Source organism: Mesoplodon bidens, assembly GCF_964165515.1.
Source record: "Mesoplodon bidens genome assembly, chromosome: 6".
In the NCBI taxonomy this organism is placed as follows: domain Eukaryota; kingdom Metazoa; phylum Chordata; class Mammalia; order Artiodactyla; family Ziphiidae; genus Mesoplodon; species Mesoplodon bidens.
In genome coordinates this window covers 1,350,212-1,596,424 of record NC_138162.1, presented here as the reverse complement: position 1 = coordinate 1,596,424, position 246,213 = coordinate 1,350,212, and the positions used below count along the sequence as shown (strand labels likewise).

General features: G+C 62.1%; 9 protein-coding genes across 26 annotated transcripts; 2 read left to right on the top strand and 7 right to left on the bottom strand.

Moving 5' to 3' along the window:
- Positions 1-43,360: 43,360 nt before the first annotated feature.
- GPSM1 (G protein signaling modulator 1) lies at positions 43,361-73,622 on the top strand. 3 transcript variants are annotated; one of them, XM_081236267.1, is made up of 14 exons: positions 43,361-43,648; positions 51,998-52,270; positions 52,934-53,069; positions 53,803-53,945; positions 54,238-54,361; positions 54,600-54,715; positions 55,070-55,225; positions 56,162-56,270; positions 57,030-57,153; positions 63,311-63,381; positions 64,230-64,397; positions 70,262-70,418; positions 70,796-71,004; positions 72,017-73,622. In XM_081236267.1, exons 1-14 carry the CDS (start codon positions 43,584-43,586, stop codon positions 72,221-72,223), a joined length of 2,058 nt encoding a protein of 685 aa, XP_081092393.1. In that variant the 5' UTR covers positions 43,361-43,583; the 3' UTR covers positions 72,224-73,622. The 3 variants fall into 3 exon arrangements, with proteins under 3 accessions (XP_081092393.1, XP_081092392.1, XP_081092394.1); XM_081236266.1 differs by having other exon boundaries at positions 43,362-43,648; positions 64,230-64,409; XM_081236268.1 differs by having other exon boundaries at positions 43,363-43,648; positions 52,049-52,270; positions 64,230-64,409.
- Positions 73,623-76,072: 2,450 nt separating this feature from the next.
- On the bottom strand, positions 76,073-77,823 carry DNLZ (DNL-type zinc finger). Its single transcript, XM_081236265.1, has 3 exons — positions 77,482-77,823; positions 77,091-77,230; positions 76,073-76,327 (listed from the first exon to the last, which is right to left on the bottom strand). Exons 1-3 carry the CDS (start codon positions 77,680-77,682, stop codon positions 76,159-76,161), a joined length of 510 nt encoding a protein of 169 aa, XP_081092391.1. The 5' UTR covers positions 77,683-77,823; the 3' UTR covers positions 76,073-76,158.
- A 79-nt stretch (positions 77,824-77,902) lies between these two features.
- CARD9 (caspase recruitment domain family member 9) lies at positions 77,903-86,661 on the bottom strand. Of its 5 annotated transcripts, XM_081236264.1 has the most exons (13): positions 85,436-86,400; positions 84,840-85,043; positions 84,554-84,691; positions 83,580-83,884; positions 83,319-83,498; positions 83,076-83,219; positions 82,744-82,869; positions 81,037-81,228; positions 80,535-80,576; positions 80,224-80,272; positions 78,845-78,921; positions 78,270-78,352; positions 77,903-78,178 (listed from the first exon to the last, which is right to left on the bottom strand). In XM_081236264.1, the coding sequence occupies exons 1-13, from the start codon at positions 85,455-85,457 to the stop codon at positions 78,079-78,081; spliced, it is 1,662 nt and encodes a 553-aa protein (XP_081092390.1). In that variant the 5' UTR covers positions 85,458-86,400; the 3' UTR covers positions 77,903-78,078. The 5 variants fall into 5 exon arrangements, 3 of the variants coding, with proteins under 3 accessions (XP_081092390.1, XP_081092389.1, XP_081092388.1); XM_081236263.1 differs by lacking the exon at positions 85,436-86,400 and adding an exon at positions 86,436-86,661 and having other exon boundaries at positions 83,076-83,498; XM_081236262.1 differs by having other exon boundaries at positions 83,076-83,498; positions 85,436-86,402.
- A 673-nt stretch (positions 86,662-87,334) lies between these two features.
- Positions 87,335-115,276, bottom strand: SNAPC4 (small nuclear RNA activating complex polypeptide 4). The gene is made up of 23 exons (XM_081236116.1): positions 115,156-115,276; positions 113,920-114,062; positions 112,949-112,995; positions 111,477-111,644; positions 111,224-111,349; positions 110,624-110,702; positions 110,093-110,174; positions 109,037-109,141; positions 108,878-108,950; positions 108,467-108,631; positions 105,265-105,412; positions 105,021-105,127; positions 104,811-104,905; positions 102,443-102,537; positions 97,550-97,629; positions 96,743-97,216; positions 95,262-95,505; positions 94,721-94,791; positions 94,077-94,181; positions 93,334-93,361; positions 90,770-92,403; positions 89,508-89,632; positions 87,335-88,690 (listed from the first exon to the last, which is right to left on the bottom strand). Exons 2-22 carry the CDS (start codon positions 114,047-114,049, stop codon positions 89,516-89,518), a joined length of 4,173 nt encoding a protein of 1,390 aa, XP_081092242.1. The 5' UTR covers positions 114,050-114,062; positions 115,156-115,276; the 3' UTR covers positions 87,335-88,690; positions 89,508-89,515.
- A 1,345-nt stretch (positions 115,277-116,621) lies between these two features.
- On the bottom strand, positions 116,622-123,436 carry ENTR1 (endosome associated trafficking regulator 1). Of its 5 annotated transcripts, XM_081236126.1 has the most exons (10): positions 123,240-123,436; positions 122,990-123,139; positions 122,187-122,255; positions 121,303-121,415; positions 120,591-121,004; positions 119,987-120,060; positions 119,262-119,373; positions 118,895-118,957; positions 118,334-118,473; positions 116,622-117,601 (listed from the first exon to the last, which is right to left on the bottom strand). In XM_081236126.1, the coding sequence occupies exons 1-10, from the start codon at positions 123,307-123,309 to the stop codon at positions 117,502-117,504; spliced, it is 1,305 nt and encodes a 434-aa protein (XP_081092252.1). In that variant the 5' UTR covers positions 123,310-123,436; the 3' UTR covers positions 116,622-117,501. The 5 variants fall into 5 exon arrangements, with proteins under 5 accessions (XP_081092252.1, XP_081092248.1, XP_081092250.1 ...); XM_081236122.1 differs by lacking the exon at positions 122,187-122,255; XM_081236124.1 differs by lacking the exon at positions 122,990-123,139.
- An 84-nt stretch (positions 123,437-123,520) lies between these two features.
- Positions 123,521-133,716, top strand: PMPCA (peptidase, mitochondrial processing subunit alpha). The gene is made up of 13 exons (XM_081236121.1): positions 123,521-123,627; positions 124,798-125,000; positions 125,434-125,513; positions 125,757-125,839; positions 127,510-127,604; positions 128,375-128,475; positions 128,859-129,122; positions 129,397-129,489; positions 129,585-129,703; positions 129,808-129,898; positions 129,988-130,050; positions 131,566-131,710; positions 132,754-133,716. Exons 1-13 carry the CDS (start codon positions 123,557-123,559, stop codon positions 132,921-132,923), a joined length of 1,578 nt encoding a protein of 525 aa, XP_081092247.1. The 5' UTR covers positions 123,521-123,556; the 3' UTR covers positions 132,924-133,716.
- A 147-nt stretch (positions 133,717-133,863) lies between these two features.
- INPP5E (inositol polyphosphate-5-phosphatase E) lies at positions 133,864-144,824 on the bottom strand. 4 transcript variants are annotated; one of them, XM_081236117.1, is made up of 11 exons: positions 144,745-144,824; positions 142,847-143,922; positions 138,956-139,079; positions 137,511-137,608; positions 136,760-136,884; positions 136,535-136,654; positions 136,253-136,360; positions 135,758-135,919; positions 135,537-135,652; positions 135,276-135,412; positions 133,864-134,845 (listed from the first exon to the last, which is right to left on the bottom strand). In XM_081236117.1, exons 2-11 carry the CDS (start codon positions 143,605-143,607, stop codon positions 134,713-134,715), a joined length of 1,884 nt encoding a protein of 627 aa, XP_081092243.1. In that variant the 5' UTR covers positions 143,608-143,922; positions 144,745-144,824; the 3' UTR covers positions 133,864-134,712. The 4 variants fall into 4 exon arrangements, with proteins under 4 accessions (XP_081092243.1, XP_081092244.1, XP_081092246.1 ...); XM_081236118.1 differs by having other exon boundaries at positions 135,318-135,412; XM_081236119.1 differs by having other exon boundaries at positions 134,741-134,798; positions 135,318-135,412.
- A 439-nt stretch (positions 144,825-145,263) lies between these two features.
- SEC16A (SEC16 homolog A, endoplasmic reticulum export factor) lies at positions 145,264-178,881 on the bottom strand. Of its 5 annotated transcripts, none has more exons than XM_081238063.1 (31): positions 178,293-178,881; positions 169,764-173,409; positions 167,932-168,068; positions 165,795-165,892; positions 164,049-164,175; positions 163,399-163,570; positions 163,117-163,291; positions 162,008-162,150; positions 161,304-161,365; positions 161,059-161,197; positions 160,404-160,640; positions 159,215-159,312; positions 158,595-158,676; positions 158,291-158,408; positions 158,019-158,130; positions 157,777-157,882; positions 156,978-157,118; positions 155,979-156,092; positions 155,608-155,800; positions 154,876-155,121; positions 154,301-154,383; positions 153,213-153,353; positions 151,641-151,721; positions 151,393-151,449; positions 151,151-151,262; positions 150,605-150,742; positions 150,253-150,347; positions 149,384-149,458; positions 148,801-148,860; positions 147,784-147,861; positions 145,264-146,831 (listed from the first exon to the last, which is right to left on the bottom strand). In XM_081238063.1, the coding sequence occupies exons 2-31, from the start codon at positions 173,337-173,339 to the stop codon at positions 146,766-146,768; spliced, it is 7,062 nt and encodes a 2,353-aa protein (XP_081094189.1). In that variant the 5' UTR covers positions 173,340-173,409; positions 178,293-178,881; the 3' UTR covers positions 145,264-146,765. The 5 variants fall into 5 exon arrangements, with proteins under 5 accessions (XP_081094189.1, XP_081094188.1, XP_081094187.1 ...); XM_081238062.1 differs by lacking the exon at positions 178,293-178,881 and adding an exon at positions 177,229-177,724; XM_081238061.1 differs by lacking the exon at positions 178,293-178,881 and adding an exon at positions 176,906-177,080.
- Positions 178,882-189,461: 10,580 nt separating this feature from the next.
- NOTCH1 (notch receptor 1) lies at positions 189,462-236,538 on the bottom strand. Its single transcript, XM_081236898.1, has 34 exons — positions 236,249-236,538; positions 234,417-234,498; positions 216,321-216,583; positions 215,446-215,784; positions 213,241-213,363; positions 212,478-212,711; positions 211,949-212,104; positions 211,620-211,805; positions 211,159-211,272; positions 210,299-210,412; positions 209,764-209,997; positions 209,578-209,688; positions 208,805-208,997; positions 207,032-207,177; positions 206,676-206,789; positions 204,881-205,000; positions 204,417-204,569; positions 203,505-203,733; positions 202,592-202,793; positions 201,661-201,814; positions 201,348-201,532; positions 200,761-200,893; positions 200,338-200,595; positions 200,151-200,263; positions 198,870-199,441; positions 198,257-198,652; positions 197,522-197,670; positions 196,575-196,791; positions 196,330-196,417; positions 196,065-196,230; positions 195,171-195,466; positions 194,008-194,155; positions 193,829-193,926; positions 189,462-192,558 (listed from the first exon to the last, which is right to left on the bottom strand). Exons 1-34 carry the CDS (start codon positions 236,307-236,309, stop codon positions 191,116-191,118), a joined length of 7,590 nt encoding a protein of 2,529 aa, XP_081093024.1. The 5' UTR covers positions 236,310-236,538; the 3' UTR covers positions 189,462-191,115.
- Positions 236,539-246,213: the final 9,675 nt, after the last annotated feature.

Below are 246,213 nucleotides of genomic sequence, written 5' to 3'. Positions count from 1 at the left end.
AAGTTGGAGACACCCCCGGAGGTCCAGCTATAGGGGCTGGCTAGGGCGATTGTGTTGTCTCTACGAAAACTCAAGTTACAAACAATATGTGCGTCTATTCCCAATGCTGTTTAAATAGCCATGTGTGCATTTGCATCAACAAGAGCTGTCAAGACAGACTGGAAAATGAGCAGAGATTATCTCAGAGAGGTGGGACTATGGGTGGTCTTACTGTCTCGGTATTCACTTTCCGGTACTTCCCCTCTTACCTAACTTTCTGTAAACGCCCATCACCGTACGCAGCAGCCCTTTGCCCGGAGGACCGCGGCGAGGACCGCGGGCGGGGGCCGGCGCGGCGCGCATGCGCTCACCCTCGCCGATGCTCCAGCCAGGCCAGCTCCGCGCGCGTCTTCTCTTCGAGCGCCTTCTCGCGCAGGCGCAGCAGCGCGGCCTGGTGCTGCGCGCGCAGCTTCTCTTCCCGCAGGCTCTGCTCTGGCATCGGGAACGTGAAGTGGCGGAGCTGTGAGGGCGTCACGCTCTGAGGCCTCGTCTGGCTCCACTACGGTGGGGCAGACGACCGGGCTGCGTCACCACCTCTGAGCTTCCAGGCCGCTTGGAGACCAGTCTCACCGAGTGGGAGCAGCACGCATCCCAGGGAAGAGGCTGCCGCCTCCAGGGAGCCTTCCCGGACTGGCTGCCTCATTCTTCGCCATGTCACGCCCCCCTTCCCGTGGCAGGGTACCACCCCGCCTCCCGACTGTTGGCTTCCGAAGGCAGGGCAGGGTTCTCATCGTCTTGGCCCTGCGTCCAAGCCAGGCCCTTGTTGGTGCTCTAGAAGGGTCAGGAAAGGCTGGGCCACCCTCCCTGAAATGTGCCACCAGCACTGTCCCGGCCAGCCCAGCCCGAAACACCTGTTGAAATGCCTGCCCGTCACCTGCCACCGCAGGCGTGAGGAAGGGGCTTGAGCAGATGTCAGTTGGAAGGGTGGGTGGTACCCACGGCAGGGAGAGCCTCCCTCAGCCCAGGACCTGCAGTGGAGGCCCCTGGGTGCAGGCTCTAGGAGAGGGGGCCTCAACACCTGCTGGCCCCAGGCAGCTGAGGGAGGATTGGGTCTGATACCCAGTGCCGGTGCCACCGCTGGGTCCCACTAGCGTGCCCCTCCCCCCGGGGCCTCTCCTGTACCTGGAGGATGGGGTTGTCCCAAAGGTAGAGCCTGGCCAGGGGCAGCTGGGAGGGGGTCTGGTCTGGTTTCCGTTCCTGCACAGGCTCTGAGGACAGAAAGCAGGCGTGGTCGGGTCACGTAGGGGCTCCAGGGGCCTTCTTTTTACAAGAGGACCTCACAGAGCTAGGATGTCTGGGCTGCATAATGCCCACACTCCACACACACACATAACCTTCATGCCAAATCTTCAAGAGGCCATGAAACAGAGCAGGACCCTATGGTCCTTCCTCGCCATGTCCTTGGCCTGCCTTTTGTGTGTAGAAAAACTTTTGTCAAAGAATAAATTTAATCAGAAAAGTGAGAAAATGTGGAAGCAAAGGAAAGTAGTCAAACAGGACAAAATAATAATAGTTTAGTCATTAAACAAATTTGAGGACCTTTAGTTTTTCCTCAAGGGCTATAGATCATATTCTGAGCCATATCCTGTGAGCTGTCTTATAGATACTGAAACCCCCACCGGGTGGAAGAAGTTAACTACGCGATGACCAGGCTGTAGCCATGACATAAGCTGCCGCAATTCTGAGAACTGGCCACCACTGAAGACTAACTGTACATAAAACAATCAAGGGCTTCCCTGCTGGCGCAGTGGCACTCCTACTGCAGTGGGAACGGGGTTCAATCCTGGTCTGGGTAAGATCCACATGCCATGCAGTGTGGCCAAAAAAAAAAAAAAACTTTTGCCCCTTGATAGGCAATGGGGAGTTGGCCTTTGGACATGAGTCTGCCTTCTCCCCCCAGTTGCTGGCCTTTGGGATAAAACAACCTTTCCTTTCTACCAACACTTGTTTCTCGAGTATTGTCTTTTGAGGGGTGAGCAGTATGAGCTTGGACTCGGTAACAAAAGAATTTGTCTCCAGCAGACCAGCACTCCCTGAAATGTTAAAGGAGGTCCTTCAGGCAGAAGGAAAATGATGCCAGAGATGAAAATCTGGGTGACCGCAAGGAATGAAGAGCACCAGAAATGGAAAAAATACATATATATATATATATGCACACACATGTACACATATACACATACATACACATATGCATATACATACGTGTGTGTATATATACATATAGATAAATATACTGATATATAAATTTTAAAAGATTGTTGAGTGTTTAAAACAATAACAATGTATTGTGCAATTATAAAATAAAGTAAAATGCATGACCACAATAGCCTAAAGTCCAGAAAAAAAGAAATGGAGGGCTGTAAGGGCCTCCTACACTAGGTGAGCTGGTGGAATGTCACGTGAAGGTGGACCACAGGTACCACTGTTAATCCTAATGCAACCACTAAGGTAAGTTATAGCTCATAAGCCATCAGCAGAGAGAAAATGGAATCATAAAAACAAACCAAAAAAAAAACTAGTTTAATCCAAAAGAAGGCAGAAGAGGGGAAAAAAAAAGAAGGACAGTTGAGACAAAAGAAAATAGCAAGATGATAGACTCAGAGCCTGACAATACTGATAATTCTGTTAAACGGAAATAGCCAAGCATTCTGGTTTAAAGGCGGAGATTGCCAGATTGGATAAGACAAAGAGCAAGATCCAGTTAGGTGCTGCCTGCAAGAAACACACCTGAGATACAAAACCATACCTCGGTGAAAAGTGGAAGGCTGGAAAGGATAGACCAGCCAGCGCTAGTTATGGGGAAGATGGAGTGGCGGATAAGTAGCAGACACAGCAGGCCGCAGAGCAGAGCGGGTCACTGGGGACAGAGGGTTCTTCCATAAGGAGAGGTTTGTTGTTTTTTTTTTTTTTTTTTTGCGGTACGCGGACCTCTCACTGTTGTGGCCTCTCCCATTGCGGAGCACAGGCTCCGGACGCGCAGGCTCAGCGGCCATGGCTCACGGGCCCAGCCACTCCGCGGCATGTGGGATCTTCCCGGACCGGGGCACGAACCCGCGTCCCCTGCATCGGCACTGCGCCTCCAGGGAAGCCCCCATAAGGAGAGAAGTTTAAAGGAATCACTTCACCAAGAGCTCAGGACAATCCTAAATGTTGACGTGCCTAATACCAGAGTTTCTTTTCGAGAGCACATGGAACATCCGCCAAGATAGACCCGCATCTCAACATATTTAGGCTCATATGACCACAAGGAAATTAAACTGGAAGCCAATCGCAGGAGCAAAGCCTCACGGGGAAGTGACGTGCCCGACTGGGGCTGCGCTCACACCGTCCGCCCCCACCGGCTCAGCCAGGGCTCACACTCCCAGAGGTCTTGCTGCGCTGTCCCTACAACCTGCATATAAGGGATCCCTATTTGCCAACACACGATGCAGTAAGGGGAGCTGAGCCGGATATTCACGGGGCCAGCACTTGGGAGGCCTCAGGGAGAACCTCTCAGAGGGACAGAGGAATGGAGGTGGGCGTATTGGCAAACCTGGGGGGAGTGTGGGGTTGCCTGTTCCCCAAGGGGCAGGGACAGGCTGTAACCAGGACCTGGGGGAGATGGTGACGGCCACCCTGCAGGTCTGCCCAGAGCAGGGCCGGAGGAGCTGAGGCCCTCTCTGTCCCAGAGCAGGGCAGACGACCCACCTGCACTCTTCCTTACTCGGCCACAGCCCCACTGTTGGGCTGTTTCACTGCGTGTCTAACCGAAAGCTTTCTTGCTGTCATCCAGGCTCACTGCCCCCAGGTTTGGGTGGGTGGGGATGGTGGCCCGTGCGTGCCCTTACGAGCAGGAAGCAGTGCTCCCCGATGGTCAACCACACGGTTCTGGCATCAGACACACTTAGTTTCAAACCCCAGGTCCACGCTCCCCATGTGGCCGTGGGCAGGTCGCCCCATCACTGGGCCTCTCTGCTGGGTGCCTGACCCAGCCGCCCCCTCGGGGCCCACGCGGGGAGTGTGCTGTGCCGGCTGCTGCGTGGCTGGCTCTGAGGACTGTCACCTGCCTGAGCTGACTCGTCCGCTCCACTCTTTCCTTCCTCGGGACTCAGAGAGGGCGCGGCCACGTCTCCACCCGGGCGTGGGTGTGAGCTGCCGGGTGAGGAAGCGCCGCGGCTCACACTGCCTGTCTGAGACCCCACCCGGCCCCCCCTCTACGCTGGGAGGGGGCCACACCTGGGTCTGGCTGTCACGGTGCTCCCAGAGCTCTGCAGCTCCAGGTCCGCACACACCTGTGGCTGCTCCAGCTCCAAGGCCATTCCTGGCCTGGCCTGGGTCGAGTGTTTCTCCATCAGCCGCTGGGAGGGCAGGAAGATGGTGTGTGTTGTGGAGCGGGGACCAGGCAGCCTCACAAGCAGTGGGTCAGGCGGGGTCCCAGGGAAGTGTCCAAGGCCGGGCAAGTCTCCAACCTCAGGGGCCTCGTTTGTCCATCCTCCATGGGGGGCCGACAGACCCTCCCTGCCCCCCAGAGAGGGCTGGACGTGGCAGGGGTGGGGGTTGGGTGGCAGGTGCCTAGCAGAGGGAGCACAGGGAGCACCACCTGGGGGATGGGATGCAGCGGGGTGCAGTGCGGCTTCATGGACACCTGGGAAGGAAACCACAGCTCTGCATTCCGCTGCTGTGGCCACAATTACTCAGCAGGTGGGATGCTGGAAACAGGCAGAAGGGGAAGGAAGAAAGGGAAACGAAACGGGGCCAGGTGTGCACACACACACGTGCACAAGCATGCACATGCTGCCTGGGGTTTGGTTGCTCTCCTGGGAAGGCCTCCCTAAATGTACTGTGAATACATCCCATGAACAGTCCCTGGACCAATGACCCAGAGAAGAAAGAGTCACTTCCCAGAAGGGTCGTCACATGCCGCTAGATCACACATACCCTGTCCTCGCCGGGGCTGGGTACCATCTTCCCCTTTGCGGGGTGCTGCTGGGCCGGGGGGCTGGGCAGAGGGGGGCTCGGAGGCTCGGCCCCTTCCCTTCTGGGGCAGACCCCCCGGGACCCTCACACCCCAGCTCCTGAGCTCAATGGAGAGCCCGAAGCTCAGGTGCCCACAAGCCCGCGACACGGGCAGGTGGGAGGCCCAGGCTGTCATCTGTCACCCAGCCAGGGGTCCCCAGGACACTCGTGGAAAAAAAGTCCTGTTTCTGCTGTAAAATGGGCGTCCCCTTCAGCCTGTCCTCCAGCCTCTGCGGGCAGCTGTGCTCTGCCCTCCTCGGCACACCCTCCCCAGCCTGGCCCGTGCTTTCCGCCAGCCTTCCACAGGCTTGGCCGGGCAGCAGGGCCAGTGCTGCCCCTTGGCAGGGAGTGGGGCCAGCCTGTGGCAGCCCCGGAAGGGTCGGCCGGCGGACTTCCAGCCCATGTCTCAAGAGCAGCTCCCCCAGGGCCTCCGCGTCTCCCAGACCTCCAGCTCCGCCTCCTGCCGCAGAAGGGCCAGCGCCTGTTCCTGCTTCCGCCCGTCCAGCTGCGCGGAGGGCCCAGCCTCAGGGCTCCCCGGGCCCCCTGCCTGCTGCCCCCCGGCTCCCTGGCAAGTCCTCAGCTCAGAGGGCAGGCGGTGCCACCTCCAAGAACAGGAGCCTTTTCGGAGGGTCCCCCGGAAGGACCCCTCCGTCCAGCCCACCACCTTGCTCCCCTGCCTGCGGCCTCCCGCCTCGGCTGGGCCGGTCCCAGGGCTTTCTCCCTCTCCAGGCTCTCCTCCCTCCCTCTAATTTCTACAGTTCCCTGCCTGGGGCCTCTGTCGCTCAGCCAACCCCCAAACAGAAAGGGCCTAAAGGTGACACACCTTCAGGGACTCCAGAAAGCTCAGGGACTTCTGCCGGGTGTCGGACAGCAGACCTGCAGAAACCACGAAAAGGGGCGGCTGAGCGGCCTGCCCTCGCTCAGCCTCAGCACTGGGCCTGCAGGGAAACACGCTGGGGAGGGTCCCTTTCCTGAACCTCCAGGGAGGGTGGGCAGGCCTGCAGCCTGCGAGAGAGGGAGACAGAGGCTGCTGCATCGCCCCACCCTCCCAGGTGGGGAGGGGATCGCCCTGCCTGACCCTCGGCCACACTCCTCTGGGAGCAGGGACCCCAGTCTGCAGACACGTGACCAGGGCCAGGAACACAGGCTTTGCTGCCAGACAGGCCTCAGCTCACCACGCATCCGCTGGGTGACCTGGAACAAAGCGCTAGCCCGTCAGAGCCTCCACGGGGACATCCTTGTAGTGAGGTGATCTAACACCTGCTCAGCACGGGTAGCCGTTACGGTTTCCCTAATTACGATCACAGCCCAGTGGGTACGTGGTGACACAGGCGGAGGGTCACAGCCCAAGGCCTCCCTGGGATCTCTGGGACTGTCCAGAGTGCGGACACAGAAACCTCAGGCTCCCCAAGGGCGGCCGAGGCCTTCTGTTCCCCTTTGGTGGCTCCGAGGACCCATCCTGGCCCTGCGGAGGCTGCCTAGGTCAAGGCGGGGGTGGGGGTGACTCCATAGTCAGAGGGTGGGGCGCCCGGCGGGCTCCCTCCTTGCCCCGCCCTCCATCTTCTCTGCCAACCCCAGTGACAGCCGTCAGAGGAGGGCACGCAGGACGGCCACTCCCTCCTGGTGGCTCTTGGACAAGCTCCTGGGTCGTCACTGGCCCGTGTGCCGAGAAGGTAACTTCCTCCCGACTGTGCCCTCCTTCCCAGAGCAGAGTGGCTCAGCTTTCCACACTAGAGCGGCCAAAGAGCTGTGAACATGGCTAAACCTGCTCCTGGGCGTTTCCACAGCCACTGAGGAAACTCTGAAGCACCGAGCCCAGGGGAGGGGCAGGGGCTCTGGCCACCTAGCGTGCTGAGCGCTCGGGGTGACGCTTGGCGTGCTCTTTCCTGCTCCCAGCTGACTGGCCACGTCGGGAAATGAAGACACTTTGCAGAAATCCTTTAAGGTGTCTGTTCTGAGCTGCAGTTCCCTCGAGAAGGGAAAACTCCTCCCTTGCTTTTGTCTGTGGCCCTCGAGAGAGGGTGAAGCCGGAGAAGGTGCCCGGTCCCGCACCGAGTTCCCACTGACCCTGCTCCAGGGGCCCAGGAGCTTCAGAGACCCGAGGCCCCCAGCGCTTCAGCCCACAGAGGGGAGTTTGTGGTCATCTGTGGCCAGGCTGGCACCCCCGACAGGTCACCAGGGAGACACGGGCTGCATGTCCCTGAGCTCTGAGCTGTGACCCAGGAGAAAGCAAGCCGTCCCCAAGGGGGGCGTGGCCCTGGCTGGCTGAGCAGCTGGCAGTCACCCTGCTGAGTAGAGGATGGCAGCGGCCTTGCTCCCCAACTCTTGACGGCAATCGGGGAGGAGCCCCAAGAATCCAGCACGACCTGCCCCCCAAGAGCGTCTGGTGGCCGTGAGGGTTAACACACACCTAACACGTGGCGGTGAGGCTGAGGATGAGGACAGGTGTGTTCCCGGTGATCAGGCTGTGGTGGGGGAACTCCGGCCTCAAACCAGAACGAAGCCGACGGGGCCCCGCCTGGGTGTGAGGCCGCTGTGTCTGAGGGCCAGAGCCTCCCTGTCTGACCACAGCCGGCAGCTGCCCGTGCCGCTTACATTTAAACTCAAGGGAAACAAAAATGTAAAATTCCACTCTTCGGTGGCACTGGCCACGTCCCAGTGGCTTCACAGCCACATGTAGCTGGTGGGCACCATATCGCAGAGCCCAGAATTGAGACCATTTCTCTCATCGGAGAAAGTTCTCTGGGACACACTGCCGCCAGCGGTGAAAGCTGGAGCCTGGCCGACTCATCTGGGCTCGAATCCCTGCTCTGCCAGTTACTGGAGGGAGGTGACGGGTGCTTCTCCGAGCACTGGGTTCCTCCTCCGTGAAGGTGGGCGTGAGGATGGGACCTGCCCCGAGGTAGGGTGAGACCAACGAGACGTCGTGTGTGACACGCAGTGCCGGGCCCAGGGGCCCTCGGGGCCCTCAGGAGGTCATTCATGCTTTCAGCGAATATTCCCCAAGTACTCCCGGCCTGGCAGGCACTGTTCCAGGAGCCGGAGCTGCCACGAAAGCCAGACTCTCAAGTTCCTGTGGGCCACAGAGACAGAGGCACAAACACGAGTCTCACTCCCACCAGGCACGCCGAGCAGCAGCACCTGACCCAGCCCAAGTGCTCCCTGGGAGGCTTCCTGGAGGAGGCGTCTGGCGGGAGCGCTGCGCAGGCACCCTGGTCTGTGCTCACTGCTTGACCTCGGGCTCCTGAGATCCTGCTCTCAGCCACTCCAGGCAGGAGCAGCTCAGATTTCAGATGATTCTTTGGGGCTGCCTGTAGCCTCAGGATAGAGAGACCCTGTCAGAGAATTTCAGTCCACAAATGCACTGAGAGGGGCGCTGCCCAGCCCTGTCCAGAGGACGGCGTGAGTGAGGGCAGCTGGGGCTCTGGCCCTTCACGCAGGAGGGCCTGAGGGCTGAGAGCCCGTTGTCCAGCCACCTCCCCGCCTCCCTGCAGCCAGAACTGGGAGAGCAGCTGTTTTTTCTGGAAGATCAGGCCCTGGGCCTTCTGGGGCTCATGGGGGGGACGAAGGGGCCTGGCCGACAGCTCCGCCCACACAGACCTCAGAGGCTCCTGGAGGATGTCCTCGTGGGAGCGGCAGGGTGGGGGAGGGAGCAGCGCTCTGCCCCCGTCTCTTTTCCCTGGAGGGCACAGCAGGGGTGGGTGGGCCCCCTGGTGGCCAGCCAGGCACCCTCCCACCAGGCCGCTCCTTTCTCAGGAGGGCTAGGGCCCAGCCCCTTGCCCGGCCAAGAGGTACCCCTGGGGAAAGGGCAGCTCTGCACAAAGGGGTTGCCGACCTCAGTTTTCGTTTGCCCTTGCCCTGGTACCCAGGCTACCACTCAAAGGGGTGAATCGTGGGAAAGCTCGCACCGTCCCCACCCCTGATGTGTGGTCCACCATCCAGGGACTTTGTCCTTTCAACCGGCAACTGACGGTTCTCCCCTTAGGGATGTTGAGAGGATGCGTTTCTCTGCCCTCACCATGGGGTCCAGGCGGGGCTGCCTGTCCCCCGAGGCGCTGTACCCCCTCCCTGCCGCCACCCTGGGCATCGCCTGCCCGCCCTGCGTGGGTGGACACAAGTGCACGGGGCGCACGTGGGCTGTGCGTCCCGGGAGGAAGCAGTGAGCTGGCGCTGGGGACCAGCAGGAGTGAAAGCCGAGGGCACTGCAGTGCTCGGCCCACCTGCTTCTGTCTTAGCTCCCTGAGTCCCCGCGTTATGCCATTTTACAGACAGGGCGAAGCTGATGGTCCAGAGGGGCCAGGGCTGCCCGAGCTCTCCCAGCTTTCTGGAACAGACGGCAGTGCCCAGGTTCCCGGCTCCAGCTCAGCCAGAAGGACGGAGAGGGGTGGATAGAGAACCGGCATCTGAGCCCAGGCCCTGGTCCCAGCCCGTCCCTGGGCGCCCCAGGCAGCTCACTGCCCCTCACTGGGCCGCACTTCCTGGACGAGGAGGGGCTGGAAATGTCTACCCTCTTCTGGGTAGATTCTTCCCCTGGGTACTTATTGGCCAGGACCTGACGTGCTATGTGTGTGCTACGTGTGTGTCTTCTGACCACCTGCCCCACCGTCCCCAAAAGGCAGGCACCTCGAGGGCCAGGCCTGGTGCCCAGTCAGTGCCAGGCTCAGCAGGTGCTCAGCGAGCTTGTTCTGAATACAGGGAAGATGAACCAAGAAACGAGGGGGCTCCCCAGCAGCCCCTCCCCATGCTGGGAGAGTCTCCCAGAGCGAGGGGCAGGGGGATGCGGTGGCACAGAGCCTCCTGCCTCAGAGGGCCCGGGGCCCCTTCTACACGCACATGCGTGCGCGTGTGTGCACACACACGCACGTGCATGTGTCCAACAGCACACATACACCCCACCCCGGTGGGCTTGAGGAAGCCTGGTCTGCAGGACCCCTTGAGGGCTTTGGCCCAAGCCCCTCGCCCTGCCTGGCCTGAGGGCCCTCTGTCTTCCAGGGAGGGGCAGGTGTCTGCCAGGGAGGCCGCTGCCGGGCAGCCCCTTGGGAAGCTGCTTGTCCACGAGGGGTCTGCCACACCTCATGCTGCAACCCCAGGTCTGTGGGACGCCAGAGCCCAGGGCTGAAATTCCTCCCTCCCCTCCCCTCACCCAGACACCCGGGGGAAACCCGGGGCTTCTAACTGCCCCCGGGCCTTTCGCAGGCCACTGACCCCACACGCCTCACTGTCCCCCTTGTGAGATGGGCGACTCCAGCTGGCCCCGTAAGGAGGTGCAGGTTTTATCTGGGGCTGCTCCTGAGGGGGGCAGGGGTTGGGGTTTGTTCCGAATGCACCTGCAGTGCCGAATTCTCCTACAGACAGACGTGAGCACGTTTTATTCCTGCTCTTAAAACTTTTGAAGAAAACCAACTGAAAAATGAGGCTTAAACGGCAAATCACATCCCAGGCCTTTCAGAGTAGTGCTCGGTCCCCAGCACCGTGCCAGGGACCTCCAGCTGCCCCCTCCCTGAGCCCCCACTGGACAGAGCATCCCACAGGCCAGCCCATGCCCCACTCCGCACACGCTGGGGCTTAGGCCCAGCCTGCTGCCACGAAGAAGGCCTGAACCCAGGAGGGCACCAGGCGGGAGCACCCCCCGCCCCTGGCCCTGGCTACGCGCCAGCCCTGGGGCCCTGGGCAAGGCTCCTCAGCTATAACGGGGGAAAACCCTTCCGCTCAAAAGAGAAGGCAGAGGCTGGGCCCCGGGGGCAGAGCTGTTGGTGAGACAAGCCATTGACACTCGGGGGAGCAAACAGGCACAACAGAAGCACGGCAAGAGCGCAGAGCAAGCGGCTGGGGCCTGAAAGCCTCCAAAAAACTTTAATGCTGATGCGTGGATGCTATCCACATAGAAAAGCATCTTTCTATACCCGCAGAACCTTGCCGAGCGTCAGGCAGTGGAGGGGGTCCCCAGCGGAACTCCCTGGTCACCCGACCAGCCAGCTCAGGGCCTGTCCAGAGGCTCGCCCTTACCACAGCTCCGGAGGGTCCAGGGCGCGACCAAGCCCGCCCCTCTGGCTGACCGCATCTTTTCCAGCCACAGGGAGCCGCAGCGGGGGTCTGGTGCAGCTGGCGCCCCGAGTGAGCTGGGGACACACAAACACCTGTGTGAGCAGCGAACATGCTCGAGGCAGGAGACAGCTGAGGGCTGGTGGGGGGAGGGGTGGTAATCTGGGCTCCTGCAGATGCAATGTCCAGGGAGACCCAAGGGCCAAAGGGAGGATGGGCCTGGGACCAGAGGGCCAGGAGGGCAGTGGCGAGCAGGCGGGGCCTGTAGATGCCCACACCCTCAGGATCTTCCAGCTCGGCAGGGCCTGGTCTGTGAGCAGCGACTCAGGGCTCTGCACTCAGACCCAGGGGGACCAGCGCCCAGCAGGAGCGCTCGGCATCCACGGTCACCATCGGTGCTGGGCCAGCATCAGAGCGCCCTTTGCCCGAAAGCCCTCGGCTGCCCTGGGTCTGCTCCTGCAAAGCGGCTGCTCTGGCAGTGACGGGAATGGGGCATGTCCTCTGTCTCTGTCCCCTCGGCCATCTGCTAAGGAGGACTGCCCACCAGGCCCAGAGTGGAGCAGGGCCCACATCTTAGCTCTAAGCCTCAGCACCATCTTCTTGTGCCAGCACTGCCGCCCTGTCCACAGAGGGGCCTGAGCCGGCCAGGTGACCAAGGAGGCCGGGGTCAAACTGGTCCAGTCAGACTCAGAGGCCTGCCCTCCATCGGGGCGAGCTCAGCCTCACCCAGGGCTGCCCAGCACGTCCGCCACAGGAGAAGGAGGAAGGCGTGGCCTTGGGCCCCCCGAGAGGGCAGCAGCCCAGGTGGGGTGGGAGAGCCGCCGGGCACAGGTGGGCTGCAGCTGCCCGGACTAGGGGCTTGGGGCACAGATGACTGTGCAGCCCAGGTGTGTGTGCCAGGCTCGGACGAGCTGTGCCGACAGCCCGCCTCACTTCACGTCTCATGAGCACACATGGCTGTCCCTCCTGCACCCAGTGACCCAGGATGCCCTTGAGTGACTAAAGACACTGGCCACACCTGCAGACCATGGAGATGGGCCCTCCTCCAGCCCCACAGGTGTTCGCTGAGCACCTGCCGTGCTTCCCAGGTGACCCACCACCCTGCCCCTACCCTACAGCTCACAGTCCTGCCAGGGAGATGGCGTGAAAAGACTGTTCCAGGAAGAGGGAGCGGCCCTGGGGCCCAGAAGAAAGATGCTGAGGAGGTGAGGGATAGGCCCAGGGACTGATCCTGGAATGACCCCAGGGATGCTGGGGCAGGAGCACTGACCGCGGGCTCCGATGGTCAGGGGTGGGTTCCTAGAGGCAGTGGGAGCAGGGGCTGCCCCAGGGATGCGTAGTCATGGAGACAGGGGGACTCTCTAGCTCCCTCCTTCCCAACCCAGAACTTAGGATGCCATAACCCCCACCTGGGATCAGCAAAGGGCAGGAAGGAGCTGCGTCCTCCAAGGCTACTTAAAGGGAATGTCATCAGTCCACGAGCCATTCTCCCTCAATTGTCTAGAGCAGGGATGGCAAGCATTTCCCACAGAGGGACAGACGGTCAGTGTTCAGGCTTTGCAGGCCACACGGTCTCTGTCTCCGTGGAAACCACTCAGCTCTGCCTTTGTAGCAGGAAAGCAGCCACACTCATTATGTAAATGATGAGCATGGCTGTGTGCCAATAAAACTTTACTTACAAAGACCGGCGGTGGGTCTAGGGGGCTGTGGCTTGCTGACCACCGGTCTAGATTCTCTAGGGCAGTGGTTCTCAAACTTCAGTGAGCATCAGAATTGCCTGATCACTGGGCCCACCCCCAGCATATCAGATTCAGGCGGGCTGGGATGGGCCGGGCACTCTGCATTTCTAACGAGTTCCCAGGGAACAGTTTTGAGAACCACTGGCCAGGGAACAGGTGTAGCAGAAAAACTGGGGGCTCTGGAGTCCATGCCCTGGGTCTGAAACTTGGCTTGTCCTCCCCCAGGCTACGTGATCCTGGGCAAGGTCAATTCTCCTCTGCCAGCCTCAGCTTGCCCATCTGCAAAATGGGGATGAGCACACATCCCTCAGGGTTGCTGCAAGCACTGCATGAGGTGCAGGGAGGCCTGCGGGGTGTCGCCAGGCACACAGCTGGGGCACACACTCCTCTGTCCTTCCTTCCAGAGATGCTGGGGTGGACTGGGCGTCAGGGGCCCAAGCCCCATGGGGGGTGGGAAACCCTGGGGTCCTCACCACGTGATGCTGGTAACAAGCTTGGCCCCAATCCGGCCACTGAGCACTGTGGCCCCAGCAGGGAAAGGATTCGGTGGAGGAGACCCACCCCGACTCAGGAACTGGCCTGAGAGGCGGCAGGATGGGCCAGGCCCTGGAGAGGAGAGCTGTGACCTGCATCCTTGGACTCACTCGGGCAGCGAGGGAGGTGACCAGAGGCACGGCCGCAAAGCAGCCCCGTGAAGCAGTGAGTGGAGACTGCTAGTTTAGAAGATTGGGCCGGGCCAGGTGACTTCCGGAGGCCTGAGAGGCCCAGCCAGCCCCTGAGCCCTGACCCCTGGGCTCCAAGTGTGCTGGGCCATCCAGGGCACGGCTCTGCACGATTTCCACCTCCTCCTGTCTCTCCCCGCCTGGTCAGGCTGAGGTGGGGAGGAAGATGCAGTGCCCCTGGTGGGAAGGTCCCGGACACCCCTCGGCTTTGACACCTTCTGGGCCTGAGCCCCCGGGACCTTACTGGCCGTCCAGCAGCGGGACACACAACTGTAGGCTGTCCACCTTAGAGCCTAGGGCAACGAAATTAACCTCTAGAGAATTCTCCCACCCATCTCCCCTTCTCAAGCTCTAGACGGGGAGCAGGATGGGGGGGGTGGGTAGGTGCAGAGGACGTGAAGTCCAGCCCGATGCTGACCCCTACTGGTGTCAACAATTCAGTTCCAGTAACTGCACTGAGGCTGGACAGGGGAGGGGCTGGGGGAGGGGAGGGAGGGTGAGGCAGGTCTGGGGGAATCAAGGTGGATTCAGGGCCACCCCCCATCTCCAAGGGGGGGACTCTGAGGCTGGTGGGGGGGCCGTGAATGTGCTCAAGGTCACCAGCTTTAAGCACAGACCCGGGATCTGCACTGACCCCCGGAGGCCCTAGAGCAGCCCCACGTAGCAGGGCAGCAAGCCCAGGACACACCGGGTGAAGTAGGCGGTGAGGAGCCCCTGGCATCCCTCCCAGTGGGCTCCGGCCGATACTGACAACGAGCAAGGCCAGCCCCCTGGAGACCGCCTACTGGCCTGTCCCCCTCTGAACCCCCTCCCCCACCCCGGTTCCGAGCTGTCGAGCCTGGAGTCCCAGAGGACGAGGACATGTGGCCGCACAAGGTGAGAGAGCAAGCAGGGAGGGCTTGCTTGGGGGCCAGGCAGGGACGGCTGCCCCACGGCGCTTCAGCCCCAGGACGGAGAGGGGAGGGGGCCAGGGGTGTCTGACAACCTCCTGGTGCGGGTGCCAAGGAAGGAGGTGGGCGGGGCTGGGGGCCAGTAGGGCACCACCAGCAGGCGAGGAGGACTGGACGGGGACCCGCGCCTGCAGGAGCCCCTGGGCAGACGGGAGGGCGATGTGGCAGAAGGAACGGTTCTTGGGGTGGGAGAGGGGTGCGTCCTTGCAGAAGGAGACAAGCATGTCCCCGAATCCTGGGAAGACTGGGGGCCACAGCTGCTCAGGGAAGGCCAGATGACAAGAAAGCAACTCCCCTGCGCAGCCCAAGCTTTGGAGCCCTCGTGGACAAGACCTGCCCCGGGCTGGAGAAGGCCCCCCTCCTCGAGGGGCTGGGGGTACAGAGCAGGGTCACTGGCTGTTGGGGGGAAATGAGCTGGAGGACAGAGAGGACAGCAGCTGGACCTCAGGGGGAGGCCGGCCGAGACTGGGGGCCTGGGGTGGGGCCGGAACAGCAGAAGGTCCCCAGGAGAGCGGCTGGCCCTGGGTGGTGGCTACTGAGGCCACATTGCGGGCCCAGGCTGGGCTGGCCCCCAGTGCCCGTGCCCCGGGCCGGTCATCTGTCTGTAACTGGGCCCGTGCAAAGGGACCTGTGTGAAGTGACCCCAGAGGAGGCCAGTGCTGGAGACGGAAGTCACGAGAGGGTGCAAGGGGCTGTGGACGGGTGGTCCTGAGAACTCGACATGGGCCACCGACCCGGATGGAGGGCTGCCTGTCTCCGTGTCCCCCAGACACAACCAGCCTGCCAGCCACACGGGACACCTGGCCGACAGTGTTCCCACATGGCCCACTGTGCACAGCCCCGCCAGAGGCGTCCGAGGCCAGCACCTCTCCCCGGACCGGTCAGGAGCCATGTCACTGGACCTGTTACGGGCTCTGTCACGGGCCGGCGGCACCCACCCTGGGGGCACAAGGCTGCTCAGGAGTGGCGCCCGGGCTTGCCTACCTGCAAAGGGGCTGAGGGACTGGAAGGAAGCCACGTTTCCCGCCTGCCTCTGGTCCAGCTCCGAGCGCCCATCCTCCACAAAACCTTTGGAGAGACGGGCACCAGTCCGCTCGTCAGTGGGGAGTGAGGACGGGGCCCCCACCCCCCTGGCAGGAGGGACCCTGGTCCTGCTTTCTTGCCCCTCTGCAGGAGGCAGGGCAGAGAGGCGGTGGGCACGTCAGGCTCAGGACCAGGCCCCACCCCTCCCCCAGCCAGAGGCAAGATGGTGACAACAGCTGCAGAAGGACAACTTCTGTGGTCTTGTCAAGGTGCCCCCGCCCCTTTCAGGAGAAGAAACACAGAGGCAGGGAGAAAGTGGGGTCGCCCTGGCTACCGACAGGGCAAGTGGTCACCCGCGGCCCCGGGACCGGCCCTACCTTGGGACCTACTGGCCTGGTGGCCCCTAGGGCTCACGCTCTGCAGCCGTTCCCAGCCAGGGCTCCAGGGCAGCGTCTCAGTGTCCGGGAAGCAGGTGGTAGAGAGAAGCGGCCTGGCCCGCATGCCCACCCAGTCCCAGGGTGCCCCTCCGCCCACGTTGGGCACCAGGGCTCCCGGGCAGGCTGGTGTGCTAGAGCTCGAGGGCGGCGGGCCTGGGACGGGCCCCCCGGTGCGTCCGTCGCCTTGGACCTGCGCAGCCTTTCGGTCAGGACGTCGATTCGCTGCTTCAGGATGTTGGCCGTTGTCTCCAGGGCCTGCAGTCGGGCCTGCTTGTACCGGAAGTACAGGCGGCCCGGCGTGCCCAGGCGTTCGGACTCCTCGGGGTCCAGGTAGATGCACAGCCCCGGGCTTGGGTAGTGGGTGGTCAGGTCCTGGAGTTGCAGAGGGCCCAGGGAAGACCTGGCCGACGTCAGCAGGGGGGTGCCCTCCCAGCCATCTCGGGGGCTTCCCACCTCCAGAGTCTTGGCCGGGTTCAAGGCTCTGTTTAAACACAGGCAGAAGCTGCAGGGAGAGAGGGGAAGAGGGTCAGCCCTAGGGCACCCTCTCCAGGCACGTGGGAAACACGCATGTGCAGGGATGCACATAGCGGCAGCTTCCGTGCCAGGCCGAGAGTCCATTCACTGCGTCTGTTTATGACCAGGGGGTGATTATGGTACATCCATAGGGCAGACCACACGTGGCTGTTAGAAAGAAGGAGGACGGTTGGCAATGATTTCTTGGACATGGCACCAAAAGCACTGGTAAAAAAAGAAAAAAATAGATAAACCGGGCTACTTCAAAATTAAAAACTTATATGCATCAAAAGACCCAATCAACAGAATAAAAAGACAACCTACAGAATGAGAGAAAACATTTACAAACCCAGATCTGATCAGAGATTACTCCCCTGAGTATATCTCCTACAACTCAACAACAGCAAAAACCCAAATAACCTGATGAAAAAACAGGCAAAGGACTTGAATAGACATTTCTCCAAAGAAGACATACAAATGGCCAAGAAGCACGTGAAAAGATGCTAAACATCACTAATCATTAGGGAAATGCAAATGAAAGCCACAGTGAGGGACTTCCCTGGTGGTCCAGTGGTTAAGACTCCGCGCTCCCAATGCAGGGGGCCCGGGTCCGATCCCTGGTCGGGGAACTAGATCCCGCATGCCGCAACTAAAGATCCCGCGTGCCACAACTAAGACCCAGTGCAGCCAAATAAATAAATAAAAATAAATAAATAAATATATATATATTTAAAAAGCCACAATGAGATACCACCTTACACCCTTTAGGATGGGCACTATTAAAGAAAAAGAAAAGAACAAGTGTTGACAGGGATGTGGAGAAGTTGGAACCCTCGTGCACAGTTGGTGGAATAGAAAATGGTGTAGCTGCTATGGAAAACAGTATGGAGGTTCCTCAAAAAGTAAACATAGAATTCTCATATGGCCCAGCAGTTCTAATTCTGGGTATATATTGCAAAGAATTGGAAGTAGGGGCTTGAAGAGATGTTTGCATACCTATGTTCACAGCAACACCATCCACAACCAAAAGGTAGAAGCAACCCAAGGGTCCATCAACAGATGAATGGGTAAACAAGGTGTGGTCCATCCATACAATGGAATATCATTCAGCCTTTAAAAGGAAAGAAATTCTGAAATAGGCTACGACATGGATGAACCTTGAGGATATCATGCTGAGTGAAATAGGCCAGTCACAAAAGGGTCCCAGAAGGAATCAGATTCATAGAGACAGAAAGTAGGGCGGTGGGGCCCGGGGCTGGGTCGGGGGGATGGGGAGCGAGTGTTTCATGGGGACAGAGTTTCAGTTTGGGAAGATGAGAAAGTCCTGGAGACGATGGTAGTGATGTTTGCACAGCAGTGTGAATGTACGTAATGCCCCTGAACTGTGTGCTTAAAACTGCTGAAGATTTTACGATCTTAACAAAATTTTACAATTTTGTCATGTGTATTTTACCACAATTTTTTTAAGTGGAAAAAAATTAAAAAGGACAGAGTGAAGCACGATGAAGGACCTGCAGCCTCTGCCACCACAGAGATAGCCCCCCGTCCAGCACTGTGCCCAGAAGAAGGAGCCCGACAGGCAGGAGCCCCTGCCAGAGTTTCCCACGGCGGGGGGCTGCCCTCAGGTGTGAGGGTTTCTCAGCACCAGTGCAGGTTACACATGTGCTCGGCGTGCGAGCATTCACTGAGCTGCACACCTAGGACCGGTGCCCTTGTCTGGATGTGATCAGATGTCAACTTTAAAAAGCGAAAATAAAACCGCACACCCCTGGGCTGCCCTGTGGACCTGGAATCTTGGGAAGGAGTGCGCACTTTAAAGACAAATGAAACAAAAGGGATCCAGAGAGGTGAATTTCCAGGAGCCAGGGGCCAGGGGAGGATGTCCATCCCACCGAGGTGGACAGGTGAGGGGTTGAGGGGCTGCAAAGAGGGGTGGGTGCTGAGCTCCAAAGGGTTTAGCCCAAAGCCCCCTCCCAGAACTCTGGCTGCCAAAGACCCATCCAGGAGCCAGGTTCAGAGCAAGCCCAGGGCAGGAAGCTCCCCGCGGGCGGCATCTTGTGGGGACCCCCGTCCTTAGCCTCTGGGCCAGCTCCTCCCCCTAGCCATGGGCGGATGATACCCTAGGAGCCTGGCTGTGAGCTCCCCCTCCTTCATTGGGCAGGTGGCCAGGAAGTGGCTGGCACCGGCCTGAAGCCCACGGGGCACTCCCCGGAGCCCTTCCCCACGAGGGCAAGCGCTGGGAAGGCCAGCCTCTAGGGAGCCTGGACATTCAATTCCCCCAGCAAAGTTGGGGAAGGTCTCCCACTCTGCACTTCAAGGTGCTGCTCGGGGAGTGGTCTCCTGGACAGTTGCCCCAGAGAAATGAAAACACGCGGCAGTGAAAACAAAGCAAGGGAAAAGAAAACAAACCCAGAAAATAAGTTGGCAAAGTTGGCAAAGACAGGAAGAAACTGGATTTCTCGTGCACTGCTCTGGTAATGCAAAACGGTGCGGCCACTGCCAAAAACAGCCTGCCAGTTCCTCCACCAGTTAAATATGGAGCTACCACATGACCCGGCATGCCACTCCTGGGTGTGTGCACCAGAGAGCCGAAAACAGGTGCTCAGACATTTCACTCACAGCAGCCAAAAGGGGGAAACAGCACACAAGTCCATCAGCTGCCCCATGGGTAAGCAAAATGTGGGAGATCGTACAGTGGAATATTACTCAGCCATAACAAGAAAGGAAGTCCTGACACAGGCTGCAACGTGGATGAACCTAGAAAACTCACTCAGGGAAAGAAGCCTGGCACAATGGCCCCATGCTATAGGATTCCACTGACACGAGACATCAGAACAGGTGAATCCATACACACAGATGGACAGCAGACCGGGAGGTGACTGCTAATGGGGACGGGTTCCCTTTCAGGGTGGTGAAATGTTTTGGGGGACTAGATGGAAGTGGTGGTTACACAATATTGTGAACGTGCCAAATGCCACTGAATAGTTTTCTTTATAAAGGTTAACTTAACGTGATGGGAATCTCACCTCAGCGAAAACTAACGCAGCCTTGATCACAGGCTCCGTGCAGCTCTGGACGGAGGGAGCCGACCCCCCACCCGGGAGAGCCCCCCCCAGGAAGTGCAGTCCTGGCCCCTGCACACCCACCTGCCTGGGGCCTCCTGGTCCCCCAGCACCATGCCGGAAGTCGCCCTGCTCCACTGCAGCACAGGCGCTCGTGGGCCCCCGGCGGCTTCCAGGCCCTAAAGCGGAGGAAAAGGACGTCGTCAGAGCCCCAGGCTGGACCAGAAGACCCCAGGCCCTGTCTCAGCCTCAGAGCTGGCCCCGGCCTCCACAAGGGTCTCAGGCTGGGTCCCTCAGGGGTCCCCTCTTTGGGGACAGAGACAGAGGCAGTGGGGTCCCTGCAGAGCCCTGCCACAGCCAGGGGACCCCGGGGGGACCTCGGTGGCTGAGCTGGCGCATACCCTGGACTGTGCAGAATGCGGGACGAAGGTCATGATTCCGGGCGGCGTCTGGGAGACCACGGGGACGCCCTCCTCCTGCCTCCTGTAGACGCCCCGCAGCCTCTGGTTTCTGAGCTCCAGCACGTGCGTGGCGGAGGCCTTGTTTTGGGGGGCCTGCTGCCGCCAGGCCTCTGTCTTCTGGCGCATGAACTCCCGCAGGGACTCGGAGCCGAGGAGGGGGCCCAGGGGCCCCCGGGGCTTCAGGCAGGGCGGCGGGGGTCGCACCTCATTCTCCTTCCCAGGCATGTTCCCAAGGGCACCCTGGCTGGGCCTTGGCCAGGCGAGCTTCGCCCCCGAGGGTGTCAGCAGTGGACCCCTGCCCTGGAACAGGGGGCCGGCCCCCTGCGTGAAGGCGGCGCTCCAGGGCTGCCAGGTGGGAGAGCTCGGCCTTTCCAGAGGGCTCCATGGCCTTCGGGCAGGGCCCTCCCAGTCTTCACAAGCGGTCCAGGCCCTCTGCAGACCCCAGGCCTGCCCGGACGAGGTGCTCCGGGGCCGCTGCAGGAAGGGGCCCCATCTTTCAGGGGGGCTCCAGGGCCTCTGGAAGGAGCGGTCCCATCCTTGGGCCGCCCAGGTCCTCTGCGGACAGGACTCCCACCTGGCCAAGGTGCTCCAGCTCGGCACCATGGGCAGGCTCCCAGCCCCCTCGGAGGCAGGCACCCCCTCCGTCATGGCCCGAGGGCTCTTCCAGGAGCCCCGCAAGTCTGGGGGCTTCCAGGGCCTCTGCCACCTCTTCCCGGCCAGGTCCTGCAGCTCCAGCCCTCGCCTTGGGTGGCAGTCCTGGGCCAGCTCCAGCCTGGCCTGGATTTGCTGGTGGAGGTCTCGAAGGACAGCCATAGCAGCCTGGATGTTCACCGGCTGATGGCAGGAAGCCAGGTGGGGAGCATTGGCTGACACCTGCGGGTCGCTGCGGGCAGAGGTTGATCTAGGCAGCCGGGGGCGGACAGGGGAACTCTCACCAGCTCCAAACTTCTTGCCGTGTCCTGCAAAGACAGGCAGTCGCAGGGATGGGCAGAGCTGCAGGGCTTCAGGAGGAGCATAGCCGGCCCCTCCCCCCTCCCTGAGGCCCCCCTGTTGGTTCTGCGCCCATCATCCACTCACAGAGCCCTCTGGGGGCAGGTGCCACGTCTGGGTGACTCGAGGCTGAGCCTGGGCACCTGGCACAGAGCCACCCCCTCTGAATGTGGTGAAAACTAAGGGGGGGGGTGCGCGGGGGGGAGGTGACACGTCTCCCGGGAGCTGCTGGGGCTCCCATCCTGCAGTCCCTGAGTCAGGAAAGCCTGGTGGCCGCGCCCTGCCTTCTGGGAGCCGAAAGGGTGCCTCTCGGGGACCGAAATCCTTTTCCTGGGCTTTTAAACATAGCAACTCCCCGAAGTCCCCGTCTGGTGGGGGGTTTGGAGGGCGTCTGACGGGTCGCTGGGAGAGAGGTGCCAGGCCCGCACCCCGATGCCACTGCTTCCTGGGCGTCTCTGCCTCCGGCCCACACTCCAGGTGCCACACCGAGCAGAGCAGAGGCAAGGCGGAGGCACGAGGTACCTCATTACGCGGTGGGGGCCCGGCCTCTTGAGGGTGCCTTGCTCTGAAGCCTCGGGAGGGAAGGAGGGGCCCAAGCAGTACCCTCGCCCGAGCTTGTCCTTTTCCCCAAGTGTAAACACCAACCAACTCAGAATCTTAAAGAGAAAACGCACACACAGCCAGGTGCCCAGGGCCCTCCGACGCCGGCCCGGACGGGGAGGCTGGCGACTCCACGCAGACCCAGGAGACCAATTCACACGCTCCCAGAGGGGATGCGGTGGGGACTGGGCCACACCCCCAGCCATTAGGCAGCATCCCGGCAGGGCTGAGTCCCAGGATGACCTTGAAACGTGACCTGATTTCTCTGACCCTTGGGGGTAATAAAACGTGCTCCCTTCAGATTTGTCTGTAAAACATTCAACACAGGCCCAGGCACATGCTCAGTAAAGGCTGGCCAGTAGTAACGATAGACACCAGCGCAAGCGGGGCTCACACAGGGCGAGGGGGAAGGCAATGTTACAGCTGATCCTTTGCCCTGAGCCGAGGAAATTAATTTGTTTTTAAACTGGTGAGACTCAGCAGGGATGGGGAGGGGACTCAAGGAAGACAGGTTGGCAGGACAAGGGGTCCCGGAGAGCGTGGAAACAAACAGCCACCCCATCCCAAACACAAGCCAGCTTCCTTTAATAAATTCTGTCACATAATAAACATCATTCATCATGTTTCACTTCATGATCCCAAGTTACGCTCACCAAATGCCAACAGCAGCCCCACATCATAACAAACCCATCCACAAGGGCCCTGGCAGAGGCAGCGCCGGCCTTGAGCTCACAGACACACACGTGTAAGCTCACACCCTTACACAGCCTGCACCTCCGGGGGAGGGGGAGCTAGCCCAGGGAGGGGTGTGTCCCGCAGGGCGGTTCCGGGGGCGTGGTCGTGGCCTCGGGGGTACTTCCTGGGGCGTGGCCTCGGGGCGTGGCTCTGTACCGCCCTTCCCCTTGCAGGAGCTCCATCTTCAGGCCTATGGCTGAAGTCCCTCCTGGTCTGGGCTGGGGAGGGTGCTGTGTCTAGGGGACAGGGTGCGATAGGTGGGTGGTCTCTGCTGTAAGGCACCCTGGTTTGCCCCTCCCTGAGACCACGCCCTCCGCCCCAGGCCCCTGGTGACACCGGAAGGTAAGAGTGAGGTCTCAGGAGTCCCAGACCTGGGTTTAAATCCCAGCCCCTCCGGCCTAGCCACTGGCCTTGGGCAAGTGACGACTTCCCCGTGCCTCAGTTTCGCCATCTGTAAGCATCTCCCCACAAGGCCACCAGGGTGCAAAAGCGAAGCAGTCACCCTCACTACAGAAGTTGCCCAGAAAGGTTCGGATTCTGCTGATCAGGACTGAGTCTGGACTGCCCACCTGCCACATGTGACCTATGAGTGGGACCTGGGGGGTTGGGCTCCCCAGAGAGGGTCCTGCGTCCTGGTCCCTAAAGCTGCTGCACTGCACAAAAATGGCCTCACTCCCTTGGTCGGGGCCCTGGGCAGGGACCACACCAGGTAGGGAGGGGGCCACCTGCTGGCCAGGCCCCTCTCAGCACCCCCATCCCCAGGCCCCTCCATCACTGGCTTCCCCATTAGCCCACCAGAGAGGTCCAGGTCAATAAATGGGTCCTGATGGGCACATTTTTTTCTTCCACAGAGCAGTTTAATGGCAATTAATTTTTTTACGAGAGGATTTTTAATCTGTGGAAATGGATGAAGTCCCCAAGTGCCCTGTCAAAGTTCCAGGGCCGACCTAATCTATGATAAAAAATGCAAAGTGAGGTGCTATAATCTGAAATTAAATATCGGGCTTCATTTTCCTGCGGCCCGGATGGATGAATATTTTATAACTATTGTGATTTAATTTTTTGTTAACTACAGCAAATTTCTAATTCATCCAATTCCCAAGTCCTGTGGCTCTGACCTCTGAACCCTAACTCATCTCTCCTTAGCCCAGCTGTGACTTCGTCACTGACAGAAACTAATGGTCATCTCCATCAGGGTGACACGGCGGTTACGGTGATGAATGCGGCCCATGGCACGCCCTTTTGACCCAGTGTCAGGCAGAAGGCAGGTCATCTTTCAAGGGAGCCGTTAAAATAAAACAAACCAAAATGCCGAGGAACGGCGGGGGAGGAGGGCGTTGGGGAACGCGATGCAGAAAATTGTTGTATTTTGTGCTTTTTCAGTGGCCTTCCGGAACCTTCTCCATGTCTCCCAGCATCCCTCACTCTGGTTCCAGTGGAGGTTTTCCTGACACGTCCCCACCTCACTCAGGGCCCACCTCCAGCCAGAGAGGGAGGACAGGTACTCCTCCTGCTGGGACCGTTGGCCTGCCCGAGGGCAGAGGAGGCGGATGGCGTGGGCAGACCACACATGGCCCACTCCCGTCAAGGACTGTGATCTCATACCCTGGGGAAACTGAGGCATAGAGATGCTCAGAAACAGCTCGACCCCCAGTGCTGCTGACTCCGAGACCAGGGGCCCCACAGAGCCGACCTCAGCCTCCCAGGGCTTTCTCCAACCAGGGGGCTCTGACTGGTGTCTCCGAAGCCCGTGGTACAGTGGTCCCAGAGCCCAGGCCCCGAGGGTGGGCCTGGAGCTGTCAGGGCCCAACCCCGGCTCGCCTGTGTGGTCCTGGGCAGGGCTGTTGAACCTCTCTGAGCCTCAGTTTCCTCATCTACAAAATGGGAGTGAGCCCACCTGCCTTCGAGGAGAGCTGTGAGGGTCACGCAAGCTACTGTCGCTTGAGTGCACGGCACACTCGGACAGAGTCCGGCGCTGAGCGAGGCCACTCCTCCCCGGCCCAGAACATGCTGAAGGAAGGCCCCAGAGGAAGGCCGCCCCCTCTGTTCCCCACACGCCCACATCCAGCGCATTCACCCCGCGAGCTCCACGAACCTACCAGGCTGGGCAGCTGGGTCTTTGCTGGACGCCAACACCCCACCCAGCCCTCAGGAAAAGACACCTGAATTAGGAATTCCTCTGTGAGCGTGGCCCAGCATCACCAAGACCCCTGAACAGACCTCTCCTGGGTCACAGACGGCCGACATGTCTCCAAGGCAAGCAGACGTCGCCCAGCCTTTCCCACCACTGGGCACCCCAGGGGAAACAGGCAACCCGGCCTCACTGCCTGGAGTCTAAATCTCAAACCAGGCGACAGACAGACCACAGCCATGCTTCCCGCCACCGATGGCAGCAAAACGGCCACAGCTCAGCCAGTGACACCAAGTCATGAGAAAGCAAGAACATCTGTGCACCACCAGCTCACATGCCCCCCACTTCATGCCCGCCTTTCCGAGGCGGAGCCAGCGCTGCCCCAGATGTCCTGGCTCCAGAAACAAGCCATGTGCCCACCTCCTGGGCCTGGATGGTAAACCTCCTGTCCCCACGCCCTGCCTGGCCCCGAATGGACCAACCCTACCTGTGTCTTTGGCAGCTCTCCTAGGGGCGGGCAGCTTGGGGGTCTTCTCTCTTTTGCAAGAACTACTTTTCATCCTTTTGGTTTTTTCCCGTGGAACTTCAGAGAGAGGAGACAGACGGAAGGAAAGGAGAGAAGGTTGAGTCGCAAAGCAACACACGGGATCAGCCAGCTCACGGGGCCCCTGACTGTCCCCCTCACGGCCCTCTGCATGGGACCCCCCCGGGCAGTCCCCCGAGGGCTGGGCTCACCTCACCCACCCTCGCAGCCTCGACTGGACACACGTCCCGAGAGCCCCTGAGCACAGCCGTAGCCTCCCATCTCCGTCCCCTGCACCCAGCTCGGGGCCAGCCCACAGCACTCGTTTGTTGAATGAATAAATGACTGAACAGGCCCACAGACGAAGCCATGACGGGGCAGCCGGCCAGATGGGACATCGGCTCCTCAGGGAGAGGAGGAGTGAGCGCTAGACCCAGAGGGGCCTTCACACAGTGGGATCCGCCCCGGCTGGACGGGCGGGGACAGGAGATCCAAGTCCCACAGAAGGCACAGAGGCCGATTGGAGTGGACCGGCTGCCCGAGGGCCAGTGTGGGCGCCCGGCCCTGCTCTGTTTAGCCTTGTTCGTCTTTGTCCACTGCTGGGTGGATGCTGCGTCTCGGAAGCACCAAAAAGCCAGCCAGGGGCTTCCCTGGTGGCACAGTGATTGAGAGTCTGCCTGCCGATGCAGGGGACACGGGTTCGTGCCCCGGTCCGGGAAGATCCCACATGCCGCGGAGCGGCTGGGCCCATGAGCCATGGCCTCTGAGCCTGCGCGTCCGGAGCCTGTGCTCCGCAACACGCGAGGCCACAACAGTGACAGGCCCGCGTACCGCAAAAAAAAAAAAAAAAAAAAAGCCAACCAGTCAGTGACCGTGTGAGAGCTGGGCCCAGCCCATCGCGTCCCCAGGGGCCTGGGGAGCGCGGGGAAAGTCTCTCCCGAGGGGCTCTCCAGGCCTCCGCGGTGCAGCTGGGTCCTGGCCTCAGCGCCCAACCCCACTGGCAGGAGGGGCCTCAAGACGAGGCCCACAGGAAAGGACAAACCCTATAGGATTTCGCTCATATCAAGTCCCTAGAGAGTCACACCTGCAGAAACAAAGAAACTTTGTACTTAAACACGGTTAAAATGGTAAACTTTATGTTATGTGTATTTTAGCACAATAATTAAAAAAAAGAGCCAGGCCCTGCCCCATACCCTGCTTCCAGAGGGTTCCAGGGGGGAGCTGGTGACTGATGACACTGGGCACTGAGGCCCCTGAGTGACCAACGGCCAGGTCCTGAGTTTGGCTGATGGGCCCCTGCATGTGGGGACAGGGAGAATGACCGGCCGGATGAGCTGAGGTCATCGGGGCCCTCTGTCCCCGAGGAGAGCGACAGGGGCGTTCCGCGTGAGGCACAGCTCCGCTCCTGGGGGAGCTGCCGGTGCCCAGTTAGGCCAGAGCTGGGCTCAGGGAGAAGGTTCTGCCCCTTGGCTGCACTCGGGCCGGCCCCTCGCACCCCACCTAGGGCTGTGCTGGGCTTGCACATCTGGCTGGGACAGACCGGAAACGAGTCTGTAGCTGCCACCCAGAGGGCCCCGACTCGAGTGTCGACCAGCCTTTGTTCCACCCTGGTCACCACGGCGCCGCTGGAATAGGCAACGGTCTCCCTCATTCTCCCCCAACAGCCCCATGGAAAACCCTGGCTGGAGACCCTGAAAGCCTCAGGCCTCCAGGACAGCCTGACCCCTGCTCTAGAGCCCTCTCCCCCGCTTCCTGGGGTCTCCAGAATCCTGCTGGACTGTAGAGACAGCTCCTCCACCCAGGGCCCACCCTGCACACACAGCGAGCCCGCCAACGCCCAAATCCTCCACGACCCCCCTCCCTAAAAACCCTCCAAGCGCCCCGCTGCCGGGGATGCCGAGGTTCCTTAACGCTGCTGCCCCCGACCCCCGGGAGCAGCTCCGGGCCGCCTCTCCATCCTCACCCCTCCTGTCTGTCGAGTGAGCGAGTCAGCCAACGTCTAGTGGTTCCCTGGGCCCTGGGACCCTTCCGACCCCATCTGGAAGTCTGCCAACCCACTGCCGACCCTTCAGCATCTCCCGGGCAGGGCAAGGGCCCCTGTGGGACAGGCAGGCAGTGCCTCCTGCCTGCAAGATGGAACAGCGAGCCCAGGAGTTGGTGGGGCCTGAAGGACCTCAGGCCTGTCATGTGACCATGCAGCGAAGACCTCATCTATTCTGTGCAGGAGAGCTCAGCAAGGAGACGCCCCTGCCCAGCCCCCCTGCCCTTTGAGCCCCAGCCTGCCCTTCAGGGTCTGCTTGGATTCCTTCCCTGATGGTTAGAAATCGGGCTCCAGAGAATGGCGGGCTGGTTTCAAATCCCTGCTTGGCCCCTTCACGGCTGGGGTCCTCTCTGACCCTCAGTGTCCTCCTCTGTGAGTGGGAAGCTAATAGAGACGATCGCACAGAGAGAGAAGCTGCCTGGAGAGTGCTGGCTCCAGAGCCGTGCCACCCACACCTGGGCCTGAGTGTCCAGTGGGGGCAGTGGGGGGGGGATGCCAGGATGGCTGGCCGCAGAGCCACTCACCTGAGGCCTGCCGCGGGGAGACCCTGGGGGCCTCACGCCCCTGGCCAGGTGTTGCCTTGTCTTCGACTCCACTTTCAGCCCCACTCAGGATGCCTGAGCCTGGAGCAGAGTGACAAGAAGGAGCATTGTGAGGACAGAGAGTCCGTGAAGAAATGTCCAGGGAAAGGTCCCCGTTTGGCAGCCGCTCAAAAACCTTTAAACATGGCCTTGATGCCCAAGCCTGAGGGCACAGTGCCCCCGGAGACCCGTCCCTTCCACGCCTCCCGCGTGCCCTCCAGCCCCCCTGTACCGGCCCTTCCATCCACCATCCCTCTGGTTTCCACCCACCCATCTCCATCTCCTGGGTGAGTCGGTGCTTCCTTCTGCTTAAACCCAGCTCAGATGCACCCCATCCCCGAGAGGACTCTACCTCCTCTTGGCTTCCCAGGCTCCGAGACCCTCTCAGGGCCACGGGGCATGCTGCACCGGCCTCCCCAGTTGGCCACGTGCCCAGCACGGCCCGGCCTGCAGCAGCCCTCTCCCCCTGCCCCCTGCCTGTCCCTCGCCAGGGAAAGCTGCCACTGACCTGGGTAGGCCAGGGCTGGAGCGGGGTGTGTCGGCTTTCGGGCTTTCCTCCGGGGGGCTGGCGTGGGGGCTTTGTAGAGACATGAGGCGCTGGCGGGTGCCGAGGTGCCCAGGGAGGCGCAGCTCGCCTGCCTCTGTGCCTGGGCCCGGATCTTGTCCCTCAGCTGCTCCAGCCGGGAAGTGCTCTCCCTGGGCTGCTGCGGGGGCCCCAGCACCTGGGGGGTCCTCTCCTTCCAGGTCCCGTGGGGAGGTGTGCATGACTCATGGCCCCCCGAGGAGCCGGAGAGGCGGCCCGATGACACCGAGCTGTCCCCATCCTTGGCCTCCTCATCTGTCAACCACACCAGGAGGCTGCAGACCTTCCCCCGGGGGCCGGGCTCCTCAGGGTCGTCAGACCAGGCCACGTGGGGAGATCCCCGCTGGGCGCCTGCCTGCTGGGAGGGCTCAGGCCACCCCACAGCAGCCATGACTTCATCCTCAGCTACAGGCACATGGAGCCTGTCTTCCCTTGGGAGAGAGAGGCAGACACAGCCTGTCAGGTGCGGAGACGTGGTGGTGCCGAGCAAAACATCTCACATGCACGCCCACTGTCTCCAGCGCCCTCCCACTCCCCATTTTCCTGTCTCAGACTGAGAAAGGTGGGAGGTGCCAATAAAAAGAAACCCCCATTGGTGGCAGTGCTGCAACGTTCTCTCTCGGATCCCGACCACACCCCTCTGAGGTGGGCACTGCATCAGCCTCAGGTACAGGCTCTGGGGAAGGCACGCGGCAGAGGCAATCTGGCCAAGTCCTCTCTCCTCACACCAACTTGGCTGCGCTCCAGGAAGGTGTGGCCACCTCCCCAGCAGTGCCTCGGCCCTTGTGTGCTGACACATGCACCCAAGTCGGCACAAACACTACCTGGACTTGGCACTGGCCTTCCTAACGGCTGGTCTCCCTGGGGCCCCAAGGGAGGGAGGGCACCGCCTCTATCTATCTTTGGGGCGGGGCTGGATCATTTCCCCCGGACAGGTGGGCGGCATCCCCATGACCAAGGATGACATGGCAGCATGGCCGGGAGCAAGGCTGGAGCCAGTGAACCCCCATCACCACCTTCCCTGGGGTCAGAGGGTGCTTTCCCAGGGCAGCCCCGTGGTCTACAGCCCAGCACCCATCCTCACTCAAGGCAAGCTGGCTCCTGCCCAGCTCTGGATGCCGGTCTGTGCTGGTCCCCTGGCCCATGATGGAAACTCTAAGGACGGTTATGGAAACTGGGTGGGCACAGTGGGCTGCAGGGCCCTGGCTGGCCTCTCAGCCCGGGGTGAGAATTCCGGACGGCCCTGTGACAGCATAGTAACCCCGTGTCACTGGGGGTGGGGGTCAGGCTCAGCCTGGGCTGGAGGAGGGACACGTGAGGGGCTGGGGGCGGGGATGGGCAGGGGCAGGGGTGGGCTCAGCCCCAGGCTGGTGGCCGGCTCAAGGTTCAGTTCTGGGTGGGGTCAGCCTGGGAGTCCAGGTGCAGGAGAGAGGAGCCAGCCCGGGCCACGTCCCCAGCAGATGGACGAGGGGCTGTGCGCTCTGGCCCTGACGCTTTGGCTTGTGGGGACTGGTCGGGGGAAGTGGGCACCGGCTTCCCGCTCTCCCTGGCACATGCTCAGTGCACCCTTTCGACCACAGAAATAGAGGCTGGAGAGGCCTGAGCGCCAGGAGAGCATCCCAACCTGTCCAACTCCAGTGGGCTTCGTACCACCTGCTCAACCGCCCTGGCAGGGCAGTGCGGTGAGGGGGACGCGGCCTCTGCCATCTGCCAGCCCTGGGCTCAGCGTGGTCCCCCAAGGGGGAGAGCTGGAGGAGACCAGACACCTCACCCCACCCTGCCTCTGGGTATTGTGAGCCTCTGGTGAGTTTACTCCCACAGGAGTGGCCCTCAGGGAGGGGCTAAAATGGTTAGGGACACTCCTTCATTTTAGGAATTGCCCTAAAGGCACTCCTTCCAGAGCGGGGGGCCCCCAGAGAAAGGTGGGTCTGCAGCAAAGGACCCCCTAATTCCAGGCAGGCATGGAGAATGGAGAGCCATCCTTGAGGCTCCTTCTAAAGGACCCATCTTGGGGAACTGGGGACACCTAGAGACGCTGCCGTCTGGGCAGCGTGCAGGGCGGGGCTCTGGTCACTGCAACACAGCCCCACGTTTAGCGGCAAGAGGGGGCCACAGCCAGGGTGAGGAGCAGCCCCCACGCAGGCTCCACCCACCCGGCAGCGTCGCAGCTGAGCCCAGAGCTGCAGGCCCACGAGGCTGAGGCCCCTCCGGCGGGCGTGGCACGCGCAGCTCGCCGTCCTGACCCCCTCCCTGGCTGGTGCCAGCCTGATGCCACTCTCTGAGAAAGTCCCCTCACCCCCCGTGAGTGGGGCCCCGTCCCCCTGCTCCCCACGGGGTGGGGACCGCTGGGGGATGGGGGTGGCCTGGGTGCAGATGCCTTTGGCTTTGGGAGCCCCCAGCACGGTCGGGGCAGGGGGAGGCGTGGGGATCCCATCTCAGCTGTCCCACCCACGGCCCTGTGGGTGGAGTCCAGCTCCCCTCCTCGGGTCCAGCCCCAGGCTCGTGTCCTGGGCCCGGCAGTGTCAGAAGCCGGGGGTTGGGGGTCTTCAGGGCCGGGAGAGACAGCACCCGTGGGTCCCCGGGGCCACACCAAGCTTGGCCAGGTCTGAGAGGGGTCACAAGGGACGGGCTTCTCGGCTGGGAGGGGCTGTATGAAGAGCAAGCCGAGCGGCCTGTGCCCCCCTGCCTGGCACGTGGTGGACGCAGAGGTAGAGCCCCGACTCCAGACATGCCAGGTGCCTGCCGGTGACCTCGAGCAGGTCATTCAGTTGGCTCATCAGGAAAGTGAGTGCAACAGTAGCCCCCACTTGTCAGGGCTCTCGAGAGGGTCAGGAGACACCTGGTACTCAGTGCCCCCTGGGTTGGGCACAGACTGAGAACTGAGAGCCGGGCACCTCTGTTCCCACCTGGCCCAGCCCAGGCCCCCATGACACACCTGCACCATGAGGCCAGAGAGTGGTGACCCACCAGGGCAGCCGTTTCTGTCCCTCGCTGCCACCAGGGGCTCCCCCTGGCCTGGGGCCTGGCATGCCATCCACCGCACCCGCAGCCGGCTGCACCGTGAGAAGTGGCTGGGCTGGCTGGTGGGTCGGGTGGGGCAGCGGGTGGGGAGGGACTCCCGCCTCTGGACGCGACCCTCGCTCTGCCCTAATCAGCCACACTGTTTACTCTCCCCACCGTGTCCCTAGGCCAGCCAGCCCTGAGCAGGCTTGAGCAGGCTGGGGACAGTTGGACCACCCTGCCCACAGCCTCCGGGGCCCCAGGGTCAGAAACCACACAGGAGGCGGCAGCGACAACAGCTGGCACAGGCCTGGACGTTGGCATGGCACCTGCCAGCCACCTGCCAGACGCAGCCCTGGGGAAGCAGTGGCCCCACAGGGGCCACACCCACGCCAGCCGGCCACGCCGAGTCTCCAGCAGAGCAGACCTCGCCCAGAAGCCACAAGGCAGCCGGGGCCCAGGGGGAGCAGCCGTCCAGGTGTGGATACCGGGTGGGCGGTGTGTGTGGGTCAGAGTCGGGGGACGTGTGTGCAGGCACAGAGACCCCAGAGGACTCACCTGCTGGAAGGCTCCAGGCCTCCCAGTCCGTGGGAGGGTGCGGGTGCGGGGCAGCAGCCATGGCTCAAAGGCCAGCGGCAAGCAGAGTGCAGGGACCCGGGCACCCAGGCCTCCAGGTTCCGGGGAGGTCAGGCGGGGAGAGGTCCGCCCCGACGTTGCCAAAGAAACCCCGGGCGTCCCTCTGACTGTGTGGGCTCCTCCTCCAGGCCGCTGGGAGCCTGCAGGACCCGTGCCAGGCGCCAGGGGCCTCACCTGCACCAACGCCCCACCCGGGCAGAGGTACACACACCGGGCACCCCCCTACCACACGAGGAACTGCCCAGAGCCCCGCTTCGCCCTCCTCCCAGAACCCGCACCCCACACCGGGGCTCTGGGGGCTGGAAGCAGGGGGCCTGGAGGTGGACGAGTGCCATCCCTTCTGACATAGGACGTGAGGCGTGGGTCACTGGGACAGCTCACACCTCCAGAGCAGCCCTCCAGGCGTGGATACCGGGTGGGCAATGTGTGTGGGTGGGGTGGGGGGGAAACGTGTGTGCAGGCACAGAGCGCCGCGTGGTCCAGTTACACCAAACTCACAAACCGCAAAGCCCCTCGCATCCTCGGGGTCGGCATGGCAGCCTCGGCCGAGCGACGGGAGGTGGCACTTTCCCGTGGTCCTTACACTGGTTTTCCAACTAAGGGTGCTGGTGAGTGTGGGGAAGGGCGTGCTGTCCCCCCTGCCCCCGTCCCCGCCCATCCAGCTCCAACCACAGGCCTGCGGGGGAGGGGGGCAGGGTGGGTGCCCAGGGGTCCTGGGGGCTGCCCGATAAACATCCAGTCTTCCCAGCTGCCGACTTAGCTGGCTATGGGGCCACACCGGCAGGTGGCGCCATGTCCGCATCACGGAGGGGGAGCCAGCCCCTACGGGGGTGCCGGGGGACAGTGCCACAGGCCTTTGCTGTTCCTGCCACCACCCCACCCCCATAGTTATGTCCCTCCCCCCAAAAACTCTAGAAAAACAGTCTTTTGCGAAGAAACTCCTCTTGGTGTTCAGGAAGTTTGGATTTAGGGACGGAGACTCAGCAGCCTGGCCTCTTGAATACTCGGGGGCATGTCTGCCCCCCCGGGGGTGGTGGTGGGGGGCGGCAGGCTCTCAGTCCCTGGGGAATTGCTGGATGCTGTCCCGGGAGAGCCAGGCACCTGGAAAGGTCACCTCGGACTGGAGCTGGACCCTCCAAGAAGGACCACACTGGAGGTGGCTGGGACCCTGGGCCAGAGGGTCCGCAGGGCGCCGACCCCTGCGGTCGGCAGGTGTGGTGCTGGAGCTCGGCACCCCTGCCTGGGCCTGCCTCGGCCGCCATGAGCCGGGAGGTGTCCGGCACCTGAAGATGGGTGGGCTCAGGTGTGTGCACAGGTCGGCTTTGTCCATCGATGTCGGAGAGATGGGGAGAATCCACCTGGCCTGAGGGCTGGACACGGGGCCTGGAGCCTACAAAGAGCCGAGTTCCTCCCTCAGTTTCTGGAACATCCTCCTCACCCCAGGTCGACCAACAAAGACGCCAACACTTCCAGGGGGCGGCAGCAGTGCATCTGCTGTCCAGACTCAGCCCCCAGGAGCTTGGCACCCCCCTGGGGGGTCCCGCTGTCTGGTCGCTGCCCTGAGCGGCCACACCAGCCTGTGCAGAACTCCTCCCGCTGGAATTCTGAGATGCAGACTTCAGATCCAGAAAGCACCACGACTGAAAACGCGTTAATTTTTTTTCTTTGTTAAAAGGAAATGTGTCACTGCAAACACTGAGACAACTTTCCTGGCCGCTGGGCCACCTCTTCAGTCCAGGGGTTCCAGGTCTGAAAACTGGCCCCGCCAAAACCCACACCAGGGACTGTGGCATTTCTATCGGGGCAGCCACCCTCCGCCTCTCAGTCAACCGTCCTTAATTTACTCTGACAAATGTAAGAGGCCTTCCCCAGAGGCACCTGGGGTAGCTGCACTGGGAAAGGGAATGGCAGACGTGGTACAGACATCAGGACACAGGGCCAGGGTTGACACTGATGCCCAGAGAACCCCGTCAGAGAGGCAGTTAACAGAGTTCTGTCCACGGTCCAGCTTAGAGCGGGTCCGCTGGGTCACAGACCCCTTGGTGGTCCCCTCAGCAGTCTGCGGATGTAGAATTCACAAACCCCACGTCGGATCCATGGTCTGTGGGGTAAGAGCTATTGTTGTGATCATGGTGTGAAGGTTAAGGGTATGAAACGTTTCCCGTCCATGGCCCAGAGAGTAAAGCAAAAACAACATCACCTCCAGGGTAGGGGGACGGGGAGACGGGTGCCCTGCTGGAGGATCCGAAGGATGCAGGGGGGCTGGTCCCCAGCATACCTCCATTTCATTCTCCAGCCCAGTCCCTGCTGAAAGGGAGTAGGTCGTGGAGCCCGACCACAGCCTCCAGGGCAGGGTGACGTGGCCCCAGGGATACAAGGCCCTGCGGTGTGGTGCAGCCTCCATCCCCTTCAGAGACAGACCGCCTTCTCTACGTGGGATGCACACGGCACTTACTGCAGGTCTGTCTGGGGCTGTGTCTGACTCCCTGCCCTGAGCCACAGGCATCACAGGACCCAGCTCATCAGGGGCGCGATGCTGCTGTGCTGGCCGGACAAGATGCGGGGTGACACGTGCTCTCCAGAGGGCGGCCTCCAGCAGCAGCAGATAGAACAGCCAGGACTCAGAAAGATTGCAAGGCCTGCCGCACCATGAACATTCTAGAGGTCCAGGGGAGGGGGGCGTCCCTGGGCGTGCCCTCCAAGCAAAGGCCAGGTGGTTACATCTTGCACCTCCCGCCTGGAACAGGGAAGCACCATGCCTGGCAAGCCTCTCGGGTTCTGGAGGCAGCACAGCCCATGCCTAGGGATGTGCTCTGGCCATTTCCACGGCGACACAGAAGGCCGCCAGCGCGGAGGGTGACCCGGAGTGGGAAAGGGCCCCCAGCAGGCAGGCTGTCATTGCCCGCATCTGTGATGGGCAAGGCTTGTGGGGTTGGGGGCAAGCCCAGAGGGAGGGAGAGTCATGGCCCAGGCCCCGGGCTCTGCGTGGAGGCCACACCATCGGAGGAAGAGTTTCACCCTGTTGTGGCCTGAATGTTTGTGTCCTTCCCAGATCCACGTGTTGAGCCCTAAGGCCCCGTGTGGCTGTATTTGGAATAAGGAAGTAATTACCGTTAAATGAAGTCATGGGGAAGGGGGGCTGATCCGATAGGATTGGTGTCCTCATAAGAGGAAACACAAGAGAGCTTACACTCTGTCTCCTGGCCCCCACGTGCACGCACAGAGGAAAGGCTACGTGAGGACACAGCGAGAAGGTGGCCATCTGCAAGCCCAAAATTCCTCACCGGGAACCAAATCTGCTGGTGCCTTGATCTTGGATGTCCAGCCTCCAGGCCTGTGAGAAATACATGTCTGCTGTTTAAGCTGTCCAGTCGGTGGTGTTTTGTTACCTGGCTTGAGCTGACTCAGAGGCATGCCTACTGGGCCCTGAGACAGACGCCCAGCCAGGATCCAGACATGACATGGCAGGGACTGCCCACCACAAGCTGGGCCCAATCGGGCCACCGGGTCACAAAGGGGCTTTTTGATGGTTCACAGTGGCTCCTTGCCCTAATTCTGAGCTTTGACCAGCCTTGCAGGGACCCTGGGCCCTGGGGGCCTGTATCTGGGGAGGGAGGCCCCGGGGCCACCCCCCCCCCTTCCTTCCTCCTGCTTCCCCGCTCAGCTGCCCGGGGCCAGACACAGCTCTGTTGGGAAATGTCCATGCTCCCGCCCTGGGAGATTCGCAGTCTGAAGGGGGGAAGGCAGTGCCAGCCACAGGGAGGGGCAGGAGGGGCAGGTGCTCTTCCAACTGGGGGCTCCCTAGGGCCTCACGTGCTTTGCTCCATTAAGGCTGCCGTCCCTGTACACCTCAACCATCGCCCCTGGATTAATTAGGGCCACAGACACAGAGGCCCTACACCCAGGGCAACCTGAAAACCATGCATGGCCTCAGGGTTCAGTGTCCCCAGGGTCCTTCCCTCTCCCCAAGAGACTGACCAGATGACTCGGAAATTAGGGAAAGGACCCACTGTCCTTGTCCCAGGGCAACTGTGAGGGATCAACCCATGAAAACGGCCCCTACCACCCTGCCCTTTGTAACCCTGGGCTGAGGCCACACAGGCCTGGGAGAGGAGGCTGCTGGCAGAGCAGAAGGGCCAGGAGAGGGCGCTGAGGAGGATGCGGGGTTTCCATGGCAACCTTCAGCTGCCTAGGCTGGGAACCACTGCGCAGAGAGGCTCAGGGAAGAGACCCCCGTGGGTGTGTGGGCCAGGCCGGCAGGAGTGTGGTCCTACTCTCCTGCTCTCCTTTCACTGCATCGCTGCTGGACGGACAGATGGACATTGCTCAGGGACCCCACTGAGGCAGGCAGCTACTCCGGCTGCTGCGCGCCTGCTTTGTGCCTCATGCCTCCCAGAGGCAAGTCCAGACGTGGGCCGGCGGGGAAGGGCAAGGGGTGCATAGCACCTCTTGAGAACACCTGTGGTAGGGCTTCCAGGGCCCAGGGCGCCCTGAACAGCTGGCCGCCTCCCCACTCTGCCCAGAGTCCCGTGCCCCCAGGCCTTCCCAACACTGCTTCCCGGTGCAGGGCACCCCAAGCTCGGCACCCTGCCTCCTGCCTTCCCTGCCCTCCCCTCCTCCCCGGGAAGTGGGCACACGTCCCCTGAGTGCCCTCCATCCCCTCGACATGGCTCTGCACTCCTGCAGCTCCAGCCTAGACTTGGGGGCGGCACGTTCCCCCTCCAGGCCTGCCTGGGGGTGACGGTGTCTGAGGGCAGGGGAGGGTTGGGGGCTGGGGCCTCGCCTCCTCCACACCTGGTGGGGTGCAGGGTCTTCAGGCAGGGGTGTGGGGCTCCCGCAGGGGTGAGTGGGTGTCCCGGGGACCAGGTGTCCTCCAGGCTCTGTGACCACACCCCCGGTGTGGCAGGTGGCACACAGGTGATAAGCATCCAGTGCTCAGGGGCCAAGGCTAGGGGCAATGAGAATGAGGGGAGGGGTGCTGAAGGGAGGAGGCCCCTGCTGCAGGGCCCAGGGCTCAGGGACCTTCCTCAAATTCCAGCTGTTTTTCCAGGTTCCCAGCCAGCAGGCCTGCTCCTGTCCCTCAGCCTGGTGGCCCCAGAGGCACCTGGGCTCCCTCTGGCCTTGCTGTCAAATGGAGCACCTGTCCCAGAGGGGCAGGCAAACTCCCGGCCCATCGGTCCCACACACAAGTCTCATGTCTGCTGTGCTCCAGGGCTACGCCAAGGGCTTCGCAGGCAAGGCCTCGTTCACCAGGCTCCCATCTGAGAGAGAACAGAGAGGCCCAGAGAAGGGCTGGGGCCCCAGTTCGTGAGTAGCCCTGCTGTGTCCCAAGCCCCACCCCTGCCCTACGCTCTAGATGAGTGGGGTGGGGGGGTCTAAATGCAGAGAGGATTTGTCATCAGTCAGTGAGCATCTGTGTGTCAGCCCCACGCCAGGAGCTTCAGCGATGCCAGCGGGCCTTGCCCACCTGGAGCACACAGGTGCTCCGCCCAGCCTGTTGCCCACCAGTAAGGACCTGGTCCATAGCAGTGACATGTCTATAGGTGACTTTCACACAGCCTCCACCCCCAGTTGTGTCTGTGACGTCCAGGTAATGCTCACAATACAATGTTAACAGGCAGGGACTTGCCTGGCGGTCCAGTGGTTAAGACTCCGCGCTTCCAATGCAGGGGGCACAGCTTTGATCCCCGGTCGGGGGAACTAAGATCCTGCGTGCTGTGCAGCTGAGGCCAAAAAAATTGTTTTTAATGTTAATTGGGAGCAGAAGGCTACAAAACCACCTGTGCTACATGATCCAAGTTATGTGGAAACCCTTGTCCGTGCATACTGAGACTGGATGTAGTGGGGCGAACGGCGGTCCCGAAAGAGACATCCACCTACAATGGTAAATGCGACCTCATTTGGGAAAAAGGGTGATTGCAAATGAAATTAAATTAAGGCTCTTGGGCTTCCCTGGTGGCGCAGTGGTTGAGAGTCCGCCTGCCGACGCAGGGGACGTGGGTTCGTGCCCTGGTCCGGGAAGATCCCACATGCTGCGGAGCGGCTGGGCCCGTGAGCCATGGCCGCTGAGCCTGTGCGTCCGGAGCCTGTGCTCCACAACAGGAGAGGCCACAACGGTGAGAGGCTGCGTACCACAAAAAAAAAAAATTAAAAAAAAAAAAAATAAGGCTCTTGAGATGAGATCATCCCCAGTTAGGGTGGGTCCTAAATCCAAGGCAAGTCCTTTCAGGAGGAGAGAAAACATAGACCGAGAGGAGAGACACAGGGAGAAGAGGGGAGAGCTCATGAAGATAGAGGCAGAGATGGGAGTGATTTGGCCACAAGCCACGGGACACCTGGAGCCCCAGAAGTTGGAAGAGGCAGGAGGGACTCCTGCTGGACCCTCCAGACAGAGCAGGACCCCACCAGCACCTAGATTCTTCTGGCTTCCAGAGCTGAGAGAGAACAAATTTCTGTCATTTTAAGCCACCCAGTTGTGGTCATTTGTTACAGCAGCCCTAGGAGACTAAGACAGAGGCCCACCCCCCATCAGGTAGTATTTAACCAGCACTTACTGTGCCTCCTGTCACAGTCCCAATGGGTCCAGCCTCCCAGCAAGCCTGGGAGGTAAGTATCAGAGAGACAGAACTTGCCTGGGTTGAAATGTGAACCCAGGCATCTGGCTCTTAACCACAGCATGGCCTGGCTTCTCTCCGTAGAGTGTCTGGGTCCATGATCCATCATCACGCTCCTGGAATGGGGAGCTGCCAGTGGGCAGAGAACCCTCAAAAGGGAGAAACCCACTGCATTTTCTGTTTGCCTGGGGGGCTTCCTAGTGCTTATTTGGATCAGCAGATTTGCCTTCCTAATTCTGTTTGGTTTAGGCTGTTGTTAAAAGGTTCCCTCTCCCGCCCCACGCCCAAGGCCTGGGGGGCTTGGAGCCATCCCAGGAACCTGGAGCCCAAACACACTCTCCTCTCTCTGTCTCTCTCCTTCTCTCTCTGTCTCTGTCTGTCTCTCCCTCTCTCTGTCTCTGTCTCTCTCCCTCTCTCCAGCACTCATGGGCCTGGGGGCACAGACGGGCAGGGGCAGGGGTTTCCATCACAGAGGCCAAGGACGAGCCCCGCCATGGACAAGTGAGCACGGGTCTGCTTCATGGGCACCTGCTTCCTCTCCACAGGCCCTGGGGGCATAAACTGTGTGACAAAGCTAACAGCTGCCAGCCAGAGGACCAGGAATGCCGCATGGCCAGGTGTCATTTGATGACACGGTGGCGTACAGCCTCACACGCACCTCCGGCCATTGCTTGGATGTGTGTCATCTCCCAGCGAGGTGCTCAGGACCCTGTGGGTGGACAGACCGTTTCCTTCCGGGCTTCCTGCAACACCTGCTGTCCACCCTGCACTCTCCAGGGACTTTGAGGCCCCAAGGGGCTGTGGGTGATGTCTTAGGGGCCTTGGGGCAATGGGGGGCACATACCCTAAAACTGGGCAGAAGAATGAGCTCTTTCTCAGGGTAATGAGATTTTTAGAAATGGTGGTAAAAAAGAGTGTTCTTTTTACTTAAGCATGTATGTGTGCGTGTGTGTGTACATGCACCTGTGTGTCTGGGTCTCTCCCCTCTCTGTGCACCTCTTTCCTCAGGTCCAGGTCAGGCCCCTCAGCCAGTGGCACCTGGTGGTGATCCCAGCCCCACTGGGCCCTGCAGGAGCAGCCTTGTGGGGGGAGGGGGCCCCGGGAGGTGTGGGTAGGAGGAGGCGGGGTCTGGGAGGTGTGGGTAGGAGGAGGCGGGGTCTGGGAGGTGTGGGTAGGAGGAGGCGGGGTCTGGGAGGTGTGGGTAGGAGGAGGCGGGGTCTGGGAGGTGTGGGTAGGAGGAGGCGGGGTCTGGGAGGTGTGGGTAGGAGGAGGCGGGGCCCCGGGAGGTGTGGGTAGGAGGAGGCGGGGTCTGGGAGGTGTGGGTAGGAGGAGGCGGGGCCCCGGGAGGTGTGGGTAGGAGGAGGCGGGGTCTGGGAGGTGTGGGTAGGAGGAGGCGGGGCCCCGGGAGGTGTGGGTAGGAGGAGGCGGGGCCCCGGGAGGTGTGGGTAGGAGGAGGCGGGGTCTGGGAGGTGTGGGTAGGAGGAGGCGGGGTCTGGGAGGTGTGGGTAGGAGGAGGCGGGGTCTGGGAGGTGTGGGTAGGAGGAGGCGGGGCCCCGGGAGGTGTGGGTAGGAGGAGGCGGGGTCTGGGAGGTGTGGGTAGGAGGAGGCGGGGTCTGGGAGGTGTGGGTAGGAGGAGGCGGGGTCTGGGAGGTGTGGGTAGGAGGAGGCGGGGTCTGGGAGGTGTGGGTAGGAGGAGGCGGGGCCCCGGGAGGTGTGGGTAGGAGGAGGCGGGGCCCCGGGAGGTGTGGGTAGGAGGAGGCGGGGTCTGGGAGGTGTGGGTAGGAGGAGGCGGGGTCTGGGAGGTGTGGGTAGGAGGAGGCGGGGTCTGGGAGGTGTGGGTAGGAGGAGGCGGGGTCTGGGAGGTGTGGGTAGGAGGAGGCGGGGTCTGGGAGGTCCTTGTCTGGGAGCTGTCACAGCCACCGGGACATCCCCATCTGCCCCCAGCCCTGGCAGAAGTCCTGTCGAAGATCGGGTGCTGGTTCTTTGTCCCCGGGATGGCTCCGGGTAGCCCGGTCACCTTCCCCCAGCCTGGTCCTCATCTGGGGTCCCTGTCAGCCTTGAGTGACCACCTCTCTGCAGGAGCCCAGGCCTCGCCACTCCCAAGGGCTCAGCCACAGCCCTGCAACTGTCCTCTGTCATCTCTCACCGGCCTCCCTCGGGGGCAGAGCCAGGAAGGGGCAAGTTAGGAAATGAGGGCTTGACCTCAGCTCCCCCGAGGCCCAGCCCGGCCACGAGGCGCATCACGGCCCTGGCTGCTCGTCAACGGGAAGGGCGTGCTGATGAGGCAGGACACCAGGGAGGGTGAGTGATGGCGGGCGGGCACGCGGCAGGTGCCCCCAGCTGGAGGTGGCACTGCTGACGGCCGCCAGGGGCAGGGCCCTGGGTGTGCTGACACTAAACCCGTGGCACTCTGAGTGCGGTGGGCCGGCTCACGAGAGGTGGCGCCCCTGGGGACCAGGTCCGGCATCACTGCCTGCACCCGCCCGTCGCAGCCCCTCCCTGCTCCCTGTTGACCGGGCCTAGAAGGAGGATGCAGGTGCGAAATTGCTTTTCTTCCCTCCGATGCTCCTTCGGCACCGAGGACCGTTAGGCTGTGGTCACAGCCTCCTGGGGAGACGCTCTGCCTGGGCCGGCGCACCGAGCGTCCCGGGGGAAGTTACACGACAGGCTGCACAGAGCCCAGGTGTGTGCGGGCGGCAGCCCTCTGCACCTGTAGGCTGCGGGGAGGGACGAGCAGCCGGGAGGCTGAGCAGAGTGAATGGCGGGGCGAGATGGGTGCAGCGCCCGCAGGGCCAGGTGGTGATGGACGGTCGGTGCCCCCAGGAGCTCCTGCCCCCCAAGACCTGTCACCTGGCACCCCCTGCCCTCCGTGGAGCCAAGCCACGCCTGGTCTCAAAACTGGGAGGCCACGTGGGCAATGCCTGTTGGGCCTGGTGCCTGCCCACATTCCACCCTCCTTTGTGGGTCCTCTCGATGGCAGACAATCGGGTCTCTGGATGGGAGAAGACACACCTCTGTGCCGTGTGGCGAGCATCGCCTGTGGGGGTCCAGTGGGTCCAGCATGGTCCCAGCAGCTGGCATCCCCTGAGCTCTTACTGTGTGCCAGGCACAGTGACCAGCACTGTCCAGACCCCACGATCCTTCCCAACCCCTGCAGGACGGGGCTGCTGAACCCTATTTACAGGTGGCAGAACCCAGGCTCAAACAGGGAAAGCCACTTGTACCCGGCACACAGCAGGGTGGGGGTGGGGATGGCCTAACTCAGAACCGGAGCCCTTGGCCAGCTCACTGCCCAGCACCCCCAGGAGGGTTCTAGCTCCCCCGGGAAAAGCTCTGATAGAAAGTTGAGACCTGAGCTCCCTGTATCCCCGCTCGCGGGAAGAAAGAAGATGCCTTCCCTGCAGGACCACTCTGGGGCCAGGAATCGCTCCCTCACTCCACCATTCACATCACATCACTATGAGGGTGGCCCTCCTGGCATGAGGCACCCGGCCGCAGACCCAGGGGACCCGCAGGGGGCTCGCAGCAGCGGCCTCCTGGGAACACTGAGCTTAGGCCTGGAACAGGCGGGGCCCACAGCAGCCCCTGCCCTGACACTGTTGCCAGCTCAGGGGTTCCCCAAGGACGCAGGCCTTGGGCTGCCGTAAACGAGGGTGGTGCCCCTACCCGCTGCACCACCCACCCTGCAGGGGCCAGCCGGCGGCCACGGCCAAGGCCGACAGCAAGGCCTTGCCCAGCCCCTGTGGTCATCGGGGGAGGGTGAGTGGGCCAAGCCGCCGCCGCTGTGCTCTGGGCACAGATGGTTCCATCCCCGCTGCCTCTTCCGCAGGAAAAACAAACCAGCTCGGGGCCAACAGTCCTTTTTTACCTCACGTTTATTTTCACGGCCTTTGCCTTTGCCTGAAGCCAGCGTCCTGGGGGCTGCGCTCTGCCAAGGGTCTGGCTGGCGTGGCCATGGCATTTTCCTGACCTTAGGGCAGCTCTCCGGATAGGCGCCAGGGTGCTCCCGGGGAAAGTAGCCCATTTCCTGCCCCCAGACTTGTCCCTGTCCCATTTGGTCACAGAAACTTTTCCAGGATTTGGAGTCTTCTGGCTGCATGGTCGGGGGGGGGGGAGGGGGGCTGAGGTTGAGAAGGGGAGCAGGACAGAACCAGTGAGACCCTGGGGCAGTCAGAGCCGAGGGGGTGGAGATGAGGCCACGTCACCGGTCAGGGCCACCAGGGCTCCCGGGAATTCGCAGGGGAGGAGGTGGCCTGGCACTGGGATACTGGACTCTGGTGGGTGGGCCCGGCCCGGCTGCTCTACCTGCATCCTTCCAAGTTTTCAGCCATCCCCATTTCACAGACAGCTGAGAAGGCCAAGGTGGGTCGGGGGGACCCTGCAACCCAAGGTCTCAGAAGTGAGAAACGGGGAGGGGGAGGGGGGCGTGCTCTCAGGATCCGTGGCTTCTGGGGCCAGGCCACGTACATGCCTAGGTAAATGCTTCTCCATCCTCCCACACGGGCGAATTCACATGGGGGACAGACTCGCTAAAGCAGCTAGAGGGGCATCCCCGGGGCCTGCACCCCACTGCCAGTTTGGAGAGGGGCTGGGGCACGCTGGGGCTGGACTGGAGGAGAGGCAGAGGACCACCAAGGGGGGAGAGGTCACTTGCCAAGCAAAGGCCGGAGGCCAGGCCTCCAACGGGGGCAAGAAACGGCGATGGCGAGGCCAGCAGGGCTGCACCGCCACGCAAACGGCCTCGCAAGCCCCAGAAGCCCCCAGAAGCCGTGCCGCGCCAGGCCCCTCCCCTGCACTCACCCTGGGGGATTGGGGGCACACCCTCCTGAGCCCTTTGCCAGCCGAACGCTCAAAGGCTCCGCCCCTTCCCCCGCCGCGGGCCGCTCCCCCGACCCCGGCTTTCTCCCCTCCCCCCACCAAGCGGACGGGGGAGGGACGGGCGGCTCGGCCTGCGCCCCCCTCCCCCTCGGGCGGCGGTGACATCACGGCCACGGCGGGAGGGGCGGCGCCGCGCACATCACTTCCTCGGCGCCTCCCGCCCGCGCGGACTGACGGACGACTGGCGGGCGGTGGACCGCGGAGAGCGGACCGCGGACCGGCGCGGGGCGGCGCGAGGCGGCGCGAGCGTGGGGTGCGCGGCCCCCGGCCCTCGGCGCCCCCGGCGCCATGGCGGGTCCGGCCCCGCCCGCCGCTGACGAGCTGCTCGGCCCTGCCAGGCGCCTCTACTCCAGGTGGGCAGGGCAGGGCAGGGCAGGCGGTGGGGCCGCGCGGGGCCGCGCGGGGACCGGAGAGCTGCGGCCGCTGGAGGCGGGATTGGCCGGCCTGGAACAAAGGCGGCGGCGAGCGCGCAACGTGGCGGGGACGCCCCTCCCAGCGGGGCCGGCGGCGGTTGGGGGCGCGGGGTGGGGAGGAGGGGGCCGGGGGCGCTGGGCCTCCCACGGCCCACGCCCTCGAGAACCGGGGCACTAGCGGGTGGGCAGCGTGGGCTGCTGGGATGGGCTGCCGCCTGCCGTATCGACCCTTCGCAAACGGTGTCCGGGGTTTGGGAGACTGGCAGCTTCTACAGCCCTGCTCTCCTGGCAGCTGGGCCCTGTGGCACAGCAGGCGTGTGGTGGGAGCTCCAGGAGCTTCCCTCCCAAGCCTGGCACCACCTCCCCACTGCCGTGGCCTGAGTACTCTGTGGGCAGGGGGACACGGTATGGCTGAAGAGACCAGGATGTGTCACGGGTGGGGCCCTGCCCACCAGGTGCCTGTGGTGCAGCGGATTGTGGCTGGCGTGGGGCTGCAGAGCCAGCCAGCTAGGTGGGTGGGTGGGCGCCTGCCTGAAGAGGCATCTGCCTCGGGCAGGTTCATGAGTGATGCCAGCGGTCTGAGCTCTGTGCCCCACGCCCATCAGGGATGACAGGGTGGCCCTGGCCAGGGCCGCGTGCCTGGTTGGTGACTCCAGGCTTGTCGAGGGTGTGCCACAAGGTGATGCCCTGGGCCTGGCCCAGGCGAGCATGGGCACTGGCGTGCAGGTGTCCGGCAGAGCGGGGCAGGTGTGAGTGCTGGGCCGGGGATGCTTACTGACTGCAGCTCCTGGAGGCGGGCCGGCTCCCCACAGTGGGGACAGGCCGCCGACTTGGAGGGACATCATCCTGGCTCCCCCCAGCCATCCTTAAGACCTGGGGGCTGCTGAGCGTTCAGGGGGCCTAGCCTGGCCTGCGAGGATTCTCCAGCCTGGCCAGCAGCCCAGCAGCCGCAAACCTCTGTGCTGGGTGCCCCCCCTCCCCCGATGTGCAGAATGAGGCTCTGGGGCCCCTCCCACCTTGGTCTGGTCTGTGCTGCTGGCCAGAGACACAGCCCCCATTGTGTGGTCTCGGGATGGAGCGCTGGGCCCCCGGCCTGGCTCCTGGGCCCCACGCAGGGGGAGGGGCGTGTGAGTGGGTTTGTTGGCAGCTGACGCTGGAGGCCTGTCCTAGAGGACCCTCTCCATGGCCCCACCCTTGGGATGGAGAGCTGTGCGGGGCTGCATTTGCCCCAGGGTCGTTTCTCCGATAGAGAGGGGGTATTTTGGAAGAATGACACGTGTTGATCTGGCAGCCACCGTGTGTGTGTGTGTGTGTGTGTGTGTGTGTGTGTGTGTGTGTGTGTGTGTGTGTGTGTGTGTGTGTGTGTGTGTGTGTGTGTGTGTGTGTGTGTGTGTGTGTGTGTGTGTGTGTGTGTGTGTGTGTGTGTGTGTGTGTGTGTGTGTGTGTGTGTGTGCACGCTATGGTAGAGGGGGTCCAGGGGCGCTTTAGCCCTGGGAGACCCTGCGCAGCCAAGCCTGGGGTCCACATTGTGCTAGTCTCCCCATAGGCTTGACCTGGCAGCCTGGGGTGTGGGCTGGCACCAGGGCCCAGCGGGGACACACCAGACAGGACCATGGCCTGGGGGAGCCATCCCCGGGCAGGGGCACTGCTCAGAGCGAACGCTGGGAGGGGCCCCGAGCCTGGCCTGGATTCCTTGCAAGCTGAGCCGTGAGTGGAGATTGAAGGGGCAAGCCTGGCAGAGATTTGGGGGGCGCGGCCACAAGCCTGCTTCAGAGCCGTGAAGAGGCCCGTGAGGGCTTGGAGCCGCGCGTGTAGCGGTGGCTGGGTGTGTGCGGGCCCCTTCCTGGTCGGAGCTGGCTTTCAGAGGCTGCCGAGACGCCCTCAAAAGGTCACCTGTCCCCTCAGAGCCTGTGTGTCCGGGGAAGACCACCTGTGGCGTGGGAGCGGGGGGGTGCAGGCAGCCCGGCATGTGGATGCCCCGCAGACAGGTTCCCCTTGGTCTGAGCACCCCAGGGGTGGCTGTTCTGGGAGAACCCTGTTGTGTGGGGGGCCAGGCCAGGTCCCCTCTGCCGTGGCCCCGCCTGGTGGCTCCCCTTCCACACACCCACACCGCTGCCTGGCGAGGTGAGTTCAGTTCTTACAAAGCGGGTTCTGGGCGGAACTGGGCTTAAGAAGCACATGGAGAAGGGCCTGAGCGTGAGTGTGCTCATGAGCCCGCCATGTCCCCAGATGGGGCCCTGGGGAGGGCACCGGGTCAGGGAGGCAGGAGTGGGCGGGGTCTCGTGGGGTGGGAGACGGTCCGCTGCGCCTGGGCCTGCTTCCCCAGAGCAGGGGTTTGGGAGGGGGTGCCGAGGGGCCCCGGGGGGAGGATGGGCAGGTGGCCGAGAAGCCCCCGAAAGTGGAGAAGCCACAGGTCGTCCTCTCCTGGCCTTCTGGCTCCCTTAAGGCCAGCAGCTGAGTGCTCCTGCTGGGGGCCGGGAGGGCAGAGCTGAGGTGGCGACCACCCCGCTGTGGGGCGGCTCTTTAGAGGCGTGCCCCATCAGCGGGCACCCGGACGGGGATCCCACGCCCCGTGGCCATGCCATCGGCCCTCCCCCAGGGCTCCCTAGAAGCGTGCCCCGCGGCGCTTTCTAAAGCTGGTGGTGGCCGTGCTCGTCTCCAGTGGTTCCTGCTTCTCCCAGGCTGCCTGTCCCGTGATGCTCCTAGATCCCCCGCCCAGACTGAAGGGGCGTCAGTGTGGCTTCACTCTGGGGACGGCAGGACGGGGGGTGAGCAGGGGCCCTGGAGCGTCTGCCCAGAGGCCCAGTGTGGGTGACAGGCCTGGACAAGGACACTGACATTTAGCAGAGAGTGGGGCTGATGGGGACGCAGCCCCTGGCCAGTGAGCCTTGGTGGTGGGAGCCAGGGGCCAGGCTTGGAGACCAGCCTCGGTGGTCTGGTGGGCACCAGAGGACGGCGTGCCATCTGGGGAGACAGGCAGGTGGGGCAGGAGTGCTGATGGACAGCCCGTGGGGGCAGAGAGCAGGGCAGTAGGGGCCAGGCGGGGCCGGGCTGATGGCTGCTCCCGGAATGATGTCTCAGGTGCCGCAGACAGGTTGGAGGGGTATGGGGCTGACGTGGTGACCAGAGAAGTAAGGCCGGCCACCGGGCAGTCAATAATCACTTCATTAACTGGTAAGCCAGTGGGCAGGTGGCGGGAGCTTGGCAGACACTACCCTGCCTCCTGGCCACTGCGGTCTGGCTGCTGGGAAGGCTGACCCTGGTCAGTCACTTTCAAGGAGAGATGTGCTGGGCCGTCGTGGTGTTGGATGGCAGATCTCACGGGTGGACGAGGCCTGGCTGGGGCAGGCAGGCTCACCCCTGAGGCCCCTGAGGCGGTGGGCCGGGTCTCTCCCCAGGAGGTGGAGGACTGTAGATTAACAATTAAGCATCTGACTTCCCTGATGGCGCAGTGGTTGGGAATCCGCCTGCCAATGCAGGAGACACGGGTTCGAGCTCTGGTCCGGGAAGATCCCACGTGCCGCGGAGCAACTAAGCCCGTGCGCCACAACTACTGAGCCTGCGCTCTAGAGCCCGCGAGCCACAACTACTGAAGCCCGCGCGCCTAGAGCCGGTGCTCCACAACAGGAGAAGCCACCGCAATGAGAAGCACGCTCACCGCAAGAAGAGTAGCTCCTGCTCTCTGCAATTAGAGAAAGCCCATGTGCAGCAACGAAGACCCAACGCAGCCAATAAAAAAAAAATTAATCAAATTAAAAAAAAAATTAAGCATCTATTTAGCCCAGGTGGCAAATCCCAGGTGGAAGGCTGCCCCCTCTCCCAGAGTTTGAGTGGTGAGGCGGGTGAAGGGGGAGCTAAGACCACAGCCCCTGGGCCCTGAGAGCCCCGGCCAGTCCGGCCCAGAGCCCCAGGGAGCCCCATCTCGTGCCCTGACAATAGGGCTCTTGTCAGGCCCTTGGGTGGACAGGCCTCTGCAGTCCTGCAGCATGGGGGCGTGGGCAGTGGGCAGGAAGGCCAGCTCGGGAGACCGATACTGAAGCAGGTGACCTAGGGTTGCTGCCAGTGTGGAGAGACAGGCTCCAGAATCTTCACTGAACAAGGAAGTGAGCCTGGCCAGTGTAGGCAGGTCTCACGGAGGAGAGGAGAGGATGGCCTGTAGTGCGGGTGTTGGGGGGCTGCCCCGGGGGGTGGAGGGGCCTGGGGTTAATGTGACAGTGCAGAGTTTGAGGGTTCAGCTTGTTGACAGGAGCTGCACAAGGGGGAGATGGTCCAGGCCCTGCCCTGCCCCCCTCAGCTGAGCTTCCGCAGAGGGTGGACAGAGGCCTCCGGGCAGGGAGGAGAACGCCCTGGCCTGGACACCCTGGGGACCAGGGCCTGGTGTGGGCGGGTGGGCAGCCTGGGACCTCATTCTCCCACCTCTGCATCCACCCATCCAGCCCCTTCCAGGTCTCGGCCCTCCCAGACCCCGCAGAGTGGCAACGCCTGCTGGGCCTCCTGAGCTGATGCTGACCCCCGGGTCCTGTATCCTGGGCAGCCTTTGCCCTGGACCTCCACACCCTCCTACTCATCCTCGGGTTCCCGCCTCTGCTCAGACCCCAGGATGGTCTTGGGGAGCTGGGCCCACCCTGGGTCTGTAGTTCCCTCTGACCCCAGAGCTGCATTTCCCTTCCTGTCCCAGGGTTCCCAGCTGCTCAGCTTAGCTGAGCCCCCTCCCACCCAAGGCCCATTGCTGAGACGGGCAAGTGGCCTGGCAGGAGGGGCCGCCTACGAGTGGGGCAGAGAGAGCCTCTGTGAGCCCCGTGGGAACCCAGGGGCTCCTGGGATGGAGCAGCACCTTAGGGTGGGCTGCTGGGGGGGGAGGGGCCTTGGGCTTCTCACCACTGCTCTGCCCTGACCGAGCCCCGTGACCCCCTCTCCCTAGCTGGATGTTGGCACCAACCCCCGCTACTCCAGAGGCTTCTCCCTTTGCCCGGAGATGGCCACTCCCGCCTCATCAGCCGTGGTGGCTGGAGGAGCTGGGAGCCGGGCTGAGAAGGTAGCCAGGGGGCTGGTGGTTTCAGGAAAGGAACTGGGGGTTGTGTCTGTTCCTCCCAAGACGGCTGGCCCCAGGCCCCTCTAGGACTGCACCTGGGTTAGACCTGGGGCCTGGAGCTCCTTGACGGTCAGGTGCTGGTAACCCCAACAGTGCCCCAGAGGGTCGGGGGACTAACAGGGTATCTGGACTCTGTGCTCACCTGTTGACCCTGCTGCGTGCCGGGCGCTGGGCACCATGTGCCAGGCTGGGTGTTGGGGAACAGGCCTCCAGGAGGACGGGGCGGAGCCAAGTGCAGACCCTGCTGAACCCCAGCTCTCCAGGTGGGGGCCAGACTCGCCGTGTCCCTCCTTCCTTCTCTCACAGACGTTTTCCTGGCGCCAACTAGGTGCCTGGTGCTCCTTTGTGCCGCGTGATGGGGTTCTGGCCCCGAACCGGCCACAGGGCCAGAGTGGGCCGAGAGTCTGGGTGAGAGCTGTGCGCCTGCGCCCGAGGGGAGCGCGTGGACAGGTCCCCTCCAGGCGCCCGCCAGCCCGCCCTGCTGACCGTGCTGATCCCCGGCTCTGAGCCGCCCTTGATCCCCTGATCCACTGCGGGCCCTGGGAGGCCCTGGGCCACCTGCCAGAGGGCCGGGGGTCTCCTGGAGCCGAGGCCGCCAGAGCCTCAGCCCACCAATCTGGGGTGGGGGATGCAGGGGACCCTGAGGCCGGTGCACCCCCAGGACCAGCAGCCGAGGTGGGGCGAGGGCTGGCTGGCCAGGGGGGAGGCCCGGAGCTCCACCATGCCGGCTCCTGCCACAGAGGGCCCGCCTGCGGCCCTGAGCTTGGCTGAGAAGGCCGTGTGCAAAGTGGTGTACGGCGCCCCCCGCCCCCGCCCGCTGCTGCTGCCCGTGGGCCTGGAGCTGTGGCTGTACGTGCAGAAGATGCGCAACCTGCAGAGGAAGAGGTGCGGCGGCAGATGGGTGCTAAGCTGGAGGTCACCATGCAGTTGGAGGTTCTTGGGACAAGGAAGGGGGTGGGGCTCTTGACCTGGGACACCCCGCCTGGTGCCTCCCCAGGTGGCCTCCCCACGAGCAGGCCTGGTTAGCTTCCCAGTCTGCAGTTCCAGGAGACTGCGTTGGACACCCCAACATTGCACCCCTGCCCCCTTGACTTCTAGGCCCAGGGCCCTTCCCAAGCCAGAAACCTCTGCTCTGAGCCACTGATGCCACATCTCTGGGCAGGGAGGTGGGCGGGGGGAGGCCACGCCTGCGATCAGATCTGCCAGAGCCAGTGGGGCTCCAAAAACACCTGCGTTTCAGACCGAGTCCCCGGGAGGAGAGGGCAGCTAGCCGTGTAGTGAGCAGCTGGGCAGGGGCAAGCAGGCCTTAATTAAGGAGCTCCGTGCACGGCCCTGGCGGAGTGGGGCTGCCCGTGGGCTCCCGCGACGTGGCATCCGGAGGACCCTTCCCAGAGCTCTTGGCGAGGTGGCTGCTGAGGACTGGGCGTGTCGTGGGCGGGAGGTGAAAGGGTCTGGCGTCCTGGTCTCGAGGCCATGTCCCTGACCCCGGCTCTCAGAGGCCACAGGGCTCTGCTTGAGTCTGGGGGTGGGGGAGATGGCGGGGTCCTCTGGTGCGGGCCCTGCATCCTCCAGGGGGGGCGGAGCCCACTTCCCCAGGAGGAGTGGCCCTGATGCTGGGGAGTCGTGACTGGACAAGGGGCATGGTGAAGGTGCCGACGGAAGGCGCTGAGCCTGTGGGGCGCGGGGCGCTGGGCTCAGCTTCTCCAGGGACTCGCCAGCCGCACCCCAGCCTGTTCTTGAGGTGTAGCTCTCATTGTAAATAGAAGTGCCCTGTTGTCTTGATAACGCAGGAGCAGAGTGAATGGGGTGTTGTGGTTTCTATCAAAGGGGCAGTTTGGATAAAACGGTTGAGGGACTTCCCTGGTGGCGCAGTGGTTAGGAATCCGCCTGCCGATGCAGGGGACACAGGTTTGAGCCCTGGTCCGGGAAGATCCCACGTGCTGCGGAGCAACTAAGCCCGTGCGCCACAACTACTGAACTTGTGCTCTAGAGCCCGCGAGCCACAACTACTGAAGCCCGCGAGCCACGACTACTGAAACCCGTGAGCCACAACTACTGAGCCTGCACGCCTAGAGCCCATGCTCTGCAGCAAGAGAAGCCACCACAATGAGAAGCCTGCGTGCTGCAACTTGAGAAAGCCTGCACGCAGCAACGAAGACCCAATGCAGCCAAAAATAAATAAATACATAAATTTATTTTTTTAAAAAGAGAAGAAACGGTTGAGAAGCACTACCCTAAACAACTTTATTTTTTAAGGAAACGCGTTGGTTCCCCCCCTCCAATAACTCCTGATCATTGCACACTTCTGACAATGAAGCAGGGTCGAGTGTGTGGGGTGCAGCTGGCTGGCTGGTGTGCACGTTTTGTTGTAAATTACTCTCTGTAGATTTTCCACGAACTCTGATGACATCCAAAAGCAATGGGAGTGAGAGGAGGATACGGGGCGGCCTGTGGCGGCCCGGAGCCGGCTCCCGCCTTCCCCGGGCTGCTGTGCGCCTGCTGTGCGGCCTCAGTGGGGTGCGGGGTGGCAGGGGCCGCTTGCCTCGGTGGGGGCCCTCTCCCTGGCTTTTTCTGCACCTGTGCCCCCAGCCCCCCTCGGGCCCCAGCTCAGGACATTGACTCAGATGCAGCCACGCCCCACCAGAAAATGGGAGGTGAGGACAGGTGACGGCCGAGTCCCCAGCCCCCACTCCCCCCCGCCGAGAGCTTGGAGGGTGGGGGCCCTGCTCCAGGATGCAGGACCCGGGAGGGGCTGGGATCGGGTCCTGCCTGTGTGGCCCTGACCACCTGGCTGACCCTGTGAGCCTCCGTCATCCTCAGCGGGGATCAGGGCCTGCCCCAGGCCACCGTAGCCACTCTGGCAGGTAGCGCCTGGCCCAGGGGCGGCCCATCGCCCCAGCGGCTGGGACTGGGGGAGGGAGGTAGTGTTTGCAGGCCGCCTCTGGGCCAGGGTCTGGCTGCAGTTGCAGATTCATGCTTTCGCCGGCGCCGGGTGCCCTGGGGGTGGGGAAGGGGAGCCGTGAGGCTGTGGCACAGGTGAGCCGCGCCGTGTGCCAACCTGGGCATTCATCCAAAGAGAGGTTGACGCCCACGCCCCCGGGCACCGCACTGGCCACAGCCGTCCGAGGGGCCCTGCGGTCCGAGTGGTGACGTGCAGGGGCGTGAGGGGCAGGCTGAGACCCCTCCTCTCCGCCCAGGATGGAGCGTGGGGGGCAGGCCGAGACCCCTGACCCCTCCTCTTTGGCCAGGATGGAAGCCTCGTGCCTGGAGCTGGCCCTGGAGGGTGAGCGGCTGTGCAAGGCTGGCGACTTCAAGGCAGGCGTGGCCTTCTTTGAGGCCGCTGTGCAGGTGGGCACCGAGGACCTGAAGACGCTGAGTGCCATCTACAGCCAGCTGGGCAACGCCTACTTCTACCTGAAGGAGTATGCCCGGGCTCTGGAGTACCACAAGCATGACCTGTTGCTGGCTCGGTGAGCCGGGCTGCCCCACCTGCCCTGTGCAGAGTCGTCCCGCCCCTGGCCCCCCCACCCCGCCCCGCTCTCACCACGAACCCACCAACGTCCTCCTGCTGGCCCCACCCACTCAGCCCCACCTGACCGGCCCTGACCCCCCCCCACCTTTTCCCAGTGTCTCTGTGCTCCTTGGGCCTCCAGAACTTCCCCTCCCTGGAACACCCTCCCCTTGCGTGTTCCCTGCCCCCTCTTTTGCTCCTTCAGGCCTGCAGGAGCCCCCCCACCCCATCAGCCCCCAGATATCCCAGGTGGGGGCGGAGCTTCCGACCACCCTGCCCACAGGCCCTTCCCCTCCAGCTGGTGAGCCCTGGTTTCAGCATCTAGCCAGTGTGTGGTGCCGGCAGGCACGCAGCAAATACACGCTGCATGGTTAATTGCCTCTGCCAGGCCCCCAACTCTCCTGCCTCCAAGCCGGTCTTCGCAAGTCCTTCCCGCAGACTGGCCTAGCAGAGAAGTGGTCCTGAGCTGGGCCCACCCGCCGCGGGACCCCGGCCCAGCGTCATCCCCGTGTCCGGGGGCTCCCGGTCCTCCCAGGCCCTTGCCACTGTCACCAGGGCTCCCTGCTGGGTTCAGGGTCCCGCCCGTCCTTGGTCCAGCCCCTCCCTTTTTCCTGCCCTCCAGGACCATCGGTGACCGCATGGGGGAGGCCAAGGCCAGTGGGAACCTGGGCAACACACTCAAGGTGCTGGGCCGCTTTGATGAGGCCATTGTCTGCTGCCAGCGGCACCTGGACATCGCCCAGGAGCAGGGGGACAAGGTGGGCGGCAGCCCCTGCCCTGTGGCCCTGTCTGGGTCTAGGATCGGAGCCGCAGGTGACACCACTCACAGCCCCATGTGCTCCCCCCGTGGGACGACGGTCCCCTTCAGAAATGAGGGCACTTTGGCTCGCACCGACGCTGTGGGGCTGAGGCCGGGGCTCCCATCTTCCATGTCAGCTCCCCTCTCCCCGACCTCCCCCCTGAAGCCACCAACACCCCCAGTCGCTCCTGGGGCCAGAGGGAGATGGGGGTGGGGGCCGGCTCTGGAAGGACCCTGGCTGGAGAAGCAGCATCGTTCGAGCAACGGTGGGTCCGGCTCTGCTGGACCCTTGACGGCCCTGCTCTGTGTCCTCCCCCCGTGGCCCTGTGGGATAAGCATCCCTGCCCCTGTATGGACGAGGAAACTGCGGCTGAGAGGTGACTGACTCGCCCCAGGCCACCTTCGGAGGTGGTTGAGCAGAGGCAGAGAGAGCCCTGACCCTTGGGTGTCAGGGGTGACCGGGAGGGGTGGGGACAGGTCTCTCCCTCCCCGTGACCCCTACCTTAGTGTCTAGACTTGGTGCCGCCACCCCCCAGGCCCTTGCCTTCAGGGCCTGAGGGACAGCGGGGACCGTGGACCAGACGATGGGAACACCAGCTCTGTGCGCACAGGGCCTGAGCGGCCGGCTCCTCGGGGGCTGTGGCCTTGGAGACGCCCCCCGCTACCCCCACCAACCTCAGTGTCACCCGCAGGTCGGGGAGGCGAGGGCGCTTTACAACATTGGCAACGTGTACCACGCCAAGGGCAAGCAGCTGTCCTGGAACACAGCACAGGACCCTGGGCACCTGCCGCCTGCCGTCCGCGAGACGCTGCGCCGGGCCTCCGAGTTCTACGAGTGAGCAGGCGGGATTGTCCCCGCGCTCCACACACGCGGGGACCTGGGTGGGCTCCCTCCTCACGCCCACCTGCCCCGTCCTCGGCCTGGCCGGCACAGGCTGCACCTGAAAACCAGAGTCGGGGGCGGGGCGGAGGCTGACCCGGGCCTTGGTGCTCAGACCGTGCAGAGCCGCCCTCATCTGGGGGCACGACCCTGGGAGGGGCTGTGTGGAGGCCACCCGCTCAGCATCTTCTAGCCTGGGTGGGTGGGTCGCTGGGAGGGACACAGCTCAGAGAGGCTCGGCCCCCAGGAGGAACCTGTCCCTGGTGAAGGAGCTGGGCGACCGGGCAGCCCAAGGCAGGGCCTGTGGCAACCTGGGCAACACCCACTACCTGCTGGGGAGCTTCATGGAGGCCACGACCTTCCACAAGGAGGTGAGCGGGTGGCAGCGACGGGGTGGCCCCGACGTAGGGTCGGAGCCAGGCGGCCGGGGCACCCCACCAGCCCCCTCGCTTCGTCTGGGCTTGGTCCCGGGGCTCCCAGGGCTGCCCCTCTGGGCACACGGACATCAGGCTGGCCGTGCTGGGCGGGGGCGGGGTGGGCAGCACCTGCCATCTGCATCGGATCCCGGGCTGCTCCGTGATCACCTGGGCCTTGTGTCCGTGTCCTCAGCGCCTGGCCATTGCTAAGGAATTTGGAGACAAGGCGGCAGAGAGGAGGGCCTACAGCAACCTGGGGAACGCCCACATCTTCCTGGGGCGCTTCGACGTGGCCGCCGAGTACTACAAGTAGGCAGCGCCCCTCCCACCCCCACCGCCCAGCCAGGGAGAGGGTGGGCCCTAGGAGGGTGAAGGAGCCTGGACCCCAGGCCAAGGAGGCGCCCACCTCAAGCTCTGCTCTCCCAGCCTCCCCAGGGGCCATGCGGGGGGTTCCATGCCACCCTGGAAGGGCGACCGATGGAGCCCAGAGAGACCCCCAGTGGGGTCCTGGGGCTGGAGACCTCGGGGCCAAAGGGCTGCTTCCCCACCGCCCCCCACGTAGCCCTTGGTAAGGGGCGTTGGGGGAGCATGAGCTGTGCCCTAACCCCTGTGGAGGGGAATACTGGAATCTTCCTTCCTGGGGGTGACCCCCCGCCCCCACAGGAAGACTCTGCAGCTGTCCCGGCAGCTCAAGGACCAGGCGGTGGAGGCGCAGGCCTGCTACAGCCTGGGCAACACGTACACGCTGCTGCAGGACTACGAGCGCGCCGCCGAGTACCACCTGCGGCACCTGCTCATCGCCCAGGAGCTGGCCGACAGGTGCGTGCGGCAGGGACGCGTGCTGCCCAGGCCCACACCAGGGGCCCCCGCTCGCCCCTTCAGGCCCCTGGGCTGAGTAACAAGCTGATGACAGCGGCCTAGACTCGCCGGCCTGGGTCTGAGGCCCTGCTCTGCCACTGACCACCAAGGGACCCTGCTCAAGGCGGCCCCGCCTGGGCCCAGCCTCCTCCATCAGCTGGCCACGCCGCCCACTGAGTGGGACTGGGTGAGACCAGTGGACGCTGGGCCGGCTGCTCGCAGTGACCCCTGGCGCACGCTGGTTGGGGGGCTGTGCCCCAGTGCCCGCCCCGTTGCCCCCTTGAACACCCCCATGCCCCCCTCTCTCCACATCCGTGTAAACGGCAGTCTCTACAGAGAGGCAGACTGCCTGACCGAAGACCCCTAAACACACAGCCATGCACGCAGGTCTGGGGGCGGCAGAGGCAGCAAGAGGGTTCAGAGCTGCAGGCCAGGGCCCCTCATGGGTGGTGGAGAGGAGGGGTCTTCTAGAAAGCTGCTGTGCCGGGAGGCTTAAAGTGGCCTGCAGTTTTTCTTTTGGGTGGTGATGTTTTGGAACGAGATAGAGGCGATGGCCATAGATGGTAAACGTACGCAGAGCCACTGAATTGTGTGCTTCACAGTGGTTAACTTTATGGTACATTATTTATAACTTCATTTAAAAATTTATGATCAAGGGAATGAGGTCACTGCTGCTCAGGGAGCCACAGGGATGAGAGCCTCACCGGCCACTAGGGGGCAATCAAGGCCACGCCAGGGACCCTGGACCACCCACGGAGCACCCCACCCCACCCCACCCCCATCCCCAGTTCGTGATGGGCCTGACCACCCGGAGGCTGGGATCTTGGGACGGCTGGACTAGTGGGCAGGCTGGCAGGTCTGGGGTGCAGACGTGGACTCAGTTTCCCTCCCCGGCAGAGTGGGCGAGGGCCGGGCATGCTGGAGCCTGGGGAACGCCTACGTATCCATGGGGAGTCCCGCACAGGCCCTGACCTTCGCCAAGAAGCACCTGGAGATCTCCCAGGAGGTGAGCCGGACCTGCCCTCCCCTCAGCCCCCAACCCTGGCCTTCGCCAGCATTGGAGCCCCCCATCCCTGGTGGGCCTGTCCACCCAGGATCCTCCTGCTGGGGTCAGGGCAGCCCACGACTGGGCACTACAGGGTCGGCGCGGGTGAGCCCCGGCTCCCCGGCTCCCGGCCGGTTCCCTCCTCAGCCCCGACCCACCTCTGGGAAGCAGCCCCAGCGGCAGAGCCAGGTCACCTCCCTCCCCAGTGCTCCCCAGACCCGCCACAGCCTCAAGTCCACAGGCGGGCAAGGCCCTTAGGTGTCCCGGCGGAGGTGGGGAGGAGAACTCGGGTCAGGGGAGGTCCTGACTTGGAAAGCCCCCCACCTGGGCCGCCAGTGGGACCGGCCCCTGCGCCCCTCTGAGCACAGGCAGGGGCCCTGGAACTCCACGTGGGGATCCCCCCACCCTCCTTTCCCATGGCTTTGCTCCTGGGTAAGCACGTGGCCTCCCTGCAGCGAGGGTCCCCGCCGGGATCCTGGCTGGCACGGAGCTGAGAAAGGTACAGGCTGACTGCCCAGGGGAGGGCCCCACGTGGCACGGCCGGGCTGGGGTGTGAGGGGGGCTGTCAGGGGCACATGAGGCTACCCCCCCGGGACCCCCCCCAGACTCCACTTCTGGGGCGTAGCGGGCCTAGTGCCCTTGGAGACCCGGGGCCGTGACTGCCCCGTGGGAGTCCACAGGGGGCCTCGCAGCCCCTGACCTGGCCCTGCCCGGCTGCAGATCGGGGACCGCAGTGGGGAGCTCACGGCCCGCATGAATGTGGCACAGCTGCAGCTGGCGCTGGGCCGGCTGTCCAGCCCGGCAGCCGCGGAGAAGCCAGACCTGGCCGGCTACGAGGCCCAAGGTGAGCTCCTGGGCTGGGCGTGGGGTCCCGCTCTCCTGCGGTCTCAGACCTCAGCCTGAGATGCAGGGGCCTGAGAGGGCAGGGGGGTGGCAGAAGGGCTGCCAGGGTAGAGGGGGTGCTGGCTCACGCTGGGGCCCAGTGGGCTCTGCCCTCAAACAGGAGACTATTGAACAGAGCTGCCAGCCAAGGGAGGAGGTCCCTCATAGCGTGTTGAGCCCCTGTCCCTGGGGGGTGTCGGCATCTGAGCCCCATCGCCAGCTCACTCCAGAGCTCACGGTGGGGTGGGCAAGTGACAGGGTGCTGGGGGCAAGTTGGGATGCTGGGACTGGAAGGCGTAGGACCCGGCGTGGGCAAAGGGGCATCAGGCCAGGCCTTCGTGTCTCTGGGGCAGTGGGGCCCTGGGGTCGCCCTCAGCCCCCCAGGTTTCTCAGGCACGAGGTGGAGGGGGCCCCTCCCTAGCCACCCCACTCCTCTGGGGCTGACGACCCCCCTCCAGGCTGGGGGCTGGGCCTGGGGGAGGGCTTCTTGTAGGGATGCAGTGGGAGGGGGCTGCTGGCAGGAGGGAGAAGCCAAGTCAGCCAGAGGCCGAGGGAGCCGTGAGCCGGGTACTCTTCAGCGGAGGCCCGCAGATGAGCCACGGCTGCTGTAACGACCTCGTTCACGGGCTGCCGGTCGCCCTGTGCAGGTCAGCGATGCTACCCACACAAGGACGGAACGTTCGCCGCCAAGCGAATAGATCAATAAACAAGGGCGCTGGGGCAGGGGGCCGCCCTGAGCCGGCCTCCCGCGCTGCCGGTGGGTACGGGGCAGGCCCTGGGCGGGGAGTTAGCTGCCCCTCCCTCCCAGCCCACACAGTCCCCAACCCGTGGTTCCCGAGTTCTCGGAGAGTCCAGCCCCAGGCCCCTCATGGCTGTGTTCCCGGGTCGCCCACCTTCCCCAGCCTCCAAAGCCTCCAGGCCCGCCCAGGACGAGGCTGGGAAGCCATCCGACTGTGGTGTCAGGTCTCCGGGGTTCTGTGCTGTAACGCTCTTGGGTTTGGGACAATGGCCTGTCCTGGAAGATGGGGGCACCCGTCACCCTCGCTCAGAGGCTGAGACGGAAGGGAGGAAATGGGCTGCCGGGACCCTCAGCCACCCTTGTTTTGGGGGTGCTGTAGCCGGTGGGGATGGGGTGAGGTGTGGCCGCCTTCGCTCCCCACGCCCCCCGGCACGTGCAGGCCAGTGTCTGCCCTTTGGGCCGGGGTTTTCTGAGGGTGGGCAGCTCCGCCCAGAGCCCCTGGCACGCCTGGCCGTACCAGGCCACCCTCTGGGAACCTCAGCGGCAGGTGGGGGCAGGGCTGAGCCCGACGTCTGGAAAGGCTCCCGCGGAGGCGCGGCCCAGCCCCGGGCTCTCCTGGTGTTTTCCTTCTTCTCTGAGCTGAGGAAAGGGGGGCACAGGGTGGGCGCGGGAACAAGGCAGCTTCTGTCCTCCCCACGCCGCCTCTTCTGCTCTGCCCCGGGCCCAGACCCTTCCCAGCCGGGGCCCCAGGAAGCCTCCTCCCACCAGGCTGCCGGCCCCGGGCCGCCAGCAGCCGCTGTGAAGAGGCCATCCTCCTGGGAGGACGGTGGCCGGGACGGCCTCCCGAGGCCCGTGGAGGCAGGTCTGGGGGCCCCGGCCCTGGGATGCAGCTGCTGGAGGTGGGCCAGCGCCCTGAGTCTAGGCGGCCCTGGAGAAGAGCCCTGCTCGGAGGAGACCCCCGATCGGGTGAGCCCGGACGGGCAGGGCCTGTGGTGCGGGCCACGGCAGGGCTTTCTGCAGGGACGGCATCATTCCTTCATCCGTTCGTTCACTCGTTCTTTCGGGGCGTACTGAGTGCGGGTGGTGGGCCGGCCCGGTTTCTAGAAAGCTGGGTGCCTGTCTTCTGGAAACTCTCCCTGGAGTGCGGGGGTGGGGGCGTTGCATATCCAGAGCCTGGCAGTGGGGGGCGGGGGGGGGCGAAGGGGGCCAAGTGAGCCCCCAGAGGGCCCTTAACCATCCCTGGCAGAGGAGCATCTCCAGGGGAGGAGGGAGGCCCTGGGCTGGGTCAGGGGGGCAGGAGGGAGCCGGTGGGTGTGGCCATTGTGGTGGGCGCGGCCTTGCGTCACAGGTGTGGCCTGTGGTGGGCCGTGGGCCTGGGGGTGGCTGGCACTTTTTGCAGCTGGAGGACCCAGAGCCTGGCTGGGTTCAGTCCATGTGTTACCCTCACGGCCCTTGCTGCCCCCACCCCAGCTAAGAGGTCCCAGGGTGAGTCTGGGTGGGTGGGGCACCTCCCTGCCACTGCTGCCTGGGTCAGGGTCAGTCCTCCCAGGGTACTTGTTGTGCCCACCCTGCCTACCCCAGGAGGGCACCGGACGGGGACCCATGCTGGATGGAGGTCCCGCTGCGCCCCCTCGACACGGCAGCACGGTCCGCGCATAAGATGGGGAGTTGGCGCTGAGCCCCACAGGGCTGCCTGCTTGTCCCCTCTGGTGGACGTCCCTCTGCCTGCCTACAGGGTGTGGACTGCCCTGCCCTCCCCCACTTGGCTGCTTCTCAGTCCCTTCACCCTCTGTGCCCTGCTCAGGGCGTCCTGGGCCCAGAGCAGCAGGAGTCCCGGGACACCACGTCCAGCCACCTTGGGAGGTTGGGATGTTCGTGGTGTGATGTCTGAGCGGCTGCTTAGGCTGTGGGCTCTGGCCCTGGCTCCGCATGTCCTGGTTGGCAGACCAAGCGGCGACCTAGCTGTGCCTCAGTGTCCCCATCTGGGAAGCAGGCCCACTGGTCATCTTGGGAAGAGCACCTGGCAGGGACAGGGGCACAGCTCATGTCCCCAGGAGGGCTGACGATGCAGACACATCATTGTCCATCTGTGCACTCAGCAAGTGGCCTGCAGCCCAGCCACGTGCCAGGCACCCGTGATGGGCAGATCAGGGCCATGGGGCCACAGGGGCCCTCATCTGTCCTTAGGTCTGACTCTTCTCCGGCCACTCTCAGCTGGACCCTCTTGGGCTCTCCAGGTGAGCCTGACTTGCTGTAACACCTGCCCTGTGCAGGCACGCCTACGGCCCCGACTCCCCCTGTCCTGACCTGGCTCTACCCCTCTGGGCTCTTGGCCTTGGCCAGGTGGTCACCCTCTCTTGAGCCCCTGTGTCCAAAGTCCTGGGAGGGTGGCTAGGACCTCTTATGCTGGCAATGGCCCGGAGGGGACAGCGCATGAAACTGCCCATGGGGCCTTACACGGTAGGCACTCAGTAAACACTAGCTACTCATTCCTTAAAGCACCTACTGTATGCTAAGCCCTGTCCGAGCTCTAGGGCCACAGCAGTGATAAACGATAAATGTGCGGAAAGAGAATCACACGTTACAGGTGCTCTGGGGGCTGGTTAGGAAAGTTGGGTGGGGCAGGGTGTAGCCAAAACTACAGCAGCGGGTGGCAGCTCGAGCCCCATAACAAAACCGCACAGACTGGGCGGCTTAAACCATGGACGTCCATTTCTCCCAGTTCTGGGGGCTGGATGTTCCAGAGCAGGGTGCCAGCATGGCGGGGTTCTGTGAGGGCCTCTTGGTTTACAGATGGGGTGGGTGGGGTGTGGGGGGAAGAGAGCGAAGGAGCTCTCTGGGCTCCTCGTGTGGGCACTGACGCCATTGTGAGGGCCCCACCCTCATGACCTCAGCCAACCCTAATCATATCTCCAGGCCCCACCTGCGTACCATCACACTGGGGTTTGGGGCTTCGACAAATGAAATCTGGGAGGATGCAGAATATTCCATCTATAAGCGACGTTTGAGTGAAGACTTGAAGGAGTGGAGAGAGGGAGCCCTGAGCCTGAGAAGGAGCTGCAGTCCTAGTGGAGGGAACAGCCTGAGGCAGGAGGGACCCCGCCGGGGAGGAGCCCTGGGCCCTTGTGTAAGCCCCACCCTCACAGCAGCGGGGCCCTTGCAGGTCCAGCAGCAGAGGAAGATCTAACCCAGATGCTTGGGACATCTCTCTGGCCCCTGCATGGAGAGGGGACCACAGGGCAAGGCTGGGCAGGGAGGCAATGGGGCTCGGGGGCTCGGATTCTGGGTCGGCCCTGAAGGTGGAGCCGCCAGGAGTAGGGGGTTGACATGAGGTAGGAGGCCGGGGGCACCAGGCCGGGCAGCTGGAAACCAGTGGGTGGTGGGGACAGAGGACGACGAGGTGCCGCACAGGCCAGGCGTGGTGCGCAGTCCTCGCGAAGTTTCCAGGCCTGATTCTGGGCGGGCGGGGCAGGAAGCCAGCCAGTGGTGCCTGAATGCCCCCAGTCAGGGCAGGCTCAGCTCAGGGACCGCTGGAAGCGCTGGGTTCAGAACGCGCTCTCCAGACAGAGGACGCATTTAGCCCGGCCCGGAGGGCCTTCCGCCCGCTGTCCACATGGGCCGTTAGGGACCCGCCCTGGAGCCGGGCGTGGGCTGCATCTCAGAGGGACCTTTCATGGTGGAGGGCCAGGCGGGGCAGGAGCAGCTGTGCGGGGCCGGGGCCCAGCGGACAGGGTCGGGCAGCGAGTGGGGCCCCTCGCTGGGGCGGCAGGAGACGGAGCAGGGCTGTTGCAGGCCGGGGGTGGGGTGGGGTAAGGGCCGCCAGGCGTGGGGTCCCCAGTCCTTTGGTTCGGGGCCAGTTCCTTCGTTTCCTCCTCAGAGCTGCCTTCCTCGTGCTGCTGGGGGTGGGCGGGGGGACCCAACCCGACCCCACTCTTCTCCTCTCCTTCACCTGTGGGTGGGCCGTGTGCCCCGAGGCTGCGCCCCTCTGGCTCGGGGCCTGGCAGAAGCCTGCCAGCCGGGGGCTGTTTTCTTCGGGGAAGGGGGAGGGGGGTGGGCAATGGCAGGCCTGCACGACCACCACGGCCAACCAGTGGGGACAGGGGGCCGTCAGCTGGCCCGGTCCTGGGGGAACGCTTCCAGGAGCTGCCTGGCTGCCACCTGGTCGGGCCGCTGTGGCCACTCCTCCCCAGCTCCCGGGACAGCCGACGCCCCTCCAAGGATCATTGCGTCCCCACCTCAGACTGGCACATTTCTCGGCCTTGGGAGGGCAGGGGGACGGCGTGTGGCTTCCTCAGGGCCTGGGGCCAGGACAGGGAGGAGGGCACGGCCGCCCTCGCCAGCCGCCCCAGGCCACCTGCCCAGCTAGTTCTCGTGAGGCTCTGGATGTTTGCTTTGGGCCGGTCTGAATGCCTGAGCGCCAGAGCCGGCTCCCTTCTGAGGACCGTGTCCCAGACAATGGGTGTGGGCCCAGAACCCAGGCCAGGCTTGGGGTCGGGGGCCAGGTGGAGGGCTCCCCACCCACCCCTCGAGGCCGCTCGCTGTGGCGTGTGCACCTGGCCGCAGTGAGGGGCCGGACAGGGCGGGCTCTGGGTCCAGCTCCCCACGCCGCACCGCGGGCGTCCACAGAGCAGCTTAGCTTCACGATCGGAGCCGCGGGCGGTGGGTGCTGGCGGTGGGGATGGAGAGCGAACCGTTGCATCCACGGCCGCAGCTCGCTGGGTGCCCGAGACGCGCCAGGGGCCATGAGATGCTTTCCAGACCCCCTGCGCTGTGGGCAGTGTGTCCGCCGGCACCATCTGACGGGGGCGGTGGGGGTGGGTGGGCGTGGAGGGGGCTGAGCTCCGCAGGGTGGGTGACCGGTCCAAGGCCAGTGGTGCCGAGACGCGGCCCCCAGGGTGTCCACTGGTGCCGGAGGCCTCGGTCACTTTGCCCACCGTGCTTCCTGGCCTCGCCAGGCCCAGCCCTCGGGAGAGTTCACTCAGCCTGCCCCCCCCACCCCTGAGGACCTGGGCTGCCCCGGTGTGGGTGGGGTGGGGGTGGGCAGGCACAGGGTGTGGGAGCAGCGGAGCCAAGGCTGAGGCCCGTGGCTGTGGAGACGCAGGAAGAGCGTCCGAGGAGAGGGACAGTGGAAGCGACGGCGAGCAGGGACGAGCCGGGCCCCGAACTCAGGAACTGGAGCTAAGTGGGGCAGGGCACGGAAGCCAGACCCCACCTGGCCCCTGCGCGGTCAGCCCCACCTGGACGCCTGCGTGCTTGTCCAGCCGGGGGCGCGGCGGTCGTGCAGAGGCCGCGTTGGCCCCCACGTGGGCTGGGAGGTGGGAAGCTCGTGACCCTCGAGGCCCGGGGTCGGCGCCGGCTGACCGGGCCTGCTGCCTTGCAGGGGCCAGGCCCAAGAGGACACAGAGGCTGAGCGCGGAAACCTGGGACCTGCTGAGGCTCCCGCTGGAGCGGGTGAGTGGGGCTCAGGGCGGGCGGCCGGGGGCACGTGGGGGCAGGTGGCGGCCAAGCGACAGCCGCCTACAGTTAGGAGCAGAGCGTGGGCAGCAGGGTACTGAGGCCGGCGCGGTGTTGGCTGAGTTACCAGCACCCGCCGGGGTTCCTGTCTGCGCCACGTCCCTGCCACGTGTGCCCCGTGCGGCCCAGGACCCTGGACGGCCACGTGCCCGGAGCGAGCCCCAGGAGACCCCGCGGCGCCGGTGGCTGCCCCCTTCCCTCTCAGCGTGGTCCCGCCCCCCGGGCCCCGGCTCCTGACATGCCGGCCCCCCGTGTCCTGGCCGCTCCCCATGCCTGTCTGCTCCCTCCTCCCTCAGACTCTGCTCCAGGGGGAAGCAGGGCTGTTACGGGTGGGGCAGCGGGGGCTTGGCAAACCCCCAACAGGTTTGGGGGCCCTGGGGCCACTCTGTACCTACCGGGGTGGGTGCTGCGCGGCCCAGGAGCAGTGGCCTGACCTCTCGGAGCCTCCAGTCCCTTCGGTGTACACTGGGCTCAGTTGCGGACAGCCCCGGGGACCCACTGTGGGGACAAGGCTCAGGGCCGCCCACGGTCACCCATCGCTTGGTGTGGGCAGGTGGGCGTTGGGGGGGTCAGAGCCCCCCCAGTCCCCGCCCCCCCAGTCCCCACCCCGCCTCTCCCCACCCCCAGGCTGCCTGCAGCTCCCTCTTCCTCGGGCTCCTGAGCACCTCCGTGTGGGTCAGTGAAACGGGGCTGCCTGCGTGTGCTCAGCCCCTCCTGGGGTCCTGGGCTGGGGAGCGCTGGCGGCCCGGCCCCCTCCCACGCCCGGCCGTCCTCCCCCTCCCCAGGAGCAGAATGGAGACAGCCACCACGCGGGGGACTGGCGGGGGCCGGGCAGGGACTTGCTCCCCCTCCCCGTGAGGAGCAGGAAGCCCCAGGAAGGGCCGGACGCCGCTGAGAGGAGGCCGCGGGAGGGGAGCCACTCCCCCCTGGACAGCGCGGACGTCCGGCTGCAGGTGTCTCGCACGGTAGGCGACTTCTCCCCGGGGGCCACAGGGAGCCGCGAGGGGCTCTACTGCCCACCCTGCACAGCATCCTGCACAGCCCACCTGGAGGCCGGGCCGGGCCTCTACAGGGAGCTGAGGTCATGGCCCTGTGCTGTCCCCTGGGACCTGGTGGGCACAGGGCCTGCTGAAAGCCCGGGGCACCCCGGGCAAGGACAGGGTTTACTCATCAGCCGGACAGCAGGCCTCATGTTGGAGGGGGGGTGGGCAACAGGCAGCCTAGGAAGGGTCTGCAGGACAGCTTGGGGGGTGCAGCTCAGGTCCTCAGGCCCAGCCAGCAGCCTCGTCCTGGGGACACAGTGTACAGGGGTAGACAGACAGACGGGGTCTGGTGGACAGATGGGTGGGGATGGACGGTTGAGGGGTGGATGCACTAGTGATCGAGTAGCCGGACGGGTCTCTTGCTGCCTGGCAGGTGTCGCTCTGTGCCCAGGAGCCTGGCTGGCTTCTCCAGGCTCTCAGGGGCAGGTCAGGTACAGGGTGGGCACAGAGGGGCACGTGTCCGGCCACGCCCAGGTTCAGAGGTCAGCCTGGAGCCCCCCATGCACAGAACACCTGCGTCCAAGCCTCCAAGAATTAGTTTAAAAATAGTTCCCTCCAAGGGTTTAATCAGCACCTTCCCCGCCTTTGAGGGGCGTGGGTGCCATGCTGGGTATTCTTAGCCCCAGATGGCTGCTTTGCACCTGTCTTCCCGTGAGCCTGGGGCAGCCTCCGCTGACCCCATTTGACCCCAGCCCCACTGGATGGGTCAGAGGATGGCCAGAGTCTGTGTCCCGGGAGTGGGGTGAGCGGGGGAGGGCACAGGGGCCTGGGGAGGGGGACGGGATCCCTGCTCGGGGCAGGAGGCCCCGACCCCGAGCCCAGGCAGTGCAAGGGCCCAGGCAGTGCAAGGGTGTTGCCACCAGCACAGCGTGGGCTGCGGGATCTGAGGAGGGTGGCTGGGTGTGGTCTGAGGGCCCGAGAACTTGTCCTGGGGCCGGGCATGGGGAGCAGGGCTGGGCCGGCCCCAAAGGTCAGGGAGAGTCTTGGAGTCGGCCCAGCCAGAGAGGGCCTGGGCAGGGAAGGACCCCTGCCAGGGCACTGGGGAGCCACAGCGGGCTCTGGAGTAAGAAAGGCCTGCCCAGGGTCGAGCAGAGGCCTGGCCTGTGCTCATGGTCCCCACCGCCCAGCTTCACCCAAGACCATACTTACCAGGTGACGGCGGCGTCCATACCCACACCCCGTTGTTCATGCTGTGAAACGGGGGCCGAGCGAGGGGGGCAGCGCCTGCACCCCAGCTGCCTAGGCCCCCACACACCCTGCCCTGCAGCAGGGAGCGCAAAGAGAGACTTGTCTTTCTGATTCTCTCGCATCCCTAAGTCACACCAGCCACCCCGCACGAGGGCTGTTTTGGAAGGCTTCCCAAAGAGGCAACCGAGGCAAAGCCGTACACCCCACCCTCCCATCTGGGGGCCTCAGAGCCTTGGGCCCCAGAGGCGGGGCCCGGGGAGGTGAGCCAGGCCCCCCAGACGCACTGTGGCTGCCACGGGCGGAGACCAGCACTGCGAGACCCCTTGCCTGTCCCATCTGTGAGTTCTGGCCCAGCAGTGTCCCTGTAGCTGCAGTTCCGGGACCTCTTCTACCAAATAGATGGCAGTCAAGGTTCAGGCTTGCCACGTGTGCCTTGTTTACAGCAGCCCTAAGGGGGAAACCGAGGCTCAGGGTACGAAGGAAATGGCTCGAGGGCGTCCAGCTAGGAATGGTAGGGCTGCGGTTCCTAGGCCAGGGTCAGCTCCTGGCACCCATAGGTTGGCCCCCATAGAGAACACGTCAAGGTTTCGGGCCATGGTGGTGTCTTTGGAGAAAGTTCCTACGACAGGGTTCTGAGCCTGGCCCCAGCTGGAGGCCTGGACCCCGATGGTAGGTTGAGCCCCCGTGCCCACCCGGGCACCCGATAGGAGGCGTCCTCAGAGGGCCAGTCCCAGGCTGCTGGTGGTGGCCGTGTCCCCAGGGCTGTAATGGAAGGGGCCGGCAGCTCTGAGCCCACTGTAGAAGGAGCAGGACAGAGAGGGCCCTAAGAGGGGCCTCTGGTGTCCTTGCCGGGACTACCCAGATGCCTCGGGCGGTCGGCTCCTGCTGGCTCCAGGGCCGGGCTGACGCTGACTCCACGACCTCCCAGAGCAGGAAAGGGACACCCAGGCGGCAGCAGGAGGCCAGGGAGGGCACTGCGGCCGAGGGGCTTTGGTCTGGGGCCAGGCAGAAGCCAAGGGGGCTACTGTGTGGTGATGCGGCTCTGCAGGGGGTGAGGGTGTCAGGCCACGCGACCATTGAGGCCCAGAATGGTAAAGGACACCGATCCGTCTGGCTTCTCTCCAGGCTGGGCAGGAGGCCGGGGCTGCTCTCAGAGAGGAAGTTCTCCCCAGACAGGTTTCATCCCCTCACCCTGCTGCTGTGACTGCCCACAGGCTCTGTGCTCAGGGAAATCCATCTCCGAGTGTTTACGGAGATTGTGTGTGTGTGTGCGTGTGTGTGTGCGTGCGTGCGTGTGCGCCCGGCGCGGGTGGGCGGGGATGAGGAGGGGCCCTCGCCCTGGGTCCTATTTAAGCATCAAGCTAAGAGGGCCTGTAGGTCTCTGCGGTGAGGCGGCACCGGGCACTGCAGGCAGGGCAGTGGCACAGGGGCCTTGGCGTCCTGCCTGGGCTCCACGTGGCCCAGCACCCAAATCCACTTGGCTGCTGGCAGACAGGGCTGCGGATCCGCGTGAGTGGGGGGTCCCTAACACGGCTGGAGGCTCACGGCCTGTCGGAGCTGGACTTGAGCGCTCCTCCTGGGGGGCCGGGGCGAGTGGATGGCCAGCCGGCGGGCAAGCAGTCAGCTTCCCAGCAGCCTCGCCCGGGCCAGTTCAGTGGGGGTGAGTCCTGTGTGTTGATCCGTACTCACCTGCCTTCGGACGTCCCCATCCTGGGCGGCTCGGGGGCCAGGGCAGCCGCAGCCCTGAGGAACTGGCCAGGCCGGCTGGAGGGGACAGCCGGGCCTGGAGGATGGGAGAGCTTGCGCGACCAGGGCTGGCTCCTTCTTCCCGGGGAGAAGATGGGCTGAAACCCCTGCGGTGGGAGTGGAGTGGGCCTCAGGGAGTTCTGACCTCGGGCGGAGGGAGCCCTAGTCAGGCAGAGGAGGGGGGAGGGAGCGTGGGGTGGCCTCCAGGTCCCCTGAACGTGTCCTACTGGGATTCAGGCCAGTGTCCTGAGCAAGGGGCGTGGGCCTCCGCCTGTGCCTGTGGTCCCAGGCCAGCAGTGCCCTGCATGAGGGGGCGCCCACCCTTCACAGGTGGCCCTGGGCTCAGGGACGGTGAGAGCTGCCAGGCCCCGGGCCAGTCCCAGGTCTCAGGCTGGGATGGCTCTGGCGCAGCGCCTCGGGAGCTTGTCTGGACGACCGTGGCGGGGCCCTCAGGCCAGCCCTGGCCACGGTGGTGATGGCGCCGTGAGAGGCCTACAGCAAACCCCCCTCTCCTTCAGGTGCCTCTCTTGAGCCCAAGTTGCAGCCCAGGGGAGGCTGGAGGAGTGTTGGGGACACGTGCGTCCAGTGAAGTGGGACCTCCGGGTCACACCTTTCCTGGGAGGGGCCTGGCTCCATTCACCTGGCCCATGGTTCACCTGGGAGATCCCAGCTGGGGCCAGATGCTGGGCTGGGGGCGGGAGCAACAGCTGCCCCTGCAGTGGGGTGGTGCTGTGCTCACCCCACACCTGGCGGAGCCAGGGGCCCCCCAGCCTGCGAGCAGAGCCCACGAGCGCCTGGGGGAGGCACCTGTCCGTCGACCCCACCAGTTCATGGGTTGACGCTGGTCCCCAGCCACTCTCTGCCGGCCTGCAGGTCCCCAGGAGGCCCGGACTAGGTGCAGCCCCCTGGCCAAGGCCCCTACGGGCCCCTCAGCACCGGCTCTCCCCTCCCTCCAGGTTTCCTGGGCACTACAGGAGAGCAGGGCTCTCGGGTGGATTTTGAACCCCCAGCTCCAGGCTTGGCTCTGGACCTGCCCTGGCCAGGCAGGGGGTGGGGAGGTGCGACCCAAGAGCCTGAGCCCAGTGGGGTCTCCTCCGAGCTGTCACCTGCCGGCACAGGTCGGTGGGACCACCCGCTCGGCTGCCCCTCCCTCCCTGCCCACGTCGGCCAGCGGGTCCTCCCGGCCTTCGGACGCCTCACTGCCCCACGGCCTGAGCCCAGCTCGAAGCAGCCCTCACTGTGCTCTGGGAGCCCAGGCTGGGCCAGCTTCCAGGGCCCCAGTCTCCTCTGTGAAACGGGCTGGTGATGGGTTGTCGGGAGCTCTGGGGGCCGCGCAGTTCAGGCTCTGAGCGACGAGGCGGCCGCCAGCCAAGAGATGTGCGGGCCAGGGCTGGGCAGGGCTGGGCAGGGGGCACCAGCTTCCGAGGAGGGAGGGAGCGGGGTGCCGGTTAGCACCCGAAGTGTCCTCTGGAAGCCACTCCATCCAGCCGTCAGCCCGCAGGGCCCTGGACCAGGCCTGGTGAGGCTGGCGCGGGGCGGGGGGGGGTGGGCCTGCTCTGGCCCTGCCCTTTGGGCAGCCCCTGAGAGACCACGCCCTCCATGGAGGTGTGAACTGAGGCCACCCTGCCAGTTGGGACTCAGCCTGACCCAGTGACCTGGTCTCACCCTACCCCACCCACTGCCTCAGAACTGCGGCCCTTCCCCCCATTCTGACCCAGCAGTGGGACTTGCCCGGGTCAGCTGGCTTAGCCCAAGGTCAGCCCTCCCCGTTGCCCAGGCTGCACACTTAATGTAACTTTGTAAAAAATTTTTATTTATTTTATTATATTTTTTTGGTTGCGTTGGGTCTTCGTTGCTGCATGAGGGCTTTCTCTAGTTGCAGCGAGCGGGGGCTACTCTTCGTTGTGGTGCGCGGGCTTCTCACTGCGGTGGCTTCTCTTGTTGTGGAGCACGGGGCTCTAGGCACGCGGGCTTCTGTAGTTGTGGCACACGGGCTTTGTTGCTCCGCGGCATGTGGGATCTTCCCAGACCAGGGCTCGAACCCACGTCCCCTGCACTGGCAGGCAGATTCTCAACCACTGCGCCACCAGGGAAGCCCCCAGGCTGCACACTTATGCTCACTGAGGGCATCTTCCGGAGCCCCTGTGGTCCAACCACCATCCCAGGGCCCCCAGCCTGGCGTCCTGGCTCTCCCCAGCCACCCAGAGCAGACCCTGGCCCACCACACTCCCCCCTCGGCCAGCACGCGGAGGGAGGGGCTGGGGGATGAGAGCACTGTCTCTCTAGCCTGGCCCGCGCACAACTGCTATCCTCTGGGGACCTCATAAAACTGTCCAAACCCCACAAGGGGTGGGACTGGGAACACAGAAGCCCTCACCTCCCCCAGTTCGGACTCCTTGCCTTTGGTGGTATGACCTGACATTGCTGGCACCTCTGGGTGCAGCGTCACCGCTGCCAGGGCCCTGGCACCAGCCCCTTCCCGTGTGCGTAACGAGCTGCCAAGGGCCTAGTCACTCACTCGTTTATTTGTTTAGCAGACAGTGGTGAGTGCTGTGCTGGGTGCTGGGGCTCCAGAGGTGCACAGGCACGGGTGGCACTCACTGCAGGCGGCTGACACAAGTGCCCAGTAGGGGCCCCTGGGGGGCACCAGGGAGGAGAGAAGGGGAGGCGGTGGTGGTGCTGGGAGCGGGAGGGGCGGCGGGGGAGAGGAGGGTGCTGACCTCGGCCCAAGCCGAGCAGCCACTCAACTGTGTCTGGGGGTCTGTGAGGGGCTGGTGAGCACAGCAGGGCCACCTGTGGCTGGCCCAGAGCCAGCACTGACTGCCCGTCCCGCCCCCCAGAGCATCCCCAGGGCCCCATCCTCCGACGAGGAGTGCTTCTTTGACCTGCTGAGCAAGTTCCAGAGCAGCCGCATGGATGACCAGCGTTGTCCCCTGGAGGAGGGTCAGCCCGCGGCCGCTGAAGCCACGGCTGCCCCCACCCTGGAGGAGAGGATTGGTGAGCCCGCGGGGGCCGGGGCCGGTCCCCTCCCTCCGCTGCAGTGTTCTGAGGGCGGGGCGGACCAGCTGCGAAGTGCCCCCTGTCACCGTGAGCCCCATGTCCCCGCCTTGCCCAAAGCTGCATCTCGGGAAACGTGTAATCATCCCACCCTCCGGAACACACCGTGTCAGGGCGCAGCGGTCTCGGAGCGGGTGTGGGAAGCCAGGCTCTCTCCTCTGTCACCCCCTGGAGGCCCTCAAGGTGGGCGTCGGGCCCACGGCAGGAGTGGCTGAGAGCAGCTGGGGTCTGGGGTCGGCAGAGAGGCTGCTGGGGGCTCCGGGGGCACTGGGGGCTAGGTCCCTGCCTCCCCGGGCCTGACCCCCTGTGCCCCGCAGCCCAGCCCTCGCTGACGGCCTCCCCCCAGACCGAGGAGTTCTTCGACCTCATCGCCAGCTCCCAGAGCCGCCGCCTGGACGACCAGCGGGCCAGCGTGGGCAGCCTGCCCGGGCTGCGTATCACCCATAACAATCTGGGCCACCTGCGTGGTGATGGGGACCCCCAGGAACCGGGGGACGAGTTCTTCAACATGCTCATCAAGTGCCAGGTGGGCCTGCAGCCTGGGGCGGTCGGGGGCTCCGCCACCCTCGTCCCGCCTGTCCCCCAGGCCCCTCGGCCCCGGTTAGTTCAGGGGCCCTCCCCGGGAGGCTGCACGCAGGCCGGCCTGGGCCCTGGGCCCTGGGCCCTCCGTCTCAGGGCGCGTCATGTGGGACTGGACCCCGTGCTGGCTCAGCCAGTGTCTCTGAGTGCCCGTGGGTGCTCAGACCCACGGGCCTCCTCCTGGGCCCCCTGAGTAGGTCACCCCAGGACGTCCTCAGGCGGGCCCCTCCCTACAGCGCAGGAGCCTGGAGCCGGTGCGCCACCAGGTATTCCTCCAGCCTTCCACGTCCGGATGGAGAAACCCGAGGGCCAGGCGGCACCCCCAGAGTGCAGAGGGCAGGAGGGGTCTGGCCGACACCATGGGGTGCAGCCACCCACCAGTCTGGGCGGGGCAGAACCGCAGGTGGGGTTTCAGGGTCAGGAAACCCTCAGGGAAGTGGCTGGGGAGGGGGCAGCCTCATAGCCCCCCCGAGCAGGATGCTGGAAAGTTTCCAGATGTGACATTCCTTCCCACAGAGGAGAGGAAAGTGCAGCTCTGGGCGAGTCCCAGGAGCCTCAAAAGCAGCCCCTGCCGAGAACCCCCGCCCACACGCACGCACGCCCCACAGGCTGCGCCGGCTCCCGGCCGCCTGACCCGATGGGGCCCTGGCGGGCTTGGCACAACCAGCTCTGGGAGCTGCGGCCCCGCCCTGTCCCTGGGTCTCGTGCACACACCATGGTCTGGCGGCCTTAGGAGCAGGCCTGGGAGGCCACCCCAGCAGCTCGCCCGCCGGGTAGGCCGTTTTTGGGGTCAGGGCTCCCAGCTGTGCCCTGGAGCTGATTCCCAGGGAGGCCCTCCTGAGCTGGCACTGCCGCCGAGTTGTCCCCGGGGCCTCTGAGCACCGGGCCCAGGCGCTGGGCTGGGCCCTCCGAGGCCTGGGGAAGCGAGGCCGCCAACCCGCGTGTCCATGTCTGCCCAGTCCTCCAGGATCGACGAGCAGCGCTGCCCACCGCCGGCCGTGCTGCCCCGCGGCCCCACCATGCCCGACGAGGACTTCTTCAGCCTCATCCAGAGGGTCCAGGCCAAGCGGATGGACGAGCAGCGGGTGGACCTCGCTGGGAGCCCAGAGCAGGAGGTGGGCGGACCCCCTGAGCCCCGGCAGCAGTGCCAGCCCGGCGCCAGCTAAGGCCTCGCACCCACAGCCGGGCCTGCCCCACCCCCGCTCCTGGACCGGGGCGGCGGCCGGGGGGAGCTCACAAATGTCCAGGATGCCCACATCACCGCCCCCCCCCCGAAGCCAAATCCTCCCGAGGCCACAGCTGAGGGCAGGCTCTGAGCCACACAGCCCTTCTCACTGAGCCGGACGCTGGGGACGCGGGCCCCGTGCCATCCCCTCCCCAGGGCAGCAGGCTCGGGCCAGGGCCCACTCCTGTCCTGCGCCGGCCCCTCGCGGTACACAGCTTCCTGCAGGCTTGCCCCGCCCAGCCCTGCCCTCGCCCCGCCCCTGCCCCAGGCCGGGCCTTCGCATGTCGGCCCCAAAGCCCGGTGCTGTCCAGACCCCTACGCTCTCCCCCTGCTCCCCGCCCGGCCAAATGTGAAAACCCCGCTGACCCCCAACCCCCAAAGGTGTCTCTGAAGCCTCTTCTCTGGGGCCACCAGCGGCACGGGTGGTTCTGTCCTCCTGAAGCTGGCCCCAGGGGTGGTGAGCACAGCTGTGCTCGCCCCAGTCTGGCCTCACCCCTGGGGAGGGCCCCCTCCCAGCCCCTCTCCCCTCCCTCCTACCCGGCCTGGAGGAGGAGGAGGAGGCCAGTCCCAGGAAGCCTGGAGCCTGACCAGGCAGTGGAGGCAGTGCCCCCTACGTGGGGTCCTCAGCCCCACCAGGCACGTGGTCCTGAGCCGGCAGGGCGGGTGGGTGGGGAAGGGGGTGAGCTCCACATGCCTCAACTCCAAGCCCAGGAGCCCAGGAACTGAGCCGGCCCGGTTCTGGGAATACCAGCTGGTAGGGGTCTGCACCCTGACCATGCCAGGGTGGGTGGGTGGCAGGTGCGAGGGCTCCAGCTCTGTGGCCGTAGTGAGCACCCAGCCCTCAACCCCACCGCGGGGCGAGATGACATCACGCCTTCTCCCGTGGGGTGAGTCGGCCCTCGGGACTGGGCAGGAGACAGTCCTCCAGGGAGACCATGGCCGGCACCCTCGGCCAGACCCCGTCTCAGCCCGCCTCCTGCAGGGTCCACCTCCAGCTCTCCTGGAGTGTCCCTGGGTCGAGCCGCGGCCCCACCGCCCCCAGGTAGCCCTCCTCTTGCGTGGCGCCTCACCCAGCCGCAGGTCCCGCCCTCTGAGCGTGGGGAGGCCGCCAGGCCCCCGCCCCTCGGTACAGCCCGGGGCGCTCTGGGCGGAGGGGCCCCGGAGGGTGAGGTCAGGGCGGCAGGTGTGGGGCTCCTGCTCGGCCGCCCCACACACCCGAATGTACGTGCGTATTTATTGCTCACACGTGTGTTTGCCATGTTGTCAAGGGGTCCTTTCCAACCCAAGAGGTACACTTGTTCTTGTTTTTCCCGAAAAAAATAAAAGTCTGCCAAGCGAAAGCTGTCGTGTCAGGATGAGGGCTGGCAGAGGTGCTGGTGCTGGCAGGGGCCCAGTGACTCCCTCACCTGGGTGAGCAAGCCTTTACCGTGCCAAGGGCCTGGGGCCGGGGAGCAGCGCCCTCCTCCCCACCCCGAGGTTGCCCCTGCTCCCGCCCACCCCCCGCACATGGGCTCAGTCCCTGCTGCATTTATGGGGGGCGGGGCTAGGGCTCAGAGGGGCGACGCGGCAGTCCCAGGGACACGCAGCCAGTGAGGGTGCTGGCGTAGGAGCCCAAGTGTCCTCCGAAGCCCACGCCTCAGCCCTGAGCCCCACGCTCGCCTCCCAGAGGAGCTCTGGGGCCGAGACGAGGCTGCTGGAAGGCGTGCAGTGCAGTGTGGGGCAGCCCCCGAGCGGGGCACGGGGAACCCCAGGCCTCCCTACCGAGCCTGCCATCCTGCAGCCTCTCGGGTGAGGTGAAGAAAAGGGAGGGTGGGTGAGAACAAGGCCCATACGGGGAAGGGGGGAGCCCCCAACCCCCCACCCCGGAGAGTTCTCAGTGCTCCGGGAAGCCTGGCGCTCTGCCAGCAAACATCTGCGGGGCACCGTGCCTCTCAGCAGCTCACAGCCAGGCCGGGACGCTAAAGGCTCTGAGGAGTCCTGCAGGAAGAAGTTGGTTTGATGTCCTCGAACCCAGCGGTGCCTATCAAGCTGTCCTCAGGAGACTACACTTGGGTATGTGCTGTCACGGGATCACAGGAGGTTGGCCCTAATTTGACCATTTGGAGGGGATCCTGGCCACAGATGAGGGAGGGAAGATATTGGGGGGGGTGGAAAGAGCCAGGGGCACCTTGAGAAGGGACTGGAGATGGACGGCGGCTGGGCGGGGGCCACGCGGGGAGGCGCCAGGGTCGGTCCGGAGGCAGGGGAGGAAGAGTGGGCAGGAGCCTTTCCTGTGGCTTCTGTGGGAAGAAACAGTGGGGCAGGGCCAGCAGGCCCGCTCCGCCGGTGAGAAGGTCTTCAGGGGCTCCGGGGGGAGGGGCTGCCCGAGTTGTCCGGAACCCGCCCTGGGTGCACTCGCCCTACCATGTCCAGGAACTGACCAGCTCTCCAGGGTCAGAGGGCCCAGACGTCAAAACGTCAGAAAGCAGACAATAAAAAGACGTGGCGAGTACCCATGTCCAAACCGCCCACGGAAGGAGGGCTTGGCCCGGGTGGCCCTTCTGGGTCCGCTCTGTGTTCTCAGGGTCCAGCCAGCTCCCTGGGCCTCCCCACAGCTGGTCCCAACCCTGTGGCGGCAGCAAGGCCCCACTGCCCTGGCGTCTCAAGGCCAGCGGGTCCCTCGGGGCCTCCGTGGAGGAGCAGGCCCGGGGCTGGCTCGTCCTCCATAACTGACTCCACACGTCACAGGGGGCTCTGGGCAGGATAATAGGGGGTTGTTCACCGCGGGAAGAATGGGGGGTGTTTGAGTCGGAGCACGAGCTGCCGGCGCCTGGAGAACAAGGCCGAGGCCCGTGCTGATGGGGGCGGCCGTCAGGAGCTTGGATCCTGCGGGGACCCTGCGAGACTGTGGCTGGTGATTAATGTTGAAGGTCACACAGCCCAGAACACTTCTGGAAATAAACATGCTTTCATAAACACAGGAACATCCTGAGAAGGCAGTCAAACGAGGTTGGGAGACAAACTGCACAGCCCCGGGGAGGGGGACACTCCGTGGGGCAGGCGGCCCACCACCAGGCCCACAGCAGCCCAGCTCCCACTCTGCTGGCCACCATGGCCGCCTCGCCCGCCTGCAGCCACGGTGAGCAGCCCAGCCTGCTGACTTGGCTTGGCCAGTGGCCAAGGGTCAGGGCTGAGGTTGGCACCGGCTCACCAGTGCCATCCAGGGGGCATCGAGGGGATGGCAGGTGGCACAGAAGGATCTGTGGGGCCTCCTTGTGTCCGGCCAGAGGGACAGGACCCACGGTGGGGCTTGGGAGTGCTGATCCCACTCCCAGGAAGAACAGTGGCTAACTGGCCATCAAGATCGGGTCCCTGGGGCTTCCCTGACCGTTAAGACTCCCCGCTTCCAGTGTCACGGTTTTGATCCCTGGTTGGGGAACTAAGATCCCACATGCCATGTGGCATGGCAAAAAAAAAAAAAAAGATCGGGGCCCTGACACTTGGGGTCGGGGTGGGGCTGAGCCACCCCGTGCCCATCCTGAGTCCCATCTTTCCACCCATAGTCCTGACGAGGTAGCACCGTGAGCATCTTCATCTGCAGACACGAAGACAAAGGCTCAGAGGGGCAAAGTGACCTGCCCAAGGCCACACAGCCACAGCCAGGAGGGGCTCAGACTCCACATCCAGCCCCTTCCCACTCAGACATGGCCAGCAGCCACAGAAGGCCCTGGCCTGCAGCCTGGAGGGGGTTCTTGTGGGTCATTCTGACTCCAGAACCAGGAATGACAAGAAAGCCCCAGGTCCCAGCATGTGCAAGTGATGTTTGTTTATTGATAGAAACAGGCAAGTCCAGAGTGGCTCAGGGCCGGAGCATCCTTCTTGAAGGCAGAAGGCGGGTCAGCTGGCCTCTGTCTTGCTAGGGTGGGTGGGATCCTGGCCCTCAGCCCCTTCCATAGCAGTGGTGGATTTGGGGGGCCCCGCAGACTCTAAAACGAGCTCCAGGGCCCCCTCGCCAGCCACTCGGCGTACCTTCTCCCCTCTGGCCGCCAGGATTTCTTCAATATTCCTGAGAAAGAGGGAAGTGCCATGACACTCCAGGCCCCAAAGCTGTCCTGCATCTGGGTCCCTCGAGGGCACCCCAGGCCAGGCCTCGAGCACATGAGTCCCTGTGCTGGTGTGACACCAGGGCCAGGCAGCCAGGAGGCTCCTGACCACTGCCCCCGCCACTGCTCTCCACAAGGTGGTGAGGCTGGCCCTGACCACTCCACCTCACACACACGCCCGCCCCCCAAGTCTGGTGCAGTCAACCAACCAGTGTCAGCAGAAGACAAGAAAGCTGCGTGCTAGGATCCCGGCCCCACAGCAGGCACTCAGGAAGGGGTGCTATGCTAGTGGGGGAAGGAGCCACAGAGCGAAAGGCAAGCTGTTGCTTTTAAGAGTCAACCTAGTCTGACACCCTCATTTCAGGGTAGGCCCGTGGCCCTGACATGTAACCAGGTCCTACCTGCCCCCAAAGGCTGTCAGTGAGGGCAGAAATCAGGCAGTGAAGCAGGCTGAAGGAGCTGATCTAGGGTGGAAAATTTAGCAAATCAAGACATGATCCAATCTTGGGCATACTTTTACTAAAAAGTTAGTTGTGTTTTATCTGAATTTCAAACTTAACTATACCTCTTGTATTAATAAGGAAGCTGGGCTGGAGATGTGAGCTCTATAATCCTCATTAGAAGGACGGTGCCCCAGGGAGGTTGGGTGGGGCTCCAGACTCAGGATGGACCAGGCCAGCACTGGAATATAGACCTCTGTCCCCAACCCTTCCCAGGTAGCCTCACCTCTTCCCACACAGGTCCGAGAACCAGCCCAGGTTGTCGGCGATGATGTGGTGGTTCTGGCAGCCGGGGCAGGTCACAATGACCACACCCTGGTGATAGGCGAGCTTGGAGATGTGCTTGGAGGACCTGGTCCCACAGACCTGGTGGAGACTAGGAGGTGAAGCCCTGCTCCCGGCCCCGCCCTTCCCAGAAGGACCCACCCGCCCCCCGAATTAGCCACACCCCGCATGCCCCCGCCCTCTCCCAGAGGGATACGCCCCCGACTGATAGCCCCACCCCTCTCCAGGAAGGCCCCGCCCCCTGAGGACAACTCCACCCTTCCTCGCCGTCCCCGCAGCGCCGTCCTGCGCCTGTGGGCCCGGGCCCGGCCCCGACCCCGCCACGTGCCCACCTTGCAGGTGTAGACGAGCTGGTAGTGCGCCGGCCCGGGTCCCGGCTCGGAGCTCAAGCGCCGCCAGCCCCAACCCCAGGCCCGCCTTCTCCCCACGGCCTCCAGGCGGGCCCCGCGCCCCCACAGCCACCTCAGGCCGGGCCCCCGGGGCCGCGCGCAGCTCAACAGTATCGGCAAGAGGCCCAGCGCCGCCCGCACCATGCCGCCCGCCGGCCGCCCCGCGCAGCCGAGACCGCCCCGCCCCGCCCCGCGGAGGCCACACCGCCGCTGTCTCGGAATCGGGCACGCGATGGAAGCGGCCCTGCTCGGCTTCCGTCCCGGCGGCGGGCCGCGCTCTGCTGCCCCCTGGCGGCAGGCGTTGCGCGCTGACCGGAGCGGGGTCGGAGGGTGCGCGCGGCAGCAAGACCGTCGGAGGCGGTGGTGTCCGGACCGCGGTCGTTTATTGACGGGGCTGCATTTTTAACACTGCAGCACGCGTGTGCATCACACAGAGATAGAACAAGCCCGTGCTCTCCAACGAAGAGACGGCCTAGCGGGGCAGCTCCCAGGTGGCGCCGTGTCCTCCTCTCACGACGGGCGGCTGGACGGAGGGGCCGGCTAGGAGCCCTCGGTGTCGGTGTTGTCGCTGCCCGTGGTATTCTCCCAGTCCACCTCCCCCTGCCTCGCGCCGTGCTGCATCTTCCTGAGGGCCCGCTTCCTGCGGGAGACCCAGGCGGCGCAGGTGGGCGCAGGTGTGCGCGGGGCCACCGCTCCCCAGCCCCTCTCGCCCTCCGCCCACGCGGGCCCACCTGCGGTAGTTCTCGAAGCTCTCCTTGAGACGCCGCCGCCCCTTCTCCTTCTCGGGGGGCTCCCCGCCGCTCAGGCCTGCGTCCTGCAGGAGGGGCGAGGCTCAGGCTCCGGCCAGCGCCCGCGTGGGCCCCACCCCCGCCCCTGGGGCTGTGCACTGGGGGCGCGGGCGGGGTGCGCTCTCCCTCCTTTCAGGTGACAGGACTGGCTTGGGACGCACGCACAGCCAGCGGGGATGGGCTCCAGGCCAGTGTTCCTTCTACTACAGTGTCCGGTGCGGCCCCTTTGCCGTCGGGCTCCGTGCAGTGGCCAGTGAGGCCGAGTTCCCACTCAGGTTAACGCTGCGCCCCATCCAGAAGATTGGCCCGCCCCCTGCCCCCTCTCCCCCTGCTTCGTCCAAGAAGGCAGGGCGCTCAACTTCACATTCCAAGACACCACACCCCAGGAGCCCATGGGCAGAGACCTTGTGATCACCCCCCCAAGCGTCCAGGTAGCGGAACCACTCTCCCCGTTACCATTCACACTGAGACCCACACCAGGGGCCTCCCAGGGCTCCAGGCGCCCCAGGCAGCCTTACCTCGGGGGTCAGTGAAAGCCGCTCCTTCTGCAGAGCCACAAAGGGCTGCTCAGGGCTCTCCCCGACGGCCGGGCCGCCTGCAAGGGAGACTTGTACCTTCTGGTCCTGCCAGGACCACGCTCGCCTGTACCTCTACCCCCCAGCCCGGGCCAGTCCTGTGCCACCTTCTGGGTCCTTACTTGGACCCCGCAAGCATTCCCCTTGTATAGACATGGGGACCGGGGCTCAGAGACCTCACTTCTCACTCCTGGCTCCCGGAGCAGATGCCGCACCCCGTCCCTGGGCAGGGGCCGGGGCCCTGAAGCGCTGGGGGCAGAACACTTCAGGCTGCTGGGCTCCCTCCACACCTGCCAGGGCCTGGGTGGGCCCAGGGCTCAGGACCCACAGAAAAAGCGCTCTGATGGGCTGGCTCCTCTAAACTGTCCATGGTGGGCGACTGTAGCTTCCAGGTCTTGGGGACATTGCGGTGGGAAAGGCCCAGGCCCAGGTCTTCCCCTCCTCCTTGGCCTCTGACCCTGAAGCCTGCCCCGCCTCCCGCAAGGGGCCACACCAGCCCTGGGTTGGGGCTCCCAGGACAGCTGGGCCAACAGCCTTCCCCTCCCGTTCGCTGCCTGCGGGTCCTGCCCGCCTGTCCCCACGTGGGGGCTCACTGGCCTCAAGTTCATGTCTTTGGGCAGCAGCAGAGGGACCAACCACTTACTTCTCCATTTGCTGCCTCTTCCTCTTTCAGCCCCCCTCAAGAAGCTGGGGTCAGGCCTGACGCTGAGGAAGTCCGTCTGGCTTCACACGCTACCTCTGCTGTGGCGCCCCCGCCACCACCCATCCTCCCAAACTCCCGTCTGACACCCACCTTCAGAGCCAGCCCCTCTTCCTCCCCGCTGGGCCATCTCCCTGCCACTCCCTGTCCTGTGCCCAGGCAGGCAGAAGGATCCCGCCCCTGCCACCCTAAGGCCCCAGTCACCCTGAGGTGTCCCTCCTTCCCCGCTCTGTTCCACTCCCTGGCAGTGGCCACCTCCCCAGCTCCCTGCTCTGGAGGACGGGGTGCCTCCACTCTGCAATCCCGGGGCCTGAGTGGGCTCCAATGGCCAGGCGTGTTCTCAGGGTGGGAGCTGGGATGTGGACCTGCAAGCCTGGGCCCTGGGTTCCAATGGGGCTCTTATTTGCTGGCTGGGGAGCCTTGGGGGTTGCTTATACCTCTGAGCCTCAGAGTGCCCATCTGTGAAGTGGGGTTGTGGAGGTCCATGGGCCAGGGCTGGGGCATGTGTCCCCAGGCACCGGCGTCATGCGGTGTGCGAGCTGAAGGTCAGGACGGGTGCCAACTCGCGGCCAGAAGGAGGCCTTAGCCTGATTCCTCCGGGACAGGCCGCTCGCCTCCTCACCTTTGTCTGAGAGCTGGGCATCCTCCTCTAGGTCCTGGGGGAGCGAGAGCTTCCCAAGAGGGACAGGGCAACTGGTTAGACCCCCAGCCGGCCAGGACTGGGCATGACCCTCAGTGCTGCCTACCCAGTGCTGCTCTCCCCACCACCGTCACCGCCTGTGCCGGCTTCTCAGGGAGGGACCTACGCTGCCCAGCCGGGCATTGGGAGGATGGCCGGTGGTGGGCTGAGCTCCCAGAGCTTCTGAGGAACCATATGGGCCTGCGGTCCGGCAGAGGCTGTGGCCCTGGGCCCACCCCCCGAGTCACACTCACCTCCTGGGAGTTCCTTGGTGAGCCGTCCTCTAGGTCGGAGCTCTGTGGTCACAGAAGAGGGGTCGGTTGGCAGGCTGTGGGGAAGCCGAGCCACTCAAGGGCACGGGGTGGGGTCCCAGGCCAGCCCGCCCTCCAGGGAGGCCCCTCTCCAGGCCATGGCTGGGCCTGGCCCCTGGCCAGAACGCCCCTCCCTCCTCCTCCCCACACCCTGCCGGGCCCTGAGCTATGCCAGCCCTGCAGCCCACCTCCATGAGGGCTCGGTGAGCAGGCAACCTTACAGGGGAGGGAGGGGCTCAGGAACATCTGGGGACCTGCCTGAGCCAGGGGCAGAGCAGTGGCTGAGCCAGGCCAGGCCCAGGCCCCTTGGCGGCTCCTCCTCTGCGGTCTGCAGTCTCTAGGGCCACACCTACCCCCATGTGGCCACGCCCCCAGAGCCCCACCGTGGCAGAGCCATGGCTCTCTCTGACTGAGGGACACCGTAAAGGCCCCGGGGGAGGCCCACCAGGACGGACGTCTCCAGTTGCTGCCACCGGAGGCGGCCCTCCACCGCCAGCAGCTGGCCCTCGCGCTGGAACAGCTGCAGCTGCAGCTCGTCCGCCTTCTCGCTCAGCTCGCGGACCTGCTTCCGCAGCGCGTCCTTGTCCTGCAGGCTGCGGGCGTGCTGTGTGTGCAGCTCCTCCCGCGTCAGGATCGCCTGTGGGGCAGCGCAGGGCAGGGCAGGCGCAGCGGGGGACTCTTGCTGGGCCTCCCTGCAGAGCGCGGCCCACCCCCAACCCCCCGGTCTTTCATTTCCCCTCCCGGCTCTCTCACTTCTCAGCACAGCCCGCCTTATTTCTAGCAATGCTCCGGGGAGAATTTCCAGCAACATGGCCGGGGACAGGGCGGGCCAGCGCTGGCCTCTTCCCCTTTCTTATCCGAGGATGTCATTCGTGTTTGGGGGGTTGTAAATGCAATACAGGCTCAGGATGGAAAGTGTGGACAGTTGGGAAAATATAAAGAAGAGAACACCCCTGAGAATAGCCCCTGCTGACCCTGCAGGGTCTTCAAGTCCTGCTCTCTGGGCACATTCAGCCGTGTTCACATGCCCACACGCACGTTTCGTACTTCCTGGGTATAGCTTGATATCAAGAACATGATTGTTGACAGCCGTGTAACATTCTTTAAGACGAACACCCCACGCTTTATCAAGCCAGTCCCCCATGGCGGGGACACTGAGGTCAGCCCAGGAGGCCAGCCCACGACCTACAGTGACCGGCCCAGGAGGCTGAGGCTGTGAGGCACACATGTAGGAAGCCAGCCTCCACGTCCAGCAATGATCCAGGAGCTAACACACACCCCTGCCTCAATCGACCCCGACAGCCAAGGCTGGATTAGTAACAGGACATCCTGAATTTCTGTGCCAGCTTCCCACTCGGGAACCACCAGAGGAAACCCTGCCACTCACCTCGGCGGCCAGGCCCCAGCGTCCCTGGGCGGGTGGCCTGCCCTGGGTGCCACCGGAGCCTGCGCGCCCCTGCCGGCCACGCACGAGGCAGAGGGGGCTCTGCTCGGGCAGCTCCGGGAAGGAGCTGTCCCGTCTGGTGCGCTGTGCCCGTTTCACACCTGCTGCCCCAGACCGCACTGCTGCCCACGGCCTTGAGGGAAGCACGCATCTGCCGGGTTTCCTCTGCGTTTCTGTTATTCCCATGAGAGGGCCTTCTGGAAGTGGGTTTGCCGGGGGAAAGGAATCTGCCCCTTTCGGCTCCGGATACAGATTACCGGTGACCCTCCAGAAAGTGACTGAAGCAACAGCTGTGGCTGACCAGGAACGACCCCGAGAGCCGTGACAGGAAAGCGACGGGAAATGAAGATGCAGGTGCAGCCCTGCGCTGGGGCGCCGCCTCCCCACCGTGAAGAGTGCAGCCGGCCAAGGCGCCCGTGGCTTTTTAAGCGAAAGAGGTCTTTGCAAAACAAGTCAGAAAGCTTCCACTTCTGTAGAACAAAAATTAAACTGCATGTACGCTGAAAAAAGTCTGGCAGGTACAGCAGAAGGTGGAGCGTGGACTTCCTGGCAGCAGGTGGGGCAGAGGTGGAGGAACGGGACTAACTTCGTTAGCGTTCACGTTTTTAACGGAGCATGAACGGCTTTTGTCGGTGCTCCCTGAACACCCACCGTGACCACTGCATCCCTGAAAGGCCACTGCGTCCGGGAGGGCTGTGCGGCCCCTACCTGGTCCCGCTCGATGGCGACCTCCTCCATCTGCTGCAGGATGGCCTCGATGCGGTCCTTGTACATCTTGGAGTCCTTCCGCAGGGCCAGGCACTGCAGCTCGAACATCTCCTTCTCCTCCGTGCACTGCGGGAGATGGCAGTCAGCCGAACCGCCTGCGGCCCCGCCGGCCCAGAGCTCCGGACCGAAGCTGGGCCCCGACGTGCCTGGGGAGCGCGGGCACCAGGTGGGGCTGAAGGCCGGCCGGCCCTCGCCTCCGGGCAGGGGGCAGGAGGGAGGTGGAGCCCTGCTCAGTCGGCCCCGGGCGCACCCCCCACCTGCCCGCCGCGCACCCGGGCACGCAGGGCCTCGGCTTGGCGCAGGTCCTTGCGCAGGGAGAAGACGGCGGCGGTCCGCGCCTGGAGGTCCCTCTGCGCCTGCCGCCAGTCCTCCTCCGGCACCTGGATGTAGGGGCTGCTCTGGTCCAGCTTCCCCTCCTGTGGGTGCGAAGGGAGAGGGCGGCAGCACAGCGGGGCTGGGAGGCCCAGGCCGGCCCTCCGGCGCCCGCCCCGCCGGCTCGCCCCCCGGGGCCCCACCTGGACGGAGGCCTGCAGCTCCTGCACCCGCGCCTGCAGCAGCGCCTTCTCCTGCTGCAGCTCCCACAGCAGCTCGTGGCTGGGCCGCTGCTCCATGGCGCGCTTGAGCTTCAGCGTGTGCTTGCGCTCCACCGAGCAGTCGTCCTCCGCCTTCATGAGGCTGTGCTTGAGCCTGTCGATCTGCGGGACCAGCTGTCAGCCTCAGCCCAGGACCCCGGCGCCCGCCGCCCGCCCCAGGAGCCCCGCCGCCGCGCAGGGCACCTCCAGCTGCAGGTCGCGGATGCGCATGAGCGCGGCGCCCCGCTCCTCGCTCTGGCGGGCCAGGCGCAGGGCCAGGTCGTAGTTCTCGTCCTTGCAGCGCTGGAGCGCGCGGCCGCCCGCCTCGCAGGCCTCCTTGAGCCTCTGCACACGCTCCTGGTGCTTGCGCAGCAGGCTGTCCTTCACCCGCAGCTCCTTGATGAGGTCGTCCTTGGGGCCCAGCAGTGCCGTCAGGTCCTGCACCTTCTTCTGCAGCTTCATCACCTCGCTCATCAGCAGCTGCATCAGGCCCGACTCCCCGGAAGCGTCTGCGGGCCGGGAGAGCGTCACACGACACATGGTACACCCGGCCCCTCCCGGGCCTCCGCTTGAGGACCAGCGGCTCCGGGGGAGCCTGGCCAAGGGGTCAGTTCCCAGTCGCGGCTGCTCCCCGTCCAGGAGGTGAACTCACCTCCAAGCCTTGTCCCCCCGCCCCCCCACCCAGGGCAGGGCAGCCCAGGGCCTGGGTGTCCATCCCTCTTTGTCTAATTTTGTTACCATCCTGATTGAGAGGCAGGGGACGTGACTCGGGGCCGCCTCACAGGCTGCTGGGGCGAGCAGGCCTGGCCTCTCGGGCATGGTTTAGCAGGGTCACATGGTCTTCCGGGTAGGAGGGGCTCTGAGCCGAGAATCAGCCTGTGCACCCCACCGCGCACCTGCTCCCCGCTCCGGAGTTGGGGTCCCCCTTCCCTCCAGCCTCTGCTCCCTCCACGAGTGTCAGGAGGACGGCGGGATGCGAGCGACACCCAGGCCGGGCCCAAAGCTGGCGCCCTTCCCACACACGGCTCGCTCCCTTTCTTTCATACGCGATGTATCCATGAGGGGACCCAGTGGGAAGGGGGCCGCCGGCTCTAACCCGCGCCATCCCCCTGCCCCTCCATCCGGGCCCTGCCTCTCCATCCGGGCCCTGTGCCTCCGGCCCGGGTCCCGTTCCTCACCGATGATCATGGAGAAGACGCGGGCGGGCTCTCTGCCCGTGACCTTCCGGTACAGCTGCGGGTAGTACAGCTCCAGGCTCTCTAGAAATGCCACGTAGCCCTTGTGGCCAGTCCGCTGCAGGATGTCCAGGAGCACACCTGCGACCCAGAGGACACGCGTGGGCGTGCGAGGCTGCAGAACCCCAAGAGGCTGTGGTGGCGGGGGTCTGGACGGCTCTCCCGGGGCCTCAGCTGCGCGTGAAGCACTACAGCCGTGGGCAGACGGGGGTGGGGGACGGGCACTGACCCACTTTCCGCTTGCGGATGACCAGGCTGGGGTCGCTGAGCACCTGCTCTTCGTCGTCGGGGTTCAGGACCTTGCACTGGCGCAGGTAGGGCGTGATGCGGGCGGGGTCGATGACGGAGATGAGCTTCACACGGAAGCCCTCCAGGGCGCTCCAGCACTCGTCCTCGTTCTCATAGTCGGACATGGCGTAGTCAGGGCAGGCGGCTGGGAGAGATGCCGTGGCTGAGCAGCAGGCATTGCCGGGAGCCAGGCCTGCGCCTCGCCCGCCAGGGCTCTGGGCAGAGCCAGACCAGGAACCCAGCCCAGGGGCGTCCAGGAGAGGGAGAAGCCCCCGCTCCCTCCCATCGGCTCGCCCGGCGACGCCCTTCACGGCCCTGCTCCCGCCCCTTTGGCCGCCCTGGGCTTTTTCTCTCCCCAAGTCACCCCAATAAGTGTGGGGAACAGCGTGGAGATGCTCCAGGGTTAGGTGGCATCTAGGAGAACACGCTCCCCTGCACCACGGCCCTCCTTTGGCCCTGTCCCCCCAGAGCACCCCAAAGTGCTGCGGGGCTGGCGGGAGGCTGCCCCCTACCCACGGAGCTGTTTGCGCCACCTACCAGCACAACCTCCCTGGCACATGGGGGAGGGATCCCAGCCCCAGCCCCCGGCTGGCAAGTGCCTGGCCCCCGAGGTGCCAGGCTGTGCTGGCGGGACTTCCTCCTTCCCCACGGGACAGTGCCTGCTCACATCCACTCCCGTCCCCTCCTCTCCTTCCGGCAGCTGGTGATGCAACAGTCACCTAGCAGCTGCCGGGCCGGCCTGCTCCGGGTCAGGCTCGGTGACAGGGTGCCCTCCAGGAAGGGTGACTGTGGACGGCCCATGGTAGACGGAGAGCCAGGGCCCGGGCGCACTGGGAGGGGTGGCTGTGTTGCCCGGGGCTGGCCTGGAATGTGGCTCCATGCCTCCTCCAGCCTCTGGGACACCAGCCGTCCAGGCTCCTCCTGTCTGCCTCCCAGGCGAGGCCTGCTCTCGGCCGCACTCTTGGGGACTGTCAGGCCAGCTCTCAGACAGGGGACCACCCGCCGCTATTCCCTTCTACACTACCAGTGGGGGAACCCCTCTCTCCAGGGCCAGGCTGAGCCGGGAGCAGCCACGTGGTGGCCTCCTCCCAACGGTGGGGACGGAGACCCTGACCCTGCCGCCGCAGGCCGAGCCTTTGACCTGTGTGGAAAACACCGGTTTCCAGCCCAAAGGGACTGGGCTGCCCTCCTAGAGATGCGGCTGGCAGCAGGCTCGTGCTGCCGTCAGCCTGCCCACCCAGCAACAGACAAAGCACTGAAAGAAAACACCAGCAACTTGGGGTCTTTGGAGTGTTTGGCCCGGTCCCCACCTTCCTAGCCTGGTGTCCACGTGTCCCACACCTGACAATGCCCTGCTGCTAATTCCAGTGAAATGACCAGCAGGTACCGGGTGGCTGTGAAGGGGACAGGGCAGCCGAGCGAGGCAACCTGATGCCCTCCTGGGGTATTTGCTCCAGACCCCGCTCCCTGCCCCAAGCCCGAGCTGGGCCACAGCGGCTTCCCAACCATCGGAAGCAAGGGCACCAGGCCGGCCTACCTTAGGGTCCTCCTGGGGCACCTGCGCAGCCACACACCCGTCAGCCTGGGTCCCCCGATTCAGTGAGTGGTAGGACTGCCCGGCTGCCGGGACAGAGGGCGGGCGGGGCCGGAGGGAAGCTGTGCACTTCCTGACGGGTCTGCTTAACCCCACAGAGGCCTGGCTATCCTCCCGCAGGGGAGCATCCCCGCGCTGCCTTCTGATTCGCCCAAGCAGGGCGGCCCCGGGAGGCGGGGACAGGGAAGTGGAAGCTGCCCGCTCCCGAGGAAAACAGCTCCTGCTTGGAGCCCCCCGCGCCCCCCCACCCCGCCTCCCCACCGGCCAGCCCAGCGCCAGGGCCCCGGGGCCTGCCCTGGAGGCCCAGCCCCGACACTGCAGAGTGGGCACGTGAGCCGTGGCTCTCCCAGGGTTGGACGAGGCCAAGCCACCGTCCACTCTGGTCCCATAAGGACTGCAGCGTGGTGTCCAAAGAGGGCATGGGGCTGGGGGGGGGCGGCGCTGCAGCCCCTAAGCCTAACCCCACACGCTGCAGCCGGCTCAGCCCCTCCCTTCCTGGGAGCAGCCCCTCCCCACCAGGACACACGGGACAGCAGCAGGGCCCCAGGGGAATCCCCAGGCCACCACCCCACCAGAGTGGCCTCACTGGTCGAACTGAGAGCTGCCGCCCGCCAGGTTGAGCAACAGCTCCAGGAAGGGGCTGCGGCTGGGTGGGCCGGGGCCTGACCAGCGTTGCTGGCTCCCTTCCTGTAGGGTCCTGCGCCCCTCAGCCCCAGGGTGTTGCTCTGCCTCCTGGGCCCACGGTGGTCAGTAGGCTAAACCCCGGGAATCCTGGCACCGCCAGGCGCTGCTGAGTGGCCAGGCCTCCAGGAGGCCTGAGGTCACCCTCCAGGCACGACCCTCCAGGCGTGGGCAGGCCCCCAGCCCCCTGGGGGAGCCGTGTTCTGGGGGATCCTGTCCCGGCCTGGAGGGTCTGGGCGGGGAGTCCTGGTACAGGAGTGGCGGGAGCTGCGGCTCTGCGCGCCCGGCGGGCACAGGGCCGGTGCCGGGCCCTCCGTGACCCAGTGTTTCCTGTCTCATGACATGAGGCTAAGAAAGGAGTCTTCCTCATGGTGTGTTTATGAAATAAATAATAACAACGCTGTGTTCTCTGACCACATCAGAATCAAACTAGAAATCGGTAACAGGAGAACATCTGGAAAATCACTAAGTGTCTGGGAATTAAATAACAATCATAAATAACCCACAGGTCAGAGGAAATCCCAAGGAAAACTGGAATTGGTGAGTCCAGTACCAGGCACAAAGTGAAACACACACACACACCCAAGTGGCGGGTCCGCCTGTGGCTGTGTGACGTGACGTGTGGTGTCTGGGTGCGGGCAAAGGGGAGACAGGTGACCCCAAGTGACTGCTGTCTGGGGGGGGCAGGACACACACTGGGCACACCTGTCTCATTTCTCTGTGTTGGAAAATTTCCCTAAGGTGAAAGCAAAGGGGAGCAGCGTGCAAGAACAAAGCTCCAGGAAAAGCCAGTGTCTTGGAGGGTGTAACCAAACCCCCAAACCCGAGCTCCTTTAGACAAGAGGGACAGAGAGGCCGCGGGGATTCGGCCTCCTGCCAAAGAAACGCCTGCACAGAATAAAATGAGCACTGGCCCGGGGCTGCCGTGGGGACTGTGGGTAGACAGGCAGCCACTGCTTCTGGGGACCCGCCGGGGTCGGCCTGTGTGATCCAGAGGGCAAAGGAAGTGGGCCCGCCCCATCCCTGTCATGGCACCAAGAGGGCCACCAGCACCTGGGTGGGCGCTGGGCTGCCTTCTGCGTGGAGCAGCCCCCCAGCCTGAAGGCCAGAGCCACAAGTGTCTCTCGTGAGATGGGTAACCCTGTTTCTCCCCCTCCACAGGCCCCCAGAGGCCAAGTGTGCAGGGGCTCCATGGACCCCAGGGCCCAGCTGGCGCACTCCCCACACATCATCCAGGGGTGGCCCAACCCCTCTGCACACCACCCAGTACCTCAGGACGAGACCACCAAAAGTGCGTGGCTTGCTTTTAATTAAGAATCAGGACATTTCTTCATTCCTCCCGATATTGTGGTTTGCGCTCGGGGACCAGCCGAGCCCGTCACGACGCGGCCACTGTTGCCAGAGCCCCTCTGCCGCGGGCTGGGTGCCAGCCTCCCAGGGTGGGCAGGCTCGCCTGGGTCCAGCACAAGCCCCACCTCCTGTCGGCAGCAGCAGTAGCTGTCCGGCCCTGGGAAGTCCTGGAACACAAGATCACCCTGATGGCAGGGGGCCCTGACCGCAGCCGGGCCCCACGGATGGGAATGCAGAGGGACAGCACTCTGCCTCGTGTGGCAGGGCGGGGTGGAGTGAGGCCTTGCCGCCCACCTGCGGTCCACGGAGCGGGCCCACCCCCGGCATGCCCTCTGCAGTCCCCCGCCCACACAGAGCTCTCGCTCCCGCCCTAGCCATCCAGCCAGGACCCAGAACCTCCCACAGTGCAGCCCGCACTGCGCGAGAGGACCCAGCTCCTGCCTCTGCAACACCCTCCCCGACCCGGGTCTCGGCGTGTGAAAACCGACCATGCTGGGCCTAGCTGGTGCCTGCTGTCTGGGCATCGGGGACCCTACGCTTGCCCTACGGGCTCACGTTCCAGGGGAAACAACAGACAAATACACGGATGGATGTCAGGTGTCAGGGACGGGCAAGTGGCACGAGGACAGACGGGCACTGGGACAGTGATGCCACCGCAGGACGGTGGGGAGGACGTGTCTGAGGAGCTGACCACCGAGCGAGGCCCGGACAGAGAGGTGGACAAGCCTTGCAGACAGACGGGGAGAAGAGTGCCAAGCAAAGAGGACATCAGTGCCAAGGCCCCACGGCAGTCGTGGGCCGGCAGGAGGGCAGCAGCAGAGGCTGGGGTGTGGCGCCCAGTGGGGGAGGGGAGAGTCTCCCAGACCCTGCCCGCAGTGGCCTGGATATACCACACCCCACCCTGCGTGATACCAATAAGCTGAGATGAGCTCCTGAGGCCCCGTGTGCCTCGTGCAAAGCTGAGGGAGGGCCCAGGTCCCTCACCCTGCTGCTCACTCCAGCCTCCTCCGCTTCCGGGCATGCCGGGCATGCCGTGTCTGGAGCACATCAAGGTCATCAGGACCGTCCAGGCAGGAGGGGACGGAGGCCTGTCCGGGGTGTGGCGTCCCCTGAAACAAAGTCCAGGCAGAAGAGAACAAGAGTGACCCTCCAGTCAGGATGGGCAGGGGATGGGGTGGCGGCGAGGGACAGGTAGCCCCTTGGACTTGTCCCCGCAGAGATGGGACAGGAGGTGCTGCCTTCCTGGGGTCACACACGGGCTCTGGCTTTCCACTGACCCCTCTCTCACTCGGGGACTCCAATCCCCTCTGAGCAGCCCCCCAATAGCCAGCCACCTATGTCATGGTTCCCCCAAACTGGGCTAGCCGGGCAGGGATGGAGGACCATGGGAGGCTGCACACACTACGGGGGACAGCGAGCCTTTTGCCCTCAATACCTAGGGTCCAGCAGTGTTTTGCCTTTGCTTCAGTTCAGAAACCCGCCCCGACTCCTAAGGCCGTGCTCCCGGGAAGGAGGTGGGCCGGGCCCGGCCGTGGGCAGGTGGGACCAGCACAGCTCGAGCAACAACCCTGCCTCCCCGGCCCCGGCAATGCGTAAAGGCGGCCCCAGGCTCTACCAGGCCAGCAGCGAGGCCACCCCGCATGAAGGTGAGGGACTGCTTCTAGGGATTCTCTGGGGGGTCACCACCTGCTCGCCGGACACCACCTGCCAGGGACCTTGAGGCCCCTCCCTGTCCTGAGGCGACCTGGCTCTCTTGCTCAGCCCAGGCAACAGGGACTAGGGGCTCCCTGGGTGCACGGGTCAGGGGACAACTTCACATGTGTGTGCATCGGGTTTCTTGTCAGGAAACAGTTACGGTGGTTTTGCTTCCACAGCTTAGAGGACTCTGGACGTGGACGTGCTGGAGTTGCCAACTGGACGGACCCCACAAAGTGCAGGCGCACAGACAGCTCCCCAGGGGTGTGTGTGTGTGTGCACGCGCGGGGGTGCACGGAGACTCCTGTGGACGAGGCCCGGGTGGCGGGACCCCCGTGCCGGCAGTGAGGTTCCGGCCGCTGGAGTCCACGCGCGTGGGGCGCACGGAACGGCCTCTTGCTCCGCAGAAACCAGCTGCACGACCTCCCCCTGCTCCTACCCCCAGCGCTCCGGGCGGGGGCCGACACCCACAGTGGGTGAGGCGCCCCGGGGGATGCGGACGGGCGTGGGGGGTGGGCGGCGGCGAGGGCTCCACACCTGCAACCGCCTACCTGAGCAGGTGTGGCGGCCGCCTGCGGACCGCTGGCTGAGCCCCCCGGCTGCCTGTCCACAAGCTCTGGCTCCCCCAGGTTGCTGTCATCACTGTCGCTCTCGGGGCTGGACCTCATGGCCACCGACAGGGTGGTGGGGACGCCGCGGGGGGAGAGGGTGGCCAGGAGCGCTGGGAGGGCGAAGGCCGCCAGGAAGCGCACCCTCAGCAGCAGGTAGGCCGGGCTGTGCCGGAGCTGCGCGCGCACCCGCCCCAGCGAGGCCTGCAGGGCCCCGGCTGCCCCGCCGGGCCCCAGGGAGGCGGCTCTGCGCTCCAGGGCCTTCTTGTGGAGCAGGAGGCCAGACAGTGCCCGCAGGCTGCACAGCGTGGGGGGCTGGTAGGACAGCCTGCTGCCCAGGGGGGGCACACGCACCCCTCGCTGCCCCCTCAGCCACTCCCGCACGGCTGCCTCACCCTCCTGGGAGAGGAGGCCCAAGTCCAGGGCACTCTTCTCAGGCCTGGGCCAGGGCGGGGGGGGCCCCTCCAGGCCCAAAGGCCTCCTGGGCTCCCCTGGCCCTGAGGTGGTCCCTGGGGGCTCCGCTTCAGAGTCATCAGCCAGGGGTGTAGCCTGGGAGGAGGTCCTGGGTACAGATGTCCCCCCAGCCACTTGGGCCTCTCCAGGGGTGAGTCCCCCAGGGCCATGGGCCACGTCCATTTCCACAGAGCTCTGGGATGTGGGGTGCGTCGGAAGGGTCAAGAGCTCTGTCCTGGAGGCGGGGTCTGGTTCTGTGTCCGTGTTGGTTGGGGGCTGCCCGGTGTGGCCCTGCCCAGGGAGCCTGGGGCCCTGGTCTGCCTGCGTCGCAGTTGGGGAGGGCAGCAGAGTCACCGATAGCCCTTGGGGGTCAGGAGTCCCTGTTGGCCTCGGAAGGCCCACCATCGCCTGCACGGGCACTGAGAGCAGCCCCTGGGCTGTGAGCACCCAGGTAACAGGCAGAGGGGTGCTGGCTGCCGTGTGTGTGCCCAGAGCTGGTGTCAGGCTGAGGGGCTGGACAGGCAGCTGAACAGGGCTGGGGGCTGCAGTGAGAAAGGGTGGTGCCTCAGGCACGCCCTGCTTCCGGGACGTGGCAGGGGCCTGAGACTGTCCGAGACTGCTTGGCCGGCAGCTCACAGGGACCTGGCCGGGGCCCAGACCTGGGGCCCTGGAGGCAGCAGGGGCAGCCGGGGCCTTCAAGGCTCCTGTGGAGGCCGGAGCGAGGGCAAAGGCTTGCAGCGTCAGGGGTCTCTCCTCCATGGCTGAGGCCCAAGAGCCTAACGCACTTGAACCGGCCGCTACAGGGCCCCCAGGCCCAGACAGCATGGTACTGGAGACTGGGGGGCCTTGGGGGGCCAGCGGCTGGAAGAACACAGGCGAGGAGATCAGCACCTGGGGCGGGAGGACCGCAGGGCCCTGGGCAGCCTTCCTGGCTCGGGCCTCCCGCAGCCGCTTCTCCCGAAGCAGCTCAGACACAGTTTTGGGCTTGGGCCGGGGTCCGCACGGAGCCTGCGGGGGTGCCCGTGGCGTGGACTCCGCGTGGCAGGCCTGCAGCCCTCCGCTCCCTGTGTGGCGGGTGCTCTCCTTCGCAGCTCCTTGGGCCGGCACGCTCTGGAGGAGGCAGCCTGCAGGGAGGACACAACACTGGCTGATGAGCTCCAGAGACAGGATGCGTCCCAGGGGAAGGGCCCTCACAGTGGGCAGCCGCTGGGCCTGGCATCTGGGCCGAGAGGGGCACGTCAGCCTGGCCGCACGTCCCCAGACCTCCCCTCGCACGGCACCCCGAGCCCCCATGCTCCTGCCCCAACCAGGGCGGGCCCGGGAGGAAGGCCAGCCCACGACGGCCCTGCGCATCAGCCCGACATCTCCAACACCTTCCAGACAAGGACTGCTGGCTACACCGCCCTCCTCCTTGCACGTCACCTCTCACGACCCCAGACCCTCGCCCGATTCTGCTGGTGTGGGCAGACTGGTGGCCACAGGCAGGAGAGGCCCGTACCAGATGCTGCCCCACCAGCCACACCAGCCAGGCCTCCTCCTTGAGGTGGCATTCAAACGGACCCACCGCAGGACGTCCCTGGTGGCGCAGAGGTTAAGAATCTGCCTGCCAGTGCAGGGGACACAGGTTTGAGCCCTGGTACGGGAAGATCCCACATGCCGCAGAGCAGCCAAGCCCGTGCAGCACAACTACAGAGCCTGCGCTCTGGAGCCCGCGAACCACAACTACTGAGCCCACGTGCCACAACCCCTGAAGCCTGCACGCCTAGAGCCCGTGCTCCGCAACAAGAGAAGCTACTGCAATGAGAAGCCTGCGCACTGCAAGGAAGAGTAGCCCCCGCTCGCCGCAAGTAGAGAAAGCCCGCGCGCAGCAACGAAGACCCAACGCAGCCAAAAATAAATAATGAATTAACTGAAAAAACAACAACAACAAAAAAAACAAAAAAACAAAAACAGACCCACCGCGAGCCACCGAAATCCAAAACCTGCAACAGGTCTGGCCCTTTCTCCACTAAACACAAACCACCCAGATAAAGGGAGAGGCAGATGGGAAGTACCTGGGGTGTTCTGGGCACTTGAGGGTACCTGGAAAAGAAACCAGAGTAGCGCCAGCGCTTCTGGGAAGTCCCCAAGGGCCCAGACCCACTTCTCCACCCCCCACCAAGACCACCACTAGCCTGTCGCCCCACCCCCAACATGATTCCACCCAAAGGCACCCTTGGGAGAGCTCATCTCGGTGGGGTCAGGGCTGTGTGGGCTTTGCAGGGAGAGGCAGGGGGCCTGGCTGTCTAGGCAGGAGGGCACGGGGCTCCGTGGCCTGGATGGGCCACCACAGGACCGTATTTGGTCCTCCGACCAGCAACACTGTTTTGTCATTTCCTCCCGAGGTGACCGGGCTCAGGGACACAGCCCCCAGCTGCAAGACTCAAGGATTTGGCCACCGGCAGCAGGCTGCCACCCCAGCGGGGCCAGTGCCCAGGGCAGCAGGCGCCCAATGGCCCCCACGCTCCACCCGGGGAGGTACAGCAAGGCGGGAGGAACACACGCTGTGGAGCCAGGCGGGCCCCACAGCCCCTGGACTCGCCTCAAAGCCCCTCAGGGCCCAGGGCCCTCCCCGGGGGACGGGCAGACGCCTCCCAGGAGTGTCTCGGGCTGGCCCCGGCCTGCGGGGACCCGGAAATGCCTTTCTGCCCGGCTGGACAGGCGCCATCTGCCCCGTGCTGGCTGTGCCGCTGGGACAGGAGGGAAGGGTGGCGGGAACCAGGGAAGCCCGTGCCTGGCACTCACCCTCACTCCTCACCTGCAGGAGTGGCGAGCCCCGGGCACCAGCCTGGAGCAGGGTGGGCGGCTGGGCCTTCCTCTCCCGAACGACCTCCATGCAGCCAGCTGTGTCGATCTGGAACAGCTGAGGGACGTGGACACACGACACCACGTGACAGGAGGCCTTCCTTCCCATCCTGAGGCCCCCCGCCCCCTTGCAGGGCCAAGGCCATGAGGGTATCCACGGAGGGGCTCAGGCCAGCGCTGATCACAGCTGCTCTCGTGGAGCAGACCCAACGCCCCAGAGGCCCGGGCTGGGCCTGCACAGCCCCTTGAGGCTGTGGCCACATGGCTCAGGCCCTAGCCAGGACTCAGGTCCTCCAGGCCACCTCAGTGCCGCCGCCTTCCTGCCCTGACCCAGCCCCTCGGGACGGCCCAGCCCCTCTTCCCCTCAGCGCCAAGCCCCTCCCACATAGCGTTCAGCTGACGGCAGCAGGGACACCGCCCCATGGCTGCCCCTTCCACGCTGAGTCGAACGTTGAGAAGCGTAGGCCACGGAAGAGCCACTTTTAAGGATCAACAACTTTAAAAAGCTGGACTTAAGTGAATCTACCACAAACTTCCAAACTCCACGAAAAATGCAACGCACAAGAGAAAACAAGGTGTGCACCGGTGGCTTCTTACCTGAATGAAGAGGGTGAACACCGGGGTGCTAGCCAGGTGGGCGCCCTGCAGCCGCCTCCTGATGCTGTCCGCTGAAGGGCACAAGGGCACGTGTGCAGAGGGGCCCAGAGACTGAGCACGGGGCAGGGGCCCCAGAGAACCCACAACCAGCTGCCGCCGTGTTCAACCAGAGAGAAGGGCGAGGACCTGGCTGGCAGGCTGGCACACATTGCTGAGCCCCGAGAGTCCCGCCCGCCCAGACCGTGGGACCCACACCTAGGCACCGACACACTCAGAGTCCCGAGAAGATGCTCTCGCTTAGGCCTGAGTGTCTGGTCACTTCCTGAACCGGCCACCAGGTGCTAAGCAGAACAGGAGAGGCAAAACCAAACGCCCCCCAGGTCGACACTGGGCGGACGGTCCCCTCCCCCGGTCCCCCTCCCCGGCAGGGCAGCTGTGACCTCCATGTGCCTGCAGGTCCCCTCCAGTCCCCCTTCCCCGACCGACTCTAACCCTGGGCCCCACGGGGGGCCCCCGCAGGGAAGGGGCCCCCAGGCAGTACCTCGACTGTGCGCCACGGCGGGCCTCCGGGGAGTGCGCGGCAGGATGACCTCGCCCACCCACGGGCTCACGGCCGTCAGAAGCTGGTGCTGAAGGAGCCTCCTCTGCAGGGCGTGTCCCTGGCGCCGCTGCCTGGTCCTGTGCCACAGCGGCCGCATGCAGGGCCTGGCCCCACCACTGCCACCGCCACCACCAGGGGTGGGCCCCGGGGCGGTGCTGCACAGGTGTGGCTGCCTCAGCTCCTTCTGTGGGGAGAGAAAGGCCCCTGGGGCTCCTGGCCAGGCTCAGCTGCAGGGCGGCCACGCGCCCACCCTCACCATCCTCCACTCCTGCTGGGTGCCGGAGCAGGGTGTGGATGGGAGATGAGACGGTTGGTGGGCATCTAGGTGGTCTTGGTGGCCTGGGGCGCCGCGTCTGGCACCAAGTGGCCACGTTGGTCTGAGCGCCTGCAGCGCTGTCTCCAGGGGCCCCAGTGGACGCCCCCACCCTGACAGACCACAGGAGGCTGCTGCTTTTGGGAGCATGCACAGCTCCCTGCCCAGACCCCAAAGTGGCCCGCACCTGCGCCCTGGGCCGCTGGGAAACACTCTTTGGAGTGTGGTGACCTCAGAGGAGGGCAGGGGGTCCCTAAGGCCTGGCTCCAAGAAGCTGCCCAGCTCGGCCACACCCAGGACTAACAGATTCTCCGCTCTTCTGGGCAGCTCCCTGAGCTGATGACACGATGTGCCTGAGACAAACCCTGGGGCTTAAGGCCCTGCAGTCACAGACTCAAGGAGAGATGATCCCACGTGGCACGGGGGCCGTGGCGTCCACTGTCCTTAGTGTCAGAGAGTGGACTTCCAACCGCGCCCAGCACAAAACAGCCACCCCAACGTGGACGCCACGCAAACGTGGCCAGAGCCGTGTCTGAGCCCAGGGCCTCGACACATCCACGGACATGCCCACGTGTGACCGGCTGAGTCAGACCAGAGCAGGCGGACAGTGGGACCCTCCACAGGGGCCTCCTTGGACGCAGGTGACCGAAGGAACAGCTCCTCCTCGCTGCGCCCACCTCCCGCCCCACAGCTCGGGGCAGCACCCGCCCTGTCCCTGCAGCTCTCCCACAGAGCTTTGAAAGCAAGCAAGCTGGGGGATTCCCGGGCGGTCCAGTGGTTAGGACTCAGCGCTTTCACTGCCGGGGCCCGGGTTCAATCCTTGGTTGGGGAACTAAGATCCCACAGCTGTGCGGTGTGGCCAAAAAAAAAAAAAAAAAAAAGGCAAGCAACAAGGTGGGGGAAATGGAGGGGCCGGCCTCAGGAAGCAAGCTTCTGCCTGGGCAGTTCTCTGGAACGAGTGGACAGGTCCGGAGCGCACACTGCCACGTGCAGGGAGGAGGCGTCTGCCCACACCCAGGGCTCAGCTGCACGAGCCTCGGCCACCCCCATCCCTGAGCACAGCCTCGCTGACCCCAAGCAGGAGAGCTCCCACCCGCCCATGGCCTACCTGGCGCGCCGGCCCCATGGAGCTCAAGGGGCGAGCATCCGTCGAGCACGGGCATCTGACGCCTCTCAGGCTGGTGCTCTGGGTCCCGGAGGGGGCCCGCGCCTGGCCTGCTGGCTCTGCTGGGGCTGAGGCCGTGGTGCAAGCTTCCCAGCGGCCACCCTGGGCCGTGTCAGAGCCCTCGGAAGGGCGGGGGCAGGCATCACAGGGTCCTGGCCAGCTCCCGGCCCCCCCTCCCCATAGCTCCCTGGCACTCTGCCGGGCGGGAACCCACAGGTCCACGTCAGGCACCACATACTGTGCTGGCAGCAGCGCCCGGCCACCTGTCAGGGCCCCCAGGGCTGCCTCTGGCTCCGAGTCCTCGCTGTCCCCGCTGCCGGTGCTGCTGTCCCCGCTGGTGGTGCCGCTGTCCCCGCTGCTGGAGCTCCACTGCACCCTGCGAGGCGGCCGCCGCCCCCGCCTGCGCCGCTGCTGCTTCTGTAGGGGGAGGGCTACTTGGAGGTCCCAGCCCCCCAGGGCTCAGTGGCGGGGGACAGCGGGCAGGCAGGCCAGGCCTATGGGGAGAGGCCTCGAGTAGGTGCGCCTCCAGGGGGCCAAAGGGGCTGGGCGTGCTGGGTGGAAGCGCCCTCCCGCCGCTCTGAGTGGGGAGGTTGAGCTCCCTCTGCCCTCGGCCGCCTGGAAGAAGAGACGCCACGGCCGGAAACCAGACGTCCCAATTCTCGCCCGCCAGCCGCTCTCCCCTCGTCCTGCCTGCGGGGATGCGAGCCCCCGGGGGCTGGGACCTTCGGCTGACTTTTAGTAAAGCCTCACCCTGACCATGATTTTCCACTTGCTTAGGCACTGGGAACCTGTTCGATGGGGTAGTTCAGAGGCTATTTTTGCCCAGTGACCTACAAGAGCAAAACAGCACGGAAGTTACTTCTTACAAACAGGTTTTGACAACACAAGTTTAGCAGCTTGGAGAAGAGGGTTCCTCTCCACCGTACGCTGGTGGCCCCGCTAGTAGACTCGCACTGTGTTCCGCTGGAACCCTCACGCTGCTCCCACACCCGAGCTGCTCTGTGAGACGATGGGCATCTGACTCTCAACGGATAACCAGCCCGAGGGAAGTTCTAGCAAACGCACAACCATGAGAAAAAAGTCACCCACGTTTACGTGAAACGGCCCTTGAATATCTGCTATTCCAGGCTTCTAAACCAGACGTTTCAAATTATTTGGTGTTTTCTGCCAGACAGTGCTGGTGGGGCATTGCTTCTATGGGGCAGTCTGACTGTGTGGGACAGAATCCTCAAACCTGGCAATGCTACGTCTAAGGATTTCCTCTAAGGAAATGTTACAAATATAAGCAAAGATTGAGCCACTGAACCCTCAGCTCATTCCACCCCTGTAACAAAAAATGAGAAGCAACTTAAATGTCCATTAACAGAAAATTGATAGAATAACCTGTGTACTATTATCCAAGGAAATATATCACTGTATTGAAAATAACACTAGGATGCAGAATGTGTAAAGACATAAAAAAATATTAGGAACAGATAACATAACGACACATCATAAAGTGAAAAATAGCTGCTCAATTAAAAGTGGAATGACTCGGGCTTCCCTGGTGGCGCAGTGGTTGAGAGTCCGCCTGCTGATGCAGGGGACACGGGTTCGAGCCCTGGTCTGGGAAGATCCCACATGCCACGGAGCAACTGGGCCCGTGAGCCACAGCTACTGAGCCTGTGCGTCTGGAGCCTGTGCTCGGCAACAAGAGAGGCCGTGACAGTGAGAGGCCCACGCACCGCGATGAAGAGTGGCCCTCACTTGCCACAACTGGAGAAAGCCCTTGCACAGAAATGAAGACCCAACACAGCAAAAATAAATAAATTAATTAAAATCAGTTGATGATAATCTAAAAAAAAAAAAAAAAAAAGTGGAATGACTCAACTTCAATAAGCTGGCTCTTCCTAGGAAAGCCACCTGCACAGGGAAGTGCCCGGCAAGGGCATGCCAGAAGACAGCAGCCACCTCTGGAGACAGGAAATGAGTTACGTTCCTTTCCTTCTTTTCATACATCTCTGCTTCTAAATTTCCTATAATGAACATGAATTGGTTTGTAAAATGAAAAAACCACCACCACCTGCTGAGATGATGAAATATGGGGCAGAACGGGAATTCCCTGGTGGTCCAGCGGTTAGGACTCCGCGCTCTCACGCCGAGGTGCGGTCTTTGGTCGGGAAACTAATATCCCACAAGCCACATGGCGTGGCCAAAATATAAAAAAAACAGGGCAGAAGAGCTGATGACCAGGGAGGCAGCCTAGGATGAGAGCAAACCACAGGCCTCCAGTGGTATCTGCAAAACTCCACCATGAACTCAAAGCTGTGAGAAGCCCTTGGACAGCAAATGCATCAAGAACTCACCAGAGATGCCAAGACCACGGAGTAGGGAGACCCTGAGCTGACCTCCCATGGACACACCAGAAGTACAACTACTCACAGAGTTAGCACACATGAGAATGGCCTGAAGGCTAACAAGGTACTTTCCACAACTGAAAGCACAAAGAAAAAACCAAAATGAGACGGGCAGGGGGGGCAGAGACGCAGCGCAGTCAGGGTGCACACCTCCGGGTCAGCAGCCCACAAATGGGAGGAACATCACCGTCACAGAAGTCTTTCTCCAGGAGCGAAGGGTCTGAGCCCCACACTGGGCTCCCAATCCTGGGGGGTCCTGCACCCGGAAGACGAGCCCCTAGAACATTTGGGTTTGAAAGCCAGCAGGGTATACACTTGGGAGAGCCAGAGGGCTGTGGGACACAGAGACTCTGCTCCTAACGGGCGCACTCGGAATCTTACGTACGACAGCAGTGTGCAAGGAGCCTGGGCCAGACACACTTTGCCGCTGGTGCACAGCCTCCCAGAGAGGCAGGAAGCAATGGAGCTCCCCCTGGGGATGGAGACGCCGGTGGCAGCCATTTTGGGGAGCCAGGTCCACTGCAGCAACACCAGTGCTGGTGGGCGCCATTCTGGAATCCTCCCTCTAGCTTATTAGCTCTGGGGACACGGCCCCGCCTGCCAGAAGCCCTGCTCCAAGCACTGCTCCCCCACCCCGGACGTGCAGCCAACCACGCAGGAAGCCTACCCTGCCCTGCAGCAAGCCCACAGCCGTTGTACCAGGGCCGGCCCCGCCGACCAGCACCACAGTAGTTGACCCTGACACGACAGAAGGGCCCACAAAGCCCATATAGGGGCACCCCTAGAACACAGAGCTCTGGTGACCAGAGAAGACTACGCTGCTGGGCCCATAGGATGTCTCCTACACAAGGCCAGTTCTCCAAGATCGGGAAACCTAACTGACCTAACTCACAGAAATAGAGAGAATTAAGCAAAATGAAATTGACAGTAACATAATAGTAGTAGAGGACTTTTTTTTTTTTTCGGTACACGGGCCTCTCACTGTTGTGGCCCCTCCCATTGCGGAGCACAGGCTCCGGACGTGCAGGCTCAGCAGCCATGGCTCACGGGCCTAGCCGCTCCGCGGCATGCGGGATCTTCCCAGACCGGGGCACGAACCCGTGTCCCCTGCATCGGCAGGCGGACTCTCAACCACTGCGCCACCAGGGAAGCCCTAGTAGGGGACTTTTAACATCCCACTCACATCAATGGACAGAAAAAAATATCAGTAAGGAAGCATTGGCCTTAAATGACACGTGAGACCAGATGGAATTAACAGATATATACAGAACATGTCACCCCCAAACAGGATACACATTCTTTTCAAGTGCACATGGAACACTCTCCAGGACAGACCACATGCTACGCCACAAACAAGTCTCAATAAATTTAAGAGTAAAATCATATCGAGCATGTTTGCTGACCACAACAGTATGAGACTAGAAATCAACTACAAGAGGGACTTCCCTGGTGGTCCAGTGGCTAAGACTCCATGCTCCCAATGCAGGGGGCTGGGGTTCCATCCCTGGTCAGGGAACTAGATCCCACATGCACGTCGCAACTAAGAGTTCGCATGCTGCAACTAAAGATTCCACATGCCACAACTAAAAAAGATCCTGCGTGTCACAACTAAAAAGATCCTGAGTTCTGGAACTAAGACCCGGCACAGCCAAAGTAAATAGATAAATACTACAAAAAAAAAAAAAAAGAGGGCTTCCCTGGTGGCGCAGTGGTTCAGAGTCCGCCTGCCAATGCAGGGGACACAGGTTCGTGCCCCAGTCCGGGAAGATGCCACATGCCGCGGAGCGGCTGGGCCCGTGAGCCATGGCCGCTGAGCCTGCGCGTCCGGAGGCCGTGCTCCGCAACGGGAGAGGCCACAACAGTGAGAGGCCAACATACCGCAAAAAAAAAAAAAAAAAAAAAAAAAAAAGAAGGAAATCAACTACAAGAAAAAAACTTCAAAAACACAAACATGTGGAAGCTAAACAATCTGCCACTAAACAACCAATGGGTCACTGAAGGAATCAAAGAGGAAATAAACACCTGGAGACAAATGAAAATAGAAACACAAGGATCCATATCTATGGGATGCAGCAAAAGCAGTCCTATGAGGGAAGTTTATACCAATACAAGCCTATGTCAGGAAACAAGAAAAACCTCACGTAAAAAATCTAATACACCTAGAGGAACCAGAAAATGAAGAACAAAGCTCAAAGTTATAGAAGAAAGAAAATAATAAAGATCAGAGTGGAAATAAATGAAACAGATTAAAAAAATAACAGAAGACAATCAATGAAAGTTAAGTGCTGGTTCTTTGAAAAGATAAACAAAACTGATAAACCTTTAGCCAGACTCATCAAGAAGAAGAGGGGGCCCAAATCCATAAAGTCAGAAATGGAGAGGAGAAGTTACAACCAACACCCCAGAAATACAAAGGATCATGTAAGATTATTACAAAAAATTATACGCCAAAAAACTAGACCATCTAGAAGAAATGGATCAACGCCTAGAAAAGCACATTCACCCAAGACTGAATCAGGAAAAAACAGACAATATGAAGACTGATTACCAGTAATAAAATTGAATCAGTTAAAAACAAAGAACAAAAACAAAAAACAAAAGACAAAACTCTCAACAAACAAAAGCCCAGGACCAGATGGCTCCACAGGTGAATTCTCCAAAACATGTGAAGAAGAGCTAACGCCCACATGTTCACAGCAGCACTATTTACAACAGCCAATATACGGAAGCAACCTAAGTGTCTATCGATAGATGAACGGACAGGGAACAATAATGAAAACGTAGTGTCTATACATACAATGGAACACTGCTCAGCCACAAAAGGGAAAAACAGAAATCTTGCTATTGGCAACAACACGGACGGACCTAGAGGGTGTTAGGTCAAGTGGAATGAGTCAGAGGACGTGTGACTGCACTTGTGCATGGGGTCTAACACACAAAACAGACAGACAGACACCAGGCCCGCAGATGCAGAGAACAAATGGGTGGTTGCCGGGGGGGGGGGGGGGGGGGGGAGGCCAAACAGGTGAAGGGGATTAGGAAGTACAAATCTCCAGCTACCAAATAAATAAGCAAGGGGGCGCTCTGCACGGAAGAAGAAACATAGTCAATAACGTTACAATAACTTTGTACGGGGACAGATGATTACTAGACTTACTATGATCACTCCCTAACACACGCAAATGTTAAAATCACCATGTAGTATGTGTGAAACTAAAAAAACCAAAACAAAAAAATAAGAACTTACCGACACCATATTTTTCTATTAATTCAATTAGCTTTTCCTCTTCTTTGGAATTCCATCGTCCCTTTTTCAAGCTAAAATGTAACCTTCTGAGATACCTGAAAGCAACATAAAAACAAAGGGACGTTTTAGAAGCCAAGATGGCCTCCTGCTGCTGCCCTGGCATCTGCAGTGGTTTCTAAGCTATGACACCCAGGGCACAGGCAACAGAAGAAAAATACAGGCAAACTGGACTTCAGCAAGATTAGAAACTTTTGTGCTTCAAAGGTCACCATCAAGAAAGTGAAAAGACAACCCACAGACTGGGACAGGATATTTGCAAATCACATATCTGCTAAGAGACTTGTATCCGGAATATATAAAGAACCCTTATAGCTCAATTTTAAAAATGGGCAAAGGACAGAAATAGCTGTTTCTTCAGAGAAGACACACAAATGGCCAAACACAGGAAAGCTGCTCAGTATCATCAGTCTTCAGGAAATGCAAACCAAAATCACAGTGAGATACCACTTCACTCCCACTAGGATGGCTCTAATCACAGGTAGTAAGTGTTAGTGAGGATGTAGCAGACTGGGACCCTCCTACACTGCGGGTGGGAATGTAAAAGGGTACAGCCACTTTGGAGAACAGTCATTCCTCGAAAGTTAAGCAGAATCACCATGTGACCTAACAATTCCACTCGTAGGTATAGCTGAGAGAAATGAGTATGTATATCCACACAAACATTCACGTTTCCAAGGTTCACCCATGATGTAACACCTATCAGAATATCACTCATTTCTAAGGCTGAATAACATTCTAGTGTCCATACACTAGAATCACACTTTGTTTATCCACTCATCTGCTGATGGACACTTGGGTTGTTTCCACCTTTTGGTTGCTGTGAACAGTGCTGCTGTGAACACGGGCGCACAAATTTCTGTTTGAGTCCCTGATTTCAATTCTTTTGGGTACTGGGTGGAATTGCTAGATAATGTGGTAATTCTCGGTCTACCTTTCTGAGGAATCTCCATACTGTTTCCCAAGGTGGCTGCACCATTTTATACGTTTTATGATCCCACCAACAGTGCACAAGGGCTCTAATTTCTCCACATCCTCTCGAACACTTGTTATTTCCCGTTATTTATAAACATCAACCATCCTAAAGTGTGTGAGGTGGTATCCTGCTGTGGTTTTGGCTTGTATTTCTATAATGACTAATCGTGTTGGCGTTTTTTCACGTGCTTAATGGCCATTTGCAAGTCTTCTTTTGAGAAATGTCTATTCAAGTCCTTTGCCCACTTTTAAAAAAAAATACATTTATTTATTTATTTATTGGCTGCATTGGGTCTTTGTTGCTGCACGCGGGCTTTCTCTAGTTGCGGCGAGTGGGGGCTACTCTTTGTTGTGGCGTGCGTGCTTCTCGTTGCTATGGCTTCTATTTGTTGCAGAGCACGGACTCTAGGTGTGTGGGCTTCGGCAGTTGTGGCATGTGGGCTCTAGAGTGCAGGCTCAGTAGTTGTGGCACACGGGCTTAGTCGCTCCATGGCATGTGGGATCTTCCCGGACCAGGGCTCAAACCTGTGTCCCCTGCATTGGCAGGCAGATTCTTAACCACTGCAACACCAGGGAAGTCCCCTTTGCCCACTCTTGAACTGCTGTTTTTTGGTAGGGAACAGTGTTTCTTTGCGGGGTGATCAAAACATTCTAGAATTGATTGTGATGATGGTTGCACAGCTCAATAAACACACCGAAACCCATAGAACTGTACACTTTAAATGAATGGATTATATGTGAATTACAGAATAAAGCTGTTAAAAAGAAAAAAAAAAAAAAGCAAGCCAAGAAAAGGACGAAGCTGAAGCTGCCTGCCAGAAGCCCTGCCACCAGAGACCTGGGAGAGGAATTTAGATCACGGGGCTCAGGGAAACTGCCAACCAGGGGATCTCAGAGGATGTCCAGCTGGGCCTGTACACAAGTCTGGTCTCAAAAAGAAGCCGCCCTGGGCTTCCCTGGTGGCGCAGTGGTTGAGAGTCTGCCTGCCGAAGCAGGGGACACGGGTTCGTGCCCCGGTCTGGGAAGATCCCACATGCCGCGGAGCGGCTGGGCCCGTGAGCCATGGCTGCTGGGCCTGCATGTCCAGAGCCTGTGCTCCGCAACGGGAGAGGCCACAACAGTGAGAGGCCCACGTACCAAAAAAAAAAAAAAAAAAAAAAAAAAAAGAAGCCGCCCTGCTTCCTGAGCAGGTGAGCCCTGGTACGCCTAGCCCCCCAAGGCCACAGCCTCCTCCTCCGCCAGCAGATGACCCCGGGCCAGTCTCCCAGCCCGGCCCGCGGCCCACACGGAGGCAACCCCAGCAAGGCCTTCCCTTGCCCAGCGCTGTCCGACTCACCGGTCTCGGCACTGGGCGTCGCTCCTACCTGGCACCTCTTCCCGGATTTTAAACCAACCCTGCTCCCCGTACTTGGCGACTGCCCGAAGCAACTTCTGCAGAGAGAGAGCAGCGCACAAACAGTCCCTCTGCTGCCACGGTCGCGACCTCCCAGGCCCCAGTTCAGTTTTCAACTCCAGGCTCCAGCTCCCCTGGGTCCTGCAGGCGTACCGCGTCTTCCTCTGGGGCCCAGAGGCCCTTCTTCAGGCTGGGGTCTAGGCTCTTGGTCCAGCGGTAGATGAGCTGCATGGAGTCCCTGCCCTCCATGTAGTACACGACTGGGGACAGAGGGGCTTTGTGGGCGCCACGCTTCCCGGCCGCCCGGGACGACATAACCCCCACTCCGCCCTGCCAGCTCGCACAGCTGTGACTAGGGCACGGCCGGAGCCTCCGCCTTCCCGGGCAGGGGACTCACTCTTCCGGTAGGGGATGTGGCTGCCGACGCGCATCTCCTGCACAAGCCGGGTGAGCACGCGGTCCTCCTCCTCCGTCCACTCCCTGCGCTTCAGGGCCGGGCTGTGCTGCTGGTACTTCTGCAGGCACTGGAAGGCGCTGCGGCAGGTCTGCTGGGGCCAAAGCACAGTGCGGGGCGGTGTGGGGGGGGGAGGTTATGGGCACTCGCCAGGCACGGGGGACGCCCGACTGTGAGCCAAGGCTGCACTCCTGCCAGGCCCCTGGGGGACAGTGGAGAGTGCCCCCGACAGAAGGCTCAGGCCCGCTAAAGAGGGCCCCCAACACTGGCTTATGAAAGCAAGTACGTCCACAAGCCGTCAGAGCTCCCCATTTATGTGACACCAAAACCATACTGTGAACTCAAATTCCCAACGGAGGCCTCAGCTCAGCCGAGTCTACGCGTGAAGGTATCCTGCCAGGCACGTGCCGGCACCGTGGCGCAGACCCTGGAGCCCTGAGTCGGTCTCTCCAAAGCCCCCATCAGGGATGGCCGAGCGTCGCCCGTGCAGGGGGCTGGGGGTTGGGGTGCTGGGCAGTCCCTGGTATGGCGTCTGCGTCCAGGACACCCTTGCAAGGAGAGCTCCAAGGCAACGGCCGCCCGGCTTCCACCCGAGTTCCAGCGGAGCACACAGCCCCCCAGTCCCCGCCGCGAACACTTCTGCCCAAATCTGCCCCCTCACTCGTCTCCTATGGGGAAGGGGTTTTCCAAGGGCCGATGAAAGTGGTGTGAACTGTCTTCTTTCCCAGAGCAAGCTCTCTGGCTATAGAGCACAGGGTGGGCAGCCTCCTGCAGTCCGTTTAGTTGAGGTGTGCAGGTGGTGGGGCCTTTGGAGACGCGACACGAAAAGCACGACCCACTGAAGAAAGAACTCGTAAGCTGGATGTCATTAAAGTTAAAAACTTCTGCTCGATGAAAGACGATGTCAAGAGAATTAGAAGACAAGCCACAGACTGGGAGAAAATGTTTGCAGAAGACACATCTGACAAGGACTGTTATCCAAAACACACAAAGCACTCTTAAACCTCAACAATCAGAAAATGAACTACCTGAATGAAAAATGGACCAACAGACACGTCACCAAAGACGATACACGGATGGCAAGTAAGCACGTGAGGAGAAGCACCACGTCCTAAGTCGCCAGGGAAATGAAAATGAAGGTGAGGCCTCACGACGCCCCTATCAGAATGGGCAAGCTGTGGACCCCTGACAACGCCAGATGCTGGCGAGGGGGTGGAGCCACAGGAACCCTCATCCGCGGCTGGTGGGGACGCAGGTGGTGCAGCCGCCTGGGAAGACAGCGTGGAGGCTGCCTACAAAGCTAAACATAACGGTCCAGCAATTGTGCTCCTTGGTATTTACCCAAAGGAGTTGAAAGCTTCTGTCCACCCAAACACCTGCACGTAGATGTTTACAGCAGTTTTCTTCATAACTGACAAGTCCTGGAAGCACCCAAGATGCCCTTCAGCAGGCGGATGAAAAATAAACTCCGCTCCATCCAGACAATGGAGCATCATTCAGCGTGAACAAGAGATGAGCTATCGAGCCATGAAAAGACACAGAGGAACCTTAAATGCACGTCCATAAGTAAAAGAAGCCAATCTGAAAAGGCCACATGTTGCATGATTACAAACACAGAACATTCTGGAAAAGGCAAAACTATTGAAACAGTAAACTGAACGGTGGTTGCAAGGGGCTGGGGGAGGAAGGACTCACAGGTGGAGCACGGAGGACTCGTAGGGCAGTGAAACCACTCTGTACTAGACGATAATGGTGGGTACGTGTCATTGTACTTCCGTCGAAACCCACAGAATGTGCAAACCCCAAGGTAAACCATGGGGGATCGCGACACGACAACGTAGATCCGTCCTTTTTTTACACCTGGTGAGTGACGTTCATGACAGGGGAGGCTGTGCACGTGCGGAGGCAAAGGTGCGCGAGAGACCCCTGTACCGCCCTCTCCATTTTGCTGTGAACCTTAAACAGCTCTAAAAAACGGTCTGGGGATTCCCTGGCGGTCCAGCAGTTAGGGCTCCGCACTTCCACTGCAGGGGGCATAGGTTCAATCCCCGGTCGGGGAACTAAGATCCTGTAAGCCGCACGGTGCGGCCAAAATACACACACAAAAATCTTAAAAAAGAAAAACACTAAGGAACTAAAGACATAAAGGGAATTCTCTGGCAGTCCAGTGGTTAGGACTCAGCACATAGAATTTTTCTAAAGCCTCATTTACCAAGCAAATATAAGCTACTGTACCAAATTGCACACCAGCTAAATGTATACAGCAAAACTGTGAGAGACACAAGAACAAAATGGCTTTTTAACAGTTATGTCAGGCTTCATCCGAGTTCCATCAATACAATTCTTTCAGAGAGCAAAATTCAATAATATAATAAACTCCACTTAATAGGCTTATACAGAAACCCCGACTCTCAGGGCAGAGAGCACGCTTTTGTTTCTGAACGGCTTTGCTAAGTTTAGTTTGGTCTGCTGCAACCACGTGCTTGGCCACAAAAGTGAGAAATTTTAAAAAATGGAGATTTTTACAGACTGCATTCTCAGGTCATAAAATTCAAACTAAAGAATAACAAAAGGGAGTCCAACAAACCTCAGTATTTAAAAATGAAAAAACACATTCCTACATAACCTAAGATCCAAAGAGGGAATGAAAACTGAAATCACAGACACTCCAAAACTGGTACAAAGGATACACTTCATACCAAGCTGTTCTCGGAAAACCAGGCCTTAAATGCCTTCATCGCTAAAGACAGAGGTGAGAGTGAGAACTTAGTTCTCACCTCAGGAGATGAGAAAGACAACAAAACCCAAAAGAAACCAGGAAAAGGTTCTTCTCAAACCACCAAAATAAATTTCCCTCAAGCCTACTAGGGAGAGACAGGCGGGAACTCGGGAAGGGAAGGGATCTGGACGGAACTCAAAGGCTGGTCTGGGATGTGGGTGGAAGGCACGTGAGCGCTGAGAGGGGCAGCGGGGTCTGAGCAGCCTCCAAACTCCGCCTGGGGAGGCGTGGAGGGGGCACCCTTCCCCAGGGCCACACCCTCAGAAGCGTCAGGAGGGAAACCTCCGGCAGCTCCAAGGGACAGCCCTGGCCACGGCGCAACGTGCGGCCTGAAGACCCCCGACCCCGCCGGGCCTCCAGCCTCACCCCCAGCTCCGCGGCAACCTTCTGCCAGTCCAGGTAGCCGTGTGCGGCCGCGATGGTCTTCAGCTGGGCGACCTCCTGTGCGCTCCACTCCTGCTTGTTGATGCTCGGGTGCTCGCAGTTCTGCCAGAACCTGCGGATCTCCTGTGCGCCGCGGTTGCCCTCGAACTGTAGACAGAGAGACCTGTCTGCAGGGCTGCGGCCCTGACAGGGGCTGCTGGGCTGCGGGGCTTGGGGGCTCCGTCTAGGGTGCCGAGACGTGCCAGCAGGGAGAGCCCCGGAAACCACCCCACGCTGTGGACACGCACTTGATCGGAGAGGGTCACGGCAGGTCTGGTGGCCACGCAGGTCTCGGCCTCGCTGCCCAGTGCTGACCCCCACCCCAGCTTCCGGGACGGAGCTGCCCCAACTCACATTGATGTTGGAGATCTTCTCCCAGTCGTGGTCGTCCAGCCTGTCCCCCAGCAGGGCCTCCTCGGGCAGCTGACTGGAGGACGGGGCCAGGGCATGGGGTCACGCCGGCTGCCCTTGGCTCGCCCCGCAGGACGCCCTCCCCGGCAGGACCCCACTCACTTGATGTCCTGCACCTCCTTCTCAGCCTCCCTGACCTGCTTCTCCAGGATCTGCCTCTCCGTCTCGCTTGCACTGCTGCTATGTTTCTGCTGCAAATACTCGAGCCTGAGAGGCAGGAAGAGGCACCAAGGTTACCGACGGTGCTGCTGTGCCCCGTGGGGGCACGTGGGGGTCTCCGGGGCTGGCTCGGCCTTTCCACAGATCCGGGACACACCCCGCAGAGCCGGTCACCCCGTACCACACCACGCAGCACGGCGATGGGCAGCACAGACTCGGCGCGGGGTCCAAAGGCAAACCCTGCGACCGCAAACAAGCTGCCCACTCTCTGTAAGCTGCCCTGACCCTCGCGCCCACAAGGAAAGCAGCGGCCCTCCCTCTGGGTGTCACGACAATCACACTGGCGGCCAGTGTGGCGATGCTGATGCGGGTGACAACGCTACTGGCGCCCCACGTCCCAGAGCTTGTGTCCCAGCTCCCAGCCCTGCGCTCCGCACACAGCGAGGCCTTCCAGACATCCTGACCCTCACGCCCAGCACCGAAGCCAGAGCTGCAGTTACCACTACGGGAAATAACCGTTTCCAGAACAGGCCAAGCAGAAAACCCAGCTCTCCTACAGCCCGAGGAGCGACCTGTCACCACAACAGATCCTGACCCACACGTCAAGCCGTGAGGCAGTGGGCAGCCCCTGGGACCCCTGGCCTGACCCCAGGTGCTGTGACGTGGTCACAAGACACCATGCTACCGGCACACATAGGATGCATGTCTTGCAAATGGTCCTCACTTCCGGGGGTGGAAACTGAGGCCCAGGCCAGAGAGAGCACCCAGGTTACATGACTTACATGGCCACCAGGCCTGCCCCGCCCTCACGCGCCACCCTAGACGTCCGGCTGCCTTACATGCGAGAAGGTTCAGGAGCAGTGCCACTCCCGCTGCAGTGGAGCGAACCCAGCAGAGCAAGGGGCACGGCTAACGGGGCCTCTGGCCGTCATGAGCCGCCAGCCTGGACCAGCCCCGCTCGGGGGCAGGCGGCTTCCCGTCCCCCGCGTTCAGACTTACTTGAGTAACTTGGGCTGGAGCAGACGCTGCAGGCGGTCGCTCACCACTGACTTTCTGAGCTGGACCTTTTCCCAGGTCTTCCCTGAGAAGGAAGGAAGAGGATGTGGTTGCGCCGTCCCCAGGACACGTGTGCCTCGGTCAGACCCCCTCAGCGACCCTTGTGCCCCGTGCAGGCCTGCGGCGAGTAAGCGAAGGTGCTGGCGGGCGCCCAGGACTCTCCCCAGCGTGCACCCCCCAACTCCACCCCTGGGCAGGGCCTCCCAGTCCGGACTGCACGCTCAGGAATGGGGCGGGAGCGACCAGAGAGCGAGCCCAGGGTGGGGGGCTGGGCCTGCCCCTCATGACAGTGTCACCGCAAGGACCCCACCCGGCGCGGGAAGAGCAGGGCTTCGAGTGACCAGGCCCAGCGGTCAAGGCCCCGAGGAGCCTGGCGTCCAACGCCTGTGGGGAGGCCTGGGGACAGGCAGGGCGGGGTGAAGGCCCCTCGAGCCCGAGCCGGGCAGGTGCTGAGGTTTGGGCCTGGGCTCTCACACTTGGTCACCAGGAGCTCTTCGAAAGCCTTGATGCCCTGGGCGGCCCTCTCCCGCGTGTCTTCGTTGGCAGGAGGCCCCTGTCGGAGAGCGTCGTGTTATGATGTGGATGGAACCCAACTGTGCTCCCCGCCGGGACTCGGGACCCTGTCCCCCAGCTTCTCGAGCAGCCTGGCCGCGTGTGAGGCCGGGCCCCGGACGCCTGGTCCTAGAGCGCTGCCTTGAGAATGGCTCTGGACACCACCCGGCGGCACAACGGTGAGCTCAGTGAGTCCACGAGTGCTGACGAGGGGGGTGGGACTGTCATCAACCACGGGGACACCTCTGCTGCTAGGACTCCACACTCCTGCCCAGGCGCCACCTCTCCAGGAAACGCCCCAGGGGCTTCTCTGTGCAGCGAGGTCAGCTGCCACCTTCCAGGGGAGGAGACCTTGACTTTCACCCCTGAACCCAGCAGAGTTTTAATTTAGGGAGGTTGGGGAACGCTCTCCTGAAGAATCCAAGGGAAGTCACAACACCCACAGAATGCTGCGGGGATGAGAGTCCCTTCCCACAGAGCCTGCCCACACTCTCTGAGGAGAACAGAGCCTGCACCACTCACCACTCCGGTGACCTTGTCCTTGAAGTAGGGCTTCATGAAGTGCCCCATGTACAGACCTGAGGGCAGGTTCCTGCTGTCCTTCACCTTGGGGCCCTTGCACCCCACCAGTCCACACATGACTTCCTCCTGGGGCAGACACAAGGGGTCACCTGTGGGCCAGGCAGCAGTGCCTCCCCCTGGAGAGGAGGGGACCCAGAGCTCTGGTCCCGGGAGGCCTGGCTGCAGGACTTCTTGGGGCCAGACCCTGTCCTACCTGCTGCTCCCGGTTCTGGGCCAGCAGCAGGCTGACCTCCGCCAGCTTCTCCCGGATGACCTCCTGGTAGACCATGTTCAGCTGCAGGCAGGTCTCTGGGTCTTCAGGGAGTGCCTTCTCCCTGGGGTCGTCCTCATCATTGCTGGCCTCCCCCCACCTTTCTCCTTCCTGGTGACAAGCGGAAAACTGCAGGTAAGGGAACACTCCCGCACCCTCCGGGCCCCAGTGGAGCTACCTTCTGGCCACTGAGCTGGTGTGAGACCACCCTGACAGAGGACCACACAGCATACAGACACATTTCCCAATTTCAAGACAGTTCAATTTAAGTGTAATTTCTGGGCTTCCCTGGCAGCGCAGTGGATAAGAACCTGCCTGCCAATGCAGGGGACAACGGTTCGATCCCTGCTCCGGGAAGATCCCACGTGCCACAGAGCAACGAAGCCTGTGCGCCACAACTACTGAGCCTGCGCTCTAGAGCCCGCAAGCCACAACTACTGAGCCCGTGTGCCACAACTACTGAAGCCCGCACGCCTAGAGCCTGCGCTCTGCAACAAGAGAAGCCACCGCAATGAGAAGCCCGCACGCTGCAACGAAGAGTAGCCCCCGCTTGCCACAACTAGAGAAAGCCCGCGCGCAGCAACGAAGACCCAACGCAGCAATCAATCAATCAATCAATCAATATAAAAGTACTATCTAAGAATACAATTTCAGGTGGCGAAGTGTAACAAAATAAGCAGTTTTCACTGTCTACAATAAAAACTTCTGTAAAACTTGGACTTTGTAAGAGGCTTGCTGGCAGCCACGGTGAGCGGAAACAGGGGCCGCTGCAGCGTTGGAAGACTAAAAACAGAGCCAACCCCAATGTCTATCTCGAGGCGACGAGTCTAAAAACCATGGAACTACAGTAAATCCGTATCAGAAGGACCACCCAGCTACTAAAAATAAGAAGCAATTCTGTTTCTATTGACTTGATTAAAAAAATAAAAAGCCAACTGTAAAAATTTTCCAAACTAACATAAAATTACAACATAAGCAAAAAATAGTTAAAAAGCGGCACCACCTTTGTGCTTACTTGCCAGGCGCTGTTCTAGGCCTGGTACATGTGCACCGACTGGTGCTGTGAGTGCCCCCATGGCACAGACTGGGAAACTGAGGCAGAGAGGTGAATACGGGGCAGGACCCAGGCAGCCCGCTCAGCCTCCCGTGTGTCATGTCACGTCCCCTGAGGTCAGTGGAGCCAACAGGAGCTCAGAGAAATCAAGAGGTGTGAACACCAAGCTGTTAAGAGTGGTATGTCTAGGGGCAACCTTACTTCTGATGATACTTCGGGGTGTTTCCTCTTTACTAACAAACACGCGTTACTTTAAAAATGCAGAAAAACCAAGATGAGTTCAGAACACCCCCCTCCCCGGACCCCCTGGCAGGGTGGTGCGCCTGCCTCAGCGGCATAGCCACCTCGGGCCAGAAGTTACCAAGAGCAGTGGACCAGCAGCGTCCGAGTCCTCGTCGGGCAGCGAATCTGCAAGAACGCAAGCACATGTGTCAGTAACTACGACGGAGACGGTGGCTGGCGATGGGATGCCACAGGCGCCGAGGAGACCGACGGCCAGTGCAGCACACGGAGCATCTCCCAGGCAGACGAGAGGGGCGGAGGCCAGGGAGGTCCAGAGGGTGGGACATGTGCTGCGTGGACCTCCCCCTCCCCGCCCGTGCCCAGTGGCCGAGCACTGCCCATCGACTGTGTGGGGCAGGCACTAAGCCGAGGCCAAGGTCAGCCAGAAAGAGAAGACGCCAGCCCCACGCGGAGTGGGGCCGGGCGTGCAGGAACGGTGACCGCAGGGACGACCAGGGCAGGCTTCACGGGAGACAGCTCTGTCCTGAGGGAAGTGAAGCCACTCAGAGGAGGGGACAGGACAGGCACAGAGGCCCCGATGCCAAGTGAGAAAAGGCCCTGGTGTAGTTGGGAACTGTGACAGGCTCGGTCTCAGAGCTGCAGCTGGGCCTGAGCAGGCTGAGCAGGCCAGGGCCCTGGACGGCTCAGCCACTGCAGGCAGGCCTCCAGCCAGAGCTGCGGGGAGGGACACTCAGGGCCCAGGGAAGCACGTGGGTAGTGGACAGAACAAGAGCCCTGACAGCAGGGTCCTCGGACAGAGGGCAGCTGCCTGAGCCCAGGGAAGAGATCCATGGGTCTCAGCAGTGGTGACTGTTCAAGCACGGGGGCGAGTTCAGCCCTGAAACCTTCTGACTGCTGAGGAGGGCAGCACGGCCCCTCCTCCCAGGACAGCCGGCTGCACCACGGGGCAGGGTGCTCGCACACAGCCAGCGGGGCCAGGGACTGACGAGGGAGGGGTGGTAACACACTGTCCAGCACCACAGCACACTGCGGCTGACTGGAGCCCGAGGGCAGACACGGCCGCTCTGACCAAGGAGCGTGGACACTGACCTGCATCAGAATCCGAGTCGAGACTTGACTCTGAGATGTCCACGTTGATACTCGAAGAGCTGGGATCCAGAATCCTTTCCAACTCCCTGATCTCCTTCGATATTCTGACTCTTTCAGCATCTATATCCATGACGTCTGCCCGCCTGCAAAATACGTTATGTTATAAGCCAATGGGGTGCAGGAATCCCACCAGCCCTCAGACGTGCAGCCCTGCAGGGGACTGACCAAAGCAGGCACCGGGCGAGAGGCCGGGCCCGGGGAGCCCTGGGACCGACCTGACACCCACCTGTGCCCCCGTGAACTCCCGCTTTTCCTCTGTCAGCCGCCCTGAGGCTGCGACCAGCACAGGGGGGAAGAGTGATGGACACCAAAACAGTCCAACTGCCACCAAGCCATGAGTGAGCTGGCCACCCAGTGCGTTAAAAGGAGGGCGTGGTGGCATAGTCACTAGAGGACAAGAATGAGGCCCATGGACCCTAGGTGCAGCCGCCTGCCCGCGGCACAGTCCTGGACACACAGGGTACTGGGCAAGTGAGCACTGAAATACACACTGACCAGGTGGCAGGGCTCAAAGCCCTGGGAGGAAGCCCCCTGGGCCTGCTGTAGCCCCAGCATCTAGCACAGCACCTGGCCTTCGGGGCTGTCTGACACTGAACAAACCCTTGCCGAAGAAACAGGGACCTCTTTTCTTAGGAACAAGGATGTGGAAAGTCTAAAAAGGGGTCGAAGATGGGAGAATAAGTGGGCGGCAGAGGAAACGCCAGGGTAACAGAAGCACAGACCCAGGAGCCCAAACCACTCAGGAGAAGCCTCCTCCCGCCCGTGCAAGGCCTCTCCCCGCTGCAGGCGACGAGGGCCTCCACTGCGACAAACAGGGCCGCCGCCAACCAGAGCGTCCCCAGTTCGCGCAGCAGCACAAAGCTGAAATGCGAAGTGTTTATAACCCAACTCGGCTTGAAGCCAGGTCTGCAGAACCGACAGCCGCTCCGGGTGGGCGCGGGGCCACTACCTCCTCGGGCAGCGGGAAGGAGGCCTCCAGGACGGCGGCGCGGTCCCGGCCCAGGGACCCCCGCGCGTCGGGGCGCCCCGCACGCTCTGCCCCCGACGGCGCCCGCGGGGCCCCGGTGATGATAAGGCCCGCAGCGGACCCCGCCGCCCCCCGCCGCTCCTCACCAGCCACCCCCCGGCCCTCGCCCCCCGGCCCTCGCCCCCCGGCCCTCGCCCGTCGCTCCTCACCTGCGCGCAGAGCCGGCGCCCGGCCTCCGTACCCCACGCTTCTAGCAGCGGCGCTCCGACTGAGCCGCAGACCGGAAGTCCCGCCTCCAAGGCCTTGGCGGAGGCGCGGGGCACGCCGGGAAAGGGGCTCTCGGGCGGGTCCGTGCTGCCTCCGCGCGGCCGCCCGCGGAACTCCCGGCGCCCGCCGGCGCCTCGCTGCGGCCCCAAGGGGCCTGGTCACCGGGTCCGGAGCATCTTCTCCCCCGCGGTGGGACCTCCCGCAGCCACCGAGCCTGTCTGTGCTGTTTCTCAGTTAGCTGTGTCCAGGGTTTTGGTTGAGGAACCGAGGAGAAAACCTGCCGAGCGCTCGCGACTGTCCCGGCCGGGCCGTGCGGGGCCAGTGCGCCGAGCCCGTCGGAGACGACCGGCCTCACCCCGGCGACGCACCCCGGCGACGCGCCCCCGCGGGAAGGGCCCCTGACCTCCGGAGTGAGGGCGTCTTCCCGGGGGCGGTGGCCGAGTCCTGGAAGGCGAGTGAGGATGCCGGGAGAGGTAGGATTAGGCGCCCCTCCCGTGAGCCAGGTGGGGTGGCGGCGGTGGGGAGGGGGGGGCGGGTTGGTGCTCAAAGCGGGACCTGCAGCGAGGGGCCCATAGAGTTGCTGGTCCTTCCCGTGCTCACTCAGCGCCCCCGTAATAGCCCGGGACCGGAGCCCACGGGGTCCAGATGCACAGGCAGAGATGCGTGTTCAACAAAGTCATCGTGAATTGTTCTCTGAAGTTTTTTTTTTTTTTACTGTGGAACACTTCAAAGGCACAGAGAAGAGTGTACCAGAAGCCTGCGTGTCCACCCCCCTCCTTGCTGCACTCAGACCCCCCTGTGCCCACCCCGGCCCTCCAGCTGGGTGATCTGGTCCCTGTAAACTAAATGCTGTGCCCTCTACCCAGGGCTGTGGCCCAGGCACGCTCCCTGGCAGCCCCAGCCCTGTTGCGAGCGCACCCAGGAGAGAGGCTCATTCTAACACTCTCCTACTAGTCCACCCTGTCTGAAGTCTGCTCTGAAAACTGATCCCAGAACCCACTTTTCACCAACGGGCAGGAGCACAAGGTAGCGGGTGGGGGTAAGATGAAGGGCGGGGTCAGCGGGGACTCCTGGGAGGCTCTTACCTGTAGCTGAGATCACAGGGCCTAGCAGTTTGAACGTCTTGTAAGTCCAACCATGGGACCTCAAATGCTCCCATGCTAGACTCCAACCTGTCCCACTCAAGACACGCGAAGCTGTGCCACACGTGTCCGCAGCGCGCTGTCCCTGCAGCCGAGCCTAGCAGCAGGTGTGGGTCCACCCTAACCCCCTGGGCTTTTCCATTTATCAGCACAAACCAGCCATTAGGCCACAGTCAGCAGCGTGATTCTCAAGCATAAAGAACGGGCTGAATTAGGGAAAAAAGGACACTGTATATGAATTTTAGAATTTATTAAATAAGAAAACTGTCAATTTGAATAGGATGCAAAAGGACGTTTATTTTAAAAAATAACATCCATAGGAAAACAGCCAAAAAGGCATCTAGTGCATGTTACACCACCCCTCCAACAGGAAGGGATTGGAAAGGCACACGGGGAGACATCGCCCTGACCTGGGAAGGCTCTGCCTAGGCTCCAAGTCCCTGAATCCTACATGTCATTGTACAAGATGCCGCTTGGAATGCGTAGCAAAACCCTCCAGCCAAAACTAGTTTTCCAGTGCACTTAGATGGTGCCCCACCGTGGAATGCCTGTGCTGACCTTGGTCCCTGTGGGAAGATAGTGGCAACCACCTCGTGGGGCATCCATGCTCAGGTCACCAACCACAGGAGGCCCCCCCCAGAAGCTGAAGGAGTGGTCTGTGAGCCAGAGGGGGCGCTGAGCACCGGCAGTAAGGCACAGGTCCCTGTCTGAGGCGAGCGCTTACGTTATGGCTCATTTAGTGTTTTTCTCTACTTATGAAAGCAAAGACAATCAACTGAACTTATCTTACAGTTCATATTCTAGAATGACAATGGAAAACACTCATCACAGAACTGCTGTTTTCGTTTAGTAACTCTGAAAAAAGTCACCGGCTTTTATAGAAATGCCTTCCAGTGGATGATCAGCGTCTATAGCTCACCAAGAAGGGCTACACGAAGCACAGGTGCAGCTCTCATGTACAGGAGCTGCTCCTCCCTGTGCACAGCTAATGATACTGGTCCAGGCTGTGAAATTAGTATCTCGTGATAGATATTTTTACTGTGTGTGAAGACTGCACATTCAGAGACGTGGTGGCATGTTGGAATCCATCGGGTAAGGGTTTCAGGATGTAAACAGAGCTGTGAGCTGGAAGCACCTCCGTGGTTCTCAAGACTCCTCCCCCTGACCTTTAATTTCAGAAATTCTGTCTATAGATTTAAGGATTTCAGCAACAAGATTCAACGTTTCAGCTCCAGAAACCAGCTGCCTGAAATAAAAGCACAGATGTTACAGATGGTTTCTACAACTGCTCCAGGGCAACAACAGAAGCTTTGGGACCTCCCTGGCAGTCCAGTGGTTTGGGCTCCCCGCCTCCACTGCAGGGGGCACAGGTTGGTTCCCTGGTTGGGGAACTAAGATCCCACAAGCCACACAATGCAGCCCCCCCCCGCCCCCACCCCCCCAAAAAAACCCCAGAAGCGTTAAAGCACAGAAGTTCCCGAGTGAAAAGTGCAGAGTTTTTAAATCTTAGATTTAGTCTCAAGAGACTCTTTGTACTGGACTTAAACGAGACGGGCTTCTCTACCCATGGCTGTGTCTGGATACCCGATGGGCTTCCCTACCAGCGGCTGTGACTGGACACCGCTGCCGCTGAGCTCAGCCCCGTGGGAGAGAGATCACAACGACGGCAACCGACCCCTCCCAGGAGCCTCACTGTGCCCTGCATGTCTTGGGCCTTCTTCAAGTTTATGTGTTTTTATAAGAGGAAAAGTATTCTTTTTCACTCAAAACCTTGGTGTCTTGTAGGTGATTCAGATCAGGCTGACGTTAACCCTCACGCCTCCCAGGTGAAAACGGTCATCCTCCCGCGGACCGTGGAGGGCCTGCTCACCAAGGATGTGTCGTATGACCGCGCGGTGAACAGGATCACTGAGCCCCACCCCGCAAGGCTGCAGCTTGAAACATCACCTAAGCAGCCCCCTCCAGCCCCTGCACTCACTTGATGGAGGCACGCGCGTTGTCCATGACAGCGCGGAGGTTCTGCAGGGCCACGTCGGTGTTCTGCTTGACCACCGTCAGGCTGGCGCCCTGGCCTGACCGCAGGGCTTCGTTCTCGCGCTTGAAGTTAGAGACCTGCGCCTGGCCCGGGGTGGGGGGTAGGGGGACGGGCGTGGCAGTGTTAGGACTTTTTCCTGGCTAAACAGGAGAGCAGCTAAAAGGCCATCTGACAAGGCACCCTAGGGTAGAGGCGACAAGGGGATGATGCCCTTTCCTAAGCGCGGGGTAGCAGGCCTAAAGGACACAGGCCTAATGCCGCCCCTGGGACCCCACCTGTCCTCTGGTGTGCACGTGCCACCCCCCGCTGTACAGTGACGCCCTCGACACTCTGGTTGGGCACGACCAGGAGGCCCGGGAGGAAAGCTCACGCTGTCCTGATTTGGGTGCCTCGTGTGCCAGGGGAAGCAGGAGGGGGAGGGGAGGAAACCCCGGCAGACATTCTTTGGTGCCTTTTTTGGAATTCACGAATACGTGAACCGTTTAAGCCCCTCTCTCTAGTTACCTGGAGCAAGCTGATTTCCTGTTTCAGTTTTAGGACGTGATTTTCTGCCTTTACTGCCCGTTTCTGTTATTCCCCCAACAAAAAAAGAAAAAAAAAAAAGGCATCACTGATGGGGTAACATGGACACAGGATGCATCCCCTCCCTCCCCGTCCCTCTCCCTCACCTGGCGGCCCCGGCCAGGCGGGCCCACCCCATGGCTGGGCAGCCCATTGTGAGGGGCCCTGCTCACTGCCGGCCCACCCAGACCCACGTGCCCCCAGGGCAGGACTCGGTGCCCTGTAGGGAGTGACACAGCGGACACCTGACAGTGTCCAGCCAGGCTGGCCTGCCCAGCCCCCATTGCGAGCCAGGCGCCCGTCTGCTCACGGTCATGCGCTCCAGGTTCTCCTCCACCTGCTGCACTGCCGACTCCAGGTCCTGATAGTCCCTCTCCTCCTTGATCATTTTCGCTTCTAACTTCCGCTCAAGCGTCCTCACCCTTGTTGAGGAAAAAGCCCAGGTGATTAGTAACTCCCTTGACTAATTCTAAGAATGTCAGACTGTAAGCAGTTTTAATTGGATTGATCAAATAAAAACCACAAGAGCCCAAGGTTTCAGAATGCACCTTGGGAGGAAGAGCTGTGAGGCAACAACCTCGGAGCTGGATGCCAGTCAGCTGGCGGTCAGGGGCACCCTGGGGCCGTCTGACGGCTCTGCTGCTCCATCGTCAAGTGGGGTTGATTTTGCTCTGTTTCAAATACACTTTTACACAGAACATAAGAAACATATCTGAATGCAATAAAACCACGCTCACACAACTACTGAAGCCCGTGCGCCTAGAGCCCGTGCTTGGCAACAAGAGAAGCCACCGCGATAAGAAGCCTGCGCACCGCAACGAAGAGTAGCCCCCGCTCGCCGCAACTAGAGAAAGCCCGCACGCAGCAACAAAGACCCAACGCAGCCAAAAATAAATAAATAAACTGATTTTAAAAAACAAAACAATAAAAACCCAGGCACAGTCCAACTCCGATACTTCATTATCGTTTTCGCATTGGTTTCTTTGAGGGTCAGAAGATGATTTGAATTGCAAGCCTAACTCAAAACTTACGTACATTTCTGTTTGAGTTTCAGAGACGCTCTGAACCTCAGTCAGCTTTCTTCTTAGCTTAGAATTTTCATCTTTCAGCTGTAGAAAAAGAAAATCCTTATTAGAAACTCAGTGTCTCACTACAAAGGAATGTGTACTTCTGCTATTTGGCTCTGGAACTTCTTGATAAACAAAAATATTGCAAGAGTCACCCTACAGTCCACGTACAGAGAAAAACCAAGAACAAAGTTTTCTGCTTTTTAAAGGCCTACTACAGTCACAGACTCCAGTCTTACTCATATATCTTGTAACTCTTTCTTAGGTGACTATAATTTTTCAAATGCCCTCAGGACACCGGGCAAGCTGTCCCCGAGCCACCAGCTGGGGTGGACCCTTTTCTGAGGGGCAGCGCGTTGAGGGTCTCCCTCTGCTCCAGTTCACGCCCCCTCACAGCCCTCCGCAGGACTTGGCGGTTACGCTCACGCTGGTCAGACAGACCACAGGCTGTCTTGTCCTTGGAGCCCACCCCCAAGGCCATCAGGGACACCGGGGGCTCCAGGCTTCCTCCAAGAATGCTGCTTAGACACGAGCCGTGACCAGGGTACCAACACACAGGCCCTCTCACTTACTGCTTCGTAACTTATCTGCAGCGTCCGAAGGTGCCTGTCCCTCAGAGACTCTCCGTGGACTGTGAAGTCGGTGCTGGGGCTCCCGGCTGGGGAGACGCGGGAGTCGGAGTCGCTCAGCGTGCACGGAGGCAGAGACTCGGGCCCCACCAGCTCCGACGGGTTGGAGAAAAAGGAGACATAGGTGCTGCAGGGCGACGTGCTGGCGGCGACCCTGGAGGAGTGGGTCTGCTCCACGGCAGACGGCAGGTAGGCTCCGTCCCACCCTTCGTCCTCGTCCTCGTCCTCGTCCTCGTCCAGGAGGTCACCAGCCCCTGTCGGGTCTTCGAAAAACGGCTGCTGATACTCCAGGCCATACCCCACGGTCTGGGAGGTGGGGGAGTTGCGGTTGAGTCCCAACGAGTACCTTGTGGCTTCCTGAAGAAGACAGGGAGGTGACGCTCAGACTCCAGAGTCGTCGCAGGCCCTTCTTCCTAGACGGCTGGCGTTGGAATGAGAAGAAAGGCCCATCTCGGCTACCGGGAAGGGGAGGGGCAGGAAGGACCCAAACGGCTCTGAGCGCCACACGGCTTCTCCACCGGGAGCAGCAGCTGCTCCGCTTTGCCCCACAGCCCTCGGCCAGTCTCCTGGGAAGGAACACTGCACGTCAGAAGAGAGACGGCCTCCGGGAAGGGTTTTCTGTCTAAGGTCGCTGCAAACAACACCTTAGGCTTACCTTTGAATAAATTCTGCTGTCAGTGTTCTCCTTCGACAGGCCGAGGTTCTTGCTTTTCAGAAACTCTTTAAAGGAGAATGGATTTGCCTCTTCAAGATCTCCAAGTTTCTCACCTGAGATGATAACAGACATCACAAACATGACAAGTCTCCTGAAGGTCCTTAAAGGGAGCGTCCCTACTCGCTGCTCTTTCCTGAACACGACCCCGCCTGAGGGGGGACGCCGCTCTCGTCCTTCCACCAGACCGCAGCGACACTGGGAAATGAGAAAGCTGGCTGATAAAACAGACCAACTCGGGCATTCTAAATTCTCCTTCTCGTCCCAGCCCCTCGGTCTCCGCACCTTGCTGCCCACGGGGTCCACCTGGGGACATCTAAGGCTGCCACGCACCCCCACTCCCACGCAGAGGGCTTGGGCCGCAGCCTACGCCGGAGGCTGGCAGAGCGGACGTGCAGCCACATCAGGAACCACTGCTCCGCCTCCAGCCTTTCCCCCACTCACTCTCCAGCTTCCCCTTCTCTTTCCCACTCTCTCGGTACCCAACCAGCCACCCTGCGCCCTTTAGGCCCACCAGTGATCCAAGCCCAGGTGCCAACCCTGTATGAAGCTGGCTCCTATAACCCTGACCCCACTGTCTCCTCAGACCCCTCAGGTGTGACTTCCCACCCCCTGCCATCCCTCATGCCCAGGTTCTCCTGCCCCTGTGCCCACTTTCCCTCCCCCCGTGGGTCAAGATCGACTGTGGGGCTCCACCCCCACCTGCTCTTTCGGGCTCCAGGTGTAACAGTTATATGCTGTCAGACTGACAGCCCTGCTGCTGGGCACGTGCCTGGCACGTGGAGACATGGACGGAGAGAAAAAGAAAGGATACTGAACTAATGCACCTCCAAAGCGTGTGTGCTGGGCTCCTGATGGGCCCTGCGTAGCGCCTTTCCCCTTTCCATAGCCAAAATCTGCAAAGAGACATCATCACCCCACCGTGATCGTGGGAGGCCTTTATGACCACAACTATTTTTGACATGAGGTCTCTACTGCAGTGGTTCTTACGGCCTGGGCAACTTTCAAAGCACAAGTCCCCGGGCTCCTGCCCCTGGAGATGGCCTGACGTCCATAGGCCCTGGCATCTGTGATTCTGAAAAAGCTCCTGATAGGTCTGATGCCCCGTGGGGCAGGCGCACGTCCTCCGTCTTATGGTGCCTCCTGAATGCCCTCGTGGGTTGACATTGGCTCTCAGACCCTGACAGAACCACCTAAACGCTCCCTCAACACCCTGGACCCCAGGCAGGCAGTGTAGCCGCTTGGGGAGAATTAGGATGAACTAAAGATGGCCTCTGCCCAGCTGCAGCGACCAGAGGATGACTACGCCTGGTTTCCCAGCCTGGCCTACTGGATGAAGGTTCCCTCATCCTCCCACCTAAAAGAGCAAGGTGGTTTCCTGTGTTGCCACTGGGCCTACCTCTATGGCGGCATTTGCCACGGTGTACTGGAACTGTCTGGCTGCGGGGGCAGGGGGTTCTGCAAGAGGAGACTGTGAGCTCCAGGGGGCGGGACTCACTTACGTTTCCTACTCCCAGCGCCCGGCGCACGGTGGGGCTAGTGGTCACCGTTGGGCCGGAGCTGAGTTGCGCTATCGCGCGGGACCTACAGGTAGTGGCGGCACCGGGAGTCCCTGAGGCTCGTCTCTCACCTGTGTCTCCCACGGAAGCTAGCACCGGACTGGGCACATAGCACATAAACGTCGGCCGAATGCCGAAGAAGTGGGACTCCAGGTCCCTGGCTTGGGGGCGCTCACAGTCTAGCTGGGGGAGACAAGACGGGCGCTCATAGAACGCGGGAGCTGTAATAACAACAAGAACGACTTCACCGCGCGCCCGCCTCACCTGGGCCTCAACGCGGACGCCGGGCCGCGGACCCCCGCCCGCCCCCCGCCCGCTCACCGTCCGGAATAACGAGGCTCCGGGCCCGGGACAGCGGGGGGACGCCGGGGCGGCGCGCGTAGCCCGCCATCGCCGCGGATCCCGCGGCGCCAGCCCTCCCTAGCCCGGCAGCGGCGGCTCCATGGCTCCGACTCCGCCCCGGCCGCGGCCCAAGTCGGCCACCCCCGTCGCCCGCCGCTCGGCCGCTGCTCCGAGGATCTGGCCGCTGCTCCTGCTCCGCGCACCGGAAGCGCAAGCCCGAACGCCTCGGGGGGGGGGCGGGGGGGCGCCGGAGGCGGGACAGGAAGTGACGACAGAGCGGTGGGCGGTGACTCAAGATGGCTGCTATGATGGTGGCGGCGACGCGGCTGCTGCGAGGCTCGGGCTCCTGGGGCAGCTCTCGGCTGAGGTGAGCCGAGGGCCGGCCGGGGATCGGCCGGGGGCTGGGGCGGCCCGCGCCCTTCTGGACGCTCCGCCACTGGCTCCCCCACGCCGAGGGGCGGCGCCCGGCAAGCGGGCTGGGAGTGCGGGACCCCTGCCCGGTCCCCGAGGCGACGGGGGCACTTACCCCCGTGGCGCCCCGGGCTCCGGCTCCGGCCCCGAGCCCCATCCACCTCCCTCCCGCCCTCTCCTCCCGGGCGGTCGGGGGGTGCTCGTCCGAGGTCACGTGTCATCTCCGCCCCGGCCCCTTCCGGCCGCGTGCCCCCTTGTGAGGCCGAGCCGGCAAGCCTGGGTTCTGTGGTCGCCAGAGCCATGTCCTTGACTGCTGTGCTCTGTCCTCTCTCCTCTGGATGTCTGGCCTTTTCCCGCACTGGCGCTTTCATTCAGGCGACAGATGGGTGTTGATCCCTCGCTGTGAGGTCCTGGGTGCGATGGGGACAGAAACCAGGCACTGGGTCCAGGCAATCTCATGCCCGAAGTGTCGGCTTTAAAGGGAGTAAGCCGCCTTCGGCGGTAAGAAACAGGAGAGACTAAGTTCAGGTGGAATGCGGAGGAGCAGCTTACGAGGAGGTGACATCTGAGCCGAGGGGTGGGGAGTGAGAGACGGGTCGGCCCTGTGAACAGTGCAGGGGAAGGCAGGTCAGGCTGGGAACCGTGAGAACGGCAGCGTGGGGATGGTGAGCCCAGTGTGTCCGGGGAACGGACCAGCTGGCCAGTGGGACCTGGACCTGGGGCGGGGGGTGGCTACCAGATGAGTTTGGAGGGGGAGTTAGAGGCCTTCGGGACCAGGTGAAGAGATGTGGCTTCTGCTTAGGCTCCAGGGAGCTGTTGAAGGGCAGGGCTTGGCCAAGTGCTCGGTGTGTAGAAACAGACTTAACCCACTGAATCCTCCTTTCATGGAGGTGGCATTTGAGGCCTAGAGACCTGAACCAACTTGCCGCATGTCCCTGGGAACACCTCAGCAGCGTTCTTGGTCATGCCTCTGTGTTGTCTCTGGGGACGTGTAGAAATCAGTCCTCTAGATAAGAAGATGCTGATTTTTTAAATGCACACAAAACACAAATAACTGCACCTAGGTGGTCACCACAGGTCCCGTCATCTCAGTTGTATTGTACCTGGGCTGATTTCTGTGTTTCAGGTTTGGAGCCCCTGCATACAGGCAGTTCAGTAGTGGCGGTGCCTATCCCAGCGTCCCCCTCTCTTCCCCCTTGCCCGGGGTACCCAAGCCTGTTTTTGCTACAGTTGATGGACAAGAAAAGTTTGAAACCAAAGTCACCACACTGGAGAATGGGCTTCGTGTGGCGTCCCAAAATAAGTTTGGACAATTTTGTACAGTAGGAAGTAAGTACTGTCGGTAGCATTGTGGGTGGCCCCGTTTGTTGTAATCCGCACACACTTCAGTTGACTGTTACTTGTACTTAGGGCATCGTTCATGAATTGTATCCTGAGTGAAAAAGCATGGCGTAGAATCTGAAAATTTAGTAACGAGAGTATGAACGGTGGCTCTCCTGGTGGTGGGTTTTTTTTTTCCGTCTTTCTACCTTTCTGTTATCCTGAAAGTTTTCTACCACAGATATAAAGTACGTAATTCTATGAATACTGATATACGTATATAACTGTGAAAACCTTCGGAATCGAGGTAATGTACGTATTTGTCATTCTCGTGTTTAAATCTGGCTGTTTGGTCATATTCACAATTTTAAAAGGTTTGTCTTGATTAAATCTTCCCTTTTGAATATCTGACTTAACCTGTCAATTTTCTTTTTATGGCCAGTTCTTATTAACTCTGGATCAAGATACGAAGCAAAATATCTCAGTGGAATTGCTCACTTTTTGGAAAAATTGGCATTTTCGGTCAGTGTCCAACTTGTGATTTTTGAGACTATACTTGGGAAGAATCTGTCAAGGTTTGCTTTTCTAAAATGGATATTTTAATAAATGCTTAAGTTGCCAAGTCGATACTAATTAAGGTTTTTAAGTTAAAAGATGATTTGATTTAATGTGTTCTGAAAGCAAAAGTAAATTTTTTTCTTAAAAACTGTATTTTGGAGGTTGTTCTGCGTGGCTCACGTAGGTTCTCTTACTCATTTTTCCTAGTCTACTGGTCGATTTGACAGCAAAGATGAAATTCTGCTTACCTTGGAGAAGCACGGGGGTATTTGTGACTGCCAGACGTCAAGGTACGCCAGCTTTCACGTACAGACTCATCTTTTACCATGTGGACTGTCCTCATCCTTGGTCAGAGTCCCCCTGAGCCCCTCCCCTTGGCGAGGCCATGGAGGTGAATGGTGAGAAGTGAGCCCTGGTCCAGGCAGAGAGTCGGGTGGAGGGTTGGGTGGGTGGCAACACTTTCACAGAGGCATGCGCTCCGAGGGCCAAACCTCCCCTGTCATTCGAGCCAGGCTGCTGGCTGGGCACTGGGGACGCAGAGCAGGCCTGTCCCCAGGATGCTCACAGATCGGGCAAAGGGCTGCACCACAGGTGGTAGGCGCAGGAGCCAGGGGCCAAGGGTGGTGGGAGCGTGGGGAAGGTCAGGAAGGGAACGGTAGGCAACTCAACGTCGGGGCTGCTGCTTGAAGGCACCTGCCAGGTGGAATAATGGGCGGCCGTGGCTCAGACCCAGGGGACAGCAGGTGCAGAGGCTCAGCCTGGAAGAGGCAGTGGTCGGTTTGGGGTGGGGAAGGTTCAGTAGGTAGGTGGGGCACAGATGGGGTAGGGGTGCTGTGGACAAAGGCGGGTGGTGGTTGTCTGCCCAGTGTGGGGCGTGTTTTGGAAAGCTCTGTTCAGGGCAATATGAGATGAGCAGGCAGAGATCACACCTTTGTGTGTGTGTGTGTGGTCCACGCCAGGTGGCATGCGGGATCTTAGTTCCCCGACCAGGGATCGAACCCGGGCCCCTGCAGTGGAAGCACAGAGTCCTAATCACTGGACCTCCAGGGAAGTCCCAGATCACACTTTTTTTAAGCGGTTGGTTATTTCGATTTGAATGCTTAAGAAATGAGAGTGAAAACATAGGTTAAATGCCAAGAATTAGAGTTGGCATGGGGGCAGTACGTTCACACGTTCAAAAAAAGGTCTGTTCAGAAACGTGTGGCTCCTGGCTGCCCGTGAATGAAAGCCAGACTGGTTGGCTGTGTTCTTGCGAAAACGCTCATCCTCCGTCTCCCCAGGGAGCCCCTTCCTGTGGTCAGGCAGGCCTGTGTTCTGCCCCAGTGCAGCCAGCTAATTCCCAGCTCAGGCTCTTGTTCCTGCCGCTCTCCCACGTGGTCCTACAGCACTTCCCCACTGAGAATGGCCCCTTCCCTGCAGAGGCCCTGGTGGCCATGTCTCCCCCCCAGGGCTCGCTCCTCTCCACGTGGCAGCCGGGCCTGCTCTGCGTGGTCTCCGGCCTGACCGTGCCGCCCTCGTGGCTCTGTGGTGGTCACGTTTGCGCCTCCCCTGCCTCAGTGCGCCTGTCTGAACACAGTGCCTCGTGCTGGGAGCTACTGTCACGGTCAGTCTCTGTCCCCCAGCCGTCTAAGGCCAGGCATGCGCCCGTGTGGACAGTTCGCCTAGTGGACACTCAGCCCAGGATGACACGAGTAGCCTCAGAGGGGGCTTGTGCTGGTGAAAACCGCTCAGAGCTGCCTCTCCAGTTGGGCTGGACAGTGTCTTCCAGTCCAGCGATTAGCCTATGCACAGCTGTGGTTCCTGCCTGCTAAGAGTTTATGCTGTAGGGTGGGAAAGGGGAAAAAGCCCCAGGTGTGTGCTGACCCTCGACGCAGGAAGATGTAGCCGCTTCCTCTGCCGCCCCAGCCTACACCTGTCATGACCTTAGTGCCCCCGATGTTGGTCTTGTTGGTTTTTCCAGAGACACCACCATGTATGCTGTGTCTGCTGATTCTAAAGGCCTGGACACAGTGGTTGGCTTGCTGGCAGACGTGGTCCTGCACCCCAGGCTAACAGGTGTGCATTCGGGCTGCTTGAGGGGTCCTGGGGTGGGGGGCAATGCTGGGAGGTGTGTTGACGCACTGCCCCGGGGAGAGGCGCTGTGTTATGGAGCCTTGGGCCCACCCCCCAGTGACAGTCAGCAGGGAGTCCCTGGAAACAACGCTCACAATTAGGAACGTCCTTGATACTGACTTCAACACTTCTATCTGTGCCCTTTGACGTTTGTAGCCAAATGGTTCTTTCGTTTCAGAAAAGCATCTCAGATGGTGTTTAAACACCCTGATGGACGTGCTACCAGAAATTTCTGTGTCTCTGTCCCCATTCCCTTCCTTAGCCTTGCAAATGGCAGGACTTCAAGCTCCCTCCTAGGAGTGGACACAAGCCAGTCTAGCTGTGCTGTGTTTCACAGCAGCCTGGCCTTGGGGTTCCCAGGCTGCGGTTCCTCATTACGATCTTTCTGGTGCTGGTTCCAGTTAACCTGATGAAACACACCCACGCCATTGGTCTGTGCCTGTGTCTGGACCTGAGCGCCTCGTACGGGGAGGAAGCCGCGGCTCGGAGCGGGGCCAGGTGGCTGCTTCCGGGCAGAGAGGAGGAGGCCCAGTTCGTCCAGGTCCCAGCCTGCAGGGCACTCTCCCCGTCGCTCGTAGGAGTGTCCCCAGGTCTGCCGCAGAGGAAGGCAGAGGAGGCGCTGCCCATGTCTGCCGATGAACGACACTGGGCCCAGCTCGGCGACCTGGGCTCAGGGCGGCCTCCGTCTGAGCCTTGTCTTTGGTTCTCTGCAGATGAAGAAATCGAGCTGACACGTATGGCTGTCCGGTTTGAGCTGGAGGACCTCAGCATGCGGCCCGACCCGGAGCCCCTCCTCACCGAGATGATTCACGAGGTGCGATGGACACGCGGGCCACCTCCACGGCCTCTACCCCTGACCCCGGGCTCTGCGGGGGTCGTTCCCCTGCCTGATGCCGCCTTGCAGAACAGTTTTAATTTCTGAATTTGTTAGCTATGCACGTTTTAAACTTTCTAATCCTTACGGTGACGAGGTCTGTAGAGTGAGCCTTTTATTTTACGTTTCTTACGCATTTTCGTTCTGGGAGGCAGATTTCACTACTTCCGTAAACGCACAGAGCTGCTCCTGCCAAACGAGCTGAAACGAGCAGCTGGGGGACTCTTCCCATCTGGCCGGGGATCGCGGCAGTCCCGGCTTGCCTGGGGATTCCTGGCTGTGTTCCCTTTGTCACTTGTGTTTCTCTTGCTTCCTTTATCAAGGCCGCTTACAGGGAAAATACAGTTGGCCTCCACCGTTTCTGCCCCACGGAGAACATCGCAAAGATTGACCGATCGGTGCTTCATTCCTACCTGAGAAACTACTATACCCCCGACCGCATGGTGCTGGCCGGGGTGGGGGTGGAGCACGAGCAGCTGGTGGAATGCGCCAGGAAGTACCTCTTGGGCACCAGCCCTGCCTGGGGCAGCGGGGCGGCCGTGCACGTGGACGGATCGGTGGCACAGTACACCGGGGGCATCGTCAAGGTAAAGCCGTCATCTCGGGGTGTGTGCGCTTTCTTTGACTTCTTGCAGCGTGACCGATCTTGTGTTTATCCTGAAGGTGTGAGGTTCACCTTAACCCGCGTTCCTCTTAGAGCTGAGTTCCACCTGGGCTGGAGGCTCGGCTGGTCGCGCCTCTCGAGGGGTTTCCTGACACTGGTGTACAGTTTCTGTAGACCCGTTTATATACCACCCGACTGAGAAGCGTGCCAGGCCTGGTGGTCTTTCACTGAGTGCACGTGTCCGTTCTTGGTTCCAGCTGGAAAGGGACATGTCCAGTGTCAGCCTGGGCCCCACCCCGTTCCCTGAGCTCACGCACATCATGATTGGCCTGGAGAGCTGTTCCTTCTTGGTGAGTCCCGGGCGGCCCGGGCAGGGCGTCCTGGAGCGGGCGCCACGCATGCGCGGGCTCGGCCCAGGCTGAGCTCTGCCGTCCGTCTGCCGCAGGAGGGGGACTTCCTCGCTTTCGCGGTGCTGAACATGATGATGGGCGGCGGCGGCTCCTTCTCGGCCGGTGGGCCTGGCAAGGGCATGTTCACCCGGCTCTACCTCAACGTGCTCAACAGGTGGGTTGGGTGCCCTCGCCTGCTGTGTGGGGCCGCTGGCCCAGGCGAGCACGCTCTGGGGCCATGACACCTCCCTGGTGTCCCTCTCCCCATGTCCCTCACAGGCACCACTGGATGTACAACGCGACCTCCTACCACCACAGCTACGAGGACACGGGCCTCCTGTGCATTCACGCCAGCGCCGACCCCAGACAGGTGAGGGCCGGGCCTCCTTCACTGCGGGAACCGGGGCACGAAGGCTGCCGGGCTGACATCACGCTCTCCCACTCCACGCTCTCTTACAGGTTCGAGAAATGGTGGAAATCATCACGAGAGAGTTTGTTTTAATGGCTGGAACTGTGGATGTGGTAAGTAGGGTGTGGATGTGGTAAGTAGGGCTCGGAGCCATTTCCAACATCCTCGCGGTGTTCGATGGGTAGAGAACACGGTGTAGGGGTGGCTGGCAGAGGGCTCGTGCTCTGTGCCCACACCGCCGGCATTCCAGCCAGGACAGCGCAGCCCTGGGGTGACCCAGACCTGCCCCCGTGGGAGCCCGTCCTCCCTGGTCTTGATGCTGAGAACCCCCCCAGCGCCAGGTCTGCTTGCTCTGACCGAGCCCGTGCCTCCAGTGCCTGCCCTGTGTCCTTCTGTAAAAGGGTAAATTGGAGCAGTGTTGAACAGAATGAGCGGGCCACGCGGGGCATTTTTCTAGTTCTTTCCTGGCTCTGGTTTATGTTTTGACCTGAGATTTTGTTCCCTCATTTTTTTCATTTACTTTTTATCATACCATACGGTTTAGAAGTGTTGTTTTTTCTTCTGGATCAGAACTGGTACCAATAAGCAGATTCTGTATACACACTACACATGGAAGTGTGCTCAAACAGCTGTGTACACACGCACGCACACAGGCACATACATGCACACAGCAGCAGAGAAGCCCAGCGTGTGAGCCTGCTAGGGGTCAGTGGGTGTGCTTCACCTTCAGAGCTTCTCTTCTGCACGTTCCATGTTTTCTGCAGTAACCACATACTCCCTTTTTAATCAGAAAAAGAAGCATTATTTTAAAAATAAAAACGTGTTTAAAAATTTACACTTGGTGGTTCCATTAGCGTCCTGCTAGAAAAGGTGTTTTTCTCTAACGTGAAGGCAACTTGAGATAAAAATTATTTGCCTGAACTTGCAAAAGTGATCAAGACCTGTGTTAAATGAGGAGTTATTTTACTTAAACGATGCAGACTCTAGATGGCCGAGATGTTCTCCAGGCCTGCGAGCTCCCCGGTGGGCGGCCGGCACCTCTCACCAGCCCCCCGTCTCTGCCCTTGCGCTCCAGGCTGGGCTTCAGGAACGGAACTCCCTGGAGCTTAGTCTTAAACTTGGCCCCAGATACAGAGCTGTTAGCTTGAGCTGGCTCCTGCGGATTTCCCAGGGAGCGCGGTGAACGTAGCTGACAGGACCCTGCCGGGATTTGCGGGGAGCCCCAGAGCCTGCATTGAGTTTGTTTTCCTTGTGATTTCAACATGTGGCCAGCTTTGGGGTCTTGGAGTTTGGGTGTTTGGTGTTCTTCCTTGCTCATGCTGCATGGCAAAGTTTAAACCCAAGAACTCCAGGGAAGCACATACTTCTCCCTTATTTCGAATGTGGTAAAGGCCCTATTAGTGTAGTTCCAGCCGTGACCCAGAAAGCACAGAGGCGGAAACATGGCGGGATCTGCTGGTGACTTGGGCCGCGAGCCCAGGCACGGGGGGCCGTGTTCCCTTATTCAGCCCTGGGTAAGCGGAAGACCCTTCGCCAGGACACTCGGTCAGCCCCTCTGTTGGCTGGGCCGTTCGCGATTGGCTGGGAGACGGGCGTGAGCCCAGGGACTGAGCCACGTGACCCCGCAGGTGGAGCTGGAACGGGCCAAGACGCAGCTCACGTCCATGCTCATGATGAACCTGGAGGCCAGGCCCGTCATCTTCGAGGACGTGGGGAGGCAGGTGCTGGCCACCCGCTCCAGGAAGCTGCCCCATGAGCTGTGCGCACTCATCCGTGAGTCCCGGGCCCAGGGCGGGGGTGGCCCCCGCAGGACTTGTCCTCTCCCAGGTCTGCTTCCCGGCCCTGCCAGCGCCGGCTGAGCGCCTTGACCCGTGTGACTCCAGCTTTTTGCCCCCTTATGAAAGGGCCTGTCATGACCCCTCCAGGTTTCAGCGCAGGCTCAATGGGAAGGTGGGTGGAAAGCGTGCGGCCCGGTGCCGTGCTGTGCGTGGAGAGAGACCAGCTCCGGCAGCACTGCCCCGGGCGCTCGTGGCAGGTGTCCGTGGCCCCTTGTGAGTGGCCTTCAGGAGGCCCTGAGCCTCCAGTTCAGGATGCCAAGCTGTATTTGCTTGTGACTCTTTGGGGGACAGGTTAGTCTTAGCTTTGTCAGATTCCCAAAGGGTCCGCAACCCCAGAAGGGCTCTGCCTACTGCTCTGCAGGGCCGAGTCGCCCAGGGTGAAGCTGACGTGGTCCCCGGGTGTCTGCTGGGTTTAGAGTCCTGCTGAGGACAGCACTTGCTCCGCTCACGCGCAGACCCTTGTCCTCCCTGGGAGCAGCCCCTCAGACCCTCGAGTACCACAGTACCCGATCTCCTTGAGGCCTCGTCTTCTGTAGAAAATAAGTTCCCAGGGGTGTGGTTCCCCCCTCCAAGGCTGGGCCACGTGTGCAGCCCCTCGGCCCCCCTCGTTCTGACCTCATCCTTCGTCCACGCAGTGCTAAGGCTTTGGTTTTCCCCTCCCTGCAGACTCGCCATGTAGGTAACTCATCGCTGAGAGGTTTTTTCCTTTTTTAATTAATTACATGAACTCCTGTTGGGATGGGCATGTCCTAATGCAGTTGAAATTAACACCCGCCCATTTACTAAGAAACTCACTGTGTAGTCCACACATGGCTGCGCTTGGACCCTCGGGGGTCCTCAGCATCTCTCCTCCGCAGGTGGCGAGGCGGTGGCAGGTTGGGGACCCTTCTGTCTGTTCAGGACCGCAGCCACGGCATGGGAGGAGTGGGATCCATGCGGGGTCGGGTGTTCCCCTGACGCCTCTCTTCCCCGTGCCAGGCGATGTGAAGCCAGAGGACATCAAGAGAGCTGCTTCTGCGATGCTCCGCAGGAAGCCCGCAGTGGCCGCCCTGGGGGACCTGAGCAATCTGCCGGCGTACGAGCACGTCCAGGCGGCGCTGGCGAATAAGGACGGGCGCCTGCCTAGGACTTACCGGCTCTTCCGGTAGAGGCGGTAGAGGCGCCGTGGCAGCACCGTCCACATGCGTTTCTTTGGGGTGACTTTAGGGCAGACATTCACAGACGGTGCAGACTGTGGGACTTTTCCTAAACGTGAATTCCTTCAGAACTGGACGTGCCAATCAGTGGAATAAAGATTGCTCTCCACCACTGCGGCTGGAAACCAGGGGAAACGCAGGGAGGTTGGAGCAGCTGGCTGGGGTCAAGCCGGGCTAGTCTTCCTCCTCCCCCAGGAGTTTTGGCAGGTGCGGGGACCGCGTGGTTCCCCGAGGCCGGTGGTCATTGAGCGGGCGAGGCCTGACCTCTCCTCTGAGGCCCCCGGGCCCATCAGCCGGCCTGCATCCGGGAGGCCGGGGCCACCCACACCAGCACCTTGAGGGTCCCGGGGCGATGCACCGTCCAGCTTGACCGGTGAGGGGTAGCCTCTTGCCCTCAGTAGTAAGGCCCTGATTTCAGAGGTGGGGAGCTCGGGGCAGGGGAGGCGGGCTTGAAAGGCGGGAGGACTGAGGCCGCGTGCGGGGCCCTGCGGGGTCAAGGGGCTTCGGTGACAGGGCCCTGCAGGGCCTGGGCACCTGCACTGGCTGCCGTGGGTCCTTCTGACACTGCCGTGGTTCACAGGGCGGCTTCCTGGCCACCAGCGGGTTGCACAGAACCGGGCCACAAAGCTTTGTGGAGAAGAGTCGTTTCCAGGCTGTATGTTTTGAAACGCTAAGTGCAGCCCCTGCTGTCCAGCTGGGAGAGGGAGGGGTGATCTGAGGCCGTCAGATAAACGTGTCGGTGTCACCTCTGCCACGTCGTTCATCTTGTTGGGGCCTGTCGTCCCTCCACTGCACGCCTACCCTGGCCCAGGTGGGAGGGGTCTGGGCTCCTGCTGTCCTCCGCCAGCTCGGCTCCAGTCCGCTGGGTGGGAGCCCCAGGCTCATGGAAGAGTTTAAGATTCAATAGATGCATTTATTTAAAAATATAAATATGGAAAAATAAATAAAAGACTAGATTGAATGCCCCGAGATTTCCCCACATTCAAAGCCTAAATTTTTTTTTTTTACGAGACGGATTAAGACACAAAGCAATAACGGACTCTAAACCCTTTAAGACAACAAGACATCCAGGCTGGTGGGGGCCGGCCTAGGCTGGCAAGCTGTGACATTCCAAGCCTCCAGCAGCTTCTCAGACCAGGAAACGTACCACTTAACGTGTAGCTAAGGTTACCTAAGCAAGTGGACCCAAATGGACCGGGAGAGGAGAGGGAGGCGGTCTCGTCGGCCTGAGCCGCCGGCCGGCCGACCTCATCCCAGCCTCAGCTCGGTCCTAGCGCGTGCCGTGGGAACAGAGGCCCAGGGTCACCGGGCCCCCGGCGGCGTGCCTGGCGCTCAGACAAGGAAGGGCAGCTCTGGGTCTGGGTTTGAGGGGCTGCTGGGAGGCCGCAGACCCGGACGTGCAGACGTAACAAAGGAGGTCAGGGTGCCTGGCCCGCGCGCGGGCTCTGCCGCTGGCTTCAGGGCACGCAAGCTGCTCACGGCCAGCCCGGCGTCTCCCACCGACAGCGGCCGCGGTGGGGGGAGGCCGCCCTGAGAGAGGGAAGCGCCGTGGGGGCGTGCGGTTCTGTCCCAGCGGCGGGCGCCGGACCTGGGGCCTCCCGTCGGGCTCTCGCGGAGGAGGGGGCAGCCCCCAGCAGCGGTTCCTCAGCGCCCCAGACGGCATTCTCCTCCGTCTTGCCAGGTTCCTGGGTCAGACACCCTCCCGGGTTGCAGGTGACCAGTCCTCCGTCGGCAAATTTCCTCAAGAGACGGTACAGATGGCGCTGGAGTGCTGGCTCTTCAGCGCCTGCTGTCTCTGGATCTCTCTGGAAATCCGTCTCTTAATCCCTATCAGGTACAGTTCTCGGTCAAACTTCCCGGCGGCTAGCGGGATGCTGGGGAGGAAAGAGCCATCAGGGGGCGCCGTCCTCCGGGGCTCTGTACTCGGGCGTTTGCTGCGGGCGGCACGTGGAGGGCGGGGATGGCCGAGGCCTGGGTCCCCGCGGCTGCCCCGACTGGCAGCACGGCCGCAGCACAGCGCCATGAGCCAGCGGGACGCTCCCGCCTGGGCCAGGCCTGCCTCGTGGCAGCTCTAGGACAACCCCAGCTGCCACTGGCTGTTCCAGGGGTCCGGGCGAGGTCCCCACCCTCTGGCGTGTCACTCCCCCGACACCTGCGTCAGACAACCTACGCCAGCCACCTCCACACGGGGCAGCTGGAACCCTGCTCCCCCCGGGTCATCAGGACACAGGAGACCAGGCCGTGCTCCCAGGCGGCCCCCCCACGCCCCCCCAACCAGGGCCCGGGAGTGAGGGGGGCACTGACTTGTCTCTCCCCGGCCTCACTCTGACCCGGAATAGGCCGTACACGGGGCGGTGGTCGGACGTCCTGATCCCGGGGCAGGAGGAGTACTTGACGGGACAGATGTCGTCCCTGTGGCGGCTCCTGTACATGACGCGGTCCTGCGGGAAGGGTCCCAGGGGCCGTCTGGCTGCCGGGCTGGACCGGCTTGCCTCGCGTTGGCTGCCCTTGAACGAGTGCCCGTGTCGAGGCCCCCGCGCTCCCCCAGCCCTGCGGGCGGCTCACCGTGTACGAAGGGGTCCTCTGCTTGGAGGTGGTATCGTACGAGTCCTTCCCGATGTCAAACTTGTACGACGGCAGGAAGTGGATGTCCGGCTCCTGGAAGCCCTTGAAGATGGACCCTAGGATGGGCAGAGCCCCCACCTCAGAGCCGCGGCTCGGAGCCCAGGGTCACCCCCGCCCCCCCGGGGTCCCTCCTGGCCGGGCGGCTGCTCTCCCCGCCTCACCTCTCTTCATCTCCCGCGTGAGCTGGTCGTGCTGCAGCAGGGCCTGCACGCTGGCGCCCGGGTCCTGCTTCAGGATGGCTTCCACGGCCACCCGCCCGCCACTCAGGCGGAAGTTGAAGTCTCCGAACCAGAAGACCCCGTCGAAGCGGGTGGTGACGTCCGCTGGGGCGTGAGCGGGTGGAAAAGCACATGAGCCCAGCGCCTCCCACGCTCCTCAGCCCCACCGCAGGGCCGGGGCTCCCTGGGAAGCGGGTGGCTGCCCACGACGCTGCTGGGGCTCAGGGCTGGGGGGGGGCGCGTCCACAGCTTTCTGGGCTCACGCGGTCACGGGTCACGACTCAGGGAGCAGGCGCCAGGCCTCGCTTCGGTCAGCAAGCGACTTTCCAGACTTTTCTGACCTCGATTCTCAAAAGCTCCGAACAGCCCGTCTCCACTAACCCTCCAGAGAACGAGGCAGAAGCCGCCTCGTCTTCGGGGGAAGGTAAAGCTGCTCACCAGCGTCGGAGCGGTAGGGGCTGGTGTCCGGCACGTTCTTGGGCAGCGCCAGCCCCTGGACGGTCTTGCTGTAGTCCAGCAGCCGCTCGCCCACCTTCCCGTCTCCAGCTGCAAGGACAGCGGGGGGGACCCTCTCCAGAGGCAGTTTCTGAGTCCAGGGCTGGGCGCCCGGGGGTCCGTTGAAGGCCGACCCCCCCAACCCCAGCAAGCTCTAATCACATGGCGTCTGCACCGTGACCCTCGCCACCAGGGGGTCTGGGGGTCCAGGGGCGAGGGACTTACAGGTGAAGTGGGACGTGATGAAGAGGAGGGAGGTGCCGAAAAAGGTGAAGCTGACGCCCAGGGCCCCCTTGGTCTTGATCTGCGACACGATGCGCGTGGTCACCGTGGAGCTCTCCACCTCTGCACGGAGGGAGCAGGGCTGACCGGGCCGGATGCAGCCCCAAAGGCCCCACGCGCCGCACCGCCTGCCCCCCACGCGCACGTCCGGCCCCCGGGGCCGCCTACCTGAGCAGAACCAGATGAGGTCCCTGCGGATGAGCACAGACATGTAGAGCGCCCCGTGGGCTGCCGAGTACAGCATGACGTAGTGGGGGCCCAGCGTCTCCTGCAGCCTCGTCTCCCACTCCCGCCTGCGGGGAGGGGACGGTGGGCGCGTAGCACGATGGGGAGCCCGGGGCCTCCCTGGGAGGCCCGCTTCCTCCTGCACCCCCGGTGACAGGCTGGGTCCCCGACCCCTGACAAGAGCCGGGGGGCAGGAGGGAGGCCACCTTCCCCACAGGGCCTGGTGCAGTCGGGGCCCCTCTGCTCCGGCCAGGCCTCGCGCTGCTGCCCGTGTGCTGTCGGGGCCCAGCCCCCAACCCCCAGCAGGTAAACTGGTGACACAGCCCGGGCCGCAAGCAGACCCAGGAGAGGCGAGCGACGCCTTGCGCGGGCTGGGCTGGAGCCTGCGGGACCGCACTGCGCTGTGCCCTGGTCCCCACCTGCCCCCACCGTCTCCTGGAGCAGCCCTTCATTTACAAGATGAACCGCATTCCTTCTAAATTCTGCGAGTCCCCGTTGGAGAAGCAAACGATCCCGGTTCAGCCCAGGCTCGGCCACGGCCCACGTCTCGCCCCACACGGGGGTCTCGGGCCACAGCAGCTTCAGCCCCAGAGGCCCGCCTGGTGCTGCTCTTCACAGGAACCCAGGTGCGCCGGCACGGCGGAGACGTGGGGCGGGGCGGCGGCAGTGGCGGGAGAGGGGCGTGCAGCCCTACCTGTCTGAGCAGCCCTCCTGGACCCCGACGACGTACAGGTCCTGAGCGAAGTCAGCCTCGGCCGGCAGCAGGAGCTCGTCCAGGTTCGGGGGCAGCTCCTGTGGAAAAGCGGCGCCTGGCAGGGGCTGAAGGGGCCCAGCACGAGGGGCTCCTGCTGCCTGAGGACACAAGGCCGCTCCCGAGGCCACACATGGGGAGCCCCTGGCCCAGGCAGGCCGCCCACTCCTCCCCCGAGCCTGGCCTCGCCAAGCCTGCACCACCCCTTTGGCTGCGCTCTTCCCTCGCTGGGCACCCACAGGCCTGGCCACCCCCCAAGTGCACCCCTGATGTGCATGGGGCAGGGGAGGGAGACGCCCCCTCCCCTGCACCTCTGCCCTCACTGCAGCCCAAGGGAGGGAAGCGGGCGCCCGGTCGGTGGTCTTCACCCGCCGACCTGCTGCCGGCCTTGGCCCTCTGGGCCCTGGTGTCGGCCACGTCGTGGATACGCTGGTGGCTCCCCGAGGGTGGCAGAGGCACCAGCCCGGGCATCTGCCTTCACTTCCGCTCAGGTCGCTGTTTCGTGGGGGCCCGTCCGACCCAGCCCTGCCCTGTTCTCTCCCCACACCCATCACCCCAATGTCAGCCCAGGACATGGCCACTTCGATTCTCTGGACAGTAAGCACACTGGCACACGCGGACGACAGGAGGCGCTCAGGAAATGGCCCAAGACCCCAGTGGTGGCAACAGTGTTAGGTCACCCGCAGTCTAGAAGCCCATGGCTGGCCCCAGAATTGGAGCACCCCACGCGCAGGGATGGAGCCCCCTAACTGTGGGAAGGGACCCCCAGGAGACACGGGGTGGCTGGAGAGAAAGCCGGCGGGACAGCGTCCAGCAGGCTTCCCCAGAAATCAGCGTGCGGACCCCCAGCCTGCCCGGCTTCAGTCGCCCTGGCGGTCAGATTCTCGTTCCATTGGCACAGAAGTCCTGAGCTCCAAGCGCCCCGCCTTGCAGGCGGGATGGAGGAGCCCCTGACCGCATGGGACACACAGCGGGAAACAGACTCGGGTTCTGGTGTGGACGCCAGTCCAAGGTGCGCAGCGGCGGACTCACGTCCCCACATGTTTGCTGCGACCCACAGGGTGCACCCAGGAGTGGCCCGGGGCAACCCTAACGGCCTGGCCCTGTGCTGGGCATCTCCACGGGGAGGCCGCGCGTTGGGGAGAGGGGGCTCTCGGGGAATCTCCGCCCCTTCCTCCCAAATGTGCTGGGAGCCTAGAACCGCTCTCAAAAAATACTTACGGTGTGTCTGCAAAAAGAAGCATTCATGCCCCACTAGGCGGTGGAGAGGTGGGCGAGAGGGTATGACGGACAGGAGGCCCCTCCGCGGGACGGGGAGGCTGGGGGGCCCAGGAAGAACCTGGTGGGAACCCAGCGCCGTCCTGCGTGGGGGTGGGCAGCCCGCTTACCTTCTGTCCCTGCATGTTCCACGTGGCCACGAAGAGGGCCACGTGCCGGTCTGGGAAGTAGCGGGCCAGCTCGTCTGCCCCCATCAGGGCCCCGCTCGCCAGGAGACTCCCCTCCAGGTAGCTCCTGCAGACACGGGACAGACTGAACCGGGGCCGGGGGGTGGGGGGTCGCAGCCCATGGGCCCAGGGAGGGGCCGGGAGCTCCTCTCCCAGAGCTGGGACTCCCTCAGGACCCCGTGGTCGGCACAGAGCACAGTGCCGAGGTGCCCTGCTCTCTAGGGAAACCCGCTGTGTTCGCAGCGCTACAAACACCGCAGGCTTTCGGCTTCCCTCCATCGCCTCCCAAGAGGAAGGGACGTAAAGGTGACATTTGGGGCTTTTTCGTGGAACCGCTAAGGGCAAAGCCCCGGAAGGGCCACAGAGGTCGAGGTGGGCTTCTGCACGGCAAGCAGACTTGGGGGTACGTGCGCCCTTGTCCGGGGCTCCGGCCTTTGCCTTGCCGCCCAGCACTGGGAGCTCGTAAAGGCTGCCCGTGACACACCTGTCCTCACAGGACCCAAAAGTTCAATCCACTGTGAGATTCTCATAGAATAGCGCAGGCAAATGGTGCAAAGTCTCAAACAGCGTCGCGGAGGCCCTAATACAGCACAGCTAAGCCCCAGCTCTGGTCCTGCCCTCGCGCAGGGGGCCGCGTCTGACACCCGCTCCTTCCGTGAACACCGTGCAGGACTTAGGCTTCGAGGCCATCGGTCTGTCACCGCTTAACCCCTGAAAGCAGCCTCGGCCGGTGCCCATGTGCCAATGAGACTGCACTTAAGGACACCAAAACCTGAGTTTCATGTAATTTCCACATGTCATGGAAGAATGTTAGTACGGCCTTGGATTTTTTTTTTCAACCACGTGAAAACCGTTCCCGGAGAACCAGTGATAGGACCGTGTCAGGTCCGGTTCGCAAGGAGGGAGGGGAACCCGTGGGCTCAATCCAAGTTCAAATGTCTCGCTTGCTGTTTTCATTCCAACTTGCTAAGGAATCCCTACACCTTAGCTTGCAAACCGGCACCAATCCCTTTGAAGGAGATGAAATCAGGACCCAGTCCTTACACACTCGCATGAGAAACTCTTAAACCCTGACCAAGCTTCATAGGACATGAATTCAAGTACGTCAGGAGGGAGGAACCTCCCTGAGGTCACCCCACCGTGCTGAGGATCCTAACCGGCTGACTGCTGCCCGCGGGGCTGCCTTCTCCAAAGCAGCCCCGTCCGCAGCGTAACCAGAAAGCAGCCCTTCCAAGGGCACAGTCTGCATCCCTTTCCTCAGTCCTCAGCCCTGACCCGGGCCAGATCCAGACGGCCTGCGTGCAGCCCGCAAGCTAAGAATCGCTCCTACGCTTTTATTTTATTTGTAAATACTTATTTATTTATTTAGGCTGCACCAGGTTTTAGTTGCAGCACACGGGGTCTTCGCTGCGGCACGTAGGATCTTTTAGGTGTGGCATTCGGACTTCTTAGTGGCGGCACGCGGGACTTAGCTCCCCGACCAGGGATCAAACCCGGGCCCCCTGCATTGGGAGTGTGGCGTCTTACTCACTGGACCACCAGGGAGGTCCCCTATGCTTTTAAATGGTTGGGAAAAACCAGTAGTCCGTGGCATGGGAAAGTGCCCTGAGATCCACCCTTCAGCCTCCCTGAAGGAGGCGTTCCTGCCCCACAGCCGCGCCGCTGGTGCCAGGCCTGGGCTGCTCTCCCACCCACCACGGCAGAGGTGAGTGCTGCCACAGAGACCACACGGCTCCCACAGCTGAAACAGTCCCTACCCAGCCCGCCGACCCGTGTCCTAGGACACACAGAGGGTCTGGAGGTGGGGAGCCCAACAACCCACTGTTGGCTGCTTGTGTGACAGCAAAGCTGGGGATCTGATTTTGAGATGAGCTTCTCATTTTTGTGTAACTGGCGAGTCTACATAAATTGCATAAGATTTAAACAGAGAAATCATACTTTTTTTTTGGCTGCTCGGCCTGCGGGATCTCAGTTCTCGGGGCCGTGGAAGTGAGCGCGCCGAGTCCTAACCACTGGACACCCCGGGAATTCCCTGTGAAATACTTTAACGCACGAAGAGAAACATGCTGAATTACTTTAACAAAGGAACCCGATTTGCCCTAAAACAGTGCCCGGCGCTGATGGAGGGTGCAGGAGGGAGGCTGGCAGCCAGAGGAACCACCTGCCTGGCTTTCACTGCTGGGCTCACCAAGGGCGGGGGTGGGTGAGGATTACCTTCCATCTGCCCCCTGACCCCAGAATCTGCGCATGTGATCTTATTTAGAAAAAAGATCTTTGCAGACAGATGTAATTAGTTAAGGATCTTGAGATGAGGTCCTCCTGGACGAGGGTGGCCCTAAATCCAGTGACCGCTGTCCTTACAGAAGAGGAGAGACAGACACAGAGGAGAAGCCGCGTGAGGACGGAGCAGAGACCGGGGTGACGCGGCCACAAGCCGGGGACGCCTGGGCCCCCAGCAGCTGGAAGAGGCAGGAAGGACCCTCCCTGGAGGCTCGGGAGGGAGCACGGCCCTGCCGCACCTGGATTTCTGAATTCTGGCCTCAGAACTGGGACGGAGTAACTCCTGCTTTAAGGCTCTCAGTCTGCGGCGCTTCGTCGCGGCCGCCCCAGGGCACCAGCACAGGGACTGCCTCACTCTTCTCCTCCCCGGGCCCACGTCCAGAGGGGCTGGCGCAGGCCTGGTCTGGATGGGAGGGTGCGGCGGGGGGCGGTGGTGACAGAGCTCCCCCCGCCCCCCGGGGCCTCGGGCGCCCCGGCAGGAAGTGGGTGGCGTGGGGCCCCCAAGTCAGGGCCGAGGCCCGATGTGCACTTCAAACAACCTGCCCAGCCCCGGCCGGTGCAGCAGGGGCCGTGAGAGCCAGCGGTCAGCGGCCAGGCCCAGCACGGACAGGGCCGGGGGTCGGGGAGAGTGCGGGATGGCCTTCCGAGTCAGTGTGGGCCCCGCAGTGTGGCCCGACACCAGGCTCCCAGAGACGGTGGGTCAGGAGCGAGCTGGTGGGCGTGGCTGGGTCGGGCTCAGAAGTGCCTGGGACCCCGGTCCTGGTGAGCCCTCATGGCACTGGCTCGGAAGAGGTGGGCAGAGGTGCGAGATGGGAGCCGAGCGGAAGGGTGGCGCCCGCCTCCCCTTCAAACTATAAACAAGTCAAGACGGACTAGTTACTCAAGCCCCCTGAGGCCCGGAGGCCCGGCGTCCTCTGAGATGCGAGACCCCTCTCTTTGCCCATGGGGTCGGGGCCGGGGTGGAGATTGCTGGGCGGCCCTCGGCAGACCGAACCCGAATGTTGAGAAATCCCGGGGTGCTCCTGAGAGCAGAGCGCACGAGTCGGGCTCTGCCTGCGCCCCTCCCCGCCAGAGGTGGGCCCCGGGGACCCTCCCCTCGGGGCAGCCCAGCCGCAGTCCCTGGGGCCCCCACCCGTGTCCAGCTCTCCATCCTGGAAAAGTGCCGGCACGTGCACAGGGCACAGCTGGCTAAACGCTGGTCCTGATCAAAGCAGCTACGTGGACGCGGGTTCTCCGACCCACCCCGGAGTCCTGGGCCGACCTGCACACGTGGACGAGGGCTGTCCCCGACGGAGCAAGAGATGGGAAGGAAAACAGGGCCGCCCAGTGTGCAGAGGGATCTGCGTACCCCACCATCTGCTTCATAGAGCCTGTGGGGCTGAGACGCAAAGGAAAAGCTAGGGAGGGCCTGGGAGATGGGGGTCAGTGGAGGGAGACCTGCTGCAGCACCTCACACGCTTTCAGGGGAGGCTTCCCGTGGTTCTCACGGGGCTTCTGAAGGCTAACGAAGGCCACGGACGCAGGCCACGATGCCGCCCGCCCCCGAGGTCCTACCTGCTGCGGACGTCCTTGGTGCGGATGGGCGCCAGGAGGCTGAAGGTGGACCTGGCCGAGTGCAGGGAGCAGTCGTCACGGGCCAGGGGGCTCGGGGGCCGGCCGGGGCCCAGGCCGCTGTGGGCCCGGAATGGTCTGGCCTGCCACCGCAGCTGGTAGTCCGCGTGGTCCCAGTCCACCTTGTTTGCTGTCCGCAGGGCGTCGGAGGTGACGTTCCAGTCCATGGCGGGCAGTGGGCGCGGGGGAAGCAGGCTGGCCAGCCGGGGGCTGCTCCCGGCCGAGGCCCCATCCCGGTGCAGGAGGTCCAGGGAAGTGCTGAGCATTCCGGAAAGACAGTTACCCCGCGAGGAGGGGCCTCCACTGCCCGGGGCCCTGCGGGTTGTGGGGATCTCCTGCAGGGAGCTGCTCAGGCAGGGCGGGGAGCCACTGCGGGCGGCGGGCCCAGGGGCCTCGTCCTGCAGGGAGCCCCCGGAGGGGCTGGCCCCATTCCTCGCGGCCAGGTCCTCATGGCTGGTTCGAAAACGCCTCTTCCTCCAGCCCTTCTCATCCAGGGACAATGCTCGCTCCAGCCTGGGCCTCGGCGGCGGCGGCTTCGGACTGAAGGGTCCCCCCCTGGCCTGTGGGTCCTCGCTGCCGACTTGCGCCGGGGTGTCCAGGGGGAGCACTGGGCTCTTCTCGGGTCCCCGACGGTCGTCAGCGGCCGGGGACCCCGGGCGGGCGGCGAGGTCTTCATCAGTGTTTGCAAGCCGCCCCTTGAGCATTCTGACTTCAGGCTGCAGATGCCCCTGGGCGGTGGGCTGCTGGGCGGCCTCCGAGTGCCCCAGGCTCGCCAACTTGGAGGGCACAGTCCAGGGGCCGGCCCTCACACCGGCGGCAGCCTGGCCGAGCCGGGAGACAGCTCCTCCTGGGGCTGCTGGCGACGTCCAGCGTCAGGGACGCGTGGTCAGCCGTCGCTGGGCGCGCTGCGGAGGAGAGAAAGGGCAGCAGCTCCCCCTGGGGCTGGGGTGGTCCAGCTGGAGCACAGCCAGCTGCTGCATGGCTGGGAGCCCTGACGGTCTGGAATCCTCGGCAAGTACCTAAGGGAAAACCACGCGATTGGCCTTCCACGACCGGGGCCCCGATGCCATTTAATGATCCTGGAGGACAGCTGTGGTGCAGGGTGACAGAGCGGACAGGCCAGCAGCAGTCCAGCAAGAACAAGCACGTCGGCATCCGGGCCGCCGCCTCCTCCTAGGAGGCGGGTGAAGGCCCAGCATCTTAGGAAGGAGAGAAGCCACCCTCCTGACAGGGTTGCTCCTCACGTGGGGAGCCAGGGGCGCGACCCACTGAGAATTCCCGCCCCCAAGGTGTAGGCACGGCCTTGGCAGGGGTCCCGGCCCGCGCCCCTTCCCCCGGGAGCCCGGCGGCCCGGCCTCGCTCACCTGAGAGCCCACCACCATCGCTCGGCCCGCAGACGCCGCCTCGAGAGCGGGCGACCCTGAGCGGCCCGGGCAGCAAAGGCCCCTGACTCAGGACTGCGAGTCGGGCCGGCCGGCTGCGCGCTCCCCAGGGCAACGACCGCCGCGGAGCCGCGGGGCTGGGGGTGGGGAAGGGGGACGAGACTCGCGCCCGGGATCCCCGCGCCCCGCCCCACGCCGAGAATCCCGCAACCCGATGCCGCGCCAGGGATCCCCGCGCCCCGACTCCAACCCAGGGTCGCCCCGCCCAGTCCTCGAGCCCCGCCCAAGGCCTCCGCACCCCCGCCCAGCGGTCACTCCGTGCCGAGGACCCCTGGGCCCCGAGCCCCCGCCCCGCACCTCCTCCAGGACTGCCGCCCCGCATCCCGCACCCCGCACTCCTCCCGGAGGTCTCTTCCCTCCCACACCCCCGCCCGGGGTCACCGAGCCACGCGCCCCCACCTCGGGGCGCCGCCTGCTCCCCAGCCCCGCGGGCTTCGGCGGCCGCTCCCCGGCAACCGGCGGGCAGGGCGGCCCCGGCCCCGGCCCCGGCGCCCGCAGCGGCCACTGGCGGCCGGAGGACCCAGCGGCGCCAAGCGAGGCGGGAGGGCGCCCTCTGGTGGGCGCCAGGAGCACCGCGGCTCCCTTCCCCGCGTCCGCCCCGCTCCCGGTCCCCTGCCCGTCTTCCCCGCGCCCGGAAGCCCCTGCTCTCCTCTCCGTCTAGTGGGGACCTTCCCTGCAGAGGGGATACTAGGAGGCAGAGCGTTGCCCTGGGCTCTCATTGTCACTGCCATCAGGATGGGTCTTCCCATCAGACCCGCCCGCCGCCCCTTCTTCCTGGGAGCCCCTAACGGGCGAGTCTGGCAGAAGACGGGAACCAGTGGCCCGGGGCGCCTCTGTAAGCCAATCAACAAAGGGCGGTGAGGCCAGGGGCTCCCCACGGGCTTCCCATCAACAAAAGGAGACATGGTGAAAGGGCCCGAGAGCGCAAAATATTTTATTGAACAATGTGCATTTAGGAAAAATAGCAGCTCCCGCCTCGGAGGAAGCTTCTTGAATCAAAAGTCGCTGGCAGTCAAACACAGAGGACGACGGGCAGGGCTGAGGAGGAAGCCGAGGGCGCCAGGTGGGTCTCGGCCCAGGAACTGCACCGAGCGCTGGCCCTGGGGCGCGAGAGACTGCCCGTCGGCAAGGTCGGCCTCTCCCAAAGGGAAGAATCGGTGAAACATTCTGGAAACCGTTCTGTGAGTCCTTCCCAGACGGCAGGTGGCCCAGAGCGGCCCGCGCGGACCCCACCCTCACACAAGCCCTACCCTTAGACTAAAGCCCCAACAAACCATGTTCCCCCAGCGTTCTACAGAAATTATTTCCTAATGATTTTTTTAAATATTTAAATCTTTTCCTTAGACTGAAGAAGAAAGTGAACAGTTTTAAGAACAGTCGATGAAGCCTTAAAGCTGAGTCCACCAGGAGGAGGTCTTCCTGTGCAGGTTCACAGGCTGAGTCAGCGTATTAGCCACGGAAGGTCTCGGTGCAGAAAGATCAGATTCCAGAGCTTCTGACAAGAAATTATTTTAAGCCACTTTCTTCAAGATGTTACCAACTCCTTAAATGACGCAATGGTGAGAGGAAGCCAGACCACTGGACTGCAGCGTGAAGGCGGGCCAGAACACATGGCCTCAGCTGGTCCGCAGGGAAAAATCCAAACCAAACTCACCAGTCACAGTTGTGACACTGGTTTATTAACTCGGATCAGTCACATCAGAGCACGAGGCCCCTGTGGCTCTGTCCCAGCGACGGAGCCGCCCCTCGTTGACAGCAGAGCCAGTCCCTCCGGCTGCGTGGAAGCGTCATGGTCCTAGTGAGGCCACAGGAAATTACGCAGGGCTGGACACATCTTCGCTACAGGAGATAAACACACGTCAGCAGCGAGGGCCGCTCTCGAAACCTAACGGAACTGTTGCTAAATGAAGCCCGTGTTTCCTTTGAGACGAAGCATCCTTCCAGGTTCAACAGTGCAAGGTGGGGGCTGACCACCTCAGGACGTGCACCCCTGGCCGCGTTCCTCTCTGAGTCAAAGGTGCACTGTTTCCTTCCAGCGTCTTGAAGGACCCCTGGGATTTATCTGGCAATAATTCACCGTTAGGTTTTGAGAGATGCCTTAGTTACTGAAAAGCAAAGTCCTCCCGTAGCCAAGATGTTTCCAGCTTCACTCAGTGTAACATCCTCAAATGACTGTGAATGTTGGATCCTTAAATCATTCCTTCAGGTGTAAGATTCTAGTAAGTCACAGATTCCCTCTTTCCATCCAGCTTCCTAAAGGTGTGGAATTAATGCTGGCGACACTTCATAAATCATTTCTGAATCACTGCATCTGTCTCCATTTGGGAACAGACGGGAGTCGCAGGCAATCAGTCTGAGCTCTTGGTGGAATAATCACTTCAGGGTTCCAAATGCCAGTCCAGGACAGGGACCATTCTAGCTCAGTATGCTGGGTACTTCCTCTGGCCAATCCTTCCCATCCTTGAACTTCCCGAGGCAGCAGAGGCCTGAAACGACAAGGGACAGCACTGAGCTCCGCACGCCCGTCCCCGACGGCGGGGGGGCCCCCTTGGGGAAGGATCAGCAGGTCTGTGGAACAAGCCAGAACAGACCGTTCTCTCAGCAAACAGGCATGTTCTGTTCGTTTTATTCTGTTTGCAAGCCCACGGTCACGGACCAAGTCAGTAGCACATCCTGGCATTCCCTTTAGAGGTGCCTGCAGCTTGGTTAGGGTGGTGGAGTGAGGCTGGCTCCAACAGCTGGGTGTCTAAACAGCCCAGGGAGAGCGTGGTCTGGCCTGCCACCGAGGGGTGCAAGGGACGCCCAGGGGAGGCCGTGGACAGAACACAGGCGCCTCCTCTTGCTCCCGCGGAAATGCCAACTGAAATGACAGTCAAGGGGTTTGTGTAAAGGCGTAAACTACAAGCTGCAGGTTACAGGAGAGAAGAACCCAACTACCGAATCGTGGAATGGAGAAGCAGATGGCACCAGGGATGAGGGAGAGGTGCAGGGGGCGGGAAGGCCCGCCCCCGAGGAAGCCCGAGGCCAGGGACACGAGGCGGTGAGGGCAGGTCTGCCTTGGGACAGGCCGGGGTCAGGTGAGGCTTTGCATCCCGAAAGCCAAGACCTCCCCGCAGACCTCTGCCCACCCTGCGCTCCCCAGACTGGCGGCCAGTCCATCCTCCACAAGCCAGAGCCTGGGAGGGAGAGAAATAAAAGGAAGCATTCACGACCTTCCCGGCCTGGAGGTCACGAGCTACCAGGTGAAGGGAGGCCAAGGCCAGCATGGGGGAGGGAGTCAGGCCCGCCCCACAGCAGTGTCAGCAGGAACCGGCAGGGGCACCCCCACCCAGGGCCGCGGCAGAGGTGGGAGGGGGCGAGTGGGCGGGTCAGGGTCTCGCCGGGGGAGCCCCCCACCCCGGTTCCCACCCACCCCGGGGAGACAGCAGGGGCACTTACCTGTGCGAACTGCGCAGGGTTGTAGAAGGGCACCGCTGCGGCGGGAGGGCCCCCTGCAGGGGGGTGAGCCCCGGGAGCCTGAGAAGCACAGAGAGCTCACCTCAACAACTAACAGTGCACGGCGGCTTGCTTCATTTGCAAATACAGGTACTATTTCTGAGAAAGGGTTTATGATATCAATACTTTCAAGTGTGCCACGGAAGCTGGTCAAAGATACTTCTCGCAACGCTGTATTTAATTATTTAATGGTTCATAGAAAAATGGTAAAAACCAAAGCAACATGCAGAGTACGATGCTTCAGAACCAGAGCACACACGTGAGGGGGCACGGAGCTCCGAGCGGGCACTCAGTGCCAGGGTGAGCCCTTAGCAGGTGCTTCTGACTGCTTTAGACCTCTCAGGTGTCCAGCTACAAAATCCAGCGTTTTAATTCACAAATAAAACAAGTCACATGAAGCCTTTCTGCCAAGCCGAGGGAAAAGCTTAGTGCCCCAATACGCAGAGAAGATGAAGTATTCCTTTATTTCCCACAGCGTGACCCCGGACAGCTGTCACTGCCCCACTCTGCCTGCCTACAATAAACCTGCTCGTGCTTGATCAGAAAACAGAATTCTCTCTTTCAAATGAGAGCATCCTGACCCACGTGGGCTTCTGACACACACACACACACACTCTCTCTCACACACTCACACACACACACTCACACACACACACTCTGAGGCTATGCCTATGGCCAGTCATTTGAAAAAACCAATTCAGAAAGAGCACAACCACAGAACTTGTTCGTTCACTACAAGCTTCTTGGGGTCGGTCCAACTGTTGTGTGTGGCTATTCAACGCCACCCTTTAAAAACTTCTGAAGAAAGGAACACTGCATCCTCAGGCATGTGATGGCTGGGAGGTGACAAGTAATGTCAGTGGCCAGGGGCACGATGACCGACCAGCACAGCGATCTCAAAGGAAAGACAGACAACCCCGTTCAAATCCATGTCCAGTGCACACGGCCAGCCACAGGTACCTGGTTAAAATGCTGGCTCACTTCACGTGATAACGAGCTCAGTGAACTACAGCGCGAAAGCTACAAAACAGCAAGAACACACAGATACAGACAAATACAAAAATCAACATGCATGTCACTGCTCCAAGCTGGCAGTTTAATTCCAAAGAGCTTTATGATGCTGTTAGAATCAGTACAGCTCGATGGGAAAAAAGCCAGAGTTAGCCTGAAACTCCTATTTTCATGTACAGTTTTTACTGGAAACGACCCCCGGTTGCGGGGAGGGAGGTCTGCCCAGACCTGGGCCCAAGGCGGCCAGACCTCGTGCCCTCTGAGGGACCGAGGACAAGAGAGCCCGGCAGAGGGGCGAGCCCGGCTGCCGAACACACGCGCAGCCCCTCACCCTAGCCAGAGTTCCCAAACAACTCTGTGGAAACAAGTGTGACTTTTTTAAGGAATACAACACTTTCTGAGTTCTAGAAAGTTTCTAAGCTGCCCTCTTCCTACCCATTAAGTTCGTTTTAAAGGGAGAAGCCATCTGGACAATAAAACGAGGCTCCTCAGCCCAGACCTTCAGCAGACGCGCTCATCGGGTGCCGTTTACCTCTCCTCCCTGGGAACCGTCCGCTCCAGAGGGTGGCCGTTCAGGTCTAGGGAGCGATGCCACAGAACTGAGCACCTGCCGGGACAGCAGGGAGGCCGGCTACTGCAAAGCCCGTGCGTCGGAGGCACCCACCGAGGCAGGACCACCCAGGACGGCCCGCTCTACCCCACAGGGCGCTCCTGCTGAGGGGTCAGGAAAGGGTGTCGCGTGGACCTGCTATTCCAACACCTGCAGCGCATCCTTACTGAGCGCCTGCCGTGAGCCCCACCACAGCCCTGTGATCCGCGCTCTCGTCGGCCCGTCCACAGGGCAGGACGCTGAGGCTCAGAGGCGCTGAGCGACCCCCCACCTTTAAAAAGCTAATTACTGGGGCTTCCCTGGTGGCGCAGTGGTTGAGAGTCCGCCTGCCGATGCAGGGGACACGGGTTCGTGCCCCGGTCCGGGAAGATCCCACGTGCCACAGAGCGGCTGGGCCCGTGAGCCATGGCCGCTGAGCCTGCGCGTCTGGAGCCTGTGCTCCGCAACGGGAGGGGCCCCAACAGTGAGAGGCCCGCGTACCGCAAAAAAAAAAAAAAAAAAAAAAAAAAAGCTAATTACTGGAGAAGCAGGGCTGAAATCCAGGTCCATCCAACCTCAGAGACCAAACTCTGAACGACTGCGTTGCACATACACATTATAATCATTCAAAAAAAACCCTCTTCACTGTAAAAAGTTCAGCAAGACAAAATTACTAGGTAACGCGCGTGTGACCCACACCGTAAGCCCTGTGTACACAAGACTCTGCAGAAGGTCAGGGCCGCGTCTCGGGTCAGGGCAGGAGGCAAATTCCCACTGCCTGACCCCCGGCCTGGGCCCATGGCACCACTCACCTTGGGCTCCGAGGCGGGCTCTGGATTGGCTGGCCCCCCCGCCGGTGCCTGCCCTTCCCTGCCAGCCCCCTCGGCGGGCGGTGCTTCCTCTGCATCTGTGAAGGGGACAGCGGGGGAGGTGGTCACTCGTCCCCGCGTCACCGGGGCCCAGAGGGAACAGCCCCAGGGGAGAGCTCCACCCAGGTCCTCAGGCAGGCCAAGGGAAACAAGTCCGCAGACAAGTACAGGGGAACCTCGGGCGCTCTGCATGTGTGTGAGTAGTTAGCTCTTCTTCAAAGAGGATTAAGGCCAGAGGCTCTCAGAAAGAGGCCAAAGGTCAGAAGCTGCACACAGCTGCTCCCGTGCTGCCTACCTGGGTCTGGTCCAAACAGCTGTGTGGGAATTGGGAGCGGGGCCAGTGGCGCAAAGAAGTCCGCGGGAGCAAGGGCTGGCTCGCTCCGCTGGGGGCCCCCCGGGTTCAGAACGTCCACGTAGCGCGCTCGGGCTCGGGCTGCCACGGGGAGAGGGAGCGAGGTCACCCCGCCGTCCTCCTGGTGTCCAGAGAGCACCGGGCCAGGCTTCCGCTCCTGGGGGCGGCCGGGCCCGGAAGGGGGCCCCTCCTGGGGCACACCTGCTTGGCTTCTGCCCGGGCGAGGGGTCCCACTTCACACCACGGCGCGGCCGACTGCATCCGCTCCGCCCTTAGCTCCCCAGTGATACCACGGTCCGCCTAGGAACGCTGAACTCTCTAGAGAGCTGGCCCCCCACCCCCGGGGACTCATCCTCAGAACACCAGTCCTCGTCCTGGTGGGAAACTACCTACCACCTCACGGGCACGGTATCATCGCTGAACTCTGGCCCGTCTGTAGGACAAATAAATTACCCAAGTGAACTCTGATTTCTGGTTGGCCGTCGTTACCTGCTTTTCTAGAATACATGTTCACAGCGGTTCTGGGGGGCCCTCCAGGGCCAGGGTGGGCAGCTTGCAGAGCCTTGGGAAGGGATGTGGGAGGTGGGGGCGGAGCCTTCTTCTGCGGAGGGAAAGACCGCTGCGGGGTCTGCGCACAGACCCAGAGCCCACGGGGACCCCTGCAGACGGAGGCCCCTGCCCAGGGCGGGGCTCCCCGCCCAGCCACAGCGAGCGCCCGGATCCCGGCTCACCTCCTCCTCCGGCTCGTTCGTGTCCACCCAGCGGTTCTTCTTTTCATCCCAGACAATCTGCCACGATTGTGAAAGGTAAAAAGAAAACTCAGTAGCAAAAGCTGGACAGAATCAGAAATCAGAACCTGACTGCTTCCGAGGCGCTGGCTCAGGTCTGCTCCGGAGCCGGGTCGCTCCACGCAGACAGGCGGGCGGACGCGCTGCTGCAGGACCCACCGGCACCCCCCGGCCCACCCGGCAGGACGCACCGATTTGTTCTTGTCGTCTGGCAAGTGAGCTTCTGTCCTCTTCTTCACAGGCAGCCAACGAGAGAACCAGGACTCGCTGCTCTGAACATAGAAACCACCAGAACAACCCTGAGGACGTGGCCCTGAGGGCAAAGAGCCCAACACACAGGGGCCACGACCGAGCCTGTGGGGCCCACGCGCGAGGGTGGCAAAGCCACAGAGACAGGAAGCAGCTGTCGGGCGGGCTGGGCGGCAGGGAGCCTGGGGGGCAGGGCTTCAGTCTGGGAAGACGAGAAAGTCCCGGGATAGGTGCGGGACAGCGTGCTTGACGCCCCAGAGCCAGGCACTTAAAACAGTTAAAGTGGTAAGTTTTCTGTATACTTTACCACACTTAAAAAAAAAATTAGAACAACAGCTTGCCTCTTGGAGCTTTTCACGTCTGAATGCCAACAAATGAGCAGCCTGAGACATCCCCCCGCAGGAGTGGCGACGGCGGGGGAGTCCGCGTGGGCTCTAAGAAGAGGCCCTCGCGCTCCGAGGCTGGCAGAGATTAGGCCTCAGGGACACTGACTTTGCTCTTCATACGCTGCGCGTGACGTCTGCCACGAAAGGCAGAAGCAACTCACACCCCCCACCCGCTTCTCTGAACCTGCGGCAGAGCAGGCGGCCCCAAGCCGGGGGGGTGGGGGGAGTCCCTGGCACATCACACCCCGTCTGAAGGTCCTGCTGTACCTCACGGCCCGCGCATGGTTTGAATCACACTTGTGTTTACGTAAGACAGTAGCCATTAAAAGCCACCCACAGGCTGGAGAAGGTGTGCACATCCGGCAGGACCTGCGTCCACAACACGCAACAACGCCTGCCGACCTCTGAGGACCCCACGAAGGACGGGAGGAGACCTGAGCCGGCCCCACACAGATGTGGATGGGGAGGGGAAAGAAGCACACGAACCCACAACACAGTGTCTCTAAGCCCAGCAGAATGGCCGACAACGCAGCCCCCGGGGCGAGGACGGGGCCACTGAGGAGGACGGGCTGGCAGGACGTTCTACAGCCAGACACACAGCGGTCCCGTGACCTCGGGATACACCCAAGAGAAACAAGGGCATCTGCCACCAAAAGACACAGACGAGAACGCTCACGTGGCTTTATTCCTAATAATCCCAAACTAAAAAAACCCACGATGTCCTGCATTGGGAGAAAGGATACACAAACGCACGGCGTACACACACGATCGACATCACTATACAACGATAACAAGAAGGCACCTCCTTCACGTGAAGCTCGGGAATAGCCGAACCCAAGCAGTGGTGACAGAGGTCAGCGCAGAGACCACCCTCTGGGGAGGGCGTGGACGGGCCCTGGACCCACGGGCGTCCGGGAGGCAGGCACGGCTCCAGCTCTGAGCGGCGGGCTTACACGTGGACACGGACATAGAAACACTCGCGCTTCACCACACGCTTACTGCCCCTCAAGAACACGCTTGGCTTGATTTAAACAGAAACACATTCCTTCTTCTCGCCTCAGCGTGAGGACGGGGCAGCCGAGCCCCTGCCCAGCCCCCGGCCCCACCCAGCTCGGGGCTGTGAGTCACCTTCTTAGGCTCCTTGTTCTCTTTCTTGGCTGCCTGGACAGGTCTCTTCACGTCGGGCGTGGGCGTCAGAGGCAGAGGCGGAGGCGGCTGCAGGGCCCCTGAGCCAGCGCTCCCCCAGCCCGGAGACGACTCGGAGGAGCCCTGTCCCAAGGTAACACGGAGCAGGCTCACCGGGGGCACCTCCCCAGGAGCTCTCAAGGCTTCACCGAGAGGCTACGTTACTACGGTGAGCAGAGCCAGGCAAGGAGGGGCTGGTGAGAGCGGCCCCGCTTCCCCGGGGCCGACTGGGCTTAAGGGCAACGTTTTCTAGGAGCGTCACGGCACCCACGATGCGGATTCGGGAATTCTATGGGGTTGCTGGGCTGGAGGAGATGGGATACGTATGTGCACCGAGGAGAAGACTGGTTAGAGGGGGTGGCAGTGGGCATTTTAAAAGACAGAAGCATTTTAAAAAATATTTATCCCAGGGTTGAGACTCTGTTTTCAATACAGTTAAACTCTCATTTTTATTTTCACAGGGACAGAATATTTTAACGGTGGAACACGTAAGGAGAGTTTACACTACAGCAATCGCCTGCTGATGGGATGCCCCAAAAGAGCAGGGTATCTGTAAAGAAGCTTCCAGAATGCAGTTTATATAAAAGCGTTTATCCTCCCACCCCCCATCACTGGGATCACAGCACACCGAGGTGGTATTTATATCAAGCATGTCTGATAAAATGAATCTTGATTTTAAGAACACCACTGAAAATTTTACGAATCCTATTGTAGAAAGAGATGCAGAAATCAGGGAAGTTTTCCATTTTAGAAAAATTAAAATTGACAAGGTAGTTTCATTGTAGACGAGCATTTCTTCTCCTTAAAATACCTACTTTTACACTATTAAATTATCTTTTCCCCTATTAACGATTTCATCAGCTCTTCACATTTTAAGGATTCGTTTTCTCTTTAAGAAACGATTCAAAAGATAATCTGATAATTTTAAGTATCATCTTTCTACTTACAACTTAAGAACAAAGAGTTTAAGTACTTATTCAGTGGAGTTAATGAAAATTAGCTTAAAAAACAAAAAAGAAGTGGGGAAGTACCGCATTGGCAACTTTTCCGCTGAAATCCTCCTCTCCCACCTCCGACAGCGTGTCTCTGCCGGGCGCCTCTCGTGGCATCATTCCTGTCAAGGGACACGAGAGCCCCTGTGACCGCGGCGTCACTAAGCCCACAGCAGAGGGAGCAGGCGCGGCCGAGAGAGCTGCTGGAGACAGCGCAGCCCCTCCTGCCACGCCTCCCGATGGGGGCTTCACAAACCAAGAATGGAATGTTCCTCAATACGTGAAAACAGTTTCTCTTTTCAAGCCAGGCCGTCCAAGTAGACAGGTGGTCAGGGACAAGACCGCCCTCCAGAAGGAGGGTCACGGCCTCCCCAGTGAGTTCACAAAGGCTGCAGGTGGGCGCCCCCCGGCCACGCTCTGGACACCCACTCCCACCTCACATCCCAACAAAAGGTCAAGTCACCCATCTTCTATCAGCTTCTAGAACTTTCGGCACACACTAAGGAACGTGCTTTGCTCCCAGTGTGAACGACTTAAGCCTCTCCTACCAGTTTGCCCCTTCAGCGCCAAAGCCAAGTTCACTCTGCTCTCCAGACGGCACCTCGCAGACCCACCTGCGTCCTGGCTCCTGGCCTCCGGGAGCAGATGTTCAGTCTCTTGGAGAGATGGTGTGCCAGATGGCAGGCCAGGCCCTGGGTACGGAGCCACAGGATCAGGCACAGAGGGCTCTGGAAAGCCAAGTGCAGCCCCTGGGGGTCCAGAGCCAGGCCCCAGCTCGACAGAGCCCACGGGTGGTGGCACTGGGAACATCAGCACCCTGGCGGGGAAGGCCGGCTGACCATCAGGGAGCGTCAGTGGAGCTGCGGGGAGACGGCAGAGAAGAGAAAGCCTGAGGTTACGTGCTCACTCCAGTGACTTCCGCAGGGCGCGTTTCCTTCATCGAGGGCCAAGGAACCAACCGTCCAAGCACAAAGGCTGAAGCTGCCGGGCTGTCACTGGTTTAGGGAAGCGGGACACACATTTTTCAGGGCCGAGGGGAGGACCTCACTCAGCACAGCATGGGGCGTGGGCTCTAAGCCGCAGCACGACCCCGACACAGCCCAGCAAGCAGCTGCCTGGCCCAGGGCCGGCTCTGCCTTCACTGAGTCCCCCCCGCCCCACCTCCTGCACCACCCGCCCACTAAGCCAGACCTTTATGGCTGTGAGACCCAGTGGGCTCACCAAGGGAGGGGGGACAAAGAGAAAGCAGAGGGCCGAGGTGGCGGGACAGACGGCCCGACTCTCTGCGCAGCAAGACAGGGACGCTCCACGTTCAGAAGCAGGTGCCCAGGGCGGCGCGGGCTCACCTGAGGGCAGCAGCCGCACGTCCTGGCCCAAGTGGTCAGCGCCAGGCACAGGCGGCGCCAGCAGCACGTTGTCGGTGCCTAGGCCCGCCGGCTGGGCGGGTGCTGGGCCATCACAGGGCCCCACCTCGGAGCGTGGTGAGCTGGGACAGCGCCGGCGGAAGGCTCTGTCCAGACTCCACGCCACGGTGCCCTCCTGAAGGAGAAGGACCTCAGGCGTCTCCACGCCGGGCGCCGACCCCACGGACCCGCTAGGCTCCAAGAGCACCTCCCCCTCCCGGACACCGGGTGCCGCTAGAGCTGCGCTGCTCACACCGCCCCCTTCAGCGTGAACACAGCTCCCCGTCGGGCCCCTCGACTAGACCCCAGCGCACCTTGACCTGTTTCTCCATGAGCTGCAACTGGACCAGCCAGGCAGGCTCCGTGGTGGCCTCCTCCTCCGGCTTCTCCTTCAGCTGAGGGTCAAAGAGGCGCAGCTGGGAGGCGACCTGGAAACACACGCACATGAAGACCCTGTTCCCACAGGTGACGGTGGCCAAGCCGTGCCTTCAAACCCACTGGGACGAGGAGCAAGCGCGCCTGCAACGTCAGAGACGCAGCCCTCGTCCGCTGCAGGAACCTTCCTGAGGCGGGCTCACGCGGCCCGTCCCGGACCGCCTGGAGCGTGAGCGCCCACTGCGCCGGCCCGCCGAGCCTGTGGCATCCGGACCCGCGGGAGCTGAGCCCGCCTCTGCTCAGCTCCACTCACCGAGATGCCCACCGCCCTGGCAACGCTCACGCTCTGGGGGGTAGCAGGCGGGCACGGGCCAAACACGCCTGACCTCGCGTCAACTGCTGAAGCTGCCAGATGGAAACAGGGTTCTTGAATCACCCTGTTTCTGCAGGTGTCCCGAAGTTCCCGTGATAAAACCATTTTGGTATCACATGAACACATTCCACAAACGAAGCTCCAGGAGAGGAGCGCCCTGACACGGCCCCCCAAGTGCCGGGCGCCAGGGGGTGGGGGGTCACGCGGTCTCCGTCTTCCGGAGCGAGAGCCTGGGGCCGCGGGGCCGCAGCCGGGACCCACCTCACGCTGCGGCCCCTGGAACCTCACAGCGCTAAGCGCGAGGCGAGGACGCCTCGAGACACGAGCCTCCTGCAGGCAGGGTCCTCCTCACGCCCAGGCTCACCTCCACGTCTCTGCACGAGACGCCCCAAGGGCTCCTGTGCTGCACTGCAAAACACCAACTACCTGCCCGAGAACACGCAGGATCTTAACTCGGCCGAGCAGGCAGTCCCGAGCGCCCTCTGGTCACGAGCACTGCGTGACCACGTGGCCCCATGTGGCGCCCCGTGCCGCGCGGGGGCAGCGACAGCGAGGAAGACGTTACCTGAACCAGCTGGCTGAGCAGCACCGGGGAGTGTCTGTGGGGCTGCGCCAGGACGCTCTTGGCAATCACCTCGCAGTAGTGGAAGGCCTGCGTGGCAAGCCCCATGTCGGCCAGACGGCAGCAGTAGATGAACCTGAACACCTGGGACGGACGGGCGGCGAGCTGAGCGGTGCTCCCTGCCCTCCCGCAGGCCGACGCCCCCCCGGACGTCTGCATCCCCCGCTGCGCCTCCCCAGCACCTGCCCACGGCAGAGCTGGGCCCGCTCCCTGAGCTATTTCACATCAGAGTAAACGACTAAGCTTCTGAGAAACTCACTTTCTCTCTTCAACACCCTTAACAGAGCCGTCGGGGCTCTCGACCGCCGAGGGACCACGGAGTGACCACGAGGCGCCACCACGCGCACGCGCCCCACGATGACCGCCTCTCGGGAGCCGCCTGCGCGGTCACCCTGCTCTGCTGGCACCGACACTCTGTCCCGTTTCAGACACACACTCACAGTCCCGGTCAGATACCACCCTCCCAAAACGTGGTTGGTCCACAGCTGATAGAAAAGTACTTGAAACCAAACACTAAAAGTTTTTAGTACTTAAAACATCAAGAACCAAAATGCTAACAAAATTCCCAATTCAGCAAGCTTTAATTCTCGAACGTTACAGATCAAACATCTCCACGAGATTTCCGAAAACACTTCATTGCTCTTTACGTTTTTTGAATAAAACCCCTAAACGACTGCGGTCTTGTCAGCACCCACTCCGTCCAGCCCCCCGTCAGAGCTGGAGCCGTGGGGGCCCCACCCACCTGGAAGCTGGGTAAGGAGCAGGTCTGCGGCCCCAGGGACTGAGCGTACTCATAGGCTTCTGTCCTCTGAATAGCTTCGTTGGTCGCGAACTTTAAAAATGGCAAACTGTGGAGGACACGGGCGGCTGTCACATTTGAGCGGGTCACCGAAGCACCAGCGCTCCACGCGCCCGTCTGGGTTAGCCATGGGAGGGGCTTTTCCTAAGGGAAACGGATGCCACTATACCTATGCAATTCCTCACCTGTGGTTTGATCCAATTAAGACAAGTTTTGTGGTTTTCTTGGTATAAACCCCAAATCCAACCTGGGCCACGAGGTAGCAGAAGTGCGCAGCGTCAAGGAGTCCCCTCGAGGCTGAAGGTACGTAAAGCAGGCAGGCCTCGGTCACAGGGTCTCCCAGAGATCAGAGCGCTCACAGAGACCCCAGAGAGACCCCAGACGGAAGGACAGTCTCTGGTTCCCGAGCATCTGACGGCAGCCCCAGGCCTGCCTTCTATGTCGGCGTCTGACCTACCCAGAGTGTCCCCCATCGTGGCCATCGCCCGGGCTTCCACGTCCACGTTGTTGTTCAGGTTGGACAAAACCATGGCCAGGTGCGGCCGCCAGTCTCCCCACTTCTCGTCTCCACAACACTGAAACCAGAGACAAGCAGAAAACCCTCATCCTTGGAACACACTGCTATCTTAACTCTGCAGTGCTCAAGCTCCAGGAGCAGGATGAAACGCTGGCCTTGTGGCCTGGGAGGCGAGCCCTCCTGGGAGCGGGCTCTGAACAGACGGCTGAGCTGCGGAGGCTGCCGTGAGGACCCCCGTACTGACCGTGGACGCGGCTGGCATCCGCCCGGACATCAGCTGGTAGACCGTCTGCAGAGGGTCGTTGATCGGAAGGCTGTTGGCGAACCTGGGCAGACGCGAACAGAGAAGCCCTGACTCAGCCTGGTTCAGTAAACAGGACACGAAAAACTAGTCTGGTCTCAGCTCAGACGCTTTGGTGACTGGCTTGACGCTTGACCTGGGCCAAGTGTACACACTGCAATGTCTTTAAAAGGCTGTAAAGGATGCAGACGACGGAATTCACTGAGATTTTTTTTTTTTTTTTGGGTCACTGTGCGGCATGCGGGGTCTTAGTTCCCGGACCAGGGATTGAACCGGGGCCCCTGGCAGTGGAAGCGCACAGTCCTGACCACTGGACTGCCGGGGAATTCCCTGCTGAGATTTTATAGAATTAAAAAGCCTGAAATTAACAAAAAAACCTTAAATCCTTTAGCAGCACAACCCGAGGAAGAGGGGCCAGCAAGCCCACAGCCACGGGCGGCAGACGGGACTCCCCAGCTTCCTCTGACAAGAGTATGGGGACTGGGGGCTTCCCAAAGCTGACGAGGCCTGGACCCCCGCCTGCAGGCACGCCCGGAGACGGTCCCCACGGCCGGACTCCTCACCTGGTCATGACTCTGGCGTGCGTCCGGCTGTCCATCTTGCTGGCAAGTAACAGGGCGTGACCCCACAAGCCGTTCTTCATCGCGGACTCCAGAGCATCCTGCAAAGCATCGAGAGGTTCTCTGAACCCCGAGAACAGCGGGAGCGACGGAATGTGTGTCGTCACGCGCGCGGCCACCAAGGAGGAGGGGGCTCGACTGCAGATGAAACCGCAAACGGATCAAAGGCTCCGACATACACGTCCCAGTTCAAACACCAAGAGCGGGCGAGCTTCACCGTGTTCGCTGGCGGCGGAGTCCCTGCGGGAGGAGGTCTCCGTGTAGGTACCCCGCTTTCATCACCAGCACAGAGGACAAGCACACCGTCAGAACCAGGGACAACGGAGAAGTAGCACCGCCTTCTCCCACCTGTCGTCTCCGCCACGAGAAAGGCCAGGGGGACGTGAACTCCCCAGGCCCCGAATGAGCCCTGGGCCCCGAGGGCCTGTGCTCAGCACCAACAGGGCCTTAATTACTTCAGCCTCCCTGTATCCAAAATGATCGGGGCCACAACTTAGAAAACTTCTGACCAGTAAGCAGAAACGTTGCAACAGAGAAATGGTAATTAAATGTAACAGATCAGAAGATTTCAACTAGCTGTAAAATGACCACATTAAGATCATTTACTCACCAAATACGAATTTTCTGAGTCTATCATGACATAAAAGTGCCAAGAAATCTGGGCCCGCCAGACCCCCGCTGCCAGAGCCCAGCAGGCGCTCCAACTGTGCACTCCCCGCGCCCGGCTGCATCACCAGGTGCCCCACGGAGCAAACCCCGGGCGTGTCCCCAAGGAGCTCCCTGCCTGGGCCCGGGCTGTGCCCGGCACCCACTCACGGGGGCACGGTGAGCTCACCCTAACTGCGTGAGAACGCGCTGCCTCTGTGTCGCGCACGTGTTTACCCCGAGACACACTGCACACGGCAGGGGTGCAGCCTGAGCTCAATCCACGTGTTTGTCAGATGACGAAAAACGGAATCTGCACGTCTCTGACACCAGCAGCGCTGGAGAAGCCACTATTCTCACCTTCAGAGACACGACACACGAGGTGCCAGACAGTCTTTGCAGAACAAGACCCCGGCAGTGCGTTCCGCTCTAGACGCTGGCGCCCCGCGAGCAGGCCCTGCCCCCGCCCCGCGCCCGAGCCACTCACCTTCTTCCGGCCGTAGAGCAGCAGCTCTCGGAACCGCTCCGTGTCCTTCTCGAGGGTGGTGGTGGCCTGACTGTCGGTGAGAAATGAGAGCTGGGCTTCCCCTGACTCCTCCTCCACTTGCTCCGCAGGCTCATGAGTGAAATCGATCAGGTTGGCCTCACTGGGTGACTTCCCAGGAAGCCACACGGTTCGGTGGTCTCGTAACAAGAGTTCCGCGATGTCTGTGCCCACTACAGTCTGCAAGGGGCAGCAGGGGCAGGAAGGGAGTCAGGCTTAACCACAAACAGCACCCTCCTGCAGGAGTGACAGAACAGCCCCGGTCCTGGTCGGGGGAGGCCCAGAAAGGGCCTCCGCAGGCGAGCGACGTTGACCGCATCGGCACAGAGCCGCCCCCGACTCGGCCGGGAGCGAGGCAGGCAGACCGCACGCACCGGACGGGCCGACGACGGGGAGCCCAAACCACCCTTCACCCCAAACCATGCACCCTGCTTGGCTCCCACGTCCCCAAATCACCACCGAGACACTGGTCCTGGGGGAGCCCCTGGACGGTACAGCCTGGCACAGAAATCCTGCCTAATCCTCCTCGGGGGTGCTGAGGACTCCCGGGACTAGAGGCCTACGAGAAGAGCAGTTCTACAAGGAAGGAGACACATACCCCATTCTGTCTGCATAACAGAACAATAAAGCTCCAAAGAAGACTTGCGGACTCTTTGTCAATTAAATTTTCATTCTGTAAACATTTTGTAGCTTTGCTCTGTGCAAAATTAATAACATCCACTTTATGGGTGTCATCTCTGCAAAAAGAACACACACTCGGTGAACAGCGGCCACTGCATCTGCGAGGCCGTGCTCGGCACCGCCGGCCGAAGGGCACCGCGGACGCTCTCGTGGGGCACGTACTTGCCAAGAGGCCCCGGGAATGCCCGCATCTCCTCCTGCTCTGGCGTGTGTTGCAGCAAGGTCTGAGGTGGGGACAGGAGAGGGGAGAGAGAGAGAGCTGTTGACGGGGGCAGGCAGGTCAACGCCTGGCCTGGCTACATCGGCAGACAGAGGAACGGACACCATCCTCAGGACGGCCTGTCCCTCCAAGTGGGGAGGCAAAGCCTCCATCACAGAGTATGGGCCTCTTGTTCCGCAACGGTGACTTTCAAACTTTGTTTAAGCAGTGAGACCCGCCCCCCCAGACTCTGAGGCGGGGGCCTGGATACACACGATGGAAAAGGCCTGCCAGGACACGGAGCAAGGCACCCCGCACCAGCCCCCCGAGATCAGGAGGCACCTCTGCCCACTCTCCAGAATCACCAGTAAAATGAGCACGGACAGGGTCCTCACTCCAAAATCAAAAATTCAAATAAAGATAGAAAATGAACAACATACAATAAAACCAAGTCTAACACAACACCCAGAGCAGATTCTTAAAATGCTGACTTCCGGGAGGAAAAAGATGATCAAGGAGAATTGTAACCATCTACAAATTGAAGATTCACGTAAATAAACATTTCCTAAGCTTGTTTTTTCAGACAACAGCACACAAGTTGAAGATGACAAACTGCAAAGCACGTGCAACCTGAAGGGCGACGCGCGACTTCTCCCTGTGGAATTACCTCCATGCTGTGAATTTCAACCAACGCAGGCTGCCCTTCTGAAGGCAGATTTGGAATCACTTTGATGAGCTGACCCCCAGGACCAAACCTGGCACAGACATGAGGCACTGAGAATTTCTCAGGAGAAGTTGGTCTCGATGGAGCTACGTTTAAATAAAATGAGAAAGAAACAACCAGTGTGTCACTTTTTAATGCTTCTGAACTAAATCAACAGCTGAGATTTACAAGATGCCCATGCAGCTGGAATCACAGATTATCAAGATGAACTGACTTTCAACTGTAGTTAGTAACTGTTAAATTGTTAAATATCCTATTAAAAAACAGAACTTAAACATACGTCAGAAAAACATTCTAATCGTTCAAAGTGAGAATACTCTCCTCTAAAAGGAAAACGCTCCTTTAAAAGCCACCAGGATGCACTGTTCACAGAAAGCAGCGCTCGTGTTTCCTGCTGCTCAGGTGGCCCCTCAGCCCCTGCACCCTGAGTGCCCCTCAGACCACGAGCATCAGAGGGAGCGGCAGGGAAAACGACCAAGAGCGAAAGGCCTCAAGCCAGACAGGAGGTGACATGTTTAACCAAACAGTCCATCAGTTTATATTTTATACTGTCATATTCTAAAACTTGACATACTTGTGCAGTTTTCCAAGAAACAGCATTTGATCAAATATCTCAAAGGCGAATTGAGAATGTGGCCTGTGTGATAAGTGTATGAACTGGAGTTTTTCAAGTTTCCCTCCAAGATCCATGAACCCGTGTGGTCGGCACTGGGGTTACACTGAGGCCCTGCCCAAGAACGTGGCAGGGGAGCCTGAAGTCAGAGCCACACTGAAGTGGACACGATGGACAGGCCGGGCAGCTCCCAGGCCTGTGAGCCAAACTGCAGCCCAAGGGGCACCAGCAGCCCAGCGTGGCGAGCGCTGCCCCTCAGGACAGGCACGTGGTGGCATGGTGCCCTTGCTCGGCAGGGATGCCCAGGCCAGGCCATCGCCAATGCCCATCCCGGTGACGACTCAGTCCCTCTTGCCCATCCCAGGCTCGGAACACCGCCCCAAGGTGTGCCTCGGCCTCCCTCTGCCCCTGTGGGCACGCAGGGCCTCGCCACACACACCTTGCTCCGCGGAGGGCCAGCTGGCCTCAGCAGGGTAGCTGTACTCCGGGAAGCCCAGGGTGCCGTGGAAATCGCCGCCGTAGGGGCCGTAGGCATAATCGCCGTGGAAGGAGCCCGGTGGAGGGGGCGCCTCGTAGGGCCCAGCAGTCACGCTATGACCTCTGTACACCTGGCTCTTAGAAAGCAGAGAGCAAACAGGTGAAGTCTCTTTGCCACGCCTGCGGCGGGACCCCAGGCGGCCACCAGAACCCTGGGGCCCGGCCCGCCCCCCCGCCCGCCCACCTGGTGGGAGTGGGAGCTGAAGCTGCTGTGTAGGCTCCGCGCTGAGCGCTCGCTGTGCTCGCTCCGCCGGTCCACCTCCTCCCCGTAGGGGTCCCTGTGGGGCTCAGGCTCGTCGTCAAAACTCCCGGTGAAGCGGGGGTCATACCTCCAGCGGTCGTCGTATTTCTCAGGCCTGGGGAAGCAGTGGGGCAGAGGCCGGGGCTCGGGGAGAGCACCTCCAGGGCCTATGCTCCCGTGCCACACGGCAACGAGCCCCTCCAGGTCCCCTCGCCCCGAGTCCTGATCCTAAGGACAGCGCTCACCAGAGCCCACCCTCGAGTGCAGTCGCTGCATCCCAAGGCCAAGTTCAGACCCTGTCTTAGAGTTAGAGAGGCAGGCTGGGGGTCCGTCTGAGGTGGTCACCCCTCTCACGGACCCAAGAAGAGGAGGATGAACTGACTCACGGTGCCGGTTCCGAGGCCGGTTCTCCTCCAAGAGCCCAAAGAAAGAGCCACTGGGAAGGTCAGTCCATCCTGTTCCTCCCAACAGTGACCGCTCCCCGGGAAGCCAGACACAACTGTAGCTCGAGTGAATTACAAAGACCCGAGGGCACATGCAGAAGCGCAGCTGACTCACGACCCACCCTCCTTATCAAAATCTATTCTACCAACCTGTCCTCATAAGCATAGCTTTCCTTCCTATACGGATCGTACTCAGCATCATACCAACACCTCCGGTCGTAGGTGCGGGGGTCCCTGGACCGAGAACCATAGTGGTACCGATCCCAGTGACCTGGATCTGCAGGCAAGAGATTAATGGGTCAGTACAATGTGCCAAAGACACCCCTCTGGCCGTCACAAAACCAGGCCACCCCAGGACTGAAGAATGCTTTCAGCCTCAGAGAGCAACCAAACTTTCCTCCCGAAAATCAGCACGACCCCAGGGAACGTTAACTGTGAGACACCAGAGGACCCGGCCATGTCTCGCCTGTACTGTGATACCTAACGGCCACTGACAGTTTTTCTCTCAACACACGTGATTAAAAAGAATAAAAAAAAATTTTTTTATTCATATCTCTTTTCTCTAATGTGATCCAAAGAGCTTTAGGAAATACTCTCAACGGATAAACAACAAGGTTCTACTGTAAGAGCACAGGGAACCATATCCAATCTCCTGGGATAAACCATAATGGAAAAGAATACGAAAACAGAAGGTATATGTGTGTGCATAACTGAGTCACTTTGCTGTACAGCAGAGATTAGCACAACCTTGTAAAACAGCTGTACTTGAATAAAAAATAAACAAAATTTAAAAAATACTCTGAAAACTAGATTACTTTAAAAAGGCACATTAAGGGACTTCCCTGGTGGCGCAGTGGTTAAGAATCCGCCTGCCAATGCAGGGGACACGGGTTTGAGCCCTGGTTCGGGAAGATCCCACATGCCGCGGAGCAACTAAGCCCATGCACCACAACTACTGAGGCTGCGCTCTAGAGCCCGCGAGCCACAACTACTGAAGGCCGCGCGCCACAACTACTGAGCCCACATGCCGCAACTAATGAAACCCACGCGCCACAACTACTGAAGCCTACACGCCTAGAGCCCATGCTCCGCAACAAGAGAAGCCACCGCGATGAGAAGCCCGCGCACTGCAAGGAAGAGTAGCCCTCGCTCACCGCAACTAGAGAAAGCCCGCGGGCAACAACAAAGACCCAATGCAGCCCAAAATAAATAATAAATAAAGCAAATGCAGGAAAAAAAAAAGCATATTAACATTATAAGCAAACCAGATACACCACTTTGAGCAAGCATGTGCAGAATTATGCACGAAGCAGTGCAAATACAAAAGTGGAGGAAGAGCCCCGGGAGACGCAGAAGCGGGTAGCCATGTTGGGACAGTGAGGGCCACAGCCTGGCAGGGGGACCAGCAGGGCGGCTCAGGGGACACATGCCAAGACGCACACACTGCCAGACAGCGGTGGCACCCGCAACGTCCTGCGTCTGCCCTGTGTGATGCGGGGGCTCTGGCCACATGTGGAGCACGTCACACGTGGCCATTGCAGTGAGCAGCCGGTCCCTCATTTTACTGATTTTAATCAATTTAAACAGCCACAAATGGATGTCACATACTCTTGAACTACTGATAATTATGCTTTGCTGGGAAATCAAAGAAAACTACTAATACGTTACAGACACAACGTTACAATTAAGATATAATTTCTTAATGAAAAATAGCAATGTAATTATTTCTAGATGCAGACTACTTTCAATTACCTTGGCTCTTAGCTAAGATCGTTAAGACTACTAAAAGGGAAGGTTTCCTAAGAAATCCCACAGCGCGCCACTCTGCACCCGGCTGGACGAACGGTCTGAACACGCATCTGCTGGCCGTCGACCGATGAAAACGCCTGAACATACCTCCATAATCGTACTGGCTGGAATAATAATTTGCATAGTAGTCACTCTGACTGCTCCATCCACTTTTGGAATTATAGTAACCTTCAGGATACCCTTGCCTGAAAAAAACACATAGTGCTGTTGAAAAAAAAATTACCTGTTTCTTAAAGTGGGACACAAATTACACCCAGAGCAACAGGCATTCATCAGAGCACCTTGGTTGTGAAAAAATTCTAATCAGGAGATCCAAACCAGTAACAACGATAAGATTACAGGATTCCCTACCATACAGCAAAGTAACATTTATCTGTTGAAATAACTATTTAAGTGCTGTTCAGCATAAAATAACTAACCCTTCCCGCGTGCTCAGTGCTGCATGCTATAAAGCCAATGCTTAAAAGCAGGGTCTCACGTTTCTGATATCACGCTTAGCAGAAGCAAAAAGCACTGAGCTTTCAAAACCAAGCTAGCGCCGACTGTAACACCCTCTACACAGACCGCAACCCGTGTGTCCTGAGGGGGGAAAAGGGCCCTTGCGCCCTTCCAGCTGACTGCCCGGGACTCACAACACGGGCCAGACCAAGGCTGGCTTCACAGGCCCAGCTGTGCTGACGACCCTAAGCAGGACAGGCAGGTACCAGGCCTTCCAGGGCAGCAAGATTCTTGGAAGGACTTGATGGCACTTTCAATTTCTGAACTGTGACTCCGTGTACCCCTGGGGATGGCTCACTCCTGGGGCTGCAGCTGCCCCTGAGGAGTGTCCGGCCCCCCCATCTGCCACAGGGACAGCACCCGCTGGGCGGGGGCCCTGGGGGGAGCACTCCAGTGCACCCACCACCGGGGGGGCTCCAGAAAAGTGCCCTGACCAAGGGCAGAGCCAGAGCACGCCCACCCCGCTGCCCTCTCCAGCCCCGGTCACCCGCCAGGAAAGACTCCACCGCAGAGACCCGAGGCTCGTTCTCCCCTCCTGTGCGATGTGACCACACCAGGCACAAGCACAACACGCTGATGCTCAGCACCAACACGCAGGCCTGCACACGCGTGTGCGCACACGCACAGGGCAGGAGAGGGGAGAGGCTGCCCTCCCTCCACGAGTGAGCGGTGAGGACACGGCGACAAGCCCTGCCAGGTAACCCGACCGGCCTGCAGGCGACAAGCGGCAGAGCAAGGCGCGCCCCGGCCCCTGCCTCCCCCTCCCCCGCCTCTCAGGGCTTCTAGAAAACACCTGCCTGCCGCTCTCCCCAAATCAGGACGCCCACTGGGACTCCAGTCTCACCTCCCAGAGCGCCGGGCCCAGCGGCTCAGCGAGTCCCTCCCAGCGAGGGAGGGGGGCCGGCTCACAGAGGCAGGGCCTCGTCTCCAGGTGAGCTACTGAAGACGCGGGAAGCACCAAAAGCAGCGCCGACTTTGAAAGGCGGTGCGTGGATGCAGTCTTCACCCGCGCCCAGACTCTTATCACGAGCCGAAGGAGCCTTGCACCCTCATGGCGAACCCGGCCCGGTGAGACGGGGGCCCGGGGCGCGGGCTCTGCAGCCCTGCGCTTCCTGCCGAGCCCCCGACGCCCCTGGGGGGAGGACTGTGGCCAGCCTAAGCTTTTAGGCTCTTTTGAAGTGCCTCACCTGTGATCACAGAACTGAGAGGAGCTCTGTCAGGGGAGAGGGAAGTGGGAGGGAGCGGCTGGGGGCCTCACGGCCCGGGGGGCAGTGCCGGGGGGGGGGGGGGAGCCCGGGCTTGCGGCGGCCGCTGCCGACGGGCCACTCCGTGTTCCGGCCCACACCTGCCTGGCCCGGGAGTCAAGGCACCCCGTCACCAGAGGCGGCGAAGGACCTGCACGGGGGGAAAAGCTGCCTCGGCACCCGCGTGTGCATCCCTCGGCAACGGCACCACGGCCCGGGCCGGGAGGAGCCCCACACGAGGGCAGAGGCGGCTTCCTGGTGGCCCTGCACAGGGTCGGGTCTGACCAGAGACCATCTGATGACACACCCGTGACCGCGCAGCAGCAGCAGCGTACTTAGTTCGATTTAAAGATGCCTCCTATAATCCGTCCACACCCACGGAAGTAAACACACGTTAAACAGGTCCGTGTAATTCTTTACAAACACGGTCTTTTTCACATCACTAAGTTACTACCACAGCCGGCAACACACATGTCCATCACCTGGCAGCTGGCCGGTCCGAGCAGTGACTCGCCCGGGAGCTGGGCCGCTCGAGCTCAGGGTAGCGGTAGCTCTCTGCGAAGGCAGCGGCTGCACCATCGTAGGGCCTGTATCTGGGCTCATAGAGGCCGTACATGTCCTGTTGAAAGAAGGATGCCTCCATTAGATGCCAAGAGCCAACTCATCAAGCAACCGGCATGAATTCTCACGGTACAGGCAGTGCTCTCCAGATGAGCCCCAGACACGGGGCTTCCTTCATGCGAAACAATAAAAAGAAAATGAAATCCACGGCCACACTCCTAAGACAGACTGCCCTGGCCCGGCTCAGGAGATGGCCCACCATCAGCGGGCCACGCCCGGGTCCTGCAGTGACTCGTGAGGACTCTGTCATCTGCTTCCCGAGGTCTCACTTGCGTAGGTGCCACGACCCCACAATCTCGGGTCCCGTTTCAGACACCATCTCAGGGAAGCAAAAGAACGAGGGTCCACTGGAACGGGTCCTGAAGCTACAGGCAGCCTCAAAAGGAGTATCACATTCTATCCTTACGAGGCTTTCAGCCCCATTACAGACCGATGAACCCCCATGGCTCTAAGGCCACGTCGGGACTTGAAGTAGAGACGAGGTGACCCAGGCACGAGCCAGAATCAGTCCTTCCTGACTCAGTCCAACGTTCCACCATCACCCAGCAGAGGACGAGAAATCACATAAAATGGACTTGTTCTTAACCTCTAGTGGAATCTGTAGCGACACAGAGACAAGGCAGGAGGAAGTGGGCTCCCACAGAAGTGCTGCTGGGCGCCGGTTGGACAAGGGCCCGGAGCAGGTATGCGGCCCCTCCATGCACTGCCAGGCCTTCCTGGGCTCTGGGCACAGCATAATTTCCTTCTTTGGGGTTCCTTCTGGATCTAGGATTCCCAGGTCTCAGGGGTTAGGCGTGTACCTGTTCCCACACGTGCAAAGATGCCCAAGCCCGCGAGGCAGCCCCACCACCGGGGCAGCCCTGCTCCCTCAGCCTCTTCTGACTGCAGGGCCTCCAGCGCGGCGCCTGCCCCCATGTCAGACAGTGGACTTCAAACCTCTGGTCCACAATCCTTCTGCCTCCGCTGCCCGTGGGTGATGCTGGCGAGGACGAGAGATGGTGAGAAGCGGACAGTAATCAAACGTGTGTCCACCTGGATCACTTTTTCACACTAAGGCAGGATTAAACAGAACTTAAACGACATTCGTGGGCCTGCATCAGTGTGAAAAGAATCTTCTGGGTAGCACAGTGGGGCCCCCTGCTCTGCTGCTGCTATCACTACGTACCTGCAAGAAGCTTAGGGAATTACACCACTCTTAGCTGTTTCATTTGAATTACATTCCAAACCTAACTTTTTTCCGTAAATAATTTCATTCTGAAGGAGGCATTTGAAAGACTAGAGTTTTCCTGTTGCTTCTTAGGTAGGTTTTAAGGTCAAAACCACAAAGAAGCTTCAAGAGGCTATTCCGGTTTCCCAAACCGTGCAACCAAGAACCCTGGGTCTGCGGAAAGCCAAGAGGCAGGACAGGAAACAAAGGTCCTTTCTGTCGCGTGAGACGGGATGTGCTGGGTTAAACAGAACTTAGGCAGGTATTCTACCCAACTCAGTGTGCTAATGCACGGTGTGGACTTCCAAGGGAAAGGCCGCGCTCAGCAGAACAAGCTGTCACCAGTCAGCACTCCTCTCACGAAGCAGCGCGTGACAGCTGACCACGGGTCACCTCAGAACTGACCAACAGAACCCCACCAAGGCACATGACGTGAGGAAGAAACCACTGGTCAGGGGGCTCAACAGTCCACAAGCTCGACCCTACCTGGTAATAGTGGGGGACGGTGCCAGGATCCGGTGGGTACGGTGAGGGGTACGGGGGCTGGTAGCCATCATACAGGGACCTGTAATAGTAGTAGGACGCCAAGTCTGGAGGCGGCGGCTGCAGCCACTGCTGGTCAGACCGCGCGGCCGCCTGGCTTGAGCTGGTAGATGCGACGGACACGCTGGAGGACCAAGGTGGTCGAGGCAGCAGCTGCTGGCCCATGTCAGCTGGAGCCGGACTTGCAGACGGATGGGTTGGGCTTGGGGGCTGTCCTTGCACTGGTGGACCTCCTGGGTTTGAAGGCTCTGGAAGTGCTGCTTTGGGCCCCTGGGGAGGGGGAGGGGCCGGCTCCTGCTGGGCTCTCTCTGGGCCATGCTGGTCCTGAGCATCTTTTGTCACCTGTTGGTAGAAACGGTCTGGGGTATGTGCCCCAGGCCCATGCAGTGGTCTGTGACTGGAGATGGTTTGCTGGCAAGAAGCTGGGCTATCAGCTTGGGCCGGGCTATACATTCCTACAGGATTTTCCAAAGTCCGACCGAATGTAAAGTCTAGGGCTCCCGAAGCTTCATCCCGACTGCTGGAGTGATGTGCCTTATTACCATCAGGTACTGAGGTATTGTTCGCAGGAGGAACTAACATCACGCCTGTGCTTCCAGCAGGACTGGTAACTAACTCGGGAAGAATGCTCTCCGCGTTATGCATCTTTTGACTTTCCGGAAGCAAGTTCTTCGGAAATGGATGAGATGGCTGTTGAACCAGCAAATTAGCAGGTTGACTGGAAACCATTTCCGAGGTACCACAAACTTGTGGGAAATTACTCTGGGCAAGATGGTTAGGCAGAGGCGAGCAGATGAGGGCGCCAGCCGGAGCCCCGGACAAAGGAGCGTTTTCCCCAGAATCACCCCCAGCGGCCTGGCTGCTGACCGTGGGCTTCTCTCCCGCCAGCCCAGAGTCTCTCCAGGACGGCTGAGCCGAACTGTAGCTCTGATCAGGCTGCGCGATCAAGACCGGCCGATTCTGCAAAGACTCGGTGGGTGGGGAGGACAGCAGACTGGCATAACCGGGACCTGCCTGGGACGGGAGGGCCTCCTCTTCGCCCATCTGGGGAGGATTCTCGAGATTCTCAGAAGCACCAATGCCGTCCCTGCTCTGCACGGTGGGGCCGGGGCCCGGCTGCCGGGACTGCTGGCCACACACCCCCTCGTCTGGAGGCTGGATCACTTCAGATGGCTGAGGTTTCACGGGCACGTGAAGTGCAGGGGCAGCTGGGGCTAGGAGGACATTGCCTCCAAAATCTGGCAGCTCGTTCTGTGCCCACAAAGTCGTGGCTGGGCTCTCACACTTCACAGCCCCCTGCGCCCTGGTCAAGGGCCTCTTCTCAGGCGCGGGGAGCACAGCTTCCAAGGGCGGCCCCGTGGCGTGCAGAAGCCCGGGACTGGCCTCCGTGGGTGTGGTGAGAGGTGGAGCGCAGACCCGGGGCAGGAAGAGGGTCTCCATGTTGTCGGGGGGCTGCTCCAGGTTGCCAGGGGAGGCGTCGGGCGCGGCAGCAGCTGCTCTGTGCTGCTTCTGGTGGGCACTGGGCCCCCTCACCTCGCCCACCACGTTGGCGCGGTCTGCCTCGACTGGCTTTACTCCAGTGAAGTGCGATTTCACTGGCTCAAAAGAACTATTTGCACTCGTCTGAAATATCCCCGTGGGTTTTGGGGGGCTAGGGGCCACGGGCTGGGGTGCGACGCTGCCGCGGTCATTCCGGCTCTCAGCGCTCTTGTCTGTCTCGCCTCCCACAGGAGAAGAATCGATCTGCTTAAAAAACCTCCCCGGAGCCTCGTCTTCAGGTTTTCCAACTTCCTGCTGAATGAACGTGCCCCCCGAGTCGTGGGGCCTGGCTGCACTGGGAAGACCCCGGTGGCTCTGGCTGCTGTAACTGGAAGACATGCTCTCAGACCGCGCAGGGTGCGCCGTCGCACCTGGGGCCTCGAGATTAGGGCCCCCGCCTCCAGTGGGGCCCCCGGCACTGAGCCTGGGGACAGCCGGCCCGGGAAGGGGCCCGTATCTGAGCTGAGCGCTTGGGGAGGAAGGGTCTGCGCTTAGGGGCTCACTTGGCAGCACTTCCTGGTTCTGGATGAACTCTAAGTTCTCGACGTTCTCGTACTGCGGGCCGCCAGCACCGTGAGCCCCCGCACGTGCTGTGTCACCCCACATGTCAACAGTGGCAGCGTTAGTGGTTGCTTTGTCGTGTCGGATGCCTGCAGACTGAGGAAAATAAGGCTGTGGGTCTCCTGCCTGCTGCGTGGGCTCGCTGCTGGAACCTTTGAGGAAGGCCTGATAAACGCCTCCTGGCCCCATGTGTGCAGGAGGCTGGCCGAGGCCCGGGCCGGGGGAGAAATCATCAAAGTCAGACTGACCAGCAGAGACTGCTTTTTCAGATGTGAGGTTCTCTTCGTTCTCTGTCTCTCCTCCTTTGAAAAACATGGAGAGCGCTCCCGAGCCCGCTTCCGGCAGGGTCCAGCTGCTCCCGGCACCCAGCGGGGTGTGCGAGTGGCCTTCTGGGCCGTCTCCCTGAGCGAGGGGGTTAACGAGAGCCAGGTCTGACAACTGCCCTCGATTCACTCCTGGCCTCAACCTGAACTCCTGGCCCGCCCGAGCGTTCCCAACTCTGGAATTCTGCCTGAATGCATTTTCTGGATCAAAGCTATTTGCTAAGTGGTTTCCACTTTGCAGGTAGACCGCCTCATTTCTCCCGTCACTGGCCGAGGGTCCCGGTACAGACACCAGGGGGCCGTGTTGCTCGTGGCCAGGACCCTGACGCAGGTTGGACGGAGCGGGAAAGTGGGCAGCACTGGAGGCGTGGCACACCGTGTTCTGCACAGGTCCCTCTGGGCAGGGCCGGTAATGCTGCCCCGAAGGCTGCGGGCCTCCCTGCACCGGCCCCCACTGCCCGGGCGTTTGCTGACGAGGCTGAGGGAGGAAAGGGGGCGCTGCTGGTGTCGCGGTGCCGTCGTGCGGGCTCGGCCTGCTCAGGGGTCTGTCGGGCCGTGGCGTGTTCGCCTGTGGATGGCCCACACGACAGCTGTCAGGACCCACTCCTGGAATGTACTGAGGAGGATACGGTGGGGTCTGAACTTCAGGCTCCGGGCCGGGAGCGACCTCGACTCTCCTGTTCGCCTCGGGCCCAGGCGGTGCCGAGGGGCTCAGCACGCCGGGAAATGGGCTGGCATCTGACCTGAGCTGCAACGGAGGGCCTGGCAGAGGCTCGCAGGGTCCTTGGGAGCTATCCCCGGCATTTGCGTGTGGCCCAGGCAGACCGGCACGCTGAAGAGACAATGGTGGGGCGGGGCCTTGCACAACAGGTGGGCTGCTTTTAGACGAACTGCCCAATGATGCATTTTGGAGTGCCTGTCTACTAAAAGCAAACGGGTCCGTCACCGGCTGCAGTGGGCAGGTTATCGGGGCCACCGGTGCATTACTATTGGCCTGTCTCCTGTACGGGCTGTTGGACCAGAACATGCTCTGAGGACTCCCGGACGGAGGCGGCCGGACCACGCCAGACGGGACAGCCTGGGGGGGAGGTTGCATGATCGAGCTCCTGCACCATGAGATGCTGCTTTACAGAGAGAAGCAGGAGAGAGGCGCTCCTCACTCTGAACTGAAAAAGAAAAAGAAAAAGAATTAATACATAAAATCCATGTATTCAAAGTCCCAGCTGCAATCAGGAAAACTAAGAAAGAAGAAAAAGGCTGACAACGATTTTGCATCCTGCAGTCCTGAGGGCTACACCTCTCCTGCCTCCACTCCCGTGAGAACTGCTGTCCCGGGCAGCTCGGGAGGGAGGACCCGGGGTGACAGCACGGCCGAGTGCCTTGAGATGACTCGCTGCGCTTCGCTGAGGTTCAGTAACGTACCCCAGCTACGCACCCACAGGCAACGCCTACCGCCTCCACGATGCCCTGGGCAAGCGGGCAGGGACCAGGCAGAAGCTAACGCCAGTCACAACAGGTACGCAGTCCCTCCCGTGTTCCTGTAACTTATCGCAGACCAAGAACAAGCCAACTCCTCTATTAAGACTGCATGTCATACTTTTCATACAGGTTAATTCTGAATCTTGAAAGGAAAACAAGTTAAAAATTTGCTCCTCCGTTTTCTTTAATTAAAGAGCATTACGGAGTAATATAAGCTGCAAAATACACATCTAAAATGTATTCACCTCAAACGCCTTTTATCCCACCCTGTAAAATGCTTCATTTTCTGCACCGTGACTGGTGGCACACCACTAGCAAGACAAGCTGCCTCGGATCACCGGAGCTGTAACAACTATGCCTGGAATGAAAACCCCAAGTAATCTTAAAGCTGCTTTAAAACTGACCAACTGACTTGATTCAACACTTGTCAATAACAGGCAGAGGGCCGATAAACCCTTTATAGAAAACAAGGGGGTAGAAATCCTCTTTACAGCGTTTTTTGTTGTTGTTCGTTTTTTACTAAAACACACTAAGTATAATCTTGAATAGTTAACCTGCACTTTACAGGGTCCTCCTCTGTACGTCAGTCCTTCTCCCCAGAACAGCCTTCACGAACAGATTACGTGGAGCCCATCACAGAAAAATGTCAACAACAAAGGAAGAAATGATAGAAGGACTCCTGAGTTTAACCCACACATTTCCGCAGGTGTACAATGTTTCTGTCCTTGGGAATCTTTCTGATACTCAGACAAAAGAAAAAGTGCATAAATGTATGTTGAGTAAAGTTATTTACAAATGAAAGTTCCTATTCCCATCTGAAAACGAGCCCTATGAATCTATGAATCCGTTACTATTACTGCCCGCACACACTCTTGTCCCAGGCCAACAGGGAACCCTTTCTGACAGACAAGCACTTTGAAACTCACTCAAATTTAATGGAATTAAATATATGAGGAACAGCATCAGAGACTTCATTTGGTTCTAAGCTGTCATTTTAAAACAAAGAACGTTCACAGCTCAGCTTTATATGGAGCAAGGGGAGGACGAGCAGAGCGTCTTCCTCTTATCTGTGAAACAGAGGCATCTTATAGGACATGACATCCTCCTTGTAAGGCTTCAGCAGGAGACCCTCAACCACACTAAGCAGCATATATTTTTTTAAAAAGTACACACACACACACATACACAGAGAACAGGTCCAGAGGATTTATTCCCCAGGTGTCACTGTGAGAGCCAGACTGGGCGCCAGCTGAGTGGCTCAGCCACAACCACTGCTCATTCTGTGACCCAATTTCTTCACCTATAAAGTGAGAACTGAAATGATGGTTTCAAAGTCCCTTTTGCGTTTAATCTTACGAAATTCTATTCACAGTGGATTTTGGGAGGCCCAAATCCCTATGGCTGTTTAATAGGGAAATCTTATCAGAATCTAAATTTCACATAACATTTATACTTAAGATGTTTTCCTTGCAGAAACTTCCTTAAAATTATTTTCTCAACTCCTGGACTAAGAACCGTTTTATAAGCAAACACTAACACTTCCCTACAAAGTAGCTTCCACTTCTCTCCCTGACAACTGAGAGCTTTTTAGCAATATACCAATTTCATCTGGAACAATCTTCTGACTTGAACATTATTCTTTTGGTCTTTTTTTATATTCACCAGCAAAAAACAATGCAAGGGCATATCATTTATCTTTTGACTATACAGAATTTTATTCTGTCCAGTAAGTCATTCTGTAGCCTCAAGTCACCTAACTTTAAAAAAGGCAGACTGCTTCAAAGAAACCAGCTGATCTTCCTAAAGATGCATTATTCATAACCCTAGCTCGTCAATTAAGCTGCCTTGGATCTATGTGAAATAAATCCAACCTGTTTCAAAATAAATTCCTGGCTACTGAACTGAGATACTGAAAGCACACTTATCTCCTGCCAGGGCCGTCGCCTCAAGCGTAAGTGTGTAAACCAACCGGAGTGCCAGGAAGCACCTGGGAGTCTATGCTCTGCCCACAATCTCCCTCACGGCAACTGCTAAGCAACGTACCTATTAGACTAGGGGACACGGGACACAAAGACAGCACAAACTCCAACTTTTCTAAGTACAGAATCATACACATTTAGATGTTAAAGAAGGGAGTGTCTAAACACTGCAAAAAATGACAAGGAGCAAAAAGGACACGCGGAAAAGATGTTTACAGAAACAAGAAGGAACCACATTAAAATGTGCACACCTATCCTGGAGAAAACTTTCCGTACAATTTTGAGACTTACTGCAGTAACTGCTATTAAGGGTGTATGAGTCACAAAGAACAAGAAAGAATTGATTTTCTTTGGCTCTTGCTGTATCTTTCTAAGATAACACCTGGAACCCTAAAAAAGGTCACGGGGGAAAAAAACTGCAGGGAGGCAGGCTGTGCTGCAACTTGCAAAAGTATCAACCTAGGAACAACTGTCTGTGACTCAGTTTGCTTCTTGCCATATCCGGGGATGGGAAAAACCTCTCTGGTTAACATCTGCATCATATGTATTTAAAACAAAATCTTAATAAGCAACTCACAACCTCCAAAGCATTTAAAACTTTTCAGGTAAAGCAGCAACAACTGATTTTAAATGGCTGTGTCATGTCCAGACGCTCTACTGTAATACTTTCTTCACAAAAAGGGCAGGCTGGTTTACACATTCCTCTGCCCCTTGATATAAAACACAGCGCTCGACCTCGGTTGCAACATCTTGGTCACCTCGCCCCATTACCAACAGACGCAACAAGGCTGTTCCTTGGTTCAAATGTCAATCTACCTCATCGCCCGCACAGCTCAGTAGAAACCTTTCAACCAATGAACACAAAACTTCAGAACCTTCGAAGCAAAGGGCAAACTAAACTGTTAAAAAATTTTCCTAAATGCTTCTACTCCTTAAAAAGTTGCAGGTCTGCCTTTTCTTCCAGCCAGCCTTTCCAACACAACCCCACACTGAGGTCACCACGGCTTGTGTCCACTCAGCTGACCCGACAGCCCGTGCAGGTGGAGGCCACGTCGGCCTGAGCGGGCAGGTAACCAAGGGGTCTGCCCGACCCTCCCAGCCCGCAGGCCCCCGCCCGACCCCCGGCGTCTCCCAGGAGACGCGCCGTCCGCTCGGGGCTGGGCCCGGCCCGGCCGCCTCCCTCCGCCCAGACCCCGGCCCTCACCGGCGCGCCTTAGGGTGGCCCAGGCCCACTCCGGCTACCGCCCGGCCCCTCCGCGACCCCCGGCTCCCGCCCCTCAAGAGCCGCGAGCGGAGCACGGCGCGGCGGTTACGACAGGCGAAGACACAGCAGCCATCTTGGCACATCCGGCTCCGGCCCCCGCCGCCACCGCGCCGCCGACGTGTCCGGCAGCGACGTCAGCGCGCGCCACGCCCCTCGCAGGGGCCCTCGTGACACTCCGCCCCGCCCCTGGCCCCGCCCCCGCCCGCATCCCGTCTTTCACCGCCCATCCATTGGCCCCGCCCCTCGCCCACCTGCCCGCCCACCTGCCCGGTCGGGCGCGCGAGGACCGCCCTGGGACGTCGTCCGGGTTATGCCGGCTCTTTCTCCCCGTCTCTTCTGGCTTAGGATGTGAGAAGAGTCGGGATTCTTCAAGAAGACCCAAGGGAAGAATCAGTCTTGAACGACCGATGCCAACAGGTGCACCGACCGAAAACGACTACCCGGCTGAGCGGAGAACCCGAGCAGCACCCTGGCGCAGGCGCGTTCCTCTCATTCTGCCGTTGGACTCTCGAAGCCTGGGAAACGGGCGGAAGACGACCGCGCATGCGCCGGTCGCCCCTGCGGACTGCGCGTGCGCGCCTCTCGGCGGCCCGCGAGTTGCCTAGTTACGGCCACTGACAGCTCCGGGTTCCAGTTCTGCCCGGGAAGTTCGTCTCCGTCCACGTCTAGCATTCGGAAAGCAGTGCCCATGTGCTCCGCACAGAACCCTGGAAGGGACAGACGCCGCCGGCCCCCAGTTCACAGGCCCCCGTCGAAGCCCCACTTGCCGCCCAGGCTCCCGCTTCGGGGGTCGTCCTGTCCGCCTGCAGCGCCCAGCCGCACCGTCCCGCCTCGCCTCGCCCAGGCCCGGCCTCCTCCCCGGCTCGGCCGTCGCCTTCCCCGGGCACACACTTCGTCCGGCCCTTTCCCTCCCCACCCCCCTTCGCCACCGGCGCTGGCCGCGCAGTCCCCCGCCCCTCTTTTGTCTGCCCTAAGCCCCCTCGAGGCCCCTGACTCTTCTTCCCGTGCGCAGCGGTTCCCTCTGTGCCCAGTGATGCCCCGTGGGCGGAAGCCCGTACCTCTATGTGGTTTTCCCTAACCGTTGTTGAGTGGATATTTGTGTTGAATGAGGGCGACCCCCGAGGTGCCGAGTGACAGCCTAGGCTGCTGGGCCTCAGCCTCCTGTTCCTCCCTGAGGCTGCTCCCCCGTCCTGGCGCCCACCGGGAGCCAGCATCTGAGCCCACCACCCACAGAGGATCTTAGGGAAGAAGGGTGCTGCCCTTTGTGCCCTCATTCTCCCAGTGAGAAAAAGGTGAAAAAGCAGCCAGCCTGGCCCGGCCCACTCACCTGCCACCCGCCTGGCAAGGGTAGGGAAGAGCAGCAGCCTGCCCCGCTTGCCCCGGCGCCTTCCGGAGGGCGGGAAGGGTGGCGCGTGTGTCTGCGCAATTACACATCGCGCAGCCGCTGAGCTCCCAGCAGCGGCTGTTGCTATGCTCTGGCCTGGCGGGGGTAGGAAGGTGGTCACTGATGGGACCCAGAAGCTTGGGAAGAAGGAAGGAGTGTGGTTCTTCTATTTGTTTGCCGTGATGCTGGCAAGGGAGCAGCCACGCTGTCAGAGCCCCGGGCGGGTGCAGGGACAGAGTTTCAGCCCATCTGACGTGGCCACTCTGCTAAGCTAACATTTGCCTTGCAGAAATCGAGTTCCCAGCCTGTGTCAACACAGAGTTAGGGAACATGCAGTAGAATGCACCCTGGGCCCCACCACTCGGTCCCCTTCTTCCTGGTGGTCACTGTGTTCTGCAGTCACTTGGTCCCAGCAGATCATCCTGCAGAGAGATGTGTCGCTGGTACCCACCCCCACCCCCCAGCCCGGGAGGGAGAGCACTGACACTCCCAGGCTCAGGGCTGTCAAGTTAGCTTCAAAGAGCTCAAGAGCTCGAGCGCAGACTTTCCTCTCTGGTGGCCTGAGGAGCCCTGTGGTCAGCCCCAGTGGGCTCTAACCTGAAGACACCGGAAGCAGCAGAAAGCAACTTGCCCAGGGCAAATTGAAGACCTCTGGGCCCTGGGGGGGGGGGGTGCTGTTAAAGAGGCAGCGCGGTGTTGACTCCTACAGGGTGACTTTAAGGAAAGCCATGATTAGCAAAGGTGACCTGCAAGGGCCTTGGGGCTTTTTTTCCCCTCCCCTCCTCCCTCCCGCTAAGCTGTGTGTGGAGACCCTCTCAGGTTCTGTCTGTAGGCTGGTGTGCAGGAGAGGGCTCCTGGGCCCACAGCTGAGCCATCAAGCCTCTGGGCCATGGAGACAGGGCTCTGAGTCAAAGACCATCTGCTCTAAGACCCAGCCTGCCACCTAGATGCTGTGTGCCCTTTGTCCCCTTCCTTAACCTCGTCAACCTGGGGTTTAAGCAGGGTGAGCACCTGGACAGTTTGGGGACTGAAAGAGGGTGCTGCTGACACATGTGCTGGATCAACAGGTGTGAACTGGGGCTGTCGGCAAACTGGGACGCGGGGGCTGTGCCGAGGAGGTGCACCGCCACGACAGCCGTCACTAGTCTTGATTAGGCGCCCTTCCTTTTGCCTGCAATGTCCACTCCTCTCTCCTTCCTCCCAGCCTCTCCCCTGGCTCATACTTGGAGGCTGGATACAAATGTCACCACCTCCCTGAAGCCCCCACTGGGTGGGCTAGAATCGGCTGCTCTTGCCTGGGGGAAATGTCGTAGCTCCTCATGCCAAGCTCTGTAGTCATGTGAGCTGTAGTTACGTTACCCAGAGCACACGGGACACAGAACTGCTGTGGGCAGAGGGACAATGGGCAGAGGTGGTGCCAGAGAACCAGGCTGTCCCATCATCATTACGGCACTTTGTCACATTGTGTTCAGTATTGTGACAGTCGGCCTCTCCCACTAGCCTGTACCTTCCAGGGTGCTGGTCCAAACCAAGATGCACTCTGAGCGCAGAGTCCACGCCACGGTGCCGAGGCTGTGAAGTAGCTCGGTGAGAGCCTTACCTGTTGAAATGATATTTTGGATCTATTGGGTTAAATAAAATATACTATAAAAATTTATTTCATCTGTTTCCTTTTTTTAATGCAGCTGCCAGGAAGTGTAAAATTCCGTACATGGCTGGCATTACGTTCCCATTGGCCGGCGCTGGTCTGATGTGAGCGCCTTGTTGGGGAGAGGTCAGGCATCCCCACTCAGCATCCCTGATGACCGACCTGCCAGGCAGTCCTCCCAGGGGCCCTTGGGGCGGGCAGCAGTCTCAGTGGCCCGTGAGCCTGTGCCCCTCACTCCCCCACAGGGCGTAAAGTGGGGTCTGTGGGTGTCTGTAGGGCAGGCCTGTTCCAGGCCAGGTGCTGTGCTCAGCCCCTGACGCACACCCTCAGTCCCGGGTGCCGAGGCTGGGGGCGTGGGAATGGGCCTGCCCAGCTCGTCCTGGAGAGAAGGGGCAGCCTCCGTGAGACGGGGCTGGCTGAGTGATCCAGGCAAAAAGCATGTCAGGGCCTCAGAGGTGGGAAGAGCCGGCAGGGAGGGCTTCTGGAGGACGGAATGGCTGGAGAGGAAGGGGTGGGGGTCAGTTCCTTCAGGAGAAAGCAGGTCCCGAGGCGCACATAGCTGCGCCTTAGAGTTTCTTCTGTGGCACCTGGGCATCGGGCCCCTGTGTGTGGGGGCACCTGTCGGGGTGCATCGAGGTGGGTTGCTGGTGTGTGGCCAGGCTGAAGGTGAGGAGAGGGAGGCACCTCAATGAGGGTACAGACCAGGGGCATAAGGCCAACACCGTTAGAGCCATCCTGGACCCCCAGAGGGCCTTGCAGGAGGACGTCCATATCCAGGCCAAGCCCTGTGCCAGCCAGGCTTGGTAAATGTCATCACCTTCAGTGTCACTGTAGCCTGAGCATGGCACTGTCATCTCCAGCATCTGGAAACATGCCTGGCACCTAGGAGGTCTCAGAGAACTTTCTGTTTTAAATCATTGAGCCAAGTACTGAGCATATAAGGCGAGTAGCAATAGGGGTGAAGTAGAAAACACAGGAAGATGCCGATTCCATACGAGCCACGGGAAAAGGTGCGCTGTGTCCTCCTTAGCTGCAGCGAGGCCCCGGAAAACCTGGGAGCCGTCCTTCCTAGAGCAGCACACAGCTGTTTGCTGGGCCCCCATCGTGCACCAGTCTCCGGGACGAGCCGAGGCTGCGGCCATGGAACAGACAGGCGCGGCTTCTACCCCGGGGGGAGCTGGACACTGGGCAGCAGCGAATGTGCCCAGTGTGGGCGGGGACACCTGGCCAGGCCTGGGTCCCACCTGCTGGGGGGTGGGGAGAGGCAGGGATGGGAAAGGAGGAGCATTTGTGGCTGAAGCGAAGACAAACTTCTGGAGTGACAAGGTGTAGACACCAGAAAGCAGGCAGTGGCCTGGGAGCCGGTGGGTGTGCATCCATCGTGTGGGGCTCCGTGGGCCCCGAGAGGGGACTTACACTTGACTTCTGGAAGCAAGGGAAGCTCTCAGGGGCTTTTCAGCAGCCAGGAGTGACATCATCGGTTTAGCCTCCCCCGGGCTGTCCGTCAGGGCACTAGCCAGAGTCAGGAGCCCAGGAGGTGGCCCTGGGTCCCCCAGGGGAGTGGCAAGGCTTCTGGGGCCAGACTGGTGGGGAGAGCCAAACCCCGGATGACCCCTGAGGGCAGGACGTGGCTCTCTGGCTGCCAGCTGCATCCACAGCCCCTGGCATGGCACACACTCCACACACATCAGCCAAGGGAACAAATAAGGCAAGAGTCCTGAGCATCGGTGGTGACTTAAGTTACAGGTGTGGACTGGGAGGCCTGGTGGGACCGTGGATCGGGAATTGGAAAGGGCCTAGGGTGGAGCTTGGTAGAACTCCTACACCTGCAGATTGCCAAGTGGCAGGCTGGCTGCAGCATTAACTCCTGGCAAGGTGACTTTGGCACGTCCCTCCCTGAGCGTGGGTTTCCCTGTCTGAATGGTGAGGGGCTGAGCAAGGTAGGGTCTCCAGGCCCTCCGAGTCCTCCCAGGGGAGGTGACCCCTGAGGTGGCTGTGAGGACACTGACGGGGGAGTCGCACAGCTCTGGCTCAAGTGGGTGAACTCAGGGAAGTCATCTACCTCTTTGAGCCTCAGCTTCCTCATCTGTAAAAAGGGACAACAGCACTGTCACAGGCGATGGCCCCGAGCGTTAGGTGAGGTGCAGACGTAAACTATAAACAGCGGAGCCTCGCCTGGCTCACCTGGCCCGCTGGAAGTCCCCGCGGACCACCTGCTTGCCAGAGGGGACACTGGTGCGGCGCTGCCAGCAGGGGGAGGCAGAGAGCCGCCTCCGTGTAGGCAGGCTGGTCCCAGCAAGCCTCTGCCCTGCTGGCGGCTCCTGCCAGGACCGCTGGATCTCTGGGCATCAGGGCAGCCAGAGGAAAAGGTTTGGCTCCCTGCAGCACCCCCAGACTGCAGCCCTCTCCGGGGGAGTTGTTCATTTCTGGACCCCAGAGGGTGGTGGGTCCTGCGGAGCACAATACGTGCTCCGTAAATCCTCCCGGAGTCGAGCTTAATGGAACAACAGAAGATGTGGATTTCTCGAGCGCTGTGCTCAGTGATTTAATCCTCACAGCTATGGGGGCTGGATCTAGCCTCGGCATCATCCCTCACCCACTAGGTCGCTGGTCGCTGGGGAGGCCCTGAGCCAGGGGTGGCCAGGGTGTAGGGGTGGGGGAATGTCGCTTCAGGGCAGTGTCCTTCTCTTTCTTTCATTTTACAGGTAAGGAAATGGCTGGTGAGGAATAAGTAACCTACTTACGGTCACACATTTTTCTCTTTCTTTTTTGTAAAATTTATTTATTTATTTTTGGCTGCGTTGGGTCTTCGTTGCTGCATGTGGACTTTCTCTAGTTGTAGCGGGGGCTACTCTTCGTTGCGGTGCGTAGGCTTCTCATTGCAGTGGCTTCTCTTGTAGCGGAGCACGGGCTCTAGGTGCATGGGCTTCAGTAGCTGTGGCACGTGGGCTCAGTCGTTGTGGCTCGCGGGCTCTAGAGCGCAGGCTCAGTAGTTGTGGCACACGGGCTTAGTTGCTCCGTGGCATGTGGGATCTCCCCGGACCAGGGCTTGAAGCCGTGTCCCCTGCATTGGCAGGCGGATTCTCCACCACTGCACCACCAGGGAAGTCCCAACGTTACACACTCTTCTAAGGCTCGTTTTGATTTTGTTTGTCTTGTTTTGGGCACGGCTTGCGGGATCTTAGTTCCCCAACCAGGTGTGGGATCTTAGTTCACCGACCAAGGACTGAACCCACGCCCTTGGCAGTGAAAGCGTGGAGTCCTAACCACTGGACCACCAGGGAAGTCCCAAGACTTGTTTTTCAAATTGAAGAGATGCCAAAACAGGGTGACAAAAGCTCTGGTACAGGCACACCTCATTTTATTGTGCTTCACAGATACTGCGTGTTTTTTACAAATTGAAGGTTTGTGGCAACCCTGTGTCAAGCACGTCTATGGGCACCGTTTTTCCAATGGCGTTTGCTCGCTTGCTGTCTCTGTGTCACATTTTGGTAATTCTCGCCATATTTCAAACTTTTTCTTTATTATTATATTTGTTACAGTGTCTGTGGTCAGTAATCTTTGCTGTTATTACTATGACTCACTGGAAGCTCCGAGGATGCTCAGCAGTTTTTAGCCATAAAGTATGTTTTAATTAAGGTTTGTACATTGTTTTTTAGACCTAATGCTATTGCACACCTAATAGACTACAGTCTAGTGTAAACATAAATTTTACATGCACTGGGAAACCAAAATATTCATGTGACGTCCTTTAGTGTGATATTCAGTTTATTGCAGGAGTCTGGAACTGAACCCACAATATCTCTGAGGTGTGCCTGCACAGAGATTTGCAGTGACCCTCGTGAACCTATACACAACTACAGATTCATAATAGGTATTGATAACGCATCACCGTGTGATTCAGGAAGGGCCACACACTCGAGGGCGTGTGAAAAAGTGGACACTGTCACTCTGAGGCCCTTCGCACGCAGCATCTGTTGTGTTGCACAGAAAGAACGTTTCTGGAGCTCTGACTCTCACCTCGTCGAGCCTGGGTTGTTCCGTCCTGAATGGGGGTGGCCACATGTCCCGAAGGAGACTGCTGCCTGGCTTGAGCGAGCACACGCTTCCCCGGGGCAGCGCAGGGAACGCAGCTGTAGAACTCCGTGCCATTTCTGAGTCCTTACCTCATGCCAGGAGCTTTACGTTGGCAACCTGACAGGTCCTGGCCCCACCACAAGTCCAGGAGGTTGGCTCAGAGCAGTTCCCACGTTACCCCTGAGACACAGTCTCGGAGACAAGTCACCTGCCTGCGCTGCAACAGCTGTGACCGGGAAGGTGGAGACACAAGGGACGCAGATCGGGAAGCACGGCAGCAACCAGTGTGGCTTCTTGAATCATCCGGAAGATGGAGTCACTAGGAGTAGCATGTCCTGACCCATGTCCAGCCGAGGTCGCCCCTTCATCTGTGATAGGTGAGTCCGTCTGGGAACCAGTGCGCATGTGCTCCCTCCTGGAGATGCACGGTCCACACCATCATTTCAAAGCCTGAGAGGTCCTGCAGGAAAGGATGCTCTGACCCAAAACCCGTCAAACACCCTTCGGGACACAGTGCTTCTGGGTCTCCCTTTGTCCTGGGGTCAATCTGGACCACATTGTTCAGGTTTCTGAATGAAATACTTTAACAGAATAATCCTTTGCTGTTGTGCCCGGGGCCCCATCACAAGAAGTGAGTGTAGGAAGCTCTCCATCTCTGTCCACTGACAGCTCTGCCCCGCTCCAGAAGGGCTCCTGGGTGTGGTTTCTGGATCGGGCTGACCCACAAAGGATTTGTCATCAGCCCGTGACGGGATCGGAAGCCGCGGCACGGTGGACGTCAGCTTCGCAGCTAAGCGCGGTCTTACCGCGGACATTCTCTGGAAGCGAGTCTTTCTCAGCGAAGAGAGCCAGTGCGGCCCATGGCCCGCAAGCAGCGCGGAGGCCGGAGACGCTCCGCTCACTTCTTGGTGTGGAGTAGCCCTGCCAGTCTGTTTATCTGTGGGCCCTAATGCTGTCCCTCCTCGCCCAGGGGTCCCGTCTCTGCTCTGGCCAGAGGGGTGCAGAGCCTTCTTTGGGGCTCACACAGGGACAAGGTGGAGCAGACCCCACGCCAGTGATGGGCCTCAGGCTTTCCTGCAGGGCTGAGAGGTGCCGGGGGGCCACCGTGACAGTCTGAATCCGTGCCGTCCGACGTGGGGTCTGTGCGCACGTGTGCTGGTCAAGCACCTGGGGCTGTGACCAGTCCAAACTGAGGTGTGCTGTAAGCCTGGGACGCACATGGGCTTTCAAAGACACAGTCTCCCCCCTCCTACCCCCCAAAAAAGCATGTAAAATATCCCATTAACTGTTTATGTCGATTACAGGCTGAGGTGATAATATTTTGGATCTATTGGATTAACTAAATTATATTATTAAAATAAACTTCACTGGTTTCTTTTTATGTTTAATGTGGCTGCTAAAGTCTTTGAAATGCACATGTGGCTTTCGTTACCTTTCTGTTGGACGGTGCTGCTCTGAGCCACCCTGGATGCTTTGAGGAAGGTCCCGCCCCCCCAACGGCCCCTGACCACAAGCAGCCAGGAGGGAAGGAAGCATCAGGAGGGTGGCTTGCGGTTGGCAGCTCTGTGTCAACCTCATGTGTTTTGCATGTTGAAAAGTGCAAGCCTCCAGATCCCTGAGGAGTGACATGCTGAGGAGGGGGAGGGAACCAAGGCCTCACCAGGGCCTGCTGGCTGGGGCTGCTGGGGATGTGCACATGCATGTGGCACTTGAGAGGCATGCTCTGTTAGTCAGCTAGGGCTGCCAGAACAAGTACCACAGGGAATTCCCTGGCGGTCCAGGGCTTAGGACTCAGCCCTTTCACTGCCGGGACCAAGGTTAGATCCCTGGTCGGGGAACTACTATCCCACAAGCGTACAACGTGGTCCAAAAAAAAAAAGGTATCACAGGCCAGTGGCTTAAAAGAAATTCATTTCTCACAGTTCTGGGGGCTGCAGGCTGAGATCAAGGTGTTGGCGAGGTTGACTTCCTGAGGCCTCTTTCCTGGGCTAGGTGGTGGTCACCCTCTCCCTGGGTCTTCACTCCTCCCTCTGTGAATGTCTGTGTCTCGACCGCCTCTTCGTACGAGGACACCAGTCACATTGGCTAAGGGCCACCCTAACGACCTCACTTTGCCTTAATCACCTCTTTAAAGACCCATCTCCAAACACGGCTACGTTCTGAGGTCCGGGGAGCTAGGCCTTCAACACATGACTTTTGGGAGGACACAGTTCATCCCAGGACAGACCCCCAAAAAGCTAGGGGGGTCTTGGGTGAGCTTAGCCCCGAGGGAGGGGCTGTGTCCTCCCTGGGAGGTGCATGGTGGCCAGGCGGGGGTCCTTCAAAGGCGGGGCCGGCAGAGCAGGCCGAGTCGGGCTGTACGTCCAGGATGAGAAGGGCGAGTTGGAGGGAGGCCAGTCGGCAGGGGAGCCGGGGCAGCGGGAGCAGGTTCAGGTCCCAGTGGGACAAACGGGTGGGTTGCACACTCCCTCTCAGCGTCCGGTGGGCACCCTGGGGTCTGCAGAACCTCTGCCAGTGCTTCCGAGCCTGGGGGCGGCTGAGGGCTGAATACCTGAGGGTCAGGGGAGGTTCGGGCAGGGGAGGGCAGAGCCCTTGCTCTGTGGCCGCAGCTGCCCCTCCCCCCAGGACCTTGCCAGCAAAGCGATGGGCAGGGCCAGGTTCCAGGCATGCCCTGTTCAAACATGAGATGGCAGCCTTCTCCTTGCTGCTGAGGGCCCCAAAGATTTGGGTAGCAGAGAGGCGCTCCTCATGACCCGTGGGTCCCCTGAGGCCCGTCCTGCTGCATCTGTGGGAATCCCACAGCCCCATTGAACTTCTTGGGAGTTCAAACACTGCTAGGAGTTCTTTCTTTAAAAAAAATAATTGATTGGTATTCCAGGGGCTTCCCTGGTGGCGCAGTGATTGAGAGTCCGCCTGCCGATGCAGGGGACACGGGTTTGTGCCCCGGTCTGGGAAGATCCCACATGCCGCGGAGCGGCTGGGCCCGTGAGCCATGACCGCTGAGCCTGTGCGTCCGGAGCCTGTGCTCCGCAACGGGAGAGGCCACAGCAGTGAGAGGCCCGTGTATCGCAAAAAAAAAAAAAAAAAATGGATTGAGGTAAAACTCATAGAACATAAGATTAATCATTTTACAGCAAATTCAGTGGCATTTAATACATTAAAAATGTGCAACCGGGCCTCCCTGGTGGCGCAGTGGTTGAGAGTCCGCCTGCCGATGCAGGGGATACGGGTTCGTGCCCCGGTCTGGGAGGATCCCATATGCCGCGGAGCGGCTGGGCCCGTGAGCTATGGCCGCTGGGCCTGCGCATCCGGAGCCTGTGCTCCGCAACGGGAGAGGCCACAAGAGTGAGAGGCCCGCATACCGCAGAAAGAAAAAAAAAAAAAAAAAAAAAAATGTGCAACCACCACCTTTATCAAGTTCCAAAGCGTTTCATCACCCAACGTAACAGCCCAGCCCCACTGGGCAGTCGCCTCCCATCCCCCACTGCCCTCAGCCCTGAGAACCACTCATCTGCATTGCTGCCTCTATGGGTTTACCTAGTCTGCATGTTCCATACAAATGCAGCCATACAGTGTGTGGCCTCTAGCATCTGGCTTCTTTTGCTCAGCGTGATGTTTCTGAGTTTCAGCTGGGCTGTAGCAGGTGTCGGTAGCTTCATTCTTTTTCCTGGCTGAATAATATTCCATCATATGTGTATTTAGTCTGGGTTCTCCAGAGAAACAGAGCCAACAGGATGTATCAATACATAAAGAAACTGATTACAAAGAATTGACTCACACGATCTGGGGGCTCCAAAGTCCCCAGATCTGGGGTCAGCAGCTCGAGACCATGGGTGCTGATGCTTCAGTGCAAATCCGAAGGCAGGAAAGGACTGATGTCCCAGCTCTAGTGGTCGGCAGGAGGGCGGCCCTCTTACTCAACCTTTTCATTCTATTCAAGTCTTCACCTGATTGGGTGAGACCCACCCGCATGGCGGGGGGGTGTCTGCTTTACTCAGCCCACAGATTCCAGTGCTAACCTCATCCAGAAACACCCTCACGTTTGGCCAAATGGCCCCCCAGCCAAGCTGACACATAAAATTAACCGTCACAGTGTGGGCCTACTACATTTGGTTCATCCATTTGGCAGCTGATGGGCATTTGGGTTGTTCCTACCTCTTGGCTGCTGTGAGCACGTGTGTAGATGGCACTTGTGTGAGTCTGTTTTCACTTTTCTCAAGTGTACACCTAGGAGTGTAATTTTGCGGTGTGGGTGTTCTTTGGGCAGAATTCAGGCTGAGTACCGCCCCCCGAACATGAAAATTCAGCCATTTGCCATATTCCACTTCCCAGAACCTCCTGTCCCAGGAACGAAGCATCTGAACTCAGTGAGGAAATCTTGGGTTCACCTTTGTGCCTGGATAGGCCAGGCCCAGGGGCAGGCGGCACTTTGTAGTGGAAGGGGGTCACCGGACTCTCTGTTATTCTGGTTTGGGGACTTCCCTGGTGGCAGAGTGGTTAAGAATCCTCCCGCCAATACAGGGGACACTGGTTCGATCCCTGGTCCAGGAAGATCCCACATGCCGCGGAGCAACTGAGCCCGTGCACCACAACTACTGAAGCCCACGCGCCTAGAGCCCATGCTCCGCTGCAAGAGAAGCCACCGCAATGAAAAGCCCACACACCGCAACGAAGAGTAGCCCCCGCTCTCCACAACTACAGAAAGCCCATGCACAGCAACAAAGACCCAACACAGACAAAAGATAAATAAAGTTTAAAAAAAATTTTTTTCATTAAAACAAAATCTGGTTTGAAGCCACTGGCCTGGGGGCGGGGCCAGGTAGAGAAGAGGTGGGGCCAGGTGAGAGGAGGGCCCAGGCCAGGTGGGAGGAGGGGCACAGGCAGGAGGGACGAGGAGAGGCCCATGTGGGCATCTGATGGCCCAACTCAGGATTCCTAAGCCAATGGTTCTGCCCAGCCTGCACCGCTTGGGGTCACCCCCATGGTGCCCCTGCTCGTATGTTCCTGTGGCTCCCTCTGACCTCACGCTAGGGTCTGGACTCCTTCCCGTGGCCTCCCGGCCCCTCCCTGTGCCCCTCTTTCCTGCAGCGGCCCCGGGCCTGGTCCCCAGGCTGGTCAGTGGTGCCTCGCCCTCCGTGGCCCAGACAGATGGGAGAGCCCGGAGCCTGGTGTCGGGCTGTATGTGCCCAGCTCCCTGTGGGATGTCTGCCTCCCCGTGGTAGACAGGGACACTGGACACCTTCCAAGCGGACAGAGTGACACGGGCCAGGGCTGGGCGGTCTCACCACCGCTCTCCCGTCAGGAGGTACTTCAGAGCAGAGTGCCCTGCTCTTCCTCGCTCTCAGAAAGCAAGCCAGCACCACAGCCAAGTTTAGCAAAATCTGGACGACCATCAGAATCATTTTTATTGCAAATTAGCTAACAAAAAAGATGAAAAAAAATACATCATTTTCATCACCTGCAGTTTTGCATGTAGATAACTTTTTTAAAAAGTTTCCTTTTCATGTAAACTACACTCTATTTTATAAAACACAGTAAGAAGCAACATCTTAGGAAGTGTCTGGTCATGCCCACTAGGGGTGGCCCAACATTGTGCCCGGCGAGGCCCGAGCAGCTGCCCGAGCACGGTGGGCAGCAGGACCCTCCCTGGCTTTGCTCTCAGGAGCTACGGCTCGGCAGCTGCAGGTCAGGTCGTGGGGCCTGGGTTCTGACATCCCTTACCAACATGACCCCTGACAGATTTGTTCAATCAGATTTCTTAAACAAAATCCCCCTTTAGAAATGTATTTACAGACATTTACTCTGCCACAGGCTTATACTTGATAATATAAGAATCTGCTCCCTCCCCCGGGCACATGCCCCCCCCGAACCGGGAGGGGTGGCCCGCAAGCAGGCTCCCGGTGCCCCAAGCGCCACACTGAGCCTCGCCGGGCCCTGGTATGAGGGTCTCTGAGCAGTGAGGCTGCACACAACCATGTTCTTCCAAGTCTCCTATAAAAACAGGGCCCATCAGCGCTCGGGCCCCAGGAGCACCAGTCCATCTTTCGCTGAACCTGGGAGACGCAGTTCAAGTTGAGACGCCTCCAACGGGGTGGCCCAGGCAGTGTCTTTCCCCAGATAGGGGTAGGCCTCCCCAACGTGGGGTCCAAGGTGGGTACCACACCTCTGACTTCTCACTCCGCACGATGCTTAAATATCAGTGGCGGGGGGGCCTGGGAGCCTCCAGAAAGAACAAGAACTCACAAGACCAACGAACAACTACATAACACTGAACCCGAAACAAAGATTCATGATTGGTACCATGAAATGTACCCTTGGTATACCCCAAGAACACATTTTTAAAAGCATGTTTTAAAAAAGTCATTTAAAAGAATACCAAAACGCATAAACCACATCATTTCACGTTACTTTCCTATTTTAGATGCAAATTAACCCATGTGCCAAAGGAGTAAAGGGTCTGCTTTTCTATCTCTAGATGCGTCTTCTCGCAAAACGCAGGTGGTCCTGGGAGCGGGGGTCGGGGAGTGGTCCGGCTTTGGAGGAGGGGTGAGGGGGCTCTCTGGGGAAACGGCAGCAGGCCCAGGCACCCCGGGAGCTCTTTGAACAATGCTGGCTCAAAAACCTCCCTTCTCTGACATTTCTTTTCGGATTAAAAAAAAAAAAAAAAAGGGAAATCAATAAATAAATGGCATTTGGAAATCATGAATCTTTGTTTATATTTTACAAACACCTAGGAATCTTTATCCTAAGCAGGGAAATCACGATTGAGAACTAGTTTATTTTCTTGGAGCAGATAAAAGTTGCTACCTGGTGATATACAAAACAGTACATATAAATAAAAAGACAGTGTTTCCAGGTAAAATAAAAGTACATAAATAAATACTGAAAAAAAAATTAAAAATCCTTGTCCTCTTATTTTGTATAAAGACACATTTTTTGAAAAAAAGCTCCTTTGGTCGGCCCCGACATCCACGGAGCGCACGCGAACGTCCAGCAGGGCTTGGGAAAGGAAGCACAGGGTCCCTGGGGGCAGCCGGCTGTTTATTTAAAGGCCTCAGGAACGTGGGCGATCTGGGACGGCATGCTGGTGGGCGGGCTGGAGATGCCCTCGGACCAGTCGGAGATGTTGGAGTGTGGCGATGAGCTGGACCACTGGTCGGGGGACTCTGGGGACGGGGTGAGGAAGGGGTGCTCGGGCACCTGCAGCTGGTGGCTGGGGGTGTTGTCCACGGGGGAGGAGTAGCTGTGCTGGGAGGGGGGCGTCAGGAACTGGGCGGTGGTCATGGGCGGGGCCAGCGCGGCCGGCAGCGACGTGGGCAGGACCTGGCTGTCCTGCGTCAGGACGGTGTGTGCCGCCAGGCTGCCGGGGCCCAGGGGCTGCACGTCCGCCTGGCTCAGCTCCCCCGCCAGGAAGCTCCGGCCCATGTGGCCACTGGTGGCCGAGCCCACGCTGAGGTGTGGCTGCGGTGCCTGCGGCTGCATGTTTGGTGGCTGCATCTGTAAGTTCTGCTGTTGCTGCTGAGGCTGCACCAGGTGAGGCTGGGCGGCCAGCCGCGTGTTGGGCAGGGCCTGGTAGCTCATCATCTGGGACAGGGCGGTGGCAGACAGGCCTCCGTGCAGCGGGCCCACCATGCCGTGCTGGAGGGCAGGGGCCTGCGTGCTCAGGGTGCCCGGCGCCACGCTCCCTCGCAGCGGGTTGTACTGGCTCGGCACCAAGCCATTCTGCAGCCGGGACAGCCACTCGCACTGGCCGTTCAAGCCTGCGGCCCCACCCACGGTGAAATTCACGGCCCCACCGCAGCTCCCGCTGCCACCAGCCCCCAGGACCGCGCTGGTGCCGGAAGCCACAGGAAGGTGGGAGAGGCGTGGCGGCCCTGCCTCGAAGGCCAGCCGGCCACCCCCACTCAGCGCTGCCATCTCGGGCTTGGCCGCCACACTCAGGTGGCTGACGCCCAGGTGGGCATCGGGCATCCCGGGCAGGTGGTTGAGGGGCATAGAGGGAGATGGCTGGAAAGGGGAGGGCAGGAGGGGCGGGGAGGCCACATCCGACAGGTAGCCGTGGGGGGACTCCAGGGAGTCCACGGGCGACAGCACGCTCGAGCTGTCCAGCAGGCAGCCCTTGCCGTCCTGGGACTTCTTCCTCCGTGCCTTGAGGTCCTTGGGCTCCTTGCCGCCGCAGGCCAGGCCCTTGGTGCTGGGCTTGCGGGCCTTTTTGCCCTGCACGGCGGGCTTGAGGTTGCCCAGGTAGCCGCTGGGAGAACAGAGCGGGGGCGACAGGGTGGGCGCGCCGTGCAGCGGGGGGCTGCGCACCAGGCTGTACTCGTCCAGCAGCCGCACGATGTCGTGGTGCATGCGCTCCTGCGCGATGTCGCGGGGCAGACGGTCCATGTGGTCCGTGATGTCCCGGTTGGCGAAATGGTCCAGCAGCACCTTGGCCGTCTCGTAGCTGCCCTCCCGGGCGGCCAGGAACAAGGGCGTCTCCTCCTGGGGGAATGGACGGGGGCAGGTGAGGAGGTCACCTGTCACCAGAGGGACCGGCGGTCTGGCCCCCTCCTCCCGGCCACGGGGGGTGGGGCAGCTCATCTCGACCTTCCCCAGCATGCTACCTTTACCTGGCCTGTTACGTCTTAACAAAAAGGGTCTTAAATACATCTTCTGAGACCCACCCAGAGGTGGTCTGTGGGATCCTAAATTCTAAATCAGTAAAGCTTCACCTTTCCAGGGGTCATAGGCCCCAAAGGAAATCTAACAGACTGTGGCCCCTCTCCCCTCCCTCCAAACCTGCACAGACGCAAACCCTGCCACAATTTCAGGGGCTTGGGGATGCCTAAAGTGCATCCGTGGGCACCACACGGTCCCCCAGGGACCCTGACATCTTAGCTCTGTCCCTGGGTCTTGGTTTTCTCATCTGTACAGCGGACATGCCGCATATGCCCCCGAGGCTGCTGTGTGTATGTGGGGTGAAGCCTGATGGTGCCTGCCTGGTACACACAGACCTCGGCCACGGACGCTGCCACGCCACGGCAGTCCCTTCGGCCAGCCCCTCCGTCTCCGAGGCTGAGTCTCCCCAACGGGAGGTGGGATCACGTCTCTGCCCCACCGCGGACTCAGGAGTTCCTGGGCCCAACACTGCCCCCTGCGCCCCTCCCCCAGGACAGTCTGAAATGCAACCGGGGGTCAGTGAAGTATGGGGTGGGGCTGGACACACAGAGGAGCCCAGTGACAAGTTCAGGAGACGTGGGGTCAGACTGGGTTGGGGAGGAAGGAAAGCGCCTCCTTAGCCTCAGGGCACAGACCGTGGCAACGCTGAGGGAGACCAGGGGGCGGTCCAGGCAGAGAAGGTAGCCACTCGCGTTTACCCCTGGGGGCCTCCCAGCATGGAGCCCCCCACGCCCACCAGCCTCTTGACTCAACGTGGACCATCTGGGTCACCCCACTCCGCCCAGGGACAGCCAAGGACAGGGGTGAGGTCCAGGTCACAGTGACAGAGAGCGGAGAGCTGCAGCTGCTTACTCGCTACGCGGGGATGCATGCCCTGTGCTTGAGAGGAGACCCGTAAATACGGTAGGAAGGAGGGAGGGAGAGCCGACGACACACAGGCACTCGCTGAGGGGTCCCCATCTGTGTGCCAGAGGGTCCTCCTGGGACTTTACAGGTTAGGGAGCTGAGGCCCAGGGGCTGAAGTCACTGGCTTGGGGGTCCCCCAGTCGGAAGAGAGGGGTGTCAGGGGACGTGACTTGCCAGCCCGGCCCACCTTGTTGTTCTGCATGTCCTTGTTGGCCCCGTTCTTCAGCAGCACGACGGCGGCCTCCACGTTGTTAACCGCGGCTGCCCAGTGCAGGGCGGACTTGCCTGCCAGGGGAAGCAGAGGGCGGGTTAGGGAGGAGCAGGTGCCCGTGGGCACCCCCACGGGCTGGGCGCAGCCTGGCTCACCCAGGTCGTCCACGGCGTTGACGTCGGCGTGGGAGTTGATGAGGTCCTCCAGCATGCCCTCGACGGCCAGGCGGGCGGCCAGGATCAGTGGAGTTGTGCCGTCGTGCATGCGGGCATCCAGGTCCGTGGCTCGGTTCCGGATGAGGATCTAGGCGACAGGGAAGGTCTCAGGCTTGGCCAGTGTGAGCGCGAGGCCCCCACCTGGGACAAATGCTTGGGATCCGATCCCTGATGTGGAAGCAGCCCTTCCTGGGGTCTAAGTGGCCCCAGCGAGACTGGACGGCCATGGAGTTGGGGCGCGGGGGGGAACCACCAGCCACCGCTAGAGGGGCCGGGGCCAGAGCACCCGTGAGAAGGACGGTCACTGTTTGCTGGTGGGTGAAGGGAGCTGGGGACCAAGCCATGTGCGGGACGGGCCTAACTCCTGTGAAACAAGCGCCCGTGGGAATTTATGTCTCTAAGCGCCAGAGAGGCTGCCAGAGCAAACTCGCCAGGGCCTGCCTCCAGGGGCTCATTTAAATCGTCCTTGATCTCTTACTTCCATAGAAAGACAACACGTCAAAAATTACTAAATTAAAACCCCCGTCTGTGCCCTATTTACCTGCCCATCTGTGCAGAGCAGCACTGCCCAGAGCCTGGTTGGTCTGTGGCAGGGGGACAAGCCGGCGGCTTTCAAAGCACCCTCTGCCAGAGACACTCCCCAGAGGCCCAGGCATCCAAGTCCCTAATCCACCCTGGTCCTGAGACCCCCAGCAAGGCCAGAGCCCCCAGTTTGCAGGCAGCAAACAGCAGCCTCCAGCCCTTCTCCCCACCGCCAGAGGCGACGCCTCCAGCCAAAGCAGGGAGGGAGGGCCAGGGCGGGAGGGGCAGACGCAGGGGACGGAGCCTGTCTTGGGTGAAGGCGAGGAGGCCCTGCTTCCTGCAGGTCCCCACGGCCTCCTGCTGGACCGCGGCTAGCCGGGCTCCCCCGCGAGGACGACACAGGGCTTTGATGCTCTCCCCGGCCTCGGGCCCCCTTCAGGGTGCAAAGGCTCGAGATGGGGAAGCGGGGGAGACACCAGCTGCCCCTGCTCTGGCCACGCTTGGAATGAGGGCTCTGGGGCCGCCCGCGAGGAGGGAAGGCGGGCGCAAGCTAGCAGAAGGGCGTGGGCACGGCTGCCCACCTGAAAGACACCCTGCGCGTCCGCAGCCACGGCCGCGTGCAGAGGGGTGCGTCCCATGTTGTCCTGGATGTTGGCGTCAGCGCCGGCCTCCAGCAGGCGCTTGGCCGCGTCGGAGCGCGAGTAGCGGGCAGCCAGGTGCAGGGCGGTCTCGCCGGTGCGGTCCGTCTGGTTGTGCAGGCTGGCGCCCTGGTAGATGAAGTCTGAGATGACCGCGGGCGCGTCCTCCTCCTCCTCGCTCTTGCCCATCTCCAGGCCCCCTCCACTGCAGGAGGCTATCATGAGGGGCGTGAAGCCGTCTGCAGGGGCGGGACAGGGGCGGGGCCTGGTCAGGAAGGCCGGCCCCCAGCAGCTGCTCGGGGACTGTGACAACTGTGCGCAGTGGGCAGGCAGCCCTGTGGACACGCGGCCCACGGAGGCCACCCTGCCTGGGGCCAACGCAGCCCATCCAGGCTCCCCGAGGGCAGAGCCAAGTCCAGCTCCAGCGGGCTGGTGGGCGACAGAGACGCCGTCCGCTCCGCTCCCTGACCTGCCCGAGACCTTCACCAACAGCCCACCCAGGAGAGAGACCGCGTAAGAAATGGGTGGTTAGGAAACCAACACCTTGGGTGTCTCAAAAGAAGCGCTTCGGATCAAGAAATTAACTCGGAAGGCGGAGTGAGTTTTGAGACCGTCACCCCAAGGCGGGAGCCAGCGAGGAGGCTGAGCGACTCCCCGGGGTCCCCACCCGCTCCAAGGTCTCATCCCCCCAAAGCTGAGCTTCCAGGTACTGACCCCGAGGGCTCAGGGGAGGGGGGCAGGCGGGTCACGAGGTCAGGGAAGAGCAGGCTGCCCGAAGCGGCCAGGTGCCCCAGGGTGGAGCCCCGGAGGGTGGTGCGGGGGGCCGGCGGCACCTACCCGGCCCGCGGACATTGACGTCCATGCAGTCGGTGTCGGCCTCGCCCTGGGGTGGCGTGGGAGCCATGGCGGACACGCGGAGGTCAGCGGCGTCCAGGTGCTGCTGGGTCCACTGCCGGTGGTCTGTCTGGTCATCCAGGTCGGGAAGGACCACGGGCTCCTCGAACTAAGGAAGAGGGTCGCACAGAGGGCCACGTCCTAAGAGGCCGGGAGGGGTGAGGGGCGGGGGCGGGGGCGGGGGCGGGGCCCTGGAGCCCCGACTCACCCGGAACTTCTTGGCTTCCAGGCCCTCCTCGCCCCACTCGTTCTGGCTGTCGTCCATGAGGGCGCCGTCCGAGGCATTCTTCAGGGGCCTGGGGGTGAGGGGGTGGGGAGGCGGGACTGAGCGGGGCTCCCGGGAGACCCCCGGCGCCCTGCCCGCGCCTGGCGTCCGAGGTGGGGCCCGTGGGTCCACAGGGGGCAGCCCCGCCTCCCGCAAGTCCCCCGGATGCCGCGGCCACGTCCACTAACTTGAGGCCCACGGAGTCCTCGCCGAGGGGCTCCCGCCGCTTCTTCTTGCTGGCCTCCGACACCTTGAAGCCCTCGGGGAACCAGAGCTGGCCATGCTGCCGCCGGCGCTTCCGCGAGAGCAGCACCCCGCAGCCCACGAAGAAGAGCAGCGCGAAGGCCACCACGGCCACGTACATGAAGTGCAGCGGCGGGGGTGGGGGCGGCTCCACCGTCTCACCTGCGGGCACGGGGGCCGCGGGCGGGCGCCCGGACATCAGGCCGAGCTACCAGGCAGGCTGGCGGCTGGGGGCAGCGCACTGGCTCCACGGCCGGGCGCCTCCTCGCCCACTCTCCTCCATCCCGCCCCCCAAAATAAGGTCATTTTCTACGCGATTAATCAGAATTGCAAACTATCGCTAAATTCTCTCCTGCACCAGCCGGCTATCTGGAGACGGCTTTGACTTTTTTCTCCTTTAAGGGAGAAGGATTAGCCAACTTCAAATCACTGCACTTGCATTGAGCTGTTAAGACAAAGGATTTAGGGGGATTTTCGAGATACAAACTTCAACACTTCACATGACACCGATCAATTCTTTTCTCTCTCTCTCCTTTTTTTTTTTTTTTAAAAAAGCTGTAATGATTTTGAAATAATACCCAACAAAGAAAAATCAGGAGGAAGGGGTGGGGCGAGAAAAAGGCTCCCACTTTCTGGTGGATGTGCTGGTTCCCCTGGGCCAGCCTCGCTGACAGCTGTCACTGCAGGGAGGCAGAGAGTACGGGGCGGAAAATGCCAGCAGAGCGCTCCCGGAACCCTGGATGGCGTGACACCCCCGTGGGTGGCGAATGGCACGAAGAACGTGCGCACCGTGGAGGGGAGCCGGGAGACGGCCCCTCCCAGGCGGACCCCGCCCAGGACACGCAAACGCTCCCGAGGGAGTGTGGCTGGGCGAGCAGGGCGGGCCACTCACTCTGCACGGCCTCGATCTTGTAGGGGATGTTGAGGCTGCCCAGCGAGGCGAGCGCGCCCAGGAAGGCGGCCACGTCCGTGGCGCTCTGGAAGCACTGCGAGGACGACTGGACGCACTGCCGGTTGTCGATCTCCAGGTAGACGATGGACCTGGGGGCGCACCAGGGTCAGGGGGCTCGGACCCCAGCCTCCTCCCTGCGCCCACCCAACCCACTGCCTCCAGGGACCAGCTCTGGCCCCTGTGGCATCACCCTGATGGGCGGGGGCAGAGGCACTCCCAGAACCCGAGGGGGCAGCCTGGGGCGGCGGGGAGCTGGGTCTGGACAGGAGCAACCCTGGAGGTGGCCGGCGCCCCTGCCCGCCCACCATGTCAGCCCCAGCAGGGCACACGTGGCTGCTCCTCAGACACTCCCCAGAGAGCTCTCGCCCCAACCCCGGCCCTGGGGCTCCCCTGGGTGCCGCGAGCATCCCTGTTCCTCATCTCGGAAGGAAAGAGATGTCAGGAGCCTGATCCTCCCCCGAGAGCTGACCCCAGGCTCCAGGGCGTGGGCCAGGGGGTGAAGAGCCCCGGGGAGAATGCTGTCTCTGCCCCTCATCCCTCACAGGCCCCGTAAGTCCTGGGCCTCTTTCACCATGTAGTGGGAAGAGCGCTGATGCTCCAGGGTTGGGGGGGCCCTGACGGTCAGGGAGGGCCTGGCCTGCGGGGGTGGGAGGGGCCCCGCGGGAGCGCACTCACCCGCGGATGTCCATGGGGTCCAGCTCCCTGCGCCGGCGCCCGACCCCGCTGCCCGGGAGCAGCGAGGCCCCGCCATCCACAGAGCGCCTGATGGGGTGCTTGTGCAGCTCCTCCTCACGGCCGTAGTAGGGGAAGATCATCTGCTGGCCGCTGGCATCACGCTTGAAGACCACGTTCGTGTGCAGCAGGCGGCTGAGCTCACGCAGGAAGTGCAGGGAGTGGTTGCGCAGCTGCTCGGGCGGCATCAGCACCACCAGCACCAGCGTGCCGGCCGCCAGCCGCTCGGGCACGTGCTCCGCGCAGTCCAGCCCATCCCACTCGCACTCGGCGCTGTTGCAGCCCTGGTCGCAGTGCCCGTCCCTGAAGTGGTCCTTGCAGTACTGGTCGTACAGGGGGCTGTGGGCACAAGGCACGCTCAGGGCTCCCTCCACGCCGGGCCCCCGGGGACCCTCGGCCGGCACCTGCCCTCCCGCTGCCCTGCCCGCGAGCTCGGGGTCCTTCCTCCGCCCGCGCCCCTTGCCCTCCCCCTGCCTGCGAGCGGACGGCTCCCTCGTGCTGCCCCGTGAGCCCCGGGGCCCCCGCGGCGCAGAGCGGCCGTCCCCGTGGGCCTTACTTGCACTGGCCTTCTGCGCGCTGGCAATCGAAGCCGTCGAAGAGGCAGCCGGCCGAGTTGCACTGGCTGTCGCACCGGCCGTTGCTGAAGTACTTCCAGCACTGCAGGGACTGAGTGCAGTTCTGCCAGGGGTCGTTGAAGTTGAGGGAGCAGTCGCCGCCGTCCCAGCCGCAGGCGTGGTTGTTGCACTGAAGGCTGCAGACCTTGTTGCCGGCCTCCTCGCGGCAGCCGGGGAGCTCGCAGGCCTCCTCGATCTGCGGTGGGGGGATGTCAAGGCCCACGCCACCGCCGAAGCTGTAGTCCAGGATGTGGCACAAGAGCCCGTTGAACTTGGCGGGGCACAGGCAGCGGTAGAAGGGGCTCTCGGACGTGGGCTCGCAGCTGCCCTGGTTGTAGCAGGGGTTGCCACCCATGCAGGGGCTGCTGACAGGGAACTGGCACTCGGGGCCGGTGAAGGGGCCCAGGCACAGGCAGGTGGGGCTGCGCGGGCCCGAGATGCAGGTGCCGCCGTTGAGGCATCGCAGGCTGCCGCAGCTGCGTGCATCGTTCTCACACGTGGCACCCTCGAAGCCCTGCCGGGAGGGAGCCACACAGTGGGTGTCGGGGTGGGCCGGCTCCCCAGACGCCCAGGGACCCGCCCAGGCCTGGCCGTGTCTCTGCATCCCCCATCCCCCTTTCCCCGGGCAGCCGGACCCTTCAAAGAAAGTCGACATAAAACGCTCGGGGGTTCCCAGGGGTTGGGAGTGAGGGAAGAGGGAGCACAGGGGGGAGCGTGGGGCAGTTTTAGGGCACCAACAAACCCACGTGATCCTGCAACAGTGGACGTGTGACACTACACGTGTGTCAGACCCAAACACCACAGGAGAGCAGACTTGACCTAACGGTGTATCAGTGCTGATCATTTAACAATGTATTGATGCTGGTGGTAAACGGTAACAGTGTTCCACGTGAGGGCAAGTTGCTGACAACCGGGAAACTAGGTGTATGTGGGGGGGGGTACGTGGGAGCCCTCCTTCTGCACGACTTTTCTATAAAAGTGCTCTAAACATAAAGTTTATTGACACAAAGCACACGGTCTCGAGGGGAACAAGGAGGCTGGAGTCCAGACACTCAAGCCACCCTTGGTCCTCCGGCACGTGTGTGGGATGGGGGGAGGCGGGGTTCTCTGGCCACCTCAGTACCCCAGGTGCGCCAAGCGGGCGCGTACTCCTGTCACCTTCAGACCAGGGAGCCCTCCTGGCCGCACAGGGCCCTTCCCATCGCCTGCTCGGCTGTACCTACCGCTGGGCATTTGCAGATGAACCCGCGGGCGGTGTTGGAGGCCACGGCACAGCTGCCCCCGTTCTTGCAGGGCCTGTCCTTGCAGCCGTTGATGACCGACTCACAGCGGCGCCCTGGGGACGAGAGCAGGTGTGAGGGGCTGACCCCGACCCGGCACCGCTCCCTGCCCCCGGCCGGCGGCACCCACCGGTGTGGCCGGCACGGCACTCGCAGTGGAAAGCGTTGATGCGCTGCACGCAGTTCTGGGTGCCGCGGGCGTCGCAGGGGTTGGACAGGCACTCGTTGACATCACCCTCACAGCGCTCGCCCACGAAGCCGGGCGGGCAGGTGCAGCTGTAGCCGCCCACCTGGTCCACGCAGGTGCCGTTGTTAAAGCACTTGGGGCCCCGGGACACGGGATCGATGGGGGGGTTGCAGTCGTCCACGTTGATCTCGCAGTGCACGCCTGCAGGCCCAGGCACCGTCAGACCCCGTGCGGCTGCTCGCTGGCCCCGCTCCTCTCACAGGTGCGCCCCTCGGCCAGTGGTCAGGACCAAGGAGCCCAGACGCCCAGGATATGGACGCCGGCCACGGGCCCACACGCTCCCTCCCCGGGTGTGGCGTTGCCTACCCTGTGTGCCCCGGGGGCAGGAGCACTTGTAGGTGTTGGTGAGATCGATGCAGGTGCCCCCGTTCCGGCACGGCTGGGACAGACACTCGTTGACCTCCTCGGAGCAGTTCACCCCGTGGTAGCCAGCCACGCACTGCAGGGGGACAGCGAGGGGGCGGGCCTGTGGCTCAGTGAGCCCCCCAACTCCCTGTGCAGGCTGATGGGGCCCACGAGTTGCCCTCTTGCCCAGCGAAGCTAGGGGTTCCTCCCACTTGGCGGACACAGATGGAGACCCCGGGAAGGGCCCCGGTAAGCTGCAGTTTACTGGCCAAGGTGGGTATTACACCCGGTTCCCTAGCATAGAGGTGGGGGCCTTGGGCAAATCTGGGGGAGGGGAAACCCCGCCCCATTTCCTCTTCCAGGTGCCCCCCCCAGGACAACTCCTCCAGGCAGTCTTTCCTGATTACCGAGCCCTCCCTTAATAAGACTGAAAGTTGTACACGTCTATGGGCTTGGTCTTCCCTGCTGCACCGGCTCCCAGCCCAGGGCCCAGCCCTCGACGACACTCATACCAGACACGCGCACCCTCACCAGGGACGGGTCCCCACCTCGCAGGAGTAGCCACCAGGGTAGTCGGTGCAAGTGGCCCCGTTCTGGCAGGGGCTGGGTGAGCACTCGTCCACCTGGTCCTCGCAGTAGCTGCCCGTGTAGCCCGCTTGGCAGTGGCAGTGGTGCGTGTTGCCCACGTTCACGCACAGCCCTCCGTTCCGGCACAGGTGGGTAACGTTGATGCCTGCGGGGGGCGAGGTGGACGCAGCGTGAGGCCGGGCTCCCCTCCGGACAGCAAACCTCCTGACCTCAGAGGACAGACGCCCGGTGGCTGTGGGGAAGCCCGGGCCAGGTCGGGACACGGCCGGTTACCTTGCTGCCATGCGGCCACCTCACAGGAGACGCTGGGCACGTCGCAGTAGAGGCCAGTCCAGCCGCTGTGGCACTCACAGCGGTACAAGGCGTTGGTCTGCCAGCACCTGCCGCCATTCTTGCAGGGTGAGGAGTCACACCAGCGCACAAGGTTCTGGGGACGGCAGGGGGCAGCCTCGCTCGCAACGCCCCCACCCGCCAACTCCCAAGGGGCCCATCCCACCTGGCAGGGGGACACACACGCGCCAGAGAACCTCTCACCCAAGGTGGCTCGTGACCCCATCCTATAGACATGGACCCCGAGGTCCACGGGCGCCCCTGCTCAGGAACCGCCAGGGGCTGGGGAACCGCCAGGGGCTGGGGGGCGGGTCTCTCTCTTGTTCTGGGCCCTCGGTGAGTCCGGACCACCAGCTGCCTTTCCTTTTCTTTGGTGGGGGGAGGGGGCACGCCACGCACCTTACGGGATCTTAGTTCCCCAACCGGGGATTGAACTCACGCCCTTCGCAGTGAAAGTGCGGAGTCCTAACCACTGGACAGCCAGGGAATTCCCAGCTGCCTTTCCCTGAAGGAAGCTTTTTCTTAAGAAGTAAACAGCTCTTTTGCAACTGGTGTTTTATGTGAAAATCCTCAATGAATATAAACCTTCAATACCTTTACATATTTCCTATGAAAACACTGGCTTTTAGCTATCTTCCCCCAGATCAGGTGGGCCTCATTCTCGCTCCGTAAACCTCTGCTACCTGAGTTCAAGTTCTCCTCTGACTCCTTATCTGGCAGCTCAGCCCAGATCTCCAGGAGCCACCCCCGCCCCCTGAGCCTGGCCCTCTCACCCGTACCCCAGGGTGGTGAAGCCAGCTGGAGCTGAGGCGAGGGGGACCCAGTGGTGCGGCCGTGACGCTGAGTGGTGGGCACCCCTGCGGCCCTGACTCACCTGGCAGTTGAGGCCAGTGTAGCCCTGTGGGCAGGTGCACTTGTAGGTGCCATAGCTGTCGTGGCAGGTGCCACCGTGCAGGCAGGGCCGAGAGTCGCACTCATTGACGTCGTGCTGGCAATAGCTGCCCGTGAAGCCTGGCGGGCACAGGCAGGTAAAGGAGTTGATGCCATCCATGCAGGTACCGCCGTTGAAGCAGGAGCTGGAGGTGGGTGGGCAGCGGGGAGTGGGGGGGCGGTGGTGAGTTGGGGTGGGGGCAGCAGAACCCTGCCGAAGCAGGTGCCTCCACGCTGGCGTCTCCCCCTCGAATCAGTGTGGCCAACGGGGTCTAGTGCCAGGCCAGGCCAGGAACAGCCTCCCTGTGACCAGCCAACAGGAGTCCCAGGAGGTCACCAACACAGGACCAGGGACCTCAGATTCCCACACCATGTCACACTTCCTTCCTTTGCCTTCTTATAACTCACGCTGAGAGGAGCTTCACTACACACGTGGTATATAGCGGTTAAGATAAAAAAAGGCAGAAACCAGAATTGCACAGACAACACGGGAGACAGTTATGTCAGAAACCAGGGATGAGCTTCAACACTGAGCTTGCTGGCAACCAAGGCAAATAAGGAAACAAGATGGGTTACAAGGTCCTTGGTCTGAAAGAAGGAGGAACACCAGTTCTTCAGGATAAACCACCAGGGTTCCTGCTTCTAAGTAACACGGGTCAATGGACAATAGCTCTTTTAGGAGGAACAGCATCTGAGTCAACCCGACTGGCACCGTGTGCCCACCAGGCAGACACCTGCTCGGTGTGCAGGTTGCCAGACGCTGCGTGGCCCTGCAGCCCATCTGCCTCCCCACGTCAGCCTAAGGCCCGGGACCGCCCTGCACAGTGCCCATACCGGTGGCCGTGGCCCCCACGCACCTCTCCGTGCAGTCAGGCGTGTTGTTCTCACAGTGGATCCCACTGAAGCCCGCGGGGCAGGTGCAGGTGTAACTGTCCACGCAGTCGGTGCAGTTGGCGCCATTGCGGCAGGGGTCGCTGGCGCACTCGTTGATGTCCTCCTCGCAGAAGGTGCCCTGGAAGCCGGGCAGGCAGTCGCAGAAGGCCGTGTTGATGCCGTCTGTGCAGGAGCCCCCGTTGTGGCACGGGTCTGGGAGGGGAAGGGAGGGCAGGCCTGATGGGCGGGCACCACCCCCGCTGCCAGGGCAACGGAAGCTGCGGGGACCCCGGCACTGCCCCCACGGTGTCCGGCCAGGAGCCCCTGACCCGGCAGGCTGCATCACGGGCTTGGGGTCTACGCCCCTCCACGTGTTCCCGGTCCCCAGGCCACAAGGGCGGGGAGAACGCCCGGGCTTAACAGTGACACCAAGCAAGGCTGCAGTCAGTCTTCCCTGCTCGCCAGTGACGCCAGATGAGATACTCGGCTTCTCCGGGCGCCAAGGTCACGTGAACCAGGGGTCTGAGAGCCCCGCTCCTCAGGGGGTCACGACAAGAATAAGAGCCACGATGGACCGGGGCGGGCAAGGCCCTGGGGGAGGAGCCCTGGAGTCTGGTGGGGAGATGCCAGGATGGGCTTGAAGACTGGCAACCTGGCTCCAGAGCCTCCGGAACCACGTGGGAACACCTCGCTGGCCAACAGCAGCCACCCCCCCAGCACTTCCTCCAGCCCCTGACCGGGCGCCCTCCTGGAGGGTCCAGCTGGCCAGCGCCAACCCTGCACCCGGGCGCTGCCCCGTCCACTCTCCCAGCCGACCCCGACGAGCTCCCTGCCCTGAGCCCCCTGGGGAGGCAGGTCTGAGCATCTCAGGTGGACGCAGCTGGGCGGCCACTCACTGGGCCGGCAGTCGTCGACGTCCGTCTCGCAGTTACGCCCTGTGTAGCCGGCCTGGCAGTGGCAGCGGTAGCCACCATTGGTGTTCTGGCAGGAGGCTCCTGCGCGGCACGGGCTCTTCACGCACTCGTTGATGTCAATCTCGCAGGTCTGCCCTGGGGGAGGGGGAGAGGGAGCTGTTGGGTCAGCCCCCTCCCCACAGGACTCTCCCCTGCCCCCCAGAGGCGGGGCCTCCGCAGCCACGGGATGGTCCTCTGGGGGCGTCCCGGGAAGGAGGGGCTCCCCGACTTGCTGTCCCCCAAGGTGGGGCCGAGCAGGATGCAGACATCCAAGGCTGGGAGGGCTCTGCAGCCCACCGGCTCATCTCCAAGGACGGGGAGCTCACTACCTCTTGCTCTACAGACGCCCAAGCTCCCCCGAACTCCCACCCGCCCGGTCCCAGTGCCTCCGGGGCTCGCTGGCTCACCCTGCCAGCCCACTGGGCAGGCGCAGGAGAAGCTCTCGTAGTCCTTGGACTCCTTGCACTCGCCGCCGTTTCTGCAGGGGCCTGGGGCACATGGGGCCAGCACCACCTCGCACGTGGCTCCTGAGGGGAAGAGGCACAGGCGGGGAGCCCCGGCCCGGAGGGTTAACGCCCCGTGGCACCACCTGACAGAGACCACTGCGGCCACCGCCTGCGGGTGGTTCTACCACCAAAGCACATTTGGTTGCCCCGCAGGGGGGCATACGGTGTGGCACTGGAACCCCCGCGGGCGCCTGGCTGAGTCAGGACCCGAACACAAACCAGATGATCCCCTGCCCCGCAACAGGCTGTGGGGCACGGCCTGGGCCTCACCCCACTGCAAGTGCCAGCAGCAAGGGCTGGGCTGGGACCGATGCCCCCCACAACGTCACAGGGGCCTTGGACCTACTCCCAGCCTCATGCCCCCTCCTCACCTCCTGGTAGCAGAGGGCCCTGCACTGAGCCGGCGGCCTGGGAGCTAATTCAGGGGCTCCGTGTCAAGGGCAGCAAGTGCCCAACGCAGGAGGCCACTGAACCAAGGCTGCCTCGCTGCCGGGGACGTGCCAGCCTCAGCCCGAGCACGGGCTACTGATCAGGGGGGCAGCGGGTGCAGTGTCAGGACCCCTGGGACGGGGGTGGCAGTCTGGCTAGACCCCCGTGCACACTGGGTGACGTTTCCTCCCTGAAAGCCCTACACAGGGCTTCCTGTTTACAGCCCACGGGACTGAGTCCTGAGGCCGCGAGGAAGCGTTATCTTCCCCGTGGTCCATTATCTCCCCGGCCCTCGGGTGTGATTGTCCAGAGCCTTTCTTTCTATCGGTTTCCACGGCGACCCGGGCAGGCAGGAAATTCGCTAGAGTTTCCGACAATTGTGCAGAGGGAAGCAGGAAGCGGGCAGACGGGAAGCAGGTCAGCACAGGCCGGCTCCTCCCCGCCGGCCCTCCGGCCCCCGATGTCAACGTGTCCGAAAGGGACTCGGGTGCGCCCTGGGCGCGGAAGGCCCTGGGCGGCCACCAGGGGAGAGTTTCCTCACTGGGGCAAGAAAGAAAGTCCAGCTCCCCAGCTTTGGTCAAAGAAAACACTGCTCTGGCCATGGGCCACCCGATGTCATGAGAACCACAGCCATGGGCCCCACCCCGCCCGCCGGGGCCCTCTCAGGACCGCTGGGGGCCACAGCCACCCCCGGTGGCAGTACCCTCTGCCCACTTCCCGTGGGGCTGGTGGCCCTAGTCGTTGAGGACTTTTATTTTTTAACACGTGGCAAATCTCTTCTAAGGAGGGGACCATATCTCGCGATCCCCTTGGCCAGGCCAGTGGCAGAGGCTGAGACGCCCGGGGACATGTCTCCCGCCGCTCTCAGTGGGAACAGAGGGCTCCTTGTTTCCCCACACAAAGAGGGCCCGCCATCAAAGGAACCCCTCAGGCCCGGCCAGCGGCTGGGGAGGGCGGCCTGGCCCCCGGGGGCCCAAGCAGCATGGACGTTGGGCCGTGGAGGCCAACAGCCCAGGCCCAGCTCCCAGCTCTGCCACCAAGGGGGCCACCGCACCAGATAGAATACTCGAGACCTACTTATACTAAAACTTCCCCCCAGGCACCCGGTATTTTGTGGGCTCATCTGGCAATGACACCTGCAGGGCGAGGCCCTAACGTGGCCAGGCCCAAGTACAGGGCAGAGCCTGCGGGATGCCCGCTGAGCCCCGGAAGCCACCGCGTGCCCCTCAGGCACCGCTCCCCTGGGTGGCCCAGGCCCCGCCCTCACCTGCGTAGGGCAGGAGGCAGTTGCACTTGAACCCAGCCACGTCATCGATACACGTGCCCTGGTTCAGACACGGGTTGGACGCGCACTCGTTGATGTTGGTCTGGCAGTTGGGGCCTGGAGAGGGAGGGACAGCAGTCAGTGTGGCCGCCACCCTGGGTGCTGTGGCCAGGGCCCACCTGGTGCGGAGGAAGGGCCCTGCGCTGAGCCTGGGGCCTGGCGTCGACCCCAGCAGGTCTGTACCTGCCCCCCCACCCCAGGGAGGGAGCTGCCACGGGTCGCGGTGGCTGGACCTGTGTCCTGGCTCCGCGCTGCCGCCCTGGGGGTCCCGCTCTGCACCAGGAGCCGCGCCCACTCACCACTGAAGCCTTCCCGGCAGGCGCACACGTAGCCGCTGGTCATGTCCTTGCAGGAGCCGCCGTTGACGCAGGGGTTTGACTCACACTCGTTGTTGTTGATGTCACAGTTTGCCCCACTCCACCCGGGGTCACAGTCACACTTGTACCTGCAGAGGTGACCACACGGCAGCTCAGGTGTGGCCCAGGAGGGGAGGGGCCTAGGCTGGGGGCACTCCCCACTCTGCCACCTTCCTGTGATCTGAATGGACGGAGGCGCCGGTCCGCTCTGACCCTCGGAGTCTTTTTTTTTTTTTTTTTGCGGTACGCGGGCCTCTCACTGTTGTGGCCTCTCCCCTCGCAGAACACAGGCTCCAGACACGCAGGCTCAGCGGCCATGGCTCACGGGCCCAGCCGCTCCGCGGCACGTGGGATCTTCCCAGACCAGGGCACGAACCCGTGTCCCCTGCATCGGCAGGCGGACTCTCAACCACTGCGCCACCAGGGAAGCCCCCTCGGAGTCCTTTAAACACCTTTAAATAGCCCACCTTGCCCAAGAAGGTGGTGAGGATTTGTTAAACTAGATTGGGGACGGTGCCCAGTTCAGGGCAGTGGTCAGAAGGCCCTCCTCCATTCACTCCTGTGTGGCCCTGAACTGTGTGCTGCCCTCTCTGTGCCAAACAGGGGCATGGGGTCCCTGCCCATGTCAATGGCCCCATCTACACAGAGCAGTGCCGGGCACATAATGGGCGTCAGAAACTAAAAGTAAGCTTCTCTACACTCTAATATTGATGCCACATATGTAGGGGGTTTCCCACACCACGCAATCCTCCAGCTCTGGGGACACCAGCTGAGTATCCCACAGTTCATTTCTGGCACTAACTACCTGGGGTCAGCGCAGACCCCATTGATAGGGCTCGGTCCCACAAGACCGGCCCCGAGTCAGACACTCACCTGAAGTCCCAGGTTATCACCTGTACTTCTGAGCGAACAGCTATGAATCAGACCCTTCCTTGCTGCTAGAATGGCTCACAAACTCAGGAAAACAGTTTACTTACAAGATTAGTGGTCTATTATAAGAGGTGAAACTCAGGAACAGCCCAATGGAAGAGATGCACAGGGCCAGGTACAGGGCAGGGCTCCGAGCTGCTCCCGCCACCCCTGCGCCTGTTCACCGACACGGAAGCTCTCTGAACTCCTGCACTTTGCATTTTTATGGAGGGGTCCTCACATAGGCGTGACCAACTTAGATCACTGGCTGTTGGCGATTAACTCACCCTGCAGCCCCTCTCCCCTCCTTGGAGGTCAGGGTGGGGCTCAAAGATCCAACCCCCCTGACACGGTTCCCCGGCACCCAGCCTCATCCTCAGGTGTGCTTAAAAGGGGCTTTGACAAATAACCAAAGCTACTCCTTCCACTTGTCTAGATCTGAGTGATTTCAGGAACCAGGACAAAGACCAGAACATCATCTCATCATGCCGTGATGCCACAGAAACCCTGCCTGCGGCCACGGCACAAATGTGTTTCCCGAGCGCACACTGTGGCCCGTGAGACGACAGAGCCCAGGGCAGCGCTGGGCACAGGCCAGGAGCTGAGCGAGTGCCCAACGGCACATTTCAGGCCACCAACGGCAGATCCGTTCTTGAGGGGCACCCATCCACTCAGCCCAGGGCCCACCGCTGGCCAGTCCAGGGCTTCACGACTGCCCCTCCCTGGCCCGCCAGCCGCCGGCCCCCGAGCAGGCCGCCTCCCTGCGGCAGAGCTCCCGAGGATGCAGAGTGCGGGGCGGCCCCGTACCCGTTGAGGCTGTCCCGGCAGGCCCCGTGGATGCAGGGGTTGCTGCTGCACTCGTTGACCTCGGACAGGCAGGTGGGGTCGTGGTAGCCCTCGGGGCAGCGGCAGGTGAAGCCGTTGATGCCGTCCTCGCAGGTGCCGCCATTGTGACAGGGGTTGTCCGCGCACTCATCGATGTTGATGTGGCACATGCTCCCTGCGGGCGGTGGGACGGGGTGGCGGCTCAGACACTCACGCCCACCGCCCCAGGAGGGAGAGTGGGAGGGGACTCGGTGAGTGGGTCCCAGCCCTCGGGGCCTCTGTCTCCCCCTCCGTGAAAGCCCCTCCCCAGGTCCTTCCGAGACGCAGGCTCCCACCCACACAAACTCCCCTCCCCGGGCCCAGGGGCCGAGCTGGCTGGTGAGGGCTGAGGCTCAGGAGGCCCCGGACACCCTCAGGGCAGAGGGCCATGGAGAGAAGCACGTGTGCCAGGAGCTTGGCTCTGCTCTGGGCCTGCTGGGCCGGCTGTGACCAGGAACGAGAGCCTCAGGGATGCCCGTCCAGTGCCGGCCGAAGCCCCGACCCTTCTGTGGTCTCTGCCACCGTTGCCAAAGCTGGTGGTCTGACAGCTGGGCCCTGGGCGGTGGGCGGCCTACACCATCCTGCCCCCACGGTCCCCAGACCTGGCCCATCCCGGAGACCCTGAGGTGTGAGCACAGCCTGGGCCGCCGAGGCGAGGCCGTGACGAGGGCCGGGGGGACAGAGCCCTGCGGGTCCCCGAGCCCCGGGCGGCTCACCGGTGTAGCCCGGCTCACACACACACTCGTAGCCGTCAATCTTGTCCAGACACGTGCCCGAGTCACAGGGGTTGCTGGCACAGTCGTCCAGGTTGATCTCACAGTTGGGTCCTGGCGGTGGGAGACAAGAGGTGGTCAGTGCCCGCCCCCGTCCCCAGCCCCCCAGTCACAGCCCCGGCCAGGCACCTGTGGTCCCCTTGAGGCAGAAGCAGAGGTAGGCATTGTCGCGGTCCTGGCAGGTGCCCCCATGGCGGCAGGGCTGGCTGTGGCATTCGTTGATGTTGGTCTCGCAGTGGTGGCCCGTGTAGCCCGGCTGGCACAGGCAGGTGAAGGTGGCAACGCCGTCCTTGCAGGACCCGTAGTGGCAGGGGTCGGGGTCGCACTCGTCAATGTCCACCTCACAGTGGGGCCCTGTGTAGCCTGCAGGGCGGGGGCTGAGAGGCTAAGTGGGGCTGCTCCCAGGGCACGCGGCCGTCCCATCCCAGGACGCCACCAACCAACCCAGGGTTACTTGTGCTCCTGCCGGGGGAGACTGGGAATGTCTGGGGACGTCCCCCACTGCCCGGGTCAAAGCCTCACCTTGCTCTTGGCCCCTGGACCAGAGGCCCCAGAATGAGGGGTCACTTTCCCAGCCTCAGCTCTCGGCTGCTCCCCCTCCCTGGACCCTACACGCCGGCTTTCCCTCCCCCCGGCTCAGCCTGGCCGTCGGGCGGCCCCGCACCTTCTGTGCACACGCAGGTGTAGGTGTTGGGCCCGTCCAGGCACTTGGCGCCATTCCTGCAGGGCGTGCTTGCACACTCGTCCACGTCGTACTGGCACAGGTGCCCGGTGAAGCCTGCAGCCGGGGAGAGGGACGGCGGTCAGACACGATGGGTGCAGCGGCCCCACGGCCAGCCAAGGGCAGGGAATGCCTGGGAGGGCCCCTTGAGAGTGCTTTGGCCGGGGCTGGGCCAGCCCCCCATTCTCTTCTCGGCCCCTTTCAGCTCCCGCCTTTCGGGTCACACGCCTTCCCGCTCCCTCATACGGGGGCCTCTGCCCCAGACTGACTCCGGTTGCTATGGCTACAGCCTCGTCGGGCTGAGAATCGGGTTCCCGGCTCGGTGTCTGGAACAGCTGATTTGCATCTCGGGAGATCCAAGGCTCTTACCCACAACACATCCCCGGGCCCGGCGTCCCCCAGCCCCCAGCCCCCAGCCCTCCCCTGGGACAGACTAGGGCCCCCAAAGGCTCCTTAGGCCCTCCTGGGCATCATGTCCACTTCAGGTTGGCAGAGACGGGCAGCCAGGGCAGGCTAGACCTCCTCCCGTCGAGGTCCCTCGGGGTCGGCGAGCACACTGCTGCTCCCAGGGACCCGCCAGCAGGAAGGAGGGTCTCTGGGTCCCGGGCTCCCCAGCGAGGTCGGGGGCCAGGCCCCCCTGCCCAACCCAGCCTTGCCCATTGGGGGAAGCCTGAAAATACCCCCACCCACTCCCGAGGTGAAAGTCGGCAGTCTCCCACCCAGCCCCTGGGGGACCCAACCCGGCAGCCCTCAGGGACGGCAGGGCACTCCTGCGCGGGGGGCACGGCGGTGGCCGGCCTCACCTGTGGGACACTCGCACATGAACTCGTTGATCTTGTCCAGGCAGCGGCCATTCTGGAGGCAGGGGCTGCTGGCACACTCGTCCGTGTTCACTTCGCAGTGCACGCCCTCGTAGCCTGGGGGGAGGGGGTGGTCAAGGGGTGCAGGGGACCGTGACCCACCTCGGCGGCCCTCACCACAGCTGAGGGCTCGGGATGCACAAAGGAACACCCTGCCCCCTCCGCACCTGCTCCCCGGGGCTGACCCAGCTGCCCAGCTCTGGCCTGCTCTCTGTTGTGCCCCACGGGCCTGGCTTGGTCTCCCCAGATACCCGCCGGGGCCGTGGCCTGGGTGGGCACGGAGGCCGGCGGCAGAGCAGATGCGGCCGGGGTGCTCCCTGGGGTCCATCGGCCTTGACGCAGCTTCCCAACCCCCGCCTGTCAGGCGGTGCCCCTGATGGTCAGGCGGGAGGCCGGCCGCATACCGGGCATGCAGATGCACTGGAACTCCCCAATCTGGTCCAGGCAGGTGGCGTCGTTCTGACATGGGTTCGACACACACTCGTTGACGTCGATCTCGCAGCGCGGGCCGGTGTAGCCCTGCAGACACTGGCACTCGAAGGAGCCCAGCGTGTTGATGCACTTGCCCGCGTGCTCACAGGGGTTGGCGCCTGGAGGGGGGCGGGCACGGCGTGGTGAGGGGCTGCTCTGGGAGCTCTGGCCTCCACAACACTCTGGGGTGTGCCCGCCTCCCCCATCAGGCTATTTCCGCCAGGCTCCCCAGCGCCCTGGCTGCCCCCTCAGCTGCCCGTACCCAGCGAGCACTCGTCCACATCCTGGCTGCAGGCCGGCCCCGTGTAGCCCGAGGGGCAGGTGCAGATGGCCTTGCCGTTGACGGGGTTGGTGTCACAGTTGGAGCCCTCATTGCAGGGGTTGCTGATGCAGGCGTCATTGAGGTGGCACAGCAGACCTGGATACGGGGCGGCAGTGGTCAGCCGAGGCACTTCCCCCTGGCCTGGGGACAGGGGCTGCCCACAGCCGGGGTCCACCCCTGCCTGGCTACCCAGGGAGGCCCCCCCAACACCGTGCCACAGCTAATGACCCTGTGGAGCGTCCCACGATGCCCGAGTCACTCCGGGAGGTTCGCCGCCAGCAGCCTGATGGCAGGCAACGCCCCAGCCCCACCAGCCCCTTCACCCCAGAAAGGCCCCTTTTGGGGTCACCCTCACAGGCCCCGCAAAGCTGCAGCCCGTGTGTCTGCACAAGGCCACGCACGCGAGCCCTGACCCGAGGGGGCCCACGGCCGGGCGGGGGCAACGAGAACCCACCGCATCGGCACTCACCCGTGCGCCCGTGGGGACACTCGCAGTAGAAGGAGGCCACGCGGTCATGGCAGGTGGCGCCGTGAAAGCAGGAGGCACTGGCACAGTCATCGATGTTCTCACTGCAGTCCTCGCCCGTCCAGCCGTTGACACACACGCAGTTGTAGCCGCCGTGGGCGTTGTGGCAGGTCCCGCCGTTCTGGCAGGCGTTAGGCATGAGCTGGCACTCGTCCACGTCCTCGGTGCAGTGCTGACCTGCGGGGGCCGGGACCGTCGGGCCGGGCGGCGCCTCCAGACCCTCGGCCACAGCCGAGACCCTCCCCCTCGGGGCGCAGGCCCCCTCCACCAGGAAGCCTTCCCTCATGACTCCTCCACCTGCCGCCAGCCTGAATCACTCCTTCCCCTGCACCCCTGGCGCCAGAGGGGGCTCTCATCTGACTGCTGTGCAGGCACAGGTGCACTGGGGTCCACACTCGTCTGTGGGCGGGGCCAGCGTGCTACCGGCCAGTGTCCCCGTGTCCTGCCCAGCAGCTGGGCTCAAACTGGGGACCTGATTCTGGCTCAGGGCTGCCCGGGGCCAGGCTGCAAATGGCCCGCACAGACCAGCTGATGCCACATCTGTGCTGGCTGCTGGGGCGGAGGCCTGAGAGCCCCGCGGCAGGGCAGCCCCAGGTCACTCCGGAATCCTTCCCGGCCTGGACCAGGTAATCAGGGCCCCTCTGGCCCACCACGTGCGTGTGCTCCAGCAGTGGTGGTGCCCACCCGGGCCTCCCCGTGCATGCACCTGTCCACTCCGGGGGGCAGCGGCAGTTGTAAGTGTTCACGCCGTCCACACAGGCGCCTCCGTTCTTGCAGTTGTTTCCTGGACAGTCGTCAATGTTTGCCTCGCAGTTCTGGCCGGTGAAGCCTGTGTGGCAGGGGGGAGCCAGGGGCCCGGTCAAGCCTCCCCACAGGGCTGGGCAGCACACGTCCCGGCCCTCACCTTCCCTGCCACGCTCAACCTGGCCTCTGGCATCTTCCTGGCTGCACCCACGACTGCACCCTACTCTGGACAGAGAGCTGTCCCTCCATGGCCTACCCTGTGATGCCCGCTGCCTCACAAGCCTCGGGGTCCACGCCCCACCCTTCCCACTCCTGTGACCAGGACAGGTGACACATTCCTCTCTAAGGAATCATTTTGTAAAGAGCCAGCTGAACAGACAGGGACTCAGAGGATTACAGGGTTCTAGAGGCTCTGCTGTAAAAGACGTTCCGTGTAGTGGCTCCAGTAACTGGGCACTGCCTGCTGGCTCGCCCCATGCTGGGGGTTCTCTGCAACACCCCTGTGTGCGGCCACAGATACCCCACCTTGCAGGGGCTGCACTGGGCCTGGGCCCCCCCCCAAGCAGGGAACCGGAGTGGGGAGACAGTGGGACCCAGGTGGGCAGTCCTGGGGGGATGGCAGGTGTGGCCCTTGGCTTCCCAGGAACAGAGGCGCGGGCAGGGCCCACATCCTCCCCCAGCCTGGGCTCACCTCTGCAGCACCAACTCCGCGGCCAGCCAGTTAGCTATTAATCCATTCAACTCCCGCTGGTTCAATAATCAACCCAGAAAGGGGTGTCTGGCAATAGCCCAACCTGCAGCCAGTTATTGATTAATGCTGCTCCCGGGGTGCCTTGGGACTCCCCCTGCCCCTCCCTCTGAGGCCCCCGTACGGGAGCCCGGAGCCCTCGCTCCAGACCCCCTTGTATGCGGTGGGCTGGACGCACTGCTTCTCCCTGGCCTTGGAGGGTGAGTTCTAAAGCAGGATGGGTCTCACCTCACCCCCCGAGGTGGGCCCACACCTGCTCCAGGTGTGCAGCGTCCTCTGGCTGGCCCCCCACTCTGCCCACCTCCACAGCCCCGCTTGACCCACGTGGCCAGACACAAGGTCCCAGGCCTGGGGTCCCACAACCACCAAAAAGGCATTTGAACCCAGAACCGGGGGGCACGCGCCTGGCCCAGCCCCCTGTGGACAGCTGAGCAGCCCCGCCGGGCGGCCAGCAGCGCCGCGGCAGGCAGGCGGTGAGGGAAGCGCCACTGGCATGCAGGAAGTGCACGCGCCAGGCGTCTGCACGCAGAGGCGGCCGCTGCAGTGACAAGGCCCGGGGCTCATGGACGGTGGGAGAGCAAGCACTTCCTCTTTGCAGGGGCCGAGCTGGGCCGCGGCAGCGTGGGGGCTGGGGCGACCCTCGGCTCACCCCTGGGTCAGCCAGACCCTGGGCTCCCCTCCAGCACCCAAACCCCAGCCCCACCTCCTCACCCCGCCCCCCTCCTGGAACACCCTTCCCTTCCTCGTTCCTGCCTAACCGCCTAACCGCCAGCGCGCAGCTGACGGACGAGAGGTCTTCGAGCCGCTTTGTCGTTACTAGTATTTTTAGGTCACCAGCAGCAAAACTGACTCAAATGAAAACTACAGTAGCAAGTCTGGGACACACAACAGGGAGACTGGAGCTGCTGGGGGTGGGGGGCTGTGCCCGTCACTGTCGCCCCACCGGTGGGAGACCAGCGGGGCCAGGAGGAAGGGCCACCACTGGGGCAAGTGACGCATAAGCCCCAGCCTCACTGTCCCCACCTCGGGGAAACAGGGGAAGCCCAGGGGCCGCACGAGCAAGGGTGCTCCCTGCTGCCCTGGAGAGTTCTGTAACGTGCACGTGGTCCCAGGGCGCTCAAGATTCAGGGCTTCCTGAGTGGCCTGGAGAAGGCTGGCGGCAGGTGGGGAGCATCAGGGGTCACAGGCCCAGCTGTCTGGTCACAGCGGACCCATCCCCAGGCAGAAGTGGGTGGGCGGGTGCCTAATGGGCGGCCGCCATTCCAGCCCCGCCCCTACACCACACCCAAGTCTGCCTTCCAATCGCCCACGCTCCGTGGACGTCCACCCCCAGGCCCAGCCGGCCCTGCTCCAGCCCTGTGCTCCCTCCGCCCTGGGCACCCCCGGCCCTCCCACCAGGCAGGGGCCAGCAAGCGGTACCTGGAAGGCAGGCACACTCATGGGCGGTGTCCCCTGTGGGGCGGCAGGTGCCCCCATTCTGGCAGGGGGAGGGGCTGCAGGGTACGTAGGGCAGCTCGCAGTGGGGGCCGGTGTGGGTGGCACGGCAGGCGCAGCGGTAGGAGCCGACCTCATTGTGGCAGGTGCCACCGTGGTGGCAGAGCCCGGGGTTCTGGCCGCACTCGTTGACGTCCTGCCTGCAGGTGGGGCCGTGGAAGCCGGGTGGGCAGCCGCAGATGTACGAGGCCTCGAAGGGCAGGCACTGGCCACCGTTGGCACAGGGGTTGGAGGCGCAGGGGTCGGCCTGCTGGCATGTCTTCCCTGGCGGGGGAGGGGCGAAGGGGGTCAGCCGGCCTCCCTGCTCCCCGCGCCGGGCCGCCCCAAGAGCCGGGGGCGGCCTCCAGGCACCACGGAGGAGGTGCTAGCCGGGGATGGACCCCACGGCATCGGCTCCTGACACCTCAGGACCCCGACAGCTTAGGGGCTGAGTGACCATCGCAGGATGCACGGTGGCAGGCGCCCCTCCAGAGCCCGTGTTCTTAAACTCTGGTGCCTGCAGTGACGCCACGGCTCCTGCAGGGGGGCCTGCACTCCTGGCAGGAGGGAGGTGGGAGTCTCCCCTTTGCTCACAGAGGCAGGCAGGGGTGGGGCCCTCCAGAGCTGGAGAGGGGCGTGGGGACCCTCGGGGGGGGGTGGGGCTCTGCGCCACTTCTGGATCACGGACCCCAGCAGCCGAGCAAAGCCGTCCCCAGCCACACAGACAGGGCCGGCATCTGCTGTGCGGGCAGCTGGGGGAGGGCCGGGGCCTGCCCACCCCTCTCGAGGGCCACAGCCCCGTCTCCCGCCGGCGTCCTCACCTGACCAGCCCGGGGGGCAGAGGCACTTGTACTCGGTGAGAGTGAGCAGGTCACAGGTGCCGCCGTTGAGGCAGGGGCTGGCGAGGCAGGCATGGTCGCGGGGCGTCAGGCACAGCGGCCCCGAGAAGCCCAGGCGGCAGCGGCAGGCGTAGTCCACCAGCCCGTCGCGCTCCACCGTGTGGCACGTCCCGCCGTTCTTGCAGGGGGCGCTGAGGCAGGGGTTGGGCGCCTGGCATCGCTGGCCCGCAAAGGCTCCGCTGCAGCTGCGGCAGACACACCGGGGCAGTGAGTGCCCGCTCCCCAGCCAGCTGCCCACCACCAGCCCCGGCGTCAGTGGGGCCCCGCCCTGGGCAGCGGGCATAACCGGCTGCGGCCCCTCGAGGAGAGAGGGGAAGTTCTGGGACCAGAGGGGGTGGTGGTTGCCCATATCACCAGTGTGCCAAACGCCACTGAACTGTGCACTTTTAAGTGGTTAATTTTATATTAAGTGAATTTCATCTCCACAAAGAAAAGTGATGTTAATTGGAGAAACTAGAGACCAGAGTGTTCGATGGGTGCCGCGTAGGTTTCAGAACTCACGGGGGCATCCGTCTGCACCCTGGCAAGCCACCGAGAGGGGACCACATGGCAGACACGGCCGTTCTCTCCCGAGGGGAACGGCGGTCTGTAAAATCTTTAGTTTCGGGGGCCTGCCTGCTTTTTCTCCTCTTTAGCTTTTCGGTAATGAATGTACATTATTTGGTTAATAAAAGAGTTCACAGCTTGTTTTCTTTCAACATCGATAGGAGAGCAAACGTGGAAACGACTGCCAACACGACGTGGCCTGGCTTCCCATTTCCTTTGCGACGTGGAGTTCTTTGTCAGGGGTCTGATGTGCTGGGGACCGTGCTGGTCGGCACCCATCCCCACCCACATGTACCACCCAGACACGGCTTTTCCACTGTGCAGTCAAGGCTTCACGACAGAGGTCCACACAACGCCAGCCAGGAGCAGAGGCACCCGCTGCCCAGCTGGAGAAGCCGGGGTCCAGGAGGACCACTGCTCTGGCAAGCCGGCACGCTCCCCGGGCACTCACTGCCCAGGCTGTGACTGGAAGCAGGTGAGCCAGTGGGCGGCGGCCTGTCTCCCCTGCCCCCAGGCCTGGTGCCATGCATTCCCTGCAGGGAAGGGCTCAGCGCCTGCCATCCCCACCCCGGGGCCCCCCTCGGCCACCTGTCGCCTCGGCTTCTGGGGGCTGGGCCATCAACTGCACCCGCGAGGTCACCTCGCGGCCTTGCACTCGAGGAAAAATCTCAGGAAAGGCTCTGGGAGCAGCCAGGCATCACTCTTCCCAGCGGCAAAGCCTCTGAGGTGGAACACTCCTGGCCTGGCCCCCAGCCTGCAGCAGCCTGAGAAGGCGGCCCCAACGCTGGGCCCACAGCTCTGGGCACCTGTGGGCGGGGCCTCCTCCCACCTGGCGGGGCAGCAGGGGGTGCTGCCAGGAGCCTGGGGTTCCCTGGATGAAGAGAGGGCCCTCCTGAGCCCGGACCATCCATCCCACCTTCCAGAGCCCACCAGAACCCCCGCCCCCAACAAATGCCAACCCCCGACTCCCTCCCCACCTGCCTGTCCTGGGGGCTAAAATCAAAGCTGCACAGGCAAGAAGGGGAGGGGCGGCCCCTGGAGAGGCCCTTCCCCAGGGCTGGTGGTGGCAGTGGGGGGCGGCCGGGGTCTGTGCATTTCTCAGCAGCTGGGCTGCTCCCCTGTCCCCGTGGCCTGGGAGGCATCTGTCTCCCTGAAGCCTTTTATCTGTGGCTGTGGCTTGGGTAGGGCAGGCGGGGAGGACGCAAAATGGCCACTCCGGCCCACCATCTGTTGCCAGAAGCCAAAAGTCCCCAACCAACTGGCTTAAAGAAAACCAGCTGCCCTCTGGGAGGGGTCCAGGGGAGGTAACTCAGGCCTGAGCCAGCCCGCTCAGGAAGTGGGGGGTGGCTAGCTCCTCGCGAGGGACACAGACCCCAGCACGCGGCCCCCGTGCCGCTGGCGCCCTGGCACCTTGGCTCCTGCAAGGCCACACCCCAGAGCCTGGGGAAGGCGGGGTGACCCCCCCTGTGCGTGGATCCAGTTACAGGCCGCCTGGTCCCAGCGCCCTGGGGTGGGAGGGGAAGACCCAGGAGGCAGCACCCCCCCCACCTCTCAACGCCCCCCGTCGTCAGGCAGGCGGTGGGTGCTGCACAGAGGGTGCTAGGTCATCAAAGCGGGATGGGAGCCAGTCCTGTCCACGCCTCCCTCTCGCCTCTGGGCCCTGCCCCCATCCCGCCAACTCCAAGGGGAGGGAAGCCCACCCGCATGGGCAAGACGAGGCGGGCCTGCCCCACGGCTTTCAGGGGAATCCACACGAGGCTGCCCAGCACCGTCCTTCTTGTAGGCGAGGGCTGCATCACTGGTCCCGGGGCGGGGGGGCACCCTGGGGCCTGCCGCCACTAGAGCAGTCCCCTGCTCAGCAGTGTTCCCAAGTGGACCAGGAGGGCCCACTCGGACGCACAACCCTAGACCCTCCAGCCATGGGGCAGTGCGCCCCTGAACTAACCGCCCTCCGTCCCATCCTGAATGGGGAGCCTAACGTGGAGGACTGTGGGAGAATCCCCCTGGACCGGGAGCATCCAGGCCAGTGAGGTTGTATCATGCTGGGCCGGCAAGAGGGAAAACGCACCCAGTAAGTCAGGCGTCGGCAGCGCGGACAAAGGGCGGCTGGGGAGCAGGTGCGCCTGTGGCTGGGTACGCGGGCAGCAGCTGCTGCAGGCCCGGGCGCGGCGGCCGCCAACCCCAGTGGGCGGGGCAGGAGCCAGGGAGGCCCCTCTGTGGGGAAGGCGGCAGCTGAGGGGGCCCATTGTCCTCCCCACTCCCGCCCAGGCCTGGTGGACGCTGCCGTGAAGGCATGCTGCCCATCCGGGCTGGCTCCGGGGCTGGGCCTGGGCCTGGCCGCCGTCCACCAGCACCCCAGCCAGGGGACGGGCAGGGCCGGAGGGAGGGGCAGCCTCCGGGGGTGGGACTGCCGAGGCAGGTGCTTCATGGGGTGTGAGGTACGCCCAGGGTCTGGCCGGGAGCCTCAGCTGGGAGGGAGGAAGCCCTGAGCCAGGCGGGCAGGGTCTGGGCCTGGGGCGGGGTGGGGGGTGGCGGAGCAGCTTTCAGCCAGTCCCGGAGGCCACTCCCCAGCGCCCCCCACCCCCACCCCCGAGTTCTGTCCCTGCTCTGGCCAGCCTCCAGCCACGCCCCCTCTGTCCCCTGGACCTGTCTGCACCTCTCTCTTACCCTGGCTGTAGTGCTGGGCTTCCTGGGGAGGCACCCACGGCACTGACCCGTCCCTAAGAAGGCGGAGGGTCCGTGAGGCTGCTCAGACACGGCCAGGGCCACCAGCACCAGCGAGCAAAGCCCCTCACGGCCATTCTGTCCTTGACACCTGTCCTGGCAGGTCAGTGTAAGTGCCTGGCGGGGACAGGTGCCTGGGCTTGGAGAGGGAAGTCACACCCAACACCTGCCGTGCGATTCCAGGCCAGGGGCCGTCCGGGGCCATGTGGAGAACCCGAGATGGGCGGGGGGCGGGGGGCGGCACGAGCCTCCTGCACACCGGATAGGAACCCCCCCTGGCACCCGGGGCCCACGACGGCTCCTCATTCCTTGCTCCCCTCCGGAAGGCGGTCACCCCGGCACCTGCTCCTCCGCTGGCCTTGTCTCCTACCCACACACGGCCTGGCCGCCTGGGCGGGGTGACCTGTCCTGGCCCCGCCTGGCCAGCGGCAGGTGAGTGACAGGTGGGGCTGAAGGCCCCAGGAGAAGGGCTGCAGAGGGGCTGGCTCCCCCTACAGCGGCTCCGCCCCCCCCCCCCCCCAGGAGGAGCACCAAATGGCTGCGGTCCCGCTGGCCTGGAGCTTTGTTCCCGCCTCAAAATTTCCACTGTGTCCGCTCGGCCCTCCCTGCCACACCCGCCAGCGCTGCTCCATAGAAATGCAACCCCAGAAAGAAGCATCCGGAGGCAGATGTTGCCTCGACCTTTCACCCTTTCACCCTTTCACCCGGGACTAATTCTAAATTGTGCTGTTTTCCTTTCTAAGTTAAGCAGGCCATCTGCTGCCCCCAGGGGACAGATGACAGCTCCCTCCTCCCCTCAGTTCCAAGGGGGAGGGACTCAGTCCTGAGGAGGGATTTACTCAGTTCTGCCCTCAGGGAGTTTCCGGTCCAGTGGGGCGGAGCCCGGGGTGAGCACGGGCCCTGCGCCCTGGCCGGGAGGGGGGCGGCGGGGGTCAGCGATGTGCTGCTGCCCTGCTTCCTTCTGCGGGAGGGACAGAGGTGCCCCAGGGAGGGGCTCCCCCAGTGGGTGGGTGAGACACAGTTCAGTCAAAGGGACTTTGGGGGCCCAGAGGGGCCTCCTCCCGCTCTGCCAGCCCCGGCTCTGCGGTGTGCCCCGTCTGCCCAGGCCTCGGTTTCCTGTGAGTGCGGGGAGGGGTCGAGGGGACCGCGTGGGCTCACAGAAGGCCCCACGCAGAGGCAACCTGGCCACGTGGACAGAGGAGACACTCGCTCTAGCCAGCGCTGCTGGATTTGATCTGCACGCAATTCACCGATGCGTCCCTGGGAACATGTTCGCTGCACCAGGGGAGGTGCACCTGTTTAAGGAAAGCCGTGAGGGACACAAGGGCTCCCCAGGCACAGAGGGCCCCGGCCCACCCCACACTGCCTGGGGCCAGGACGTGCAGGATGAGCTTGTAACCCCAGCCGGAGGCCACATCTGCAGGGCCCGGAGCCTGCACCCCAAAGGTGGGCAGGGGCCGCACCACCCAACACAGAAAGGGACAGCTCTGCAGGTCCCTGGGCCCTGGCCCCCCGACCAGGCAGCCTGCAACCCGAGCCCCAGGGGGAAGGAGCCCCTGGCTGATTGCAGCCGTCCTGTTCTCACCTGGCTCCACCTGTCCCCGGAGTAGCAGGGAAGGCAGACTCCCCCTGCCCGCCCCTGGGACAGCCCCTCCACCAGCATCCGTTCCAGCCCATCTTCCCGCCACCTCCTTAGTCCAGAGTTTCCTCTGGCCACAGAGGGCAGCGTGGTTGCTCACAAGCAACAAAGTGGGGTGGTTACCCTTCCCAAACACCCGCCCCTAAGCTGGGGGCCACCAAGCTGCCTGCTCCCAGGGAGGCCGAGTCAGGACCTGGGGTCCCGTCCCCAAGTTGTGGGTCCCACAGCCGGAGGCTCCTCCCACCCCATAGCCTGGCCCAGCTCTGCCTGCAGTGGGTTCCGGCCGAGAAGCCCTCTCCCCACACCAGCACAGCCTCCTCCCACAGGCTTTCTGCCCAGCACCCTCCAACCCACAGTGTCACCAGGGCCCTGATGACGGGGGCCAGGGAGCATGGATGTCTCATCTCGGTACCCGCACTTCTCCCCAGCGGTGGTCCGTGGTGCTGAACAAAGAACACTAAGGCCCACTGCCAGGCAGGCAGGCCCGCCCACCCCTGGGCAGCTTGGCCAGGAGGTTCTGAGACCCCTGTCCCAGCCCAGGCGACTGGGGCCACCTGCAGACTGAGCAGGGAGACTGAGGCCCAGAGAGAGCAGGACAGGGGGGCGCCAGACTCTGGGTCCCCAGCTCCTCCCCAAGAGGAGCCCAACTGTGTTCCTGGCCAAGGCCTGGGGGGCGGTCCTGGGCTCCTTTGGGCAGAGGCCAGTCCAAGGCCCCCCATATCCCAGTTGAGGGGTCACACCTTCCAGGAGGCACCAGCTGCTAATGGATGATGTGCTCACGGCAGGTGTGGGGGCGTGTTCGGTGACGTCTGCTGGCCGCCCCCCACTGCGCCCACCCGGGGTTCTGGGGTCCTTCCTCACTGGGAACAGCCAGGACAGCTCAGCTCTGGGGAACAGAGCCCCCCGGGGAGACATGAGAGCCAGGGTGAGAGGGCGCCTGGTGACTCCGACGGCCCCTTGCCCTCACCTCCCCAAAGCCCCCAGGACGAAGAGCCACAGCAGGCAAAGTCCCCAGGTTTCTTTCAAGCCTGCAGGATCCTCTGTGCAGATACCTGTCTGAAGGACAGGCTGGGTCCCAGCTGTGACTCTGCTGTGCCCGAGGGGCAACTGGAAGATGGCCCTCTGTGCTCCCCTCATCTCTGCCCCTTTCTGCATCAGGGCATGGGTCAGGTGGGGTGTGCCTGGGTCGGCCCGGAGCGTGGTCGGCCCTCCGTGGGTCTGGAGGCCACAGTGTGGGACTGATGCCCCCTTGCCCGACCTGCCGCCCCACTGCCCCAGGAAGTGACTGCAGGGGGCCAGCCAGCACCTGGCTGAGCTGTGGACTCCCTCCAGCCTGTGCAGCCGCTGGGCTGGGGCAGCTCAGAGCTGCCTGGAGGGGGGGGGGTCCCTGCCCTGGCTCCCATAGCCTCGGGAAGGAGGAGAAGCGCAGTCAGGGCTGCAGAGGGACGGGGGACCCTGGAAAGGGCCCAGCCAGGTCTGATGCCGACAGACCCCAACCCCGAACAACAGTAATCCTCAGCCCGGAATGGCAGCAGCGGGCAGAGGAGGAAACCTGGTCCCAGGCGGGGTGGGGTGTGGAGCGCACTTGGCCCCAGCAGCTGCTCCCAGCACTCTCCGCTCTTTGTCTTGAATCTTTCTCCCAAGTTGTATCTTTGGATGGTTTAAAATATGCTGGAAATAGGAAGTGCCGGAGCACGGGGAAACCCTTTGTGTGGGACGGAAGCCGTCCTCCCGGGAAGCCACCTTTCCCACTGCAGGGAAAACAATGCCCGCCCGCCCGTGGCTCACGGCCCCCCGCGGCGCTCAGAGCTGCCCCACCCTTGACGTGGGAAGTGGCTTGCCCGTCTGAAGGGACGGGAAGGGCCGGTGCAGAGGTCAAGCGGCTTCCCGGAGATGGCCCAGCTGCAGCGGGCAGAGGCAACCCAGACCCACCCATGGGGCAGGGACGGCCGCTGCTTGGCCAGCCCCCCCGGCCCCAGACACTGCAAAAGGCACAGCCAACGGGGCCAGGGTGTCCCGGGAACGAGCTGTCCCGAGAGAGCCCCGGGGGCTGTTGGGCGTGTGAGAAAAGCCTGCTGCCCGCCACGCCCCCACTCTGCTGGGGGAATCTACCAACCACCCCCAAAAGATGGAGTCTGAAGCTGGAGAAAGGCTGGAATGGGCGTCCTTCCCTGGGCTCACCCCAACGGCCCCCTGAGACCCACGTGGACGAGCCTACTGCCCCTACTGCCAGGGGTCCCCACAGCTGCCGGGGGCCCCTGCTCCCAAGCAGGACGGAGCCAGACCTGCGTCCCCAGACGCTCGGATGCAATGAAGGGATGGATGCGCGCGCAGCCTGGCGCCACGGGGAGGGCTTAATCCAAAACTCGATTAATTAAGTCAGCAACTGCAGACCGAGCTCCGCACCAAAGCCAGAAACCATTCTGCAACTTCCCGCCTCTGCTCTCAGGAGCAGATGCCGTCCCGGGGGTTCGGGAAGAGGGAAGGGTGGCCCGGCGGCGCGCCTGTCCTCTCCCGCTGACCAGGGCAGACGCTGGGGGCAGCCCCGCTTGTGTCCAGCGTCTGGTCGAGAATGCAGGGGGAGGACACCAAGGTCCCCCTGACATGGGTCCCAGAAGGAAGAAACTGTGGACACCCCTCTCCCACTCCCAGACCTACTTGGACTCTGCCAGCTGTATCTCGTCTTACTCTTGAAACGGCCCTGCAAGGACACACTGGGCCCATTTTACAGATGAGAAAAGCAGGGCTCAGCCAGGTTATGCCCATGGCACCACCTGGATTTGAATGCAGCTCTTAACCTCTCCTGCCCCCAAGGGTGGCCCGACGCCAGCCACCAGGGCACAGTCAGAGCACAGCCGCCCCCCTAGAGGCAGCTAAAGGGCCAGAAGGAGCTCCCCGGGCAGAGAAGGAATGTGTGGGTCTCCTGCACCCCAGCTGTCCCCCGCCCCCTGCCCCCAGCAGCCTGGATTTCTTGCCTGACCGCCTGCTCTCCCCAGACCGGGAGGGCCGGAGCAGACAATGCATTCTTACAACCCCACAAGATCAGCTGAAACTCAAAACCCCAGATTGGGGGGGTGGTGTCTGGGTGAGAAGCCTGGGAATTGGGGAGCTCCCAGCCGGTGGGTGGGACTACTCTGGGCCCCGGCCCCCCCACACCCCTTCCGGGCAGCAGGAGGGTCCCAGCAGTGCCGGACACCTGTCACCACCCTCACCCACAGTGCCTGCGTGGCCTTCCTTCCTGTCTTGTCTGGCTCTGGGGACGGAGGGGACGGAGGCCACAGCCAGCCACCCCCAGGCCAGGCCAAAGGAGAGCCGGCCCCTGACTAAGCCGCAGCACAGGGCGCAGGCTTCCATGGGACCCCAGGGACCCCCACTAGCGCCCCTCTCTCTGGACCCTTCTCCCAGCTCAGGCAGGCCACCTGCCCACCGCCACCCACCCCACCCAAGGCAGACCACCAGGCTCCCGTGCCCCCCCAGGATCCCGTGCCCCCCCAGGCTTGCACACGGGCCCATGGTATCCCTGGCCATCCACTTACAGCCCTTGTTCTCACCCCAGGCCCAGCACAGTCCCCAAGGCACCGGGGGGCACAGCAAACACCAGAAGACAGAATCCTGCCAGCTGCACCCAGGCCTGCATGGGACAGGCCTGCACTGTCACACACTGGGGCCACCCGGGCATCCTGGGCCAGTTGGTGTGGGTCTAGGGCCATCTGGGGGGCTCTTCCCTGTGGGGAAAGCAGTAGGTTCTTGGGTGGGGCATGACCTTCTGCCCTTGCGTGACCTCGCCCAAATCCTGAGCTTGGCTGGTCTCTGGGAGAGCTTTCTGGACGAGGCCTCAGAGTATTACGAACAAGCTCCAGTGTGGAGTAAAGCTAAGCCGACACGTCCCATCGGGATCAATCCACGGGACCACCACGTGGGACCGATCTGTGATACTTCTCATAGGGGAGCTCAGAGAGGTGAGTGAGCAGCCCGAGGTCACACAGCCCAGCACAGGCCGTGCTATGCATGGCCGCACCACCCCAGCCCGGCCGGGCGGGAGCAGCGTGCTGGAACGGGGGAAGCCCAGTGCTGGGCAACTGGCTCAGACCGAGCCTCCCTGTGTCCTGCAAGCTGGGCCTTCCCAAAACCTGGATCTGCCCACCTGCCTCCACTCCCTGTTCCGTGCCCACGGCTCCAGCCCTCAACCAGGCGCGCACGCCACATACCTGCCGAGTGCCTATGCTGTGCCGGCCCTGGACCCTGGACCACCCGGGAGGACGCCACCACAGTCTGGGCCCCTGCCATGGTGGATGCTGGGACACACAGCCCTGCCTGGCCTCCCCTGTCTGGCTCTCAACCAGACAGGCCTGGGGCCACCCTCATCCTGACCCCGGAGGAGGAAGTGAGGGGAGCCCCGCCCTGTGGGGCTGCCCCCTAGAAGCCGGTACCGGCCTGGGGAGCGGGGTAATGAGACCCTCGGCTGACCCAGAAGGCCCAGAGGTAGTCACCTCCCCCAGCCAGCCCTCTGGACGGACAGGAGACGGAGGCCCCAAGGGGCGGAAGTGTGGCCAGGCCCCCGCCCGTCCCCGCCTGAGCCCAGCCTTTAGCTCAGCATCGCTCTTACTGAAAAGCTCTCAGGGAAAAACACACATACTCAAAACTCTGGCTTCTCCCCCAAACCTCTCATTTCCAGTAACCGTGCAGTTTCGGCTTATCAACAACCGAAACAGAGAGGAAATGGTGGGAGGCAGGTCCCCGCGCCCCAGGCCCTGCTGCTGGGGTGCCGACAGATCTTCCCAGAGGCTGCCGCCCACCTCTTCGCACACGCATCCCCCCGTGGGCCCTCGACGATCTGCCGGGGCGGCCAGGGTCCAGGGCAGCGCCATGACCTCCCAGCAGCTTCTGGGGCCCAGCAGGCTGGCCGATGCTGAAACGGGGCAGGGGGCCTCCCCGGGGCCTGGCAGAGGGGCCGCCGCTCGGCTGTGACGCGTGCTGGCCCATGATCGTGGGGTGAAGGAGGCGGGAGGCCGGGAGGGATCCCCGGAGAAGGGGACGGCCCCGGGCCCGAGCGGCACCTTGGCACCAGGCCCAGAGCCGGGGCTCTTCCCAGCCTCCAGCTGCCTGTCCCCCATCCAGCGTGTCTCAGACCCTCAGTCCCTCTCCCAGGCCCACCGCCCTCACACTAAGGTCCATGTGACGACGCGGGACCCGCCTGCACGAGGCCTCGGCTGGGCTGGGTGAGGCTGGCCTTTCGTGCCACCTGTGCGGCAGGAGTTTGTTCAGCAAATCACAGTGTCAACAGAGGGACAAGGAACCGTTTACCCAGCTGAGAAGAGCAACCAATTCAAGCCCTTCAGAGACACACGACTGACACCCAGCCCGGTGACAGACGGAGCAGGCGGGACGGGCGGGGACGAGGCTCCCACCTCACGGAGCCAGGCCAGGCTGCGCGCAGCAGGGTCACAATGCGGCCGTTTCTTTGGCGAAAATCTCGACACCAGAGCTGGGCCTGGGCCTGGCCTACTGCCGGTGAGAGTGGCTCCCACCCGGCACCCACCTGTCCCCGGGCAGCCGTGGGGTGGGGGTGAGCTCTGTGGGTGCAGGTTCTGGAGCAGCATTTGGGCCTGGCACCTGCCCCACGAGGACTCCCAGATCAAGGCTGGCGGGGGCTGGCAGCCTGCCCGAGCGACTCTCAGGGTTGGGAACCGCGGTGTAGGCGTTGGAGGTGAGGCCTCCCCAGGGCATCCCCCACCCCCGTCAAGGCCCGCTGGGAGCCAGGACCCCGGGCACTCCTTCCAGGAAACCGTAAGGGCTGCCACCATCGCTCAGGCGGAGAGAGGCTCCAGGTCAGACCTCCAGGATGGCCCCCAGCCCCAGTCCAGGAGAGCCCAAGACCCCCCAGTGCAGCACGTGGCAGGGGGCCCCAGGAGGCCTGAGCCGCAGAGTGGGGCGCACTGCCTGGCAGAAGAGGCCGGGCCCTCTGGAGGTGTCCACACCCCACCTGATGGGTGCCCACTCAAGGCAGCAGCTTGGTGTCAGGAAGGCAATGCTTAACCTAATACACCCCAAAGCGTGGACGACAGGATGATGACCCCGGCCCCCGAGCCTGGGGGAGTGGACGGCGAGGTCAAGGGCCCCCTTTCCCAGAATGCTTCCATCGCAGGGGCAGAGGGTGCGGGGGGGGGGAACCCTCAGCAAGAAGGGACCCCTCAGTGGTGAAACCCTGGGAAGGGGTTCTGTTCCCGTAGTTCCATGCACCCCAGAGATGCGTAGAGAGCTACCCCACTTGTGACGCGGGGACCAGCTCGACCCTCCCCACTGGGGCCGAGCAGGTTTCCAAATGCTAACACCGTAGGAGGGCCACTTTCTCAAGGGCCCGCGGGCCCCTCTGGTGCCCTGTAGGAGACACGGAGCCTCCCTGAGCCCCGAGGGCCACTTGGAGGGGACCCATCTGTGGCTAAGAGCGAAGGGCCAGACCCCTGGCCCTCTCTCCTGTCACATAAGGCTGAGTGCCTCCCGCTAGGGGTGCACCCAGTAACTCTGAGCTGACCCTGAGGGTCCAGGAAAGGATGTGCTCCCACCCCAGGAAAAGGCCGGGAAGCAGGCAGATGACGTGGGCAGGGGCCGAGGGTCTCACATCCAGAGCCTTACCGCCCGCCGCTGCCCCTAGCTGCGCCTCCTGCCTGCGGCTGCACTGCCTGCTGACCTGTCCCAGCCCATCTGCCCGCCGTTTCCACGGTGGACTCACTCCAAGGCCGCGGCAGGCCTGGGGCACCCGGGCGGGGTGTACCCACAGCACTGGCCTCGCACCGCAGTCGGTTAAGGCGTCTGCCCTGAAGCCTGGCTCTGAAACAACGGGCCTCCTTCTCCTGCACAGGCCGGGCCTGCGTCTGCCTTGCCCGCCCAGACCCAGCCCCAGCACCTAGTAAGTGCTCAATAAAAGTCCGCTTTCCCCTCGCATTCCTGACGCCGGGCAGGTGGGGCACTGGCCCTGGAGCCCTGTGTGCCCCTCCTCTGGGCCCGCTGGCGCTCAGCCGGCGCCAGCCAAGGCCCAGGGGCAGGAGCCGAGGCCGCAAGCTGACGTGGAGCCCTGAGCAGGCTGGGACTGCGGGCACACTGGGCCGTCCTAACGAATACACCCAATATGTGCCGGGCCCCACTCGAGGGGGGCTCCGTGGTTGCCAGGCCGGCGGCCACACAGGCACGGAAATGAGCACCAACTCCTCCAGGAAGCCTTCCGTACATCCACCACCCCAAGCACCCACCTCCTCTGGACTTCTGTCCAAGACCACATAAGGACTAGGACGCTGGTGCCACCGCCAGCCAGTCCCTGACAGTCTCAGGCAGGTCAAGTCCAGCGCCCAGAGGAGCGAGGCACGGACACGCACACTGAGTGAAAGAAGACAGGTAAGAGAGAGGAGAGGCATGATTCCACGTGTGTGAAACGTCCAGAACAGGTAACGCCAAGGACAGATAGTAGATGAGTGCTCACCAGGGGCTGGCGGGGAGGAGAAGGGCGAGTGCCTGTTTAATGAGTACGGGATTTTGTTCCCGGTGATGAAAAAGCTCTGGAACTAGATACAGGCGACGGTTCCACAACCTTGTGAATGTGCTAAATGCCACTGAAATGTACACTTTAAACAGCTAAAATCATAAAACTTAGGATATGTGCAACTGACCACCAAAAAGCAAATATCGATCCCCCCCCAGTCTAGTCGTCAGCTCCCTTGTTCTCAGAAAGCAGAGTCGGGGAGGGTGGCAAGGCCTCGAGAAAGGAGATGCCGGGGGAGAAGCCAACAGAAGCCACTCTGGCAGAGGGCCTTCGTCTGCCCGCCAGCCCCTCCTCTGCAGTACCTGTCAATCACTGCTCCCTCTCCAGTGGGTGTGTCCCCAGCCCAGCGGGCCACCAGAGCCCAGAGCTGGCCCCAGACCAGCAGAAGCTGCCCTGCTGCACAGCCAGGTCTGACTCCTGGGCGCCTCTGCACTCCACCTCTCCACCTCTCTCCCACCATGCTGCTGCCCACTGCCACCATCCGGGCATCTACAGGCCCATCCCAGGGTCCTGTGGGGATGCAGTTGGAAGGGAGCTCCAGGGGCCACCTAACCCCATACCTTCACGTACAGAGGAGGAACCTGGGGCCCAGAAAGGAGACGCGAGTCCAAGGGGGCACAGCAAACCAGAGCCAGCTGGCTCTGTATCTGCTAGATTGTCTGCGGCGGGGCATGAGGTGGGGCCCACCAGAGACAGCCCCACCGGGAGCTTCAGGACCGTCAAACACATCCTGACCCACAGTCGTGATGCCCCGAAGCCAGCCACTCATTAAAGCCTCTGGAAAGAGTCTGAAAAGTTCTGGATATGCCCGTACATGAAGGCAAAAGCTGATGCAAGCTGGCCTCAGATCCCCACCCCCTTTCCCAGCCTCTTCATCTCTCAGCCTCAGTTTTCCCAGCCTGGGGAAACTGGGGGTTTAGAAAAAAGCAGAGCTGGCCACCACCCCAAGGGGGTATGAGCCTGGTGAAGAAAAGTCTGCTGGGGGTTTTACGAGGCCGGATAAAAGCAGCTGTCTGTGTGTGGAGGCATTATCGTTACATTATTGAGGAAAGCAATCAGGATGCTCAATCAACTCTGCAAAGCCACATCCTTTCACTATTTATAGACAAGACACGAAGCAGGAAAGGTGCCCTCCCCACCCCAGGAGGGCGCACCCCCTCAGCCCAGCCCGGCACTGCCCAGTGGGCCCCACCTGCCAGCGACAGCCATGGCCACCCATCAGAGTCACGGTCAGTGAAGAAGAGAGCCAGTCCCAGCTCTCATGGGACCTTAGGGCTGCCACCCAGCACTTGGGGACTGGAGCTGTGATGCCCTCTGGACCCGCCCCCCGCCCCTCCACTCCAGCTTCCCGGGGTCCCAGCACCCAGCCCACGCCCCCCGCCACCCAGACCCCACTCAGCTGTCCTGACGAAGAGCTTCTCCTCCATCCGCTATCTGCCCTGCCCCACCCTCTTCCAGCTAAGGGCACAGTTTTCTTTCTTTCTCTTTGTTAAAACACGTCACTATTATTTTCTCAATGGAAAAAACGTTGGCTGCTGTACAGAGGCAGGGCCAGGCCCCAGAAGGCACCTTCCTGCAGAGATCGTGTGTTCCTTGATGTCCCTCTGCAGTCAGAGGCAGGAGGTGAAGCTTTCTAGCTGACGCTGTGCGTTTACCGTGTGTTTTTCTAACCCTGCGTCCTTGGAGCCCGGGCTCTGCATAAACAGAGGAAGTCCTGTACAGACCTTATTCGCTCTCAGCCTAGGAGTGAGGATGAGAATTAACCTGTTCCCTCCACCCCCACCCCACGCCTCGCCCAAGGCTCGCAGGTGACTCACTGGAAACAGACGGACCAGGTGACAGAGACGCAAAACGTTCCATCCCTCTGCAGCCGGGCAGCCCAGTCACTTCCACCCAGCCCTCTGAACCTCCTCTTTTAAGGGAAGTTGTCATCCCCGCCCTGTTTCCTCACAGAATGGCCAGCAAGGGCCCGGGGCAGTGCAGGCAGGATGCGGCAGTGGTTAGGAACACACGCTCTGGAGAAAGAGCTAGGGCCGGGCTCCACTCTGCGCTGTGTGATGCTGGGGCCAAGTGCCACCTTCTCTGTGCTCCGTTACATGCCTGATCCCCATGGTTATGGGGTTGCTCCGAGCCCCACCCACCGTGCTCACCTCCACCTGACACGTCACGTGTTCATGCTGCCTCTCCTGCCCCACACCGGAAAGTGGACTCCACGAGGGCAGGGGCTGTGTCTGCCCTGAGCCCACGGTGCCCAAGTCCAGAGCAGAGCCCAGCACACGACAGGCGCGCAGAACCGCAGATGCAAACAAGGAAGGCACCGATGGGAGCCATCGTGGGCGATAGTCCTCCGAATTGGCCAGCCCCTCCCAGGCAGCACGCCGGCTCGGGCCCAGCAGGCTGCACCTTTCGGGTTGTCTGAGTTAACTCATTAGCCAACTAAACACTCTCAAATGAGGATCCTGAAACCAGCAGCATCAACTCAAAAGGAGAAGACAGGGAGGAAACGGACCCTTGCCCTGTGCCTGCTGCGTGCCCCACTTACGCAACCTTATGCATCACCAAGAGATCAATCGTGGGTCAGCCCCGAATGACAGACTGGTTGCGGGGGGTCGGGGGGGGCGGTCTGGATTCAGGTGACCCAATGACCTGAGGTCACGAAGCCACTGGGCGGCAGAGCCAGGCCTCAAATACAGGATCGTCCAAAGCTGAGGGCCACCACACGCTGGCTGGCCGGACTTCCCTCCCAGGTACCCTGGGTACGACGACGGTGCAGCCCACTTCTGCAATCACCTGGAAGACGCCCTGGTAAAATTCTGAGCTTCTCGCAGGCAGGGGGAGCATCTGAGCCATCCTGGAGCCTCAGCTCCCAGCCCAGCACCCAGCAGCAGCCCCCCCCACCAACAAGCCTTTCAGACGCACGCTCACCCCACAGATGGCAGCCCCCAGAGGCCTTCCCACACCGCCACCCCAATCAAAAGGAAAGAGAGGGAGCCCACTTCGGTATCTCCTCAGCACTGGTGGGGCGGCACGGGGGCTGGAGACGCGCAGAGGGTCGCAAAGACCTGCCTTAGCCTGCCCCCCGGGGCCACCAGCCTCCCCCGGCAGCCCCCGAGCCGCCACACACAGCCACTGTCCAGAGACAGCCCTCCGCCCATGGGGACACGCAGCCTTCCCACCGCGGCCACTGGCCAGCCAGGCAGCGGCTCTCTGTGACTTCCCGGAGGGCCTTCACACCAACACGAACCTCTTTTTCCCACCCTGAGCCCTGCAGACACCTGACTGGCAGCTTCTGGGGAAGGTTCCTTCTCTTTGGGGTGGAAACAGATGAGTCACCTGCTATTAACGCGCCTGGCACAATGACACCACCGTTTCCCACGCCCTGGCCATGCGGGAGCCAGCAAATCAACAAGAAAGTCAAGGAACTTTCTGAGGGTCCTGGCTGGATGCTGCCGAGCTAGAACTCACAGCCAGGTCAGCAGGGCTCCAGAAGCCTGCACCCTGACACCTTTGAGGAAAGAAAGTGGCTCCCTCTCAGCTGGGAGAGCAGGGCCTCCCCCATGAGCAGACCTCCCGGGGCCTCCGTGCAACGGTGGGTGATGGGCGAGAGCGGGAAGGCACAGGCCCCAGGGTGGCCGCAGCGCCCCCCAAACTGCCCGGGGAGCCTGGACCCATGCCTTTGCAGAGCCGGGACCGGCCGGCTGGTCGTGGCTCTGATACCCTTGCCTCCCACCCGGGGTGCCCAGTGGTGCAGCCTCTGAGGACGGCGCTTCCGTTCATCTTCCAAGTGGATCTGTGGGGTGTGCACAATGGGGTCTCTGTGTGCCGAGCCCGGCCGGGTGCCAGGCCAGACAGGCAGGCTTCCCGCCAAGGGGGGGGGGGGCGGGGCGCCGGGCCCAAGGGAGGAGAAAGGCCGGCACCACAGCCCTGATCCCTAGCCGTCTTGGGGGACAGGACTCCCAAAGTGCCCAGGCTTGGAGAGCGGGAGAGCACGCCCCTGTCCCCTTGAAGTGCCTCACCCTGAGGCCAGCGAGTAAGCCGCAGCAGCCTGTACCCCAAGGCACCCCCTTCCCCGCCCAGGCAACACTCGGCTGGAACATTGGCCCCGGGAGGCCCCGGGCTGTCCCGGCTCCCCGGTCAGACAAGAAGAGACTGCTCCCACTTTCCTCAGCACAGCACTCCCCCCCACCCTCCCAAAGCCCTCTGCAGAAATGTGGAGGCTGCCCCCCGCCCCTACACACAGACACACACACCCCCCAGTGAGCTGAGCGGCCAAGCTGTAGCAGGAGCTCGAGGGGCGGCAGGGAAGGAGTCTGCATTCTGGGAAGCCACGCATAATTAATCACCCAGCATTAATCCACCTCCTCAACAATAGCCACTGCACTTCCACTGAATCCCAGCTGTCGGTCTCTGAATGAAAGGAAACAAGATTTAGGGCATCAAGCGTCGGTGAGGCTCTTCTGCAGGAGAAAAAGGCCCCCAAAAAGCAAAAAAAAAAAAAAAAAGTAGTGCGCATTCATTAGCGTCTGACAAAGACACAATGCGCTTTGTCCATTAAACTGCTCACAGACCTGCTTAATTGGCTTCAGTCTGGGGAGGGTGGGAGGCAGTGGAAGGAGGGGCTGCTTGCCCACTGGCTGGGCAGCCGTGAACCGGGCTGGGGGTTGTCAAGGGAATGGGTCCTCAGCAGTTGGAATGAGGGCGCGCCACTTGGGTAGCCTGGGGAGGGGGGCGTTTCTCCAGCCGCCAAGCACCTCCTCATTATTCCCATCAGGGACGAACTCAAGTTGAAGGGCATCAGCCACAGCAGAAGAACTTCCCTGAGGCTGACTGGTACCCAGAGGCAGGCAGCCAGGCAGTAGATTCTAAGCAGATTACCCGACCACAGACCTCAGTTCACAGCTGAGGACCCAAGGCTGGGAAGGTGAAGGGCCAGCCGGTTAGGAGGCCAGAGCTGCAGATGCCAGGACAGAAACCAAGTTTCTGGCAGGCACTCCCACCCCCGCACCCAACGGAGGTGGGCACAGCCAACAAGCCAACAAGTTCCAACTTCCCTTCCCCAACCTCACCTGAGGCCAGAGAGAAGTAGGCAGGGGAGGCAGAGGGCTGGGAAGGGTGGGTTTGGCTTTGAAATGGTCAGTTTCTGGCTGAGAGGCATCACCTGCCCAGGAGGCGCTCACCTGCCCAGAAGAGGTGCACTCCCCGGTTGGCAGGGCGGTGAGGGCTGGGCCTCTCTACAGTTGCTCCAGAGCCTCCCCGGAAGGTCAAATTATTTCACAGGGACTTCGGAAAGAAATGGGGTACCAGCGATTCCCACCTAGCTCCCCGGGAGCCTGGGGTGGCCCACAAAGGAGCGCTCCAACCTCTATGGGCCAGGCCAGCTCCACACGCAGCATAATTGCTGGTGATTAAGTAATTGCCAGACTTTGTCCAATAAAACTAGCACGTGACTGCGCCCGGCCTTCTGGGCCATCTCCAGAAGACAATGGCCTAGTGTTCTGTCCCTGCTGGCCCGCCGCAGAAGGCAGGGGCTCTGCTCCGGACAAAGCAACAGGTCCCTGCAGGGGCGCATACTCACACACAGGCCTCGGTGCCGTTGGGAAACACTTCACACTTCCCGCCATTCAAGCAGGTCTCGCTGGGCTGGGAACATCGCAGGCCTGGGGAGAGGCAAAGGGAGACGTCAGCCTGGCCAGCACCCCAAGGGGCACTGCCCACCCCTCACCTCCTGTCATGGGGTTGCTGGGGACCGGGGGCCCCAGGAAGCCTGGCATGAACCCCAAGGGGATTCAACATTCCGCCCAGAGTTCTGGGGTCAGCAGTGGAGGGAGGGGGAGCCCGCTGATGGGGGGGCGGGTGGCTAGGTCACGCTCCAAGTGGTGGCGGGGTGGCCTGAGACGCCTTGGGGACAGCAGTGGAGGAAAGCTGGGATGACCCCGGGCCACACTCCCCAAGTTCTCACTCCCCACCCCGTCTTCGCTGCGGACCCTGGCTGGGCTGGGGCCCCTATCCAACCACCAGGATTGTCTTGCTGTTCAAACAAGTTCTTCGAGGGGGCGGCGCTGAGTGGGGGGTGGGCAGCCCTGGCCACACTCAGCTCCTCCGCCCGTGGGAAAATGCGACAGCTGCAAGGCCCGCTGCCCCTCCCGCCAACAAAGAGCCGGCCCGGAGGAATCAGAGCGGCCCATTGTCGCGCCAGGGCCGCCTCCTGGGGCACCGGGACTGCACCCCGGGGACCGGGCCGCGCCTCCACCGACACCCAATACCAGCTCCCCAGGGCAGACATCTTCAGTGGCAGCCCCCACACACACACACACCCAGGGGAGGGGGATGAAGATGCTCCATTTGGAAGGAATTCGACCCCATTCCCTGGAAGGGGTCAACTAATCAAGCCCGTGCCTCTCCCTCTTACCAGGGCTATGTAAATTAAGCCCCCCATGGGGGCCGGGGCGGGGTGTGACACCAAACCCTAACTTCAGGAACCAGGGAGCTAATACTCCCTCCAACTTTTAGGGGAAGAGAAGAATTAATCACCATCCGATTCCTCGGAGATCCTCTTGATGTGAAGTGGAAAGAGGAATGACCGCCCCCCCACCACGCCGCCCCCCACCCCGCAAGGTTTCCAAACTTGAACTCCACGAAGTGCAAGTCCCACCAGCAGCAGCAGTCTTCCGCACACACGCCCCCCCCCCCAGAAATTGTGAGCCGGGATGGGGGCAGCGACCCGGTGTGGGGAGGGGACACCGCGGGCGGGGCGGCCAGGAGCCCGGGGACGCCTGGGTCCGCGCCCCTCGCCCCGGCCCTGCGCAAACTCTCTTACTCGGGAAGGAGGCCGGGCCCGCCGGGCCCGCCCAACTCCCCTCTGCCCACCACGCCCGGCGGCCGGGTCCGGCAGTGCGGCTCCGTAAAGACCAGCGCGGCACCCCGGACCCCACGCTCCACGCCCCAACATCCGCCCCCGGCGCGGGCAAGAGGCAAAGAGAAAAGATAAATGGCCCCAAAGCAACAGGAAACCAAAACCGACTCGATTCAAATCGAAAAGTAGTAGGCAGCTCGTCCGCCCGCCCCGGCGGCGAGCCCCACGCGCGGCTGGCGAAGGACGAGCCCAGGACTGGGTCTCCCGGGCCCCCAGAGGCCCACGCCCGGCTTCAAACCCGACTTCAAACCCGGCCCCAAACTCGGTTCCAGGAGCAAGCCGCGTGAGTCCGCCCCGATGGGGCAGGCGGAGCGGGGGAGGGTCAGTCCTTCTCCCCGAGCCCGGGATTCCGGCCCCTACCCTGCCCCAGGTCGCCCGGTCCCCCTCCCCACCCTGGCCGCCCGCTCCCAGCCACCCGGGGCGCGCGCCTAGGGCGCCGCCAAAAGTTTCCGAAGGCGCGGAAAGTTGCGGGCTCGCGGCGGGCGGTCGCCTACCTCGTGCGGCGAGCGCGGGCAGCAGCGCCAGGCAGAGCAGGGGCGCCAGGAGAGGCGGCATGCCTGCCCGCCGGCTGCCCGCTGCGCCCGGTGGCGGCCTCCTGCGCCCGGCCGGCGGGGCTCGGGCGCACACGCGCGCTCCGGACTGTCCCACGGGCGGTGGCGGCCCGCTACTGCCCTCTCCTTCCTGGCTGGAGGGCGACGCTGCGCTCTCGCGACCTCGCCGGCCCGTCTCCGCGCCCGCGATCGTTCCTCCGCTGCGCCCGCGCCCCGCGCCCCGCACCCCGCACCCCTGCGCTCCCTCCCAAGGCCGAGGCACTAGTGAGACTCTGGGCCGCCGTGCGCTCCGCCCCCGCCCCGCCGACCCCGCCCCCGGGGCCCGCCCCCGCCGATCCCTCCGCAGCCGTCGCCCCCTCGCTGGCCGCGCCCCTTCGCGCGCCTGGACCAGCCCTGCGCCTTCTTGGGGTGGGGCGCGCGTCCCGAACCCGGGTCCTCCGGGGTTGGGGGCCGCGGCGGTGCGGAGCGGGGTCGGGGCCCGGCCCTAGGGACTACTTCTCGTTCGAAAGTTTTCGGAGGCCAAAAGTTTGGTCCGTGGCTGCGGAAGGATCCGGTTCTGTCCTCAGCAGCGCTTGGCGACAATTGACAACGATTTGCATCTCAAAAGCGGAGGAGGCGCGGGGCGAGTGGGGAAAGGGGAGCCTGCGGGAGGCCGTGCCCCGCGAGGAGCTGGGCCCCGGCAGGTGGGGAGGAGCTGCCGAAGCCCCGTTTGGGGGACCCTGGGAGGCGAGCTCTGGGAGAAGTCGCGCCCTCGGCAGTCCTGGGTGCACCCCTGGCCCGGGGCTCCAATCTCAGGAGCCCGTGGTCACAACTTTAAGCCTCTGAGAGATCGAGCCCAGACACCCGTGGCTGTGAAAGTCGGGGCACTTGACCCTGAGGGATGGTGGCACCAGGGCCGCAGCCTCTGCAAAGGGTGCTCTGGGTGCCCCAAGGAAGCATCCTGGGGCCAATGCCTGATACCTGGCCAGACGGATTGCGCACCAGCTCCCCCAGGAGGGACCCACCTCTAGACGCCCCTTGGTCACTGTCCTACCCCTTCTCGGGTGCCTCCAGCCTAAGGAGCCCGGCAAAGCACCCGTGGGCCGAGCAGACCTGGTGCTAGTGCTCACGCAGCCCTGGGCCCCTCCCACGTGCTCCTTCCAGATGATTTATTTCTCCACCACGATGCCAGATTTGGACATCCTGTGCCAGCCCGGGTTAAGTGCTGGGCGTCCAAAATGCCTGCCATAGACCCTACTAAACCAAATTTTACAGCCTTGCACTGGGTACGGCACCGCCCTGCGTTGGGGGTCGGGGTGGGGGCTTCCTGGAGGAGGTGATACCAGAGGGGAGCCTTAAAGGCTGAGAGGGACCTAGCAAGGTAAAGGGTCCGGGGCAGGAGAACCCTCAGGGATGCAGAAATCCCAGAGGCTGGCTGACAAGCAGCCCTTGCCAGGGAGGCCCAGAGAGGTGGGCAGAGTGGGGTTGCCTGATCGTGGGCAGACCACACACCTGACCCCAACCCGCCCTTCTTGGCACACCTGTTGCTGGGCACTGGTGGCGGCTGGGCTGCTGCTGGGAGCACAGGAGGGACAGCCGGTCCAGGCCCCCGGGCAGCTGCCACTGGAGCCACCCTGGCCTGCCGCCCCCCAGAAGCTGGCGGCGCTTCTCAGAGCCTGGGGTAACTTCTCTCGGGGTCAGTGCCCAGGAGAGGAGGCGTCTGGAGACAGCAGAGATGTTTATAGAATGGCAGCCAGGCAGCCTGGAGGAGCAGATTTTCCGTAGAAGGAAGAGGGGGGTTGCGAAGTCTCTCCATACCTCCCTCCAGCTCACAGTCTCAGGGCTCTGCACACCACAGCCGCTTCGTCTCCCAGGGATGGACTGAGGACCTCAGGCCAGGCACTCCTCCGGGGCCATTGCCTGTGTGTCCTCCATCGGAGCTAGCGTCTCTGCCGATAGGCCCCAGGCCGAAAGTGAAGGCCCACCCAGCCCTGGCTTGGGAGCAAGTTCTCACCCTTCCGTCAAGGGGCAGCCCTGGCGGAGGGCGCTTGGGAGGAGGAGAGTCTTACCTGGGTCTGCCCGGCTGTGCCCAGTACCCTGGGCCTCTGCCCAGGAGCTGGGCTTCTCATTAGCCCGTGGTAGACAGCGCAGCTAGGCCTCCCAAGCTTCTAAGCCCTGTGCCACCTGCTTCCTGGGATATCCCATGGGCAACCGGGCCCCCCCCCCCAAGGAGACCCTGGGAAAGCCAGGAGTGCCTGGGGCTGGGGAGGGGCTTGTGTGAGGCCAAGGACAGGGCCTGGGCTGGGCCTCCCTCCCCTCCAGGCCCTGGCAAGTGGGCACGGAGCTTTTTCATTCACAAATTCACAAATTAGGCCGGGGATCTCTGGCCTCCCCTTCTCCTCTCTTTATCAAGCTTCCCAGGCCACGGGGTTTGAGGGAGGTGAGGACTGGGCGTCCCCATGGCCTGGATCCTGGAGACCTTCTCTTACAGGATGGGCAGCCTAGGGGCAGCACTGGTTGGGGCATGTTGGGGAAGACAAGGAGAAACAGGGAGGGGAGGGGAATTTGGGGTGCTGGCCGCTTCCAGAGCCCAGTGGGAGGGTGGGGCCTGGGATGGTCAGAAGTTGAATCAGGGTACGGCAATGGGACACCACTTGGGGCTTCCTGCCTGGCTTACGTTGGGCGCCGGGGCCAGGTTCGCAGGGAAGTCCCCTGCACAGGCCGCTGAAGGCAGAGCCCCCGAGCTGTCTGAAGGGCCTGGGACCAGTGGGGGTGAGGCTGCAGGTCTGGCCCCCAGAGGTGAGTGTCCAGCGGCCACTCTCTTCTCCAGGGTCCAGCTCGCCGGGCCCCGAGGGGGAGACGGCCCTCACGCTCGACACCCCAGGCTGAGCTGGGTCAGTTCCCCTGTCTCTTGCCTCCAGAGGTACAGGGATGCCATCGTCAGGATGGGCTGAGCTGACATTGGCCCATTCCTGCCCCGCAAAGAAAACCCACCCGAGCCCCCTCCTACAGGGGGTCCAAAATGACTTGGCCTGCTTGGTGGGTGGGGGGAGCATGTTTAAAGCTCCCCCCGATTCTAAGGCGCAGCCAGGCTGAGACTCCTGGTCCCGGGGCCCCAGCTCCTCTCTTTCCTACAGTGGTTGTTCTTGGCACTTCAGATGCGCCCCTGTGACCCCCGCAGCCCGGGGGTCGGGGTAGCGTGATGCGCGTGACTTTTCCGAGACGCTGTGACAAGACTGGTTCTGGGTCACCCAGGTCCCCGCCTGGCTCTTCAGCAGGCAGATGGGCTCCGGAAGCCTGTGGCAGGCTGTCTGTGACCGCGACAGGGCTGCTCCCGCCCTGCCCTCGTGTGCTGCTCCCAGCTTGGTGTGGGTGACGGCGGCCCTGAGGCAGAGGAGACAGGGTGTCAGGAGGAGGGGTGAGGGCTCGGGGGCGGGCCTGAGAGTGGGGGACCTGTGATGGGCACACCGGCCTGACCGGGTCGGGGGCAGACCAGCCAGGGCAGCTGTGGGGCGATTCCAGAACACCAGGGGTAGGGCTCGTCCACCTTTGGAATTGTCAAACGTATCTGAACTGCTTGCAAAGAGAGAGCCCAGGGGCCTGAGACGTGTCCAGCCTCCTACCCCGCCACAGCCAGGCCCAGGCCCGGCACCGGACTCTGTGACCAGCAGGCCCACTGAGGGACCATCACTGCTCCCTGGGCTCAGTCTCCTCCACTATCAAGAGATTTCCAAAGTCCTGTCTACCTTTTTCTACTTGAAACCAAGCCAGAACACTTCCAGAGGATTGAGCGTTTTTCCCGGACGTGGTTTCAGTGGCTGTGTGGCGTGGCTTCAGGTGGACGGGCCAGGGCTAGCTCCCCAGCCCCCTGCGCTGGACCCCGGGCTGGGCGTCCCTGTGCGCTTGCGCGTGGAAGCTCCACTAGTTCCTCGATGTTCTTGCCCAAGGTGGGATTCAGGCCGACGTTGGAGGGCTTCCCCTCATCCTGAGAAGGGAAGGGGCAGGCTGGGGTCTAGAGTTTGCTTTCCTGCCCGCCCTCGCCCCCAAGCAGCGATCCACTGTCGCCCAGGCCCGGATGTGCACCCACCTGTCTGTGCTGGGAGTGGGCCGGTTGGGGCCACCTGCAGGTGCCGGCATTTCCCCTGGGCCAGCTTTGCCAGGCCTGATGGGGGAGGCCCCCTGGTGCCCTGCATCCCAGGCCACCTGCAGTGGGTCAGTTCCCCGCTCTGCTGTCTGCGTATCATGTCCTCTGCTGAAATGACCCCACCCTCATCGGCCTTCTCCTCCTCCGGGAAGCTGTCACAGAGCCCCGGGGCCTCCCAACTCCTGCACCATCATACGGTATTCCTTGGGGGGTGCGGTCCCGGATGTAGGGACCTGTCACTGTGTGTCCTGGCCCCTCCACGAGATGCAGACTGACCCACGGCTAACAGACAGCTCCATAATGCGGGACCCTGCCCCAGGCCCTGCCCTGCTGAGGGTCCTGACCATCTGTCACCCACAGTGGTCACTCCTTGGAAGCCCCAAGGCCTCTTGGCAGCTCAGGGCCAGGAAGCAGGTTGGCTGTGAGCCCCGCTGCTGCCCACGAAGCCCAGGAAGGAACGTCAGCATCCCAGAGGCAGGCACAGAGCCTGGGGAGCGTGTTGCCCAGGCAAGTCCCCTGACAGGTAGCTGCCGCCCTGAGCAGGTGAGCCGATGCAGCCCAGCTGGTGTGGGCTCCGAGGGCCGCAGGACTGGCCCTGGTCCTTGTCATTGGAGGAATGGGCTGTGGGGCAGCCAGAGGAGCACAGGCCCTGGCAGAGACCACCTGCTTCTCCCCAGACCCCTGGACTAACTGCTCAGGGCACTGACCCCAACGGCAGGGGGCCCTGGGCCTGATCTCCCAAGCTCTGAGAAGGAGAGGCCTGCCTGGACCTCTCCAGGCCCCCCTGACCCCCTCAGCTGCCCACAGAGCCTGGGCGGAACTAGGCCTCGGGTTGGATCACTCAGGGTTCAGTGGCCCACCTCTGGGTGCCCCTGAGGGACAGCCGGCCTCAGAGGAGGAAGAGCCTGCCCAGACTCCAGGGCACTCCAGGCTGGGCCTGCTGAAATCAAGGAGGGACCCCGGTGGGGCGGGGTGGGGCAGGGCAGGGCTCGAGCTGACCTCTCCTGGCAGGGGCTGGCAGAGGGGCTGCAGCAGGGACGCTGTCACCGTGCCCGCTTTACGCGCACTCATGCTCTGAGGGGGCTGTGGAGCCCAGCCCGGGTCTGGGTCTCCCCCTCCCACCCCGGGGGGATCCTGGGACCCCTGCAGAGCTGGCTGAGAGTGAGGCTGGCTCTGGGGAGCTTCCACCCGGCCTGGCCCTGCTGGCTGCAGCTCAGAACTTTCTCCAAAGAGAAAGGGCCCCGAGGGGGCTGGGGTCGGGGGGGGGGGAACTGCTTGGCCCCATCCCTCAAGCTTCAGTAGGAGCCTCTGCAGACCTGAGTCACTCACCCAGGGAAGAGCCAGCCAGGCTCCCTCCTCCCCTCCCTCCCCTTCCTTCTTTCCTTCCTTCCTCCCTCCCTCCCTCCTCCCTCCTTCCCTCCTTCCCTTTCTTCCTTTCCGGGGTTAAAAATAGCTGGAAATTACCTTCTAAAAAAAGTCCATTTTTATTTTTACAGGGAAGGTATAGGCTTCTCACAGCAAACTCTTTCTGCCCCAGCGGGAATTGCTGGAAGGAAGCCAGTAAGTAGTCCCCGCAGACCGTTTGTCCCCCGCACTCTCTGCACCATGCCCCCATCCCCACCGGCTGCCCTGTCCTGGAGGCGGGCCTTCCGCAGGGAGCCTCAGCCCCTCAGCAAGTTTCTCAGGGCCGCCTGGGTTTCTTCCCATTTGCTCCAGACACATTTAAACATGTCTAGGGCTTCCCCCTCCCCCATCCTCCCCCCAGCGGCCCCCTGTTACAAAGAAAACGGGCCTGGAAATCAGGGTTTGGGTTACAGGGAGCACAGGGAATCGCGTTCCCGAGGTAAACGGAGCACAGGCATTAGCAGGTACGGCACATCTGTGAGTTATTTTCACGTCTCCAGGGGGAAGGGAAAAAACCCCAACAATCCTTAAGTAAGACCAGAATTCTTCTATATTTCTGCCTTGACAGCTAAGGAAAAAATTTGCCAAAAACCAGAGGCGCTGCTGAGTGTTGGCGTGGGAATGTTAGTTTAGTCAGAGACTTGCTCTGGGCCATTTAAATAAAAACAGGCACTTTGGTGGCAAATGCCAGTGGGCCGAGCCTGCGACTGGAGCTTCTGCGATCCAGAGGGGCTTTTGCAACCCCCTCTCGCGTCCCTTTTTCTTGGGCCTTTCCAGCCCCCTTATCTTCATAATCAGCATCTCGTGGGTAAACATTCATTGCAATAATTCTCAAAACTCAGCAAGGAAAGCCGCCTTTCACGTGGCCGCAGCTGGAGAGAGGACCGCTCAGCCGTCGGAGCCGCCCCAGGGGCCTGCAGCCGCTGGAGGGTCTTTGCACAGCATAAATCAGAGCGACGATCACTCAGGCACGGGGAGGATAAACATGCTTCAGCGCTGTGGGAACCAGCAGGCCGCGATGGGATTAGCTTGCAGATTCCCAGGGGCGCACGTCCTTTGTGGGGGGGGCACCGCCCCTCCTCACCTCCATGGGACCTGCCGGGGTGTCTACTGTGTGCTGAGCATCTGCGTGGGCACCCGTGAGGCTGGGGTGAAGGGCCTCATGGGTTTTTTTCCTCTTTGGTTCCCACGCATCTCGTGGAAGGAAAGCTGGTTCCCATGCCTGTGGGCAGGGCTGAGAAGGGGCGACAGGGGCCCAGGGCTCTGCTAGTGCCCTGCCGGGGGAGTGCGGGGGAAGTTCTCCCCCGGCCACCACCCCCGCTGTGCAGGGCACTGGGGAAGGGGGCGCCTCAGCCCCTCCCTGGGGACCCTGACTCGCGGGCGGGTCCCTCCTTCCTTCCCCAGAGCTGGGGGTCCTGAGTATGCTTGGACTAACGTCCGTTCCTCACTTAGAAGAGCAAGGCTTGGGGTTAAGTCAGGGGGAGAACCTTGACGCAAAGCAGACGCCATCTGCGTGGAGACCCCCGTGCTCTGCCCCCGCAGCCTGGGAGCCTGGCAACGCCGGGGGAGGGGAGAGGCCTTATCACTCCGACGCCCGACCCGGGCGGCTGCAGGGGGCCGGCGGGTCCCAGAGGACCTGAGGCGGTGTGCCGTCCATCCATCCGCCCATCTGTCTGTCCCGTGCCTGGGCCCCTCACCGGGCTGGGGCTGCGACCCCCAGGCAGCAGTTACACACCCGGGGTCAGCGCCAGGAGGCCACCTGAGCCTCTCCCTCTTCCACCGGCTGAGCCTGGCCCGCGGCCCAGCTGACCCCCAGCTGAGAAATGGACCAACGCCCGGAGCACAGGGATGCCATGGCAGGGGGTTAAGCCGGGGTTTGAGAAGACGGGTGCCCTGGCCGGGGAGGCGAGAGGGCCTTTCGTGGGCTCAGAGGACACCGCTCCTTCCCGGTTGTGTGACGGGGCTGGCGGGAGGCGAGCGCTGGGTGCCGCTGGGCGAGGTCAGCTCAGGAGGCTTCTCTGAGGAGGCGACGGGGGTGGGGGGCGCAGAGACCCCAGGAAGTGAGGGACGTCTGGGCAGAGCGGCCCCAGCACACCCCACTCTGCTCCCACGGGGACCGGCCACAGGTGCCGAGGGCTCGCTTGTGCCTTTAGCCTGGCGGCCCACGGCAGGCCTTGGGAATAAAATCGGACAAGTCCGACATCGCCCACCGGCGCAGTCTCCCTCACTGTGCCCGGCTCTGCCCGCCGGGAGCAGCTCCTCGTTTGTCACTCGCCACTCGTGGGTGTTATGAGCTGAATTGTGTCCCCCAAAGATGCATCGGGTAGTTTCCTCCTGGAGCCCATGGATGTGACCTTACTTGGAAATAGGGTTTTTGCAGATGTGATCAAGTTAAAATGCCGTCAGACTGGAGTATGGTGTCACCCATCCAGTGACTGGTGTCCTGAGAAGAGGGAATTTTGGACCTGGGAGCAGCCCCCATGAAGACAGACGCAGAGATCAGGGTGATGCAGCCACAAGCCCAGGAACACCGAGGACTGCCAGCCACCGGCAGGAGCTGGGAGAGGCAGGAAGGACCCTCTTCTAGAGCCTCCGACACCTCGATCTCGGACTTCTGGCCAGGAGACTAACACAAGGGGTTTGAACTCAGAGAAAAATGGTTTCTGAACTTCACAAGCTTTGCGCAAGGCTGTGTGAAGTTGACCAAAGGGGGGCTGGCGGCGAGGTGAGTGGGGGCGTCTCGGGGTCCCGCTTCCTCGGGAAGGAGCAAGTGAGGTTTGCCACCTCCACGCCCACTGGCGGGCACGTGGCTACAGCAGGTCCCTCTTTAGATGAAACAACGTGATGAGAGGCCTTGCTGTCTGTTAGATCGTGGGGTGGGACTCGGCTTGTCACAGCTGGCGGGGAGAGCACCGCTCTGGTCCGCCCCGCCCCCTGGCTCTCTGGTGGCTAAAGGGCTCTGTTCTGTGCCCACTGGTCCATGGTGCTGGGCCTATCCCTCCTCAGGCCGGAAGATGACCCGCCGCCTCCACAGGGTGCGAACACTCTGCTAAAATGCGACAACGACGCTGAAACTTGAACTTGCTCGGTCCCCAGACTCAGACTCCAACTGGCAAACTGTGCTGTGTTTGCACCACTGCGTACATCCAAGCCCGTGGGCTCAGCGTTTCCGAAGAAAGGACAAAACAACCCAGAGGGATTCGTGTGGGTTACAAACATCCCAAGTTGGCTTTAAAGTGGAAACTAAATCAGGGTGGGTTCACGTTCCCTGTGACTCAGGTGAAAAGTGAGGACGGAGCATGTCTCTAGGCCCCTCTGAGTCCTTTCTTCTGGGCGTTTCTTCCCAAGGGAGACGGCTGAGGGGTCCTCAAAGGAGCCGTGCTTCCTGTTTCTGCAGAATGAGGAAAACGGTTGCTTCTCAAATCTTCTGCGCCTTGCTCGGGCCCCCAGGCGGCTGACCTCGGTCCTTGCGTGCGACTCCTCCATTTAACTGAAGGTGCGGTAAGGGAGCTGGGTGCGCGGGGCACACAGCCTGCTCTTCTGAGACCCAGTGTCCCAGCCCAGTGAGCGGGGACTGAGACCACATCTTGGCCTTTTCTCAGTCAGTTCATCTTCTCGTGCAAAGGTGGGTGATTTTGGTTCCAAAGGAGACTCTGGACCACAGGGAGGCGGCCCCCGTGGAGTGGCCCAGGCCCTGCTCGCAGACCCCGCAGGGGGGCAGGGGGGGCCTGTCTGGGAGGTTCTGGGAGAAGGGGCCCTCCTGCCCTGCCGCGCACGGCCCAGAAAGGCACCAGCCCCAAGGACATGTGCGTGACCCCGGGAGACAGAGGGACAGGCCTGAGATTTGGACCAGCGTCCCACTGGGAGGTGGTGGGGACCAGCGCCCGTCTCCCCGAGGCCCTTGTCAACGCCCCGCACCACTGATTTCCGCCCTTCACCCCCTCACGTGCTGCTCAGTCCTGAACTGGGCCCTGGGGTGATGGACACCCCTGGCCTGTGTCCCGAGAGGCCCCCCAAGAAGGGATGTGCTGTGAGATTCGGGGAGGCCAGTCTCTGCTGGAGCTGCATCCGGGGGGTGGGGGAGGGGGCAGCCTTCCCACCCCACGCCCAGCGGGAGGCCCCATTTCCTTGGAGCCCAGAGCCAGGAAACAGCTTCACTCCATGGACCCCTTCCAACGGGACCGACCCAGCCCCCTGGGGACCCTCGTCCAGACACAGCAGGGGCAGGAGGGCAGTGATCCTGAGAGCCACACAGGCCAGGGCTGGGGACCCAGGGACCTGGAGGGGCACAGCCAGGGAGAGGCCCAGGGAGGGCCAGGTCTTCTGACCCGGCATCCTCCTCTTGGTCACAGCTGAGCCGGGGGCCTCTGAGCTTCCCAAG

Bases quoted from the DNA above. Each gene is read 5' to 3' on its own strand.
- GPSM1 (XM_081236266.1), top strand. From the start codon at position 43,584: ATGGCGGGTCCGGCCCCGCCCGCCGCTGACGAGCTGCTCGGCCCTGCC. The intron at 53,070-53,802 runs GTGGGCGGCAGC...TGTCACCCGCAG, and splicing joins CCCAGGAGCAGGGGGACAAG to GTCGGGGAGGCGAGGGCGCT. The intron at 54,716-55,069 runs GTAGGCAGCGCC...CCGCCCCCACAG, and splicing joins GTGGCCGCCGAGTACTACAA to GAAGACTCTGCAGCTGTCCC.
- DNLZ (XM_081236265.1), bottom strand. From the start codon at position 77,682: ATGGTGCGGGCGGCGCTGGGCCTCTTGCCGATACTGTTGAGCTGCGCG. The intron at 77,231-77,481 runs GTGGGCACGTGG...AGTCTCCACCAG, and splicing joins AGCTCGTCTACACCTGCAAG to GTCTGTGGGACCAGGTCCTC. The intron at 76,328-77,090 runs GTGAGGCTACCT...CCTCTTTCTCAG, and splicing joins TCGGACCTGTGTGGGAAGAG to GAATATTGAAGAAATCCTGG.
- CARD9 (XM_081236262.1), bottom strand. From the start codon at position 85,457: ATGTGCCAGGGAGGTTGTGCTG. The intron at 82,870-83,075 runs GTGCGCGGCGGG...CATCTCCCGCAG, and splicing joins CCGAGGCCCTGCGTGCCCGG to TGCACGGAGGAGAAGGAGAT. The intron at 80,273-80,534 runs GTGAGTGTGACT...CCTCTTGGGAAG, and splicing joins CACCAAGGAACTCCCAGGAG to CTCTCGCTCCCCCAGGACCT.
- SNAPC4 (XM_081236116.1), bottom strand. From the start codon at position 114,049: ATGGATATAGATGCTGAAAGAGTCAGAATATCGAAGGAGATCAGGGAG. The intron at 110,175-110,623 runs GTGAGAGCCCAG...CTTCCTTCTCAG, and splicing joins AGAGCTCCTGGTGACCAAGT to GGAAGACCTGGGAAAAGGTC. The intron at 108,632-108,877 runs GTGAGTTGGGGC...CTCTGTCTACAG, and splicing joins AGAAGATCTCCAACATCAAT to TTCGAGGGCAACCGCGGCGC.
- ENTR1 (XM_081236126.1), bottom strand. From the start codon at position 123,309: ATGGCGGGCTACGCGCGCCGCCCCGGCGTCCCCCCGCTGTCCCGGGCC. The intron at 121,416-122,186 runs GTGCATTAGTTC...TTATCATCTCAG, and splicing joins CCAGCACACACGCTTTGGAG to GTGAGAAACTTGGAGATCTT. The intron at 119,374-119,986 runs GTACGTAAGTTT...TTCCTCAACAAG, and splicing joins TCTGAAACTCAAACAGAAAT to GGTGAGGACGCTTGAGCGGA.
- PMPCA (XM_081236121.1), top strand. From the start codon at position 123,557: ATGGCTGCTATGATGGTGGCGGCGACGCGGCTGCTGCGAGGCTCGGGC. The intron at 127,605-128,374 runs GTGTGCATTCGG...GGTTCTCTGCAG, and splicing joins CCTGCACCCCAGGCTAACAG to ATGAAGAAATCGAGCTGACA. The intron at 131,711-132,753 runs GTGAGTCCCGGG...TCCCCGTGCCAG, and splicing joins TGAGCTGTGCGCACTCATCC to GCGATGTGAAGCCAGAGGAC.
- INPP5E (XM_081236117.1), bottom strand. From the start codon at position 143,607: ATGCTCAAGGGGCGGCTTGCAAACACTGATGAAGACCTCGCCGCCCGC. The intron at 137,609-138,955 runs GTAAGCGGGCTG...GCTTTTCCACAG, and splicing joins GGAACATGCAGGGACAGAAG to GAGCTGCCCCCGAACCTGGA. The intron at 136,361-136,534 runs GTAAGTCCCTCG...CTGTCCTTGCAG, and splicing joins CATCACGTCCCACTTCACCT to CTGGAGACGGGAAGGTGGGC.
- SEC16A (XM_081238063.1), bottom strand. From the start codon at position 173,339: ATGCAACCTCCCCCCCAGGCTGTCCCGTCTGGCGTGGTCCGGCCGCCT. The intron at 161,198-161,303 runs GTACGTGCCCCA...TTCTTTTTGCAG, and splicing joins TTCCCGGGGCCTCTTGGCAA to AGATGACACCCATAAAGTGG. The intron at 160,641-161,058 runs GTATGTGTCTCC...TGCCCCTTGCAG, and splicing joins TGTTATGCAGACAGAATGGG to ACTGTAGTGGGCACAGACAT.
- NOTCH1 (XM_081236898.1), bottom strand. From the start codon at position 236,309: ATGCCGCCTCTCCTGGCGCCCCTGCTCTGCCTGGCGCTGCTGCCCGCG. The intron at 209,998-210,298 runs GTGCGGGGCCGC...CCCGCCCTGCAG, and splicing joins CACCTGCGTGTGCACAGAAG to GCTACACAGGGCCCCACTGT. The intron at 202,794-203,504 runs GTGCGTGGGGGC...ACCCACCTCCAG, and splicing joins ACGCCTGACTGCACGGAGAG to CTCCTGCTTCAACGGCGGTA.